This window comes from Podarcis vaucheri, assembly GCF_965113315.1.
Source record: "Podarcis vaucheri genome assembly, chromosome: 14".
NCBI classification, from domain to species: Eukaryota; Metazoa; Chordata; class Lepidosauria; order Squamata; family Lacertidae; genus Podarcis; species Podarcis vaucheri.
In genome coordinates, this window is record NC_138752.1 from 52,099,417 (window position 1) to 52,326,721 (window position 227,305).

Below are 227,305 nucleotides of genomic sequence, written 5' to 3' on the forward strand. Positions count from 1 at the left end.
ATGCTCAGAGAACCGCTCTCCACCGAGTCCAGCACAGAGAACGGGCTTTTAGCTTGCAGGGTGTGCGTGTGTGTCTGTTTTCCCTGTTTCAAATATATATATATTCTAGTGGCTGTTTTGCGAATGGCAGGAGCGAGGAAGAATGCCTTTCCAACACTTTTTTTTTAAAAGCACGCTTTCTCTCCAAGCGGGGGCTGGTCCCCTTCCGCATAAAACCCCACCGCGTCGCTCTGCCTTGTTGCAAGCGAGCTTTACGACCAGGGAGACCCTCCCTCACTTTAATAGCCTCCGTCCTCCCCGCCCCGCTTTTCCTAGCCACGTGGGAGACCCGCCGCTACCTTCCAGCCCGGGGGCCCCGCGTCCCGCAATGTTGCAACGTTCTGAGCCCGCCCCCTCCCTCGGTGGGCGCGGCCCGAGCCAGCCACTCAGAGCAAAGGGGCGGGGCCGCGGAGAGAGGAGTTTTTAAATCGCGGCTGAGTCGCTGCAGCCAAGCGATCGGCGCTGAGCTCGGCGCGCTGGGAGGAAGGGGAGACCCGGGGCGGGGTGGCTGCTGGTGCTGCTGCTGTTTCTGCTGGAGCGAGGCAGGGGAAGTCTTTGCAGGGCTGTTGTGCCTCGCGCGCACCTGGGCAGCGGTTGTCGTCCCCACCCCCCCGCCGCTAAATTTGCACTTAATTAAAACTGCAAAACCTCCGAAATCCGCGATGCTGAAAAGCTGCGGGAAGAAGCTTCTGCTGTCCTTAGTGGGCTCCATGCTGACCTGCTTCCTGGTGCTGGTAGTGGACCAGCAGAAGGGGCAGGTGCTGAGCCTGGGGGGCGGCGGCGGCGCCGGCCTCCTCCTGCAGCCCTTCGAGGGCGACGCGGCGGGCTTGCGAGCTGCGTTGCCCTCGGGGCAGAGCCACCACGATGTGCGGAGCTTCAGCGCCTACTTCTCCAAGCTGGCCCGGGGGAAGGCGGAGGCGGCCTCGGCGGTGGGAGGCGGCCCGGAGGAAGGGAGGGCGGCCCGGCCGCAGCTGGAGGACATTTCGCCCCAGGATGTCTTCATCGCCGTCAAGACCACCAAGAAGTTCCACAAGTCGAGGCTGGAGCTGCTGCTCGATACGTGGATCTCGCGCAACAAGGACATGGTAAGGAGATGGGGCGGCGGCGGGGGGGTCTTCCCACCAGTGGCGTAGCGTGGGTTGTCAGCACCCGGGGCAAGGCAAGTAATTTCTGCCCCCTAACCCGTGGATTTGCGCCCCCTAACCCTAACCCCCAGATGTTGCGCCCGGTGCGGCCGGCCCCCCCTGCACCCCCCACGCTACGCCACTGCTTCCCACCTCCCAGTTATGGGATGGATGCTGTGCATTTATTTTTAAATAAGATGAACTGCCAAAAAACAAAACACAAACCCGATCCCCTGTTGCTGGAAGACTTGTGGCGGTGTTGGGTGAATGCACTCTGTGCATGCTCAAGGGTATACTCGGCTTTGAGCATTGCTGGCGGTGCCAAAGCTGAGCTTTGGGACGGGAAATGGGTTGAGGGGTTGTGCTGTGGGGGTGCTGTGTTCCCGGGCAGCGTATCTTCCAGGCTGAGCCTTGACCTGGAAATGAGTTTGTGGTGGCGGCGGCAAGGAAGCCCCGGGGAACCCGCTTCCGCGCGCGCAGAGGCCCCTCGGATCGCTAGCACCCATCCAGAAAGCGCGGGTTGCCTGCAGCGAGTGGGCGGCTGCTGCACGGTGCCAGCCCGTGCCAACAGCGTGCTAATGAGCAGGAAGGATGCGGGCTGGCGAGTAACTGCAAGCCCAGCGCCTTGATCTGTGCCGTCTCCGCCCTTGCCCCCCAGGGAGGGAAAGTGAGGCACGCTCCTCTGCCACAAGCCCACACAGCCAGCCAGCCAGCCTCCCTCCCTCTTTTGCTGCCCTCCTATAAATGGTTTCAGTCAAGGGAGGCTTATTTCTCTTGCTTGAGTACGCGCACACACACAGGTTTTCCTTTTGTGGCTTTCATTGTTTCCACGCGTTGCAGCAGGGCAATAGTGCTTGCTTAAAAAGAGAGGTGTGTATCTGAAGCTTGAAATGTAATCCCTACTCTGAAATGGGCAGAACTGCTCTGTGGTTGACTCAATGGTGAAAGGCACTCTGCACATGCTCAAGCGGTCCCTTCCTCCCCAACCTAACCCTTTTCAGAATGTGGATGCCCTGTCAGTTACTCTAAGTGCATTTCCCCCCTGCAAATGGAGGCAAGGGGGCAACATAATGTTATCAGTTGAGATTCTGTGATAAATTGAAAAGGGTGTTGGATGGGGTGAGAGATGCCTTGTTCTCCCTTCGAGTCTAGTTTGCTCTAGGTACTGTAATTGCTACAAAGTTGGTCAACGGGAAGTGTATGGACCCAAACAGCCATATTGGATACCTGTTAGGGCAGACAGGTGTGCAAAGTTTTGAGCAGAAGAGGTTTCTATTCAAAACCTTGCATGCCTATCTTTTCTCCCAGCAAGAAAGCATTGCACCGTACCACTGCAAGCAAATGTGCATGCAATTGCCCCACCTGAGCCTTACAAGGTTCTTGCCAGTGTGGCTGTGAATGCTACCCTTGAACTGCTTTGCTAGGAATTACCGTAAGTTTTCCAGCAGCAGCAGATTGAAGTGCCCCCTGTCCCAGTACAGACCAGATGTGATAATAGCACTTCAGAGACAGTGTGTGTCTCTGCCAGGGCCAGTCCAAGACATTTTGGCACCTAAACTGGTTCCTCCCCCCTCCCCACCAGAGAAGAAGGGGTGAGGGAAGATCTACATCAGGATCTGCTGTCCCTGTGGATCCTGCCATGTGAGATGGTCACCTAAATTGTCTCATGGGTGGATCAGCCCTGGTTTCTGCTACATTTTAAAAACCACTTTCAGGCTTGATTGAGGGAATTCTAGGGGACTTTCTGTCAAACAAGGCAAAACAAGGCTTCTCAGCATGAAAGGGCAATTCTAAGGGGAATGGCTAACAGTTTGAATCTGGTGTCAGACCAGCTTACAAGGTGGAAAGTAGAATGATGATGATGATGATGATGATTTTATTTAACACATTGGCTTGTGTAGCTGAGCATTCCTGTGACTGTTAGGTTACGTGGAGCTGGCCTCCTGTCCCTTAGTTCAGGCTTTGCAACGTGGTGGTGCCATCCAGATGTTTTGGACCACAGCTCCCATCAGCATCACCAAAACATCTGGAAAAGGCCAGGTTGGCAAAGCATCTCTGCAAAGTTTCCCCCTTGGTGTGACTGCCGGAGAGCTGCTTCATTATTTAAATCTGCTCCCTAACAAACTGATGGCTTTAATGATTCCCTCTTCTCAGGCTCCGGTGCCTGTTTATTCCCTCCTCCCCAAATCTTCCCCTCCCTCTTTCTCTTCTCTGTGTTCTCTCTCTCAGGAAGATTGGAGACTGAGGAGCATGAAATGCAATTTGTGTCGCTGGACTGGGCTTTGTCAGATGTAAAGCAGAGACTTAAGACCAGGCTCATTTGCATAAAGAAAAAGGGGAGGGAGGGGGAAAAAAGAATTCTCAGGCTTGTTTTAGAGCCAAGAGGGGGGATGTCTTCAGTCACCAAGTGCCCCCCTTTCCTAAACTGTGACTGGAATTCCTGGATGCCCCCAAAACAATTGGAGATGAAGAATTGGGAAGTTTCATGGCTTAAAAAATTAGCATTAAAGTGCTAGCGATTCTCAAAAATTATTATTTATACAACCATCTTAATTCTCCAAATGTGGGTTCTTTTTTCATTCTGCCCCTGTACACCAACAAAGGATGGGTTTTCTTTTTACAGGTGGAGAAACTAAGGCAGGACAGAGAGAATGACTAAGCCCATTGCTGATGGTGAATTTTAGCACTGGTTTGATCCACTTTTGTCCTGTGGATTAAATTAGTGCCTGATGTTGCATCCATACAAATGATAGCCTGGGAACCTGAAGTGTGCATGTAAACTACTTGGTAGCTTGCACACGTCTGCCACAACTCCAGAAAAATCTTACTGCTACCCTATTTTTTTTAAAGAAACCAGGTGCAAAAGCGACACAGAGGCAGTCACTTGCGCAGTACTTTGTAAACCCCCAGTTTTACAGTTTTTCCCGAACTCAGAGGAGTGCAAAAGTCAAAGGACAACTGCTTTCTGCTCCATGTATTATCGTGGAGAAAGCATCTATCATTGACCACAATCCACAGTATCTATGATCTCCCTCTGCTGTTGGAGGCTGGGAATCCCAGGTGAGCGGAAGCAGAGAGCTGTTGCTCCTTCTTTCTGACTTCCCACAGACACCTGATTAGCTGCTGAGAGAGCAGGATGCTGGCCTTGATGGGCATTTGATCTGGCAGGGCTCTCCTTATGCCCTTGCGCAGGGAGTAGGAATTGGGTCTGTTTGCTTCAAACTGAGGAACGAGCAAAACATCCCTAGTGGTTCAAGCATCCCTAGTGATAACTCCCTTAGCCTGTGGCAGCAGTGCCTTGCTACTGCTGAGCCATTGGTGACCCAGCTGGGTACCCGGATCTTTAGAGCATCCTTCCATCTCTCTCATGGGCCATTTCTCATGGTCACTTTGCGTCTTGGCCACACAGCAGAGACGGTCCAGCATGGATCTCCAGCCTCTACACATGTGTGGGAGCCCAGAGGTGGGCGAGGCCCCCAACACCTACCGACAATCCTGGGAAAGGCTGGCCCCTTTCCCCCCTTCACGGATTCCGTCTTTCTTCTGGTTTTTTTGTTCCGCCTTGTTTGTCCTCTCGGCCTTCCCAGAGCCTAGCGGCTCTGCTCTCACGCTGTCTCCCCAGGCAAGCTAACAAAGCCCCTTTTCTCCCGGGGGCTGAGAAAAGACTCGGCAGAAAGACTCTGCAGCCGCTTGTGTGGTGCTTTTCCGTGGGAACGGAGCGGAGGAGCTCGCCGGAGCTCACAGTGGCCAGGTCAGGTTGCCTAGAGATGTTGTGGGGTGGGGGGGGTGTCAGGGGGAAGTGGGGCAAAAATCCAGATTGCCTCTTCTTGGCCTGGGTGTCTGAGTGACACCTCTCTCCTCCAGTGCTTGAGGTGTAGGCAAACTGAATTTCCCAAAGCCCGTCTTGCATCACAGCAGAGAGGGAGGAGAATTGGTGAGATGTCCCAACCTCTCCGTGCAGATTTGCATTCTCAGGTTCAAAGACTGACCTTCGGAATCCTGAAAGTTTTGCATAATGCAGTGGCCTCTGGGGAAGACTGTAAACTCGCCTTGCCCACCCTCCAGATTATTTTTGAGGCTACAGCTCCCATTAGCCCCAGGCAGCATGACCAAAATATCCAAAATATCTCAAGGGCACCAGGATGAGGAAAGTGCTGTAAGCCAAAGCTTTGTTCAAAGGAACTCCTTTGATGGATGGCGCTGGGCTGTGAAGGGTCAGCAAATCTTGGCCTTGCTACAGCGCAGACTTAGACTAGTTTAGGGGTGATTGGCACCGTAGTTTTGTGCAGTGGGGGGGGGGGGACGACGGGACCAGAGCTAGGGACCTCTAATGGAATGATCAGCTGGCTGCCTTGCCAAAATGCCCGGCATTCTCTGGGATAAACTCTTAGTTAAAACTAGCCTGTAAGCTCCACTGATTTATAGCTTTGATAGGAGCTGACTCTTTGCTCGGAGGTAGCCTAAGTTTGCAACAGTCTTTTCTCTCCGCACCCCCAATATGTGTTCTGTTTTTAAGTGGATCGGGGCTCCCACACTTCCGTATCAGTGCTGATGTGCTGCAACAGTAGCAGGTGATGGTCCTTTGTGGATATATCTAAAACTTGAGCATGTCACATTGTGAACTGGATCAGACAAGCGGCCAGGCTCACAGGCTCTCCTTCCTCCTCTTTCCTGGAAGAGGTTCAGAAAAGGGAAAGCCAAATGAATCAGGTGGGGGAGCAAACTCCGCTGGGGGGAAGGGTTACAACATTTTGGGCTTCCTGGTTGCTGGGGGGAAATGAGGTGAATAAGAGAGGATGGTGGCAGAGGTACGTAGAATGAGGCGTGTCGTGGTGGAAGTGGATCGGGAGAAGCTTTTCTCTGCATTGGAGGACAACCTGAACGCTGGGAGATTCAGCACAGACCAAAGGAAGTTCTTTTTCACAGAATGCTATTTTGTTGTTGTTGTTTAGTCGTGTCCGACTCTTTGTGACCCCATGGACCAGAGCACGCCAGGCACTCCTGTCTTCCACTGCCTCCCACAGTTTGGTAAAACTCACGCTGGTAGCTTCGAGAACACTGTCCAACCATCTCGTCCTCTGTCGTCCCCTTCTCCTTGGGCCCTCCATCTTTCCCAACATCAGGGTCTTTTCCAGGGAGTCTTCTCTTCTCATGAGGTGGCTATGGAATCTGCCAACACCACATGTAGGGATGGTCGCCCACATGGATGGCTTTGGAAAAGAGGATTAGAGCAATTCATGAAGGATAATCGGTGGCCATTGGCCATGATTGCATCCTGCCTCGGCTGTCTCAGGCTGAATGCCAGTTGCGGGAAATCTCCGGTGGGGAGACATTGTGGGCTTCCAAGAGGCGCCTGGCTGGCCCCCGGGAGAACAGGAAGCAGGGCTACATGGGCCTTTGGCTGGATCCAGCAGCCAAGCTCTTCCTAATAATAATAATAATAATAATAATAATAATAATAATAATAATTAATAATAATAAAATTTATACCCTGCCCTCCCTGGCCAGAGCCGGGCTCAGGGCGGCTAACACCAATAAAATTTCAATAAAAACATAATAAGAAAAAAAGAAAAAGAAAAAAAACACAATTTAAAATACAGGTTAAAATGCAATTTAAAATGCAGCCTCATTTTAAAAGTCAAAACCATAAGGGGAGGGAAACAGAAGGGTCAGTCTGAGTCCAAACCAAAGGCCAAGCAGAACAGCCCTGCGGAAAGATGTCAAGTCCCGCAGGGCCCTAGTCTCTTGTGACAGAGCTTTCCACCAGATCAGAGCCACAGCCAAAAAAGTCCTGGCTCTGGTTGAGGCCAGCCTAACCTCCCTGTGGCCCAGGATCTCCAAAATGTTTTTGTTTGAAGACCGTAAATTCCTCTATGGGACATACCAGGAGAGGCAGTCCCATAGGTACGAGGGTCCTACAACCTTTTAACAGTTGATCTCTTGCTAATCATGATGTACCCTCTTTCTCAGGGGGGAAATTGAGTTGACTGTAGCCGTGGGGCCTCTCTTCTCTAGACACCATTTCCTCCTCGTTGTCTTCTCTGTTCCACATTAGCACAGCTTCTCTGTGGCATGGAGACTTTTACAGGCTTCAAGCAGAGCGGGGAATTCCTTGGGAATTGCCACAGTTGCATCTTGCCATTGACATGTGGGTGGAATCCCTTTTCACGTTCTGTAATGATGAGGGATGTCTCCCCTGGACTCAAGACATGCTTCAGTTCATGTACGTTGCCATTGCACACATGTTCTGCTTCAAAAGTCAACTCTGCCATCATAAGAGCATAAGAAGAGGGACCATCAAGCCCAGCATCCGGTTCTCACAGTGGCCAACCAGGTGCTGGTGGGACACCAGCAAGCCAGACCTGAGCACAAGCGCAACTCTCGTCTCCTGTGACTTCTGCAGCGGACGACCCTTTTCCGCGGAGCCCCTCTTCACAGCGCGAAGAGGACCGCCATTGCCGTTTCGCGCCGCCTCCGGAAGTCAGCCCCAAGACATTTTGGTATCTGAAGCAAACCACAGAATGGCAGCCCCTTTCCCTCCAGGGATGGTGGGGTGAGTGAAGATCTACTTCAGAACAAGGAGGGAATGTCTGGTGAAAGGCCCCCTGTGAGAGGCCGGGAAGGAAGGATCTCTCAGGGTGAAGGAAGAAAGGGAAGCTCCCTTTCTGCATGAGACAAGGGTCTCGGACACTGAGGTCCAGTGCGAAGGGCCTTCTGGCGGTTCCCTCCCTGCGAGAAGTGAGGTTACAGGGAACCAGGCAGAGGGCCTTCTCAGTAGTGGCACCCGCCCTGTGGAATGCCCTCCCACCAGTTGTCAAAGAGAACAACAACTACCAGACTTTTAGAAGACATCTGAAGGCAGCTCTGTTTAGCTTTTAATGTTTAATAGGTTATTGTATTTTAGTGTTCTGTTGGAAGCCTCCCAGAGTGGCTGGGGATACCCAGCCAGATGGGCGGGGTATAAATAATAATAATAATAATAATAATAATAATAATAATAATAATAATTACTATTATTATTATTTACCATTGGGAAAGGGCAGATCCTAGTCTCGTAGCCATTGATAGTCTTCTCCCTCTTGAGTTTGCTCAGTCCTCTTGGTGACCCGTCGTTGCTTCCTGTGGGAGTGAGTTCCACAGTTTAACTAGGCATGAAGAAAGAATCTCTCTCATCCTGGATCTTCAAACTTTCAGCTTCAGTGGAGGCCCATGATTTGGAGTTCGAGAAGCTTTTCTCTGCCCACTTCCTCCATGCCCTGCGTACATCTATAAACTCCCACCCATGTCGCTTCTTGCTTGCCGTTTCTTTGAACGAAAGCGCTGTAACCTTTCTTCACAGGGAAATGTCTCCATGAAGATTGTGTCGATGAAACAGCTTATACTGTTCTTCAGCTACACTGGCACACTGCCCTACCATGGTGCGTTGGGTGGCATCCTGGCATGGCCCTTTCCACACTGCCACCTCTTTAGCGAAGCCAACCAGCCAGCCGGGGGGAAATCATGTCAGCTTCACTGAAGTTCCTACACTGTCTTGTTTTCAAACTATTGCCGTGTGTTCCGCTTCTGATGTGCCTACCTGACCTTTCCTTGTGTTTGTGTGCAAAGGGAAATGACTGGTGCGTAGATCATAGGGAGCTATTTTGGAGTCGAGACCGAAAAGAAAGGAGAGCTCAACATGTGGAAAAAAGCCGTTTGCAAATGTTTGAGGGAAAGATGCATGTTGGTTTTCCAAGTCTGCACACTGGAAGCAGAAGGTGGGGGAGTCTGCCCTAAGGGGTTTATCTAAAGCACGAGGTCTTGCTGCCCTCCCCCATCAACCTGCCATTTATTAAACATCTCCCTAAAGCTTATCCTTCCTCTTTTAGCTGCTTTCAGGCTGTTTGCAAAAGTGGTTGTGAGATGTTAAGATCTAAAACCGAACATCCTTCCTTCCTGTAGTTTGAATGCAAAGAGGGAGGCAGCATGTTCAGGTCTTAGCTGTGCTTCAGAACCCAGAAATGTGCAGTTGACTTACCCTATTCATGCAGAATGAGCAAAATGTGTAATTTGGCAAATGAGTCCTCTCTCCATTTGACCTGGCATTCCTAAGAACCAGTTAATTCCCCAAATCATGAGAAGGGCTTCCTAAACCAGCCTTTTGGGGATGCTGCTTCACAGGGTCTTTTTTTAATTGCACATACATAGGTAGGTCAGGAGAATGACCTCTTGGTCCCCTGTTGGTTGAGACCATCGCTGAGCAGGCCTGGACAAGTGAGCTTTGTGACCTTGGTCCTGTTGTGAGGGAGAAAAAGAGTAATGCAATGAACTTTGTTTCAGGCTTGTAAGTGGTGACTAGCCTGATCGCCTGCATGGTGAGTAAGAATCTCCTCTGGGTGACTAGGCAGTGAGAGCTTCCCAAGAGGGTCCTACTTTGACCAAATACCAGTAGCTATTTCCTGCAGATGCTCAGTGCATTTGTATTTATTTGATGAAATTTATATACAGTCATACCTCGGGTTAAGTACTTAATTCGTTCCGGAGGTCCATTCTTAACCTGAAACTGTTCTTAACCTGAAGCACCACTTTAGCTAATGGGGCCTCCCGCTGCCGGAGCATGATTTCTGTTCTCATCCTGAAGCAAAGTTCTTAACCTGAAGCACTAATTTCTGGGTTAGCAGAGTCTGTAACCTGAAGCGTATGTAACCTGAGGTACCACTGTACTGCTTGATTGTTATTAAACCACGATGGTTTACAAGAAATATGAAAATTTTAAATAAAAACAGTTAAAACCAATTTAAAACACTTCATGGTAATTTCAGTTAACAGTAGAAAAGACTGTTGTGCAGTCTCTTTTTATGTTCTTATGACCAGGAGATGGTGGAGGGCTTTGCAGTAAGCTTGTAATTTACGTTTAGCTTTATGCACTAGACAATAAATAAAGGGGGGGGGCAGCCGGAAAAAAGATTTTGGCAAATCCACCCACCATTGCACCCAATCTGTTTTGAATATATACAGTTTGGGCTTTAGGCGCGACCCCCAGAACGTAACCCCCACATCAGTTGAGGGCATACTGTACTTCCCCACAGTGTCTTGCAACACCGTCCATATATATAGCCAGAGGGCAACTGTTTAGTTCCAGTAAATCAGCTCTGTGTATGGTTCCCCTTTTACCGCCACCCCGCCGGGGTTTGCTGCCACGTAAACTGCGTACGGAAATACCCTCCCAGACACCAAAGCTGCTAATAACTTGAGGGCTTGGTGATGTTTCTAGCAACTCTCAGCAGGCACCGCCAGTGATTGACCGCCGCAGTTAGAATAACTTTCAGATGAGAACCCATAAAGAATTACTTTACGTATGGAGTGTAGGCGGTTGCATTTGACACAATGCATGCACAGGGACTAGCGGTTAACACACTGTGCAGTTGGATCCTGCCCCTTGTTTTGTGCACAAAGCAACTTTCTGACCCCGCACCTATCAGTTTCCTGCTCTGCCTCTAAATGAAGACCTTGCACTTCTAGTAATGGGATAGCAGGATCGGTTACCTATTGCAACCTTTTCAAGAGTGAGCAGCCCTTCAATGAGTGAAGCTTTGTTAAAGAGCAGTCTCTGCTTATGGCAAACACACCCTCAGAGATGCTCGTAGGTAAGGAAGCAATAAAGTTGTCCATTGTAGGAAATTTATAACTTGGAGAAAAGAGTTTGCGGTTCTAGTCTCACCAGCTGGTCTAGAGAAGAACAAGACAGCCATGCTTGCTCCTTTGCTCTCTGAAGACTGAGAAATGTGAGGAGGAGGAGGAAGTTGTGAGCAGGATGCAACCCGAGAATATCGGTCTCATATGAGAGAGGGCGGGAGAGGGTTCGTTTCAAGAGGTTAAAGATATCTGTCCCTCACCCCATCGGTTTAAACCATGGGTAGGCAAACTAAGGCCCAGGGGCTGGATCCAGCCCAATCGCCTTCTAAATTCAGCCCGCAGACAGTCCAGGAATCAGCGTGTTTTTACATGAGTAGAATGTGTCCTTTTATTTAAAATGCATCTCTGGGTTACTTGTGGGTCATAGGAATTCATTTCCCCCCCAAAAAATATAGTCTGGTCCCCCACAAGGTGTGGGGGACAGTGGACCAGCAGCCCCCTGCTGAAAAAGTTTGCTGACCCCTGGTTTAAACCCATGAGAAAAATCATATGCTCTAAGGTGAGTTGCACCCAAACTTCCAACAGCTGGACTACTCAACTCCCATTTCTGCAACACACACCACCCATCATTTCCAGCTTTACCATTGTGAGCCTATCTCCAGCCTTGTGATGATTTGGCCTACACCAGTGTTCCCACTTGGGTTCCCAGCTGTTTTTGGACTACAACTCCCATCATCACTACCTAGCAAGACCAGCGGCCAGGGATGATGGGAACTGTAGTCCAAAAGCAGCTGGAAAACCAAGTTTGGGGAACACTGTTCTGCAGTGTGTCCATCGAGGCCAACTTGGGGCTGATGGCAATCATAGTCCCATAAAGATGGAGGATGCCAGGACAGCGAAAGGCTGATCTAGCTGGCAATGAGGACTCGCATTTTCTCCCCTCCCATCTTCTCTTTTGCATCTCACTGTAATCCAACCCTGGCAGAAGCTCTTCTGATGATCTAGCCCCGAGGGGAGAGTCCAGTCCGTGGTTTTGGGCTGCTGTTGTTTTTTGGAAGTGGTTTCTTAAGAATTGTGGCCGATTCAGTGTGGAAATACTCTGGAAGCCAGAGGAGAGGGGAGAGGACTGCAATGCCAGGGAGCAGCTGGGGGGAGGGAAGGAGATGAATACAGATGCAAGCTAATCCAAACTTAGCAAATTCCTGCTGAGTCGAGGGATTTGCCTTAACAGGATCACACAAGAAATCGTCTTAGTGTGCAGAGCCAAAGAAGAGAGACCTCAGCGCCGAGGAAAGCGGGTGGTCTGGGTTTTCTGCCACTTGCAGGCAGCGCCAGCTGCGGATCTGGGGCTGCCCCGGGTCCAGTGGTGTGGAAACAAAGATGGCGCAGCCCTGGGATGACCAGCCCTCCTGGCATAAGACTTGGTCGCTGGAATGGGGTATTGTTCGATCTTTAAGCAGCAATTTTTTTGGACTAGCTTCTCCCTGGCTGCCATGCTTTGCTGCTTCATCTTCTTTAAAATGAGCTGCCAAGAGTCAGGCCTGCAGGGGATCCCTGCTGCCACCCCCAAAGCACATTTGCGCTCCTTAGTCCTAAAATGATCACTTTAACTGTAGCTCAGCAGAAAAAAACAGCTGCTTTGCATGGTTCAGTCTCTAGCATCTAGGGCTGCGGAAGACTCCCCACCTGAAATCCTGGGGAGCTGCTGCCAGTCAGTGTGGGCAATGCTGCACTATAGATGCACCAGCTGTCTGATCCAGCATAAGGCAGCCTATAAAGAAGGGCCCATAGCTTAGGGGTAGATCATCTGATTTGCATGCAGGAAATCCCTGGCATCTCCTATAGGGTTGGGAATATCCCCTGCCCGAAACCCTGGCTGCCAGTCAGTGTGGTCACAACAGAGAGTGGTGCAAGAGCAGCCTTTGGAAGCCATGAGAGCTTGAGATTTTGCTTTTGTGTGCATTGAAGTTATTCAGTCCCACATCCTATGCTCATACAGACACGTGATGGAATACAAGTGTATATACACACATGTTTGTGTGCGCGCGCACACCCGCCCATCATGACTGACCTGCTCCACGTTCTCTCTTTTGCAGAACGGTTATATAATTGCCTTGCCCTCCCCTGACTTTCCTCTCTCCGCAAGGCATGTATTTGCCTTCGGGACAGCGCATTCCTTAGCAGCTGCGGCTCCCAAATTTTCATAGTGCCTTGGCTGGAGTCCCTGCCCTGGGGGTTAATAGCTAGCTAGGGTGCGTGCCATGCGCTCCACACATGCCCCACAAAGCCCGGTGTGCTTCTGTGTACAGAAGAAACAGGGCTGTGTTTACTGTTTACACTCCAAACACAGGTGTGGGCCCTGCCCGACCGGATCCAGTGACCCGGTTCTCCCAACCAGTTCTGGCCACTTTGCTGGGGCAGAGTGGGAAGGACTTTTCAGTGGGAGCCCAGGTCCTGTCTCCCTACAGTCCTAGGTCTGGGGGCGGGGGGGGGGGGTGCTGAGTGCCAGCGATTCCAGCTAAATTTAGGAGTGGGAGATTCCCAGAGCTGCGCCCCCACCCTCATTCCAGGATAATGGAGACTTTGCATAGATTGCACCTCCCTTTAGCACATCACCAAGCCTGCTTAAAAGTGGGGGGGGGGGGAAGAGAGAGAGAGAGAGAGATAGGAGATCTGGGCAGGCCAAGGGAAGGGCTCCTTTGCACAGTGCAGAGTTAACCCTATGGAATCCTTTTTCCACCTGTGGTGGAACTGCCCACCAGTATTCAAATTCTGGACTATAGTTTGTCAGGAAATGAGCAATGGACTGCTGAGATGCAGTTTGTTCAGCACGGCTGGCTTGCCACAGCCTCCCCTTCCAGGCTGGCTTCCTGGCCCAGTTCTCCCATGGCCTTCATGCTTTGCCAGCACCCTATGGGGGGGGGGAGGGTTTGATCTGTGCATAGTGTCAGCGCTGCTAATCAGCTGCCCTAGGCGATGTGGCATTTCCATTCAGGGCTCCATAATAGCTCTTGAAACCAAAGTCCTGGAGAGGAATCTGTGGAGTGCTGGGGGTGGTGTGGTGTGTGGGAGAGATGTGTGGGCATCTAATTGCACAAGGCCCTTCATTGTCCTGCAGTGGGGGTGGGGGGTTATTAAACATAATAGCACTTAAAATTAGAGGGTCTTCCAGCTTCTCAAGAGCAGAGGAGCAGGAAGAGAGGGAGGGAGGCAAGGACCAGGGGCACCTGTGTCTCTTTAGCAATGCCTTGCAGCCCCATGGCTCAAGATCAAATCCTGAGTCCTGTCCCCCCTCCAAGGGCCTGAGTGGGGTTGCAAAAGGGTTTTGCCTTTTGCAAAGAGAAAACAGGCTGCTCCAAAACGGATGTCTGCGTCAGCCTGTTTTGTACACAAGGGCTGGGTTCGAGTTCTGTCTTTTCAGTAAACAATGCCCCAGGCAGAATACTTTGTTCCTCCAGCTGCTGATGTCTTCCTCCCCCCCCCTTTCTTGGCACCAGGGATTTTTCCAGCTGTCCGGGAGAGAGACTGCAAAAGGGACTAGAACTATCCAGCCCGACTGGTCTGCCCATCCAGTGGGAATTTCAAAAGTGCAGGCATTCTTGTAGAAATATCTGCTTGGAGCCATTTGGGGCTTAAATCTGCAGCCTCCCCCCACTCATGATTAGTGCTAAAGGTGTTGGCAGAGGTGGGGATAATCTTTGGAAAGAATAATTCTGGGAGAAGTCCAGACTTTTCTTCTATGCAGGACTGCACAAATCAGAATACATATCCCCCTTCATCTTTTTTGTTATTAGGAACTAATTTCACTGGTGGAAAAGCTGCTTTCAGGCATGTGTGGGTGATTGTGGGGTTCACAGCTGAGGGAGTTAGTGTGGGGGTGCCTTGATCTGAGGTTGCAGGAGGTCAAAGACCCAGTACAATTTCTGCAGCAGGGTCTAGGGCTGGTATTTTCCCAACCATGAGGTCTAGAAAGTTTTGTCCTTTCAAAACTAAAGCAGATTCTCTGAGAGCCAAGTCCTTTGCCAGCCCCTGTTCCAATTTGTTTCAAGCATCACATCCGGTTCTTCTCGGACCTCGAGCACAGAGACCACAGATATACAAAGTACAGTGGTACCTCCGGTTATGGAGTTAATTCATTTTGGGGTGCTATGCGCCCCCTGAAAAATCCGTAACTAGAGGTGCTGCTTCTGTGCACGCACATGGCGTGATAGAGCGCTTCTGCGCATGCGTATACACTTCCAGGTTTGCCGCGGCCGTGACCCGAAGATTCTGCAACCTGGAGGTTACGCAACACGAGGTACCACTGTAAAGACAGCAGGCAATTTTGAGCCCCCAGGGCACTGACAGATCTAACTGGGAGCACGCTCTCCTCCTCCAGAAATCAAAATGGGGTGCGCGAGAGAGATTGTGCGTCATGCAGTTCTGCAGAAAGGCAGGTCATGGGGTTAATTTCATCACACTAAATTGCTTCAGTTCCTTAAACTGAGATTGCTGTCTCTGCAGAAGTGGGCAGCGAGGGGGAAGATTTCTGCAATCGCAAGCTGGTCACGTGGCTTGATAAATCTTGCGTGCGTGTTCCACCTTCCTGTAGATACTTTCGATGGCTGCTGTGAAATGTGACCGCAAATGGCAAGAAGAGGAAAAATCCCACCCCCCCTTGTACCCGTCCACTGCCGCCTCCCTGGGGCCTCGCTGCTCCCTGCTGGGGGTGGGGGTGCCCTTTGCCAGTCCTCTTGCGGGACTTTTTCTCTACTTGCAGCTTCTTGGCCTTTGCCTCTGCCAGGAAGAGGAAATGAATCACAAACCAAAAGAGAAATGGGACCAGTACAAGGGTGGGAGGAGAGGGAGAGAAACAGGCTCTCATTGCTCAGCTGGGCCTAAGTCATTCTCCTGCTTACCTAGTGGCAGAGCTGGTGGAGCTGTGGTCCTGCAGCTGCTGTCTGGCAGACACAGCTGAGGCAGCCCCAAGTATACCTGAAGGAGCATCTCCACCCCCATCGTCCAGCCAGGACACTGAGGTCCAGCTCCGTGGGCCATCTGGCGGTTCCCTCCCTGCGAGAATTGAGGTTACAGGGAACCAGGCAGAGGGCCTTCTCGGTTGTGGCTCCCGCCCTGTGGAATGCCCGCCTGTCAAAGGAAATAAACAACTATCTGACTTTTAGGCAGCCCTGTTTAGGGAAGTTTTTAATGTTTGATGTTTTTTCGTGTTTTTAATACTTTGTTGGGAGCCGCCCAGAGTGTCTGGGGAAACCCAGCCAGATGGGTGGGGTATAAATAATAAATTATTATTTATAAGTAAAGGACTGGTTGATCAACCAACCAACCTTGTCCTGGGGTTAACAAAGGACACTGCTGAACGGCAGTTGATTGAGGGCAGCTGGGTGCAGCAACTATAAGTTGTCGCCCCCCACTGAAATATCCCATCCTCTTCTCCCTGCCCACTTTCAGTATGGATCTACTATTTCAAGTGTGTGTGTGGGGGTGTTAACTTACTGTTTTTTCTGCAGAAATGACAAATCTGGTTTAAATGGGGAAATAAAGGCACTTCGATGCCGGTGACATTTGCAAGAAAATGCGCATGCGTATGCAGCCCCCAGGTCCAGGATAAACTGGCAAGGAGTGTGGATGCTTCTGGTCCTGTTCATGCAGATCCATGTACCCAATGCAGGCACATCAGCGCACTATGAAGACTACAGCCTGCCGTTTCAGCAGGCCAGCCTTCATACAACTGTGGTGTATGATACAGCACACCATATAGGAGAAGGGGTGAAGTGTTGTCTTTGCCTCCTTCTGGCCCTGCTCTGCACTCTCTCCCAATTCTTTTGCCTGGCTGGAACGTGTCCTTGAACTAATGCCCCTGGTTTGCCTGGACGGAGAGAGAGTGAGAGTGAGAAAGAGTGTAGAAACCTTTGTGATTTTTGCAGGGCTGCTGCATGAAAGTTAAGAGATGCATCCATTGCTCTGCTTCAGGTCTTGCCCACAGCTGGCACACAGCCCCCCAAAGAGTTGCCCCACAAGCAAACACAGCCTTTGGGCTTGTTAGGGCAAAAATCTGGGTGCGGGGTTACTCTGCCACCCAGCTCATCGGACTAAGTCCGTGGGTCCCTGCGGAAGAAAATGAGCTCAGCCGGACGCAGGAGCAAACTGCAGAAGATCCAAGTTTATTGCGCAACAGGTTCAAGGCGAGATTGAACAGCGAGAAAGGGGTGACATGAACTTTTAAAGTTCCCTCCGTGTCCCAGAGTACAGTGCATGAAACGTCATGAATACATTATGGGAAGGTTGGGTTTCACCAGGTTGGGTTTCACCAGTTACATCATGAATATAATTTACACGTCATGAATACATTATGAAAAGGTGGAGTTACATTAATTAACATTTCGGATGAGGGAGGGGGAACATGCGGAGTGAGAAATATACATAGATACACATGTATTGAGTACCGGTGGTGGCAAGACAATGGGTCAGAGATATGCATCGTCTGCCACCTGATATTGCCTAGAGGAAAGCTTGACAAAACGATCTGGGTGGATTAAGAAGTTCCTGCGTACGTGACCTGCCACTTTGGGGATTATGGAAGTGGGGACAGCATCATGGAGTCCAAGGGGAACTGAGTTGAATGGCACCGAGAACGAGCAGATCAGAACCACGGCTGATTTTATATCAATTTTTGAAGATTTCAGTGATTTCTAAGCCACTCTGTACTATAGAGCAAAAGCAGAAACAGAGTGGATACATTGTAACAGGATTTTGACAGTATTACTTGAGAGATTATGGAGGACAGGGAAATTGAGCAAATATATTGTAGTGAAGAAGACATTGCCCCCCCCCCCCCCGTTCCGTATCAGTCCCCCATTCGGAGATAGATTTGCATTAAAGTTCTGTAAGAACTTGCAAATCTTTTCTCCGCACCCTAAATCTCGGTGAATGGGATGTGTGTCTTTATGCAAACCTGAAAGGGACTTGCAAGCCATGCCTCTTACGGTCATTTGCAAGTATATCAGTGCAGGTAGCTGCATATAGGGTATTATATAAAGAACACCTCTTGTATTTTGTTGCTAAATTACTTGTGGCATTCTCAATAGTGTTTTATGCTTTACACCTAGCAGGAAGGTCCAATTGACTGAAAAATGCAGTTGGTGTTTTGTCCTTCGCCATTTTTGTGTGTTTCTCAGGTGTCAAGCTAGCTCTTCTGTGGTCTCACACTGACATAGTGCTACAGCAACACATCCTGTCTGTTGAATCCCCTCGGGGCTTTCATTTAACCATGTTGCCTGGCATTCACCATAGCTGGCACAGGTTGGACATCTCGTGAGGGAGAGGTCTTCGCCTTGGCCTTTAGCTATGGGATTCTATTATAGGCTGTGGTTTTGCACGCATGGGGAGTTGCCCACTTGCACTTAAAGGACCAAAAAGCTAACTGCAGCCTGGATACACTTGCCCAATTCAAACTGAGTCCAATTTGAATTTATCTTGCCCCATGGTTCTCAACTCTTCAAACCAATCTGTTAAAAGAAAACCATTCTTAACAAGGGCAGTTGTCCAAATAAGTCAATTTAACTCTATAAGGGATCATTCCTGCTAAACCAAAGCATATGCACCTTCATGTACCTGGTGTTTTATGGATCCAGAAGCTTGTCCTTGGAAAAACGAGGTTTAACACATTTTAAAATGGATATGGAAAGTTGGCAGGGTGCCAGGTGGAACAATTAAATGTGGTTATAAATTGATCTAAACATTGGACTACAGAATAGTGTGAGCTATTAGAAAGTATAAAATGCATGAGAATTCTCCATTGGTGTGTAAGCAATAAGACATTAACATAAAAACAATTACACACAAAATTGCCCCCCTTTGTGGAAATCACACTGTCAGACACATTTCAACATTCTTACATAATAACACATAATACAAAACAAACTAATTAAATATCAGTTACATATCTTGACACAATCGTGATCTTTTATTCATGTATCTTTTGAATCCTGGAGCACAGTCTTAAGGTTCGAAAGTGAGAAAATGTCCTTGCAATTCAACTCCTCCCCTTAGCCATGAGGGGTTGTCGCTGCTTTTCATCATTGCACATCTGTAGAAGTGATATCCTGTAAGGGGCAGGGTTTTGGGGCGACTTAAAAACACAGTTAGACAAGGAAAGGGCAAAAGGCAAAAAGGATGTCCTCCAGTTTCCATGGGAAGCTGCAAATAATAACAATCTTAGTGGATTAAACATTTTATTCATTATCACTTTTCCATATAATTACTGTTATTGTCTGCTAAGTTTGTTTGCTTTCCTTTACTTAATTTTTGTTGTTGTTGTTCTTTTCATATTATAAAATAAAAAATTACTCCACATGTATAGAAAGAGAACTGTAAAAATACAAAGGTTAAAAAATAAAAGGAAAGCAAAAATTAGATTACCAGTTAGATGAAAATGGACTTGACACAAAGACATCAGATTCAGAAAATAACTATTATTAAATAGTACAAAGATATTATCAAAACCACACATATTACTACTGGACTCAAAAAAAGAGGGAAAGCAATGGGGAAAACTTAAAATTCACCATGTGCTATCCAATAAAAGAACTTCATGAGACTGACTTTCAACATGTGATGAACATGTCCCCAAAGTAAAACACACACACACAAAATTACCTATGAGGAACCAAAAGTAAATAAATGTTAAGACACGCAATTAATAAGAAACTTGAAGTAACCTGAAGTAATCTGTTTTGGCATTTTAACATCCCAAATGACGTGACAACATCAGCTGTAATGTTAATAGCGGAATACTGGGAAATGAGTTAATACCAAGAAAAATGAATGGCAATTTAAAGTTGTGCGGGTACCTTGCACTAGCCAAAATGACAGAATTAATAAGAAATGCTCAGGCCAAAGGTAAACAAGTACCATTCCACAAACAATGTTTGGTTGTGCTTCGATTAACTTCATAGACATCATGGAGAAACGGATTAAATAAATGAAAACAGATTATTTGTAACTTAAAAGAGTGTCAAAGCCACAAAGAGATGGAAGTCACTAGCAGGGATTCAGACTTGTTTCACAGAACAGAAAGAAAGTTGCTGTGGGAGGAAAAAGGGACAAACACTTTGTTATCGGGGTTCACATATCCTGTTAAAAGGGAAAATTATTTCATGTGAGAAGCCTGTCAGGAAATGCTGTTCCTAAAATTCCCATTGAGGGGGGGAATGCTTTGATATTTACCTGTGAAAAGAATTTGGCATGTTAAGATTTGGAACCTGGAAAGCTCTTGACTTTTGATGGGCTAGTTTTTTTGTTTGTTTGTTTGTTTGTTTGTTTGTTTTTTAAGCCTTTTGTCTTACGTAGCCCCTGGGGCAAAGACACATTTAGGGTGATTTCCCTCAATGGTTCCAAGTTTTTGCATTTGGGTAAATTTCTCTCTGCAGTTCTTAAAGAAACCTCCTCTCCCCCCTTACAGTCCCCCCCTTCCTCTCTCTCTCTTCTTTAGCTGATCTAGCCTCTGTGCATGTGTAGAGTTCATGTCTCAGGAAACGTTTTATACTATTGAAAATGTTGCATCCTTTGGCTAAATTAACATTTGAATAAGGGAAGGGAAGGGTATGGAGTAGATTTTAAAAATAGGGTTAGATTTTAAACAAAAAAAGAGAAACTCAGCAATTTAAGTATTCACTAAAACTAGCAATTTCAGCCCAAGCAAAAGAGACTGCTTCCTTTATGTACAGGAAAGGGCTAATATCCCTCTGGCCATTCGCGGAACAATCAACCGCTCTCTTATTTATGAGTAAAAATGGCCAGAGGGTCAGAATTCATAGGATTTTTTAACATTCTCAGTCATTTCAGCCTTACCATTTGCAGACAATTTTCCCCCCTGCCCTTTATTTACAGGGCAAGGCTCATTCTACTTGACTATTCATTTGTATGTGCTTAAACTTTGAGTAGACTTTTAAGTCTGATTTTTGTAAATAATAGACAAAATGATAAACACTGTAATCACTTAAATGCCTGATATCACCAGTTCTGCTTCAAACATCATGGCTTCACCTCACACCTTTTAAAAACAAAGAGCAAATCTGGGCTGAATTTCAACTCATCAGCCACAAATTCGGAAAGTTGAAAGGGACCTGGGGTCATCTAGTCCAACCCTAAAATACAGGGTTCATGGCAAGATTTGTACTACCAGAAACACACACATACTTATGTACACAGACACAACTGGGGAAGAGATCACAAACCATGCGCCTATCATGGAAAATAAAAGAGGAAGAGGAAAATAAAAGTACCCAACTAGTTTGAGTGAGAGTTTACTTCCTTAGACTAAAGAGTGAAAGTTCCTAGATAAATTATCTTTAAAGACTGAAGTGAACATTTTCCTAAGATAGGGAGAGGATCTCTTATAAAGCATAGTTTAAACAGCCATAGATTTGATTTAAAAGGAATATAAGAGTGAAAATTTTCCTGAACTTGCAGAGGAATAGTAAGCCTGCATGAGACTCTTAATCTCAGGGTCGTGGGTTCGAGCCCCACGTTGGGCGCCAACTGTTAGGGCAAAAATCTGGGTGCGGGGTTACTCTGCCACCCAGCTCATCGGACTAAGTCCGTGGGTCCCTGCGGAAGAAAATGAGCTCAGCCGGACGCAGGAGCAAACTGCAGAAGATCCAAGTTTATTGCGCAACAGGTTCAAGGCGAGATTGAACAGCGAGAAAGGGGTGACATGAACTTTTAAAGTTCCCTCCGTGTCCCAGAGTACAGTGCATGAAACGTCATGAATACATTATGGGAAGGTTGGGTTTCACCAGGTTGGGTTTCACCAGTTACATCATGAATATAATTTACACGTCATGAATACATTATGAAAAGGTGGAGTTACATTAATTAACATTTCGGATGAGGGAGGGGGAACATGCGGAGTGAGAAATATACATAGATACACATGTATTGAGTACCGGTGGTGGCAAGACAATGGGTCAGAGATATGCATCGTCTGCCACCTGATATTGCCTAGAGGAAAGCTTGACAAAACGATCTGGGTGGATTAAGAAGTTCCTGCGTACGTGACCTGCCACTTTGGGGATTATGGAAGTGGGGACAGCATCATGGAGTCCAAGGGGAACTGAGTTGAATGGCACCGAGAACGAGCAGATCAGAACCACGGCTGATTTTATATCAATTTTTGAAGATTTCAGTGATTTCTAAGCCACTCTGTACTATAGAGCAAAAGCAGAAACAGAGTGGATACATTGTAACAGGATTTTGACAGTATTACTTGAGAGATTATGGAGGACAGGGAAATTGAGCAAATATATTGTAGTGAAGAAGACATTGCCCCCCCCCCCCGTTCCGTATCAGGGCTGAAGGAAGCTTTCCCCTTCCTGGGCTGCTCCCTCCTGTTGCAGAGAAGATCCAGGCAGAGAGGAACTTTTTGCACGGACAGCAGCGGAGGTGGAGTTCTTTGGCCTGGGTGCTTAAGGCGTGCAAGAGAGGCCCATTGCTTTACCCGGCCAGGGATTGACCACCGTGTTTTATGTTATATATTTTATACAATGCTTGGCGGTGGAAAACGCTCCAAGCAGAGTTTGGAGCAAAGGAACAAAAAGCTGGGAGGTTTCTGCTGCTTTAAGAGAGAGCGCAGGGTCTGTGGAGCCTGGCATCTCCCTTCAGGTCTGCTGCCCCAGTGGAGTCCGGCTGGCTCTGAAGGCGCATTGTCCTGGGCTTTCTTCTGGTGGGTGTCTGCTATTGTTCCTCGGGGCTCTTTTCTTTTTTTGCATCCTGTGTTTCTTTAAATTGCAGCCTTCAGAAACAATGAGGTTTCCTGCGTGTCCCCAGGCCAGGGTCCTCAGACAATGCCGCCCACTGAGTAAGCACCAGAGAGGGAAGAGAAACCCTTTTTCTTAAGCTTTAAAAGCTCTCGCTTGGGATGGGGAGGGGAGAGCGGCAGCAGCAGCCAAGAGCTGCACCAGGATCCTTGCTGGGAGGTCCCTGGAAAAGCTGCCTGAAACCTCACTCACGCGTTGGGTCAGATCCAGAGCAGGGACAGTTGCATTTGACTTCAATGGGACTTAAGTCATAACTAACTTCCCCCCATTAATTTCAGTGGCCTTTGCTTTGTTTCACCGATGGGAGCTGGATAGAAATATGCTTTAAAGAAACTTCAATTTAACTTTTTATTTGGTGGGGGAGGCTGTAGCTCAGTGGTAGAGCGTTTGCTCTGCAAGCAGGAGGTCCCAGGTTCGATTCCTGGGGACTGTCCCCTGCCTGACACCTGTTGTAAACAAAAATCTGCCCTTTCCCCCTTATGGGGTATCCAAGATCCCATATAGAGTCCTTACGTGGGTTCCCTATTAATAGAAAATAACAGAGGCCAACCAGAGAATATTAAGAAGCAAAGCAGCTAGCAAGCCTGATCTTTATTGATCTGTTGCAACAGGGTGCTCCCCTCACACGCAGGAAACGAGGAGGAACCCAAAACAAAGGTGTGCCTGCCCTTATATAGAAATTTTAAATTCCCTGCCCTGGAGCTCCAGACCACCCTTCCATACATCATGCATACATCACAGAAGGGGTGTAACCCAAGACCACCACCCCCAGATACATCATACCTACATCACAGAAAAGGCCGTCTACATCAGAAATCTGAGTGTGTTGTTTATCTCGTCTGACAGGTTACCTGTTAATGCTCACTTGATTGGATACCCTGGGGAGCCTGGCCAGTCTTTTGTAATGATAAATACTTAGTTCCTGAGCCAGGTCACAGGCTCACCCTATTCAAACACAGACAGACATACCCTTAAGACAGGATTTGTGAAGGAAAAGACAATGGGGAGGTTTTTCCATTTTCCTCTGACCTTGCAGAGAAAACATTTAGTCAGTTTGGAAATCAAAAATGGTTTCAGGTCAGTCTTCCTGTGCTGATCTATGTACACGCTTGGTTGGTACATTTATTATATATCTAAGACTTTAAGACTGCTGGCAATACTGAGCTGGATAGACCAAGAACCCAGGCAGTATCCTGTGTCCTTTTAAGTGCATGCTTAAAAGTGCATGCGCATCATCCAGGTATATTTGTTCAAGTCCTGGGCTGGATTTGTTGCTTCATAAAGTCTAGCTGGCTCTCGTAAGCATGCCAGGGCCGGCTGCCTCTTGCATTTCTTGCACAATGTTGTCATCTCCCCACCTTTGGGACAACAAAGGAGGCCAGGTTAAGTTTTACCTGCTGCCTTCAGGATTGCCTGCATTCTACCTGCCTGTGTGTAATGGCTGAGCTGTAAGAAACACAAGTAAATGACGTGTAAAAGAGTGGGTGACATTGGGAGAGAGAGAGAAAGAGCAATTGTTCAGATTTTAATTGAATTTCCTGGCTGGATTCCTACTGAGCGGCAGGAAGGGGCTGGATGGAGAGGGTGGGAGGCAGGGAGCCTGCAGAGACAAGATTGTTCTCAGAGGTGACACTGAGGGTTGTGGACAGGCTGTACCCTTCCTGTCCAGGCAGTGGGGGAGCCAAGCAGGGAGGCTGCTGCAACTCTCCAGCGCTGGCTTCCAAAGCCCTGCAGGGTCTCTTCCTGTTGCAAGAACTCGACAGAGGGTCCTCTTGCCCCACTGGACTCTCCCAGGCTGCAAGTTCGGTGCTGCTGGTGGCATGTTCAGGATGAACTGTTCTGAAGTAGCCCAGTAAAAAAAAAAAAAAATTGGCAAAATAATAATCTCCTCCTGGTCTTTTTATAGCAGCAGGAGGATTAGCTAAGGGGCTATTTTGGGAGCAGGCAAACGAAGACACAGTCGCTGGAGACGGCACATGCCTGATCTAACCATGTAAACATTTCCCTGCTTTTTCAATGAAGTTCCCAGTCAGGGCTCGCAAGCTGATGCCGATCTCTGATCTCTTCTTCCCGGCTGCTGTTTCCGCTTTCCCCATCCATGTTCCACATTTGGGGTGTGTATTTTTTGAAAAAATATATTTATTAGGTTTTTACAAAAAGGAGAAATAAAGAAAACACATAAAAGAAGAAAAGAAGAAAAAAATAAAACATACATTTAGAACACATCAAAATAGAATCCAATAAAATAAAAGTTTCACTCAACCAAATACAAAACATAAAAACTCCAACTTTTAAAGTCATACCTAATTAACTTCCTTTCTTGACTTCCTCACGCCTCCCTTTTTTGTGTTCCTCTTTACCCAATCAGGTACAGCAAGTCCTTACCCTCTTTCAGAAGCTCATTTCTAATTATTAGGTTCATTCTATTATGTCTTCAAACTTTGGGGTGTGTATTTTTAAACCCCCCCCCCATGTTGAAAGAATGTGCAGGACGGAGGGGGGGGGGTGAGATGGTGCCTTTGCCGCCTTGCCCTGCTTTGCCACTAACCCACACATTCATAGAATCATAGAGTTGGAAGAGACCACAAGGGCCATCGAGTCCAACCCCCTGCCAAGCAGGAAACACCATCAGAGCACTCCTGACATATGGTTGTCAAGGCTCTGCTTAAAGACCTCCAAAGGAGGAGACTCCACCACACTCCTTGGCAGCAAATTCCACTGTCGAACAGCTCTTACTGTCAGGAAGTTCTTCCTAATGTTTAGGTGGAATCTTCTTTCTTGTAGTTTGGATCCATTGCTCCGTGTCCGCTTCTCTGGAGCAGCAGAAAACAACCTTTCTCCCTCCTCTATGTGGCATCCTTTTCTATATTTGAACATGGCTATCATATCACCCCTTAACCTCCTCTTCTCCAGGCTAAACATGCCCAGCTCCCTTAGCCGTTCCTCATAAGGCATCGTTTCCAGGCCTTTGACCATTTTGGTTGCCCTCCTCTGGACACGTTCCAGTTTGTCAGTGTCCTTCTTGAACTGTGGTGCCCAGAACTGGACACAGTACTCCAGGTGAGGTCTGACCAGAGCAGAATACAGTGGCACTATTACTTCCCTTGATCTAGATGCTATACTCCTATTGATGCAGCCCAGAATTGCATTAGCTTTTTTAGCTGCCGCGTCACACTCACTTTAGCTGCCGCGTCACACTCACATTCAGTAGACATCAGGTGCCACATCCTACACGCTTCTGTGGGGGTTTTTAATTGGGGGGGGGAAGAGAAGAGCCAAACCAGGCTTCAAAGGGTCTTCTCCCCCTCCACCTGGTACTGATGGGGAAAGCAGAGTCTGCATTGCACACACACCCCAGCAAAATCTGCTCCTGAGATATTACTACGTCCTGTAGCCAATAAGGACCAGAACCTTAATTTTTTTTAAAGAGGAAAGGAAGAATAATTAGAATTGAGACAGGAGGGCAAATTCTGTACCCACAACTACCAAATTCCACTCCTGTGGGACACACAAGAATTGATACATTCCACTCCTATTAGGATGAAAAAGCATCCTCCTATCTTCCTAATATGTGGATCGGTTCCTTGAAAGTCACCTTTACCTTCACCCAACAAGTCCTGCCATACCCCAAATCTGTTTGAGTGTGTACTCATAAGGACTAGAATGTTGCTTTTAAAAGAAGATACTGTAGAACTGATAGTTGCAATGGTCAGGCTGCTGAATTCTGTCTGGCTCTGGCCCATTTACACCCCCCCTCCTTTGTCTCCCTGTCTGGGGTGGGGGTGGGGAGTGTCTGCTCTCTTCCTCCTCTCCCCCCCCCTCCTGATGAAACCAAGTTGTTTGAATGCTGCCTCTCCCCCCCCCCCTCAGCCCAGCCCTGTTAACCAGCACCAGCCCAGCTGTATGCTAATGGAGAGCAAACACCATTTCAGCCTCCAGCTTGCATTAAGTTGGCTGCAAGAATCTATTGTTAACCAGCCCGTTGCTTCCCTACCCCCTGCCAGCTACATTCTTCAATGGGGGGGGGGGGAGACCACAAAGCAAGCTGGAGTGAATGGTGTTTGGGCGCAGGCTGACAGCTCAGATTGTACTCTCCCTCCCCACCTCCTTTTGTGTGCCTCCCCCTTTTCGCTTTTAACTATTTTTTTTGTGGGGGGTGCAGCATCTGGCTGCTGTTTCTTCCTTCCTTCCCTCCCTCCCTTTTCTGTCCTTTGTTTTGTGTTGCTCTGAATTATTTGCGATTCCCCCGCCCCTCCCAACTGGCAGCACACACAGACAGGCAACAGATGCCAGGAATTACCTGTGTCAATAAGGAAGTGCAGTCAGGCAGGTGGCAGGGCTCAGAAGGCGGGGCAGAGACTGCTCCCTTGGCTCAGGTTCACCTGGCAGTTGGAGCTGAATCAGTTGTAGGCGAAGGGGGGCTGTTTTGTGGTTCTTGTTCTCCATCATGCTCAGGGGGCAGGTGGGGCAAAGCCTCGCAGTATAGAGAGGGGCATCTGGGCAGGACTTTGGGGGCAGGGGCCTGCGACCCCTCTTGGTAGAATGAGCAGCCTGCCGGCCTCATAAATGCAGCACATTTTGAGGGGTGAAGGAATTCACATTCCTATCCAGGCTGCATTTACAGAGCAGTTTATTCTGTCGCCCCGGCTGTAAATTCGCGCACCGTTCCTGAGCTTTTGCACGGCGTGAAAGCCACTTCTGCAAAGCCAGAAGGATATTGTGGGAGTTTTGGAGTGCGAAAAGAGCAGGAAAGCACCACAGCAAAGTTCTGTAGGCTTGCGGAAGGCTTGGACCAGGGGTCAGCAACCTTTCTCAGCTATGTCCCTCAGACCTTGTGGGGGCCCAGACTATATTTTGGGAAAAATATATGAACGAATTCCTATGCCTCACAAATAACCCAGAGATGCATTTTAAATAAAAGGACACATTCTACTCATGTAAAAATGCACTGATTCCCGGACCGTCCGTGGGCCAGATTGAGAAGGCAATTGGGCCGCATCCAGCCCCCGGGCCTTAGGCTGCCTTCCCCTGGCTTGGGCTCTGCTATTGCAACATGTGCTCTTAGTATGCAGATGTATTAATTCAGAATGTTTCTGGGACAGCTCAGTTAGTAGACATGAGATTCTTCATCTCAAGGTTGTGGGGGGTGGACTAGATTGGCTCTTGTGGTCCCTTCCAACTCTACAATTCTGTGATTCTGCGGGTACCAGTTGCTCAGAGCTGCAGGAGGCAAGAATGCCCTTGTGAGAACAGGATACTGGACTTGATGGGTCATTGGCCTGATTCAGAGGTGGTTCCTATGTCCTAATGTGCTCAGGCTGAAGGGCGCAGGAGGTGGTGCTTGGAGGAGCAATGCTGAATAGGTTGTGTGTGAGAGACACAAGACTGAAACATCTACTCAAGGGCACTTCGTGAAAATTGTTGGAGGCTAGTGGTGGGTGCGGTGTTTGCATTCTCCTCTGTTACATATAAGATCATTTACCCCCCTTACAGCGCATGGTTTCTCTTTCTCCACCCCAAGCCACCGGCAAGAATAAGAAAATTCCAAAAAGTTGATTGCCATTGTCTTGAAACCTCAGGGCAACCAACTTCCTACACAAAAGGGGGAAGTGAGCTCAGGCAAATATTTCTCTTGCCTAGACTGCATTTTTATAGCCGGGTAGATGTTGGAAAATCTGGCTGCATTCATCCCATCCAACTCCAGTGCTTGGTCTCTGGGCCGATGACTGGACAGAACAATCTTTTTATTTCTAGGTAATAAAATCCAACCTTGCTGCAAAATTGCATGTTGGCGTTTTTGCAGATTAGATTAAGTTGCACCAATTTCCAGCAAGGTGAGACATGGTTGTTTGCACAGTGTTAGCTAGAAAGGTTTGGGGACATTCAAAAGTTACAGTGATTCAGATAAAACTTTTATTATTATTATTTTAAAAATCTCCCTTTGTCTTTTAGACATTTATCTTCACGGATGGTGAGGACGAAGAACTGAAGAAGAGGACAGGTGAGCTGGTTGAATGCATTTTGGCAGATGGGGAAGGGAGCTTCTTAAATATCCCTTCATCTGGAGGCTGTTCATGGGAGGGTGAAGGAAGATAACCTCCTGCTCATTAACTCTCTGGAGTTGCTGGGGGGGGGAGAGGGGGGACTTACTCAGCTATTTATTAAGCCGCCCTTCCCCTGCCCTTGGGAGACTGGATCAGATCAGTCTATTCTTATGCTAATGCCTCTATTCATGATTCCCCTCAAGACATCCCAGAGAGTAACAGGTGGCAGCTGATGGGAAAATGCTGGTTGAATAGGCAGATGAGAGCCTCTCCTTAGCATTTCCCCAGCCCAACAGGGCCCACTTTGCATGGAAGGCTTTCTCCCCCTCTCTGAGTTAACACTCAGCGGAGTGAAACAGCCTAGCAGCCTTTAGATGCAGCCCGTAATCCCTTCTTCCCTGACATTTGTTTATCCAAAGAATTTTTTTATCCTGCTCTTCAGCCAGAAAAAAAGGCTCCCAGAGCAATGTACAAATTACTAAAAGGGAAGGGGGGGGGAGAGAAAGGCAGGCTTCCAGTCTTTAAAAAAAATAAAGGCATGGCACAAAAAGAAAGTGGAGGGGAGGGAGGAGGAGATAAACAAACTCAAGTTCCGAGTTGCAGGTTCTTCTAGTGGGAGCTGGGGTGGGAAGTATGAGGGGAGAAGGTTTTCTCACACCGAGGGCCATGTTTGCAACATGGATTGGAGAGTTGGAAGGGACCCTGAGGGTCATCCAGTCCAAGCCCCTGCAATGCAGGAATATGAAATGAGCCCAGCGTCCGGTACCTGAAAAAGCAGCGAAATGCTTGGCATGCGGAAGGTTCAGTCCCCAGTAAAAAGGTAAAGGGACCCTTGACCATTAGGTCCAGTCGTGGCCGACTCTGGGGTTGCGGCGCTCATCTCACTTTATTGGCCGAGGGAGCCGGCGTACAGCTTCCGGGTCATGTGGCCAGCATGACTAAGCCGCTTCTGGTAAACCAGAGCAGCGCACGGAAATGCCATTTACCTTCCCACAGGAGTGGTACCTATTTATCTACTTGTACTTTGATGTGCTTTCGAACTGCGAGGTTGGCAGGAGCAGGGACCGAGCAACGAGAGCTCACCCCGTCGCGGGGATTCGAACCGCCGACCTTCTGATTGGCTCTGTGGTTTAACCCCCCAGCGCCACCTGCGTCCCTCAGTCCCCAGTACACCTAGTTTAAAAGGATCCAGTAACAGGGCAGAGCCGGCAATGAGCCAGCGGTTAGATTCAGCAGAAAACAGCTTTATATGTTAGTAGGGTTGTGGTTGTGCTCTTGCGATGCATTTTGTTGACGTATTTATATTTCCAAGCAAGACACAAACTTGTCAGGCAAGCCACGTCCTTCCATTCATTCTTCCTCCTCTCTCCTTCAGGGAAGGTCATCAACACCAATTGCTCCGCTGCCCACAGCCGCCAAGCCCTGTCCTGCAAGATGGCCGTGGAATATGACAAGTTCATCGAATCTGAGAGAAAGTAAGCGCAGGGATTGGGCCAAGGGGGAAAGGAAACTTCGTTAAGCCAGTGTAAGGAGGGGCAATGCAGAGGGTGTGCTCTGCAGGCTGGTGGGGATCTCCAACTGGGCAGGAAGGGCCCATAGCTCAGGGGCAGACCATCTGCCTTGCAAACAGCAGGTCCCAGGTTCAAATTCTGACATCTCCAGGTGAGAATGAGAATTGTCTTCTGTGCAGGCAGTACTGAGATAGAGGGACCAATGGGCTGACTCTGTGTAAGGCAGCTTCCTACGTCTCGGCTTGAATCATAGAATTTTAAAGTTGGAAGGGACCACAAGGGTCATCTTAGCCCAATCCTCTGCAAAGTTGGACCTTTTTTTGCCCGGTGTGGGGCTTGAACCCATGAGCTCGAGAATGAAGAGCCTCACGCTCTACTAATGGAGCTATTCCTCATCTTGTTGTCTTCCAGTTGTTCTGGAGTGCAACTTCCATAAGTTCCAAGCCAACCTTAAACAGGCTAGCAGGACCAGTGGTCAGGGATTATGGGAGTTGTAGGCTAGAACCTTTGGAGGACACCAAATTTTGGGAAGACTGGACAGTCCTGAGCCAGATGGACCAGTTGTCTGGCTCTGAATATGGCAGTTTCCTAAGATGCTAATTCTTACTGAAATTGCCCAACTGAATGTAATGTGTAAGCTTTTTAGGGTAGGTGGATCACGGCCTCGGTTGTAGCGAAATTTTATTGCATCCTTGATAGGTCCCTTTCCCAGTTAGTTGTCCTAAGTGATGTTCAGAATTAAAACCACCAGTAAAAGCATTTTAAAAAATGGCAACCTTAGATAAGGGCTGCCATCGTTAACCAGCTGAGGAAAGGGTCCTTTTTAAGGCAGGCATGGCCAAACTTCGCCCTCCAGATGTTTTGGGACTACAGTTCACATCATCCCTGAGCACTGGTCCTGTTAGCTAGGGATGGTGGGAGTTGTAGTCCCAAAACATCTGGAGGGCCAAGTTTGGCCATGCCTGTTCAAGGAGTTGAGTGGCCCACACCTGGGAAAAGAGACTTTTTTTGCCCCATGAAGCCGCCTCATGATAGGCAGAACAAACCAGTTCCTGTTTAGATAAAAACTATTTGTATATATAAATACCTATAAATAGTTAGAGCTTCATAGGTACCAACCCAGGAAAATATAGCAATTGGAATTGATTGTGAATTCATTAAGACTCCTGGTGTAAACATGCAAAAGGAAATAATTCGGTTTGGTTCTTAAGGTTGATGTTTAAGCCTGTGATAAAGGAGTGTCCTCAAATTTGCTTACAAATCTGAAATAAAATGTCTGTATTTCTGTTCTTTTGTCTTTTATGATTCGTTCTTGGAATGTATTTAATCCCAGCAATAAAAATAAATAAAGTTTAAGGCACTCCTGTTTTGCATTAAAGTTTGAAAATGCCTTTTGGCTAGGAATACTGGTCAACTCATGACAAACTGAAGTTGAATTTATTTGGCCCCCCCTCTTAACCTGTTCACCTCTCATTGTCGTTTGATGCATCAGGTGGTTTTGCCACATGGACGATGACAATTATGTCAATGTTCGAGCGCTGATCAAACTGCTCTCCAGTTACCCTCACACGCAAGACATCTACATCGGAAAGCCAAGTCTGGATAGGCCCATCCAGGCCACGGAGAGGATTAGCGAGAACAAGATGGTAAGCGAATGGGGGAGCTGGAGAAAAATATTCACTTAGACCACATTCACATACCCCATACGTTTAAAGCATTATGATACCACTTTTATACAGTTGATTCTTCAACTGTCAGGTATCTATAGAAAATTATTCAAAACATCCAATCCCATGGGAATGTTCAGGGAGGCAGGAGAGGATATATTGCTTAATATTAATATTAATATCCTTCCTAACTTGCGCTAGCAAGTTCTATAATTTAGCAGAGTTTTACATTCCCCCTCTTAAACGCACAACAGATAGCTGGTTGCAGGCTTAAGCCTTTCACTATTAGATTCCTGGTAAGTTCCCTTATGGGACGCGGGTGGCGCTGTGGTCTAAACCAGAGCCTAGGGCTTGTCGATCGGAAGGTCGGTAGTTCGAATCCCCACAATGCGGTGAGCTCCCGTTGTTTGGTCCCTGCTCCTGACCACCTAGCAGTTTGAAAGCACGTCAAAGTGCAAGTAGATAAATAGGTACCGCTCCGGCGGGAAGGTAAATGGTGTTTCTGTGCACTGCTCTGGTTCACCAGAAGCGGCTTAAGTCATGCTGGCCACATGACCCGGAAGCTGTCTGTGGACAAATGCCGGATCCCTCAGCCTATAGAGTGAGATGAGTGCGCAACCCCAGTCATCCGCAACTGGGCCTAATGGTCAGGGGTACCTTTACCTTTACTAAGTTCCCTTATATCCCTCTTAAAAGAATGAACACGCCACAATCTTGTGTAAAGTACATAAAAGAAGTTTACTCACATCATCAGTGCACAGTTGGATCCCTGAAGGCAGACTTAGTTACATATACATGTGGGTCTGTCCCATATGGAGATAGCCCCTTTGTTGGCTGAAAGCTGAGCCAACAAAGCATCTCTAGCTAAAAAGCTGCTGGTCCAACGACAGAGGAAGTCATGTGCGTGTGTGCTGCGTGCCTTGTCCTTTTTGTTACCTGGACAGGAAAGGTCACACCCACCTCTAGTCAGATGCTAAAGGAAGTATGTCCCAGTCAGGAGGAAACAGGAAGTTTTTGACTGACTGGACCAAACATTCCCCTGCATGTCCACTCTAGGAAAACAAGGAATGTTGTACTTGACTGCTACTTGTGTATCACACCCCACAAATCCAAGATGACACCCAACACATTCCACTTTCTCTAGACCAGTATTTTCTTCAGTCTTCCAGATTGGTTTTGACTCTTGACTCTTTTCTTGCCCCACACAGCATCCGGTCCACTTCTGGTTTGCCACGGGGGGCGCTGGTTTCTGCATCAGCCGTGGGCTGGCGCTAAAGATGAGCCCTTGGGCAAGGTGAGCGGTTGACATTGGAGGCTGCTGTGTTTGCTACCCTGAGCTCTCGGATCACTACTATTTATGCCTTAGCTAGTCATGAACATGAGTGCTCGTTCCCACCTTGCAAATGTAAAACACATCGGTGGTTCAGGGGATTTTTTTTGGGGGGGGACCACCTAAGAAAGAGGTCAGCCCACCCCTTTCCTTTTTATTGCAGTTGTTAGAATTATTTTTGTTACTATTTAACACCCATAAAGCACCTAATATTTTCTTAAGTGCTGTACGTGTAATAAATTTTATTCAGTCGTACCTCGGAATCCGTTCCAGAAGTCCGTTCTACTTCCAAAACGTTTGGAAACCAAAGCGTGCCTTCTGATTGGCTGCAGGAAGCTCCTGCAGCCAATTGGAAGCCACGCCAGACGTTCAGCTTCCGAAAACCGTTCGAAAACCAGGACACTCACTTCCGGGTTTCGATCGTTTGGGAGCCGATCTGTTCAGGAGCCAAGGCGTTCGAGATCTAAGGTACGACTGTACAGGGGAATTCCCCGCTTATGTGAGGGTTCAATTCTGGGTTCCCCTGCAAGTCCTTTGCCCCCTCGTGGTGCCAGAAAACAGTGTGCCCATTGGCAGTCATACATGCGCAGGGAGGTCCCTGTAGATGTTTTTTTTAAAAAGCCGTATGTAATATTGAGGGTTTTTAATGTTATTTTTCATATTTAAAAAAATAAGGTTTTGGTAAATTGGGGTGGGGGAAAGCAATTCTCCTCCTGTCTTCGTTAGGGAGCCTTGCCCATTGTTAAGTCCCCCACCATACCAAAGTCTTGCTTCTTCCACAATCCTCTACAGCGGCGGACACTTCATGAGCACTGCAGAAAAGATACGCCTCCCGGACGACTGCACCATCGGCTACATCATAGAATCTGTGCTGGGGGTGAAGCTGATCCGGAGTAATCTCTTCCATTCCCATTTAGAGAACCTCCACCAAGTGCCCAAGACAGAGATTCACGTTCAGGTAAAAAACAAGAAACCTCTTAGTAGACCAGTGTTTCCCAAACTTAAGCGTGATTGCGTACCCCTTTTGAGTGTTTTTGTCTTGCCAGCGTATCCCGTGTGTGTGTGTGTGTGTGTGTGTGTGTGTGTGTGTGTGTGTGAGAGAGAGAGAGAGAGAGAGAGAGAGAGAGAGAGAATGAATGAATGACACATGTGGAAGTCTTCGGAGCTTTAAATATATATATCTTCATATAAGATATATACATATTTAAAGCTCTGAAGATTTCCAGATGTGTTCTCTCTTTGTCTCCAACATGTCGAGAACCTTAAGTCCTGAGAGAAAGATCTTAATTCAGCCAAGTGGACATACGAGCCCCTTCCTCATTTCATCAAGTCAATCTTTGTGTGCTCTCTCTCCCCTGCCCAGGTGACCTTGAGCTATGGGATGTTTGAAAACAAGAGGAACTCCATCCATATCAAGGGAGCCTTCTCCGTGGAGGAGGATCCTTCCAGGTGAGCAGCAAGTGTCCCTCCCCTCGTGCATACTAGTTATTTGTTTAGAGATGTGTGGATCAGTTGAAACAGTCCCTGTCCACAGGTTTGCAATCTGAAAATATACACGACACGCAAGGAGAAAGGGACAGCTAGGGAAGAGCTTCCCATCTCCACTCGGCTGAAAGACGGGCCATATTCACACCACACTTTTAAAAGCACTAGAACAGGCATAGGCAAACTCTGGCCCTCCAGATGTTTGGGACTACAATTCCCATCATCCCTAGCTAACAGGACCAGTGGTCGGAGATGATGGGAATTGTAGTCCCAAATATCTGGAGGGCCAGAGTTTGCCTATGCCTGCACTAGAATATCACTTTGAGCAACTGTGGCTTCCCCCAAAGAATTCTGGGAGCTGTAGTTTATCAAAGGTGCTGAGAGTTGTTCGGAGGCTCCTATTCCTCTCCCAGATCTACCGTTCCTCTGGGAGAGGAATTGATTGTTAAATAGCTCTGGGAAGAGATTGGGGCCTCCTAACAACTCTCAGCACCCTTGATAAACTACAGCTCCCAGAATTCTTTGGGGGGGAAGCCATGGCTGCTTGAAGTGGTATCATAGTGCCTTAAATGTAGGGTGTGATTGCGGCCAATTCTCTTAGCCTAACCTACCTCAAAAGATGATCATCAGGAATAAAACAGGGCAGCGGAAAGAGACAAAGAACCACGAGCTCTTTAAGGGGGAAATACTGGATCTGAAAGCTATAGATAACTTGCTCTGTAATTAGAAAGGTGCCCCTGATTTTCATCAGGGAGCAGGTTTTTAACCTGCTTGAACCACCCCCTGGCTAAACGTTACAGCCCTAATCAATACTGTGCCACTGATGATCGGGATTATAATTTTTGGGATGTGGCTGATATACCTCCTTCTCTCTCTCTCTCTCAGGTTCCGTACCGTCCACTGTATGCTGTATCCGGACACTCCGTGGTGCCCTCGCAATGCAGTTTACTAAGAGACAAGGTGTCCCCTTCTTAACCTCGTCCCGAGTTTTCCCGGTATCCGAAGAGCTCGTGGGACCTGTTCATTTGCGTGTGTGTTTGTTTCTTTTGCTGTGAGGCTGTTGGCGCTTAATTACTGTGGTTAATTCACAGTGTGCGTGTGTTTTATAGGCTGCTGTGCGGCCCCTTCTTCTCTCATCCGGCCCTGAGATGCTGAGACATTTTTGGGCTCCCCCTGCTATTTGCCCCTGTTGATGGGGCAAGCAGGTTTTACTCTGGGCAAGAAGGAACTGCCCTTACAACCCTCATTTCTTAGGTGAGTGGTTCTGGCTGTTTGTACAGGTGTAAACTGACCGAAAACCCCCACCTGAACAACCAGCCTGGGCATTTCTGAATATTGCTTTGCAGTGTTCTTGTAAGAAGTGGTTTGTTTGCTTTTCCACGACCACCATGACTGCTGTGTCCCCCCCCCCCGACCCACCCTTCCTGCTGAATTTTTAAAAGCAGTGTTGGAATGAACGAATAAAAACACAGGGTGCAATTTAGCCCAGAGTTAAAGCACTAAAGGAAAGAAATAAAATCAAAACCTATGGACTTCATGGGGAAAAACTGAGCATCTTCATAGATCTCACCCATTAACGATCAATTGGGTGCTTCCCAAGTGCCAAACCCTGAGCTGGGATATGCCTTAAGTTGGTGGCGGAGAATCTATAGCCATGTCCCAGATGTGCTTGAACTCCCAACCAGGAAGCCCAGCAGCCAACATGGCCAATGGGCAGAGATGATGGGGAATTGAATCTAGCAACATCTGTAGGACCACAGGCTAGCCACCCGTTACCTTAAACCAGGTGCAGGGAATCTGCAGCCTTCCAGATGTTGGTGAAATGCAACTCTCAGTCAGCAAGCATAGCCAGTGATGATGGGAGTTGTAGTTCATCAACATCTGGGGTTCCATGGGTTCCCTGCACCTGCCTCAAACCTTTCACTGGTTTCCCCTCTCCCTCCTTGATTCCTAAACGCCCCTTTAATTGTTCCTCCCTGCTTATTAGGCTCCGGATAACTTTTCAGATGAAGGTTTACAAATTAAAGTTTGTAATTTTTAAAAAATACTCCTTTTTTGGAATTTCCCCCCTCTCCATAGTGAATGAGTGAGTGAGTGTGTTCTGTATTTTATACATATAATGCTCAGTTTTCTGAACTGTTGCTTCTAGAGCCGGTCCCTTGGACTCCCAGCTTTTATGGTTGCACTGAAGGGAGAAAGTCTGGACTCAGTCTCTTGGCAAACTCTACTTCCTTGCCTACAGCTCAATTGCACGAGGATTTATGCTCCACTGAATATGGAGGGGACTTCCTTGGAAGTAAATAGGCGTAGGATTCAGTGTTTCTCAAACTTGGGTACCCAGCTGTTGTTAGATTACAACTTCCACCATCCCTAGTGATCCGGACCAGTGGCCAGGGATGATGGGAGTTGTAGTCCAACAACTGCTTGGGACCCCAAGTTAGAGAAACACTGAGTTAGCTTTATTGAAGCACTGTAATGTTTAGCAGCACAATTTTACATATATTTACTTGGAAGGAAGTCTGGGGCTGTTGATAGGGACTTAGTCCCGGGTAGGATTGTGAATTCCATACAAGTGACTTAACTTGTTTTCCTTTACGGTTTAATGAGAAGTGGCTGGCATGAATTACTATTTTTCTGCCATGCCTTCTCATATGCGATGAAAACCTTTAGGGGCCTGGTTTTGTGTGACTTCCGCTTAGCAAGGACAGTCACCTGCCTTCACCTTCTCTCTTCCTTCAGTGCATCATCTTTTGCCCACCTGTTGTTTCCTCTGGAGCATCTTTCTCCAGGCGTGATTAAAAAACATCTTACCTGGTTGTCTCTCCTGTTGATGCAGAGACTGCTGCTCTAGCCCAAGCGCTCAACAAGAGGTCACATTCTCGTACTCAAGTTTCCAGCCTCTTGTGCAAAAACCAGGGGAGTGTTTGCTTCCTGGATTCTTGGGCAGATTCAGAAAACTGTAAGCTTCCATTCCAAATGGGAAGGAAAAAGAATTGGCCCACACTGGGTAGTGTTTGTAAATATCTTATTGCAACAGTGTTATTTACTGTGCCTTTTTTGTGTAGCTTTTGTAAATTGTGGATTTTTTTATTAAATATTTTTTTCCTGTGGATCAGAAAAAAAATAATTTTATAAAATCTGTTTTTAAAAAAATGAAATGGGGAGGGCCAGGGAGTCTTTTGTGACTATCACTTATCCTTAATTTATATGTCCCAGTATCTGGGAATTTGTTTGGGGTGTGTGTATGTATGTTGTGTGTGTTTTTAAATGAGGAAAATAGAGGGGGGGAATATAACAAGGACAAATGTTCTCAGGGAATTAAACCTGATTGTTACCGTGGAAACTGTGGTAACCATCCTTTCTTTTGCTGTTAATAAAGCAGTTTTTTTGGCTGATTAATGTCATTTGACTGTGGTGTTTTGTGTGTGGCGCATGCAGGGCATAAGATCATACATCCTTTGCTGCAAGATGTAACATGAGTAGTGGCCAAACAACAGGAGCTGCAACACAGTGTTGCAGTACTGCCTTTCAGGGTCCCAGCCAGCCAGTGGTGAGGTGGAGAAGGAACATTTTTTTGGGGGGGTTAGTGGCTAGAGGACTGCAGCAGATATTTCACCTGCAGGAGAAATATCTGACGCTATTCTAAGCTTAGAATATCGGACCGCCTGTACCTATTCATTTACCTGGCAAGAGCCTTTCCTGCGTTTTATCTCTCTACATTAAATAAGTTGCAATAAGCAGAGATGGTTCTAGGGCAGAATTAGCTGTGGGATCCCAGAGCAGGTAAGCTTCATAAAAAGAGGAGGGGGAGGGGGAGGGAAGGGAAGGGAATAAAAAATCAGGCTAAGTTCAAATTGAAAGCCAGGCGGAATAGCTCTGGCCCTGAGGAAGGAGGTTAAATCCTGCAGAGCCCTGGTCTCATGAGACTGAGCATTCCACCAGGTTGGAGGCATCTCTGAGAAGGCCCTGGCCCTGGTGGAGGATAGTCTGATTTCCTTAGCGCCCGGGACCTCTAAACTATGATTATTCATGGACCTTAAGGTCCTCTGCAGGGCAAGACCAGGAGAGGCGGTCCCTTCCTGTGGTTTCCAGCAACTGGTATTCAGAAGTATTGCTGACTCCAATGGTGGGGGCAGAGCAGAGCCATCACAACTAGTAGCTATCGCTAGCTCTCTCCTCCGCCAATACATATAATCCTCTTCTAAGCCATCCTAGTTGGTGGCCATCACTGGTTCCTGCAGGAGGACGTTCCACAGTTCAACTATCCATCCCGACTCGTCCAACGTTGAGCTTCATGGGATGCCTGCAAGTTCTGCTATTACGACACACACAGAAAAATCTATATTCTCCATGCTATGTGTCCTACAAACTTCTGTGAGTTGGGGCAAAACTCTGGTGCCGTCCCCCCAACCCCACATTCCACCTCTGCTCTCATTTCTCAGCTAAAGACTGGTGGAAAACAACAACTGCGCACACAGAGGCACAAACACGGTGGGCTGATTTCAGACACCCATTCTGGGTGTATGGATTGGCAGTAGCCAATGTGTGTTCCCTTAAAACTGAGACTCTCTGCAATGCCTTTAAAAGTAAAAAAAAGAAGAAAGAAACGCACCCATAAGAACCTATTGCATTATGCTGCAAAGCACACTTTCATTCTCGCATGTCAGTGGAATGGTCTGCGTGTGGGGTGGTGCTGGGGATGATATATGGACTCTGGCTGGGAAAAGCCAGCTCCTGTTGTTTGCTTTGTAATGGTTCAGCAACCCAGAACAGCCACGATAACGTCTGGGCTGGCTCTCCACGGTCCAGCGGTGAGGGTTGGGTGCTTGCCACCGGAGGAAGCCGTTTTTCATCACCATCTGGCCAGCGGCTGCAGCCTCTGGAATAAATCTTCTGTCCCCTAGTGAGCCAGATTTGATGGCTAGCCAGCAGTGTTATCAGAACAGCAGTATATCCTGGAAAAATCTACCTTCGGCTCACATTAGAAATAGACCTCTCAGTGTATTCAAGAGGCAGTAAGCATTAATCTACAGAGAGCCAAAGAGCAAACCTCTTGAGCGAGATTTAAGCCATCCTGCCAGGCAGCTGGATTGGGATTTGTGCTCCGGCCTTCCAGTGCCAGTCAACCTCCAATTTCCTCTAACCCTTTATGATACAAATATCCATGAGCTAACCCCTAAACTAATACTTTCAGCTATGCAGAACAGCTCTATCAATGGCAATTGGTCATGATGGCTATAGAGAACCTCCAGGTGAAGGGGCAGGCTATCTTTGAGGACCGACATGCATAGTATTGCTTTTAGGTCCTGCTTCAAGGCTTGCTGGTGGGCATCTGGTTAGCCTCTGCATTAAATGGGCCTTTGGCATGACCCAGCAGAGCTCTTATACCCCAAAGGGTACACAGTCTGGCAGCACATAATTTCCACCATCTTGCTGAAGCTAAGCAGGTCCAGGCCTGGTCAATGCGTGGAAGCTCATGGACTCTGCCTTGATTTCTGCTCCAGAAGAAAGGTAGAAAATAAACAGAAGGGAATAAATAAATGCATGTATCAAGATTTCACATCTCACTCCCTGATGCTGTTATGCCCTTCAGGAACCACACATGACACTGGTCAAGGGATGCCTCCACTCTCTCATGGTTTGCTCTCCAGTCACAGCATCAAGTTGAGGAGCAACACAGCTTACACTTGAAAGTAGTGCACATGAAATTGCTGTGCAAGGTACTGAAAATGCCTAAAAAGAGCTTTGAGGTGTGTGGGGGCTGATGGCCCTCCAGGTGTTGCTGGGGAGACTGCCACCAGCCCAAGCCAGCCTGGCCAGGGATCAGGGATGAGGAGAGTTGCAGTCGAGTAGAAACCAGAGGCCGCAGGTGCCCCATGCCCTGCTTTAGTGTCCCCTACAAGAAAAACAGGGAAGTTGTACCGATACATGACCATCGTGCAGTCAGAAGGGTGGGCAACTACCAATTTTGGTTTCTTTTACGTTCCAATTTTTCCCCATCTTGAAACTAGTTTCCCACATTGCCACCACAATCTATGTAAAAAAAAGAAATCCTTCAGAATATTTGTCAGCAATTTGCCCCAATAAACACATTGATTAAAACACTTATTTTCTGCAAGCAATTTCTCCTAATGTATTTTTGTACATATCGTTCGGGTGGAGACACACATTGCAAAATTTGGAGCAGCGCAAATTTCAAAGGATAGCTCTGCTTTGGTTTGCGGCTTGGTTTGAGATTTGCAACTTAGGTAGTTTATCCTTAAAATGCAATCAAAATCACATTTCTCCCTACTGAGCACATATTGTTTTCCTTGATTTCATTGAAATCAGCTTAGCTTTGGCTGAGCCAAAGTTTTGTTGGTCTACTTACTAAGATCCTGACACCCAACTGTCAGAAAGAAGCCAGTCCTGTTTAACCATCCATGCACTGGTGGAACATGTAGACCCTGCCACCTATGGGTATCTCTGCAAAACAATTCTACAGAGGTTTTGGACAATACTTCAAGTTGCGTGTTTATTTCTGTTACAAAGGAAAGGCCCAAAGGGGTCTTATGAAGTAGAAACAAAATCTTTGTCTGTATGGAGCCACTACAAGTAAACAGGATGTCCTGTCCCAGAAAAGAGCTGCAAGATGAAAGCCTTTAATTTTATTTTATTTTTAAATTGAAGCTTTTTTTAAAAAAGCATGTGACATAGATACCAAAGTAGAAGATGGCCACAGAAAAGGTTCTATTAAGAAAAAGAAAATGGTAGCCATGGCTGCTTATGGAATGATGAATCAACGCTATAGAATTGCAACATGGCAAGAGAAGTATGGCATTCAGAAGAGACTTAAAATTAAGTTGGAATAAAAAGGCCATGGAACACTCATAGGGGTCACATGTATGCTGCCCTGACTTCCATGTTGGAAGTAAGGCAGAATATATATCTAAACAAAGCACCAATTTCAAGTATTGCTTTTAGTTGTCAGAAAAGACGTCACAACAAACATAGTTCACACAAGTTCCGCAAGCAGGGGGCAGAAGCTATGTTTTTTTCTACTGCATTCTTTTACAGGGACAAGAAGGTCACAGAATTGTAGAATTGGAGAGCTGGGAGGAACCCCAAGGATGATCTAGTCCAGTGCAGGAATCTCAACTAAAGTACCCATAACAGATGGCCACCCAATCTCCTCTTTTCCAGGCTAAACATACCCAATTCCCTCAACTCTTCCTCGTCAGACTTGGTTTCCAAACCACTGATTATCTTGGTCCTCCCCCTCTGTACCCATTCCAGTTTATCAATATCCTTCTTAAATTGCAGCGCCCAGAACTGGACACAGTATTCCAGGTGTGATCTGACCTGGAATAGAGTGATACTATTACTTCCCTTGATTGGGAAACTAGACTTCTGTTGATGCAGCCTAGAAGCGCATTAGCTTTTTTGCTGCTGCATCACACTGTTGACGCATGTTAAGCTTGTGACCTAGGTTCGATCTCTGACATTTCCAGGAAGAACCAGGAACGCTGACGAGCCACTGTCAGGCAGTGTGGACTGTGCTGAGCCGGTTGCAGCAATGGACTGACTCAGTATAAGGTGGCTTCCTCTGTCTCTAAAAACAGCGCCTGGAAATGGCAATGAGGGAAGCAGAGTGACAGGGATGAAATCCTCCCATCTTGCTGGGAGGAAAACGAAAGGCAGTCTAAGAGGCAGCTGAATGGAGAAGCAGCAAAGGTCACAGAGCTGTGGTTCTCACGTTCTACTCCTTGGCGCCTGGATCATGTCTAGTAAACTATTTACCGTCCCACAGTTGGAACACCATCCACAAAGAAGCCATCCCACTCACCCAGTTGCTTTGTGTCCATCTCCGTTGAAGATGAAGAATGATCTGTGACCAAGTCTGTGGCCCCGACCCAACGCTGGAGCGTAGAAGAAAAAACCCTAACCAGCACCAAATTTGTGTGTTGTGGGCAAGGAGTAAATGTTTTCAGCTGAGCAAAGCTTGAAGCATTGACTGATGAATTATGCAGAACTGGCAAAACTGACGGCTAGACTGCGAGAAAAGGACAACAGTGACTTTGAAAAAGAGTGGGAACCTCTTATATTATATTTGCAGGAACAAAAAAAGAACATTGACTCGATGGTAGGATTTAAATAAACATTCACACCTTTATTGATAGAGAACAATTAATGTGATGAAGGAATAATATGGTGGACTGTAAAAATCAGCAGTATATAATAAGGAGGACAACAAATCAGAAATGGAAGCTGAGGGAAGTCCAAAGAGAGGGAGGGGGTGATGATGTGTAATATGTATGTTATTGATATGAGATGTTTGTAATGATAGAAAAGAAAATCAATAAAATATTATATATATATATATATATATAGGACTCTTCCGCTACTTCCCCTCCAGTGACAGAGTCCTTTGGCCAGGTCTTTCCTAAACACAGAATGTGCCAGAACTCCTTCACAGGAGCTCCCCTGTCCAGTTCTCAAGAAAAACTCAATTGAATTTGTGTGCGTATTTGGGAGCTGAGCATGTGGGCCAGGTACTTGGAAGCACATCACGGGGGGGGGGGGGTATGCTTGATAAAATTGCAGAAGTATTACACCGGCTCAAACACTTGAACTTGATTGTGTACATTCTTACTCAGACTGTAAGTTTCAGCGAATGATATGGGCCTTAATCTAAGGTTACCAGATTTTTTTCAATGAATCCAGGGACATTTTTTAGTAGGAATGATAGGATTTTGTATGGGGACTGATTTGTAAATCCGGGGACTGTCCCCTTACCTTAATCTCAAGTCAGGGCATTTGGCATTGCAGTTCCTTTAGTTTCCCTTCCCAAGTAGAAATTAAGATATCATTTACATACACAGCAAAATGAGTAGACGATACCTTTCAGAGTAGTGTGGGAAACGCTCCCTCACATCAAGAAAATCAACCTGCCTCCAACAACAAAGAGAAATAACCAAGTTCTGGCGCAGATCCTTCTTTGCAATGTTATTTTCCAGGGTTTTTTTTTTTTTTTTTTTTTTTTTGCTGCTACAGCAAAATAGCTAGAATTACTCTTGCATCACCTTGAAAGACTGGTTGAATTGGATGGAGGCAGTGGGTTTTTATCACGCTGCATGTGTTAACTGACTTACAAATGGCAGGATGTCTGGATCATCAACATAACTGGCTCTGTGTGTGTGTGAATATAACACCTGAACTTTTCTACATTTCATTTCCTTTCAATGTCACATCTTACAATTCACCCCTTCCCCGCCCATGCAATCTCTCTGTCTCTCTCTCTCTCTACTACACCAACTCAGTATAACAATTCATGCATCCGACAAAGTGGATTCTAGCTGACAACAGATTTTGCTATCATGAATTCCTTAGTCACTGCTTCAAGGCTCTTTTGTTTTTTCCTGGAGGTGCTTAAAATTTTACAGGGGACACATAGGGCGCTGCCGCCACCTGGTGGAAGCAGTGTGACACGAACACTTGAAATGTGAGTAAGCAGAGATAGCATTATGGTCTGCAGCTGAAAGCTGTGGAAACAAGATTAGATTGATGCCGAATGCAAATAGCAACTGGAAGAAGCAGAGATGGACTCCTTTCACAGAACCAAGTTAATCTACCCGCTATCCCACTTGTTAAGGGACGTGGGTGGCACTGTGGATTAAACCACAGAGCCTAGGATTTGCCAGTCAGAAGGTAGGCGGTTTGAATCCCCGCAACAGGGTGAGCTCCCATTGCTCAGTCCCTGCTCCTGCCAACCTAGCAGTTCAAAAGCACATCAAAGTGCAAGTAGATAAATAGGTACCTCTCCGGCGGGAAGGCAAACGGCGTTTCTGTGCGCTGCTCTGGTTCGCCAGAAGCGGCTTAGTCATGCTGGCCACATGATCCGGAAGCTGTATGCTTGGCCAATAAAGCGAGATGAGCACTGCAACCCCAGAGTTGGCCACAACTGGACCTAATGGTCAGGGGTCCCTTTACCTTTACCCCACTTGTTCCTTGTTGTTGTCTTTTTAAAAAAACCTGCATTATTTTCTAGTTCCAGTGTGGCTATTTCAGTTTTGGCTAACCTGATGTGCTCCAATTGCTTTGGATGGCAACTCCACCAGCCCCAACTAGCACAATTGGTGGAGGCTGCCTGCGCCATGGAGGGGCAGACGGGGAAAGCAATGCAGATATTCTGGATATTCCATATCTGGAAACATCATCACTGCACCCTGGGCACCTTCACTGGGTCAGAGTCCCACAATAGGGTGTGGGTGCCATCGCCGCTGCAGCTCCAAGTTTATGAAACCAGGGAAAGTCGTCCTTGTCTTCGCTGGGCGTTAGCTTTTATTGTTAAGAATATTGATGATGGCACCTCTGACCGCCCCTACAGCCACGCTCTGATGGCCAGCATCAATCGCTACCCACGCAAAGTGACAGCAAGCATGGGCAAGAAGATTGCCAAGCATTCCAAGATCAAGTCCTTTGTGAAGATCTACAATTACAGCCATTTGATGCCTACCAGGTACTCCACTGATACTCCCCTTGACAAGACTGTTGTCAACAAGGATGTCTGTAGGGACCCTGGGCTGAAACGTAAAGCCCGGCGGGAAGCCAAAGTGAAATTTGAGGATATATACAAGACAGGCAAGAACAAGTGGTTTTTCCAGAAGCTCAGATTCTGAGTGGCATGCATTTGCACCAATAAATATTTTTTTGGGGAAAAGAACAATGGGGGGAAAAGGAGAACAGATCCAGGCATCTTTTGAATGCGGACAAGAGAAGTATTAACCATCCTGAACAGGTAAGGCGGTCGATTTCACTTTCACTGTCAATACGGTAAACAAAACCCAATCAATATGGCTTTTCCTACAAATGATGGGTCATCATTACACACCTTTGTGGCAACTGAGCCCACAATGGTTTTTGACAAGAGTTATATATTTGCAGCCATTGCATCAGGGAAGGTTTTCATGGCACTATGACTTGGGAGAAGCCTCCCCACGAAATCATGAGCTTTGACATGCTGTGCATCAGGCCACACTTCCCCGTGCCCACACATAATAGTTGAGTTGGAAGGAACAGCAAGAGTCTTGCAATGGAGGAATCTCAGCTAAAGCATCCAATACAGAGGGCCACTCAACCTCTGCTTTGAAAAGCCCACTGAATCCATCTCCTCCTGAGGGATTTCGTTCCACTGTCAAACAGCTCTGATGTTTAGTTGGAATCTCACTTTTTGTAACTTGAAGCCATTGGTTTGAGTCCTACCCTCCAGAGCAGAAGAAAACATCCAGCACTGCAGTGCAGAGGGTTGGTCAGCAGGAAATGTACCTCACACAGGCGTAGAAAGGTGAGCCACCCATTTTATAGAAGACGGGTCCCTGCTCTAAGGATTTCTACCATCTGAAGTTCAACGCAGGGGCAACAAGAGGAAGCAGAGGCAGCAAAATACAGGGAAGCAACAGGCGGCTGCTTCAGTAACCCCACTTAGACTCAGTTACAGCAGGGCAGCCTTTGCCAAGACATATGCCATCTGCAGTGGGTGGGAGTTGTAGTCCAAAAACTATGGATTTCACCAGGTCAGGGAAGGATGCCATGGACGATGCCAAGGACTAGAGAAGGGGGCACGTCTGCAACCAGTGCTGGTAAGCTCTGCCCCCTCCTCTTTCATCCTCTCTTATTGCAGAATAGTAAGGCAGTGGGTGGCGCTGTGGTCTAAACCACTGAGCCTCTTGGGCTTGCCAATCGGAAGGTTGGCAGTTCGAATCCCCGCGACGGGTGAGCTCCTGTTGCTCTGTCCCAACTCCTGCCAACCTAGCAGTTTGAAAGCTTAGCAGTGCAAGTAGATAGACGCCGCTACAGCTCTGGCTTCTGTCAGTGTGTTCCGTTGCACCAGAAGTGGTTTAGTCCTGCTGCCAACATGACCCAGAAAGCTGTCTGTGGGCAAACGCCGGCTCCCTCAGTCTGAAAGTGAGATGAGCGCTGCAACCCCATAGTCGCCTTTGACTGGACTTAACTGCCCAGGGGTCCTTTACCTTTTATTGCAGAATCTAAGCAACCAATTGCATGTTTCTCTCTCTGTGTGTACAAATCCATAAAACACAGTCCCCAATGCTAACAAACTATGCCCAAACTTAAATATAAAACAAAAGCCGCAAGGAACAATGGCAGTGATTTAAAATTAAGACACGTAACTCCAGGGCTATGCGTTTTCAAAGTTTATTTTAAAACATTAAACTGAAGCTGAATAGAAACCACAGAAATTACATTTAGAACTTTTTGTTTAGCATTTGCTGAACAAGGGGGGAAAGAAAACCCAAACCAGTAAAAAAAATAAAAAAACGGTTACAGTACAATTTAATAAAACTAATGAGAGGAAAGGGAAGGATACAAAAACAGGCTCACTCCTCAGTTTATACCCCCACAAAATTTCAAAACATTTGGGGTAAGTGCAGAACACTTGAAAGCAACTAGTCATGTTCAAAGGCTTAAAAAAATTACACACATATACATGTGTATCTTTATATATGTATAAAGTGGTATGATATACAGTACAGCCATTGTGGTTTTAAACAAAACCAAGTTAGGAGAGAGAGAAAATGTCAGTTTTGTCTTCACTGGTATATTTCTGTGACAGTAAGTCAAAAGGTGAGAGAGAGAAGCCGGAAGAGAGAAGTCCTCAGGCAATTCCCACGTTGACTCTTGCTAACAAAGGATCCAGGACCTATGTTACAGCTAGGGTTGCCAACTGACCAGGAAAAGCAGCCTGGCCTATTCTTGTGCCTTTTTACAGCATGGGGACAAACACAGTCATCTCCCAATTGTGGCTGCCATTGGTCTGCTAATGTGCTAATGAAAAGCACAGCTACCATAGCTGGTTCATCCTAGTTGGCAAATCCCAGAAGCAAATTTAACAGCACCAAAACACCTGAAGCTGTGTGTGTGTGTGTGTGTGTGTGTGTGTGTGTGTGTGTGGTAGCAACATTCTTGCCAACTACTTCAACGCTCTCTGGAGATGGAGCCCTTGTGGTGGAGAAATTCAGAGTATAAGAATCCTAACGTAAAATAGAAAAAACCAACATTGCATAGAGAGGACAGTGGTGTTGTTCTTGTTGTCGAAGACACTCAGCACCTAGAATGATCCTGAGGGAGTAGAGCAACCCCTCTTTAACTGTTGAAAGGAATAACACTTTGCTTTCCTCATAGCTGCCTGCTTAAAAACTGGCCTTTTCTTCCTCTTTTTTGGTGCAAGTGCACCCAGAAAGGGCAGTTTTCTGCTATAAATAAATAAATAAAAGCCCACACCTCTGCATCTTCCTATGCAGGACGTCAAAGCAAAACTTCACCCAGTTGGGCGAGAGGAGAGCTGCCTCATTTACAGAGGAAAAACTGAAGTCTAGTGAAGCCAAGCCATCTCCCCAATCCCACCGCCAAACTCTCATCTGACAACTGCATGCCAATCAAGAATGAAAAAAGTCTAGGCTCTAAGAGATCCCAGCTCTCACTTCCATGGTCCCATCAAGTTTCCCATACTCTTTAGAGGTTATGGGAGCTTAAGCCATGGGTTGCCAATGAAGCGCCCTTGAGATCTCCCCCTGCAAGAGACTCTGAGCCTCCCCACTTGATGCCCCCCTAGATCATTGGGTGATAAGGGTGGTTAAAAGTACATAGAGCTGAAACAGGAAGTTGAAAGAGTGGCTCTTTCCCACTTTCTTTTCAGCACTGAGCACTTCTTAAGGCTGAGATTAATTCTACTGGGTCGTTTTTTAATCGGATCCCTTGGAAAAGCAAAGTGTGTCTCTGCATCTTCTCTCTCTTGGGCAAGCTCAAAAAATAAAGATTAGCAGCAGAGATTCTTTCTTGTTCTAGCAGATAACATTCCAGGAATCAAACTCTGCAGTCCTGCAACTAGCTGTGCATAGCAATTTCTCTCTCTCACACACACAAATGGCTAAGATCCAAGAAGCTACTCTAGAGCAGGCTCCCTCAAACTCGGCCCTCCAGATGTTTTGAGACTACAATTCCCATCATCCCTGTTAGCTAGGGATCGTGGGAGTTGTAGGCCAAAAACATTTGGAGGGCCAAGTTTGAGGAAGCCTGCTCTGGAGGTTTCCAAAGGCTCTCTCACATGCCCCATAGACTCCTTTCAAACAGCAAGCTCCCAATGTGGCTCAGGGCCTGCTCAAGACACAAGTTCAAACTGGGTTAGACTTAAGGATTTCGGGGTCCTGGCTAGCCATTAGTTAAAACAGGGTGGGGAAAGCCCTGAATTACAGTTCCCATCATCCATGATGATTAGAACCATTGGCTGGGGCTAATGGGAGTTGGAGTCCAACAACATATGGACACTGGTTTCCCATCCAAGTTACAGATTAATCATGAGTAACAGAAATGGGAAATATCTAAGGTGAAGAAAAGGGGAACCCAGCTGATTTAATATTGCAGGCAATTCAAAGAGAGCACAATGAATTATAGCCTGAAAATTCAGGAAATGTATGAGATAAATGTTTGTATGGCATAAGGAGTTGAAATCCAAGCCTCCTAGCTATTAATCCTCATGGGAGGCTGGTCCTGGAAAAGAAAGATCTTGCCTGATATTCAAAGCCTTGCTAAGGATGGCAGAGAGTCTGTACGCTCTCCTGAAATGCTGGCTGAGAGCAGGCAAGAACAGTGTAAGTTAACACTGGCTTGTATCCATGTGGCCTTTTAAGAAGTATTTTTTGCATGTGAATCACATAAGCTTGCCTCCAGTTCATGAGTACCACACGAAAATTTATGCATGGGACACATTTCACACAACCAAAACTATCCCACAGTATCTCTGTTACAATCTGACACACAGCATTATGTGAAATGGTCCTATGACTTTCAACCTTCCATACTGAAGTAGGAACTTGAACTGCAGGCTAAAGCTGTGTCAAAAGAGAGAAGCTCAACTTCTTTCTCATGGCTGGGTCAGCCACTGCGACATTGATTACTGCAAAATGTAGGTAGTATTCTTCCCCTTTGTGAACACACACAATGCTCATCCTAACAGGGGATAAAGAGCAGAGGCGGCACAGGCTTTCTAAATAGTGTTTAGCACCAAGAATTTCAAGACATGCACAAATTCAAGCCAAGTGAAACTGGCTCCCCATCTGCTTACAGTAAGTAGCCAGCCAGGAGTTTCAACACTGCCATTTCTGCACTTCCAGGCAGGCAGAAAAACAAAAACAGGCGGCTTGTTGAGTGAAGTGTGCTGTTTGGCTTGGTAGGTCAAAAGCTGTATGGCCCAGGTGAATCTAGGCGCCACCAAGTGTCTGGGCTAAGCACTAATGTGGAAGCTTCAATTATTCTTGGAAATCGTACCCTGAGCACACACACACAAACACCTTTCCATGAACATGCAATCTGTGGCTTGGGAAATTCTGGGCCTCCCTCTCCTTCCATCACTGCTAAGCTGGTCACACCCGAGGCACTAAATGATAATATGTTTCCAGTGGTATTTAACAAGGAATAGGGGACAACAGAGGAGAATCGAACTCCTCAGATCGGCATACGTGGATGAACGCCAAGTTCGTACACTGAACCCTTCTTTTTTCTTTTTCTTTTAATAAGCAAAAATGAACTCAAAATGGAGTCAGCTAACATTAACATACAGGATACAAAACACTACACTTATTTCCAGGACAGCACACACACAAAAAAAATAAATTCACAGCCAAGTCTTGATTCAATTTCCTTTTTTTTTTTAAACGATTACAATGCAGTCTTGAACACTGGACGCAGAGAGTCCAACATGCTATATACATTTCACATTGTGGAGATGTTTGTGTGCTTGACAAGGTTCTTGGTTCACAATTTTTTTTTAATAAAAAAAGTGCTGTGACAATGTCATGGGGGTTTTTGGGGGGGGAGGAGAAGGGGAGGAACATGATCAAATAAAGCAGACAAGCAGATGGCCACAGATGCACTGGGGGGTGGGGGAAGAGAAAGTAAATCAAAAGGAGAGTCTTTAGCACTCCAGTTTCCCATTCGGATGTCTCACTGCCTCATTTAGATTCTTATCAGGCAGTACTAGGTATCGGTCTTCCTCCCTCTCCAGAATTTCAGAAACTAAATCAAAGTTAGGGTGATGGTTCTGAAATGATTTGAGAGTCGCTGAGGAAATCAGCCAGGACACATTCCAAGCAATATGGTCTTGAGATTGTTCCCCCCCACCCCCATCACATTACTTAAAAACTCATACAAATTAGGACAGAGAAAAAAATAAAGTTTTTTGTGGTTTCACTTGCTATACCAAATATATTTAAGAGCCCCAACAGGCACCAAAGCCAGCTAAAAGATAAAACCGGCCAGTCAGCAATTTGGAATTAGTCTGTTCGGAAGCTGGCCTGGAGGGCAGGGCAGGGGTGGAACAAATGACGCAGAGAACTCCTGAGAAGCCGACTCCACAGACATGCTGCAACCACAGATGGTTTGGGATTGCACAAGAGACTGCACAGAGTCACCTCACTTGCAGGTCACCACTGTGTGCACTTCTCCTCGTGCCAGTGCAAATGCCCCCACACGCAAGCTTCTTTTTCAGAAGTAGGTCCACTTAAACTAGCCTTGGAAAATCCCCACTTGCTGTTGGTGTCACTCAGGAATCCATATTGGTGTTGTTCTTTTCGTTTTTTTAAAAAAGAGGTTCAATTAAAAACCAAGTTGAGTCTTGCCCACGTTAAGATATACACCAAGGCCCTGCATTGCATGCAACGAGGCAGTTAGATGCTGCGACTCTATGGAAGTTGGAAAAAAAGTCACATTAAGTCCAGAGTGCCCCAATCGAATCCACACAGTAGAGACCTTGCAGCTTTGCCTTATAGCATCACTTTCCCTCAAATGGTCTCCTTCCAGAAATCCAATGGAAGATTCTAAGCACATCTCCATTTGGCAATTCATGATCCAGCAGTGTACCTGGTTGCTCCTTCCTCTTCAGAGCGTAAGTTGCAGCTACACCTTGGACGAAGGCAATTTCTATAGTGGTTACTGTAATGTTATTGTTGGTCCCTTGGTTGGCATCAGTATGGACAGACAGCATTTACTGGAGCATCTGCAGGGGTTGGGCTACTTGACCCTTGAGGTCCCTTCCAAATCTACAGTTCTATGATTTCATACTCTGTGAATCTCTTCCTTTCTACACTAGTGGGCATGGGGTGGGAGAGGCCTTGTTTGAAGGCTTGCCTTTCTCAAGGCATTAAAAATCATGACTAGGCTTACCCAGGGTGCTATTTGGGGGCTGCTTCTCCAGTATAATCTGAAAACTGTTCCATAAATTTAAGATGTTTTAAGTGTACACCTACATTTTTTTTTTGTTTTAGAAGCACGAGCAAACAAATTGTTTCAAAACCATGTACCTAAGCAGAATGAGGATTAACTCCCAACTGAGTGTGCACTCAATGTGGGTTTGCTGCTTTGCAATGCGCAGTATGGTCCTTAGAGTGGGAAAAGAGAACAGTTTTGGAGCTAAATGGAAAGTAATTATCAAGAGGTTGCCGGATGGCTGGGAGGACATAAACATTTACAGTCTTTAACTTTTTGGACCCCTCTCCTAATAGTATTGGGTAGCATATGACCAAAATCTATACCAAGGGGTGAATTCAAAGGCTTACTACGCTGTTCATATACACGTAAATCTTTTTGACAACTGACTGAAGACTGTTTCAATCTTTTCTTTCTATCCTTCTGCAGGCAGCAGCCAAAGATCCCATGGTCCTCCAGCATCCTCCACTTTCTCTGTTCAGCCCTGTTCAGGGAAGTTTTTAATCTGTGATATTTTACTGTATTTTTGGTTTCTATGGAAGCCGCCCAGAGTGGCTGGGGAAACCCAGCCAGATGGGCGGGGTACAAATAATAAATTATTATTATTATTATTTCTCAGTAAGCAGACTGCAAAAGAGTCACACCCTTGTAGGAAGTAACCTGTTTCCAAGGAGAAGGCATACAAACCTTCCCCTGAAAGCAGCCCTTTGCTAATGGGAGAGATACGGGTTACCAAGTGGGTGAAGAGCTCAGCTGATTAGAGCGTGGTGGTGCTACAAACATCAAGGCTGCAGGTTTGATCCATATGGGGCAGCTGCCTTGCAGGAGAGTGGACTAGATGATCCTCAAGGTCCCTTTCAACTCTACAATTCTATCATTCTATGTCTGGAGGAGTTCTCCTCCAATACTGTCCTAGGTGATGGGACAAACTCACTGTGGCTTCTACGTGAACTTAAATGAGGACCCCCCCCCCCAAGTTCTGACAAAGGTGCCACGCAAAAAAGTGATCTGGTATCTCAGCTGACATTGGGAGGTATTTTACCCTGTCTCTAGTCACTTGTTAAGGGATAAGTTACACAGAAATGAAAAATCAAAGTGTTAAATAAGCAAAGGCCTTCCCTGTCCAGTATTTCCTGTTGTCACCCCAACCCCCACCCCTGGCCCCCCCTGGTGTTTTATCAAATAGAGCACCTTCAATGCAGCAGCTTTGGGACTGGTGCAGGCATCCCTGAACTTTGATCTCTCTCAATCTGCTGTTGATCTTTGTTGCCAGCACACATCATTTTAAGAGGCAACTGGAATGTGGTTTGTGCAGCCAATATAAGAGATTAGCATGACGGGCCAAAGAGGGTGGTGGGAGAAAATACCAAACCTGTTCTGACATTCACAGTATTTTTGCTCCCCAATTCTGGGATACAGGAGCAGCATAAATCTGTAGATTGATTGGGGAGCTCTCCCAAAGGTCTATATCTGAATCCAACGCTTCTAGGGTCTTGCATGTCCCAATGATCAGAACAAGCAGTAAGTCCATCTTGCCACAGGGGAACATTTGCACCAAACCTGGCTGGCACTCTTAGTTGCGCTTTCATCGTGTTACACTCGTGCCATGCGGCCAACAGCAGAGATAAGATGCTTCTCTCCCCCGTCTAATGCTCCTTAAGCATTGTCCTGAAATATTTTGGCACCAGAAGGAATGCTGGCTCCAGTTTCATGTCTGTACATCAGTGTCAAAGAACACCTGCTGATTGCTATTAGAAAGTCGAGTGGTAAAGTAGAGTGGGAAAATTCAGCACAGCCGATGTGAACTCATCCATGCATGTGGGTGCATGCATAGCGTGTGGGGAGTGAGAATACAGCAGTTGGCAAGCGAAGCCCCCTACTTCTCCCCAGGTGTTTGCACCTAGGTCTAAAGAGAGGGAGAGAGAAGTAAACTTGTACTGGAAGAGGATGATTGAATCGGCAGGCCTTCTCATTCTAACACGGAAGGAAGAGGTGGCCTCCCAGATTTGTCGATCCTGGAATGAGGAGACGTTTCTCTAGAGTAGCACAGAGATGAGAGATATGCAGTAGAAGCTGAGTGCACGTGAACTTTATGACAGTGTGCCCATTAAATATGGCTTCCTCGGATTAGTATGTCACATCCATAGTACTTCTGTAAGATGATCCACTTTTTCTAGGCTTGACTCACGTCACCATTTTCGTCCTCAATGAATTAGACAGAGGCCTGGCAGAAAAGGTGGCAAGCGGCTTGCAATTTCCTGATCGGCGGTCAACAAAAGCTGATCCCACACATAGCAGGGCAACATGGGTGAACTGGCGAGTCTCCTGCAGGTGTGCACAGGACCTTGCTTCTCTGTCCACTCCTGCACACACAGGTGCAAGTAAGCATAGCCTTAATCAGTAATAAGCTTCCACCTAGCTTTGCCCCAAGTGCACTCCAAAGGGGTGGAGAAGCAAGAAAAGCAACTGAGCTGGATTCAGGACAGAAAAAAAGCAGGGCTGTTCTGCGAGGACAACACAGGATGGCAGCAGTTGGCACGTTTTGTTCCTTATTTTTTAAAACTTAGACCACGTTCTAGTTTTTAATGCACACTGCCAGAGTCTGGCCGAGGCTGGTTGGTGGCGAGGTATTTGGCTCTCATGCTGGAGGTGTACTGGAGAAAGAGAAAAAAACACAAAGAAGACAGCAGATCAATTCAGAGTAACCGGCAAGACCTTAAGACTCAAGTATTGCTTGATACATCCCCTTGTATTAAGACTTGAAGTTAAATATCAAATGGTTAATCATCCTTTCCGACGCCTTAACAAAAGGTTCACCTAGGCTTCTGACAGATGCCAGAACCAAAACTCCTGGGTGTAGAAAAGGGCTTGGAAGATATATGCATAACAAATCCCATGATTTTTTGAAGGAAAGCCTCGGCAGTTAAGCTGGTATAAAAACAAACCTAAATTTGGAATTTAGACAAGCCATGAGTGATACGCCTCTTTACAAAATACTTGCAGTGCTCAATCCAAGTTCTCCCCGATTAAACAGTGAGGAGAAAAAGAGGAGAAAAAGCAGAGATTTGGCTCACCAGATTTCCTCTTTCAATCATGCAAAGAAAGGAAGAGATGAGTGGCAATATATAGATACACTGCTATATCTATATTTTTTTACTATGAAATAAAAAAATGGAAAATTTAAGGGCACCATATGTGTTGCAAACTGAGGGCTGCCCAGGAACCCATGCTGGGAGGTATAAAGCAGGGTCAGGTCTTCTAGAAGCATTGCTACAATCATTGGCACAAGGTGGAAAAGAGGAGCTAGTGAGGGGGACACAATCCTACCTTTCCGTCATATAATGCAACAAAACACATTGATAAGAAGCAGATTATGCATATATATATATATATATATATATATATATATATATATATATAGGCATTTGTTATACACACTTGAACCAGCACATAATAAAAATAACCCAACATAAAAACCAACAGTCCAAACATTGATACAGTCCACCCTACAAATCCATCCATCCATCCATCCATCCATCCATCCATCCAGGAGCCAGCTAAAACACAGCAGAGCACCCCTTCAGCTGCAGGGCCATGCCTTTAAAAGTGACATTTTCACTTGCCAATGGAAGACCGACAAGGAGGAAGGAACCCAGGCAGATATGCCAGAGGATGGTCTGAGGACACAAGATGTAGCACCCTGAGCTCCCTACTCTGGCAGCTGGTAGTTCTGGGTCTGGGTTGGTACCTGGGCAGTAGACCAATGGAAATCCTTTGCATGCTGCTTTGAATTCCAAGGTGGAAGAAAGGCACAATATTAATGAAATGAAATGAAATGAAATGAAATAATGAAATGAAATGAAATGAAATAAAGTAAAAATAAAAGTGTCTTCCAAGGAAGTATGTTTCCTCCTTAGAGTCAACTTGGTGTTATCCCAGAGTCACTGTTTTACTCCTTAGCAGCGATCAAATCAACTTAGCTTGCTGAAACCAAGCATGGTGATAGACTCAAGTTAAAATCCAATGCTCAAAAACACAAGATCAAATATCGCTGAGTGAAATGAGGCTTACATGAGTAAACATGGATAGGATTCGGCTATTAAGTGTGGTTTCTCAACACAGGCCTAGAAATATTGCTGTCTCTTCAAGTCTTTGTGGCTAGAGCTTCTACTACAACACTTCCACGCAGGATGTTGGAACACCTGCCTCAATGGGATTAACACCTGTTTTTACTGGAAAGACAGATGTTCTTCTGGGACAGGTTAATGCTCAGCTATAAATGTCAACCAGATCCTGTTCTCAAGGTTGTTGCAGTAGCTCCAGAAGTACCCCTTGCTGGGCAATAGGCAACACAGAGGTGATAAAACAGGCAAGGCCACTCGTGATGTAAAGTTTTGCACGCTTTCTCTCTCTCTCTGATGTGTGCACTAGGGAAGAGAACATTGATTCTGTAAAGCAGAGCAGGTATTAGGATAAGAGAGGCAAAGTTAGTGATTCAACGGCATTCCTGATGCCAGCTCAATTTCCCATACATTCCCATGTATGAGGACATCTTTTCAGTCAGGTCTTTCACTGCAGATGACTTATGGACAGTCAACCCGACCTTTCAAATTTAATTAGATAAATACCTCCCGGTTAATATCTGTGCTGTTCCCACTGAGATAGATTCCTTTGATTCCCATCTTTCTAAAGAAAAGTTATGTCCTACAGACAAAAATATTACTCTCAAAGTTCTCTTGAAAGGAGAATCAAACCTTACATTTATTATGCTTTTATCACACCCTTTCCCCACGGAGCTCAGTGTCTGTGTACATTATTCTTTCATCCTCTCAACCAAGCCTTTCAGGTTCGGCTGAAATATAGTGCCTGCTCCCCCACCCCCAGATACCCAATGACCTTTAGGTCTACACCATTTCACACTCACATATACAGCACAAAGCCGTTGTGGCTCAGCAAATGATTGTCTAACAGATGAACAACAAAATAAAAAAATTCCTTCCAGTAGCACCTTAAAGACCAACTAAGTTAGTTCTTGGTATGAGCTTTCGTGTGCATGCACACTTCTTCAGATACACTGAAACAGAAGTTGCCAGATCCTTCTATATAGTGTGAAGGTGGGGAGGGGTATTACTCAGAAGGGTGGTGGGAATGGGAGATTGGCAGATAGCTGAGATGAGCCTGTTGACGACTCTTAACGACTGCAATAGGTCTTACAGGAAAAGGCAAGGGGTGAGAAGGTGAAAAATGGCTTAGTCATGTATAATGAGATAAGAATCCAATGTCTTTGTTCAGACCAGGTCTCTCCATGGTTTTAAGTTTGGTAATGAGTTGCAATTCAGCAGCTTCTCTTTCCAGTCTATTTCTGAAATTCAGAAATTCAGATTGGCTATCTGCCAATCTCCCATTCCCACCACCCTTCTGAGTAATACCCCTCCCCACCTTCACACTATATAGAAGGATCTGGCAACTTCTGTTTCAGTGTATCTGAAGAAGTGTGCATGCACACGAAAGCTCATACCAAGAACTAACTTAAGTTGGTCTTTAAGGTGCTACTGGAAGGAATTTTTTTATTTTGACTATGGCAGACCAACACGGCTACCTATCTGTAAGATGAACAACAAATCACAGTTCGTTCCTCCAAAGCTTGGTTTGCTACCCAACTACTCTTGCCTTGTGCCTGTGTAGCTTGGTGAGCATATTGGGGGGGGGAGTGGCCAAACAAATCATAGTTAAACAAGGCTGGTGGGTTCAAACAAGATACAAAACCATAGTTAAAACATGCCACAGTGCACAACTCAACCTGCCATCATGGTTTGCTGCTGGGTTCAGACATTCAAACAAACCACACTTTGGCTAAACCAACCATGGCTTAAAGTTATGAGCATGTGGACCAAGTCTTGGGCTGTCTAGCTGAAGTTTAACTTGTGCAGGTCTACAAAACAGCAGTACTCTCTGGATCACCTCTCATTTTATTTATGAAGTTGGCTTGTTAAATTAACCAGAGTTGTTTTAAATGGAGATCTCTCATTCGAACACAATGCTAAGCTGGGATTCTGTAAAAGTGAAACAAACTCTGCCCCCAAGTCTTCCTCCTAGTTCCTTGGGAAGAGAAGGAGGAAACAGGAGAACCTGGTGCTTGGTTCAACTTTTATATATTATGGATTCATTCACTTATGCAGGCAGTTAATATTTCTAAGAACTAGTCTATTTTATTCCTCACTTGAATGACACTGTGAATGTGGGTAGCTTCAATATCTTGCAACTGCCATAAATATTTTGCTGATAACCTTTGGCCCCTTCTCAGCAACTGAATTTAAGACAAAATATTCATGCCCATTTTTTTTGAGCATGAGTCAGCCTGATTGGTGCTGATGTTCTGGTCAACATGTACACATTTTGGACTGCTGGAACATGTATCCTATCTTCACTAAACATTTTCACCTGGGAGGGCTCAGTCTGCTAAATACATTTTGGGGACTTTGCTGATCTTTGGAACAATCCCAACCAAAACCTGTGCCCACATGTTCCAAGGAGATGCTTCTTCACAAGGCGACAGTTCCACTTCTCTCTCCCTCTCCCCACCAATCTTCCTACTGCAAGATCTTGAGCAGGAAAATGTCTGGCCCCAACCTGTCTGCATTAGCTGCAACATACTTTTTTTTTAAAAAAGCAGTTTTACTCAGAATTAAATATAAGAGCTTTCCCTTGACCCCCCCCCAAAAAAAAAACATTTTCAAGATGTGTTGGGAACAAGGTTAGTTGTTGCAGCTGCTTCCTGTATGTGGTGTTTCTTCCAATTGTTTTTTGCTGTGTAAAATGTTAAGCAGCTCTTTCCCCCTGCTGGTCCTAACCTCAGAGGAATTTTTTTCTTAGAAAGCAAAAAGGGGGGGGGGACAGCAGAACTACCAAGGACAGCTGGACTGGTCCTTAGTGGAAATTCAAAGTTTTTCTCCAGCAGAACCACACAAATACTACAACATGTCCTTAATCTAAATCAAGTTCTGGGGTGGGGAAGAAGGATGACAGGCATTTTATAGAGGCCTGCCACTTAGGGAGGGCAGTCTCTGCCACCCACATTCAAAATTCATGTATTCTTTCTAGTTAGCTATTGTTAGAAACCATTGCAGGCCCACAGAGTAAGTTATGCATAGAAAAAGGAACAAACATTTTTGCTTCAAACATGAAAAAGGGTGAGTGTTTCGCCTGCGCTGATAAACTTGCAGTACTGATCATGCAATTTAGCCTTGTTTATGGTCCCACCAGAAAGTTCTATGCCCCCCTCCCCACAATGCAAAATGGTACCCCTGATTATATTCATTTCTTTGAGGTCTTTATATCAGTGTAACATTTATTTTGTTTTTAAAGTTCAGATAGTGCTCTAATTTCATGAAGTATATTCTGCGCTGTAAAACTATCCTGGGGTGGGGGTGGCTGAAATACAAAGTAGGTAATACAGAACATTAAAAATACACAATGCAATGGGCAACTGCATACACCCATGAGAATTAGGAAATGCTGCATCCGGGGCTTGGTTGCCCAAGCAAGGCCAATGCAAGACTGCTTACAAGAGAGGAAAATGCAGTGGCATTCTGGAGAGTACAAGCAACATGCATTGAATGACGCACACACCCATTCATGCGCTTGATAAAGAGTGCGACGAGCCAAGGCTATTTCCTTGACAGGCCAGCCATCTCAAGAGACCCACAAGCATTTGCCAAAGCAGAGCAAGCCAATGACAAGGAGGTGGCAAGAATGAAGACCAGGCAAGTGACACCGGAGAATGGAAGCCAGCGCAGCACAAAAGCCCCAGCAGGAATGGGTGATGTAGAGGCGTAACAGCTTGATGTATATAAACAGGTCTAGGAACAGGATGCAGACTGTGGCTAGTGGGCTGGGCTAACCAACCAACCAGGGAAACAAAAGAAGAAGAACCTGCACCAGGGCAGGCACTTTTTCCAGGGCAGACGTCTTTCAGTTTGCTTCAGTAGATAAAGAGTGCAGGTTGGTTGGTTGGTTGGGCTTGTTTTAAAGGGATGAACCGCACAGGATTAAGCTCTCCCCAAATATCTGCCTCTAGGATTCAAAACTACACATGGCTCTCAAGAAGCTACTTTGTACTTAAGTCAGACCATTGGTCCATGTGGCCCAGGGCTGGCTACCTGCTACTGCCCGCCAATCCCTAAGATCTCAGGGCAAAGGCTCTTCCAGCCACACCTACTCACAATGCTTTTGTTATGAATATAAGGAAGCTTTATACAGAGTCACACCACTGATCCATCTAGCTTGGTATTATACATTTGAGTGGAAGCAGCTCCCCAGAATTTCCAGCAGGAGCATTTCACTGTCCTACCTAGAGATGTTAGGAATTGAGCAATGCACATGCTCTAACTTTGAACTACAGCCACTATGGTCCCCTGTCCCCCCCCCCCCAGCTAGGATGCTAGTAATTGAATCTGGACCCTTTGGCATATAAAGATGGTGCTCTTATCACCAAACTATGCTTATTCCCCTTTCCCTTTAAGATTCTACAAAAGTTGTTTTTTGATGGATTCTTGCCACTTAGCATCTTAGGAAGAAGAAAGCACCACATGGCAACTGTGTTTACTTGTAATTGATTAAGAAAACTCTATGGCTAATTTGTCAAAGCCAGAGGGGAACCCATTTTTAAACAGGAACCAGAGTAGCGTTCTTCCTGTCAAACCTTGCCTGCAAACATTTCTAATAGAAAGATTGTACGTGCAACACAGCTAGGAAGCTATTTTGAAACATGCAATGGGCAGAATTTAAGTGTTCTGGATTATAGATTTGTTAGGAGAAGCTTTAGTAGCTGTTCTATGCTGGTGGCATTCTTTTTTTTTAAAAAAAAAGTGTGTTCCACAGCATCAGCTGCGATACCAAGAGATTCACTGAGGAAAGACAAATAGGCATTTCATTAAGAAAGATGCCCATGTTAGCTAAACTGGGTTCTTCTCATGTTTTCTGTTTCAGACACTTGGCAGCATCCAAACTCGAGGCCTAGTTAGAGAGGAGGAGATTCCTCTCCATTACAAAACTCCTGCTAATCTGTTCATCTCCAAGAGGTGTGACTGACTGCCATAAAGACCACAGGAAGCTTTGCCAAGGAAAGATGTTGATGTTGCTCCATTACCAAGCACCAGGGCAGGCCTAGCTAGTGTGAACCCTGGGCAGGAAAAGGATAGGGTGGGAAGTGCAGGGAGAAGGAATGTGAATACTTTGGCACTGGCCTGGGAAAATAAGTGCAGGGATGGCAGGGTGTGGGTGGGAGTTCAGCGAGAAGGACCTTATTTCAGTACCTGTTCCGATTTTGCGGGCGCTGTTACCAGTACGTCCGAGCACTGTCCGAGGGCTTAAGCTGCCAGCTCATATGGCTGCTACTGTCCATGGCAGCCAAATACAACTGTGATGATGCAGGAAAGAGAGAAAAAGAGAGAGTGCAGCCTCAACGTGCATGAAAAACACAGTGCAAGCAAGTGAAACGCTGGGGTGTGTATGTCAATGACAGGGAAGGCTCTACTGTCCTATGGGAATAGACTCTGGAGCAAGGAGGAGGAGGAGGAAACAAGGGAAGGTATGACCAAGGGGACAAAAAGAATAGACAAACAATGAAGACGACGACTCCAGTTCTAGGAGTAGGTTTCCTTGGTTTCCACAACAGAAGCTGAGACAAAATAGTATGAGTACGGACTACGCAACATCATCTTAAAGACTTATTAGGCGTCTCTTATTTACAGATTTCTTACTCCTAAACTGTGGCCAAAGCTGAGTAAAAGGCATTTCCTACAGCTGTGGATTTGAGCCTTAGCTGGAAAAGACCAATGGGGCACATGGCTCAGGGGGAGGACTCACATCCCATCCTCAAAGATTCTGCCTTCTCTTTCTCATCTGAAAGTAATTCATTGCATAGATAACTGCTGGCAAGAAGATGTCTCTGTTCCCCCCACAACTCAAAAAGTAGGAACCCACCTGAAGTCATTCCTTCTTGTACTAAAAGTATCAATTCAGATGCATGTATGGACATATTCTCTTTTCTTCTTTCATTGGGACAGTGTTATTCTGTCTTCTCAAAAAGTTCAGGTAGGAGATGAAGGATATTCTGCCCATCCCACATCTTCAACAGCACTCCCACCACACCTGTCTGAAGTCCCCCCATCTCCCTCTCCCAAGAAATGCAATTAAGACCACTGCTAGTGACAAGGGACATTTCTTAATTAGAGAATGAAGACTCCTTTTGCCAAAGAGTAAGAGCTTTGCAGCAAGCAAAACTATGGTTTGGCTGAATTCTACAGGCGACTAAGATGATCAGGCTTAGCATGCAGTATTAGGGAGTTATAGTGTTTGAAGCTACAGACCCCACCACCACACTCCCAGTCAGAACAGTAATCAATTCCAAGAATAGATGTTTACATTTCCTCTGGAACGGTAACACCATGGCTGAGAAAAACAGTGTTCTCTGAAACGATATACAAAAAAAGAAAAGGGGGGAAAGGCTAAAAAGGAGAATCCTGAAGTTTGTTGCTGAGAGCTGGTCAAGGTAATCAACTAGGGCTGGTAGCACAGACTGTCACAATTTGTTCTTTTAAAATTCTCATTGCTTTTCTTTTATATTTTAGGGTGTATTTGCTTTCAGGAATGGCTAAATGCACTCCCACAAGACAAGTTCAGACATCATCAGACATCTTAAAAAGAAGGGAAAAAGATGGATTTATGTCATTCATATCTCAATATGGTGCTAAAGCTGCTAAAGCACACTATCAACTCACCAGTGCAAAGGCTGATATACTGCAGGTTATTACAAGCTTGAAACCAAAGAAACTAAGCAGTGAATGAAACAAAGCTGAGCCTGAAACAGCTTCCAGGTCAATCAAAACCTTTCGTGAAAGACATTTCCCTATTCTGAAAGTTTGATACAAATGTGAAAAAATTGCCAATATTGAAACAGAAGACAAACCCCCTAAACACCTGTATATCTTAAAGGCAGATTTTGGAGAAGGATTCAGTGTTAATGTCAAAACACAGTTTCCACTACAAGCTCAAGAGTTACTATGGTGATATATCTGCAGACTTACTAGCAGAATATATTTGCAGAATTCTTCTAAAGGTTCACATCTGTGACAACAATCCTCATGTACTAAGCAACATGCATGTTTGTTTTCCTATATGAAAAGGAACCTAGACATTTTACCAGGAGACAAGCTGTGTTAATGTGTCTGGGTGCAGGAAGAGCTCATGTTTCTGTTCTAAATAGATGCTTATTCATGAAGTAGTATATAGGAGCTGACTACACATATCTCCAAAGCAGATTTCTGTCTTACCCTTCAAAGCAGTAATTAAAACAGACTTACGGAGGGAGGTGGAGACTCCCGGCCAATCAAAGGTGTGTTCTCACATCGGGGGTTCTGAAAATTTGCATTCTGGCTCCTGAGGGGAAGGCAAGAAAGAGTAAAGCATGAAAAGGTCATTCACTTTCTGGTTTACAGTATTTGTGGAAGTCAAAAATAAGGTGGCTGCATTCGTTGTGATCTTGGAATTGTATACATAGAATGTAATCTGTGAACTGAGCCTTAACAGGCAACTGCTGCTCAACAGCAGATTAGGCTGGTGGATGTTATTTCCTTGGCTCAGTAGGCAGGCAAGAGATGTACCACTCCCATGAAGAGTCATAGCCCTGTGGTTATGTCCAAAGAGGCGCATCATATACCAGTCCAAAACACAACCAAAACACGCACATTATTCTGAGTTGTCTCTAGGCAAAGAATTATCTCATATTCCATATTATTAAAGCTTGTGGAAGATGTTCCATTCGTTCCATTACAGAGACAATGGTGGAAATACATTAAGCCACGGGTGGTGGAGCCTTTTTCAGTCCAAGGGGTGGTTTCATTTGGGTGGCAAAAGGGGGCAGGACAACAAATGCAATGTATCTTTGTACTACAGTCTACTTTCTTAACATATTCACACACCTGCTTATAGCCCCCATCCAGAGAAGCAAGAGGCAAAAACATTCAGCGTGCAAAGCAGGGCCAGGGAGGAGGGTGGCCTGGGGTGAGTTCTGGGGAACCAGATAGTGAGGCTTGAGAGGCCACATTTGCCCTGGGCCTGAGGTTTCTCACTCCTGTTTTGAACACACAGCATCTCTACTGGCAAGTGTTTCCAATATTTAAGTACCACTGAGTCTTTTCCCATTAAGCTCTGCAAATATCAGTTTATCCACTTGCGATACAGAAAGATATAAATAAACTGGCTTGCAGCTGCAGTCACATAAAACTCCTTTTTGGTTCTCCAGTAGTAAGTAACTGCTGCCTTCAACTGTATCCATACATTATCTCTTAAACCAAATACCAGGATCCACTCAGGTACAGAGAGCTGCAGAACAGAGCCTCCCTCCTTCCCTCCCTGTTCATCCTCCCACTGCGAATATGTGAAACTGCCAGACCACAGGCCCATTCAAGGACAGTACTACTGACTGGCAGAGCAGTGGCCCGCCCTGGGTCTCAGGAACAGTCCTGCTACTCAGCTAACACTTTTCAGTGGAGATGTCCCTGTGGATGCACATTACCCACTCTATGCACTGAGCACCATCTACTCACATGTACTCTGTGACGGGAGCATTGCTGACTGTGTGCGCCGCTGCTGGGATGCTGGTCTCGCTTCCATAGCTGCTCCCACAGCTGTAAAGACTAGGCATGTGCACCCTGTACAAGTTGTCGTGCGTTTGCCTGTTCCCTTGAGCAGTCGATTCATCCTCTCCATCATCATCTGAACTCCTGCAGACAGGAGGAAAGTTTCTCTTCAGGGCTGCTGCAGAGCAAACCAGACCAAGCACGTGGTGTTGCTTCTCTCCCCCCCCCCTCTTTTCCCTGCTTCTGAGTATTTCAATACAGCAACAGCTTCCTTCTCACAGCAACCACCTCCCTACAGAGAACAGAATGACTCAGACCTCCCACAACTGCAGCCTGGGCTTTCAAAGCCTGTCACATTTCTTCCCACAGAGCCTGCCAAATAACTCAGAACCAACAAAGCAGTCTTCCAGGAGCTGGTGCAGGATAGCTGGGGCTGATGGGAATTGCAGTCCAAAACAGCTGGAAGGCATCAGGCTGGGAGAGGCTGGAATACAGGGTGGCAATGAACACAGCCACTGGATGCGTAGCTAATCTAAGGGGCCAGTATAATATTAAGACTGTGGGGTAAGGAGGCGGCCACACAGACACAGACACCTTTTTACAAGTTAGGAGATTTCCACATTCTGTCAGTATTATTAACCAGTACTGAAGAATATCGGGATTGTTTTATATATAGATAGGCCAACTTCTAGCTTACAGGATCTATTTTGTGTTTGTTTACTACAATGTCTACTGACTGGAACCTGGGCAAAAATAGGGGTTGTGGCAGAGACAGATGTCAAATGGTGGCTCAAGAGCTGAGGCCAATTGCCTACTGTACTCCAGGAGCCAGCCTATATCCAAGTTGCTGCATTCCAAAGATCCTAGCACAAAACACAAGCTGCCTGGCAGAGTCTCTTGGTCAGAAGCAACTAATTCATACCCCTATTTTATAGAGAAGGCATTCTGAGGCTCAGAAACAGGTGATTAGCACAAAACCAGTCATGGCAAGTTTTGCCAGGTTTTAATGGGTTCACTACAGAGTTAGAAACCCTTGCCAATCCACTACAAATCACCCAGAAATCTACCAGTAGATCCCAACTTACCTTCTTCCTATCCTGTTTTTCCTAACCACAGGATTTAATATTTGTGTCTACACCTGATATGATAGACAGGGGAAGTGTTTCCCCCCTATTTGCAGGTTTTTTTGGTACAACACTTTTTCAAAACAGCTCTGTAGATATTTAAAGAATAAATGCACACTCCAAGGCTCACAGAAATAATGAGCAAGTGATAGAGACACTTTGAAAAGTAACGCTATAACCAACCAGGGTGGAGGGTGGACTACATTGTATTCTGAAAGAAAAGTCACGAGAAAAAACCTACGCAACACAGGCCACAAGTGTGTAAGGGGTCCAAAGCGGGCAATGGTTAGAAACTTTTAAGTAACAGACAGAATTGGCATGTGGCTTTCGCATGTCTGAAGGAAGAAGAGGAGGAAGGGCAAAGACTATGGTGCAGCAAAACTCTGCCTGGGCTTACATAACCAGCAGCTTATCTGTGGGACCCAATAACCTTCTCAGGTGTAAGATGTGCTGGTTGCATCACATTCAAAGAGTGATCAAGGAATCTGGTTTCCAAACAGTTAATTGGGTAATTTGAAATGTGTTCCACAAGGTGGCAGTGAACATTTGCTGAACAACAGGAATTAAGGGTCAGCAACACAGCATTTTATGTCTCCTGAACATTTTACAGGTCAATCTTATTAAGTGGTCTTTTTGACATTAAAGACAATCCTAATCGCTCCAGGAAGACTTGCCATCCCATGCCAGTCAGTCCTTCCCAAACAGTCATGACATCTCTCTTTTAATGCATATTTTGCAGCCCACGGGCGTCATATCCTCTAAACTTAGCGTCTTGAATAGTACTATTGGGTAGTGTGAGGAGTTGTGGCTAATAATGTCTGCTTGAGATGACTTAGTGGGTGTATTTTAGTCCAAAATCTAAAAGACTTCCTTCCCTGCTCCATTTGGCCAGTTTCTCCCAGGGTTCCACATTGTCCTGCCATGTACTGCTTGGGTAGTTTGCTTACATCACACAGAGCTGTCAGCTCCTTTTCCTCAGCCTCTGGAATCCCAGCATGTGGATGACACACTATTTTTCCTTTTCATCTAATACCAAAGGCACTGCTGTGGTTTTGAATCGCTGCATGGAGACTGGATGGGGTTAAGGGCTAATAAACTGAGGTTTAATCCAGATGGAGACGTTCCTGTTTAAAAACGATGGACCCTAGAAAAGAGATTCACTCCCCTTGAAGAATCAGGTTCACAGTCTGGGAGCCTGCTCCTGGAGGCAGCTTTATACAGTGGTACCTTGGGTTACATATGCTTCAGGTTACAGACTCTGCTAACCCAGAAATAGTACCTCGGGTTAAGAACTTTGCTTCAGGATGAGAATGGAAATCGTGCTCTGGCGACGCAGCAGCAGCAGGAGGCTCCATTAGCTAAAGTGGTGCTTCGGGTTAAGAACAGTTTCAGGTTAAGAACGGACCTCCGCAACGAATTAAGTACTTAACCCGAGGTGCCACTGTACCTGGATGACCAGGTGGCAGCGATGGTCAGAAGTGTCTTTGGCCAGCTGAGGCTGGTACACCAGATGCACCCATTCCCAAGGAAATGGACATCCAGGGTATTGTAACATAGTCTACATGGGGCTCCGACTGAGGAAAGTCAAAGTGTGGACCATTAACTTTTAAAACTTTAAATCGTTTTTGTCCAGGATACCTTAGGGATCACCCTCCCCCCATATCATCCTGCTTGCTCCCTAAGGTCTGAAGGAGAGGCTCTTCTGTGTCTCAGCGGTATAAGATAGGGTATCTTCACAGTGACTGTTTCCAGATTATGGAATGCCTTGCCCATTGTGTATTGTTTACACGGAGTTGCAACAGCTCTTCAGTGTTTCAGACAGGGGACACTCTAGCCCTACCTGAAGACGCCAGAGATTGAAACCTTCTGCATGCAAAGCAAGTGTTCTAGCACTGAGCTATGGCTGCCGATTCCTGTCTCTTTGATTTGTAAACAACTTAAGACTTTTTCTTAAAAATACTGGGAGGCATATACAATTATCTAAATAAATAAATGCATCGTTTTATACATGGTTGCTTTTTATAAAACTGAACTTTAAATGTTGTAAGTAGCTGTGAGTGGTGCTCTTGTACCAGAAAGAAGAGATATAAACGTTTTTGTAAGCAAAATAAAATAGTCTTGAGTGTGGGGCACCACTGTTCCCTCTGTTTGTGTGCATACCTCTTTTGCTGCCAAGTGTGCGGGACGCTGCACACTATAGAACTGAACATGAGGGCAGTGACAAAGGAGAAGAGAACCAGATAGATAAGCCCTTCCACACCATCATAGCAGAAGCCCGTCAGAGATTGTATGTAATCCTAAAAGGAGAGAAACAGAGCAAACTCTTTCAAGCTCAAGGTGGAAGGCAACACTGCTGCCTGGCCTCCCACCTGCACAATTCCTCCATTCAAACATGTGTAGTAACACTGTGTTTTATTTTGTGAGACTGTCATGGGAGCTTTAAAAAAAATGGTTCACCTTCTAAAATTGCACTTTTAAAAATGCAAAAATAATGCAACAGTATAAATAATAAGAAAAAAGAAATTCAAACCCTATAGTTCTTGGGTGTATTGCTGTAATACATTAAGCATGTTGTTACTGGTCATAGCAATAATTTATAAAGCTCATCTATTTTTATTTTCCAGGTATCACATGAGGATGCTCCAAAGGAAATCAGAACTGAAAGAACTCTAACAAGCAGTAGATGCTGACTTTTCATCCTAATGCTTTCTACAGAGACAAATACATTAAAGTCAACACACAGTTATACGCTTGAGAGCTACCATGGCATAGTAGCCATGAAGCGAAGACAGGAACCAGGAAGCCACCAGTTCAAGCCCCACGTCTGCTACAGACTGAACTAGGTAGCCTTAGGTAAGCTGTTCTCCCTCAGCCTCAAAACTATCCACCTGCAACGTGCAGACAATGATAAACCTTGCATGGTTGTTGTAAGGATTACAGAGCTAACACCCGCAAGGTACCCCTGAACACTACTAAGTATTATTAAAGTTACAAGAACACCAAAAAGAAGAGGAGAGGCACACTTCTTTCTCTGGCTGTTGCTTTTCAAAATCAGTCTTAGCTAAATATGTACCGTATTTTTCGCCCTATAGGATGCACTTTTTCCCCTCCAAAAATGAAGGGGAAATCTGGGTGCGTCCTATGGAGCGAATGCAGGCTTTTGCTGAAGCTTGGAGAGCGAGAGGGGTCGCTCTCCAGGCTTCAGGAACACATCCGCAGCCTAGGCAGCCCTACGGGAGGTCCGGCAGGGATGTCTAGGCTGAGGATAGCAGCCTGCCGCCCGGCGGGCGGGGAGCCCTGAAGCAGAGCGCCCCCCGCGCCAGGCAGACATCCGCAGCGTGGGGAGCCTTGCAGGAGTTTCCCACAAGGCTCCCCTCGCTGTGGATAGCAGCCTGCCGCCCGGCGGGCGAGACACCCTGAAGCAGAGCGCCCCTCGCGCGGGGCAGGCATCGGCCAGCCCCACAAGCTCGGGGGACAGCAGGGAGGCACAGCGCCGCCATCCCGCTGTTCCTCGACCTGGTTCTGTTTCCCTGACCTGCTTTTGGGGGAGAAATAAAGGGAATTTTTTTTTACTTTATCCCCCCCCCCAAAAAAAAACCTAGGTGCGTCCTATGGGACGAAAAATACGGTACATCATAATCCAAGTGTGCTGCTGCCCTGCCTTCATGCCCCTTCAAGCTTTACACAGAACCGTTACCAAATCATTTCCGTGTATCTTTGCTGCCAAGGAAAGGCCAAAATGGCATGCCAACATTGTTTTTTCCTCCAATGGGAAGGCCACCAGATTCAGCTTGTGTAAAAGTATGTGCTGCTCATGGTGTTGTTGCATGGTGAAGCTCAAGATGAGACAAGCTGCCTTGGGCTGAATGCAGTGTTCTCTGTCTGCAAGTGCTCTTGCACTAGTGGACAAGTGAGTTTTAATGTTGTGCAACAAAGGAATCCTGCTTATGCATTCTTGCACAACAACATCCCACTAGTGCGAAACATATCATGAGCGGAACAAATATACTACCAAGTGACTTTAACTTAGCACTACATTTGATACAACCTCTAGTTTCCTTGCAGAAAATACAGTTGGGGCCCACCTGGTTTTCTATATTCTGTCCTTTCGCAGTACACCATATCCCAGCTTTTCACACCACAGCTCTATAGCTACAAGCACCAAGTGATTTACTGCATTTCCTGCCCACTGGTACTCACCAAATGGAGACTCCGACAGTCCACCAGGGCAGTCAGGTGCTGCAGGTTGCTTTCGGTGGTATTCAGAACTCCCTGGATTTGACTGATGTGCTCCTAAAAGCAAGGATGTTAGACAGGTATTGGAATGCAAAGCTGGGCATTTTCTTTACTGGGTTTGTGGAAAGGAATAATTCATCAAGCTTTACCTTGGAAGCAGGGTATTCTTTGACAGCAGACTTCATCAGCTCCAGCACATCATCCTGCATTTCTACCAGGACCTTGTGGCTTCCCGACAGCTTCTGCTCAACACAAACATCATACTTCCGTCATCAGGGCCAAGGCAAGTCAGCAGGCATGCAATGACTACATCTCGTTTTGACAAGCTGCCCTAAATTATTGAAGCACTGTCTAGAAGAGTAGCCACCAGTATCATACACAGGAGAACTGTAGTGTGTCACACTGTGAATTAGAAGCCGGCAGGATGGGGGTGGAAGGCCCCAGGTTCAAATCCCCCCTCAGGCATAAGGCTTACAAGGTGACTTTGTCAGCCTAAGCTGCCTCACAAGCGTTCTGAGAGAAGAAAGGCAAAGGCCTTTTGTGAAAACAAGACTCTGAAACAAAAAAAGTCAGTCTTTATTTTGTGCTTCTTTCCAGGTCTGCAGGTTTCCTATGTACATTGGAAAGTGGGTGGCAAAATTCAGAGTTGGTGTTCCATGTTCATAAAGAAAACACACTCCAATTAGCAAACTACAGGCACACCAAAGTTTTCATTACATAAACACGCCCTGTGGTTTGCTTGTTTTCCTTGTATTATGATTTATTTTTAAAAATACGTGAAGGAGACACAAATTTCGTAGTCTAAATTGTTTTCAAACGTTGTGCCAGGGAGATTAGCTTTATGTACCAGGCCTTTGGGCTTTTGCTGCAATACCCTGTGTGATTGCTACTCAGATAATTTACCAGAGAGCCTGACCTCCTGAGAGAAGACTGGGTGACCAACCAGGTTGCTGTCCCCATAGGGATCATTTTTTGTTTCTGCGCCTGGAAGGGGGTTGTGTGGTGACCTGAATGTGAAGACATGGGTCAGTTTCCATAGCAAACAGCTGTTTTCACATTAATTAAGAGCCCTTCCTTGCTGCTCCCCTAATCAAATATTGGCGAGCGTTTCCTGGCATTTGCTTTGAGAGCAGATGAGATCATAGTGAGAGAAGGTGAATGGCCAATCCTCCTGCCCATTGTTCTTACTACATTCGTTTGGGCTCTCCTTTTTAGCAGCAGATGAAAAAATACTCTGACGTTTCGGAGAAGCTAGCTTGTTAAGACTCCTGGTCATGTCAAAGTACAGCTTAGCGAAAGAGAAGTGTGTGGGCTGAGGAACTCACCTGCTGAAACGGATTTAGGGAGCCAGCATTGCAGACAAGATAATAGTTCAGAGTATCTGTCAAAAGGGAAGACAAAAAAAGGGGTAGCAATCAAGGCTTCATATCTGGCTCTGGTTACAGCTTGCTATTCCTGTCATACCTGAATATTTTGTTCTGAACAACCTGCCAAACAGGTATGCCCTAGAAAAATTGCCAGAGGGGTGGGAGGGTGTGGCATGAAATGAAGCTCAATGAATCTTCAAAAATGAATATTCTCAAATGTGGTGGTATTTTAAAAATATCGCCACCACACAAAATTTCTCTCCTGTATCACATCTGTGGCACTGTATTAAAAAGAGACAAGGCTATTTTAAAAGAAATTTTTAACTAATCACATGACTTTTCTGGAGACGCTGTTCAAAAGTATCATACCACTAAGAGCCGACAGTCTTCCTCTAACCTTTGCATCAAACATAATGCATGATGTTCTCCCTCCTACTCCTCGTGGAGTGTAAAAAAGGCTTTAAAAAACAAATATTTGAACTGATAAAAATGCTGGTATTGGGATGGGGGGACAAAACAAGTAGGCTGACTGAAGAACTGGATGGGGGGCAGAAAAGAGCCAGGAACAAAGTGGAGGGGGGGTGGGACAGAGTTCAACCTGCACCAGACACCCTGCATATCTCTCTCTCTCTCTCTCTCTCTCTCTCTCTCTCTCTCTCTCTGTCACACACACACACACACACACACACACACACACACACGTGAGAAAGCAGACTTTCTTTTACTCTCAGGTGTATAAGAGACTGAAGAAAAATTGATTACTTGAGCATGAGTTAACTTGAGCTGGCCAGTCATTTCTCGCATGCAGAAGGGCTGACATTCCCCACTGTGTAAAGGACAGTGTGCCAACGGCAATAAACGCAACTGCCAATCTGATAAAAGGAAGCCCAACAAAGACCTGCTTCTTGGGCACCAGCTTCAGATAATTTTTCTGAGAAGGCAAGAGGTGCATTTAGGCACCTAACTTTGGTATAACATCCAGAAGAGGACCTACCTCAGGCTGATACAATACAGAATAAAGTCCTTTTCAAAACATGAGAAGGGCCCTCACACTGCTTTCTCACCCAAATTGCATATACAAGCACTACTACTACTACTACTACTACTACTAGGTTTCTACATCATTCCTAAATACTGTCACCGAAAAGGAAAGGAAAACGAGCTCATACAACATTTCACAGCCTGGCTTTTAATCCATTCTTGCTATAGCTGCGGTGGGAGTGAGTTATGCACAACCAACCATTTTCTCCCCAATTCGCCCTGTCAGAGCCGTCCTGAACCAGTTTTAATGGGATTCCCATTTCTCACCCTTAGTCTCTTTGGCTCAGCTTCCATGCCTCCTCCATAAGGCACGGTCACGGACAACAGCCACAAGCAAACAAATAAAAAATAAGGAAGCCACAAGGAAGCTTATGGGACTTGTATTTTGGTCTACACACCCTGCACATGGTGAAAAGGAGGTGGGGGGAAAGCAGTTGTTCTAATTGACCATGGTTTTGTAGGGGAAGAAAAAGAAACAGCCAGAAAAGGGGAGCAGCAGCCAGTGAACAGAGGTGGCCAGACTTCCTCCTTGTTTCACTGCACTTACCATTAATATTGAACACAGTTTCCAGAAACCAGTGCACACGCTGGAGAGACAGCTTCGTATGGGGCCGCCTGCCTGCTAACCAAGGAGCCTGACAGCTGTTATTTATAATTCATTAGCCCGCTTTGGGGCTGCTTCCAGCTGCTGCACCTTCTCTCACCCACTGAATTTCTCTTTGGGAGGACTTGTGCTTGCAGCTCAGCTGAGCCAATCCAATGGTAATCAGCAGAAACTGAGAAAGTAGGGGACTCCTATGTGTATTCCCCAAAAGGGGTTTTGCCATGAATGACTAGGAATGGATGACTATCCATCAGACTACTAAGCATTTGACCCCAAGAAAAAAACCTGTGAATCCAGGTCTGTATTCATGAGCAGGCCTTTCCAGAGCAAGAGCAGAGTCAACATACTAGCACTGCGTTCAAAACTATTCCTCTACACATGGCAATGTACTCTCATGTATGCATCAAGCCACAAGGGGAAACAACAAATTCCAGTGAACCTGAACACCCCTAGATTCTACTGATGTTAACTCCTTGGTAAGGCTATGACTTGGGGTAAACATGTGTATGTCAATTCAAACCTCTACTGTTAAAGAAGAAGTCATTTATTTACAGATTGCCCTTCATCCTACAGGATCGCAGGGCTGTGAACACACAAGACAAAACAATGCCACAATTAATTAAAAATGTAATTGAAACACCACACTGGGCTAATAAAACAATTCAGCAGGAGCATAGCCATGCCCACTTACAGGCTGCCAACAAAGGTTGTGTGAACAGATGTGTTTTAAGCTGTCATCCACAAACCATCAGTGCCAAGGGCAGCCTTTATCTCTAGAGCAGAGGAAGTTCCACAAATCGAAGGGCTGCAGCCCATGATAACTGATTCATCATTCCATGGTTATGGGAATGCTGCTCCAGGCAAGAAACCACAGGACTGACTTTAGGGCACAGACCAGACATTCTTTCAAAATGCCACAAGCTGGATTGATGCACACAACACACCCCTTGGATGAGCTCACAGCCAGACGTGGATGGGGAGTGATGCAGAGAAGCATGCAGGCTTAGGTAGTCTAGACCTGCCTTAGGTGACCGTTGAACACATCAGTGAAATAAAGACATGCTGCTCCACACAGCATTGGATTAGTAACATGAAGGAGTAGCAGCATCACAGCAGTGATCGACAGATTTGAGAAGCAGGTGCACTCTATTCCTGGAGCATTCATACAGCTTGAATTATATTGTCACGGGCCAGACTCTTAGGTATGCCAAGAATAGCTTGCTATACTTTTCATTCAGTGCTTGAGCACCGAAGCAGAAACATGGGAAGTGGGTCAAAGCAAGTACCTCACAGAATCCATGTCACACAAGCCGTGTAGCCCATACTGATCCTGTATATTGCCACATGTGATGTAGACATGCAGGGATGGGGTGGGCTCTGGATGCACACCCATCTAAAACAGTGCAGATGTGTCTCTACTGCACACAGACAACTGTGGATGACTTCAGGACACTAGTGTGCTTGCCTGCACCTCAGTGATCCAAAGAGAGTGACAATTCTGATGAGGAGGAGTGAAAAGTCTCTGTTTAATGCCAGTTTTCTGAGAGGGGCATATCAGCAAAGTGGGCTGCTCTTAGGCGAGCCTGGAGAAATCAATAATTCAGTGCAACTACCCAATGCATGAAGAAGTTGTGCTGTGCGTGCGTATGACTTGTCTATTGGGTGGGGGGAAGCCACACTGACAGTTCTGGAAATTGAAATCCTGTTCGCAGAACGTGCATAGCATGAGTGGATGGGAGAACAGGCTGCCCTGTCAGCATCCCTCAAACACCACCTAGAAATCCCCCACCCCCACAATAATTCAGTCTATGCTGTCTATCTGGTACAGTGGTACCTTGGGTTAAGTACTTAATTCATTCCGGAGGTCCGTTCTTAACCTGAAACTGTTCTTAACCTGAAGCACCACTTTAGCTAATGGGGCCTCCCACTGCTGCCGCGCAATTTCTGTTCTCATCCTGAAGCAAAGTTCTTAACCTGAGGTACTATTTCTGGGTTAGCAGAGTCTGTAACCTGAAGTGTATGTAACCTGAAGCGTATGTAACCCGAGGTACCACTGTATTGGGTTCAACATCCAGGGAGACCAGAAAGGTGTTGCGGAGAAAGGGTTATTTTACTTTAAGAGGTTGTTATAATCGAGTGCAAACCTTGATTGAAAGGGGATGGGGAAAGATTCAACAACCTAACAGGGGTCAACAACCTGGCCCCCACAAAGCCTTCCATGGGTGAACTTGGGCAGGCTCCTCAGCCTCTGAGCTTTCTTTTCTGTTTTTTAAGTAAGTCTCTAGCCCTCCAAGAAAGTTATGGGACAAAATGTGCAGGCACCTTCCAAGTGATTTCTGTGAAATGAGAGTGCAGCCACCTTGTATATCTGTCCTGGTACTAAGATCGCCAGGCGTGGTTCTCTCTCAGTTGCACAATGGGACAGACAAAGGCATATTTAATCAACCCTCATCCTATTCACACTACATAGGGAGCAGAGGTGATTAGAGTGACCCCCTGACTCCATTTCAGAGGGAATGGCTATGATGGGACCCATGAAGCTTAAGCTTATTTTATTTATGTCATAGAATTTGTACACCGTTTGATCGTAAAGCACCTCCAAGTGGTTTGCAAAAATATAGAACAATATGGAGACAAATCCACAACCATACTTTAAAATATACAGAAGTTTAAATGTTGGTGTTCACACAGCACAGGAAGAGGTCCAAACACCAAGAAGAGGTCTGCTTGTGCCTTGCACCTGTCAAAACTTGTTTGCTGCCAAGGGAAGATGGTAATTTAGAGTAGAGAATCAGCAGACGGAAGAGGTTTTTAACCCTTTCCCCACTTGTTGCTTGTCTGCTCCAGATCACTAGGGAGTGGGGTGTCTGAAGTAAAGGAACGATGGGGTGGTGGTGTAAACTAACCATGCACTTCCCCATTCCAAAGCAATCCCTTGCAAAATGAATGTTCTCCTTTAGAAGTAGCATACTGGTTTTTCCGGCTCAGAGGGGATTATGACAATACATGTATGAAGACCAATGGTGATGAGCTCAGAGACCTTGACAACTACTAATTAAGGGAAAGCGTCCCCACGCTCTCTAATTACTTCCCTCCTCCGCCCATCATAGACCTGTTAGAAATGAGAGACTTTTCAGCCCAAATACATGGCGTCTGATGCAGCATCATTCCAGTCAGTTATCCAGACACAAAATATCTTATTGTACATCACCTCTGAACTTTACTGAATCACTTGGTAATAAAACACAATCAGCTGGAAGGACTGGGGCTGGCAAATGGCCTCCTGCCTTGAAAACAAACGTATTGGCTGCACTGGGGTTCCCCTAGCAGTGCAAGATGATTATCCCATCAGCGTCCAACTCTATTGGCCTTATCATACTTAATGAATACTAGATGAGCTGAGCATATAATAATCTAGCCTTCCTGCACACCAAATTGCTTCATTTCCCTCTGCTCCATTTCCCCCCCCCCTCCACACAGCATGTGGAAAAACAAAACAAAAAGAATCTCATCTCTAAACTGTGAGTGGAGAAGATGATACACTTAATCAGATTATCTTCTGCGCCATTTATTCTGCTTAGATTTGAAACATGCCAACGTAATTTGGGTATATTTAAAAGCATTTCAATTTCTGCTATTCACTGTTGTTGTTTTCCAACAGGAGGAAAAATGCCACACTATCTTACAATTAAATGCAACTATGGATATAAGGATCATGCATCATACAGAAGATCACATCTATCGGTCTGGCTGGGATGCTATCAAAACAAGCAATTTATATCCCTGATTAGGAAAAGCAAGCTTGATTTTAATTTCAAATTTTCTTCAGTCAAGTTACTTATGGAAAATTCCCCTATCAAAAGCTTTCCAGCTCAAGGATCTCTTCTGTATTTCTTAAACTCAAGTTGCCTTAGCTAGTCCTGGGTCTTGGCAAAGGGGAGACACATCTGGCCCCATCCACCCACCAAAGTAGGACCAGTTTGCTTCCCCAAACCTTGCCAGAAAAAAACAACCATACACTGAGCTCCAAATGGTAGTTACTTGGGATTGCAGAACTGAAGGGAAGCATTTCTCTGGCCTCTGTCACCAGCTAGGAGACTTAGGACACTAGAAGATTGACTCCCAGGAAGTACATCATGACAAGGGGTAGATCAACGTTGCCTCATCTGTTGGTTGGTTGAAGGAGCGGCTGCTGCCACCCTTGCTTTCCTCTTCCCTCCCCATTCCGTTTTCCTATTGTGTTATGTCTAGCAGATTGTGAGTCTGTAGGCAGAAACTACCATATGTAGACAATTATGAAGTTGCAGATATAGAGCGCAAGGTGCATCTATTTTATGGAATCAGAAAAGCTTCCAGGGCAAAAACAAGCAAGAAAAAACTGTTACTCATGTAGCATTTGCTATAATTCTATGGACATTTACCATCTCTTTTAGGGTATGTATCAGGGACTAGCAGCTGAATGGCACACTGAAGTTGCAGGGGGGTTAAAAAAAAAATAAACAAGAAATACATATCACTGACTTCCCCATTAGTCAAGTGGGGGATATACGTGGAGTGGCTGCAAGGGAACCTTTGGGCAACACACCCTTGGGGGAGGGATATTGCCTGGCCTACCCCAAAATAGCTCCTCCACAAAAAAGTAGTCACTGGTCAAAATTTTATATTTGCCCAAATTGCCCCAGAATACTTTGGAGTGGTTCTGCAATTGCTGTGCTGCCCCCTTGCGCACTTCTAGTCACCTTGGCCATAGTATGTGGCTTGGCACTCTTGTCTTGAGTAGAGTCTGGGGACACTGTTATGGAGGCCCCTTTCCACAGCACCCCTACTCTCTTGCTTGCAGCACAGAGTTATTTGGTGGGGGAGTAGAGTAGTCCTTGCTTTTTGGAGCATGTACTGAATGGTTTCCCCACCATGTCTAAATACATGGCTATATCATGTTTATTTTTACAGATGGGTTAATAAAACCAGGAGTTGTTTATGCATTATAAAGAAATCTTTGTTTGCAGGGTTAGGGGATAATCTTAAATCACCAGTTACTAACAAATGTTGTTTCCGTGTACACAGTAAGATATCAATGCAGATATACAGTTGCTTAAAAATAAATAAATAGGTAGCTAAACCACATTGTTGACAGAACTATCCCTGCCATGAAGGAAGTCTGCAAAGCCCCATTAGAATCCTGCACAAGCACCACAGCTGTCACCTGCTCAGCCAAGGAGCAGTTCAGCCATCTATTCTGCCTCCCCCTTTCCCGCCTCGACTGCTATCGAAGCACCGTTTTGTCAAATGGACCGTTACCTACCGAGACCCAAATTGAAGGCATCATTCATCTGCTACCTTTCTCAGTCTAGATCAGGTGAGGCAAAGCCCAAGAGAGCACATTACTCAGCTAAGGTGTTCAATTACCCCTTTGTCACAGATGTGTCAAGAACCTCTGCTACTAAGCCTAACAAATTAGTACAGAGAGCTCAGGCTTCCCAGGGCTAAGCACAGCTGAATGCTGAGTTTATACAAAGACCCTGAGGCAGGAAACCCTGGATTTCAGCATTTGTGAACATGCATGCAGCTTACTGGGGGAAGGGTACAGACATTTCAGTATTTCTCTACCCTATCCCCAATTTCTTTGAATTTGTAGAGCAGAAGAACAGAAACATCAGTTAATGCCATTTAACAAATAATCACTGATTCAAATTTAAACCAATTTTAAATCAGTGGTGTCTCCTGCAAAAGAGGGTTTGTCTATAAATAAATGTCTCTTGATTCTGAAAATACATAATAGATGTTTTTCTTATATTTTGTTCAGAATGAAAAACACTATTTGTTAAATGCCTTCAAGCTACAAATTGTATTTAGAAATAAGAACATTTTCACTGTTTTATTTCTTTAGTTATAAGCAGTGTTAGAAACTCAGATATATAAGGTAGGTGCCAAATGGCTCCTTACACCAAGGTGTGTGAAAACCTTCAAGATCCAATGATCTCCAGGCAGGCACTGTCAGCATCGCCCTTGAGCCAGTGTCACCAACTGGACTCATCCACTTCAGCCCCGACTGGGCTAGGCGAGCTGGGTAGCACTTCCAGAGACCACCTTCTGCACAGGAACAGGTCAAAGTGCTGTGGACTCATAGCTTAGAGTTGTGAGCACCGGATTCACTTCCACAAGAAGACAGTCGTCGCACAGCAGAGTACAGCAGAGTATATAAACAACTCGGAGACCAGCTCTATAGAATATCTTCTTTATTCTATCTACAACTGTAATACACAACTATATACAGAGCTAAATAGGTCTAAGCATAAATGAATGCTGAACCGCACTGAGTGCCTGCAGCTGCTCTTAGCAGCAACCTTATCTCTACACACGATCTCCAACACTCAGTCTCTCTCTCTCCCTCCCCCCGACACTGACTGACTGACTTGGTGCTGGAGCAGAATAAGTAGAGAGCAGAACACGCCTCCTCCTCTCTGGAGAATCAGCAGACTCCTCAGGAGATTCTTGGATATGGAAGGGGTGAAATCTCCTCAGGCACCAGAAGATGTCAGGCACCAGCCTGATGCCCAGGCATCTTCATTTGGTCGCAAGCCAGGTGCAAAATGTGCCTGGCACTTGGCTAATTTCGAATACTGGTTGTAAGCAAGGATTTTTACACTAGAAATCATGGTGGAATGGTGGTGCAAAAAACATTTAGCATACTGGAAATGATAGTGGCTGAAACCAATTTATTTATTCTTGGATTGTAACAAAACATTAATTTTCTACATCATGGGGAGAACTGGACAGCTTATTGTAGAATGTCTATCACCTGCTAGCTGACAAAGCTCTTTCAAAAAGGTGGATCTTGGATAATCCAGCAAGGCAGCTAGGTTAATCTGCCTATTTATTTTAAGAATCATGCAAGTCATAGTTAATCTGTGTTAACTGTTAAGAGACCCTGAGCACACAGTTTTGTGTTGTAGATTTAAACACACACACTAGTGGTCTACTGGGATTCTTTCATCGTCTAATGTTTTACTGCTGTTGCACTTGAATCTGAATTTCCAAAAAATGTCAATACAGTCCCATACTACACTTTTAAGGAAACATATTTCTCTCTTTCTTAATGTTCCAGCCTATTTAACTGCCCTTTCTGGCATGACAGGGGACTGGATGCTTTTAAATTGAGATGCTCACTCGTTCTGGCTTTTATTTTGCTTTCAAAAGAGATCTCATATTCCCAGAACTACAAAAAGCCAAGATCAATCCACAGAAACATGAATCACAGTTTCAACACATGAATGGATTTCCCGTTGTTTACATAGCCATCATACCAAATCCACTTGCATCTATTTGTCTGGAGTCACCAACACGGTATGAGCAGTGGCTACTTTGAATTATATTTCCACCAACTGGGCTTCTTTCCTTATATACAGAAGTCATTTAAGCAATCGCAGGTTCTTTAAGGAAACTGGTCAAGGCTGAGGCACAATCCCTCAATCAGTCAATCAGATTCTCTCACAGATATCCACACACTCACGCATAAAAACAAAACCTTGCCTATCCCCTGTCTCATATGCTTCCACAAAGACCTTGGACAACCCCTTGAATCATAGAATCATAGAGTTGGAAGAGACCACAAGGGCCATCGAGTCCAACCCCCTGCCAAGCAGGAAACACCATCAGAGCACTCCTGACATATGGTTGTCAAGCCTCTGCTTAAAGACCTCCTTGGTCACATACTGTTTTATTGGGAGAACTAGGACTTGGGGGAAGAGATGCTACAATGCCCATATCAGAGGACCTTCTTTGAAGATGCCAATTGTCATTGCCTTGCTGTTCCGCTGCACTGGAAGCCAAGACATCCGGGTCATGCCATGGCGTATTCAATGGAGACAAAAGGGTCAGAGGAGGGGGAAAGGCAAAAGGGGAATACAGTACCCTGACACCAGAGCTTATGCCAGGCCTCGGTTCACTGAGATGAACCAAGATTCTGGTGACATGGGCCATCCTCACACCTCCTATCCTCTTCAACCTAACCCTCCATTTCCTGCCTTTCTACAAAACACAAAATGCAGTCATTTACCTGTACTTAGCACCGCATAATCCTCTACCACTCTGGAGATGTAGGCATCAGGGTTAACGCAGAAGTCACTGGAACCCTAAAGGAGAGCAGAGATGACACAAGTAGTAAGAAACACAGGGGGAGAAATAATAGCCACGCAGAGCACAAAAACATTTTATCCCCCGCCCCGATGTTACTCTTCCCAATTTGATCTTCAAAAGTATTTTTGAAATCATGATTTTATAAAGACATCCAGTTGTAAGAATGTATGGCGCTTCTGCAGAAGATCTACACGTTCAGGATGTCAGATTTCTATCCAACCATCTGGATATGATGAAAGATGCACACCTCATCTCATCTACCTGCTTTCCACCCACCCCAACAAATCTCTCTATATGTAGAAGATAGCAGATCTAGGGGGAAATCGGCCAGTTTTTGATGTTCAGGAAGGAGTTTTTGTGGTCAAGCATTCAAATATGGAAACTCCCCACCACCAGCACTAACACATAAACTTTAAGCAGTCCAGTCCAGGAAAACTTTGCCACTTGATTCTGCTGAAAGTATAAGTATAAAATGCCTCCCATTTTAAAAGGGGGGCACTGGTAGTAGCAACCCTGTTTCTCCAAAAGCTTTTTGTCAAGAAATGATACATATCAACAGCTCCTTGAAGTGTAGAAAAATAAGGCTTACAGTAATTTTTAAAAATAAAGACAAAGAAGCTTCATTGTCTCTACACAGGAACAATGTGTAAACCACAGTCCCATATAACTGCTACTAGGAGCTGCAGCCTTGATTCACTTACACCATGGGTGCAGTGCTTGGAGCTAGAGCAGCCAACATGATGGTGCCAGACTACACCTTCCACCATTCCTGACCACTGGCTAGACCAGCTGGGGCTTGTGGGAGTTGTAGTTCAGCAAACATCTGGAGGGCTTCATAATACAGTGGTACCTCGGGTTGCAGACACTTCAGGTTACAGACTCCGCTAACCCAGAAATAGTACCTCGGATTAAGAACTTTGCTTCAGGATGAGAACAGAAATCGTGCGGCCGCAGCGGGAGGCCCCATTAGCTAAAGTGGTACCTCAGGTTAAGAACAGTTTCAGATTAAGAACGGACCTCCGGAACGAATTAAGTTCTTAACACGAGGTACCACTGTACTTATCCTAGCCTGGAGGAATCCCATTACTCCTGCCCCCCACATATGGGCAGAGGGTAGAGGAGAATTTGAGATATCTCCCATTCTCCCTGCTCTGAATGGCTTGTGCTACCTTGGCAGGTGCGGGGGGAGGGCAGGGAAGAGGCATGGGCCTATTGGGACTTAATTTTTTTGATTGTTAATTGTTCTATCCAATTTTAATATTGTGATTTTGCACTGTAATAGTAGTAGTGATAAAAATAATAATACACATGGGTGCTGCTCCTGTGGTACAGGTGGACTGCACCCTAGGTTGTTTTTTATCTAGCAGTAAATAATGTGTCAATGGAGAGAATGGTTCACCTGTAAGCAAACAGCAGTGCAAGGTGTGTGAGCTTTGTATCACAGCCACTTACCACAGCAACAGCTAACTCCAGACCCAGGGACCCCCAGCTCACAATGAGGGCAAGCACCCCTAGAAGACACACTCTGCAGGAGAAAGAGAAACAGGCTCAGTTTGGCAGACACCTTGGCTCCATTCTCATACCTTAATCTGAAGTGTAGCTTCTAATTTAGAGTTCAAAGCAGTAAGGAGGAGGAAATGTTGCCAAACAATTTATGTTTCCGTAACTGGAAATCTGAAGGAGTAGCTGCTTTGATAAGCACCCTAACCTCTTTGTTGTGGAATAACAGCGCTATATAAATAATTATTTACAGGAAACCTCAAAGCAGGCCACTTATGAACAGAACAGTTACTTTGCAGTTCATTTTTTGCCCTATGCCCTTCATATTTGGAATCGGTGAATTTTCTTCTTTCCTTCTACACCTGAAAGGCACAAGACCAATTTCTGCTGGCTCACAACTTTGACGGGGATTTGAGGATCGAATGAGCAGGACAAATCGTTTTAGGTTCTCTTGTCCTGAAGATTGGCTGTGAGGAGACACTGCCCAAAGGGTCTGGGACTGCAGTCTAAAGGTGCGAACAGCAAACATACATATTGTTGCGCAAGGAACACTGTGCGGTCCAGCTACTGGCCTGGAGCTGTATTTCACACCCCTGACTTAAGAGTGCCCATAAGAAGCCATCGGCCTGACCATTCAACACCAAGCACAACAGTAGAGAAAACACTGAAGTGTGAGAGACTTCTCAACTTCTCACACATTTTTTCTCTTCTTTGCAAGTGAAACTGTTGGCAATTTTAAAAAATACGCATCTTTTGTAATTCTGTAGGGCAGGAAAAAAATGTTTTCTGTTATGCGACTATTTATATCCTGCTTTTTTGCCTTAAGACTCTCAATTAACAATGTAATAAAATCAGGTTGTGTGATTAAGCAGGCACTCTGTCTCTTGGTAAAGCAGCCCGGATCCATGACCATCCCGCCATTTTGAGTTGCAAATGCTACAAGGATGATAGGCAACAGAACAGACATATTGCAGACTGAAGAGATTTTTTTCTAGAAAGCTAACAGGTTCCATATTTTTTGTGTTTTAATATTTTGTTAGATGCCGCCCAGAGTGGCTAAGGAAACCCAGTTAGATGGGCAGCATAGAAACAATATAATAAATAATAATATAATAACAATAACAGTAAGTCATTCTTAAAAGTAGCACAAGCAGGATCTGAGTAGCATAAGCCAATTCAGCATGCTCAGGATGGCAGTAGATTTGTGTTTCTATTCCACTCTCACTGGCAAAAAAAACCCCCTGAAACTAGAGGACATTTAAAAAATAGCTTTGATTGCAGTTTATTTCTAAACTGGCCAGAGAGCTTTGCTGTGCAAACAAACAAACACTGCATTGAGGGGGTCAGTCCAAAAGGGAAAGAGAGAGCTATACACACATCCTCTGACACTCTTACATTAGTTCTTTGGATCTCAGCCCTTATCATTGCTGAAAATCCTTAGAACCGGCGTCTAATTGTTAAGTCCAGGTCTCTGGAATTCTTGAATACTGCCAGTAAAGCACACCAGAAGATACTATGTTAGTAACAGTCTTTTGAACACTAAAACACGGGTTTTCATTATTGTGTATACATGACAATAAGCAAATCCTGTTATTAAAATGTAGGCACTCCTTTATGCATAGCTAGCTACTTTGGAAAACTACACCCAAGCATCACAAAACCCACTGCACAAATAGAAAAAAACCACAACAGAATTAAAGAGATGGGACAATTAATCAAGATAATGATGACTTGGTTTTGTCATCCCACTGAGTCATGACTGTGATATCTGAATTGATAAGCCATGGTTTGCAAACAGCCTGCAAACCATGGTTTGAAGTGGGTTTAAAGTCATAGTTTGTATGAGCTATGGTCTGATGTGATGATGACTGAATGGACTAACTGTGGATATTTATTTATTAGATGCATTTACTACACTTTCTTCACCAGTGGTCCCAAAGCATGTTGCATCATTACAAAACAGTAAAACACAATACAAAAATGACGAATCACTAAAACAGCTTATTCTTTCCCCCTCATTTGCTTTTATGTTTTATAATGCATGATTAAGACTGCATCTTTGTTTTAATGGATGTTGTTTTTATATTTTACATAGTGTACACTACTTAAAAATGCTTTTAAATGAAGAAACAAGCAGTAGTTACTGTCTTTGCTCTGCCTCCAGAGGCTGCTGCACCACGGATACAGGAGTCAACTCTTGTAGGGGACTGCTGAACAGCTGCAGGTATTCCTGGATGACCTGCATCCATGCCAGTCTGGGGACAGGCCTGAGTTTGGGGCTCAATTGTCACCCTGATGGATGACCTTTGTAGAGAGGAGGACAGGGGGAGTGGATGCTCCCTCTGCTCAATTTCTCAGCAGTTTCAAAATCCCCGCCTCTTGCACACACAAATTATGACTTTGAACTGCCATATGTATTTGCAGCCTGATCCTATGTATAGTTACTCTGAAGTCTTGACCCACTGATTTCATGAGCACATACTCCCAGATCACAGGAAAATTTTGTATTTAGATCAACAGAATTCTGCAGTACCACCAAAACACCAACTGTGTAAAAGAGGTATGCAAATCCTTGAAAATGTCAAGCTCTAGCCACATCTTGTGACTTCCCAAGTCATAATGAAAACCATCATGTGTTATTGTATGATTTCAACTTGTCAAAACAAGGTATTTAATTTACACAGCTTGATCTTTTTTGTGCAATACACTTTCACAAGCAATAAGGAAGCTACAGATATGAAATCCTTCTGACTCCATTAATCAACTGTGTGGATAAGTAAGTTTCTCCTGAACCACAGAATGGTAGCTGCTGTTTTGCATTTTGTTTAAGCACCTCAATGCCTTCCTTTATCAGTTTTACCCTTTTGTTTCCCAGAAACACATTCTTCATGGTAAGCATTCCCTGTCCGGCCCCCAAAATGCCTGGATTTAATAAAGCCTCTGTAATGTGAGATCCATCTCTAAATTAAATACACAAGTTCAACTTCTGAGTGCATATGCAAATGACACTGCAAATGACCAATATGCAGGTGTACAGTGCACGTGAAGGGGCCTCATCATCTTAACCATATTAAAAGGTCTATTACAATAAGCACATCCCCATGGTAAGATCAAAGCACACCATAGGGACTTAGCAGTTTTTAAGATGTGGCATTTCCAACCCATACATGCATGGATCTAATTCTGCACCACGAGGAATATCTTCAACCAGAGACGCAGTACTGTATTCACCTTTCTTATCCATGGAGTGTACACCAGAGACCATTAGAATTACATTCACTCTGAAGAACATTTTCTCATCTTTCCAAGTTCAAAGATGGACACAAGCACAGTGCAACTGTGTAACTGTTACATGAATGCACTTTCTTGTTAATGCCTCCCGGAAAAAGCCATGGCCCTGTCAGAAAAAACCTACAAATGACCTTTTTGAATGCAGCAAGCATCGCTCTCTGAGTAAACACTACTTAATAGTGTATGGAAGACTTGAAGGGCACAGAACTGAAGATTAAAACAAGCTCATTTTAATACCTTCACATGCTGTTTCCACATCAACCTACCCCACAAGAATGGCCTTTGAGTTTCTAATTAGTCCAAATAGCACCAGCAAACAGATTAGGACATGGAACATGAGTAAGCCCAGGTATCCCAGCCACCTGTAGCAAAACCAAAACACAGATTAAAAAACAACACAGGCGACAATTAAAATGCGCAAAAGTGACAAGCAAGTCTTGGACAAGCAGTGCAATATTCTGATTCCCACACCCACTACAGAGATTGAGAAATGAATGCTACAAAGCTCATTTGCTTTGGCTTGGAGCTACATGCCATTGCATGATTATCATCACATCAATATCGAGGCAATTCAGAATTGGGCTAAGATTACTGGTAAATGCTCAAAAACCTTTCTATTTAAAAGAGTGGGGATACTAGCACTTCTAACTACAGAAAAATAGCATAGGAAGCTGAAGCTTCAACACTCAGCTTGAACAAGCACCAAAACAGCATAAAGAACACACATGTAAGAGTACACAGCCTGCTTACCTGTACCAGTCATACAGATCAATACGACCTGCCAGCAATTCTAGAGAGATGTCATCATTCTTCCAGAAAGGAATCTCTGTTGTCTGCCTCACAAGTTCATCCAAGAGTCCTTGGAGCTTTTGAACCACGTGCAGATAATCTGTCTGTTTAGCAAACATTACCTCCAGGAACCCCAAGTTGGGCTCTGCTGTTTTGTTCAGAGCAACTGCAATATTTTGCACCTGTGGATAAAGAAAGACAGGAATGAGTTCTCCACATCAGCACAGGCACACACATAAAAGTAAAGGGCTAGCAAGTTGGTCAGCTTCAAGTGAGATGCTCTAAAGCAGCTTATCAATCATATCCAAAAACCAGCAATGCAGCTAATTGCAATGATATAGATTTGTCCCATTAACACTCTCACACAAATCTGACAATGCATGCAGAAATACATACTAATAATCTCTTCAGGACAGGACAGGCAGGAAGTGATGCTCTGTCTAATAGAATTTCACCAGGCATCCAGACTTTGCTGCTATGTGGCAAGGACAACCTGCTACCACTATCTTCTCAAACAAAATGTTGGCAAATTCATCCTGCCTCTTTTACAGGGAGGGTACTTTATTGCTCGGTGGTTGAGGGCTGCTCCAATGAAAAGAGAGAACATTCCCTTTTCTTTGTGGGCTTGCTGCAGCAAAGCGTATTTCCCGGTACACAGAGGTGCCACTGCTAGAGCTGGCTCTACCACCACAGATTGCTGTTGTGCTAAAACAGAGTCTGCAAATCAGCTCAGAAAGCACATCCACAATTCCAAGTGTGGTCGGATTTCATAAGTAATTTATACACAAGTGGATCTGAGCAAGGCTTTCATTCAGTGGACGCAACCTGGGTTTACAAAACCAAACCTTCCTCAACTCCATCACACCATAATAGACTATTGCTCACTTGAAGACAAAGCAGGGCCATGTGGTTTCACTTCTGTGTGACTGCCTCACATGTTGCACTGAGAAATTATTCGAGATTATTTGTTCCATGAGGACAAATTCCTGCTTTACAATAAAAACAGGTGCTAGAGGTGCCATTTGCAATATCTCCACTTCTAGACTTTCTGAAACAGGAATCCTTCCCACTTAACAATCTGCAACTTACCCTGCAAAAAAGAAGGCTAGCCCTGTTTTTAAGGGTTTAACCTAAGCATCTTCATGTAAGGAATCTCAGATAACTAAGATTGGGAAAGGCACAGGATTGTTGCTGCTAGAGTATTGGGCTAACTGGATTATTGGTATGGCTCCCTAAGAGGCAGTTCTTTATAGTCTCATTATCAAGCAGGTGAGGTGTAAATTAACATTGTGGTTTTGCTGTTGTTGTTTTTTTTTGTGTATTGTCGCTGCTCAGGAAGGTTGGGGAAAGCATTAACATGCAGCAGCTTGAACCAAGCATAATCGTGATGGAACATTACTTTATTTAACAGGTTTGACTTGCTTGGATATTTTTAGAACAAGGAATGAAAGGAAATAGAACTGCATTTCCTTCTGCTAATGGAAGCTGTCAAGGACCTGTTGGGAAGCAGATAAGAACGGAGAGGCAGACACACAGGTGGGTTCTCACCTGAGGACAAGGTTTCAACAACAGCTCTCTCCCTCTCTGTCTTTGGGGGGAGCCTTCTTCCACTTACCCGGTCTTGGACCCCTGCAACAGTGAGATTGGCGTGCCGCAGTGAAGATGTTAGCCGATGAATGCCATCACTGGTCTCCCCATTTCCATAGAAGCCAACAGCTATGCCAGCGCTGCGGGGAGACAAAATAGGAAAGAGTTTGAACATTTCAATCTATGCAGGCAGCTGCAAACTTATTCCTCATATTCTGAAGTTCTCCACAGGAAGAGAACAGTATACTCTGGGCTGTAAGAAAGGTTGCAACTGGATAATTATAATCCCCAAAAGAAAGAATAAGGGGAAAAACACTTCTTGTTTGTTTGCTTGCTTTAGCTCTGGTTTCTAGCTAGTAGTGTAATATACAAAGCTGATGGCCCACTCACTACTGAGCATTAGTTTTAGGACAGGGAACATTTTACTGTTCCACCTGCTCAAGTGTTCCAGCACATTGCAGTTGACTCTGAGGCATCTCCAAGGGTGCAGATAGTTCATGTGGGATGGGGAGTAGTAGTAATAATAATAATAATAATAATTTTAATAATAATTTATTATTTATACCCCACACATTTTTGAGTCTGTATGGACTGACTCACATTTCAGGGAAAGACAGGAAACTGTGGCCAGGCTGCCTTTCAGGGAATGTTGCCCACCATTGCTGATGTCATTGAGGAAGTCCCGATAAACCAAATAACTCCAGATGACAGCTCAGAAACCACTGCTTTAAGAGAACAATGCAGGAGGTGTGGGCTTTCTAGATTTCAAATCAAGGCTTCCGGGCTTTCTACCTTGAACTTTTGTCAGGTTACACATTCTACCCACCCAATTAGTAGAAGAAACCACCTACCTAACACAGGATACCAGAAATCTTTCAGTTTCAAATGAGACAAGAAACTGCCCATTCCAAAAGAAAACCATCAGCAGCATCACATTTGCTTTTCATGCTCAACACTGAACGATGACCAATAGGGGAAGTTATCTTCCTAAATCTATACAATGTACCATCCAGAATATTACAGTGGCAGATCTGTACCTCAGAAGTTAGCAAAATGAATGGATATGCTTCTTTGTATCCAGAATACCCCTGGTGTTTCCCATAATGCAGACGGTGTTGCTACAAACAGAGCAGCTATGGAAATCTGGTTCAGTTTGCACACACCACTACTACTACTACGACTACTACCACTAATAATAATTTATTACTTATACCCCGCCCAACTGGCTGGGTTTCCCCAGCCACTCTTGGCGGCTTCCAACAAGAGATTAAAAATACCGCATTTTTCGTTCTATAGGACACACATTTCCCCCACCAAAAATTAAGGGGAAATGTGTGTGCGTCCTATAGAGTGAATGCAGGCTGCGCCGCTAAGCCCAAAGCCAGAACGGGAAGACGGAGCACTGCGGAGTGCTCCGTCTCACTGCTCTAGCTTGGGGACGGTGCCTTCACCCCGCTGTCCTGCAGAAGCTATCAAGGCTGTTCCCAAGCCAGAACAGCGAGACGGAGGGCTCCATCTCGCTGCTCTAGCTTGGGGACGGCTGCGCGCAAACCTCTGTAGGGCAGCGGGGCGCTGCGCTCCAAAGGCTTCAGGGATCTTTGAGGCTGGCGGTGGGGGAAAGCAGCGCTTCCCACCACCACCAGCCCCACAAGCTCTGGTGAATGTACCTTGAACGCACCTTGTTTTAGAGGGGGAGAACAAGAAAAAAAAAATTCCCTGTTCTCCCCCTCCTATGGTCCGGTGCGTCCAATGGAGCGAAAAATACGGTACATTAAAACATAAGTCATTAAAAAACTTCCCTAAACAGGGCTGCCTTCAGATGTCTTCTAAATGTCAGATAGTTGTTTATTCCTTTGACATCTGATGGGAGGGCATTCCACAGGGCCGGAGCCACTACTAAGAAGGCCCTCTGTCTGGTTCCTTCTCACTGCTTCTCACAGTGAGGGAACTGCCAGAAGGCCCTCGGCGCTGGACCTCAGTGTCCGGGCCGAATGATGGGGATGGAGACTCTCCTTCAGGCCAAACTCATGGCTTAATATGAATGCACAAACACACAAGACTGCAGGCTCCCAGAGATGCAGTTGCAGCCATTCTGCTCCTCCTCTGGTTCTGCCTTCCACACTGCTGGAAATATGTCCTGAAGCCAGTGCATATGAAGAACCATCTTCTCTCACAAGAACCAGCCCTCAACCCAAACCATCCTTTGTTGTCACTTTTGGGTTTCCATCTTCTGAGGTCATGTGAGTAGCAACAGGGTTTTTCCCGCAGCAGTGCAACATTTCTGGAATACCTTCCACAAATGTTTGCCTGTGTTGCTTTCATTTAGGCATCAGATGATAAGGCTATAATTTTGGATTTTCAAGTGATTCACTGCTGTTTTAATTTTCCTAATTTGATAAATTGCAAATTATTCTTTGTAAAAAAATAAATAACTATAGGCCATTTCAAATATCAATGTGGCATAGAAATATTGTAAATAGGAATGAAAGCTGTCAAGTTGAATTGACTCAGGACAGAGAAAGTACCCACAATTAATTAAAACATTTCTATACTGCATCCCATGTTGGGCCCTGAGGTGGTGTTCAACAATACTGAAATGTGTATCAAAACACCCAAAGGATGAGCAGCAGACAGCAGGAACAGTCCTTAGGCTGCGTATTTAGGACGGTGGAAGGTCTAAGAATATGAGAATGTAACTATTATAGGTTGCCATCCCAAGCAGATGGAGAAAAGCAAAAATCTGTCACCTGAGGTGACACAAGTCCAAGGGCTGAAATAGGTACAGATGGCCCTGTAAGATCACAATCTCCTAACTTATCTTTCTCTAGCGAACAAAGGCACATATCTAGTGACGAGATAAGCTTTCATCTTTGTGTCAGGCAAAAAGCGGATAATCCCCAATGATTGTAACTGATCCATTAAAAAAACTTTTTTTAAGGGTTTAACCCACACAGTTGTTGTATGAATTAGACAGAGGTCAGCTGGAGGTAAAATAATGGGCCGCGTGGGGGAGGAAAGCTGCCTTGCCATGTGAAAAGGCAAGGGACCCGATGAGATCATTTAATAAGATATGGCATCAACTGGGAGTTTGGAGGTGTGGCTTGTTTAAAAGACATAGTAGAACTGCATTCTGTAGAACAGTATCCGAAAGAAATACTTAAAATCACAATATTTCAAAAGTCATTATATCGTCATACCAATATTGTTATTTAATGGTGATTTCTAAGCCCTTATTGAGGTCCAGCTACAAACAGTGAGGTTAGCTTGGGACTGAAAAGAAACACTCAAATTTTATGCTATCATGTGTGGTTCAGGTATTTCTGCAGTCACCATGTTTCCTCTGAAAGCAGAGAAGGAAAGGTTCAGTAACTTCCAACAGCAGCAGCCAATAGTCCCACACACCATGATAGAGGGAAGAGATAGTCGCTGTATATAATGCTGCGGTAGATGGACCAATGGTTAAGTATAAGGCAGACTCCCATGTTCCTATGGTAATAATAATAATAATAATAATAATAATAATAATAATAAGCCCTATATTCTAAACAAAATGCTTGTTTAACCTGGAGGTAGGCTGTATGAATTGTGTATTGATTTGTAATGATTTGTTGGGTCTCTGGACCGTAATAAAAATTGATTGATTGATAATAATTTATTATTTATACCCTGCCCATCTGGCTGGGTTTCCCCAGCCACTTTGGGCAGCTTCAAACAGAATATTAAAATACAATAGTCTATTAAACATTAAAAACTTCCCTAAACAGGGCTGCCTTCAGATGTCTTCTAAAAGTCTGGTATAGTGGTTCTTAACCTGAGGTACCACTTTAGCTAATGGGGCCTCCAACTGCCACTGTACCGCCACCACACGATTTCTGTTCTCATCCTGAAGCAAAGTTCTGAACCCGAGGCATTATCTCTGGGTTAGCGGAGTCTGTAATCTGAAGCGTCTGTAACCTGAAGCGTCTGTAACCCGAGGTACCACTGTAGCTGTTTTTCTCTTTGACATCTGGTGGGAGGGCGTTCCACAGGGCGGGTGCCACTACCGAGAAGGCCCTCTGTCTGGTTCCCTGTAACCTCACTTCTCGCAGGGAGGGAACCACCAGAAGGCCCTCGGAGCTGGACCTCAGGGTCCGAGCAGAACGATGGGGGTGGAAATGCTCCTTCAGGTATACTGGGCCTTTGAGGCCGTTTAGGGCTTTAAAGGTCAGCACCAACACTTTGAATTGTGCTCGGAAACGTACTGGGAGCCAATGTAGGTTTTTCAAGACTGGTGTTATGCGGTCTTGGCGGCCGCTCCCAGTCACCATGTCAGGGTTGAATGTCAGGGTTGCTACAAAGTGAACCATGGTGGGGGCCATGGTGGAAAGGCGGCTGTTAGGCACATGGTTCACCCCCGCCAAGAGAAAAAGGTTACCCATTCCCAATATGTGAGTGGCTGCCATCTGCTCCTAGAGAAGAAGAAAAAAGCCTATCCACTGCCAGTGTTTTAAGAGAGAGCAAAAGCAAATCACCACACCTGACACCAGCCAGCTGTGGTTCAGACATAAATGGAAGGAACACTATGTGGGAATGGAGGATGGGAAACTCTCCATTGCATTTATCACTAAATTACTGTTGTATAAGGTGGAGTAAATTGTATATAGGCTTGTATATAGGCTTGGTTTCAAGAGCTGCCCCTCCCCTCAACCCAATTATGACCATGGGATGAAGAGATTTTCCATTTGGTGGAGGCAATTGAGGTTGTGGAAAAGCCCCCCATACCCTTCATTGACTAAATTTAACAGGCTTTTCACTGGTACTCATTACTGAATAAAAGCTGGGATTTTCAGAAATGAAAATTCCTGAAGGTCACATACAGCCCAGTGAGCACAAATTGCCTGTTGGATAAAAGAGGAGCAAAAGAGAACATGGTTGTATTCTGTTAACTATAATTTTGTGTTTAAGAACTTTGTTCTGAGCAGGACCTAGTAGCTATCGGGGGTGGGGGTGGGGGTGGGGAGTTAGGCTGAGTATGGCTGGATATGATTAACAAAGTTCCTTAAGAATCACTGAAATCTGGTGGGGGGTTTTTCTGAATAAGGGAGTGGATATCAAAAACACGGAAGCAAAGTTTTATGCATACAGGAGATGCTGTGTGTGGCCACTCAAATGACCTGTTCCCCTTATTTAGCACTAAAGTGAGGCTTCAAAATAAGGGCCCAGCAATTAATACAGTGTTTCCCAACCACTGTTCCGCGGCACACTAGTGTGCCGCGAGATGTTGCCTGGTGTGCCGCGGGAAAAATTAAAAAATTCGAAAGATTTTTTTTTTTTAAAAGTCAAATTTTCGATTGGGGCGCCGTCACTAGATGACCCCTGGGGTTCCCTCCCTCCCTCCCGCTCTGCGCCTCCCTCCTCCTCCGGGGAGGCCCTTCCTGGCTCTCGGCCAAGGCTTGGCGGCTGCCACTCACTCACTCGCTCGCCCACCCTTCCCTCCATCCCTGCACCCGGCCTCTCCCCCTCTGTCCCCGGCGCAGGGGCTGCCGGGATCCGTAGTCCCCTCGCCCTTGGGCTCCGCGCCCGCACGGGGTGCGCAAACTACATTTCCCAGCGTGGCCTGGCGGGCCGGGCGTTTTGTTTGAAGCGCTCTTCTCCTGGCCATGGAATGAGCGCGGCGGCCGGGCGGGCAGGGGCTCTTCCGCGCAGACCCCGCGCAGCCTGCCTGCGCCCCCGCGGAGATCGGGCGGCAGGATGGAGCCCGGGGATCCCTGCGGAGGCGGAGGCTGCCCCCCAGGTAGGGCTGCGTCGGGGGTTTTTTATTTTTGCAATGCTGCATCCGCGCCGGAGGGGACGCATTGGACCGCGGGGAGACCCCTTGGTGGGCGTGCAAGGCAATGCATGCGTGCAGGCGTTGCATGGAGTGCAGTGCAATGCAATGGCAACGCGGCGCCCTGCATGCATGCATGCAACTTCCACCGGCGCTCCGGACTTGGCAGGTGAGGGGGGTCCCCAGTGGGCGGCAGAGAGAGCCGGGAGGGCGAAGGGGAGCCGGGGGGGAGCAGCGCTGCTCCCCGAGCCGAGCCCGGGGGGAAACTTCGGCGTTGTTGCGCCGGGTGTTGGAAGCGGAGGCTGACGGGGGCCCCTCACCTGCAAAACCTGGTCGCCTCTCATATATTTCGTGCATTGCATTCATCGCCCGCTTTCTCCTCCAAGGAGCTCCCGGGGGTGCGCGTGGTTCTCCCCGTGTTATCCTCGCAACAACAGCCATGCGAGGTGGGTCAGGCGAGTGGCCCAAGGGAGCACCCAGGGATTGTCCTGGCCAGGTGGGGTGATTTGAACCCTGCTCTCTGCCCGGTCTTCGTCCTCATTTAGCCCCCACATGTGCATGACTGTGCATGACTGAGGTTTTCCCCCCTCGTCTTGGCTATGGTGTGAGTCTGTGCTGTTAATTAGTGGGGTTCTGCCTTCGGAGAAGATGAGCCAGCCCTCAAGGAAGTGATTATGTAATTTGCTAGCAATTCATGTCCCTCCCGGCGTGACGCTGCGCGCTGACGTCATGGGGCTGTAATGGTGGTGTGCCTCGAGATTTTTTTCATGAAACAAGTGTGCCTTTGCCCAAAAAAGGTTGGGAAACACTGAATTAATATATACATAGCCCCTCCTCCCTTTCCTAAGAAGAGACCCACCATCCACAAAAGTCTCATCTTTACAAGTTAATATTGCAGTGGCAGCAAGACATCTTTAATTAAAGGGACTTTACAAGCTGAATCCTTAAAAAAAAGAACCTTTGTTACTCCTGGGGACAAGTTAATATTCCCATCTAATTACCACCTTATTCTTCAACATTGGGAGAAAATGCTATTTCTGGTAGAGCTGTAAAAGCCATATTTCAACATCTGTTTGCATGTTATTTCTGCTAAATGCAGTTGTTCAAGACATTTCCCAACTATCAGAACCAATCTGTCTGGAATTTCCTGGACATATCCAGAATCCTGCAGCTGCAAGCAGTGTTCGTATGGAAATCGGCTAAATATTCGGAGGTATGGCAGCCCATGCTGGCAGTATTGTTTTTGCTGATTCTCCTCAGAAATAGCTCAAAAATGTCCTATTTTGGCAAAAAAAAGCTTAACAACTTTGGCCAAAACTACAAAAAGCTCAACAAACTTTCTGTTGTTGGGAACCCTAACTTTCTGCTCTTATTTCTCTGGTGTTTTCTTATTTATTTACTCATTCATTCATTCATTCATATAACACCCTTCATCTGAAGATCTCAGGAAGGTTCACAATATAGAATGATGTTGATGATGATGATGATGATGATGATGATGATGATAATTCTTCCAATACTTTCCACTATTTCCAAAGATCACAAACAAAGCACACCTCAGAAAATCTACAGCGTCCATAGGTACATTAAAAGTAACAAATGTGTTTTTGGAGGATTGGAATCAGAATTGGAAGGTGCCCTGGAATTCCCTCCTCAATTCTTGATCTACCAAGCAAGACATCTGCAGCATTCCTGAGTCCACCCAGGCTCTTCTTTAATACCTCCAGCAAAGGAGACACCAGCTCCTGAGGCAGTCCTGTTCAACAGTCAAACAGTTCTTACCACTAGGATGTCTATCCAAATGTTTAGCTGAAATCTGCTTCACTGCCATTTCTACTCATTAGTTCTAATCCTGCCTATGCATGGCAGCTGCAAGAACACCTGCAGCCCAGACACATCCCACAAAAGACAACAGAGTGCCTTGGTGGCTGCACCCCTAGTCTCTGATGGCTACCTATGAGAAACCCTAGATTAGAGCCAACACTCTCCTAAGAGACCAAAAACAAAAATCCTCAAATCACAGTGCTTAAATAAAATTTGCTATAACCACTTTCTCTTCAACATATGCGAGATTGTTGTTGTTTAGTCGTGTCCGACTCTTCGTGACCCCCTGGACCAGAGCACACCAGGCACTCCTGTCTTCCACTGCCTCCTGCAGTTTGGTCAAACTCATGCTGGTAGCTTCGAGAACACTGTCCAACCATCTCGTCCCCTGTCGTCCCCTTCTCCTTGTGCCCTCCATCTTTCCCAACATCAGGGTCTTTTCCAGGGAGTCTTCTCTTCTCATGAGGTGGCAAAAGTCTTGGAGCCTCAGCTTCACAATCTGTCCTTCCAGTGAGCACTCAGGGCTGATTTCCTTAAGTATGGATAGGTTTGATCTTCTTGCAGTCCATGGGACTCTCAAGAGTCTCCTCTAGCACCATAATTCAATAGCATCAATTCTTCGGTGATCAGCCTTCTTTATGGTCCAGCTCTCACTTCCATGCATCACTACTGGAAAAACCATAGCTTTAACTATACGGACCTTTGTTGGCAAGGTGATGTCTCTGCTTTTTAAGATGCTGTCTAGGTTTGTCATATGCGGGATTAAAAGTCTGCAAATGCAATGCTTGGTGGTAGATTGAGGAAAGGGAGTAGAGGATAACCCAAAATAACATTCAGAATGGGCAAGAGTAAAGGCAAAAGTTAATTGTGCTATTCAAAGCTGAAATGTTTTGCCCTCTCCAGAGACCCTGACTCTCTCATGCACCAAGGTGCTGCAGATCTGTTGGTCACACAGCAATGGGTTGGTTGCCAAGAAAGGTCCGGTAAAAGGGCTAGAAATACCACCGTTTAAAAGACTGGCAGTGAATTTTTCTAATTGCTCAAGGTGCCAAGAGATCAGAAACAGCTACAAGGACCATTGGCTGAAGTTTTCCCTTTGTAAACTGCTGATCAGTCTTTTGATAAATGCAATTTAAAATGCAGAGAGGCATCAAAATAGCTCTGTGGATGGACAGAGGTCACCCCTGTGTGCTGCAATATAGTTTGAAAGCTAATCTATCTCAAGCTTTGATGCAGAAAGAGCAGAACTTCTGCCCTGTTCACTTTAGAAAAATGCTCCATGAAACATGCCTGTCTGTGGGCAAATAAGCTCATTATTACTAATGCTACCAGAATAACCAATTTGTACCGATCATCATCCCCACTCAAGAGCAGAGAGGTGAGGAGCCCCATTCCCTCTACTGTCTGCCCTGTTCTAAATCTCAGGTGGTGAACAAACTTGTTTGCTTGCGCTTCCAGCTTTTGCCATTCAAACCCAAGCAAATAAACTCTCCAAGGAATCCAGGGTTTTTTTTAAAATTGTGTGAATTCCATTTTTTAAAATGGGGGTAAGAAGAGTAGCTTACTAGCTGTGCTTAGCACAAAACTAGTAAACAACAAAAGTTTTCCACAAAAATCAAGTTGGGAGAAGACAATAAGGATAAGGCATTTGAAGGATATTTCAGATATTCCCGAAGGTTAGAAAAACAACAAAGATAGAATGCCAGCTTGACACTGCAGAACTACATGTTTGTTTCTATTCTAAGGACAATATGACCTTGAATGGGGGATTACCTCCACATGCTACTCTCAGAGGAAAGCATTACAATCACTCTTGCAGTTTTTAGTATGCTCTGTGCATGCAGATAACTGATAATCAAGTTAGCACTTGGTGGAAACAATTTCCTCCTGCAAAGATGGGCCCATTCAGCTGGCCTGCCCCCACTGATGGATCCTGGTGGATTCCTGATTTTCTGGGGGATGTGTTGTAGGATCAGTTTCATTTTACATACTCTGATGATGTGGCTTTCTAAGCAATATACAAAGATAAGGTAGGCCTTGCCCAGAGGTTTATGATCTAACAGACACAATGCTAAGCCAACAGTTTCACCACAGATCTACACTGACTTAAGCAGCCCAATGAGCCTGGTTCAGGAAGAGACTTACTATGGAGCCTGCTAGGGAAAAGAATATTATCTTGTATCATAGACTGGTGAAGGCTATGTTTGAAAAGCTACAACTTTGGGTAGCTGGCTGGGTAAATGTGGCAGCAGTGGCAGAATGAGAAGGCAACTTTATCTCTGCCTTTGTCAGATTAGTTCTGTTTGCCCTTCTGTTAGTCTGGAGGAGGGGGAGGACTTACCTGCAGACCAGAGTTGCAATGATGACACACCAAGCTGTACAGCAGCAATCTGCATTCAGCTGTTCTTCAGTTTTCCGATGGCGACAACATAACCAGAAGGAATAGAAAAGGAGGAAGAGGAGATCCAGAGCAAGGCAGGACAGAGCAACACCACCCAGCAGCAAGAGGGCCTGAGGAAGAGAGAGAAAAAACAGTTAACCGAGAGGCATTTCCATAGCAGGAATATACAAAATCACCTCTGTGGCCCAATTGCTGTGATCTTCACAAGTACTATTGCTCACAAAATCTTGAGAGGCCAGCAAATAAGGAATTCCCTTTTAAAATCCAGATTGAGTCACAGGGGGAGTTTACCTGGACTGTATTTTAAGTGAGGGCTACTTCACATTTACAGCTTATTTCGTTGCATCATTGATTAGCACTGGGGGCATATTTTTGAAGTATGGAGGGCTGAAGGCCACAAACATTGGCTACCACATGAGCTAAGGCTCCTGTCACATGAAAGGGGCTCTTAAACTAAGGTTACCAGATTTTTTTCAAGGAATCCGGGGACACTTTTCAACTTCAATGGATTTTGTATGGGGACCGATATGTAAATCTGGGGACTTTCCCTGGGAAATGGGGATGCCTGGTAACCTTATCTTAAACCCACTCCTCCTCAGTATGAATAGATGAGGCTTTTGTAAAGTCCTTCATTAATGTGCAGTTTTAAACTGAAAGCTAAGCCTGTGAGAAAACATTTTTCTCCATACAGTTTATTGCACAAAGTCATAATTTAGGCTGATGGTTAAGTACACTGGTAGCATACACTGTGGCCACAGAATTCACTGCGCAGCCAAATGCGTCTCTAAACCTCCAAATCTGGGAAGAATGCCTGTAAGTTAGACTTCTTTGCTTTTCTCAGATTGCATGCATGTAGACCACTGAAAAAGCATGGTAAGAGGAGTGCCATCATGGTAGAAGATAAAGGGCTACTCTGGGGGCTACATGGGGAGCCTATCCCTCCCAGACTTATCTTTATTAGCTCAATGCCAGAGTGATGCTTTTACGAAGTTAGAGATCTTTCCCATAACCCTTTTAAATCATCATACTGTTCTTCCCCTCCACCCAAAATACCTCCCTTTTCTCCTCTTTTTCATTTCCCCCTACAGTACTTCTAAATTACCATGCCTTCTTTCTAGATTTGCTACAAGGATTATTTAAGACAAGCTGATCAATTGCATCACATCATGAATGGGATAGCTTTGGCTATGCGACATCACTGAGGGCAAAACAGAGCCAACTGAGAAAACGGGCCATGCTGGAATAGTTTCTGCAAAGTCCTAACCCCCACACTGCAGCATCTCATTTCCAGTGCAGGAGAAGTGCGAATCACCATTTGCTGGATGAAATGGCAAGCAATGATTGGCTGCAAGCCAGGGAAGGAGGTAATGCATGAGATTGGGGTTCCTTTAAGGCTTGTTCAGGTAGAACCAAACCACAGTTTGGTATTACATCTATACCAACTCAGTATGAGGAACTCAGATGTCATTCTAGCATGACTTATTCAAATTCATTCATTTTCTGCAATTTAAACACACACACACACACACACACACACACACTTGAACCAATTGCTTTTTGGACACAAATCTGGAGGTTACTGACTGTAAAATGACACTGAATTGCAAGTCCTGGAATGGAGCCCAAGAGATTTGTGCCAACACAGTAATGTTAGTAACCTTCACTCCACAGACAAATCTGTCCCAGAAATGTGCAATAGAAGGGATTTTATTTTTAATCAGTTACGTCTCTTTTGCCCTTCCTGTCCTCTTGCAATCCTGATAAAATTACAGAAAGTATGAATTTTTAACAATAAAAACTCTCCCTTAGCCTTGGAAATGACATTAAAAATACTACAATTAAATGAAAAGTTAGTCCTAAAAACAGGTTGACTGCCACTATACAATTGAAATACCACAAAAACGCCTGCCGAAAAGAAAGCACACACATTTGTGCTTCTCCTTGCTGGGAAACTGAGCAACACCAAAGCTTTCAGCTAAGCAAATACCACTGATTGCAGAATGACAGGTTGCCTACTACACTAGATGCCACTCATGTGGCAAAGGAGTTGTCCCAGGATTTCAGAATACAACTAGTTTGGAACAACCTTACCTAAGCTGGTGCCCTCTGGATGCTGTTGGATTCCAATTTCCATCAGCCCCAGTTATTATGACCAAGGTGTACTAGGATCGGATCTGAAGTCCAACATGCAGGCTACCCCTGGCCCACTCAGACCACAAGCAGCACCCCAGTGTCTTCAAGAAGAGGGAGGATTCTCCCATTTGTGGTCCATTTACCTGGTGATCTCAGGGACTAAAGCTGCAACCCCCTGCATGCAAAGCATATACCCCAATACTGAACTACAGTTCTGCCTCAAGGAGGAGTAAAAATGATAAATTCTCAAATCAAACCTTTTGTCTGTTGCTCCTGTTTCTCATTTCAATGCAGCACTGCTCGAAGTTATATTTAAAAACAAAACAAGCTGAAGTTGTGCTAAGGCATTTATTATAGAACCTGTGGTCTGCAATAATCATTTTGCAGCAAACTCATCTAAAATAGCATGCTACTTCAAGTTCTCTCTTAACCATGGTAGAGACAGCAGCATTGAGCTGCAGGACTGTGAAAGATATGAGAGAATTCCCTCCTTTCACAAAAGAAAAGAAACAACCCTCAAATGATCCCTACCACAGAAGTCTGCATGCACATACACTCTTAGGAGCTTACTGGAGTTTCCGCTGTATCATGCCAAAGGGTGACATCATCTGCTCCTTGCTCCTTTGCAGCCATTCTCAGAGGTGTATTAAAAGGACCAGGGGACGGTGAAATGTTTTTAGAGTTCTACATGCCACATTTACCCTTTGAAGGCAGTGAAGGGCATTTTATGTTGCCAAAGTGAATGGTAATTCTTTGTAAGATGCACATAGGCCAGGCATAAGCAAACTCCGGCCCTCCAGATGTTTGGGACTACAATTCCCATCATCCCTAGCTAACAGGACCAGTGGTCAGGGATGATGGGAACCATAGTCCTAAACATCTGGAGGGCCGGGGTTTGCCTATGCCTGACATAGGCATTCACAAATATCAGACCTCTCCACAAACCCAGTCAAACACTGAAGAGAAATGTAGCATGTGGGCAGGCAATCGCAACCTAGGTAGTCTAGGAGCTGGCGCACTGAACAAGGTGGGGAGACCCAGGTTCAAAACACCACTTGGTCACAAAGCTTGATTGGTGATCTACCCCATAGGATTGCTGCAAAGGTAAAAGGGAGGAATCATACACACGTGCCCTGAACCCACTGGAGGAAGGGTGGAACAAAAATACTGTTAATTGCTATTATTATTTAACAACTTCCTACATAAAATGTTGTCAGAATTGGACCAAGAGAGCTTTCCCCATAGTTGAGATGCTGGTATCTTAGCAACCTCCAAGGAGGGGTCACAGGTACCCGATTCTTTCATCACTACCCTAATTTCAAGTATGAACCACTCATGAGTTGTACATAGACTCCTGCAGGGAAGTTGTTCTTTTCCATTTTATCAGTATACTTGCTGAAAGCTTCTCTGCAGAACAATGATTTAGAAAAGGATAATCTCTCCCGCTCTCCAAATGCAGTTTGTACTGACACATCCCCACAGACTAAATCTTTATTAAATGAAGCTTAGCTCAAATTTGGCAGGCTGTCAACTGAGCATGCTCACTGAAAAGACAGATTTCCTCACAGAAGCTGCTGCAAGTCCAACAAAATGGATGCTTCAGTTGTTTTGCATTAACTGTGTCTAAGGCAGCTAACCTGTAAGGTAGGAAATGCAGAGTTCAGAAACAGCTTGTTTACATCACTCTTTGAAGCAGTAAAGCCTCAAATAGATGAACAAGAACCATAAAGATTACCTTATCAGCCTCAAAAGAAATTACTCTCAAGCAGATAGAAAACAGAAGGTGTCCCAATGGCATGTTTACATAACATGGGATGGAAAAACAACATACATCTCTGCTATCATAATTTGCAATCAATGGGATTGGATTGTGGTGTATCACAGCCATCTATGCATCACGAAGCATTACACTGCACAGTGTAAGGAAAGATCTGGCGCATCTCCAGATTCAGGGGGTGGCGGGGGGGGGGGAAATATTCCTCTACCAAAAAGCTTTGAAAATTCCCTCTGCAACAAGTATTCTGGGATCAAACTGGGAACCTTGAGCCTAAGTCTTAGTCTAGTGAGGTAACTAGGGAAAGGCATGGGAAAGGGAGAGGTATCGTTTTTCTTTTCATGTATCTGATATGTCCCTGCAAAATACGAGTTTTAAATGTACCAGGACACAAATAAAACAGGCCTCATTTTCTTTTTTTCCAGTGGATGCCTTCAATCTCCAACAACTCAGTTGTCCTCAACATTCTTTTGGCCCTTGAAGTCACTGATCATAAGTCCTTGCTAGGCTACACAATTCTCTTTTAATTTATAAATTAATATACTTCTGCAGACCTGAGTCCTCATGTACATAGTAATTCAGCACAAGCAAATTTTTGTGGTTTCATTTGAAATCCATCTGTTAAAGCTGAAATGAAATTGCCACAGATATTCATTTTAGTGTTTTTTTAAACTTTTCTAATCAAAATGTCAGAAGTACTGTAGTTAAGAGTTGTAAGGGTCTTCAAGTTAGTGGCCTGCAGATGTTTCTAGCTGGTATTTGTTCCCAAGTAAATGAACCAATACTGCAGTAGAATAATGAACTGATACTAGTACATTAAGTCAATATATACATTCACGCACCAGACTCAAACAAATCTTCATCAGTGGCATCCACTGTACTGAAAATAATCACAGGATAATTCACTGACATGCTAGCCTCCATTTCCTCCTGCTATATCCAACTAAAGCATCAAATATAACTGGCCATTTTCTTCATGGCAACCAAATTCAGTTGGAGCAGGTATGAGGAGCAGCTAAGCACTCCCAGAAAAGGAAAGGTCGGTGTGTTGCACATTGTTCATGTGAATAAAGTGCATTCAATGTTGAGGACAGATTCTTGTTTCTGTTGCCTCCTATTACTTCTTTTGACTCAAAGTCCTAAACTTGGCAACTCTTGCCTTCAGCAAGATGTTCTTTTTCTGCCTTTCCCTGTAGCTTAGATGTCACTACAATGAATACTTCGACCCATAATGAGGTCTCTCACCTTTATAAAGAGCAACCAACAATGACCCCAGCAAGGGAGGTAACTCCATCCATGTCCCCAGCTCCCACCTGTGGACACAGTATTCAGATTCTTAGCTCAATTACTGCCAAAGGCTTTGTTCTAAACATCACTACAATGACCAAACATGATCAGGTTGCAGGTTACATGGTTCTGAAGTTTACAGCACAGTTCTAAGGTACATGGCTAGGAATAAGCTAAGATGCTGTCCCACCACTTGACTGGTCCCTGAGCTTTGCTTAAATGCCTTAAACAAAGCAAGTAAATAAACGTGTGCGCCCGCACACACAGAAATATTGACCAACTGGTTAATATTTCAATCAACTCTAACCATTTCCAGCATTTAGATATGAGTGAATGTCAACAAAACATAGGCTTGAGTGACATGTTCCCTACTTAAAGCCTGTTTTTGTTACTACTTATTTATGGAAAGATTTAAAAAAATTAAAATTCATTAACATCCTGAGTGCATAGATGTGAATTGAGGTTCTTCAAAATACAGGGAACCTTTTAAGATAGCTACTGCCGCTCCCATCAGATGAACAGCTGGCATTACTAAAATGCCAGGGGTGGGAATGCATTATCTAAATAGCCATTTGTTTTTCCAAAGCCCACAGGGCACAACAATATGAAATTACTGGAAATTTATGTTAAAAATAAATTGCTGGGGAAATCGAAAAGGAAACAATCCGATATATGGGGGGGGGGGATGTGGAGAATGCTATGTGAGAACTGGAAGAGCATGTCAGTGGAAAGCTATCAAGCAAGAATATAGATTTCCTGTTAAACGTGAAAACAACAGATGATCCTCAGGGTCCCTTCCAACTCTACAACTCTTATGATTTTATGCCAGGAGAGGGAGAATTCAATTTGGGGAGAAGCAGCTATGTTAGACTTGCAAGGACAGTGAAGCAAACAGGGATCTGAATCTAGGTTGCCCAGCTCCAAGCGCAGCAGAACCACACTGGTTTTCACAGCAGCAGATGCTGCCTCTTGAAAGATCTAATGTGCTTTTTATAAACAGTGAGATGAGCTAATCTGCTGGAATATTACCAGGAGCAGCTAAAATAAGTGGCTTGAATATTTTAAACGCTCAAAGAAGAATTAAAAACAGAAGAAAGCAGTAGATTTTTTTTTAAAAAAAAACAGCTCAAAGGGATGCTCCAGTCTACAACCTGACGTTGTGTCACATCTAATGTCCTCAGGCTGCCCTAACCGCTACAATTGATTTGGGTGGTGGAAATCTCTGTCTTTCATGTCCATGTTTTCCAAACAGGCTTTAGTACTCAGTCAACCTGGGAGCTCCCTCTTTGTATCACCAACTGCACTGACTGTTGCAAGGACTGTAACATGCCCTTAGCGACACAGAGACAAAATATTCAGTTGTATTGCGACAAATTCCAGAAGAAGCAGCCATGTTAGTCTGTGGCAACAATACAGCCTCTGAAGTGCTGCAGTGCTTTAGAAGCTAATTGGTTTCCTGTAGCCTGAGTGTTTAGCAAGCAACAGCCTACTCTTCATTTTAACCAAGCCACAAGCACAAGAAGAGTCCCATTTGAGTGTTCTGAAGATGGATTGGCTTGCTAGATTGAAAAGAATTTTAAAGAGGAAGTATTCATGTGTAGCCACTGGAAAATGACATATGAAAATGATTGTGTGGAGGACAATTGCCAAATAAGAGGGCCGTTTCATATATTAGCTGCTTTCGACTAGAACCTATTCTTTTGGCAGGGCTCATTTCAGAACTCTAAACAAGAGACTCCATTACGAGGATGGATTGGGACCCACAACTGGGCTAAGCCCCAAGCTAAGATCAGCAGCCCTAGCACAACCCATTTTCCTTTTCAGAAGAGAAAAAAATGCAGACCAATACAGGGAGAAAATCAGAAGTGGGTACTGCGTTGCAGGCTGGATATTCTGGAATACGGAGAACACACACAACAAAGAAATGAATTCAACCTGAAAACTACTGTAATTATGAGTCTAATTGTTAGAGGATAAACTATTATTCATTCATTCAATTTTTTACCTGCCGTTCACCATCAGGTCCCAGGGAGTCACAACCATTCAAAATTCAACATTAAAAACAGATTAAACAGATTATAATGGCAGGAATAGGGTGGGTCTCAGGTGTCCAAGACCAGGGTAAAGAGGTGTGCCTTCAGCAAACATTGGAAACAATAATGAAGGTGCCAGACACACCTCTGTGGGGAGGGAATTCCCAAATGATTTTGCTGTTTTGGGATACTCAACTGGGAATGGGAATACGCCCTTAAGTGGATTCATAGGTGGCATCAACCTCCACCAAGGCTAATCGGTATAATGACAAACAAAAGTTTTCAGTGTTGGAGGGGATGGGGCATAAAGAGTTCTTTATAAACATGCCTTGGGAGTGCCCTAAGATTCTTTATAATGGGAGATGATTTTCAGAGAAATTAATGCTGCCACCGACCGAACTTAATACGCACTCCTACAACTGGCACTTCAAAACCTTTGGAAGGGTGAAAATTAAGATTTAATACATGAAATGTTGATTTCCATTGCTGCTAGCAGCATGAATTGAAGTTGCGAAAAGTTGGAAGACAGTTGACAATAATTTCAGTTGTAGATCCACAGGAATATGGCCATGGTGGAAAAATTTACCTTCAGTATAAGACTTTGTAAACTGCTTTCAGGTTGTTGTTTTTAATAATCAATTGGTATATAAATAATGGAGCCCAAACATAAACAGAACCTACACATATCTAATGCTTTCTTGAAACTCTGGGGCCATAGCTAAAGTATGTTTTGTCATACTTCTTTCTTTTTCAAATGATGTTGTAGCTAGGTATACATCCATATTGGGGTGCATGTGGAAGAGATCTATTGGTTACCTAGTTAACTGCCTTGTTATTTTGGTAATCAATAAAATATAGTTTTTTTAAAAAAGAAAACCTGCAAGCAGCCCCAGCCAGGGTGGTCAGTAGTAAAGGATGATGGGAGTTGTGGTGTATCTAGAGGGCCACAGCTTCTTCAGCTCTGTACTATATGCAAACTGAAGCTGAAAGCTGAATGCACTGAATTTTAAAATAAACTATTTCAAATTAAGAGCATATCCCTAATGTGATCAAAAGCCAAGTTCCTTCAAGCATTCACCCCAAAAGCAATGACTGCATATATTGCTGTCTCTTTCCATAAATATCCCCTTTTCTGGCTGTTCCCTCGGCATTTCTTAAAAAGAAACATTTGCTTAATGCTGTGTATGTGTGCATCCTTTGAATTTAATAGGGTGCATGTGGATTCTTTACATGTGGAGTTGTGTGTCCATATACAAAGAGAGAGAAAATTGTTCCTGAAAGCAGCCTGGTTGCTGTTGCTGTTTTACTGGTGTCCTTGATTCCAAGTTCATTTCTACCACCATGAACACCAAATACTATTCATCTTCCTTCAACATTAAAGGAACTAACATTCAAATTAAAATCGACAACATACAGGAAACAGATAAAAACCACCCAAGACCTACAACAATTATAACTGAAGACTGCATTTCTGAACCACTGAGACTCAAACCACTTTCCTCAGTACTGCAGGACCTGACAGGGGCAGGCACTCAGCTAAGAGGCCTTGTTCAGAAACCTTTTTAAATATTTTCAAAAAAGAAATTACCAGTAACTTCTAGCTTGCTTTAAGGAATTGTGTGCATTGTCATGTTTTTCAAGCTGACAATACGAAGTCTAGGTGGCTTGCTGTAATCAAAATGGAAGCAAACATTTTACCGTGAAGAATATTCTGAAAATGGTAACAATGCATAGGTGGTCCCATCTAAGATACAGGGACTTGAAAGGATACTGTTATGTGGCTCTTGAAGGGATGTGGGATTTTTTTATCCAGGTTATCATTTGCCACAGACGATATCTATGTTGCATGGGCCACTAGAAAGAATAGTCTGAGTTAAACAACTGCAGCATTCTTTGAATGATAAAGAAGCAAAACTCTGACGCCACAGTATGTGTGATGGTCCCTAGTTCAATCCTTGGCATCTCTGGGTAGGAATGGCAAAGACTCCTGTCTGAAACAGTACAGAACCCATATAGCAGACAATACTGAGCTGGATGGAGAAATAATCTGACCTGATTCCTTGATTATTTATCCTGGGAACACATTAACACCCGGGGAACATCGGAACAACTGCAATAGCTAGCAGCTTTTTGAAAAGCGAAACTTGTTTTATTTCTAAGAATAACCACCAGCACATTTTCCACATTTAAAGAATGGCAAAGCTGCTTCCTATACTATTTGGAAACTATGTGGAAAAACAGCTGCACCCAAAATTGGCTTTCCACAACAAAGAGTCCGACAGTTCATATATTTAAATCCCACCTTTCAAACCAAAACAGGAAGCTTAAAGCAGATAACAATCTAAAACCTATAAGTTAAGGGGAATCTAAGTTGACTGGTTAATGTGCATAACAACTGGCTATTGTGCACATTCACCAGGTTTCATGGTGAATGTGCACATAATCCTTCCATGAAGAGAGACCTGTAACCCAGTCAATATACATAATCTCCCACAGACCTCAGTAACTGTGCATATATCAGCTGAATTTCATATATTCTCTTATCATTATGCATAATCCCCAATCCTCTGAGAAATGTGTGTATCTCAACTGCAATTTGTACATCGACCAGGTAAAATGCACCTTCTCCTATTAGTATGCAGTCTCAGCTGTTTCTGCTGTAAGTTGAGCAGCTCAATTCTGATGGAAATTCCTCCATTGAGTTTTACAGAATCATAGAACTGTAGAGTTGGAAGGGACCTCAAGGGTCATCTAGTTCAGTGTTTCCCAACCGGTGTTCCGCGGCACACTAGTGTGCCGTCGAACGTTGCCTTGTGTTCCGTGGGACGGAGGCGGGCGAGTCGGGCGGCGAGAGGCGTGGCGGCGGCGGCGAGGAGAGGCCGCCCAGCGCGGGGCTCTCGCCGTCTACCTGCCTGGCTGCCTGCGAGCTCGGCGGGCAGCGCTTCCGTCCACAGCGCCACCGCCTCTCATTCATAGGCGCCCCCCCAATAATTAAAAAAACTATCGCGCGCCTTGGCTCCCGCGGCCGGCGAGGGGAGCCCGGGCCACGCGCGGCTGCTGCTGCCGCCGCCGCCTCTACGGGCGGGAACGCTGCGGGTGCGCGAGGGAGGAGGGCGGCCCCCGGGGGCTGGGAGAGCCGGGCTGCCGTGGCCGAGAGGGCTGCTCTGCCGGGCGCCGCTGACATAATTTAAGAAAATTATCGTGCGCCTTGGCTCCCTCGTCGCGCGCCTTGGCTCCCACGGCCGGCGAGGGGAGCCCCGGCCGTGCGCGGCTGCTGCTGCCGCCGCTGTTTGTGGTCATGGCAGAGCTGCCGCCTAGGGAGGAGGGGAGAGGGGGCTGGCGGGGGGGCAGGCGGTGAAGGGGGCTTGGCTGCCCCTTGCAGGCTCAGGTGTGCACAGGTGGGTCCCTGGCCACCTGCATCTCTGTGTGTTGATCAATTGGAGGGGGGAAGGCAGGTAGAATTTGCAGCCTCTCAGGCCAGGAAGGGGGAAAGATTTGGGGTCTGGTGAATGTCTGGTGCGGTTCTTGTGACGCTCTGGCCATCCTGGGGTGTCCCCGGAGAAGAACTCAGAAAGGCCTGTGGGAAAGATCTGAGCCCTAAACTGGCTTTTCTGGTTCCTGGAGGGAGGCGAGAGCTGAGCTGCCGGTTCTTAGGAATGTCCTCCTCCTCTCTCTCTCTCTCTCTCTCTCTCTCTCTCTCTCTCTGGCTCTCTGGCTCTTCCCGCCCAGGGCTTGTGGGCATCTGCTCTGAGAGGAAGATGGAGGTGACTTCCCTTAAAGGTCATGGAATCATAGAGGTGGAAGGAACCCAAAGGTCATCCAGTCCAACCCCCAGCAATTCAGGACTCACAGCTAAAGCATCCCTGGCAGATGCCCCCCCCCGACCTCTCCCTAAAAGCCCCTTCCCCTGTCTGACTGCTCTCACCACCAGAAAGGCCTTTCTAATGTTTTGTGGGAATCTCCTTTCTTGTTTCTTTATATTTTATTGAGAGTATTACAAGGAGTTAAATTGGCGGGGGGGAGGGGGAATAAAAAGGTTACATGCATTAAAAATAAATAGAAGCAGAGGAAAAGAGCAATAACAAAATAGCAATGGAATATAATTAAGCCTACAGAGCTATATATGCAAATGGATCTACTTATTCTTTCCCTTGAAGATACATTGATTCGTTTGTTACTGTGGTTTCGATCAATACTTTCCAAAGATCTTTACATTTGTCCATGCATGATCTTTGTCTGAAAGCTCATGGGTTGCAGGAGTTGTCATAGGAGGTTATATTTTTGACCTTCCAACTGTTATGGAAATTACAGGGGGGGGCACATCTTTAAAGTTGTTAAATGTTGCAAATATGCCTGAATGTACCCTTTCAACTTGACAGCTCAGGGAAGTTACCTAGATAAAATCCTGTAACACAATGTATCAGCCTTAATCATTTTGCAGATGTTAAGGGGGGGCAGAGCCTGCAGCCACCATCCCTTTCCGGTGGGGAGGGGGCAGAGGAAAGACAGGAAGCTTTTCCCTGCAGAGTTAGACCCCTTGGCTGCGTGGCCCTGTGGCAAGTGCCTTTACTTAGCAGAGTGCATTCCCCTTTACACAGGAGGGGAGGGAAAAAATTTGAAACTTACACTTTCGTGCGTCCCTCCCGGCGCGACGCTGCGCGCTGACGTCACGGGGCTGTAATGGTGGTGTGCCTTGAGATTTTTTTCATCAAACAAGTGTGCCTTTGCCCAAAAAAGGTTGGGAAACACTGGTCTAGTTCAACCCCCTGCAATGTAGGAATCTCAACTAAAGCACCCATGACAGATGACCATCCACCCTCTGCTTAAAAACCTCCAAGGAAGAATCTACCACTTTCCAAGGAGGTCTGTTCTACTGTCAAACAAGTTCTTCCTAACGTTCAGTCACAATCTCCTTTCTTGTAACTTGAAACCATTAGTTCAGGTCCCAACCAATCCTTATAGAGGTAAAACTAGTTTGCTAGACTATACTTTGCTAGACAGTACTTTGGCCACCTCATGAGAAGAGAAGACTCCCTGGAAAAGACCCTGATGTTGGGAAAGATGGAGGGCACAAGGAGAAGGCGACGACAGAGGACGAGATGGTTGGACGGTGTTCTTGAAGCTACAAACATGAGTCTGACCAAACTGCGGGAGGCAGTGGAAGACAGGAGGGCCTGGCGTGCTCTGGTCCACGGGGTCACGAAGAGTCGGACACGACTAACGACTAAACCAGTGTTTCCCAACCGGTGTTCCGCGGCACACGAGTGTGCCGTGAGACGTTGCCTCGTGTGCCGCGAGATGCCTGGAGGGAGGCGGGCGAGTCGGGCGGCGAGAGGCGGGGCGGCGGCGGCGAGGAGAGGCCGCGCCTCCTGCTGCTGCCTGGCGCTCCTCCTTGCAGCCGGCAGCGCTGCCTGGGCGCCTCCGCGCGACTCTGCCTCGCTGGGTTTGGTCTCCCAGCAGAGACGGGTCACACGCGCCCCTCCCTCCCTCCCTCAGCCTGCGTGGAGGGAGAGCCAGAGAGAGGCATCGCTCCTGCGCGGCGGGAGAGGGAGCAGCCGGAGCGATGCCCCAAACGAAGGCATGGGACCGGAGGGGAAATCCTCTCCGAGGAGGATTGAGCGCAGCTGAGAGAAGCCTTTCGAGGAGCTGCCGTGTCCCCTGGAAACCCCCTTCCCAGCTCTGCCTGCCTGCCTGCCCAAAGCTTGGAGGTTCCCCGGCAAGGGGGAGGGAAAAAACTTTCACTTTTGTGCGTCCCTCCCGGCGTGACGCTGCGCGCTGACGTCACGGGACGGGGCTTTAATGGTGGTGTGCCGCGAGATTTTTTTTCAGTACACAGGTGTGCCGTTGCCCAAAAACGTTTGGGAAACACTGGACTAAACAACAACAACAGTTTGCTACACAGCTATTTAAATGATGTGAAATGGCAAAAACGCGCTTTAAGTTCAAGAAATTACTGGATTTCTTTATTAAAAAACAACAACAAACAACCACTTCCATGTACAATACTATTGGACCAATGTGAACTAGAGCTTCCCAAAACAGACAAATCAGACATCTTCACTCAAGACTAGCAGAACAATATATGGAGACCTGAGATAAAAAGTTCTGGATCTGTGAAGTGAGAAATCCACTTGAAGACGCCAACGCTTTTATTTTGAGGTAGGGCTATTTTAGAAGAGGTGAGCACTTGGGGCAAAAGCTTAGCTCCATTCTTCCAAGAGGAAAAGGGTGTCAACAAAAACTGTTTATGCTTCAATCTTGTAAGACAAGTCATCTTAGATTTATTCTCTATTACCACACTTGCAAGTGGCTGATGAATTTCACAGTTGCACAGCAACATGAAAACCTAATGAGGCGAGAGGTTGACTGTCAGAGAAAACTCAGCGCTCCATCCCTCCTCCACCCAAGGTCTGTCAGTGGAGAAAAACAGACACTGAAATGGCTTCAAACACACTGACTAGAACTTTGCACATGGTGTTTTTTTTCTTTCTAAATGAAAAAGGGGTAGGGTTTGCAGAAAGGCAGTTTCACCTTGATTTTATCTGGTCTGTCTCTCCTTGCTGAGTAGAAAGCTGAAGGGCCTTCAGATGATGATTGCAGGGTCCAGGTTGGTTCATATGGGGAGAGGCAGTCCTGGAGGTATTGTGGTCCTGAGCCATTTTAGGCTTTATAGGTCAAAACCAGCACTTTGAAGTGGGCCTGGAAACTAATCTGCAGCCAGTGCAGTTGAGCCACAATCAGTGTAATATGCTCAAACCAACTTGTCCGAGTGAGCAACCTGGCTGCCGAATTCAGCACCATCTGAAGTTTTCAATCTGCTTTCAGAGGCAGCCCTACATATAATAAATTGCAATAATCTAACCTAGAGATCACCAGAGCATAGACAACAGAAGTTAGGTTATCCTTGTCGAGATAAGGGTACAGCTGGAAAGCTGATGGAAGGCACTTGGTTGGTGCCACTGAGGCCACCTGAGCCTCAAGCGACAGCAAAAGATACAGAAGTACCCCCAAGCTACGTACCTGCTCTTTCAGAGCAAATAGAACCCCATCAAGAACAGGCAACTTCCCATCCTTCTAGTCTAGGCAATGATCCACTTCAGTCATATCTGGACTGAGCTACAGCTTGTTGGCTCTCACCCATACTCCAAACCTCTGGATAACTCCATTCAGTGGTTTCATTTAGAACAAAGAAAGTTGCACCTGCCAAAATTCCTGCTTCTGCACAGCTAGGGGCCCTGTCCTTTGTACTTGGTCACTCCAAACACAGAAAACAACAGATACGTGCTGTAAAAAGTGGATCCTGTGCTGCCAATTGGAGTTGAAAGCGGCCAGAAAAGCTGAAGGTTAGTAAATACTCTTAAACATTCAGACAGAGCCAATATTCACAAGTGCAAGCAAATAGAATGGTATTCTTGGGCATATTTATTTAGTAAAATGGGAGTCCTGTAGCACCTTAGAGACCTGCGAAGTTATTGTGGCTTAAGCTTTCAGAGTACCCCAACAGTGTCTGTACCTAAACATGATTATCAGGGGAGAAGGGGAGTGGAGCCGAAAGGCCAAGCAATGCAAGTGATAGTAGTAACCATACACAGTAGAGCCAAAGGGTGTTTTAAAGGCCATCTAGTCCAACCCCATGCTTTATGTAGGAAATTCAACATAGAGCATCGCCCAATAGGTGGCTGTCTTGCCCTACATTCTGTCCAGTTTGCGCAACAAACCCAGGGACACACAAAGCACAACCAGCCATTGATTGGACCGTAGAGCTGTGCCTGAGCAGCTGCACAGATATCAAGATATATGCACAGACCAGCCTTTTCCCTTACGTAGACAGAAAAAAGATGATGGTTGATGGAAAGGCAAGGTCAGGCAAGTGTCGTAAGATTACACCACAAACATATGCTTCTTTCTCAATGTTACATTGCTATCCAGTAGTGAAATGTGTTTCAGCTGCACTATGGAGTAGAAGAAAATATTGCTGGTATTCAGCATTTGCTACTAAGCCTACAGCTGAGATTACAACCGACAGGGAATTCTGCCCCATCCCACCCCCAGCACATGCAAGCATGTGGGGGATGAGAAGAAAGCGCTGCGTTTTAACAACTACTTCTTTTAATTAACAAGCAGCACATGCTGCAAAGGTTCATTAAAGTCTTTCCACAATCACCCCTTTGCTTTACCACCTGCTCCTGACCCCAACAAATAAGCAAGGGCAGGAAGCGGTCTTTCTGCCACCATTTTTCAGATTCATTTAGAAACAAGTGACATATTGTACCCAAGTCATATAGGGTGTTGGAAATCAAAATCAGCACTTTGAATTGTGCCGAGAAACCATTTGGCAACCTAGGCTAAAATTCTCCCTTTAATCCAGTCTCTAGTTCTGTATGTCAGTCCCTTCCTTCCGGATCCTTGATAATGCTGATCATGTATGAGAATCTAGCATTTTTTAGGCCCTCCAAAAGGTGCAATGCAATGCACTACCTCCCCCAAAATGACAGTCTTAGAGGAGGTAAGTAATTTTCTAGCTGTCAGACAACTGTATTGTATTGTATCAATGAAACTAAGCACAATTTGCAATGGTGGGGAGAATGCCTAAACAGCACCGAAAAGAGTATAACAAAAAAAACAGATCAAGACTGGATTTCAGACTCTCTTAGGACAGCTATAAAAATAAGAGATTTGTAAGCACAATATTATAGAAAGAAAGTGCTGTAAACACACAGAACATGATGCACACATATATTTAATGAGTGTGTCTGAAGACAAAGTAGGTTGACCTTCTGCCACAATGTTATTAGGTAAGTTCTCAAGACTCAAACTGGGACACGGGTGGCGCTGTGGGTTAAACCACAGAGCCTAGGACTTGTCGATCAGAAGGTCGGTGGTTCGAATCCCCACGGCGGGGCGAGCTCCCATTGCTCCGTCCCTGCTCCTGCCAACCTAGCAGTTCGAAAGCACGTCAAAGTGCAAGTAGATAAATAGGCACCGCTCCGGCGGGAACGTAAACGGCGTTTCCGTGCACTGCTCTGGTTCACCAGAAGCAGCTTAGTCATGCTGGCCACATGACCCGGAAAAACTGTCTGCGGACAAACGCCAGCTCCCTTGGCCAATTAAAGCGAGATGAATGCCGCAACTCCAGAATCGTCCGCAACTGGACCTAATGGTCAGGGGTCCCTTTACCTTTAGGGACGCGGGTGGCGCTGTGGGTAAAAGCCTCAGCGCCTAGGGCTTGCCGATCGAAAGGTCGGCGGTTCGAATCCCCGCGGCGGGGTGCGCTCCTGTTGTTAGGTCCCAGCGCCTGCCAACCTAGCAGTTCGAAAGCACCCCCGGGTGCAAGTAGATAAATAGGTACCGCTTACCAGTGGGAAGGTAAACGGCGTTCCGTGTGCTGCGCTGGCTCGCCAGATGCAGCTTTGTCACGCTGGCCACGTGACCCGGAAGTGTCTCCGGACAGCGCTGGCCCCCGGCCTATAGATGTGAGATGGGCGCACAAACCCCAGAGTCTGTCAAGACTGGCCCGTTCGGGCAGGGGTACCTTTACCTTTACCTTTACAAGACTCAAACCATAAATGAATTAATGTAAAACATGCATGGTGTGTTTTAAACAGGCTTCTGACCTCAGGATTATTGAGGTGTTCAAGCAGTACAGTCAAATGTTAACAATAGGAGCAGCAGTACACAAAGCCCTTTTCTGAACAATTCACATAAGCACTGAGCAAAAAACAAGTTGATGCTTTAAAAGTGAAGAGCACGATTTGTGTATATGCAAAAATACTGGCATAAAGTTCCCCTCAAATAGCTCTTAAAACCACTGTAAATTCCAGTCCAGGATTCAAATTTAGAAAAGAGCTACTGTCCAATACACAGAATGCTCCCATTCCCAAAATCCATTTTTGAGTGCTCTAAAGTAAAAATGACAAAAATAAACTTCAGTAATTTAAAGCAACCATGAAAAGCAAGATAAAAGAACCAAAAATCACCACTGCTGCTGTAACATGGAAGTTGCTTATTAACACTGATGGACTATGAGAAGCCACAGTAACATAAATTCACATTAATGACAGAGGGGAAGGTGCAAATATATGCTAGAAAAATGGGCTTGGTGTTGTTTTTATATGATGAGTCCTTATATTTTGACAAAAGAGAAGGTAAATACAGTAGCAGTCTGCCCCTGCCTGGGACAATCTCTTGATGGACACACACCAGGCACAGTCTGAACTGGATTTGCCTCATGCAGGAAAAGGCAGTGTGCAAGGTGCCAGAAGCATCTGAAACCCCACCTCCAATCTGGAAGGTATTTTTAGGAATGCAGCTCATGCCTCCCAAGATACTTCATGCTGCCACCACTAGAGTAATTAGCAGCTTGACGCAGGTGCAAGGTAATCTGCTGTTTTGACAGAGCAATACTTCCTATGATAACATGTCAACAGCTCTTCAAAAAGTGCAAGACCTACTCAGAGCTATATCCTGAGGCAATACCATTCGTGTTCACCCAATAATCGTGATTTGCTAATCTTTTAAAAGTTTATTTAATTTCTTGTATTTCATAGATATTTAACAGATTTTTCAAACCAGCTTTCAAGATACATTATCCTTCCAAAGTGGTTTTTATTCTACTGTTTATCTGCTACACTGAGAACCAGTTTTGATGTTAAAAGTTAAAGTTAAAATATAAATACTGTTGCCTGGCAGATTTTTAACTAGCCTGACTTTTTAGGACAATGAATTAGGCTTTTTCTCACAAGTGATTTGTTTAAGCTTGTATATAGTTTAACTATGGTTGCTTTGCTTCTGTATAAGTATTATGTACATAAAAGTGATCACAGTGAATGTGCAGAGCTAGCCTAAGGGCTTGTCTACCCAATACATCAGTTTTTAAACTGTACATAATACAAACTAGTTCAATTACAAGTACAAAGTCAGCTTGATCAGTGTTAGAAACAGATATGAAAGCTAAGAGCTAAATGACACCTTAAACCTAGGTTATGGGTGCCACAAAGGAATGTCTAGGTGCGCTTTACTTATAACAAAAATACAAAGCTGAAAATGAATGAACTGCAGCTAAAATCTTATATTCATTTTTCACATGGTCTAGTCCTCATTTGAAGACTGAAAAAAAGCCATGCTTCCCCTGCCCACCCCCCTAATATTTCTATGAGGGTCCCTTCTCCAGTCCTCAGAAAGTGACTGGAAGTGGGGAAGGAGAAAAAAAAGTCCTCCTTTCATTCCAGCAGTGGCAGTTTTAATCTGAAATCTTAGGCGCAGTACTGCACCCAGAGCTCAGAAACTGCTCGCATTAATTAAATTCCCTGCCGCAAAACGCGCCTAGAAGAATGGGAGTTTCGAACGCTGAGCTTGATCAATCTTTCTTGCTTTCAGAGTAGCTTTTCTCCATTTCAACAAAGTAGTTAAATAACACATTAACACATTGAGTTTAACAAGTGACAAATTTGTGTGTAGTACTAAACCAGGGATCTGCAACCCGCGGCTCCGGAGCCGCATGTGGCTCTTTTACACCTTTGCCACGGCTCCGGGGCAGATACTAGTGAGGGGAGGAGGCGCACTGTGCGCCCCGACACTCCCCACTGTGGCGGGTGCTGTACTGGCTGTGACGTCGCATGGGGGCAGTGCGTGCGTTAGTCACGCACCGTCCCGACGTCACCTTCCCGGTTTTGCGGCTCCCAGGTTTTTCCCCCTTCAGAAACGGGTCCAAGTGGCTCTTTTTGTCTTAAAGGTTGCAGACCCCTGTACTAAACAAAAAGGGGGTGCAGGTGGCGCTCTGGGTTAAACCACAGAGCCTAGGACTTGCCAATCAGAAGGTCGGTGGTTCAAATCCCCGCAACGGAGTGAGCTCCCGTTGCTCGGTCCCAGCTCCTACCAACCTAGCAGTTCGAAAGCACATCAAAGTGCAAGTAGATAAATAGGTACCGCTCCAGCGGGAAGGTAAACGGCATTTCCGTGCGCTGCTCTGGTTCGCCAGAAGCGGCTTAGTCATGCTGGCCACATGACCTGTACGCCGGCTCCCTCGGAAAATAAAGCGAGATGAGCGCCACAACCCCAGTGTTGGTCACGACTGGACCTAATGGTCAGCGGTCCCTTTACTTTTACTAAACAAAAAGGAAAGTCTCTGAGATGAAAGTAGTGTGTGTTGTATTTGCACACTGATTTCAGGAACAGCGCCATTAATATGTGACAGTTATGTAATTACTGAACTAACAGATTCTACAAAATTACATTGCATTACTCAAAACTGCACCTAGTTTGGCCCAGTACATATGCACCCAATACAAATAGTTGCATGTAAGAACTGGTGGTGATGTTTTTTGTCTTAAATGAATGAAGCTGTTGGCATGGCACATACATGCGTTTATCTCTCCATTATTTACCGTATTTTGACTTCTAGCCCACAGTATCTCCAGCAATTTGGGAAAGATGTGAACCTAGGAAATTATATCTTATCCACTAGATCAGAGTTCATTTTCCTGATGTGATGGAAATTATGCTAAGGGCTTACAAAGCAATGTTTTGCTTCAGGTTGCATCATCTACAGTTTCCCCCTTAAACATAAAAATGATTTCTATATTACAAGCAAAAGCATGTTTGGAATCTCTCTCTTTTTCACTCTAGAGTCCTAAAGGATGAAATAAACCAATAAGAATAGATCATATATTTAACACTCTATATAAATTCCCTTCAAGCTTCTCTTTAAGAATGTGGCTTTCTACTGTAACACCTTAGAAGTGTCATCTCCTGTTGCAAATGCAATTAGCAGGAACTTAAATTTACATCCAAACTACCCTGTTTGCTTCCCAACACATTTCATGCAAACCCCACTTCCTACCCTGCAAAATGCATTAAAAATGATCAAAATAGCCAATTTATTACATGTATATCCCACTTTTATTCTAAGCAGTTTAAGGTGGCATAGAAAGTTCTCTTCCTCCCCATTTTATCCTCACAATAACTTTATGGGGTAGTTGTCAGAAGGAAACAATATCTTACGAGCAGTTTTAAGATGCCATGCTGGGATAAACTAGTAACTGGCTCATTTGTTAAGGCTTTAAAAAGAAAATCTGACATTTTGACCAAAAAAAAAATTGGCCTTGTTCTTTGTAGGGTACATGTATAGTTCTCACACAGCAATGGCCTATATCTGCTGTAACTCACAAGAATACTTTCTGGGTCTTTGGAAAGATATAACCCACCAGAGAATAAGAGAGGTTTCCTAGCGATCAAGATGGAAATTTTATGGACCACAGAGATTCCCTCTCCCTGGCCCTCCAAATGAGGTTGATGTTGTACTAAATATCCAGATATGTAGTGAGTCAGATCAACTCTGCCCAACTTGCGCCCAGGTCTCAGTAATACAGGCCAGATGGGCTACCTCCTTCTCAATGAAGCCATGGATGAGTGAAGTATTAAGGTAAAACAGAGCAATGGAGAGGGCAGAATAAAAGTTGAAACCGTGGAGTATCCATCTGATCATAGCCTTAAGACCCCCTTCCCCTATCCATCTTAAGACTATGACCAAATGCAGACCCCTTGGCTTCAGCATCACCCATCAATCCCTCCCACTGCAACTCTGCTCTGTTCACTGTCTAGTTCAGTGTTTCTCAACCTTGGGTCCCCAGATGTTGTTGGACTATAACTTCCATCATCCCTGACCACTGATCCACTAGCTAGGGATGATGGGAGTTATAATGCAGCAACATCTGGGCACCTAAGATTGAAAAAGCCTGAAAAAAGTTATGGAGGAACTCAAAAGCTTGCACATTATTTGTGATGTTGGGGCTGCCCTGATATGAATATTGGATTTTTATCACAACATAATTCCTGTAGTTGATTGATCCATTTTATCTACAAAGTAAGTGTAATGGTTCCTAAGGGGGTTGCTTGTGCGTAAGCAGGTGCCTATCTTCCTGGCTGGGTGCAAACACCTGGGTGGGTTGCCAAAGTGAACCTCCTCTGTCCGGACAGCCACTCGCCTGTGGCTGACTCAATCGCTGGCAGAATCCGTGAGTGGGCGTTTCTTAAACTTCTTCCAGCGAAGAAGTTCTTTGACGCCTAGTCTCCGCCTACCCTCTCTGCGCGGAAGCCTTCTGCGCAGGGAGGGCGTGGGCAACGGATGACCCCTAGTCTCCCCGCTGGTCCCAGGCAAGGAGTCATGGGACCGCCTCGCCACTTCCCCCACCTGCCCCCCTTCTCCACGGGTGCTACGCTGATTATCTTTCCCAGAAGATGGGCTGCTTCTCCCAATCCCTGGACGCCCTCTGGAATCCCTCTGGCTTTTGCTCTCTCCCTCCGGCACTGATGGCAGTTCCCTGACAGTAAGGGTACATATTTAGGTTTTCTCAACATTTAAGGCATAATTGGTTTATGTGACCCCACAAAGACACTGCTGCTTGAGAGTATAAATACCTCCTTGCTAGATCAGACCTAAGTCTAGCATTCTTTGCAACAATTCTAGCAGTCAGGAAATAGGTGATGAACCAGAATAGGGTAGCGGTCCATTTGTGAATAATAGTATCTTCTGCCCACTCATGTAAGCTATAATTAGGTAAAGTGATGTCAAAGACCATGCTAGGAGTACATGCTGAGAAGCAAGAAAGAAAAGAACATTACTTTTATTTCCCTGCAACAGCAGAAGGTAGACAATACCTAGATTTTCCCTGGCATTTAATGGGGTATTTTAAGATAATGAAAGCAGAAACCAGCTCTCTAAAAGGCTTTTCTAAAGATCTCTACACAATGTCACTCCCCACTCCACCTTCTGATTAGAGAATAAGCAGAGAACTAGCATCTCAGAACCTTGGCTGTGGTACGTTACCTATCCCCAAGCCAGCTTTTAAAAAGGAAAGAAAATGGATTTTAACTGTTGCTCCAGCAAAAGTTCTTTTGTTGAAAAATGCCACACAGGTGTACTATACAATAGAAGTCAGAGAGAGACAGAAAGCACACACACCACACAGACCTTTGGTCTTATATTCCATTTTATTAAGACCTTGAAAGTCATCTTGTTCCATTACACATAGGCTTCCTGAAAAACGGTCCCATATTTCCTCATTACTTCATGTTCTTCATACTGTACATTCAATCCAACACTGAAGACAACCCAAAATATGGTGAACAGCTTTTCATTCAAGTTATGTCCCTTCCAGTCAGATATCAGAATGCTCACAGTTGTTGCTCTGGGATGGTGTACATATAACAGAGATCTGGAATTCCAATAATCTTTCTTTTTCAGATTAAGTTTTTTACCTCTTGCAGCTGAAGAAGAATTTAAACACACGTTGACTAAAACAATAAAATTCTCTGGCACCAAACACTGTTGTACTGAACTTTGCAAGGATCTAAATTCTAGCCAGGAACGAACGAAAATCAAGAAGAGTTCTAGATGCTCAACAAAGCTTCCAACTCGGAACAGTAATCCTACTTGTTGCCTCAAGTGAAACCAGTAAGACAGGAGTTGTCAAGATGGACTGTGAAATCACATCCAGCTCTATTATTCAAAGTAAAAGAGGAAATATAGTGGGACACATGCAAGTCATCACTACCCCTCCAACCATGATTGGTAAGCCAAGAACCATCCTTGACTTCAAATTATGGTTTGTTTGGAGTGAAATAAATCACATCCCCCAGTTGATGTTACACTAAGTCAAGGATTGTAGCTTGTTGCTCCTGATCACTATTCTATTATACTGATGGAATAATTTTCAGAAGTACTTATCAGATGGTTTAGCGAGTTAATTCCATTGGATATGCATTGAACCAAAGAGTTTTACACTATACTTTGATTTGCTGATCTCTTTCTCACTTCATCATTTAAAGGAATGATAGAAGGCTTCAGAAACAAGCCCACCCATTCTCCATCATATTATAATGCAACATGACATTAAGGTTCTGCCCCTCCATCAAGTGACAGGTGGATTGAACCTGGTAGGGAAATGCCACTTCAAGTCAGGCAGCTGAACACAAAGGCTTTTGGATGAAGTCATTAAAAATGCCTTTGAATACACAGCAGCTAGATAAAAGTCTGCAAAGTGCTTACTCTGTACATTTGCATTCACTATCTGGCTCCGCACTCCCACCCTACTCTGCAAATTCTAACAATTATAGTTCAGTTTGAGTCTCCCAGAGACCAGGCAAAAATTGAAAACAGATTTCCTCTACAGCACAGCTTGAATTTCATAAATTCCATCAACTTTCTCAGGCTTTCTTAAAAACTGAACTGGAGAAAGAAGGAAAGCAGCAGCAAACACATTACACCCTTGTTCTACTTCTGCAAACCAGCACAATTAACAATAGTCAACACTTCTGGCAACCCACCATCACACATACACAAAAGTGTGAGAGAGAATTCTTACTGTAAGTTCTTATGAACTCTCAAGTTCAAACTATTTCTTAAGACAGGGGTGGTGAACCTTCCAGGTGTTGTGGGACTAAAACTCCCATCATACTGCTGGGGTTAGTAGGAGTTGAAGTTCAACAACATTCGCGCATTAGATGGACAGATGAACTGCATAAGGAAATTTCAAGTAGGCTATGCTCAAAGGAATTCCTCATTAAGAGAGAAAACCTTATAACTTCCTCAAGCCATGAATTAAAGATAAATTTATTTCAGGAGTTAATTTTACTCCTTCAAGATCCCCTGAAGGAAAAAAGGAACAGGCCAAGTAGGCAATCCTCAGTATATAAAAACTCCAAACCCTGGTTCGATCAAGAATGTCAGGATATGAAGCTAAATTTACTGAAAAAATACAAGAATTATAGATCTGCCAATTTACCCCAACTCCCCACGGGCTGGTTTGAAGATAAACGGAATTATAAAATTTTGATCAAAAACAAAAAACTCTTGGCACAGAAAAGAGAATGGAAATGCCTAATAGATGCATCCAGAGAGAGAGATTCGGCCACCTTCTGGAGACTGGTAGCAAATGGAGTGCGACCTACGTCCTCAGAAGTGGAGTATACTATACCTGCAGGGACTTGGGAGGCATTTTTTCCAATCTTCATATTCAGCTCTGCCTTTGACACAGCCACTAATACAGTGTGCGGCAGGTGATGAGTGGCCTCCGGTGTCGGTCGCGGAGATTAGGAGGCTTATTCAGGCACTCAAACACAGAAAAGCCCCGGGAGCAGATAACATCTCTCCTGAACTTCTCAAAGCCAATATTGACTGGTGGGCCCCAGTCCTTGCCACCCTTTTCACCAGCATAGATCAAACAGCAATAATACCAGAGGACTGGGGATTGGCAATCATCGTTCCCATATTCAAGAAAGGCTGTAAACTTGATCCAGCCAATTACAGACCAATCAGTCTCTTAAGCATCATCAGCAAACTTTATGCAACTCACTTATGTGAAAAGTTTGCGGACTGGCTGGAACAGGAGCACATCCTAAAGAAAGCCCAGGCTGGTTTCAGGGCACATAGATCAACTCTAGACCAAGGATTGGTATTGCAACATCTAGTGGAGAAATACACCTCAAAGAAAGGAGGCTCTCTCTATGTAGCCTTTATAGATTTCAAATCAGCCTTCGACTCGATACCCCGGCACAGACTTTGGGAAAAACTAAATGTCACAAACATCGATAGACGTCTTTTGCTTCTTATCCGTAGACTACATGAAAATACTCGGATCCGTGTTAGATGCGACCGTTTTGGGAACCTATCAAAGGAAATCCAAAGTTCCCATGGTGTCAAGCAAGGCTGTGTTCTTGCCCCTATTCTTTTTAACTTCTATATAAACTCCTTAGTCGGAAAGATGGAGGAAGCAAGTACTCATTCCCCAAATCTAAATAATACACCAATCCCGGTCCTTTTGTACGCGGATGATGCGGCACTTATTTCCTTCTCTTGTGTGGGTCTAAGAAAACTTTTACGAGCTCTTACAGAGTATTGCGACGCTGAACACCTAATAATAAACTACACCAAATCAAAAATTATGGTGTTCTCCAAGAGAAAACTCCGACATAAATGGAAAATTAATAACCAACCTATTGAGCAAGTAACATCTTTTAGATATCTTGGAATAATTTTTGATGAGAAGGGATCTTGGTGTCATCAGATTAAGAATTCCATTGTAAATGCGCAAAGATCTTCCAGAGCTACCATAAGATTCTTTTACAGAAAAGGAGGTCAATATGTTCCTGCTGCCTCCCAGGTCTTTGTCGCAAAAATACTTCCACAATTGACGTATGGCACCCAGATATTTAATTGTCAAAAACTCAAGTCCCTGGAATCTGTACAAACTAAATTTTATCGTTCCCTACTAGGGTTACCTACCTGTGTCTCTAACACTGCCATTAGGCTGGAGGTTGGCCAACTCCCTATTAATGCCAGGATATGGATCCTGAAGATTCACTTCTGGCTAAAACTCATATTTTTCCCAGTGGGAGTGGCTCCATTGACTCTACTAGACCCGTTCCAGTCTAAATGGAGATTGTCGCTTTATGAAAAATTGAGGGGCCTGGGGCTTTCCTCACAAGAACTCATAGCCTCAGGCTTTGAAAAGGCTAAAATGATGGTGAGCCAGCGAATAGGAGATGTAGAGCTTCAGGACCATATGAGCAAGATAGATAAATATCCAGCTATCCAAGATTATGGAAAAGGGTTTAATTTAACCCCATATTTGCTGGACCTACAAATCGCAAAATATAGGCGGGCGTTTACCCTTACTAGATTTGATGTATTGCCATCTGCCTTACTAAAGGGCAGATACGAGGGCACACCCTATGCTGAACGAGTTTGCCCATGTGGTCTGAAGGAGGTGGAAACGGCTTCACATGTGCTGTTACATTGCGACCTTTACGGGGATATCAGGTTGCTGTTTATCTCCCCTATCGTTCAGAAATTTCCAGGTCGATCTGAATCTCAGCGGCTGAAAATCCTACTAGGAGACAAAAACCCAGAAGTAACACTGAAAGTGGCCAAGTTTTCTGCGGCCGCGATCAAGCGGAGGGCATTAGCTGTAAAAAAGTAAAAGATCTGACCTGGATCTGACCTGGATAAGCCCCCCCCCCCTTTTTAAGCCCATACATATACTGTAGTGCACATATGAGTATGTATATGTGTGGGTGTGTGTGGGTGTGTGAGTATATGTGTATTGTTTTTATGTATAATTTTACAACTTTTAACTGACACCATCATTCCCTTGTAAATTATTGCTGCCTTTTATGTTTTTTTTCCTTTCTTCTGGTCTATGACCGTAATAAATTCATTCATTCATTCATTCAACAACATATGTGAAGGGCCATGCAAGTTCCCCATCGTAACCTAAAGGAGTAAAACACAAACCCTGAAAATCTGAATGTGGAACTCAAAAATGCAGTTGAAAAGATCACACGTTGTCAAGCCAAGATGAAGGCCTTGATTGCAGGTAATCGTTAATAGCACCATAGCACTTCCTAGATAACATCACAGATTAGAGAACCTCTCTGCCATGCCTCAGGATATAATTAAGGTTGCAATCCGGTATCCTCTAACTTACAAATACCGTAAGTCCCACCACAACTCAGTAGGGCTTATTTCAGCATAACCATTTATAAGATTGCAGTACAAATAGTGTAAAGGATAAAGTGATTCAAAACACAAGGCCTCAATACTGTACATAAACCAGTGCAAGTGTCGTTTTCAATCATACTAAAAAGCAGGCTATGATTTCCCTTATGCAAAGACTGCTGTAGTAATACGCAGAAAGATTCAACAAGAGGTTATTCACATTACATTAATGTGGAGCTGGCACTGTTCCAGGTGCCACATAATATTTGTTCTGTTCCTGTAAGAAATGGATCTTTCAGTGTGGCAGCACCCACACTTTGGAAATTCCTACCTACTGATATCAGGCAGGTGCCTTCACTGTACTCTTTTCAAGGTGAGCCAAAAATATTATTGTTTACTCAAGCCTATCCAAACATGGAAAAGTTGACAATGTTTTAATTTGTTTTTAACTATTGCTTTTAATTATATTTTGAATTTTTCAAAATACCTGTTTTTAACCTTGTATTTTATTGACAATTTTAATTATATATATATTTGTAAACCACTTGTTTAAGAATACAGTACCAGATATGCCTTGTAGGATCAGCTCCAACATGCTATACCAGAATCCTAACAACCTGCAGGTTCCAAGTGGTCCACCAATGGACTATGATCTATCCTTTTTCCATAGACCACATGCATAATGAAAATGGGAAGGGGCGAACCAGAGCTAACAAAAAAGACGACAAGCATCCCAATTCTGTCAGTATGAGACAGGCGAAGGTCAGTTTTCCAGCACAGAATATAATTCACTTTAAGTGACTACTTTGCACCAATTGAGAGTACTGTTTGCTAAAGAATGATGCATTCAAACCTACTGGTTTTCTAATTAGCAGACTCTGAACTACAGTCTCAAGTTTCCAATAGTAGACAGCTCTCAAGAGAGTATTTCAGCACACAGATACAGTCTGACTGAAACAAGTCGATTTGCAGTTCTCTTTTTTTAAAAAACAAAACCTTTCACTTCCCTATGTCTGCACACCAGATGCTTGTGGAAGATGTGTCAGCTGATACAAACCTGCACTTGAATGAGCTTCCCAAATATATTTCTTTCAACATATGAATTTGGAGAGGCAAATTCCTGGCTATGTGCTCTGCCTCACTGTTGTCACTTTTCCAAGAATACGAAACAATCCTTTATCAGGCATCACCACATTCATCTGTTGACAGAGGGAGAACATCAGTTCTCATTGGAAAGTTTGAGGCAGGAGGGTAGAAGAGCACACCATGTGGGAAATGCTAATGAACTGGAAATCTAATAATGCTGGGGCAGCATGAGGGAGCGGAGAGTCTGGAAACTGACTTGGCAACTTTCACATCCCTCAGCACAGAATTATGCCTGCAAAACATGAAAGTAGCAAACTATCAGAAAGAACACAATATTTTAAACATGTTTTGTATCCCATGTTTGGAGACAGGTAAAAAGAGGATTTTGAGGAGCTCCAAAAGGTCTGTCCCAACTGAGTGAAAGGACATTAAAATGGCAAATACAATTCACTATAAGAAAGTACAAAACAATGCACACTGACACACACACACACAAAAGAAAACCTAACTTTGCTTATCCAATTCCAGGGTTTTAACCAGGGAGAAATATCTTGGGGTCATAGTGGATAACTGATTGAAGATGTTGACCCAGCATGTGACAGCCATGAGAAAGGTGACTTCCATGTTGAGAATAATTAAGAAAGGGACTAAAAATAAAACTGCCAATATTGTAATGCTGTTATTCAAATCTATGGTGCAATTGCACTTTGTACAGTTGTGATTGGCACACTTCAAAGAGGATTCCGTAAAACTGGAAAATGTCCGGAGAAAGGCAACCAAAATGATCAAGGGGCTGAAACAACTTCCCTTTGATGAAAGTGTTACGGCTAAAATCTGGGTGCGGGGTTACTCTGCCACCCAGCTCATCGGACTAAGTCCGTGGGTCCCTGCGGAAGAAAATGAGCTCAGCCGGACACAGGAGCAACTGCAGAAGGTCCAAGTTTATTGCGCAACAGGTTCAAGGCGAGATTGAACCCAGAGAAAGGGGTGACATGAACTTTTGAAATTTCCCTCCATATCCCAGAATACAGTGCAAAATACATCCCAGTTACATCATGAATACATTAAGAAGAGGTTGGGTTACACAGATTAACATATGGAGGAGGGAGGGGTGAATATGCAGAGAGCTGGAAATATGCGCAGATAAGCACATCCTGAGAAGGCAATGGTCCATGTTTGCATAGTCTGTCACCTGGCATCGCCTGGAGGAAGGGTTTGGCAGAGTGTCCTTACCCACAACAACTTCAAATTCGGTGATGACCTGTTCCTTCAGATCAGCGGCACAGCAATGGGCACCCGCATGGCCCCACAGTATGCCAACATCTTCATGGCAGATTTAGAACAACGTTTCCTAAACTCCTACCCACTCAAACCTCTCTTGTACCTGCGATACATTGACGATATTTTTATCATCTGGACACATGGTCAACAGACCCTGGACACCTTTCACCAGAAATTCAATGATTTTCACCCCACAATCAACCTTACAATGAATCAATCTATGCAAGAAATACATTTTTTGGACACTACTATAAAAATACAGGATGGACGCATAGACACCACCTTATACCGTAAACCAACTGACCGACAAACATATCTACATGCCTCTAGCTACCATCCCAAGCATACCAAACAGTCCATTGTATATAGCCAGGCACTACGTTACAGCCGCATCTGTTCCAATTCTACAGACAGAGACTCTCACCTAAGAGATCTACAGCAAACCTTTTCAGAACTAAAATACCCAGCAGATGAAGTTAGACAACAGATCAACAGAGCCAGACTGATACCCAGAGAGAACTTGCTGCAAGACAGACCCAAAAAAGAAAATAACAGAACACCACTAGTCATCACATACAGCTCCCAAGTTAAAACAGTTCAACGCATCATCAGAGATCTACAACCTCTCCTGGACAATGACAGTTCTCTTTCTCAAGCTCTGGGAGGAAGACCTTTCATTGCCTACAGACAGCCACCCAATCTTAAACAACTCCTAACCCACAATAATACTACAACCAGACTTAACACGGACACTGGCACCAGAGCCTGCAATAAACCCAGATGCCAACTTTGCTGCCACATACACCCGGACAACACCATTACTGGCCCCAACAACATCACACATACCATCTCGGGACTATTTAATTGCTCATCGTCTAACATTGTGTATGCCATCAAATGCCAACAGTGTCCTTCAGCTCTCTATATTGGACAAACAGGCCAAACCTTACGCCAAAGAATAAACGGACATAAATCTGACATCAAGAATCACAAAACAGAGAAACCAGTAGGAGAACACTTCAATCTCCCAGGACATTCTATACAAGATCTCAAAGTAGCTGTTTTACTACAAAGGAATTTCAGAAATAGACTGGAAAGAGAAGCTGCTGAATTGCAACTCATTAACAAACTTAAAACAATGGAGACACCTGGTCTGAACAGAGACATTGGATTCTTATCTCATTATATATGACTAAAAGCCACTTCTCACCTTCTCACCCCTTGCCTTTTCCTGTAAGACCTACTACAGTCGTTAAGAGTCGTCAACAGGCTCATCAGGCTCATCTCAGCTATCTGCCAATCTCAGATTCCCACCACCCTTCTGAGTAATACCCCTCCCCACCTTCTCTATATATAGAAGGATCTGGCAACTTCTGTTTCAGTGTATCTGAAGAAGTGTGCATGCACACGAAAGCTTATACCAAGAACTAACTTAGTTGGTCTTTAAGGTGCTACAGGAAGGAATTTTTTTATTTTGACATTTTAAAATGGATAGGGAAAGTTGGCAGGGTGCCAGGTGGAACAATTAAATGTGGTTATAAGTTGATCTAAACATTGGACTACACAATAGTGTGAGCTATTAGAAAGTATAAAATGCATGAGAATTCTCCATTGGTGTGTAAGCAATAAGACATTAAACATAAAAACAATTACACACAAAAATTGCCCCCCTTTGTGGAAATCACACTGTCAGACACATTTCAACATTCTTACATAATAACACATAATACAAAACAAACTAATTAAATATCAGTTACATATCTTGACACAATTGTGATCTTTTATGCATGTATCTTTTGAATCCTGGAGCACAGTCTTAAGGTTCAAAAGTGAGAAAATGTCCTTGCAATTCAACTCCTCCCCTTAGCCATGAGGGGTTGTTGCTGCTTTTCATCGTTGCACATCTGTAGAAGTGATATCCTGTAAGGGGCAGGGTTTTGGGGCTTAAAGACAGTTAGAAAAGGGAGGGGGAAAAGGCGAAAAGGATGTCCTTCGGTTTCTGTTGGAAGTTGCAAATAATAAAATCTTAGTGGATTAAACATTTTATTCATTATCACATTTCCATATAATTACTGTTATTATCTGCTAAGTTTGTTTGCTTTCCTTCACTTAATTTTTGTTGTTGTTGTTCTTTTCATATTATAAAATAAAAAATTACTCCACATGTATAGAAAGAGAACTGTAAAAAATACAAAGGTTAAAAAATAAAAAGAAAGCAAAAAATTAGATTACCAGTTAGATGAAAATGGACTTGACACAAAGACATCAGATTCAGAAAATAACTATTATTAAATAGTACAAAGATATTATCAAAACCACACATATTACTACTGGACTGAAAAAAAAATGGAAAAACAATGAGGAAAACTTAAAATTCACCATGTGCTATTCAATAAAAGAACTTCATGAGACTGACTTTCAACATGTGATGAACATGTCCCCCAAAGTAAAACACAAACACACAAAAATGAGCTATGAGGAACCAAAAATAAATAAATGCTAAGACACACAATTAATAAGTAACCTGAAGTAATCTGTTTTGGCATTCTAACATCCCAAATGAAAATAAAAGTGTTTCTTGATGTGACATCAGCTGTAATGTTAATAGCGGAATACTGGGAAATGAGTTAATACCAATAAAATGAATGGCAATTTAAAGTTGTGCAGGTACCTTGCACTAGCCAAAATGACAGAATTAGTAAGAAATGCTCAGGCCAAAGGTAAACAAGTACCATTCCACAAACAATGTTTGGTTGTGCTTCGATTAACTTTATAGACATCATGGAGAAACTGATTAAATAAATGAAAACAGATTATTTGTAACTTAAAAAAATGTCAAAGGCACAAAGAGATAGAGGTCACTAATACAGCAGGGATTCAGACTTGTTTCACAGAACAGAAAGAAAGTTGCTATGGGAGGAAAAAGGGACAAACACTTTGTTATCGGGGTTCACATATCCTGTTAAAAGGGAAAATTATTTCATGTGAGAAGCCTGTCAGGAAATGCTGTTCCTAAAATTCCCATTGAGGGGGGGAATGCTTTGATATTTACCTGTGAAAAGAATTTGGCATGTTAAGATTTGGAACCTGGAAAGCTCTTGACTTTTGATGGGCTAGTTGTTTTTTTTTTAGTTTTTTTTTTGGTAGCCTTTTGTCTTAAGTAGCCCCTGGAGCAAAGACAGATTAAGGGTGATTTCCCTCAATGGTTCCGACTTTTCTTTTACATTTGGAAGAAACCTCCTCTCCCTCCTTACAGTTCCCCCCCCCCCCGTCCTCTCTCTCTCTCTTCTTTAGCTGATCTAGCCTCTGTGCATGTGCAGAGTTCATGTCTCAGCAAACCTTTTGTACTATTGAAAATGTTGCATCCTTTGGCTAAATTAACATTTGAATAAGGGAAGGGAAGGGTATGGAGTAGATTTTGAAAACAGGGTTTGATTTTAAACAAAAAAGAGAAACTCAGCAATTTAAGTATTCACCAAAGCTAGCGATTTCAGCCCAAGCAAACGAGACTGCTTCCTTTATGTACAGGAAAGGGCTAATATCCCTCTGGCCATTCGCGGAACTCATAGGATTTTTTTTTTTTTTAACATTCTCAGCCATTCCAGCCTTACCATTTGCAGACCAAAAAAAAAAAAAATTATTATTATTATTAATATTATTATTTCCTGCCCTTTTTTTACAGGAATGGTCAAGGCTAATTCTACTTGATTATTCATTTGTATGTGCTTAAACTTTGAGTAGACTTTTAAGTCTGATTTTAAATAGTAGACAAAATGATAAACACTGTAATCACTCAAATGCTTGATATTACCAGTTGGGCTTCACCTCTCACCTTTTAAAACTAAAGAGCAAAGCTAGGCTGAATTTCAACTCCATTACCACACCAGAATTTAAGAATTACCCTCCAATGCTTGCAGACACATGGTCTTCCACACAGCCACAAATTGGGAGAGTTGAAAGGGACCCTGGGGTCATCTAGTCCAACCCTCCAAAATATAGGGTTCACAGCAAGATTTCGCAGCAAGATTTGTACTACCAAAGAGGCATACACATTTAAGTACAGATTTTCAACTGGGAAAGGAAACATCTATACTCCTGAGAGGATCTCTTATAAAGCACAGTTAAAGCAGCCCTAGATTTGATTTTTTTTAAAGGGAATACACAAGTGTTGCCCCCTCCCCTCTTTGCAGTTTCCTTTAAAGGAAGCTTACTCGGGAGTAAATTTACCTGGCACAGAAGTAAGAAGGGAGAAAACAACTGAAAGAGGCAGAGTGAAACAAGGGGGAGGGGGGCATTTTCTAACAAAAGAGGCCATGAAGTCTTATAGAGACTGATATCAGGAGCCTTACAATAACTCTTCTGTCCAACCAAATCAAAGTTAAAACTGGACTCAAATATTTTTCTTAGAATGAACACCATACTTTTATAGGCATACGCTTAATGAAATACATACACTGCATTTTAGCTTGAGAGAGCAGTTGTGCTCAACTAGGCTTTTGCAGCAGAAACATTAGGTTAAAAGCACCTTCTAAAATAAGACTGTAGACTCACAATCTCAAAAGTTGGGGCAAAGCAAGAGGTGGGGTAAACATTTGCACACTTCATTCTCATCTTCTCTTATTTAGGACTGCTAAGATCCAGCATGACTTCCTTAGATTTAAATTTTGAAGCAAGCTTGCAGTTTAAACTATGCACACTTAAGAAAGGCAGTCTGCCAGAGACAGAAGGAACAGACAACACACATAACAGACAACATGTAAACATACATATTCTCATATATGTATTAACAGACAACACACATAACAGACAACATGTAAACATATATATTCTCATCCTTTAGTTGGTTATTGCAAGGAGATGGGCCACTACCTTTGGCTTCATTAAGTGAAATTAGTAGGAAGGTCCCACATGGTTTTATGAGCCTCCTTGCCTCTTCAAACACACCACCAGGTAATCAGACTGGTAGGGCTCACAACGCTTGGTTGACTGGGTACCCCTTTATAGATGCATGCGTTGCTGTTGTTGCTTTTTTTGCTTTTTTCTTTTTTTGGGGGGGTGTCTGGGATAGAGAAGGGGAAAAAGATTAGGATTGGTATGTCTAGGGGTTTGGTATGCTTAGTACAGGGACGTATAGTAAAGAGGAGAAGGGGCTTCTAGTTGCCTGGCAACTTCCTTAGTGGGTTTTAGAGAGCTCTAGCTATCCGGTTCCTTGCGTTCCATTTCCTATTTCCTTATTTCCTATAACCTGGGGTCTCTTTCCACTCTGCCGGTCCTGCCCAATTCCTCATGGGCTATCCCTCCTGGCAACCTCCTACCTATCGTCACATCTCAGGAAAAGGGGCCCTACTGGACGCCCGCGCCATGCGGTGCCAGATCGGGTGGTCCCTGGATAGAATTTCGGGTCGAAAATCCCCCTTGCTTTCGGAAGCGAGCTTACAGTACACGTGGTATGTAGCTCGACCGGTGCGGCTGGGATTGGGATAGAAAGCAAGACCACTTCCTGCCCCCTAGCAAGGACGCTCGGGAAGTTCGGAAAGAGAGCTCCAACCCCTTGCTTTCAACTGGGATGCCCGTTGCAGAGAGTCGGCTATCTTTCAAGTCGGGTCTCTCCGTCTTACTTTCGGGCTCCCAATTGGTGCGGCTGGCTGGAGATTTTAAGGAAAAGGGATAGAGCTCAGAACCCCCCTTTCGGGTTGAGCAGCGGTCCACGGTCTCTCTCACTAACCGGACCAAGAGAAAGGCAAGAAGGAGCGATAGAGAGGAGGGCAGAGAATTCAGTTGCCAGGAGACTTCCACCCCCTTCCCACCAGTGCACTGGATTTTCCTTTTTCCTTATACTAACGCGTCTTCTATGATGATCCCGGGATCGATGAATAAGCCGGCTGGATCCCTCTTTTGCTCCCTGGCTGAACTCCTAGGGCTTTCGATTACCGCCCAGAAGATGGCTGGGGGTCCAAAAGGATCTTCCCAGGCAAAATGGCCTGGAGCCGGCTGAAGATTTCGGGGCCCCCAGTCAGCAGCTCGGGAGAACCACAAGCCCCACGTTGGGCAGCCAACTGTTACGGCTAAAATCTGGGTGCGGGGTTACTCTGCCACCCAGCTCATCGGACTAAGTCCGTGGGTCCCTGCAGAAGAAAATGAGCTCAGCCGGACACAGGAGCAACTGCAGAAGGTCCAAGTTTATTGCGCAACAGGTTCAAGGCGAGATTGAACCCAGAGAAAGGGGTGACATGAACTTTTGAAATTTCCCTCCATATCCCAGAATACAGTGCAAAATACATCCCAGTTACATCATGAATACATTAAGAAGAGGTTGGGTTACACAGATTAACATATGGAGGAGGGAGGGGTGAATATGCAGAGAGCTGGAGATATGCGCAGATAAGCACATCCTGAGAAGGCAATGGTCCATGTTTGCATAGTCTGTCACCTGGCATCGCCTGGAGGAAGGGTTTGGCAGAGTGATTTTGACTGGATTACTTGAGAGATTATGGAGGACAGGGGAGGGGTGATGGAGTCCTAGAGAAATTGAGCAAATATATTGTAGTGAAGAAGACATGCCCCCCCCCTTCTGTAACAAAAGGTTGCTACATTTTGGGCTCATTTAGTTTATAGAAAAGGTGAGAAAGGATGCAGGGATAAGATAGAGGTGCAAAATTATGTGTGGTGTGGAGAAAGTGGATAGAGAAGTTTCCCTTCCTCTCATAATACTAGAACCCAAGGTTATTCAATAAAGCTGAATGTTTGAAAGATTCAGGACAGACAAAAAGAAAGCCCTCTTTCACACAGCACAGGGTTAAACTATGCAATTTGCTCCGACAAGATGTAGTGATGAACACCAACTTGTATGGCTTCTAAAATGGGACTGGAGAAATTCATCAAAAATGAACGGATCTATTCATGGATCTGAGGCAGTATGCTTCTGAATACTAGTTGCTGGAGAGTACAAGTGGGGAAGAGTACTTTTGTAATCAGATTCAGCTTATGGGCTTTCCATATGCATCTGGTTGGCCGCTACCATAACAGGGTGCTGAGCTAGATGGGTGTTTGATCTGATCCAACAGGGCTCTTCGTAGGTTATTTGGGAAGATCTCTCAAAAGAAATCAAAGACCCAAGGATGCTTTAGCAGTGAATTTACATGGACTCTTGGGCTGAGGTATATTGTCTAGGGCAGGGATAGTCAACCTTTTTATACTTATTGCCCACTAATGCATCTTTCTTGGTGGTAAAATTTCGTTACCGCCCACCAGTGCTCAATGGAAAGAGGATTCAGCTTGTGCCATAGGACCCCCTACTGCCCACCTAGAGTCCTGACACCCCTGGTCTAGGAGGTTGATGGGGGGGGTTGTTACTGTTATTGATATGACTTTTCTGTATCTTTATTTAGATATTCTTATGATTTATATGGAAATTGTTCTATGTGTACTTTTTGATGTTTTATTTATTGTTTATGACTACTCTTATGTTTGCAATTATGTGCTTTTTTACATGTTGTAAGTCACCTTGAGCATGGTTTTAACTATGGAAAGGCAACATACAAAAAATAATAGCTGACAGATTGGTTTGACTGAATGCAAAAGGGAATTACTTTGGAATTCAGAGTACTAAAACACAATATACTCAGTCTAAAAACAATATTAGTGCAATACAAGGAAAAGTGTCAACTCTACCAACTAGCTTGACATTTTGAAACTCTTTTTAATACTGTTTCATAGCTACTAAATGGATACATATTTTAAGGCAAGCGCCACAGTGCAAGCCATCATGGAAACTGTAGTTACTTAGTTGTATGAAAAACCTGCTACTGTATCCATGATCAGCTGCATTCCAAGTATTTTTTCAAGGTAAAAGCAGACTTTTTTTTAAAAAGGTTCTGCATCTTGAGATTTGGGTCAAATTACACTTTGTGCTGCTTAAGGAAATCCTGACAGCTATTAAGGACATTGAGCATTCTATAGAGATCCCTAGCTCACTCAGTGACTGCAATTCTCAATATTAATTTGGGCCTAAGAGTTATGACAAATGGACTTAGTGATAGTTTAAATTTGCAACCTATGGACTCAGTGCCAGATGCAAAAGTAGAGGCAAATTATCTACACTTGAAATAGGTGCTCGGGAGTTGAAGTACCAGTCGCTTAGCAGATAAGACGATGATACCCTTTTGCTTCCAATTTATTATTCTATTTCCAAAATGTTCACCCTGCATTATTAGTCTGCAATGCTCTTGAGGTAGTTACAGAAAAACAATGTTTCTTTATGGCAGGCACGTCCAACAGGTAGATCATGATCTACCGGTAGATCACTGGACGTCTGTGGTAGATGACTGGTAGATCACTGGGTCCCCCCAAAGAAGCTCAACAAGTTTAGCTCCCCTAAAAAAAGCTCAAAACTTTTGTCCTGCACCCCCAAAAACAGGGCTTTCCTCCTCCCTAAAAAAAGCTCACCAACTTTGACCTGAACCCCCAAAAGGGGGTAGATCACTGCCAGTCTTTAACTGAGTACATCGCAGTCTCTTGGGAGTTGGTCACCCCTGCTTTAGGGAGGGCACTTAGCTTAAAATGAAAATGGTGTCAGTTCAGATTCTAGCATCTTGTTCCTGACTTAAGGGGAAAATCCACAGCGCAGTGGCTGAGTACATAGTTGCATGCAAAAATGTTTCGCTTCTCAAATCCAAAGAAAGGATTTCAATTAGAAGGGCTGGAAAAGACTTCCAAGATGCAGACAGTCCTGAGCTGAATAGAAAAGTGATGGCAGACTCTGGAGTTCAACTGTTAAGTTTCAAGACTGAAGCTAGGTGTCAGCAGTGCTTTATTACCATTTTTTTATTACTGTTTTTCCCCTGGTGTACGGAATGCTTTTATAATTCTCATTTAGTTTTTCCTCACAATTTATTTTGGGTTAGCTATACTGGACTTGCCCAAGACCAGCCAGTTGAGAAAAACCTGGAACCCTGATGCCCTGTGTTTAAACACTACATAGCTACTTCATGGCATTTGCTCAGTACAATGAAGACAAATTCCCTGGCTAAAGCCAGACAGTAGAGACAAAATGTAGAACAGAATTTGTAGCAGCATCATTTTAAATCTATCTCCAGACATGGTACACAATAGCAGAAATTTTACAGCAACTACTGGTTATCACACACTTGTGCAATCAATACCCAGATTTATATTATTACCACATTTAAGAGACTGACACCCACGACATATAGGGAAACAGAAGAATTTCCAGAGGATAAAAACTGGCCATTTAATCTCCAGTTTGATAGCGAAACAAAACTGCAAAGGAACATAATTTGATAGTTGTGGGCAGACCTCAAAGTCTGGGCAAAAATTGTATTATCTAATCCCATGAAACAAGCAGCCCTTTCTACACAAAGAGACTAAGTTGCACTGACAAGCTTGCATATGGCAAATGCATGGCCCCTAATTAGCTTAGGAGATTTATAAAACGCCATATATCTGGGCACAGTACTGTAGATAAAAACACAATTATAATGAAATATGTAAACAGCTCCTGCCAGGACTCCTGTTAGAAAAAAAATGGCTTAAAGCAGCAGTCACTCTTAAGATATTCCATTAGCAACTGCTACACTGATATTTATTTATTTTTTAATTTCCTGAACAGGAGCTACTTGCAACTACGGTAATCTGACCACATCTGCTGGAAGCTTCTGTACAGTTATACTCACAGCAAATGAACAGAATCCAATTCACTTTAGCAAAAATTGGGGTGGGTGGGGAAAATATTTATTTGTGTGCATCCCTAGAGGTTGTCTAAGCCCAGCAATGTAAGGCTTGTCATGTCCTACAGATTTTTAAAATCTGTTGGTAAGAAACAGAGCAGAGTATTATTGGCACAAAGTTCTCAGAAGCACTGGCTCTGCACTCCTCCTTATCTTTATCTTTGGGTTTATGATTCACTATTAAGTAAGAAGCCTTGCAGCATGACTCAAAGATTAAACTGGGGGGGGGGGAGGGAAGAAAATGACTTACATCTCATGATAAATGCCTATACCATAGTGATTCATACTAAATGGGAAAAGAAGGCAGAGAAGGGGTAGAGGTTCGTCTTTCAGAATGTTCTACAGAATATGATCATATAATGGAACCATAATATGGATCAGATTCTTGGTCCAATATTATCAACACCAGAGGATACCCAACATGTTGCCCTCCAGATATTATTGGATGCCATCATCCCATACAATTTGGCAAGCTAGCTGGGGCTGATGGGATTTGTTGTCCAAAAACATCTGGAGGACACCATATTGACTACTCAGATCTGGCAACTGCTCTCCAAAGTTTTAGGTACAATCTTTCCCAGTCCTTTTGCAGCAGATTCTTTTTAGCTAGGGGAACTGGGAATTAGGGGTGTATGGGGAGTTAGGGGAGGAGTAGTACCTCTGGTGATGTACTTTCTGAGGTAATTTGTCCACCTTTGGTCCCCACCCTTCCCTTAGATCCCACATGTGGCTCCTAGAGGCTGTCAGCACACAACAGCAGCCACATCACGGGAACGGCTTGGACTGGCCGGCTAAACCAGGTGAGGGTAGCCAATGGGTCTTAAATCTTCAATGAGTAAGGGAATTCCCCTCAGGGGAAGACAGGCTCCAGTGGATTAAGCAGATAAGACTAATAGTGAGTCCAATGGTCAAGAAGGAAGTTTCTGCATGTGCTGTAGAGGGCAGCAAGGATCAATGGGGTTCATCAACCTGGGAAAAGAGCCCATAGAGGAGAAGGAAAACTTTGATCCTAATCCTCCGCCAGTGTTGGAAACTCAGGTACATAAGCTAGGCGCCAAATGGCTCCTTAAACCAAGCTTGCAGTCACCCAAAGTGATATGTCTAGTTGCCATTTTGGGGCAAGATGACTCTAAAGTCTTATTTTTCAAATGATGAACTGACTGTGGTTGATTCTCAATTAAACATCTGGCTAGTTGAGATGACAACCTTGAGCTAGGTTAAGAGCTTTGAGTACTTCCAAGAAGAAAAGTCACTTGATCCAGGGACAGTCCACATATATACTGGCCTATTCCAACCTTTTTCTCAATGGTGACTGCTGTTCCTCAGGCTGCACAGAAAAAGCAATTTGGTTCCAGAAATTCATTCCAATTGTGCAGATAAAATATAACTGATAGAATTCCACAAGATGGGGTATTAGTGTGTGAAACCAGTCCAGATCCAATGATCCTCAGCTGGCGAAGATGTCAGGTGCCATCTTGGCACCTAGTCATCTTCACTTGATTGCAAGTGGTCAAAAGCCAGGTGCAAAATGCACCTGGTGCCTGGCTAATTTTGAATACTGCCCTTCGCTGCCTTGCAGGATATATTTGGGAAAAGAAAAGGCTAAGGAGTAAACCCTTCACAAATCTGGACTCTGTAAGACTTCTGGATGGTGCCTTGCATGCCTCCTTCCGGCAACTCCTGCAGCCAAGCTGGCCCCAAACGTACTTCAAAGTTCAGCAACATCATCTGTCAGGTGAAGCTTGGAGCTTCTCTTGGAAAAAGGGGAAGGATTAAGAATAGCTCCACGAGTTTCACCTTCCCACACTCTAACCCTCTAGCGATGATGGATGGAAAAAAGGACGTGACTATGGAAGCTGGAGAAGCGGTAAGAAAGGAAAACAAAGGTGTGTGTTCCCAGATTAAAGGGAGATACCTTCTTGTGTAGGTGCATATAAACATGAAAACATAAGGTAGAAGAACCCTACTCATTTGTACTGGCAGGGATATCAAGATAGTTTCAGAGGCTGCTACCTTTGAATCAGCAGCATCACCTTATATCAATGAAAACAGGAGATATTTTACATCCTTATACTACATGGTCTTGCAACAGCACACAATGTAAATGTAGTGTCTGAAACACTGACATTTTGACACATTCATACTGAGGTGAAAAAGAGTGAAGGGACAGTCCTGGGGAAGCCATGTGGGATGGAGGTGCGGTTATGACAAGGAAAAGAATCAAAGACAGTGCTGATGTTGACATGTAAGCTTTCACATAGCTTGGATCAAACAGACTAAGGGGACTAGGCTTTCACAATAGAAAAGGTCAACCAAGAGTCACCAGTTAGTTTGCAACTTCATTTTTACAATAAAGATCATATCAGGTCTCAATGCAGCAGAGCTAGATGCTTAGTACACAACTGTCTCCTCTTTCTCCAGGCAAATTAAAGGCTGCTAAGAGGAGAAACAGAACTACGCGCAGTGCAGTCATTCCATTCCATGAGGGGTTTGTCACCAGTTAAAAGCTCAGTGTGCACGTGCACACACACAGAACAGCCCCAGGACTTCCTTAAAATAGAGGAAGGGTGCTTACTTCAAAGCAGTAAAATGAGTACAACATTAAACCCCAGGAAGGACATCCAAACTCATTCAGTAACTATATGCTATGCTGGCTGTTTCCTTTACAATGAGGCAAAATATGTTAAAATGATATATTTTACAAAAGTGAACATTTATGCCTTACTGTCACTTTAGGAGTTGCAAAAAAACAAACCAAGCTTTACCTGAAAAGCTGCTTGCAAAATTCATGTCTACACTATAGTTCTCAGGAGATAAAATTGGCTCACTTATCACTAAAAGGCATAACTGAAACCTTAAGCCCAGTTCTAGCTCATAGTTAGATTTAAAAACACTACCACCATATAGAATGTTTCCTGCCACCTCAAGAGACTGCATGACCCATATTTCCTCAAGAGATGAATGAATGGAGGGGGGCCCTTTCCACATCCTCTCGACCCCCTGGGAAACTCGACAAACCTGATACACCTGTAACTGGGTGTGGAGACTGCTGTGGGCAGCCTGAGGAAGGACCATCCACTACGGGCTGTCCAAAAAAACCAAGTTTAGAGTGAGAGACTAGAGAGATGACTACTGTTTCCAGGATCTCTTCTCATTCTGAGACTTTTGTGGGTGAGGTGAGAACCTGGACCCTGGGTGAGAACCTGGAGACTGAGAGGGAGGGTATGTCAGAAGAAAAATGAATTGATCTTGATATATTGGGAACTTTGTAACGTTTTTATATGTAACTGTATTTTTGTAATATTTACAGTAAGCTGTCCATTGTTGCTTAAGTTTTTGGCACACTGCTTAGATATATTTTTAAACATATTAAATAGTATAGAAATTAAACTAAAAACTAAGTAAAATAAATAAAATAAGAGGGCAGCCTTTTTTTCCAAAGTTTGCAACTTAATAAACCCTTAACATGTTTTAAACTTTCAAGCATTCAGTCACAATCAGGGGTTAATCGAGGAGAAAGCAGGTATTATTAACTTTCCTGTTTAGAGATACTTGCTTGGTGTGTTTGTAATGTCAACAGACTGATCTTTAAGGTGGTCTTCTATTGTCTTGCCCACAATGCATGACAGGACATAGAACAGGAAAAAACAGTGCTAGATCTGAAACAGCAAAATACATACAACTGCATCCAGCAGGAAGTTCAACAGAAAATTTACAGGAGATGCAAATGCTTATCTCACTTAAGTGCACAAAAGAGCATCTGAAAAACTGACTCCAAATTTCTCAGCAGGTCAACTTAACTAAAAAAATGTCTCTGCAATAGAAACCTAGTGTTCAGCACAGAAAAGTTGCAAGGGTTTATCATTACAGTACACAAATACACAATCGCACCACTGCAACTACATTCTTCTCTTCTGTAAGGAGATTTTACCCTCAATTTATCCTCTCACTCCCCCTACTCTGGTACTGTTGAAGTAAGGTACAATATACTAAGAATGGGCAAAAGTCCTGAGTTTTCAATTGCAATCACAGATACAGTATAGGTATTTTTTTTCATGCACCAGTTATTGAAATTGCATTCACACTTGTTCAATAGATTATACACATCTTTAATCTTCATAACCTAACCGATTCTTTACATCCAGATCCTGCAGAAGCTCACACACTTAAGGATCTTGCAATACATTTATTGCAACAGAAAACATGAACCATGGAAAACAGCCTAGAGAATCAAGTTTCATATCAATGTAAAATATCAGTTGGGCTATCTAATTCATTCCCCCAAGAAGGTGCCACTTTTTGTATCAACGACAGGCTATAATATTTAGGCCACAAAACTGGTATCAAAACAGAATAAGAAGAATTCCCCTTCACGTGCCTCCACATAGCAAATCACTGGAATAAATGAAAGCCACAGAATACACACAGAAAAAAGACTGGGCTGGAAGCAAGGTTCTTAATTATTTTGCACTTCATTTTAAATTTTGTCAACAGATTGCTTTAATGCCTTTCTGCATGAAACAAGGTTCAAGAGGGAGGCATAGATACACAACATTTCTATGCTTGGTTTTTGCTGAACCTTAGGTAAACAAGTGCACTAAGAGGTGCAAAATGATGTTTTCCAAGCTAAAGATCATGGCTATACAAGGCAGCAATCATGTTGGCTCCACTCAAAAAATGAAAGGCAGGAAGAAGGGTGCAAAAGTAAAAGGCATTTCAGTTAGAAGGCTAGTCAAACCAAGAGCAGAGATTTCTATTTTTTGTGCAGGTGGGAGAATTAAGTATTCCATTAATAAATCCTTGCAATTTCAACACAGAGCTATAATATAGTAAGTCATCCATTTTAATAAAAGCAGTATACAGCAAGCTGTTCCTAAGTAACAATAGGCTTCCAAGTAACTACAAGACCAAAGAGTGGGCTCGGTGTACCCTTTGCCCAATTCAATGTGAAATTCCTTTTGTTTTCCTAGGTACATAAGCCTTGTGAAAGACTAACATCAATACTTGGGTCAGAAGTAAATATACATGATGAAACCAAAGGGTAAAATACAATATGGAAGACCTTCCCACTACCACCAGAGTCCTTCCCAAGTTCCTAGGACGTAATGACATGAACCACTCTGGATTAATGTTCTGCATGCACAAAATGGGTAAAGAGGAGCCCAGTAAAACAGAGACTTGCTTTCAACCTCCAAGCCTGAATTCCGCCTCTGCTATCTCTAGATTTGAAAAGATGGGAGGCAAAATGGATGGGTTTGCACACCCCTACTTTCATCCCTAAGGAAGCAGGTTCAGACAGGATGTCTCTATGCTACAGTCACTCTTACTCAACTTCTTGTATGGACGCAAAGCAAATGGGAAGAGGCACTCCTTTCTCAGCAGTAACCTCATAAGAAATATTTGTGGGGGAAAGGAGAACAGCTCTTTTCATAGCCCCAAATACTTTGGTGTGTGACAGACTTTGGTCTATTTCCCCCAATTGTTTTGGGTAGCAGCAACTGAGTGGGGTGAAAGAAAGGATAAGAGGTGAAATGAATTGAAGGAGAAAGATGTGGAGGATAAATACAAGAACTGTTCCAAACTATCCTAAGGCTTGAAATACCCTTCTCCAACCGGGATTCCAACTCTCACCATCCCGGCCAACGGTTTCAATGATGGAAGCTATAGCCCAGAAACATCTGCAGAGTACCAAGTTGGGGAAGGCTGTTCTGAAGCCCACATTTTTATGTTTGACGGTCAGGCAATCAGGAAACTGCCTGCCAGAATTTGCTCTCAACAAACAAAACTCCCCGCATATAGAAAACAAGCATGCCATGGGGAAAAGGCAAATTTAGCTTTCTCCTCTTCTCCCCTCCCCCCCCCCCCCGCAGTTCAGTGTGCAATTTGTTTGTGGGAACGGTTTGAATGCGTAAACCCCCACTTGGACCTTCAAGTGGTACAGTCTAGAGGGAAAGGGTTTATTCCTTGATTTTGCTGAATATATTATACTTGCCAGAAAGGGGTGGATGGGTAGGAAATTGAAATGATGGAGATCTATGGAGGACAGTGAAAGGTGAAGGTGCACATAAATGCAGAAAATTGTATTACCAGGAAAATGTCTCCTCAGCCTGAACCACTATAGGAAAGTGAGTGTAGAAGGGGGGAGAGAGAGAGAGAGAGAGAGAGAGAGAGAGAGAGATGAGGTTTGGAAAAGATGATTTAAAAGGTTATGGCAAAATTCCTTTGAAACTGACTGCATGTATAAAAGCCTATCCTCAGATTATAGAGGTTCTTTCCTTTTCTGACAACCCCCTCAGTTATTATTTTTTAGAAGGAATGCAAAGGGACTTGTCAGTTTCACTATTGCCTCTCCCCTCAAAATTCTAACATTAATTAGGGGAATATGTGGAGGAAATGTTGGTTCTCTCTCTCTCTCTCTCTCTCTGTGTGTGTGTGTGTGGACAGAGAAGAGACCAGTATGGGGGAGATTGTACATGTGGGGAAATGTGTGCAAAATGGGGAAATATGAGAAAATATGAGGTGTGGATGAGAGGTAGATGAATATAAAATGGGGATAATATGAAACTCCCCTCTGTCTGAACTGAGGTTCCCTGCCTGCATATACAGGGGTTTGGGTAAGGGGGGGGAGAAGGTACAGGGTTAAATGAGGATAAATAAAAACAGGGGGGTGAAAAAGAAAGATTTCCGGGGAGGAGGGCCATATGGGATAGAATGAGGGAAATGGTGAGGTTGGAGGTTGAAATGAAGGGATGTGGATGGTCTTTGCCCCACACTTCAGCTGCCACTCACATGGGGAAATGTTATCCTATTTCATTATATGGTGCTCTTATTACTGCATTATATTTTTTATTATTACATGCAGTCCTGGAAGGGTGGCTTAGGATCTTTTTAAGCAATGGAATCAAATCAAAGGAAGGGGCTGTTAGAAGAAGATAAATAAAAACAGAGCCGGCCAGTCCTTTCCCCACCAGCAAATCCCTGTATGAAGAAAACCACACAGTTGTACAAAGCCAGGACATTGTGTTCTGAAAAATCACGATTAAGAACAACGATCGTAAATAAACGAACATATAAAATCAAAAGGAGAGGAGGGGAGGAGAGAGAGAAGTCCGGTAATGAATATAAATGTATAAATATAAACAAAGTGGAAGGGTGAGAGTGCACTTGATAATACAAACAAATAAACATAAATAAATAAAGTATGCATGGGAGGAAGAGAAAGAGAGAGAGAGGCTGGATAATTTAAATAAATAAATAAAGCAAGCACGCAAAGGGGGAGATTAAGTGGATGGGCAATGTAAATAAATAAATATAAACAAGTCTGAAAAAACAAAGCGGGGGGGGGGGGAGAGTTGGGAGCGTGGACTGATAATATAAATAAATCCAATTGAAGGAAGGTCCTCTGATATGGGCATTGTAGCATCTCTTCCCCCAAGTCCTAGTTCTCCCAATAAAACAGTATGTGCCCAAGGAGGTCTTTAAGCAGAGGCTTGACAACCATATATCAGGAGTGCTCTGATGGTGTTTCCTGCTTGGCAGGGGGTTGGACTCGATGGCCCTTGTGGTCTCTTCCAATTCTATGATTCTGTGATTCTGTGAACTAAATAAATATAAACCAAGCAAGCACGGAGAGAGAGAGAGTGGAGGGGTAATGAATGTAAATGAATTAAATATAAACAGACGAAGCCGGGGAGGGAGGGAGAGAGAGAGAGAGAGGAAGGGACTGGCAATATATAAATCTGGTCTGTTGGCTGCAGGTCTCTCTGGGTTGGCTCGGGCGAGGGAAAATCTTCTAACGGGTTCTGTGTAGGTGTATTTCACGGTGTGTGTGTTGTGGGGACACACACACACACACAGTGGCGTAGCGTGGGTTGTCAGCACCCGGGGCAAGGCAAGTCATTTGCGCCCCCTAACCCGTGGATTTGCACCCCCTAACCCTAACCCCCAGATGTTGCACCCGGTGCGCCCGGGCCCCCCCTGCACCCCCCCCCACGCTACGCCACCGCACACACACACACACACACCGGGGGGGGGGAGCCGGGTCGTGAGTCGCCCCTTCCCTCCTTCCTTCTCACCTGCTGGTACTCGGCGTCCTCGGGTCGGAAGTCGTCGCCGACGGCCTCCCAGCGGAGGCTGAAGTGGGGCAGGCGGTGCAGGAGGCTCACCCACCACGGAGGAGAGTAGCTCACGCCGGCCGCCGCCGCCGCCATGCCCGGCCTGAGGAGGGAAGGCGCCTCGCCTCCCCCGGTCGCCTCCGCCGCCGCCTCCTTCTCCCCCTCAGGGACGCCGCGCCGCCGCCGCCGCCGCCTCCTTCCTTCCTTCCTTCACCCGGAGGAGCTGCCCCTTCCCGCGGCCATGAGGGGGCAATGCGAGCAGCAGCAGCGCCGCCTCAGCTCCGCCGCTTCAGGCGGCCCAGGAGGCCCCGCGCCCGACATGGCCCCTGCCCCGCCGGCCCACACGCTCCCTCCGCTCGGCGCGGCTGCCGGCGCTCTTTGTTCGCCTCTCCGCCGCCGCCGCCGCCGCCGCCTCTTCCTCCCCGGATGGCGCCGCCCACACGGAGCCCCTTTCGGCGCCGCCCGAGTCGGCCGCCCGCCCGCTCCCTGGCCCGCGCGCGTGCGTGTTCGTGGGCTGGCGGAGGGGGCAGAAATGGCGCCTCAGGAGGCAGGGCCTCGGCGCCGCCTGGCCGCCATCCCTGCTGCCGCTGCTGAGCCTAGGGAACGGAGGGGCATCATGGCCACACACACACACACATACACACACAGGGCATGGGCACAAAAAGGTCCCCCCTACACACACACACACACACACACGGTGAGAGGGGGATATGCACTAAAAGATCTCTCTCTCTCTCTCCCTCCACACACACACACACACACACAGGCATACAGTATACACAAAAGGTGTCCCCTGCACACACAGACACACAAGCATGAGGGCTCTTATACACACACAAGCAGGCATGGACACAAAAGGTCCCCCTACACACACACACACACACACAGTGAGAGGGGGATATGCACTAAAATATATCTCTCTCTCTCTCTCCACACACACACACACACAGGCATACAGTATACACAAACGGTATCCCCTGCACACACACACACACACACACACAAGCATGAGGGCTCTTATACACACACACACAAACAGGCATGCACACAAAAGGTCCCCCTATACACACACACACACACGGTGAGAGGGGGATATGCACTAAAAGCTCTCTCTACACACACACAGGCATATACACAAAAGGTATCCCCTGCACACACAGACGCACAAGCATGAGGGGGATATACACTGAAGGCTCTTATACACACACAAAAACAGGCATGCACACAAAAGGTCCCCCTACACACACACACATAGTGAGAGGGGGATATGCACTAAAAGCTCACACTCCACACACAGGCATATACACAAAGCCCCCCCCCTACATACACAAAGAGGCAAATAAACAAAAAAGGTCCTACCTACACACAGGCATGTACACAAAAAGGCCCCTTACACACAGAGAGAGAGTGAGAGGGGGATATGCACTAAAAGCTCTCTCTCCACACACAGAGGCATATACACAAAAGCCCCCTCCCCCCGCTTACATACACAAACAGGCATATAAACAAAAAAGGCCCTACCTACACACACACAAACACACAGGCATGAAAGGCCCCCTTACTCACAAGCTCTCCACACACATACACACCAACGGGCATAGGCGTCTAAAGGTCCCCCTTCACAGAGAGACATGTGCACACAGAGGCATGCACACAAAAGGTTGCCTCTAAACACAAGACGTCATTGTCCGCATCCATTCGCCTCAAGAGACAATGGGATGCACCTCCAGGGGGGAGTGAATCTGTTGCGTTTGCAGCACCAAAGTGACCTCTCAGGGTCACAAACCTGGGCAGTGGGGGGGGGGGGTCCTTAGCCTCCTGGAGGGCGTCTTTGGGCTCTGCACCCACCACAACAACCTTTGATTCCCAGCCATCAAGTAAGCTTGATCTGGTCTCGCACCCTGTTCCCGATGTAGATGTTCACTCACCCCTTCTTCCCTGGCATTGGGCATTTGTGGTTTGCCGCAGGTGCCAAAAGTCTTCGGCCAGCCCCGTGCCTTGGACACCAAAACCCTACTTTTGAAGACACTGCAGGTATTCAGAAAAGCGTTTTTGAAGAATATTTTAAACCCTGACAGGTTCATATAAGCAGTTCTTCAGGTAACGATATTCCAATCTTTACAGGTAACCAAGATGAGGGTCTAAAACTTCCCAGCAATTCCCTCTCCCCCCTACTTATCATGGTCTAGTTTTCCAGGCTCTGTCCCAGCCCATAAAAGCCTACTTGGTCCCATCCCAAAGTCTCAAATTCTACCTTGCCCCCTCGCCTCACCTGGCAATATTTTGAAAGCCAATGTTTATTATTTATTTATGGCTCCATAACCAGAGTTCTCTTGGTGACAAATTAAAATCCGAAACCATCAATCAATATAAGCACCAGCAGGGAAAACCATATAGAAAAAAACCAAACCACTTCAGAGCCAAGGTTAATGTCGGTTCGGCCACATTCATGTAATGAGAACCACAAAACACCTCACAGAGCTAAAACCAAATCCTAAAACTTAAGTGAACTGTAGAAATTAAACTGCTCATACAAACAATTTTAAAGGGCCTGGATTGCTATTTTTTTTTAAGCTATTTGCCTGATGCTGGGCACTAAGATCTACAGAGGAGTTTTTCTCTGTCCTGCCACATCTGACATGTTGGGTGGGAACTTAAACAAGAGCCTTCTCAGTGGTTGAACCCAGACTTAGGAACTCCCTCCCAAGAGAAGCTCACTTGTTCCCTTTGATTGTCCTTCTGCCAGCAGGCAAAAACTGAAAGTTTGTAGTCACCACAAGATTTGGTTTACTGATCCTAAGATTCAGTGCTTCAGAAAACAGGTCACCTTGATCTAAGGTGCTTCATGGGCTGCCTGATTTGGCTCAGGGACTGTCTAAGTCTGCTCTGTTCCACCCCAGCCCTGCAATTCACTACAGTGAAATTTAAAAACAGCTATAACTTCGCTTTTCTTTTGATAGAAGTGGATGGAATTTGCAGGCATATTATTCTCTTCAGAGTGCATAAGGTTTGCCAAAGTACAGGCAAATAGGCTTAGGGATAACACTTTTAATGTTTTCTTTAAGAGAGAGAGAAATGAAACACCTGTAACTTTTTATTTTGGGGCAGGATTGGACAACATTTTCAGGCATGGCTGTCCCTTTTGGGAGCATGAAACCAGCAGAATTTCAGGTTAGCTGAAATGGTTTTCCTGCAAGGGCAGCCATTATTGTTTCAGCACAGGTAAAAAAAATATCACTTAATCTCTCCTAGTGATTAGGCTAAACCAGCTAGGACCCTATCATGCTGAGGTGATAAGTCTGAATCTCACCTAAAACCCATGTCCTTTGACCTGGAATTTTTCTCCTATCAGTGTGGGACCCAATTCTGAATTACCATTTTCTACAAAGACTTAGGCACGCTCCCTCCTTTCTCTTTCTACACACACACACACAGACAGAGAGAGAGAGAGAGAGAGAGTGTCCTGGCACAGAAAACGAACTCTGGGCTTTGGAACCAGCCCATAGGCACCCTGGCTGAAATTAAGCGCTGGTCACATGCTTATCATGGACTCATGGAACACATATGCAACATAAAATTGGCTCTAGGCCAGCCCATTGCTGGAAAAATCCAGAGCCATTCCCAGCTGTGTGAAATTAACCTTTGTTTCAGAATGTAAGGGAACTATATCCTCTTAGGACTAGAAATAAGTTAGCTCTGATTAGCTTCAAGATGGCATAAAGAAACAGAACATGATAACAAGTAGTCATTGTTTTAAAAAATCCCAAATTTACTGCTGGGCCTCTTGCAAAGATTAGTGTGGGCAGGGGAGGTGGGGAGATTCTTTGTGGAAATGTTTTGCATTAGGGAAGAATGTGCCAGATGAAAATTAAATCTGGCTGTATAACATGAGAATTCTTTAAACTTTTCCAAAGTGTGGATCCCATCTCACAGTTCACATGCTTTTCTGCTTGACTTACAGACCACATCTCTTTGTCTTCAGCTGCTTAATAACCCTGTATTCATGTGTTGTGGTGGTGACATACTTAGCTACAGTTAGGACACTGTTGCCTGAGGGGGGGGGGAATAGTAACAAAGCCCATACAATGAGATTAGTCAATTTTACATAGACCACGTTCAACTGTTCTACATACTAAAATTGGAAAACTTCTAATCTAATTAAACCAGCTTCAGCAAGAGAACCAGCCAAGCCACAGCAGTCTCTGTCTACCATTGTGGAATTTTAAAACTTTTGAACCATCTTTAAAACTATCAAAAGTTGGTACCTTTGCACAGCTCTTTATTTCTTAACAGTCCCTTGCAGGCAATTAAATGTCAGAAAGTACTACTAAAGGTATATGGGGATATTAGTCCAACAACATCTGGAAGGCCGCAGTTGCCTCCCACCCCAGCTTTAGAAGGAGAGATCACTGTACATTTCGGGGGGGGGATATTTGGGTTTACTTGCAAATATTCAAGTAGTGCACAGGTGGAAGTATGCAGCATAACACTCTTAACAAAGAGCAATTCCAGTGTCCCCACAGCAAATTTCTACAGACAGGTCCAGATGCTTAGATAAAGATCTGCACTTCCTGGTAAAGGAATTAATTCAGACTCACCTGTCACTGATCAGAAAGTTGTTGTAACTCTGATTGTTACCCTGCTGTGAAGAATCAATGAAATGCCTAGGTATAATTTAAGAATGATTGCCCATAATACACAAGAACAGACAGGGCCATGAAAAAGCGGCATTATATTACTCCCAGTGGCAAAACATTTATTAAAATCTTTACCAGTCTGCACTTTAAAGGCAGCTTGCAGAAGATTAAAACAATCTCAAAACAGGGAACACAACCTACAAAGTCTATCAACACAGAGAGTGACAGAACACTGTGACATTACATTACATCAGATGTCAACCCAGCTGCAGATTCAAGAGCCCACCCCAAAGACCTTCTGAGGAGCCCAAAGATCCCAGGCTCAATCCTTGGGATCTCAAGGAAGCGCTGGGGGAGAGCCTCTGCTTAAAACGCTGGCAAGTTGGTGATCATCCATGTAAAACAGTAATTGGATGGTGCACCAAGACTTCTCCATCATCACCTTCCAATGACCATCTTCCTGCTCAACTGCTTTATTAGTTGGGGTGGGGATAGGAGAGGTCCTCTCATAATGCTTTGCATACCCAGAACCCAAACATTCCTCACCCTAAGTCAAGAGGTAATGATGGCTTGGAAGCAACAGGTCAAGGAAGAGTTTGGGAACACTCGGCTCGTTCAACAGCACCCCCACTTTCTGGTGGGCATTTTGTCAGACTGCATCATCACTACACCATGTGGCAAGAAGCGGGCAGCCAGATATGGCGGGGGAAGGGATTCTAATCTCTCGGATCAACTTGATCCTATTTGGGAAATTTTGCTTACATGAAAGCAGATGGTGAGCAATCCCTTACCAATTATGGCTCGGGGATGCGTTCCATTCTCTATAATTGTAAAGGCACTTCCCACGTTGCCACCCTTCTCCATCCACACCTCCTGTCGGTTTTGTCTGAAAACCAAAATGGGAAGCAACAGTTACAGAAGGGGGGGGGGTGTCCTTGAGGCAGCCTCTCTGTCAGCATGTTAAAAAGCAAGCCTAATTTGGAGGTGGGGGTAGGTGCACATAGGAATGAACACTCTCAAGTGTGTCCAATTAGAAGCTGCAACGGGAAAGAGAAAGGAATACAAAACTCATTGGCATCATTTTTAATGTTTGTCTCATTCTCATAAGAAAAGCCCTGCTGGATGAGACCTGCAGGTGGTGAAGGCGATGTCTGCTCCCAGATCACCTAGGTTCTCCCTTACTACAGCAAGGCACATTGTATTTCTGTTTAATTCGTTTACCTCTACGGCTATAAATTAGCATATGCATTTTTGTAATGCAAATCTGTCTCATTTGGGGGTGGGGGGGAGGTTGATGCATTTCCTCTTTTTTGGCAGTATGCAAGCAGTTACCCTGCACACACCAACTTGCTCCTCCGCTAGCAATGGATAAGGTAACAACATTTGCAAGATGGCTCCATTTGCCCACCACAGACATGCATGTGGTTGCAGAGGAATGTCTGTGTCTCTCCCTTAGAAGCATAATGACCTTGTTGCCTTCCTTGATGTCAAGATTTTTAAATGGACTTCTACCTTTGAGGGAAAGCCCTGTCGCAGCAGTGGTTGTAAAAACTCCTGCAAGATGATGCCATATGGTGATATGACTGCTGATGAGTTCTTTCTGCATGATGTGCCAAAGGCATATTTATTCCCTGTGCGCCCCCCACCCTCACGCGGACCAGCATTTGAGGAGTGGGTTTATCTGTGTTGTGATTTCTCCATGAGAGTTATAAAGATTGCAATTCCACTGCAAACAGCCCACATTTGGGAATGATACATCGTTATTTCCTATGGGTTTGTCCCTATGGTTTTGTACAAGGCCAGAAAAACAAAAACGCACACTCTCTTTTGTGTTTATTGAACGTGACTCTCGTTACTGGAGGCAGGGAGCAGTGATTCCATAGCAGCAACCTCACACAATGGAAACCTTCAGCCACCTGGATGCGGATGTCTGTTTTTAATTAAGACCCCTGAAATATAGTTCATGCTACATCAAACTATCTAGCAGTTGCACGATGTGGAACTGAGATCTCAGCAAGCAAAAAATGGTGAGGTTGATTATTTATTTATTTGCATGCTGTTCCCCCGTTTGTGGCAAATGCCAGAAAGTCAGGCTATGACCTTAGCTGCGCCAGGGGATTAGTCAAGAGGAAGTCAGAGAGAGGTCAATGCACCAGATGTCTCCTCAGCACTGCTTTTGGCACCCTGCTCTACTCTTACAACAAACGCAAAGGTTGAAAAATTTCAGCTGTACAAACCAGTCCTTGGCTATTTACACTACCAATTTTTTTTTTGGGGGGGGTCACATTACTCCCTACTGAATGAAGCATCCTATGACTGTATGGGAGATTTCACAGGGCCATCCAACTTCCCACAAGAGCTCATGCAAGTATCCGTAGCCTCCAGGGCAGGGGCGCCCCAACCAAGGCAGAAAGCTTAAAAGCTTTTTCTGTGCTGGGTGCTGCTTTGGTTACATGATGCAAAAAAGGTTTATAAGCTCTCCGCTTTGCCTTGGGGAGCAAAGCCTGCTTGGCAGACGGCCTCTGGGAGTGCTGGGCCTGCTCTCTCTCACCCCCCACCTGCGGGGCAGTTCCAGGATTTGGGGTACATGCCGCTTGGAACCATAACTTTGTGTAAGACGTGATCGTACTGTGCATATATTCCACTCTGGCCCTGCCTGATTTTGGGTGTCTGTATCTTTGCCCTATGAGAAAGGGAGGCAGGCAGCCTAATGGTGTAGATTATGTGGATCTAGCTACTGATCTGAAAGTTCCTTGAAAGTCACAAAATCATAGAATTGTAGAGCTGGAAGTCAGTGGTCACAGGTTCAAACCCTGGCATCTATAGATAAGACAGGAAGAGACTCCTGTCTGAAACCCTGAAGATGATGCCATTCTGTGTAGATAAGACTGAGCTAGATGGGTCAATGTTCTGACTTGGAATACGCCGTCTTCCCGTTAAGCGTGTGGCACCATTTGTTGCTCTGCCTCAGTAAGCACAATGTTCTGAGTTGGCCTTCACCCCCCCCCAAAAAAAAAAACCCCACCATCACTACCAGGAATAAAATCCACTTTCTGTCCCAGCAGCAAGCCAGTTTACCGGCTGGCCATTCTACCTACACCGTTATAATGTCAACTCCCTCATAAACCCGAAAAGATTAACAAGCACCAATCTGAAAGCGACTCAGCTGTCCTGCGGAAATGCAAACCTCTCCCCCTCACCTCTCGCTCACACACACTTTGTTCATGGCTCTCTCTTACGGCTTGCTATTGTGGGAAGGAGGATCTGGTTCCATCAAATTACTCACACTAGTAGCTCCCCAGGGACTGGAGTCTGGGAAACATTTTGCTCCTGTCTTGGCCTTTGTACACACTCCGAGTTTTGTATGAAAGCCTGGGGTTTTGCCATGGACTGCGGAGGTGCCTCTGAGCCGCAATTACAGGCTTCCAGCCTCCTCTCCCTGCACATCAGATGTATTCAGCCTATAGATGCAAGTATTCCCCCCCCCCCAGCTTACGTCATTGACAGTGCTTAGCCGTATATACAGAGCTGTTCAGGAATCATATCCAGCCTGCGCACCAGAGCTACCTTCTGTGCCCCTGACAATGTGACTGGAGCAGCGGATGGAATTAATTTACCTGATGGTGTAAACCTCTCTCCCGATTGCCTGGGCTCTGGACAGCTCCCAGCAGCTGCCTCTGGAAGCCCTACAAACAGCGTTTCCACTGATGGGATTAAGCAAAAATCATCTGCTCTGTACCGTAGCCATGCTTTTTGGCTGCAAGTCCTGGCATGAATGATAGCAAGTATCAGATAGAGAACAGATTTCTGTCCCCGACTTAACAAGCATTCAGCATAAGCGAGGGAGCCAATTTCTCTCTTTTATGTAGAGGGGCGTTGGGGTGGGGGTGGGGGCAGAGAGACGCACTGGAAGAAGAACAAGCAATATCTTCCAAAGGACAGAGCTCTGGACTTCATGGACGCATTAACGGTAACCACTTGCCACTAAAGAAAGGCTACCTTTCCCCCTCCTGGCCTGTGATGCGTTAAAGTTGTCATAATGACAACCCAGAAAGTTTTCCTCTTTTGTCTTTGAAAAACAACGGAAATCTCACAAAGGTTGAGGAGCCCCAGCCAAGCTGCAACGTTCCCATCTTGATTGCTAATAAGCAGGCCGGTAAATGCAGCAAAACCCCAAAGGGGAAAGACTGCAGCCAGAGGGCAATGTTCCAGGAATGTCAGTCATAATGGTGGTTTGGAATCTCCTTCTTAAGATGCTGCAGGCCAGTGAATGCCAGTTGCCGAGAAGCAACCCTCAAGAGGGGCTATTGCATTCCAATCCTGTTAGTTGGGCTTCCCAAATGTATTGGACTGGCCATTGGGGGGAGCAGAGTCATGGCCTAAGGGGCCTTCAGCCTGACCCCGTAGGGCTCTTTTTATGGAGGAGACGGCACTTAGTTTCATGATAGTGCAAGTGGCAGCATAGGCCCAAGTTTTGGCACAGACTATCAGAAGCACCCCACAAAGGTAAAGGGACCCCTGACCGTTAGGTCCAGTCGTGGACGACTCAGGGGTTGCAGCGCTCATCTCACTTTACTGGCCAAGGGAGCCAGCATTTGTCCACAGACAGCTTCCGGGTCATTTGGGCAACATGACTAAGCTGCTTCAGGCGAAACCAGAGCAGCGCACGGAAACGCCGTTTAACTTCCTGCCAAGCAGTACTGTACCTATTTATCTACTTGCACTTTGACGTGCTTTCGAACTGCTAGGCTGGTAGGAGCAGGGACTGAGCAACGGGAGCTCACCCCGTCACGGGGATTCAAACCGCCGACCTTCTGATTGGCAAGCCCTAGGCTCTGTAGTTTAGACCACAGTGCCACATGCGTACCTACAGCCCATAAAAGAAGGAAGAATTTCCTCCAAGCCCGTCCTGAAGGGCTGGGGACAGGTTTATACACAGCAGGCTCCATCCTGCTTTCACTGTGTGAGCAAGCAGGCATCTTTGCTTCCAATTTGAAGAACAAAAAAAATATTAGGGAGATTCTGTGCATTAACTCACTCTCACACACAGAAACTCCACTGAATGTATTGTACAAATGGTTACTGGTTTTGCTCAAAACAAATCGAACTCTGACTGCAACCCTAAATACATACACTAGGAGCAAGCCCAACTTGACTCAATGGGGCCTGCTTCACATACATAGGATTGTGCTGTTCGTTTACTGGGCTTCACCTTCCCAAGATCCACTTGAGTGTTTGCAGATATCCATTGTGCCAATATAATAGTTACATCCCTGGAAAAGACCCTGATGGTGGGAAAGTTTGAGGACGAGATGGTTGGACAGTGTTCTCGAAGCTACCAACATGAATTTGACGAAACTGTGGGAGGCAGTGGAAGACAGGAATGCCTGGTGTGCTCTGGTCCATGGGGTCATGAAGAGGTGGACACAACTAAATGACTCAACAACAACAATAGTTACATATCCTATGGCATCATTTCCCCCCATCTGGCAAGAATTTAACCACTCAGCTAATGGCTTGCCAGCCAGATCCACACACTACAGTGCATGACACAAACCATGTAAAGCACTGCAATATTTTGATATACGTTTTGATTTGTAAACATTGCTGGCAGGGGGTAGGTAGCTTTCTCTGATCCCTACAATAAGACAGATTTTTGTTGTCACGCAAGTGGATCATATATGCTGCCACCCCACACACCAAATCCCCCAAAGAAACCATGTTGATTTGTTCCAAGGAATGATTACAGCAGAGAAGGCAGCCCTTAGCTTGTGCGGCACATCTGTGCTCCACTATCCCTACTGAACTTCAGAAATGGGTGCCATGTTTTTTCCTCTGTTTCACCTGTATGGACAGTAAGTCCCAATAGTGTTTGCTATGGTGTTGTGTTGCTGTTTCATGCTCATTCTGGAACAGTAAAGGGCCATTTCAAAATATATGAGGAAATCTGTCAGGAAGCATCCATTCATCCCCTATTTACACATTCAGCAAAATCACGTGGCAGAGAACTTCTTGGGCTGTGCCACTTTAAAATGCAAACAAAGGGTTATGTGTGCTTTTTTGAATGATACCTCAAAACAAAAACCCAAGATTTCCCATGTGTTGGAAACTTGAACATCAGAGAGTTATGCCAGAGGTGTGCGACATTAGCTTTCTGCTTGCAAGTGTGTGTGTGCAGGAGCAACCCCACATTTGCAGGATGAAATTGTACAATCCAGGAAGAGTTCTATGAAGAGATTTTTGTAGAACATGTAAGTTTTGCGGCAAGATTTGGAAAATAGCTCCCCACAGCTTCTCTCCCCGACATACCCCCGCAAGAGGTAACAGGGAGCCTTCGAGTGCTACAGGTAAGGAGAGCAAGGTATTTCATGGTACTTTGCAATAAAAAATGTCTCTTAAGGGCACAGGCAGCAAAGCTAACGCCACTACGCTGATGGTGACATTCATCCTTTCCTCTAGTATGAAATGGAAAGGCATTTCCAAGATCTTGCAGCAATTCATGCTCGCCTGCCACTTAGGAAGTGGTCTTACTAATGCAAACTTGTCGCTTAAAATAGGGATGAGCACTAGAGTATCTGGGACTTGCCTTTTGGGCGGCACAGGGCAGAGTTAGGTTTGGAGCAGGGGCTTCTTCCTCCTCCATTGCAAATGTGGGGGGTCTGATAAGTGGCACATGTACAATCAGCAGGATGATCAATGGGCAAGAGCAGCCCTTCCATCTTACACTCCAGAAGGCGAGCAAAGAAGATGAGTGATTGCCATGGCTCCTGAATAAATCTGAATAATTCATCAAGTCACAAATAATGACAAGACAGGAGACTGAAGCATCCTCCTCCAAGCAGGAACTGTAATTTAGATTCCCAATTTTATCTGCAGTAGCAGCAGCAGTGTTCAGATGGACTATAGCTCAGGAGCAGAGCTGGGCAGGCAGAATGTCCCGGGTTCAATCTAAGGCCTCTCCAGTTGAAAAGGAATAAGGAGCAGGCAATGGCAAAGACTTTCTCTGCATCAGGATCTTGGAGAGCTGCTGCCAGTCAGGGTACCCTCTCCTGGGCTTTAGAGACCAATCATCTGACTGAAGAACCTAGGAAAGGAAGTTCTTTCATACAAAGGTGATCACACAAAGCTACCGACTGAAATGCAAGCGCAAGGCAATTCTTGGTTTGGGGCAAAATGAACACTTCTGAGAAAGAGAGAGAGAGGGAGAGATTATCTATGTTAGTTAAGTATGGTTGTTAATCTACCACAGGTTTGGAGATAAAGGCTCATCTCCAGTGAAGGAGCGGGGAGTCTTGCGAGAGAGCCAGAAGATAATGAAGTCTGGAGCCTGTTGATTTTATATTACAGTGGTACCTCAGGTTACATACGCTTCAGGTTACAGACTCCGCTTACTCAGAAATAGTGCTTCAGGTTAAGAACTTCGCTTCAGGATGAGAACAGAAATCTGGCTCCGGCGGCGCAGCAGCAGCAGGAGGCCCCATTAGCTAAAGTGGTGCTTCAGGTTAAGAACTGTTTCAGGTTAAGTACGGACCTCCGGAATGAATTAAGTACTTAACCTGAGGTACCACTGTACTAAGCAAAAAGCTTAAAGCCAGACTTGACTCCTAGCCCCTTCATCTTCTACAATTTCAGTGAGTTGTATCTCCCCTTCCTGAACATATCCTCTTGTTCTGGAGTCTTTGAACAAGTCGGCTCCAACTGATTTTGGTTCAAGAACCAGGCAAAGCTCAGAAATTCACAGGGTTCCTGTGTTTCGTGCCAAAGCACTGGTCCCACAGAACTGTTTGTTTAAGGGCATCACTACCTATTACAAGGAAGGCGCCCTCACCTTTTAAGGACCTTGTACTGGGGCGTCCAATTGCAAGGTGAATTGGCATGGCCAAAAGTTGGGTACAAAACATGAACTGTGGGAAGCAAGAATAAAAGATAACTTAGAAACAACAGCCGGAGATGGCTTGGGGTACCAAAACAAGTTTGAATTCCTACCATGCGGACCAGCAGGGGCAGAATTTGCCAGTACCTGTGAATCATAGGGAAATGGATCTGCAAAAGATGCTCTCCCCTGCCCCTTAGGAACCACCTCGCAAATGTGGTCTTAACCATCTTTAGCTCTTTCTCTCTCTTTCTTTCTCCTTTGTGAAAAACTAAGCCGAGTAGCATAGCCTGGACAACTTCACCTCACCAAGCAAGACTAAAATGTCCTTCATTGTCACGCTAGGAGTGCAGCAGAGAATGTGACAAATGGCTGGTGAAATCATGAGATGACGCTTTCTTCACTGGTGATGGAGACACTGTGATGATGTCATCCGAGTCATCCGACTGAACTTCATCTGCAGGTGGCGAGGGAGAGGGCTGCAGCTGATCACGGGAGGATGTGGCTGAAAGAACAGCGAACGAAACAGGAGAGTGGATAAAAATGGCCAAAGTCTTTCTGTTAAGAATAATAAGGTTTCAGAATGGGTTATGAATAATTTTGATTGCCCTTTTCTGTTTCCACGCTGACACAACCTCTCATGCACAAAAGTAAGGCAGGCATTAAACCAATCATCAGGATTTACATGTAAATGAGAGTGCATGCTCCACCTTCTCTCCTATGGCACTGCACTACTTCCTCATTTTGAAATATATTGCTTTCCACTGCATCAAAATACAGTAACCTATGACTTGATCAAACCATGACGCAATGCATTAAGCCCTACAACACAGGAAGGGAGGCGGGAGAGAGCATGCAAGCACAGGAAGTCTCCTGCATGACCCTCCAAGCCATGGTTTGGAAGATTGCCCCCAATGCACCCACAGGTTCTTCTGGGACAAGATAAACGCAGACTCTAAGCAGAAACAGGAGGAAACCACCAATGAATACTAATTAGAAAAGTCATCCATTTGGACATTAGCAATTCAACTCCAATTCAAGTAATAAATAGCAGTAGCACAATAGACAATCTATTTCCCCCCGGTGTGATCGCCCCCTTTATATGTTTGAATTACATCTTGGGCTGCTGTTTTCTTCTGGAATAGTTAAGCAATTAAATAATGATAGTTATTAACCTTCACAACAACCCTGTGAAGTAAACAGTAATTGATACCTAACTCAGAGGCCTGTGCAAAAAACAAAAATCAATGTGATGGAGTGGCTGTCGACAAATAAAAGTTATAACAACTGAAAATCAATGAAGCCGTCACTCTGCTGCAAGATTGAATACTGAGCCCCTACTTAGCCTCAGGTTTGTTTTGAACTCCGTTGAGACTGAAGACTTGGATGATGCCTTCCTAGAACAGATTGCCAAACATTCAAAAAGGAGAGATCTAGTAGTCATGGGAGGCTTCAACCACCCCAATATCTGCTGGAACTTAAATTCTGCCAAGAATGTAAGGTCCAACAAATTCCTCCATTCCCCCACTGACAATTTCATTTCCCAGAAGGTGGAAGTAGCAACAAGGGGGTCATCTATCCTGGACCCGGACCTCACCAACAGGGAGGAACTGATTGACAAAGTGGAAGTACTGGGAACCTTGCTGAGCCTACTACACACAGCAGTCCCTTTTTGGACAAGATTAATTAGAACCAAAGTTCAAGGGAGACCACTGCAAAAACGTACGATTGATTATAAGCCCAGACTGGGGAAGTAAATGAGATTACCATGAACAGCTGAGGTGAACGCTAGAGGCGAATATTTGAATGGAGACCAGACTGGCTTCTTCTCTCCACTGTCAGGAGCTGCACGGCTTGCTCTCTCATCTCCAGGACCAGGGATCAGAGGCCTGCAAAATATGTGGAGAATTGGCAAGAGTTGTAAAAATAGCTCCCAGCAGAAATTGGGCCCAGAGTCAGAGAGATCCAGCCATAAAGGAGGAGACCTATGATAATAACTAGCACAGGCCTGGGGCTTTAACTCAGATGCAGAGGTTCACTGGTAGGCAGGCAGGCAGGCAGCCATTCTGTTACATTCATCGTTTTGTTTAATCTCCATGTGGAAAACATCTAACGTGACTTACACTATGTTGGGCGGTACATTGTGGAACGGGCATAGAGAAACAGAGCAGGCCTGAAGAACCCAGGTCTCTGCGTTCCTGCTATTTGAGAAAGACACGCCTCAAAGACAGAAGACAATTTTGTAACACCTTGAGTGGGAAGGTTTTTCTGGCATAGTCTGTTAAATGGCACCTAAATGTAACACACACCTTGGGAACTCAGGATGGGCCACCTGCTTAAGACTCAAGCATTATACTGCTACATTTATTTATTTATTGCCTGGGTTTTAGATTGCCTTTCAAGATAAAAATCACCTTTACACAAAAGTAAAAGGCACAAATAATCAGTGCTTTTTTTTTCTTAAAAAAATGTTTAGGGGTACTCTCATTTTGACTCAAGAAAATCACCATTTAATAGTTCAAATCAGGAAAAATAAATACAGTAAGTGGGCAAAAGTACAAAGATTCACAAAATGTTTAGGGGTATGCGTCCCCCCAGAAGAAAAGCACTGAATATAATACACAAGCAATCCTCCCGAGGTAGTTTATGGTAGTCGGAAAAACAACGTAATATGCTTAAGATAACAAAAGCAACAGCATTAAAAAGTTAAGGCAGCGGCAGCAAATAATTAAATTAGATAAGAATACTAGCAGTAGAGAAAACAACTTTAAATAGCGGCAGCAGGTACAGCACCACATACCACCCGAAAGCCGAGTGGAGTAAAAAAGATCTCCAGGGCCTTTCTTTAATACCACTGAGGAGGGTGAGGCAAAGGCAGGAGCTCTGACCTCACCCTGCCAAGCACCAGTGATGGAATGGGATGCAGGATCGGTTGTCATGGTCTTAGAGCAAAGAGGCTGTGCTGACACATGCTGCTGTGCGGCAGAAGAGCTGCATGGATCACATCAAAGGTCCTGCCACTTCACTCTTTTACACAGCACAAAAAAGTGTCAGCCATAGTGGTCATATCAACCGCAGAAAAAAAATATATGCAATGTTGTTTGCAGATGACACGGCCTTGACACATTATACGCCGAGGAGGCTCTACAGAGACTCAGCAACCGTTTTGCCCAAGCCTTTGGGGAGTTTGGCCTCACCATCAGCCTGATGAAGATCAACATCCTGGGTCAGGACGTCACCAGCTCTCCACGCATCCGCATTGGTGGCCACACACTTGGAAGTGGAAGACAAATTGGTCTACTTGGGTTCCACCATAACCAGCAACCCGCCCATTGATGCTGAACTGCACAAGCCTACTGGCCAGGCAGCTACGGCGATGGCTCACCTCTCCAAAAGGGTACGGGAGAATGTGATGCTAACAAGACAGGCGGATGCCAGCGACAACATCAATATTTAAACACAACATCTACCGACATATATCTTTATATTAAAATAATAATATACAAAAGGTTAAAATGTATATTAAAATAGAAAATGTTAAAGGGACTAATTGTTGTTGGCATCTGTCTGTCTTGGGAGATATTGGAAGAGTGAGCCTTTGGGGGGTGAAGTCAAACCACTGGAAGGCTGCAGTGCCTGCTGTGGCTGTAGAGACTGATGCAGGAGACATGTTTTGTTGCAGCTGGGGCAGATGAAAGCCTCTGGTTGTGTTGATGCAGGTGTAACATGGCATTATAGTAAAATCATCCAATCTAATCACCATATTACCCTAAAAAAACCACAGCTTTTGGGCAGCTACAGCAAATCCTGTAACTCTGCCATGAATTTCTCAGACTCAAACAAAGATAAGTGATTTTCGCTTGATCATCCCCATGAGGTATCTTACTTAACAAATTCAGAATATATACAGCACTTGAAATCTTCAAGGTATTGCTCAACCTTTCACACGCTTGCTGCTATTATTTCCCGTTAGCAGAGACCGGCTTGCCTACTCTAAGGAGCACAACAAATCATTGTGGGGCACATGTGGGATTGGGACCTAGGCCAGTTAGGGCTGATCTACGCTGTCAGCAGGATCACATGGAATCATAAAAAAGATGGAAACAGCCTGGAATTCCTTGTGCAGGTAAACAAACCATTTCTGATCCAAAGTTGTTTGGAACCATTTCTGACCCAAAGCTTAGTGGGGCAAATGAAGGACCTTCAGAATCTTTTAAATCACTTCAGGGGAAAAAAAGCTAATGTGCTCTTGTTTTCCTTTTCAGCCAAGCTGCTTGATGTTCTGGAACAACGTTGCCTGACATCTGGGCTAGACTGTGGAAGACTAAATGGAAATACAAAGGCGGGGGAGAGGGTGAAGACAGCAGAAGAGTTGAACAGCATGGGAGAAGTCAACATTAGCCCCGTCGCCTGCAGCTCCATTTTGCTGGTGCAAATATTGTTATACTGTTTGGCCCAACCTGGGCTCCAGCTCACGTTCTTCAAGCCATTGACAGCAAGATCTGTGAAACTCAAATCTCATTAGAACAAGCCACTCCTGGCTTACCTTTCTTCACGGGTGCCTGCCGTGTGAGCCCTGAAAACGGACTGCACAAGCCTCACAGCATCTTCTTCTGCTTTGTAATCAGCAGCTGTTTGTGAAGAGCTGGACCCACGAGACGAAAGTGAATTCTAGGAGCACAAATAGGAACAAGGTGTTGGCATTCAATATGTCCATTGGCAAGTGAACAGATTCTGCTGTTTCTGACCTCAAAGCATTCCTTATCCGTCAACAGAAAGAAAAAAGAACTGGCCTGCTTTTCAGCTGTAGTAGTTTGGGAATGCCAGTAGATTTCTGGGGCTGCCAATGCAAAGTTGCTCCAGCCTTCTTACCGCTTGCTCAATGAGAAATTTGGCATCGTTGATATATAAATATGGGAGAACAAAGGAGCAAGGATGCAGGCTATCAAATATTCTGGCCTTTAGATGAGACACCTCTGGGTTGAGAAGCAACAGCTTTCACTAGGCTGGCTGAATATGGAAGGGATTCAGCAATTTCCCAACACTGAACATTCACTTTAAAAAAAATAATGTTTGCGGGCAGAGAAATTAATATATTAGGTCCCCCAACCACATACTGTATTCTAGTTCTGTCCATGGTTATCGATCACTGCCAAAAATGCCAATCAACCAAAAGCAACAGCCAAATCAAGTTCATAAAAAGGACCTTATTTTCTTTTTTTAATTTTTATTTGTTCAAACTACTTATAAACAAAACATTATTTTCTTAATTTGGTCCTCCTCCTGCATAATGCAAGAGCAAAATTAGGAAATGCTGGCAGGAAGATTCAGACGTTATTCAAGCTTGTTTCACAACAAGATCTCAACAACAAATTTGGTTGGTCACTTGACAGTAAACATCAGAATGAGTTTAGCTTTAACTTTTTAGCAGCGGAAAAGCCATCTGTTGTATAATGCTGGAAAAATGTTTTTACCCATAGATTTTGGTTAAGGAAAGAATGGAAAAGTTAAACATTGGCATAAGGAGAACAGCCCTTAGAAGGATGGGATAAAAGAGCGACTTCCAAGGAACAGAAATGCTGTCATCTTATGTCAAGCGAAGGGATACACAATGCTTATACAAAAGTCTAGAAACAGTTTATACTTAAAAGGAGTTTATTGGGCACTGATGGCTAGAAGCCCGTAATTCAGATGGTCTCTGACAGCTTCTAATGGCTGGTAGTTTCTAAAGTCCTGGGCAACTACAGCAATTTGGGCGCAGCCTAATTCAGAGGTCATCTACCCTCTGAATACAGGCTGCTGCCGGGCAACTGAGGGGGGGAGAGGAAAAAAGGCTTTTATGTCCTGTTTGTGGGCTGCCTAGAAGCATCTGGTTGGCCATGGGCTGGACTAGATGGACCTTTGGACGGATCCAGACCTTTGGCTCTTCTCCTGTTAAAAGGCCAGTTTGCCCTCCTGGGGAAGGGGGGAAATGTCAACAATAAAATAGTAAACTGGCTTGATAGAGACACGGGATAAATTTGTTCCTATTTGTTTTAAACTAAATCCATGTGGTTTTGATTTTATTATTAAAAGACAAGAAGCAAACAAAGCCAACCGTCGAAGTTCCAGTATTATAGCAGGACTAAGCTTGGGACAATGTTCTTGAAGCTACTAACATGAGTTTGACCAAACTGCGGGAGGCAGCGGAAGACAGGAGTGCCTGGTGTGCTCTGGTCCATGGGGTCACGAGGAGTCGGACACGACTAAATGACTAAACAACAACAAAAGGGCTTGGGATCCTGTTCCTTTGCCCTGCAGACCGTCTGCATATCAGGGGAAAACATGCTGCGGCTGCATCTCTACTTGCCCTGATAGTTGCCTTGTGTCCTGTTCGAGGCACGATGGGAGAGTTTCGACCTTGTGCGTTAATTGATAATAGTTTCTGCCGAGCCAAGTGTCCCCTGAAAGCTGCCTGGAGCACAACAACTGCCTGAGAGAGAGCGCAGGGGGAGAGAATAAAATGAATGGATGTTAAGTCCCTTGAAAGATGGCAGCTACACATTCCATGCACAGCCCCAGGAAGAAATTGTGTTCTATAAAGGACTGTTTTCTTGGCTCTATAAAGGTATTCCTGCCAATCACAAGGCAAGCTGAACTACTGATCTCCAATTCAAAAGTTGGTCCTGGCCAATGAAAGATAAAAGAAACCTACTTATGCACAAGTTAATTTGGAAATTCACATACAGTCAAATCTGCTGAATGAAATCACACCTCAGCAGCTAACATTTCATTGGCTACAATTAATGTCTTGGGTCTCCAACTACCCATTAGACTTTGCCACTGATATGAACATCAGAGTCATGTTTCCAGGTGATGCAAATTGCAGAAAAACTGCACAAGACCTGAATGACTGAGAACAGAAGCAATTGAAAATATTACTTGTAGGCCTGCAACCATTAGATTAACTTTTAAAAAATCAATTCAACTAAGAAGAGTTCACATTACTCACCTCGTCCAGTGCAGTCCTGTCAATCTGAAATGGATAAACATTGGACTGAAATGGAGCCTTTTAAATTCTCTTCAGCTAAACTTGTTCATTCTACTTCTGATTTGGTGTATGCCCCTGCTGCTCAGAGGCTCATCAAACATTTTGCGTTTTATATCCCTACAATTATTTATACCTTGGTTTTGCGAACAATGTGTTCCAAAGCAGCTTGTGAGGAAATGCACAAATACAACAATAAAAGAGATTAAACGTATATTGATCTTAGATTAAGTCCAAGTTGTATTCCCACCCGGGGTAATTCATATTCCTTGGTATTATCTGAGCAGTTATGTATGACCATAGGACTTATGTGGAGTCAAGCCACTAGTCCACCTAGCCATGTCTGGCCAACTCTGACTGGCAGTGGCTCTCCACGGTCTCAGACAAGGGTATAATGTTTGCCTCTCCTCCAGGACATCTTTGTAGATAATAATAATAATAATAATAATAATAATAATAATAATAATAATTTTTATTTATATCCCGCCCTCCCCAGCTGAAGCCGGGCTCAGGGTGGCTAACAACAATAAAATAATACAACATTCTAAAATCATTTCATTATAAAATTAATTCAAATCAAATTGATGGCAACCATTGGGCTAGAGTTCTGTGAAGATTGCCAAAGGAGGGAGTCAGGCTGTGCCCTGGCCAAAGGCCTGGTGGAACAGCTCTGTCTTGCAGGCCCTACGGAAAGATGTCAAGTCCTGCAGGGCCCTAGTCTCTTGTGACAGAGTGTTCCACCAGATCGGAGCTACAGCCGAAAAAGCCCTGGCTCTAGTTGAGGCCAGCCTAACCTCTCTGTGGCCTGGGACCTTCAACATGTTTTTGTTTGAAGACCGTAAGGTCCTCTGTGGGACATACCAGAAGAGGCGGTCCTGTAGGTACGAGGGTCCTAGGCCATATAGGGCTTTAAAGGTTAAAACCAGCACCTTAAACCTGATCCTGTACTCCACCGGGAGCCAGTGCAGCTGGTATAGCACCGGGTGAATGTGATCTTGCAGCGAGGACCCCGTAAGGAGTCTCGCTGCGGCATTTTGCACCCGCTGGAGTTTCTGGGTCAGTCTCAAGGGCAGCTCCATGTAGAGCGAGTTACAATAATCCAGTCTGGAGGTGACCATCGCGTGGATCAGTGGCTAGGTCAGGGCAAGAGATGGAGAGTGGGACCTTCTGCATGAAAAATGTGAGGCTCTGATAATGATTTAAAGCCCATTCGCTATATCCAGCATCCTTAACAACTGCCCTGTACAAGTACAGAAATCAGGAGTGGATGGCTTTTGTTTTTAAAGGGAAAAGGATAGATTTGAAAGCATGCTGGCATTTGAGTGGTGAGGAGGTGCAGAGTCTCACATGCCAAACTATCATCCCGGTTCCTCCCGTCCTCCGATTTCTGTACTCTTCTGCTCCAAAAATATACCTCCCCCTCCCTTTGCAGCTGAGAGAGCATCACCTTGGTGTGGTAGGCCTTCCATTGTCTCTGGATGACCCGAGCAGCTTGTTCCTTTCTGTGATGCTCAGGAGAGCAAGGAGGTGAGCACTCCAAATCTGAACCTCTGAACTTTAGCATGCATGCTGGATTCAACGGTCGCCAGCTGGGCTGACATTTCTGCAGGCCCTTAAAATAACATTGGAGAAAGTATGAATGGAGAAGCAGAAATCCAGAGGAATGGTGATTGCTGCTGTCAAAGGGACAGCTTGGAAGAATGGAATGCTAGCACCAATGAGCAACTGCTTGTGCCAGCACTGCAAAAAAAAACACAAAACGTTTTTGTTGTAATACACACGTGTGTAATACACACACGTTTTTGTTGTAATACACTCAACTGCTTGTGCCAGCGCTGCAAAAAACAAATGTTTTTGTTGTAATACACACACGCACACAAAACCTTAAAAAGGTAAATGACCCCTGACAGTTAAGTCCAGTTGCGAACGACTCTGGGGTTGTGGCGCTCATCTCGCTTTACTGTCCACAGACAGTTTTTCCGGGCCATGTGGCCAGCATGACTAAGCCACTTCTGGCGAAACCAGAGCAGCACACAGAAACACCGTTTACCTTCCTGCCGGAGCGGTACCTATTTATCTACTTGCACTTTGATGTGCTTTCGAACTGCTAGGTTGGCAGGAGCAGGGACTGAGCAACAGGAGCTCACCCCGTCGTGGGGATTTGAACCGCCAACCTTCCAATCGGCAAGCCCAAGAGGCTCAGTGGTTTAGACCACAGCGCTAGCCACGTCCACACAAAACCTTAAAAAGCCCCATAAACCTCTCAGAGAAGTGAAGATAAAAGGTTGGCATGCTGACCAGTTCACTTGACTACTATTCAGGAAATGTTTGAATTATATAGAAAGAACTGTTTGTTCCTAGTTGAATGGTAGTTCTGAGTCACGCACTGAGGGAGACGCCTTCTTTGGAGCCTACTCTCTATTCTTAATGGTCCAGGAGTTGGGGGTCCACAAAAAATATGGAGCAGTGCCGAAGGAGGACTCTCCCTCAGCTGTGCTCTTCCGCAGTGACTAAGAATTAGTATGTATCTGTTTGGACACACATGGCTCTTTCTGTTCAGATGCAACACTAAGCCATAGTTTGATGGAGGGGTGGGAAATGGTTCCAGCTGTTGGGCCAGATCATTCCTCTCACACATCCTGCTGGTCAACTGACAGGTGGGCAGGATCCAGGTCAAGCCTTTACCTGGCAGGTGGGGATGGCTTAGCTGAAATAGCCTTACAGCCCCAATTAGGCCTATAAGGGGAGGTTCGGCATCCCTGGTGTAAAGGTAAAGGGACCCCTGACTGTTAGGTCCAGTCGTGACCGACTCTGGGGTTGCGGCGCTCATCTCGCTTTATTGGCCGAGGGAGCCAGCGTACAGCTTCCGGGTCATGTGGCCAGCATGACTAAGCCGCTTCTGGCGAACCAGAGCAGCACACGGAAACGCCGTTTACCTTCCCGCCGGAGCGTTACCTATTGATCTACTTGCACTTCGTGCTTTCGAACTGCTAGGTGGGCAGGAGCAGGGACCGAGCAACAGGTGTAGTGTTTCATAAATGAGCTTGCTTGAGTCTTGGGCTTGCATGCTCGCTCCTTCCACCCTCCTCCTCTGATGCAGGCATGAGAAGATATGAAAGCACCTGCTTCCTGGCTTAAACTTGTTGCAGCTTCTCATTATGTCTAAACCAGGAACAGCAGTTAGTTTGTAAGAATGAAGGGGGGAAGGGTAGAGACATAGGCAAGAAGCAAGAAATTGGAAGGATCAACAAACGAATGATGGAAAAGAAATCATGGAAACATGGAGGAAGAATGTGGCAAAGAACTGAAGGAACACAATATGGTAAGCGCAGAAGAGACAGAAAGGATTGGGACAATGAGAGGGTTAGTGGGGGAGAAGAGGAAGGAGTAGATGGAGAGAAAGAGAGAATAACTGCCAATTCCAAGCACTGTGAGAGCCAAGGCAAAAAGATGGCGTTGCCTTTCAGTACAGAGGACTTTCCTGCTATTAACAAATCAGTGTAGGAACAAGTGAGGACAGAGATTTCCCAGCCAAGTTACCAGCAATTAAGTGTTCTGTCTCCACTCACATCCCTAAGCTACACATTTCCTCCCAGCCAGCCTTAGCTATTAGGAGGTCATACATCATTCTCCTTTAGCCACCTAGAGTAAGAATATAAAAGGCTCCCCCCGCCTTTCTTTCATACCCATAAACATAAAATCCAATACTTGGCTGGAGGAAGGGTTTAGAAGGGATGCAATCTCTGAAATCCATGCCAAGCAGCCTGCACAGAAGTTTCAACAGAAGTCAATTAATATTAGGTGACCTGCTGTACCAAACATATCGAACTGTGGTTTTTTTACCTGGTTGGGCGGTTCTGTGGCATCAATTCCAGCCAGCCTACAGTTTGCTTCTTGGTTTCCCTCCAGTTCTCCCACCTTCTCTGTCAGCTTCTGGATTTCTTCCCTGCAGAAGTACAAAACAAATCATTTGCACAGAGTTTCCAGTTCCACAGAACTCTGAAACCTGCAGGCGCCTCTACAGAGCACACAATGCAAGGAGTTGTTTGGGGTGTCTACTTTTGGAGGGGCGCACCAAGGAAGTAGCACGTGCAACCTCATGAATGGATCCTGAGGCACACCACTTGGATCTTGTGAATCTTCCAACACAGCAGGAGATTGGGGAAGGTTGGAGTAACTTGCAGAAGGACCCCTGAAACAAAACCAGGCAGGGCAACTGCTCTGATCCTCAAAGCAGAGGGAGGGAACAAATCCTGCTACATTCAGTCCCATGTTCAAAGTGAGGGTGCACGGCCACCACCTAGCCACAAACCTCTAACTCGCCAGCAGAGTCTTGCAAGAAAGAAGATGGGGGTAACAGCTCAACAACCTCAGGGATTTACCAAAAAATTGACAACGAAAGGACGTGGTGCTAACAGGTCAACAGCCTTGACTGTGCCGAAATGGGAACATTTTGCCAGCTCTGCTGACAGCGCTTCTGGGCCAGAGTCACATTTGCTGTGAAGTCATGCTCTTGCGCAACTCCTGCCAAGTCTCTTTTGCAACTCCTAGTGGGTCCGACTCTGCAGGGTCACAGGCTCCACCAACTTGTCAAGGTAGTGGAGGAGGAACGACAATCATCCTGTGAGTAAGGAAGGCACGTCTGGCGCCACTTTTGTTTTACTTCTGGCACCAGATCAAGACGTGGTCGTTCTTGCAGGCGTTTATGATTCATTGATTGTGCAGATGAAAATGGTAATAAGAAACCACTTTGTCGTTGTGCGGTTTTTAGCATTATCTGCTCTGCATAACAATGAAATTGTTGTTTATAACCTGCATTTGTGTACCCTGCTCCTGAGATCAATATGATATACTGTATAGGGCAGGCTACAAATATTTTTAAATAAACAAACACACTTACAACTTCAGGTATTTGCTGTCAAATCTGGCTTTTGCACATATTTGCTGTGCAAATTTGCAGCATTCTTAGGGCCTGGATTTTTTTAAAGCACTTTTTAATTTTAACTGGGGGAAATGGCCAAATTAAAAATGCAGAAAGATTCTTGCATAGAGCACCAAAAGATATTCACATACATATGACTGTACCACCCAAGATTGCAACCAAAGGCAGCTGCGCTATCTAGAGACGTAACTCTTTAGCAGCCAGTTGGTTCTGAAGGACGTCCTTCTGGCCTTTCAGCTTGTTCACTAGTCTACGAAGACGCTCACATTCTTCTGGAGGGTCCCCTTCCTCAGCAGCTGATTGACCCAACTGGGTGAGCAACGATGAAGTGCTAGTTTCTGAAAGCCTACCATTCTGCATCTCATCCATTTTCTGGAAATATGGAAAGGGAAAAGAGTGAGGCACATTATAGCAGTCTACTGATCTAGGGGCACACAAAACCCTGCCCTGGTGTGCAGAAATCATCTGTGGTCGTAGAACATTCAACCAGTGGCAACCACCAGCTCAACACTCCAGAACAGCCATTCTCAACCTTAGGTCCCCAGGTATTGTTGGACTACAACTCCCACTGGCCATGCTTGGCTAGGAATGATGGGAGTTGTAGTCCAGCAACATCTGGGGACCCAAGGAAGGTTGAGAAAGGCTGGTCTAGAGATTCAAGCAGTTTCTGTGGCTAAGAGTGGGTTGACAACTGAAGCTGCTTATAAGCTAGACTCTCCTCTCAAATCATCACCACCATAAGCACTTTCTACAAAGAACTTTTGTGATTTTGGAACTAATCCAAGTGCTTACTCTGCACCAGGGGGTCAGGAAATGTCTAGGCCTTTCCACCCAGCCCTGGAGACTCTCCCCAAATCGTGCCCCATCTTCTCAGGCCACCTCCCACACCAGCCCTATACTATGCCCTCCTCGTCTGCCTGCCTGGGGATGTGTGATGATGCCTCTTGGTTGCCTGGATGGAAAATGCTTCTCTCTTGCTTTTACGTGGCTTAAGTGTAGGTAAGAGATGCATCTCTTGCTGTGGCCGCCTCTGCACCTGGCCAGGTTCACTGCTGGCATGCGGCTCCCAGGAGGTTGTGCAAAAGGGGATGCGTCCCTTGAGTTTCTCAGCCTTGTCCTACGTAGTCTATTCAACGAAGATGCCCAGTGACCCCCGAACAACTGCTCGGTAATGGTAATGCTCACATCCTAAAAATACGCCAATCGGCATTTCTTTCTCACACACAAACACCTATATAAGCAAGTTCCTTGGGTATAGTCTCTTTGCAATAGACTGAAGCAAATGGACAAAGGGGTTCAGCAACTGCAACTGTTTCTTTCCCAGCAGCGCTAAGATAGCGATCGGGCTCCCATCACTCACTTTCTCCAGCCTTGAAATCCGCCGAACCAGCCTCTGTCTGCTCCACTCAGTGTAATCTGGAGGAAAGTTAACAAGGTTTTCAAAGTGGAAGTCAGATTGCGAGAGACACAAATCCCCGAAAGGAGAGGCCCACAGAGCTGCAGGGCATCCGAGAGACGCTATTTATAAAAGCCGGAGCAGCAGATTAATCTTGAGATGTTTTGACATCCAATCAAGCTGCCTCTTGTTGGAGCTCAGGTGGGGCGAGGGAGCGACATGCCCCCGGTGCAAAAATGGACAAAATACCAGAGAGTGTATTGGCAGCTATTAAGGCAGCTGTCTTTGGTAGTGCATCCGCTTTGGCAGGAAATAGTTTTTGAGATGGGAGAAGGAAAGCAAGGCATCAGCCTGCACTGAGGGTTGGGTAGGAGCCAAAGGAGCGTGTGGGTCTTCTGCTCACTTCCTTTGGCTAGTGCTAGAGGTGGCAGCCCATTAAACTGCCTTTGTCTGCTCCCTGGTTGCCCTGATTATTTCTGGCTCCACAAAAGCTTGTTTTCCTATGTTCCTGTTTGCACTCCCATCCACCCTACGTAAGAACAATCTGGTCAATTATGCTCCAATTTGCTCAGAGCTGTAAGCAGCCATCAGGACAGAGCCAAGAACAGAGAGTCAGAAGTCGATGCTGAAGGACATGACTTCTTCAGTGTAAAGTGGGTGGGGATGTGTGATACAGGGCTATGAGATACTGCCTGGCAGAGAAAGAGTGGGCCCTGAGAAGTTTTTCTCCCTCGTAATGCCCCACAGAGAGCCTCAAGGTCCATAAATAGCAACACCCTAGAGGTCCCGGGCCCTAAGGAAGTCAGATTAGCTTCAACCAGAGCCAGGGCCTTTTCAGCACTGGCTCTGGCCTGGTGGAACGCTCTGCCTCTTGAGACCAGGGCCCTGCAGGATCTGATTTATTTTCGCAGGGCCTGTAAGACAGAGTTGTTCCGCCTGGCCTTTGGCTTGGAGCCAATTTGATTCCCTCCCCCTCTTTCATTTTTCTTTCCCCCCCCCTCTCCTCCTGTGATGAGGCTGCATTTTAATATTTAAATGTTTCAATATTTTAATGTTGTATTTTAATCTTGGTTTTAAGTTGTATTCATTCAACTTGTTTTTATTATCGCTTGTTAGCCGCCCTGAGCCCGGCCTTGGCTGGTGAGGGCGGGGTATAAATAAAAATTATTATTATTATCATTACAGTGGTGCCTCGCAAGACGAAAAGAATCCGTTCTGTGATTCTCTTCGTCTAGCGGTTTTTTCGTCTTGCGAAGCAAGCCCATTGACGGATTAGAGGATTAGCGCTATTAGCGGCTTTTAGCTGCTTATCAGCTTATCGGATCAGCTGATAAGCGGCTTAGCGGCTTAGAAAAAGGGGGGAAAGGGGAAAAAACCCGCAGGAACTCGCAAGACATTTTCGTCTTGCGAAGCAAGCCCATAGGAGATTCGTTTTGTGAAGCACCTCCAAAACGGAAAACTCTTTCATCTAGCGAGTTTTCCGTCTTGCGAGGCATTCGTCTTGCGGAGCACCACCGTATTATTAATGCTGTAACCCGAGGCCATCCCATAAAAGGGAATGCTGGAAGATTCAGGACTGGTGAAAGGAAAGTGCTTCTTCACACAGCACATAGTTTAACCAAGGAATTTGCTCCCCCAAGAGGTAGTGATGGCTGCGAACTTGCATGGCCTCAAAAGAGAATTAGGCAAATTGCTTGGGGATAAGGCTGTCAATGGCTACTAGCCACGATGGCAAGATTTTACCTCCACTGGCACAGACAGGATGCCACTGAATGCCTGTTACTGGGATTGGCAGATGGGGAGAGTGTGGCTGCTGCCCCCAGGGCCTGCTTGGCCATTTCCAATAGGCATCTGGTTGGCCACTGGACTAGATGGTCCTTTGCCCTGTCCCAGCAGCCAAGCTCTTAAGGACATAGGTAAAGGTAAAGGGGCCCCGGACAGTTAAGTCCAGTCGCAAACGACTCTGGGGCTGCGGAGCTCATCTCACTTTACAGGCCGAGGGAGCTGGCGTTTGTCTGCTCCACAGTTTTTCTGGGCCATGTGGCCAGCAGGACTAAGATGCTTCTGGCACAATGGAACACTGACACCACAAGAGTGCACAGAAACGTCATATACCTTCCCGCTGGAGAAGTACCTGTTTATCTACTTGCACTGGTATGCTTTCAAACTGCTAGGTTGGCAGGAGCTGGGACCAAGCAAGGGGAGCTCACCCAGTCACGGGGATTTGAACCGCCAACCTTTTGATCAGCAAGTCCAAGGCTCAGTGGTTTAGACCACAGCACCACCCGCGTCCCTTAAGGACATAACCAGGAGTCAAATAAGGAAAACGCACCAGAGCCAGGAAAACTGGAAGTGCCCAGGCAAAGTCTGAGTCCAAACAGAGCCTTTTTTTTGTTCTTTCTCCCTAAAAGTCTACTTGAAAGACCGTATTCCCTTGTACGAACCTGCCCAGGCTCTGAGACCTTCCCACCCACCACCCTCACAGGCATGTTTGGTGGGATGCAGGATTTGGCCTTCTTGCTAGTTGCTCCCAGATTCTCGAACTCCTTCCCTAGAGAAGCTAGACTGGCTCCCTCCCTGCTGTCCTTCCGCCAGCAGGTGAAGACCTTTCTTGTTCCAAGAGGCTTTTTGGCAACTGACTGCTTTCAATGAAAGGGATGATGCTGTGCTGTTATTACTGTAATGATCTGTATGTTTTCAACAGCTCTTTTAATATATTTATGTAGTTTTAATTCTATCAATGTTTCATTGTTTTTGAATGATTTCTTTTCTCTATGTTGTTAGTGGTTCTTGTAAGCTGCCTTGAGTCCCATAAGGGAAAAGGCGGGATAGTGGTGGTGGTGGTGGTGGTGGTGGTGGTGATGATGATGATGATAATAATAATAATAAAAATAATAATATATGTCATAATAGCCAGTCTGGACAGACAACACTTGACCTAACCCTCCAGACTACAATCCTGGTGACTCATCACACAAGGCAGCCATGCCAAAGAGCTGAGCGGCTCCCAGTTTTAGCCATAGCAGCTCATGACAGATTCTCCCTGGGGGTTGAAGATTTCGCATGCCCAGATGCTTCCACTTGCAGGGACCGGGGGGGGGGGGCACAGCATGAGGACCACAGCACTGCAACCCACTCCTCTTTTACACAACAGAATCAAAACGGTATTCTTGAGAAACTTACTCTTTGCTCTGCCGGAGGCAGGGGAGCTGCTCATCGCGTGCTCTAGGTCTGCTTTCAGCTTCCGGTTCTCATCCTGCAGCTCTTTGATGCTCCTAGATAACTGCAGGATGGCAGCGTTGAGCACCTTCTGCTGTTTGCTCTCCGGAGGGGACCTGTGTGTGGAAATGGGGGGAAGGGAACAGCTGTAGCAAGACTGAAAATGCAGGGGGCGGCGGCATCTAACTAGACTTGGGATCAACAAGCTGACTTGATTCTTGGATGGGATGGATGCACAAGCAACAGTGCAGCAGCACAGCGACCAATGGCAAACATGCCCCCCTGATTATTTTCACACCAAGGAGACTTGAGCACCAGTGCAGGGAAGCATACAGAATACTGGATTCAGTATACAGTGTACAAAAATCAAATCCACACCAAGCCATCCAATTTTCAGGGTGGCATTGGGCCAGTTATGCTCTATCAGGTCATTACAATATTTTTACTCATTTTATTTATTGATTTATTAAATTTATATCTCACTTCCCCCCCAAAGGAAAAGCCCCAAGTACTATGCCTTGTGTTCCTTAGAGGAAAAGACAGTCTACTTATGCATTTATTTTATTGTTGGGGAGCTGTCACTGATAGGACATTAACAACAACAACAACAACCAGAGACTCAGGCAGGAGCTCATGCTATCAGGAAGCTGTTTAGATTCAGGAAAATCAGTAGAACGCTGGACAAGGCAGTATTCAGGGACATGCTTCTATCTTGCACCTTAAATTGTACATCACAAAGTCAGCCCTGTAAATGGCCTGGTGCCCCTATACCTGCTTTATGGCATGCAGAACTATCCAGGGATACAAAGGGAAAAACAAATCCTTGCTTTTGTTCTGCCTTCACCGTCCTGGTGCCCTCAAGATGTTTTTGGACTAGATGGCTGTGCCAGGTGGGGCTGCTGCAGCTTGTAATCCAACAACATCTGGAGGGCAAAGGCTGCTCAGCTTATTTAATAATGGGGAACCAATGGGATGCATCACAACAGCTGAGGTTGGGAGATGGTTCATCCGAAACTTTTGTCCCTTGCAAGGAAAAGTGGCCTCTCAGTTAAGTAGCTTTCTGCTTGCAGATAAGAGTTACTTGTCTCCTGCTGCTGTGTCTCATATTGAGAATAGACTTTATAACACTTTGTATGTGCAGAATATCGTTTAATGATAAAATTATACTGTTTCCAGATTGGGGCTTCCAGCTCGTGAGCACACCGTAAATTTCATTTTAAATATGTGTATCAGAATCGGATGGGGGGAGGGGAAAGCCAGGATACTGAAGGCTGAGAAGGGAAAGTCCTTTCTCTGGAGGTTGCCCTTGATGAAATCATCAGGAACTGCTCACCTCAAAAGTGATATGCAACACAGCCCAAGAAATGAAAAAGTGTAATGGGTTCAACTTAAAACTAAGCTCTAGCAACAGCTGTATCAACAAATGTGCTGCTGAGCTCTGATGAATCCTGAATCTCTTTCGGACAACTTCAAGTCAAAATCCTTTTGCGGACGCCAACTCATAGCTGGATATACCTCTGCTTGTGATTTTAATTCTTGCAGCACCCAGAGCTCTCCTGCTCTCTTCAAGGCCATTTCTCCCTTCCTGCTCCTCATGCTTGGAACAGCCTCCCATAATACTGTACCTCCTTCTTCCTTCAAACTGTCCCTCAAAATGCCACCTTTCCCTCCAATTCCTTTGGAAATAAACAACAACTCTGGTCCTCATACTAGGCATTAATATACGTACTGTAACTGTAATAATAAGAGATTTCAATGGGTTGGGGGAATAATCATGTTAGCCTCTTTCAGCAGGAACAACCAAAAGTCTTGTGGCACCTTAAAGACTAAAGCATCTATTACGCCATGAAAAGCTTCCATTCATTTCAGGGGATGCCAGATGGAAGTCCACGAAAGCTTATGCTCCAAGACTCTGTTGAAATAGCTGCATGTCCTTCCTCTCTTTACTCCAGCCTCTATTTCCCTCCCAAGTCAAATTGTAGGGTTAAATTCATTGGGGCAGGAGCCTGTCCTCTTCTACCGTGCAAAGCGCAGCACACATTGCTGGTAACAAGGGGCAGTATAGTGCAGTGGTTAGAGTGCTGGACTAGGGCCTAGGAGCCCAAGGTTCAGCTATGAAGCAAACTGGGTGATCTTGGGCTAATCACAATACCTCTCTGCCCAACATACTTCACAGGGTTGTTATGAGGATAACATGGGGAGGGGGAGAGCTATGTGCAGCTCCTAGGAGAAAAAGTGGATATAAATGTCATATTATTATTACACAGTTTTCTTAATGCCCCCTTGTTCCAACAAAGTGTGGGAGCATAGGTGGGTGCAGTTGATGAATCTATTATTTACACCTGAGATAAGGACGCTGGTCCTAAATGCCTCTCCCTTTCAGAGATTCAGTCTGGAATCCCCACCCTTGAATCTTTTCAATGGTCTTACTGTGATTTCAGTCAAGTTAGTGGCATTCAAGACACAGAATAACGTTAATCTTACTCGACGTCTTTCCCACGCTACCTTGAGCTCCATAATCCTCCAGTCTTCCTCCGATTGCACAGACCTCTCTCTCTCTCTCTCTCTTGCCTCTTCCTTCAAAACTTCCAACATTTTCTTCCTCCTCTGGATCTTTCACCTGATGTCTATAGTATCTGGGCAACTTTTAGAGTTAAGAGTCTTTTTTTTCTAGGAACAGGAAGTCCTGCTAGCATTCACCTCCAATTGGGCTCCCCAAACACTCAAGTTACAGAAACACTCCTATTTACCAAGGGCTCGGGGTTTGAAAAAGGAACAACAACAAAATAAGTGCTTATTCTACTTTCAAAACTATCTCCATTTCTCTTTCTTTCTCTGTTTCTGCATGTGGGTGTTAAGTGCTCTTCTCAAAACTGGGTTGCTTTGTTCTGCATTACTGTTCTCCCTCATTGCGAGAAGCAAAGCTACAGGGAACCAGGCAGAGGGCCTTCTCGGTAGTGGCGCCCGCTCTGTGGAACGCCCTTCCAGCAGATGTCAAAGAGATAAACAACTACCTGACATTTAGAAGACATCTGAAGGCAGCCCTGTTCAGGGAAGCTTTTAATGTTTGACATTTTAATGTGTTTTTAATCTTTGTTAGAAGCCGCCCAGAGTGGCTGGAGAAACCCAGCCAGATGGGCGGGGGTACAAATAAATTATTACTATTATTATTATTATTATTATTATTATTATTATTACCCATTACAAATGAGGCTGTCTTATCATGGGCCAGATTATCTGTCTGTCCCAGGGGTAAGCAACCTAAGGCCCGTAAGCCGCGTGCGGTTCAATCCCCTTCTAAATCTGGCCCGTGGACAGTCCGGGAATCAGCGTGTTTTCACATGAGTAGAATGTGTCCTTTTATTTAAGATGCATCTCTGGGTTATTTGTGGGGCATAGGAATTTGTTCATTCCCCCCCACCCAAAATATAATCTTGCCCACCACATGGTCTGAGGAATGGTGGACCAGCCCACGGCTGAAAAAGGTTGCTGATCCCTGGGCTATCCAGTAAGAACACAACACAACACCTGGATCAGATGGAAAGCCGGTCTAGTCCTGGCATCGTGTTCCCACAGGGGAACCAGATGAGCAGGATAGCATTTTCCTGCTCATATCCTTCAGCAACTGGAATTCAGAACTGGAGATGCATTGCCTCTAGTACTGAAGACGACACAGCCTTATGACTTGTAGCTATTTGTCTAATCCTCTTTCAAAGCTATTCAGGTTGACAGCCATCACTACATGGCAGCAAATTCCACTGCTTAACTATGCACCGTGGGCAATCACAAAATCTGAGAATTACCGTATTTTTCGCTCTATAGGATGCACTGGACCACAGGACGCACCGGACCATAGGAGGGGGAGAACAGGAAAAAAACATATTTCCTTGGTCCCCCCCCCTCAAAAACAAGGTGCATTCAAGAGCAGGTCAGGGAACAGCGCAAAGGCTGTGCGCAGCCTTGCCGTTGCCCCCTGAGCTTGTGGGGCTGGCGCTGCTTTCCCCTACCGCCAACCTCAAAGATCCCTGAAGCCTTTGGAGCGCAGCTTCAGGGACAGCCTTTCAAGCCTCCACAGGGCGGCGGGGTGCCTCCCCCCCCCCGCCCTGCGGAGGCTTTGTGCAGCCATCCCGAAGCTAGAACAGTGAGACGGAGGGCTCCGCAGGCTTGCGGATAGTTCCTGAAGCCTGGAGAGCGAGAGGGGTTGGTGCGCACCGACCCCTCTCACTCTCCAGGCTTCAGCAAAAGCCTGCATTTGCTCCATAGAACGCACACACTTTCCCCCTTCATTTCTGGAGGGGGGAAAGTGCATCCTATAGAGCGAAAAATACGGTATATGGCATTGGAAGGGACCCTGAGGATCATCTTGTCCAGCCCCCTTCAATGCAGAATATGCAGCTGCCCCATATGAGGACTGAACCTAGTAGTGTCTACTCTGATGGGCATCAGCTTGGAAGGGTTTCCTTCTCCAGCACCTGCTGCCTGAGCCCTTGTACGTGGAGAAGCTAGGGACTGGATCCAGGAGACATTTTGCATGCAAACTTATAGTCCTATCACTAGGTAGTGGTCCCTTCTGGGTTAACCTAAAGTTCTGCATGGTGAATGCAGACTAAAAATTACCTCTAGATACTTCAGTTTGATTGAAGTGACAACCCAGAACCTTAAGCCATTGATTTGCCTCCTTCAGGGAAGCTGGGATTGAGGCAGGACTCGGAGTCTGTATGTATGTGTCAGTATACGTACAACTTGGGAGTTTGTATGTATATGTCAGTATGTGCATTTGCAAGTGCTCAAGGTGAGATGAGAGGGAAGCGCAGAGAAGTGATGCATGTATGTGTAGCGGGGAGATTATGAAAAACTGGTAAGTGGATTTAGGTGGGGGAAACTGCAACCCACCAGACTGAACCAAAGGCGTGGTAGAAATGTGGCATTTGAGGAAGAATCGCATAACATGGATTTGGGAAGCTTCATTCAGCGGAAAAAAGGATAAATGCTATTTCCATCACATTTATACAGAAGCGTTCCCTTAATCTACCCTCTTTTGCAATGTGCTTTGGATCTGGGTGCAGGATGTGCACCCCCACGATCCCCCAGATCAACTAACCTGGGATATTCCCAAACTTCTTGGCGCAGATTCAACTGGTACCTACTTGCTTAGAGGCTTGTTGCAAGCATGGCATGTAGGGTAGAGGAATAATTGTACAGGACTTGAGACTCTGCCCCAAACGCTGGAGGTGCTGCCCATGTCCTAGAGCAGGGGCAGTGAATCAGAGGCCCTCCAGATGTTGTTGGACTACAATTCCCATCATCCCTTGCTATTGGCCATGCTGCCTGGGGCTGATGGGAACTGGGAGCCACAGGTTCCCCATGCTGGTCCTAGAGCTTTAATTGTTTCCAGGACATGGGGAGATTAAAATTTCCTGTATGTTTCCAATCTTTTCTCTTTTCGTAAGCATGTGGACTGGAAACATGTATTTATTTTTAACCAATGAAAAAGGAGAACCTCAAGTTTCCACATGAATACTTATAATTAAGTCTGCAGAATACATAGAGAGCCCTGACTGTGGGGATTATTTTTTGTTGGAAGGTATATAATTTCCATGACACATTCACCTGAGAACGCTTAAATGACTAGATGACTACACAGAATCCTATCGATTTCTAAAGGCAGCCTTCTTTGGGGTCAGGATGAGGGATTATTTGCTTAAATTAAAGGCTGTCTCAGAATTTTGCTTCACGGCTTTTGATTGTTTTCAAATTGTTTACAACTTGATCCTGCTATGAAATATATTTTCCTGTTCCATAGGAGCATGTTCTTAAAATTTAACTTGATAATAATCCAGTGGAAAGGAAGTAGATAATTTCAAAATGGTTTCGCTATAGTCTGAAGTGCTTTCACTGGAGCTTGGAAAATAAGTTGAAGTAAAATCAATAGGGCTTATAGGATCAGGGAGGGTACTGACTTCAGTGTGACTTGAGCCTCAATCTTAAAAGTAAATCCTATTTATTTCAGTGTACCCATTTCTACCTAAGAAGGTATCATGGCTGAAGCCTTAATTACCTTAAATTCAATTGTTTCATGAGATGGAATGCCAACTAACCAACTAGGTTTTAGCCTTTAAGAGGCCATTGTCTTGACTTAAGAGTCCAGTTTTCATAATACGAGGGCGTGAACCTAAAACTGCAATGCAAAGGTCAGCAACCTACAGTTCTCTGCCTAGTTTCACATGACTCTTGAATTAATTTCAAAAGCCCTCTGAAAGTTCACACCTCTGACAAGAGTAACTTGTTCCTCCCCCCAGCAGCCCATTAAGTGGGAAGAAAGAGTGAGAGACAGCAAAGGGAATGTCAAAAAGAAAGAGAAGGGGCAGCCCCACCCCCTATTGACTCTGGCCCCACCCACTTCTGGCTTCTGCTCCACCCTCTATTAGCATACAGCCTTGGCAGATTACCAGAGAGATCGTCAGAAATATGGTTCCCCACCCCTGCTTTACCTTGTGACATACCTTAGTAGGAAATACCTTCAACAAACTTCCTTTTCTCTTTAGTATGGTTATGAAACATAGGTAGGACATGAAAGATCCATCGTTGGGGAAAGAAACCCAAAACAACGTCTAAGTGATGAGATTTTTTTTTTTTTAAAGCTCTTAACATCTTCTCACTTCACCGCTATTAGTGAAGTATAAAAATTAGCGAGCAAAAACTTATACACATGCATACAGCCCCGAAGAAATAAACATACTTTCGTTGCACGGTCTTCGATTTTGCCAGTAGGGTTTGGAGTCGCTGGATCTGCAAAAGGATGGCTTGCATTAGCAGGGAGACAGAGCAAGGACCAAGGTGAAAAGGAAGCTGCTTCATAAGCATTTGCTACAAGGCTGAATCAGGTGGGCGAAAAGGAGCGAAGGAGAGCAGGAAGATAGGATGGTGACACTCTGGTAACTAAGAAGTTGCACCGTGAAATCAACTAGGATGCCTTGCAATTCTGCAGAGGGTTCCCAGAGCACAGCTCTGGCATCGTCTGTGGCCATCTAAGTTTGCATCGCAGTATCTGGGTGTGCATACCTCTCAGCAATGCTTTTTCGGCACCCCTATGGATCACAGCCCTAAGAAACTACTTGGGTTGCCCACGTAACGGAGAAGCATTTTCTCCACGCTGAAATTCTGTTGTAAGAAATGCATGAGATCCAGCAGCACGAACAATGGACACATTTACCCATCATTCATTGGGAGGGAAACATGGAGGGCCCATTTGGGACACAGAATCCAAACCTATGTTGGTTCCAGGTTTTTATTGAAATTTTCTAATTATGTTCTCCTCCTTTAGCACGAGCAAAAGAAAAATGTACCTCCTCGTAATAGGTCTGCAGGGCAATTTTCATTTCTTCCACATTAGTGCTTTTCACATCTGTCTGGAGTTTGCTTTTTAGCGATAGAAAACACACATTAGAAAAATAAAAGATGTAGAAACTGGCAGAACAGAAGAAGAGACATAAATTAACCATGAACATTTGTTAACAGTGAAGCCAGCAGGAATTCCTTTTTCGCCCCTTACTGTAAAACAAAATTATCACCAACAGTACTGATCATAACCAATGTTTCTAACTGCTTTAAGAAGGCTTTTGGAAAATTTCTCTGGGGGGCAGATGCCACAACCAACTGGCCTGTCATCTCCCTGGTCTAGTCTACTGACTTGCACTAGATTCTCGTAGACAATGTGCGAGGCCACCAGGCCACTCAGGCTGCCCTGAGGAACCAAAGCACATCACACTTTGTAAGAGGATGTTCCCATTATTCTCCTAGCAACTGCATTTTCATATAATTCATGGCTGTCAGAAATGGAGCAATCATTCGTGGGGCAATCTATATTTCAGCAGCATCAGAGAAAGTCCACTTGCTCCTGAACAGGATTGCTGTGGCCACAGCATCTGCCTCCGACACATAATGGTTTTGCCATCTCCCTCTGCCCAGCACAATACAATCTTCAACGCAAGCGCCACGCTTGGGAACCTTAGCATCGTAAGGACTGCCTCCTCCCCTATGAATGCTTAGAACTTCAACAGAGGCCCTGCTCTACAACCCACAAGTGGTTTTGCTATAGCAGGTGTGCAAGCAAGGCTTTCCCACTGTGAAACCCTTTGCCTCGGAATGCCTAACTGGTTCCCCCAACGAGATGCTGTTTTTGCAGGATGCTTTAGGTCTGTATGGTAACTGTTTCAGATTGGGGGAGGGGGAGCTGGTGTTGCACGCATGTGGTGTCTCAAAACCGGGAGGAGCCAAACATGGCGCCAGCATGGCTTCAATGGCTGGCGGCTCCTCCTCTCTGCTGCTCAGCCTCCTCCAGCTGAGAGGGTATGGCTTCCCCCCGAAATTATGGGGCAAGGCAAAATAGCTCAGCCCCTAGGAGTTGGCACCCCTGATCTGCTCGGTCCTCTCATGGGCTTCGCTCCTGGTTTAGCTCAATTTTGCTCACTGGTATTCTGTCATTTTAGGACACCTATGTTTTCGATATGCTTTTGTAACTGATTTATTGCTAGCAACCTTGAACTTCTGCAAGGATGGAAAAGCAGGGTAAAAAACTATTAAATGAACAAACAGATGGAATTTGGCATACTTAATAGTGTTGTCTTTCTCCTTGCACTGCTGCTCCAGTTTGAGGATCTTCTGCTTCAATCCGTTGAGCATCTATCAAAGAGAAAGCACATAGGGCCTCTCCTGAAGCACACGTTGCCTAAGACATTGTGCGTACACAAGTCACCATTTGTCTGCGCTGCCTACAAACCCATGAGAGGCAGGGCAGTCCCAGCAAAAGGCAGGTCAATATGAACCTCCTGAGACAAAGGGATCAACTGGGAATACAACAAAATAAAGGAAAGGAAAACAGGAAACCACCTTTCCCTCTTTCTACCAAAGTTCCCCAGCATCCTCTTCTCTAGGTGCTGTGTCTCAGTCTCATTATCTATTTTCCTGACCTTTGATACAACCTTTATGCGGGTGACCTTTAGCTCTGCTGTTCTTCACTCAACCTTTCCATTCCTCTCTTGCCTCAATCTCTGCTGCTTTCTTCACCACCTCTCATTGGACGCGTGCCCATTTCCCTCAAGCTTAGCTGTACTAAAATGGAGCTGTTTTCTTCCTGCTTATCAGCCCTTTTTAACCTCACATTGATAATCTGGTTCTCTGCTCTCCTCCCTTTTTTATTTTTTTTAAAAGCCATTCTCTTCCTTTTTCTGCTGATGTCCAGTCTCTTGCCAGGTCTTGTCTTTTCAACCACTTAATACATTTGGCATTTTCTCTTCCCTTTTTACATACATTACCAACACTTTAATCCACCCTCTTATTATTTTCTGCTCTGATTATTGCAATTCTTCTCTTGTTGGTCTTCCTGCGTCAACTCTTAGGCCACTTCACTTTACCATAACATGCTGCTGCTAGTTTGGTATTTTCTTTTTCAATCCTATTATTTTGTGCCATTCTCCTTGCTGGCTTCCCCCCACTTATTGTATAAGCCTCTTGCATTTACTACTGAGCATCTTAATGGTCCTGCCCCCACCTTCTTTCCCTAGATGCTTTTCCTTGGACTCTTTGCTCTGCTACTTTTCTAGTTTTGCCCCCCCCCCCCATTGCCTTCTCTATTCCCTGCCTGTTTCTCTCTGCATCTCCCCAGGACTCGAATTAGCCTTTCACCTGACACCCACATCTCTTCCGCCTTAGACCATCCATTCATCCTGGCATATTCTGGCCTCTCCTGCCCACTTACTTGATTTTCCTCTTTAACGCTTCTTGTCTTTATTCTTCAGCTGCAAGCCTAGAGGAAGGTTCTGTGTTCATTTTTGTAGTGTGCTTTGCAATTCAGGGCAATTTAATAAATTGAGTTCTGAATAGCAAGGAGAATCCAGATGCAAGCACACCCACATTAAAAACAAAAGAAAACCTTCTGGCATTTCATGAGCACTTTCACCTTGTGTACTGTAATACACAGTTGAGCCACGTGGTCACTCTACAAACCCAGTATGTTCTGGTCCACCAGCAATTCTTAAGCTAGAAAGGAAGATAGGGGAAAGAGAAGGCACAATACCGAGCTGGTATCATTTTTCTGCTCTGTCCGCATCCAGCCAAATTCAGACCACTGTAAAAACAATAAACATTAATATTATTCACTATTCACAAAGTGTTTCATGAACCCAAGTGCTTTGCACAAGATAAAAAATGAAGATGGACCTTTTTCATAGCAGTTCTTGTCCTTTTATTGTGATCCTCACAAAAAATATATATCCCCAGCTTGCAGATTTGAGGGGAGTGGGGTGACTGAGGCTAAAAATAGAAATTAGCTTGCCTAAGATCATCTAGTGAGATCACAGTAGAGGAAAAAATTGAATTAGGCACCTTCCTGGGTCAAAATTTAGCCACCATGCTTCTAGCTCTCACTAACAAACTTTCATTACGTTCCTCAAGCTGCCATCCTCCAGACTTTCTGGCTATAAATAGACCAAGGTATGGTCTGAGGGTCTGGTCACTGCCTGGATGAGACACTAGGTGTCTGCTGCCTTGAGTCCGATGGTGAAAGGAAGGTAGGAAGTGTTATAAATTTTTAAAGGACAAAAATGTACCCAGAGTTGTGCAACTGGAATCTTTAATTTTGTATTATTATGTTTTACAGAGCACCCATTATACCTTTTTGGGGTGTAAAGTTTATTATTATTATTATTTCAGTATATAATGTATCTAAAACAGTGAGCACCCATTACATCAAGGGGATTTACAACAGTAAAGCAGCCGTTTCTCTCTATCCTACAACAGTACAAATAAAACAAGCAAATACTACAGACAGAAAATATTGTCCCTTTCTTGCCCGAGTTAGGGAGTATTTCCCTTGTCCTGTTTAGAAAACCAAGAGCGAAGTGAATAGATTCAAACATTCTCCCTTAACTGCATTTTTTTACCCAGGAGCGCACAACTCACCCTGGAGGGGTCCAGCAGCTGTTCAATCTGTTTGTCCTTTCGGTTACTTTCCTCTTCGAGTCGCCGAAGCTTGGTTTTCATCCGATCTGCTTCACTTTTCTGGGCTTGTATTGTCTGTAACAAAGAGGGTTTGTGTGCACTACTTGTGCTGACTTAAGAGGAGCACAGCTGGATCAGGCCCATGGCCCATCTAGTGTAAGGTTACCAGATTTTTTTCAATGAATCCGGGGACACTTTTCAACTTCAGTTGAATTCAGTGGATTTTGTCTAGTCCAGCATCCTGTTCTCACAGCAATCTCCCCTCCTGCAGTTTTGAGCCGCTAGCATTCACAGCCACACTGCCTCTGACAGTGGAGCCAGAACATCTATTCCGACAAATTTCTCCTTGCAGCTCCACGGTAAATAAACATCAGTGACATTCTTCCTTTTGCATTTGCTTGTTGTTGTTGTTTTTAACAAAAGCAAAACAGAACTGCCGGCCCCCAGATTTCAAAAATCAGAACAGAACTGATGGAGAGAGTAGATGAAGCAATAACCCCCCCACACACACAATTCTTCACCCAGGCTCCCTGCCCTGCGCAACATCTTTCCCCCCATTCCCACACCTCTATCTTGCTTCCTCCACTGTGGCAGGAGGCCTTCCATGCAACCAGGGAATGGGAAACTGGAGATGATGTGCTAAATGACAGGGCAGTGGAAGTCAGAATATGAGGTCAAGGAATACGGAAGTAGAAGGCAAACAAGAAGAGAAGGTGGTGCAGCCCAAACAGGGACCCTGGGTGGGAAACCCAGCCAGACGGGCGGGGTACAAATAAATAAATTATTATTATTATTATTATTATTATTATTATTATTATTATTATTATTGGAGCCCAATTACTATTCCCTCCTGGAAATCCTGCCAGCAGCTGTTCAGATCCTGAGCAGATACTCCCAACAGAGTTGCAGAGATTTCTTTGCATCCATTAAGACCAAGCTCCACCCCCCACCACTGAGAGTCTTCAGAAACTGCATTTTGCATGGTGCAGAGACGGAGGCATCAAATCAAGACATGCTTGTTTCTTCAGGCCTATGAAAATGGCAGAAGGAAGACCTAAGGTGCTGCTGGATTTCCTTTTGACTTTGCTTTAAAAAACAACAACCTACTTCATGTATATTGTCGGTTTTCTTATCTCTGTACTAGTGCATGCATTTTATAAAATATTGTATACCACCCTGGACACCTTTGGGTTGAAAGGTGCAACAGAAAAAAATAAATATGTAGAGTTTGTGATCCATACCTTCTTTAATTCAATTATCTCATCATACATATCTTCTTTTTCTTTGTAGTCTGGGGTTCCAGGGATGTAGCCTGGAAAAGATCATTCCCAAATAAATAAATGGGAGCCAAAAGGAATGGTAGAAATATTCCAAGACTGCAATGACTTCCTGTCCATTATAAAAATCCCAGAAAACATCCAAGACAGTTGATTTTTACGTTTTTTGCAAGTTTAAAAAGTTGCACCTGTTGCAAACTCACTGGAGCATTTACCTTTAATTAAAATCGTATACCACTTATATTTGGTATTGCACCTGGACTTATTGTCATTGCAAGTTTACTAAGAATATTTTAGTTGGGATTCCTGCATTCCAGAGGGTTGGACTAGATGACCCTTGGGGTCCCTTCCAACTCTACAATCCTTTGATTCTAAGAATTTATCTATGTCACAAGTTTATTGACGGGCACCGCAGGACCAAAGCAGATTTTCCTTGCTTCAGAAGTCCTTGAAAGCCCATGAAGGTTTTCTCAAGGTTAAGCTACCCTGAAATGCAACCTGTTCGCCATTACGGATCATCCTAAAACTGCTGTTCCCTTTTTGTGACTCACCACTGCCGGCAGAGCGAGCGTGTTTTGGCTTCTTCATGCCCAAAGCTTCCTTCAGATACTCTGGTGTGCTGCCAGGAAGAGCGGTCATCACAGGACCCACGTCAGGGTCCGACTTCGTCTGGTTCATCCAAGCACCTAGTGAAAGGGCAAGGGGAGAACGCAGCAGAGTTGACGGCGCACATATCTGAATTGCTATAGAAAGACAAAAGCAGCCCAGCCCAGGAGGTGTGAAGGTTGTGAAGTGGCTGAAAGAGTGGCAAGTCACAGTAACCGGACAAAGCAATCTGTAATCTACATGCGGCAAGAACAGAGCTGGCAGAGGTGATGCGTCATCCTATGGCGAAGCAACTGATGTTCAATGGTAACAGAAGAACCCCTAGGTCACTTGGGAGGAGCCCATTGCTAGCTCCTCCCAGAAAGTGGGGCAGGGCTGGCAGGAGCTCCTCCCACTTTGGAGACTCTTTTTTTTTTTTTTTACATTCACGGCATGGGAAAGAGATATATTGCTCTTGTTCCCACATCTCAAAGATTATGCAGTAAGAAGCTTGTAGAAGGAACTGATTTTGCATGTGGATACCTTGCTTGAACGATCCGTGCCACAGCTGCCTTGATGCTTTAACCAAGGGGATTTCAAAGTGCTTACTGTCTGTGCCCTTCAAGGTTCTCAGAAATCCAGCCTTTTTAGAATGGAAACATGTGCTAGAGGTGTATGGAGACTCTGAGGCAAGAAAAAAAAACACACACCTGTCAGTGCTACGGATTAAAACTGCAGCAGCAATAAGCTTCTAACATTCCATCTGAGTAAAGCTGCAAAGGATGTATGAACTAATTGCCTTAGAATTGCTACTTGGATATAGGAGGCTATTGTTCAGAGTAATGTACATATAATGAGAAGTATGTAAACCACAAGATAATAAAAGGCTAAATTCCTTAGCCAGGTAAAAGCAGCCAGTAATATTTATCTTGGGACGCGGGTGGCGCTGTGGGTAAAAGCCTCAGCGCCTAGGGCTTGCCGATCGAAAGGTCGGCGGTTCGAATCCCCGCGGCGGGGTGCGCTCCCGCTGCTCGGTCCCAGCGCCTGCCAACCTAGCAGTTCGAAAGAACCTCCGGGTGCAAGTAGATAAATAGGTACCGCTTACCAGCGGGAAGGTAAACGGCGTTCCGTGTGCTGCGCTGGCTCGCCAGATGCAGCTTTGTCACGCTGGCCACGTGACCCGGAAGTGTCTCCAGACAGCGCTGGCCCCCGGCCTCTAGAGTGAGATGGGCGCACAAACCCCAGAGTCTGTCAAGACTGGCCCGTTCGGGCAGGGGTACCTTTACCTTTACCTTTAATATTTATCTTAAAGCTTATCTTCCTATCTTAAAGCTTTTTTGGAGAGACCATTCAATTCCCTATCCCAGCACGCTCAGACTCCCCTCCCCATTGCACTGAAGCATATTTCATGCTAGAGAACGACAGAGAATCAGATGTCGCATTGTCATTAGGTGATTTCAGGGAAAGGGAAAGGTCTAGTCATGCTTACTTGGTGATTTTGGAGGCTTGCGAGATGTTTTCTTCTTCAGTTTCTGAAAGAAATATTTATTTGGCACTGAAATTCACCAATTTCATTGGTTTGGATTCACATGATGGCTGCAAACAGTATATTTATTTTCTGAGCAGGGAACAACAGCACCACTGCCATTATACGTATGGAGAAAGTGGGGTTCTAATTAGCCAGTCAGGTTTACTAAAGTTTCAAAACTTTATCAACAAATCGCTAACCTGAAAGCTGAAATTTTCATCAAAATAAGTCAATAAAATAGGAATAGGGAACTTGCGGCCCTTCAGATGATGCTGGACTCAGGAGCTGTTGTTGTCCAACAACAGCTGAAGAACCACATGCTCCCTCTCTGTGCAATAAACAAGACAATATCTTACAATGCTGTAAAAGTAAAACATCTAATTCTGTTTCTTGTCCAGGTTTCTCACTTCCATATTACAGTAGCATTACTATATACACACACACAAACAAACACACACACACATACCAGGGATAAAGTACAGCCCACTTATTTTTGTAAAAAAGGCTTACTACTAACAGCTTCTTATATATTAGCAACTACTGCTAGAACAATGAATGCTGCAGATTTGGGATTAGTAGAGTGGTCCAGAGAAATACCCAGATGAGTCCAGAATTGTTGCCTGGAAACAAACAGTCACAATAGATGAAACAAATTCACACCTACATGCCTGATATTAAGTATGCTGCTGGGGGGGGGGGGACTACCACATTATATAACAGGAGAAAATTCCTGCCAAGGTGTTTTAAAAACTCAAAATCACCTACACCAATATCACCATGCTCTGCACAAATAAGCCCAAATGGAATATTATGAATACTGTTATGAAACTAACTGTAGTTTGTTTAAAACCAGGATCCCATGATATGACCATGAGGCTAAGTTGGGATTCCTTAAAAATGAAATGAAACTCTGTCACATGTTTAGCTCTAGGTCACGGGGAGGAAGGCGAGTGCCAGCCTGACAATTTGGCTTGCTCTGGGCTCATCCACAGAGCACTTGAGACTGGTTTACCATTGTATGAAAGCGTAGTCACTGAAAGGGTATGTAAAGTGTACAGAAAGAGAACATCCTTGTAAAACTCACCGTTTCTGTGTCAGATTCAAACGTCATTGCAGAAAGACTGTCCTCTGCCTGCAGAATAAAAATGCATACGTATAGGACTTTTTCTGCATGCGAACCTGCGGCTTTCTAGATACTGTTGGACTCCAACCCCCACCAGGCCCAGCCAGCATCTCCATGCTCAGGGATTATGGGAGCTGTAGTCCAGCAATGTCTGATGGGCCCTGGGTTCCCTATCCCTGAACTTCTTCATAATGTCCTGGCATCATTCAGAGGCACCAGATTTCAACTCAAATCTGCTTGCATGAATTACCAAGAGAGCTGTGGAAATACATGACACAAGGTATTAGTAAGGAAGGTGGGTTTGGATTTAGTCTCATTTCCCAATATTTTTTTAATTTCCTTTAAAAATAGTGTTGTTCCCCCACCCATTTTTTGCAAATAGGTCACTCTCTATGGAAGTACCTTGCAATTCATTTTTGCTGCTGCTGCTTTCACCAATCCTTATAAGCCCCACCAGTCTGGTCCTTAGGCTAGATCTAGATTTCGCTTTGTGTGAAAGGCAGAATTGGGGGTGAGTAGGCTGGTATTTACAGCCTGGATAGCGGCATGAAGAGATAAACTGGCTTCCTGGTGGCTCACTGCAGGCAGACACGGGCCACACAGCTCATCACAGAGTTTTTAATTTCCTGAAGTCACATTCTTCAAGGCATACTGGCAGATTATTTTTTTGCTATCCTTCAGGCATCTGATCTCAGGCTATATCTCCCTATCCAATTTGCCCTGCAATGTTAGTGAGTGATCAGACTGTGAAAGAGGCAAGGACCGCAGAGCTTGAAGGCAGATGGATAACCACCTCCAGGAGAGTGGAGCATAGGCAGAAATTTCTAAGAGCTGGTCTCTCCCGTTACCTGGGAGGAATTAAATGAAAGAGATATAAATCTCAAGAGACAGTGATGGAACAACTTTCAGAAGAAGATTTCCATTGTGCTAATGCTAAGAACAGAAAACACAGCAATCTGCACGTCACAGATAGCTAAGAGAGAAGAACTAAGGGTGTATTTGACTGGTTTAAGCATCAGATTAATCAACTGAAACTTTAGGTGATGCCTCTATTTTATAGTGGTCAGGAAATTTTAATCCATGGAGTTATAAATTATGCCTAGGGGGACACTTTACTTCTAATAAACATTACAATAACAATAAAGACTGATTTTGTTCTTTTTGATGTGAGCAACATTTGTTTGAAAAGGAGAAGAAAAAATGCAGTAAATAAATTGTGAGGCTTCACTTTAATTCCAAATCTGGACATAAATGATAAATAAACCACCTAAGGCTGCACTCCTATGCATGCTTACCTGGAACTAAGCCCCACTGAACATATTGGGAATTACTTCTGAGTGAACATGCATAGAACTGAGCTTTCCCTCTAATCTGCTCATAGGACATTTGAGGGTAAGGCTTGCACACAATGTTATAAAGATAACATATGAGATGTTATGACAAAGTTATGGGATATTCCTAAAATAAGCTCATTCTAATTCTTGCACGGGGCTCTGGTAAAAGGAACTGCAATTTAAAGCTAGTCCTCTTATCACATGATAGAACTGCAAGGACCATATTCCCAGCTGTGCAGAGTAGTGGGTAGAGCAGCCATAGGCAAACTCGGCCCTCCAGATGTTTTGGGACTACAACTCCCATCATCCCTAGCTAACAGGACCAGTGGTCAGGGATGTTGGAGTCCCAACATCTGGAGGGCCAAGTTTGCCTATGCCTGGTTAGAGTGTCAAGCTAGGCCCTTGGAGACCAGGGTTCAAATCCCCACTTGGTCATGAAGCTCACTGGGTGACCTCTGGACTGGTCACTACCCCTCAGTCTAACTTAACTCACAGGGTCATTGTGGGGATTAAATGAGGAGGGGCAGAACCATGCACACCACCTTGAGCTCCTTGGAGAAAAATGTGGGATATAAGGGCAATAAATAGAAATAAACTCAATGAGCACTGTGGAAAAGACTAAATTCAAGACATCAGGAGGATAGAAGGGGCAGAGCATTGGTGCCTTTGTGTGATCCTGGGATCACTGGCATGCACAAGAAGGTATCTGTCATAGAAAGTAGGTCTGTCAATAGCTATAGACCATTGCAGTGGGGAAAAACCTGCTTTATGTACCAGATACTGAGGACAAACAACAGAATACGGGCACGACTTTCAAGTCCAGCTTGTGACTGGTTGCCGTTGGAAGCAATTCTGAACACAAAAGTTCCATCTAGTTGTAGAGAAGCTCGTCCAAATTTGCATAAGCCTTTAAGCCACCACCGCACCTTGCAGTAGTAAGTCCCACAAATTAATATTGCATCACCTATTGTACTGGGTGATCGCGATGGGTTATTAAAAGGGAAGCAGAAAGATTTGTCTTTGCCCATGTCCTCCACTCCATATTTTTTCTCAGCTAAAAAGCTCCAGTTTCATGCAGGTCAATGTTTACTTGTAAGTTCTTGTGAAGCTTCCCCCACAAAATCCTGGGGGCTGTAGTCTGTTAAGGGTGCAGAGTTTTTGGGATATGCCCGTTTTCCTTTCTACAGTTACAATATTCATAGTTCCCTGTGAAGGAGAGAGACTGTTAAACCACTCTGGGAACCGTAGTTGTAGGAGGGGAGCAGGCGGCCTCCTACTCACTCTTTGCCTCCCTAACAAACTACAGCTCCCAAAATTCTCGGTGAGGAAGCCACAACTGTTTAAAGCAGCATCACGGGCTTTACATGTCCAATGTGAATGTGGCCTTAGCCTTTATGAACGGTGCATATCAGTTTTGAAGGCTGGATTCATTTATTTCTTAGGTTTGCCAGCGTAGGTGGGCGGGAGACAAGATGAGGAGGAGGAGGAAGCAGCAGCAGGCTACGGTTGCCACCTGTCCTGTATAATACAGGATTGTCCCATTTATTTAAATGTAAAATGCTATGTCCTGTATTGATACAGTGGTGCCTCGCAAGATGAAATTAATTCGTTCCGCAAGTTTTTTCTTCTTGCGAAGCACGGTTTCCCATAGGAATGCACTGAAAATTAATCAATGTGTTCCTATGGAAACCGCCTTCAGACCAGGTCCGGGGACAGTCTGTCCCCCGACCTCTTCTGAAGGCTGGGGGGGGGGACAAGGGCTTTTCTTCCCACCGCCAGCCTTCAGAAGGCTGTTCTGAAGGCTGGCGGTGGGAAGAAAAGCCCTTCTCCCCACCTCCCGCCCCGCAAGCTCCGGGAACAGGAGGGCTTTGCTGCCGACCGCCAGCATTTTAAAAGCCCCCGCTGTCCCAGGGTGATTTTAAAATGCTGGCAGACGGCAGCGAAGCCTCCGCTGTCCCGGGGCGATTTTAAAATGCTGGGGGTCAGCAGCGAAGGCTTCGCTGCCACCCCCCAGCATTTTAAGATCGCCCGGGACAGCGGAGAAGTCTCCACTGTCCCGGGAAGGCAGGCGGGGGGGAGCAAAGACTTTTGCCCCCCGCCGGCCTTCAGAAGAGGTCCAGGACCTCTTCTGAAGGCCGGCGGTGGGTGAAAGTCTTTGCTCCCGACCGCCAGCATTTTAAAAGAGGTCCCCGGAGATTTCCCTATGGGCTTTCTTCTTGCGAAGCAAGCCCATAGGGAAATTCGTCTTGCGGAACGACTCAAAAACGGAAAACTCTTTCGTCTTGCGAGTTTTTCGTTTTGCGAGGCACCACTGTACAGTTTTGCCCTGTATTTCAGGTCTTCTCTCTCTCTCTCTCTCTGCCATATTAGGAACCTTCTCCAAATGCAAGTGTTGGAAAGGGGGCATGAAGGGCTGTGTGTTATTTAAGCTCTGGGTCGCAAAGCACAGGCGGATTTACAAATCCATGCGTTTGTGTGTGATAAATTCCAGAGGAGCCATCCTGTGAGGCTGCAATAGATTGCAACAGGTTGCTTTGAAGTCACTTTGTGAACCCCCCCCCCAAAAAAAATCGTCTACCCATCACCCTGTCCTGTCTTTTGCCACAGCAAAGGGGGCAGCTCAGGGCCGTATTTAGGTTTGATGAGGCCCTCAGCTACTGAAGGTAATGGGGCCCTTTATATGTCCAGCTGTCCTTTGTCAACAACAAATGGTTGCTGTTTTTTGTGTTGAATAGATGCTATATAGTGATACCTTTAGATAGGTATCTAAAGCCATTTGCACATAGCAAAATATGTATTTGATCAAAGTAATTGTCGAACTGAAATACAATTTTGGAAATGTACATCCAGTTGTTTTTTTTCTTTAATTTTTTTGGGGGGGGCTCCCGAGAGAGTGGGGCCCTAAGCTATACCTTCTTTAGCTTATACGTAAATCCGGCACTGGGGCAGCTGAGGGATCCCAGGCAGGGATGGGGCAACCCTCGACCCGCCTGCTGCTCCAGAGGAAGCCCCTCTGAGTTCAATGGAGGGGCGGATAGTGGGGGGAGATGGAGAGGGAGATGTTGCCTCCCCTCCCTGGCCACAAGGCTTGGCTGGGCCGCAGCTGCCCCCTTCCTCGACCCCCGGCCTCCAGCCCCGCCAGGCCTCCCCTCCCCTCAGCCGGGAGAGAGAGAGAGGGAGGAGAGGCGCAGGAGAGGCTCCCTTTCCCCCAAGGCCTGCCTGCCTGCCTGCCGGGAGAGCTTTCCCGCTTCCTCGCCCCATACCAGCTCCCGCTCCGCGGCGGCCTCGTCGGGGCTCTGAGACATAGCGAGGAAGCGCCGGCCGGGCCAGCGAAACCACCATTTCACCCCAGGCGGCAGCGGCCCTGTCTCCGACTCCGGCGGCCTCTCCTCGCCACTTCCGGGTTTCAGGCTCCATGGCAACCTGCCGCGGCAACCAGGACCCGGATGTGGGGGCGGGGCGAGCCCGGGCCGAGAGGCTCCGCCGCCGGAGTTGACAATCAAAGGCGCGGGCCGAACGAGAGCTTGCCCGAAGTGACGCGCTTGCCGCTGGTTGAGAGGCGCGCAGGCGCAGAAGCGAGGTCAGACTGGCTCGGGGAGAGGATGCCCCGCCGTTGCTGCTGCTCTTGGCTTGGGCGTGCAGGGCAATGGGGAGACGGGAAGAGAGAATGTGCTGTTGTAAACAAAATCTGCCCCTTCCCCCTTATGGGGCATGCAAGAGCCCGTATAGAGTCCTTAAGTGGGTTCCCTATCGGTAGGGGGAAATAACAGAGGCCAACCAGAGAATATTGAGGATCAAAGCAGCTCGTAAGCCTGATCTTTATTGAACTGTTGCAACAGGGTGACCCCTTCACACGCAGGAAAGGAGGAAGACCCAGAACCCAGGTGTGCCTGCACTTATAGAGACATTTTAAATTCCCTGCCCTGGAGCTAAAGGTACTGCCCCTCCATACATCATACATACATCACAGAAGGGGTGTAGCCCAAGACCACCCCCCACAAACATCATACCTACATCACAGAAAAGGTGGTCTACAACAGAAATTTGAGTGTTGTTGTTTTTCCCTGTCTGCCAGATTATCTGATAATGCCTTATCTGATTGCCTTTCCTGGTAGTCTGGCCATTCCTTTGAGATGGTGATTACCCAATTCCTGAGACAATGGGAAGGTTCCTTCACCCCCTCCCTCCTTGCAGAGAAAACATTTGGTCAGTTTAGGAGTCAAAATGGTTTCAGGGCGGTCTTCCTGTGCTGCTCCAGACATGTGGTCCACATATCTATGTACATGCTTGGTTGGTACATTTAGGAACATTTACACACTCTCTCTCTCTCTATATATATAAAAGACCTTAATTTTTTTATTACAGTGCACAGGATTTGGCCGCATGGCTGCCCGCTATCCCAACCCTAAGTGCTTAAAGCCCCACCCCCTTAATGTGCAATCATTTTATTTGTACGTGTGCCGCCTTTCGGCCAAAGGAGCCCCGCCCCAAGGCGGCTCACAAAAAAATCATCATAATCATCATTTTATTTGTATGCAGCCTTTCCATAGTTGAAACTATGCTCAAGGCGGCGTACAACATGACAAGATTTACATAATTACAAACATAACAGAAGCCATAAACAATAAACCAAACACATCAAAAAGGACACAACCAAATGGAAACAAATTTCCACTTAAATCATAAGATCTAAAACTAAAGATACAACAATAATATCAATAACAGCAACCGCTCTCTCAACCCCACCCCCAAACAATACTCCAGCCTGAGAATATGTTCGACAGCCTCAGCTTTTGTAGCTGGAATCATGTGCATGTAACCAGGGTCGGATTTTGGTTTGATGAGGCCCTCAGCTACTGAAGGTAATGGGGCCCTTTATATGTCCAGCTGTCCTTTGTCAACAACAAATTGTCGCTGTTTTTGAATATATGCTATATGGTAATTTATGGACCTACTAGGTATCTAAAGCGATTTGCACATAACAGAAAGGAGCCTACACAACACATAACACTTTTGCTGTATGTAGGTTTTATTTTATTTGTTTTTTATCTTATATTTTGGAAATGTACACCCAGGTTTTTTCCCTTTAATTTTTTGGGGGGCGCCAAGAGAGTGGGACCCTAAGCTATAGCTTGTTTAGCTTATATGTCAGTGATGGCCAAACTTGGCCCTCCAGCTGTTTTTGGGACTACAGTTCCCATCATCCCTGACCACTGGTCCTGTTAGCTAGGGATGATGGGAGTTGTAGGCCCAAAACAGCTGGCGAGCCAAGTTTGGCCATCACTGTTATACGTAAATGTAACACTCACAGACATCTGTCTACCATAACTTGGTTCCCTCCAGATGTTTTGGACTACGACTCCCATCAGCCCCAGCAAGCTACCACAGGCCTTATGGGCATAGTCGCAGGGGCTGATGGGAGACGTAGTCCAAACCGTCTGGAGGTTGGAGTAATTCTCTCTTTATAAACCTCTCTGACCCGATTCCGGCAGATCCCTCTGGTGCAACCCATGCCCTGCAGTGCCGCTTCGGAAAAAGGCTCTCCTTGCTCTCCACAGATGCTTTGGCTAGCGAGCCTGCAGAAACTCATGCCAAGTACTGGCAAGGCAGGAATGCGGGAGGCTTCGATTGCGCTACTGAGCATGCTCACTGCCGGAGATGAACTGCGCATGCCCAGTAGCGTTTGGAAGGGAAAACGGGGGCAGGTAAGGTGTTTGCGATAGCAGCGCGCGGGGATTCCATTGCAACCCGATCCAAGCCACGTTTGCTCGGAGAGCAAGTCCCGTTTGGTTCAGCGGGGTTCCTCTCCAGGATCGCGGCGTTTGCATGCTTGCTTGGTGAACTCTCCAGAGATTCCTGTGGCTTATTCCCAATTAAAGCAGAAGTGCTAGGCGCACAAACTGTTGGGGAGGCTAGTTCTGTGGAAGGCGGTGGCACTTACTTCTGAGTAATCACTGATCGCGCCGGCCGAGCTGTGCGTGCGGAGAGCTGCATTCTTAGGGGACCCCGAGAGGTGCACTTACTGTGCTTGATAATAAACTCAAGCTGAACTCGTTGCTGCTGCCGCCTTACTTCTGAGTAAGCAGGTACAGCACTGAGCTGCAATGCTTTGATCACGGAGCAGGAAAGAAGGGGCTTAATGGAACCTGTGAGTCCCACCCCTGATGCTCCCCAGTTTTAGTCAAGTTCACCTCCGTAGCCCTCAAAACAGCAGCTTTGGGTCCGATCCTAAGAGAGAGTGGGTGAAACTTGAGTACAGTTGGGACACTAGATTTAAATGCAAGATCCCATGTTCCGGTTTAGTTTCCTCTTCAAAAACAACATGTTTTTTCCTGCGTTGTAGGTTCTGCCTTGTTCTTACACTCTTTCATGAGGAAAAAAACAGAACGGAAAAACCGAGACTCGCCATGGATAGAAAGTGCTCTCAACTTCTGCCTTCAGTATGTATGATTCTGGCAGATCCCAGGCACCCCCTTTCGGATGACACTTGTTTGGAAAAGTTGCTGGATTGGTTTAAGATGCTGATCAACACTGGTAAGTTCCATGGTTAGATGTTTGTTTTGTAAGGCTTCTCTAAAGCATCACACACGTGTGGAGAGGAACTCACCTCTTGAAAAAAACTAAACAAGGGGCCTTGAGACTATGTGGCCCTCCATATCCCATCAGCTTGGAAGGTGGTGGACTGTCCTGCCTTAGACGTTTTTTAACAGAGGATGGGTGACCATCTACTATTCATTATCTGGAGGCTGAAGGCCAAGAACATCTGGAGGGCCACAGGGTCTCTATCTGGGGCTTGTGATTTTGGCGTTAAGTGGTATAGAAATAGTTTAGTTATTGCATTTGTATCCTACCTTTCTAAGGAACTCAAGGTGGCATACGTGGTTTTCTCTCCCCTCCCCCCTTCATTTAAGCTCCACAACAACACTGTGAGGAAGGTTAGGCCGAGAGGCAGGTCATCCGGTGAAATTCATGGCTGAGTGGGGGTTTGAACCCTGGTCTCGCAGGTCCTAATTCAACACTTACAAATATCTAACCTAGAAAAGAGATCATAAAGAGGTGATAGCCAGATTATTTATACCCCGCCCATCTGGCTAGGTTTCCCCAGCCACTCTGGGCGGCTTCCAACAGAATATTAAAAACAATACAGTGTACCATAACCAGACACTGGAGAGACCTGTCAGGAGTAAGCATGGACCAGTGGTACCAAATAGTATGGGAAACAGCCCTACTAGAAAAATTAACTAACAAACTGAAACTGACACGGGGACAAACAGAAGAAGACGCCTTCACCCCTGTATGGCTCCCCTTTATCACATACACAGCCCAACAGGACAGTGACAATAATCCACCAACAGCATACAAATCAATATGGCTAACCTGATCCAAAAAACACACACACCTCACTCACACACGAAAACAAAGATCACCACAGCCAATCACAAGCAAACAATCACACCCTAGGCCAACCCCAACCTCTCTCACCAGCAAAGGAACACAAGTGAACAACACAAGCAACACCGACACCAAACTCTACATACATTAAACATAATAGAAACACCACCACCCGATCCCACCCCTATCCATCTTCCCTCTCTCCACCCCCTTTCTTTTTTTCTTTTTTCTTTTCTTCTCCCCCTAATGCCTCAACAAATGAAACGGATTTGTAAAAATGTTACATGAAAAAATATATATATACGAGGCACTACACTTCTGTAAAACAAGAAAATCCTGAATAAAATATATATTAAAAAAACACAACAATACAGTGTCAGACATTAAAAACTTCCCTAAACAGGGCTGCCTTCACATGTCTTTTAAAAGTAAAATAGTTGTTTATTGCCTTGATAGGAGGGCATTCCACAGGGCAGGCGCCACTACCGAGAAGGCCCTCTGCCTGGTTCCCAGTAACCTCACTTCTCGCAGGGAGGGAACCGCCAGAAGGCCCTCAGAGCTGGACCTCAGTGTCTGGGCTGAATGATGGTGGTGGAGACGCTCCTTCAGGTATACTGGATCGAGGCCGTTTAGGGCTTTAAAGGTCAGCACCAACACTTTGAATTGTGCTCAGAAACGTACTGGGAGCCAATGTAGGTCTCTCAGGACTGGTGTTATATGGTCTCGGCGGCCGCCCCCAGTCACCAGTCTAGCTGCCGCATTTTGGATTAATTGCAGTTTCCGAGTCACCTTCAAAGGTAGCCCCACATAGAGCACATTGCAGTAGTCCAAGCGGGAGATAACCAGAGCATGCACCACTCTGGCGAGACAGAAAGTGAAACCAGTGTTCCCCTGCCTGGTGCAATCTGCCCACCCGCCCACAATGTTGTTGGACTCCAACTCCCATCAGTTTCCAACCAGCATGGTCAACTGTCAGGGATGATAGGGGTTATTGTATAAAATGTAGTGAGGGAGCCAGTTTGGGGAAGCCTGCTGTAGTTGATGGAGCAAATTTGCAGCTCCAGAGAACTCAAAGCAGCTGGTTCAAATAGCAAGAAAGGAGATTTCGCTTTAAATGTTAGGAAGCACTTCCCGAGGGTATACGGTGTGGAAGGCTGGGGGCATGTGAAATTTCTTAATAGGTTGAGACTGTGATTCCAGGTAGGGCTGAGGAAATCCCCAGCCTTAAAATACGGAGAGGCAGTGCAGAGAAGACTAAGCAAGGCAGCTTCCTATTGCATCACTAGGCCTTAATTCTGAGTAGACCGCAGAGACTTTGCACCACATAAGTTTTGTCTTCTGACTAAACATCTGGTCATTCCCTTCTGGCTCCTCTTTCCCCCCTCCCAGGATCCAGCCTGCTGCTGTTAGAGGAAAACCCGTGTTTGAAAGAGCTGGTCCTGGCTGTGCTCAGACAAGAGGAGCCAAATCCCACCATCCTTTCCTTCGTCCTGAGGCTCACTGGGATATTTGCTGCCTCTGAAAGTAGTTTCCAACACCTGCAGGTCAGTGAAGCCTTTAGTACCAGCTTGGCTGCAGGAGTTGCTGGAAGGAGGCGTACAATCGCCACCCAGCCGTCTTAGGAAGTCCAGATTTATGTGGGCTTACTCCTTTTCTTCCCCTGAAAATGCCCCACAAGGCAGTGGGAGGTTTGGACCTGAGTTTTCCTTCCCCTGGATGGGCTCCCTTCCCAGGTGGACGAGCCCCATCTTCCCCTCACTTCCTTCTACAGTACCTGCAGAAATTGAAATTGAAATACTTTATTGTCACTTGTACAACTTGTATACAGTGAGATTACACAAGCACCCCCCACTCAGCTCTCTTAGTCTTAATTCCCCTCGTTTACTGACGCACACCCACCAAACCCAAAAGTCAGTTGCCCTGTTGTTATCTTTTCATTCAGCAACCTAACAGCCCACGGATAGAAGCTGTACTTTACCCTGTTGGTGCAACTAATCCTGCTTCTATATCTTCTGCCTGAGAGCAGGAGATCAAGAAAGTGCCGGCCAGGGTGTGAATCATCCCTGATAATTTTCCTCAACGTTCTTCTTCTATTTCATCCAGCGGATTCACAGGACAGCCCATAATATCTTGTGCTGTATTCACCACTGCCTTCTTGACCGTTGGACCCGCTCTTGGTCTTGCCGGCTCCATCCACCAGAGCCTGTCTTTGCATGCAGGGGAAGCCCCTAACTCGCTGAGGGTTTCGGACCCATCGGTCCACCCCTTAAACTATAACCACCTACAAAGCACAAAAGAGCAGCGCTAGGTTGCATGTGTTTCAGGATTTCCCCCCACGCAGAAATGGGCATTAGTCATAGGTCAGTGACCGTGAGAATCTCCCGCTTTCTCCTGTTCTCGCTTCAGCAGGGAGAAGTCGTCTTTGGTGCCTTTGGAGAAGCGGGGCCTCTGAGCAGTGCATTGTGGGAAGACATGTCCATCCGGAGCGGCTGGGTGCAGGGTGTTTACAGCATGCTGCAGCACTACAGCGCCTTCCAGTTCTTGTGCAACTCTGGTAAGTGCCAAAATTTATACAGCATACCTGGGCCTGCCTCTGAGGCACGAGAGGCATCCGTGTCTGGCCATTGCTCCATCCAGCTTAGTATTCTCTACACTGCCTAACAGCATCTGTCCAGGGTTTTGGAAGAAGGCTCTCTCTGTCTTACTGGAGAGGTGATCTGCTGCTGAATCGTGGCCGCCCCCCTGAAGGAAGGCAGTGGGACCTCCTAAAACTGAAAACCCATGGCTCACCTGTCCTTTGAATCCTGCTGAGAACATCTTAGCTCCCAAACTTGCAGGGTTGGGGAGCCAGATGTTGTAGGACTACATCTCCCATCATCCGCGACAGTTGCTCACACTCACTGGGGCTGCTGGGAGTTGTAGTCCAACCACATCTGGAGGGCCACGGGCTTTCTCCCACTCCGTCTCCCCCTGCTGCCTGGGCTCCCCTTCCTCTGTTGTTTCTCCTCTGTTGGTTTGTAAGCTCCTAGGGGCAAGGCCTTGTCTTTTGTGAAGCATCATGTGCCCTGGTGGCTCTGACATGTAAATCATCACCCTCATCATTCCAGAGCAGATGTCTGGCTTGTAACAATGAGAAAGAGATGGACCTTTGTCTTGGGTCTCGTGCTGCAGCACTCTGATCTCCCCAGCCTTCCCTGGGCCACTCGTTTTCTGGGTCGGCCTGCTTTTGTAATGTCTGCTGCCCCTTATGGCTAGTAGGGTCATTTGTTGGGTTATGGAGCTCACTAGCGATTGGAGAAGCGCTGCTGAACAAATGGAAGCGGCCCTTTTTCGCTTTCTCCCTTTCCGATGTTTGTGCTGTGAGTCCTGTTGCTTACGTAGCCAAAACAGCACCACCCACATGCACAAGGGAAGCACCACCCAGATGAAAATGCTGGATGGGAGCCAGTGTGGTGTAGTGGTTAAGAGCGGTGGACTCGTAATCTGGGGAACCGGGTTCGCTTCCCCGCTCCTCCACATGCAGCTGCTGGGTGACCTTGGGCTAGTCACGCTTTTCTGAAGTCTCTCAGCCCCACTCACCTCACAGAGTGTTTGTTGTGGGGGAGGAAGGGAAAGGAGATGGTTAGCTGCTTTGAGACTCCTTTGGGTAGTGATAAAGCGGGATATCAAATCCAAACTCTTATAGTATTCTCCTTCTTCTTCTCTTTTTTGTTTTGTTTATCACATTGATATTCCACCTTTTCCCTCAAGGAGCTCAAGGTGGTGTAGATGGTTATCTTCTTCCCTGTTTCATCCTTACAACAACCTTGTGAGGTAGGCTGGGCTGAGAGTGACTCACCCAAAGTCACCCAGTGAGTTTCATGGCTGCGTGTGGGATTTGAACCCTCCCTTCTGGTCCTAGCCCAGTGCTCAAGCCACTTCTCATCATGGACAGGGGGCACCTTATTACAAAATTATTCTGCACCCTTCCCTCTCTGTCTCCCTCAACACCAGGTTCCCTAGATGTGATTTTCGCTCTCCAAGGAGACCCGAGCCTGTTTGTTGCGTCAGGAGCCAACCGCCTTCTCGCTCTCGTGCTTATCTTCTCCGTTCAGTCCGAACCGTCCCGCCTCCTCAGCTCGATGGACTGCGATTGGCCGGCTTGCACTCGAATGATAGTTGCTCGCATCGAAGAGTCCCTCAAATCCCACTCGGCCTCCCGGGCCAAGCATTCCTTGCAGTTGCTGACGACGTTGTTTGAGCACAACCAGGACGCCTGGACTGAACTGCTCTGGTCGCGGATCGCAGGAACGGTGGAGTCCCTCCTGACAGAGGAGCCGCTCCAAGTTGGGCACCAGCTGGTGGATCTGTTCCTCAGCATGGCAAGGTAGGCGCCTGCACAGTGGCTTTCATTAATGTGAGGGGAGGCGAAGGATGGAGAACTCTGTGGTTCTCCAGAGATTGATGGACTCCAGCTTCCATCAGCCCCCAGCCAGAATGGCCAGTGGTCAGGGAAGATAGGAGTTGTAATCCAGCCATGGCTGGAGAGCCACCAGTTCCCCAACCTTGATCTATATCAAAGAGGTCTTCCAAGGTTAAAACCAATAGTTTGAGCTATGCTTGGAATAGAATTGGGAGCCATTGGGGAAGAGGAAGACCTGTGGTCCAGCAGCTGCATTGCCAAAAGAAGCTCCAGAGTTCAGTCTCCAACATTTCCAGACCACTGACCAGAAACCCTGGGGAGATGCTGCTAATTGGTGGGAACCTATAGTGGAGACCTGAAGTGAAGGCATGAGGCGGGAGTTGGTAATGCAGGTGAGCTGTGCATAAGCAAGCTGCCAGCTAGCTCTGCCAAGGCTCTTTTTATTAGCACAATATGCAAAACCAGTCAGATACATTTTGGACTGTGCCCTTTACACGTCTTCCAATCACGCGATCGCGGGGGGGGGGGTTACAAAGTTATTTTGGCACCTGTTTCCACCGTGTCATTTCCCCCTTGAACAATGTATAACGAAGGAGACAAAGGGCACAGACAGGGCACAGCAGACCACTAAGAGAGCAAAGGTTAGATAGGGGGTATGAGGTTCAGACAGCTGTGGCTTGTCTGCGGGTGGAAGTGTGCTCCACACCTGACGGTCATTCCTTCAGAGAACCTTTCCCATCCCTTTGGGACAACCTTCTGGGACCAACAAGCTAGTGGTGGGCGGGGCCAGAGCAAAAGTGGGTGGGGCAGCAGGTGTCAATTTTGCCTTTATAGAGTAGGCCAGTTTCTGGACACACTCACACACGGCTCTCTATTCCTGCATCCAAGCAAGCAAGAGGCATCATCAGAGGTCAGGGACACATCCCACTCAGCCAGGCAAAAGTGCTCTGGAGTGAGGAAGTTATGAAGTAGGGTGGCTTGGGGAGAGGCCTTCATTTGCCACAACTCCACCTGCCCCACCCGCCACCAGGAAGGTCACTCATCTAGGAGAAAGAAAACTCAGATTCTAAATCTCCACTACCTTGTGGGATATCTTTAGCAGAAGAAAAGGCTGAGGAGTAAACCCTACACAAATCAGGAGCGGAGTCTCTAAGACTGTTGGCTGGCGCCTTGTACTCCTTCCTGCAACTCCTGCAGCCAAGCTGGTGCCAAACATCTTGCTCTGCTTTCCCTTGGACCACATCAGTGAGGCTTGGCCAGGGGGACGGGTCTTGTCGCCTGGGCAGCCCAGGACCTCCAGACACACTGCCCAAGATTGTGCCCAGAGAGGTCACTTCATTGCTGCTAACACAGCAAAAACAGCACGGGAGGCAAAAGTTATGAGTTCCAGGTTTCTGCAGCCACAGCAGGCGCTGCGATTCTCCAGCGGTTTGATTTCACCCCCAGAGGCACACGCCATGGTCTCTTGAGACAGACTGCTGGCAACAACAAATACATATCTGAAGGTTATGCACGCGCACTAATGCATCTTCCTCCCTCCTGTAGGTCTCCTGCATTCAGCTGCCCCGAATGCAGCCTCTGGAAGCTGGTGGCACTTGCTCTGAAGACCTTGAGCCCCACTCAGTCGGGCCCTCTGGCCTTGGGACTCCTGAAACTGGAAGCCTGGTAGGGATTTGTTCCCTTCAATGTTAAAGCCCAAACCGTTAAGTATTTTGTTCGTCCTTGTTTTCCTTTAACAGATAAAATAATAATAATAATAATTTATTATTTAAACCCTGCCAATCTGGCTGGATTTCCCCAGCCACTCTGGGCGGCTCCCAACAGAAGATTAAAAGCATGATAAAACATCAATCATTAAAAACTTCCCTAAACAGGGCTGCCTTCAGATGTCTTCTAAAAATCAGATAGTTGTTTATTTCCTTGACATCTGACAAGAGGGTGTTCCACAGGGTGGACGCCACCACCGAGAAGGCCCTCTGCCTGGTTCCCTGTAAGCTCACTTCTCACAGTGACGGAACCGCCAGAAGGCCCTCGGAGCTGGACCTCAGTGTCCCGGCTGAGCGATGGGGGTGGAGACGCTCCTTCAGGTCTTCTGGGCCGAGGCCATTTAGGGCTTTCAAGGTCAGCACCAGCACTTTGAATTGTGCTTGGAAACGTACTGGGAGCCAGTGTAGGTCTTCCAGGACCGGTGTTATGTTTTACTATCACGTTTTTTGTATTGCATTAGATTGTTATCAGATGTACCGGTACATTTTTTTGTTTCTTCAGCTTGTAAACCACCTTGAGTATTGTAAGACAGAAAGATGGCATACAAATTAAAAATGATGGTCTCAGCGGCCACTCCCAGTCCCCAGAATCCCTCCTCAAGCCAGCCTTTTCTATGAAGCCATGCTTAACCTCCTAGCTTTCACCCGCAGCTGCAACAAAGTCTAAGGCTGCTACCCATGTGTACCTTTCACTGAGGAGTAAGACCCACTGAAAGCAATGGAACTTACTTCTGACTAAAATGGCATAGGACTGTGCCCCAAGCCCAGGGGAGAGCTGCACGTTCCTTGCTGTTCTTGCCTCTCCTGCTCTCCCACCCTCTCCCCCCTCACAAATTGCCGCTGCAAGCAGGGCTGATACCCAAAACACCTGGCTGGGGAAGGCGGGACTATTGCGTTTGTGCATGCATTTGCATTAATATATGGAATAAAGCTTTGAGGGGAAGTGCGTGGAACAGATCTCGGTGTTTCAGTTTCTGGGAATGGAGTTGAGAGATGATCTAACCTGGGGAGAAAACAGCAAAGACCTGATGAAGATTGCACAGGAGAGGTTATATTTTCTAAGAATCATCCGGAAAAATAATCTCTCAAAGGACCTGTTGATGGCATTTTACCATTGTACTTTTGAGAGTGCATTAACTTATGGTCTCTGTGTGTGGTTTGGGAGCTTCACGGTCGGGGGAAAAGCAATTCTGTCCAGGGTTGTAAAGACTGCAGAGAGAATAATTGGGCGCACTCTTCCCACCTTGGATCAAATCTATGCTTCCAGGTGTCGTAAGAAAGCTGCAGAGATAGTGTAGGATAGTGCACACCCCAAAAATGATCTCTTTCAGCTTCTGCCTTCTGGAAGAAGGTCCAGGGTCATAAAGACTTGGACTAGCCGCCTGAGAAACAGTTTCTGTCCAAATGCGATTTTGGTTTTAAACGCAGTGTAAGGTAGTCTCTGTGGGAGTGTGTTGTATTTAATTATGGGGTATCAGAGTTTTTGGGATCAGAGTTCTGTATGGGACAATGACAATAAAGATGACCATATCGTAACCTACATTAACACCACAGAGATGCTGCCTTGCTGCGGATGCAAGAGAGACCTAACCTGCTCCCTCTCCTCCTTCAAGCCCACAGGCAATCCAGGTGCAAGGTCTGGGCCTTTTGCTGCAGCCAATGGGCTGTGTCTTGAGAGGCGCTTCTCCATCCTTAGAATTCCCAGGTGCGTTGCTGAGTTAGGATGCGGCCTCAGAGCTCAGTGCTACCAGCCACAGTGGCTCGGCTCTTCCTCCGCGGTAGGAGGCAGCAATTGCTTCCGAATAGCAATTGCCGGACGCCACAGGAGGGGAGAGGGCTCTTGTGTTTGGGGCTGCTTTGGGGCTTCCCTTGGGGGCATCTGCATGGCCACTGCGGGTACAGAATTAGGGGGGCTCTTCCTAGTTTCTTATGTGCACATATAGAATTAAGCGGGATGGGTGGGTTAAGGGAGCAAAGTACAGCTAACAGGCCCTGAAATACTTCGCCCGGGCCCAGATCCAAAGAACAACAGGCCTTGCTGGAATGTCCCAGGTGGATTCTGCCCCCTTCTGTTTGGGAGTGCACTGGAGAAAAATTAACCTCTGCCGTCCTGGTACCCTACAACTGCTTTACACTACAACTCCCACCAGCCCCAGCCAGGCTGCTCTAGCTGGAGCTGTTAGGAGTTGTAGTCCAGAAGATCTGGTGGGCACAAGGTTAGGGAAGGCTGCTTTTACTAGCCATTTCAGAGAAGCCTTTTGCTCTGTTGGTGTCCTCCGGCTTCCCTTTCTCCACTTCCAGGTTTGCCGCCTGAATCTGCCTCTCTGGAGTCTCTTCTGTCCTCCAGGGCTTCGTGTGTCAGTTTCCTGTGCCAGACTCTGGCTCATCTGGAGGAAGTCCAGTATGTGGTAAGATCTAGATAAGCAAAGACCCAACCTCCATTGGCTCCTCCTTCTCCCTGTGCTTTTTATAGGGAAAAGGTCATTAGAAGAACTTTTAAGAACTGGTGCCTGTACTCACTTATTTTCCTCTTTCCTCCTCTTCTCTCTTTCCTTTTGTGCTGCATCTTTTACATTATAAGCCGAGTGGGCAGGGACTCTCTTATTATTAATATTTGTAAGCCACGCTGGGAGCCTTTCCTGCCGAAGAGTGGAGGAAAAATCGGCTCTCCAGGCTTTAAATGTACCATCCTTGTGCAGTATTGAGCTGAAACTCTTGAGATGCTGAACTCTGGCTCCCTTACCAAATTTTGCCCTTGTGCAGTGGGGCTGCAGCATTCTCAGAAGCCTGTGTATAAGACACCTCTAGCAAATTGGCTGAGATTGCATTTATCCCTTTTCTTCACCAGGTCTCTCTGGCAATGGAGTTTCCCCACAAGCCTTTGCTCCAGTCCGTGGTGACTGTGCTGCAGTTCTGCCTTGGCCTCGCCATTCCGGTCTCCCCTCTGGCAGCTAAGATCGGCAACTTCCTGGTTGGCTGCTTCCGAGTTCAGCGGGCGGCCCTGGGCCTCCTGGGAGCTCTGTCTCGCTGGGCAAGTAAGTACAGGAAATTTATTACGGTCAGAGACCAGCTTGAGAAAGCAAATGGAACTTCAATCCCAATAGCAAAACAAACATTTAAAACAACACACAACAATGGGTTTTAAGTTTAAAAGTGCGATAGGCATATAAACACATAAAACGCTTTAAAATAGACTACCTTAGAGAAATGACCCAAAGTCGCCCGTGGATCCAGGTTTGGGAATTTTCTTAACAAACTAGATTGAATCGGGGGATGGTTTGCGCCTACAAATCTGTGTGCAGAATCTGGCGACAATCCAGGTCGTCTTGTGGTCTTTGCCTAACAGGAGAAGATTGAATTTTTGCTTTACTGGGAGGTCAGCAAGCCTCATCAGCAGGGGGTCAATGGTTTCTCCCCCTCCCTTGCTATCTCGGTGTTCCCTGTCGATTCCAGGGTGACTGCAGCCCTGCAAGAAACCTCCTGGGAGGCAAGGGAAGAACAAGGGCTCCTTTGATGGTCCTTTCCAGCTTCTCACAGGATTGTAGAGTTGGAGGGGTCCCCATTGGTCATTTAGTTCAACCCCCTGCAATGCAGGAATCTCAACGAAAGCCTTCCTGACAGATGACCATCCTACATCTGCTTAAAAACCTCCAAGGAAGGAAGGAGCAGTCAAATACAACATTCCTTGTTTTCCTAGAGTGGACATGCAGGGGGATGTATGGTCCAGCCAGTCAGAACTTCCTGTTTCCTCCTGGACTGGAGCATACTTCCTCTGGCATGTGACGAGAGGTGGGTGTGACCTCACCTGTGCAGGTAACAAAAGCACAAGGCACACAGCCCTCCTCCCTCCTTCTCCATCTTCCTTTTGTCATCTGAACTTCAGTGACTGCCAGTCTGCAGTCACTGGGATTAACCCCCCATATGGGGTAGATCCACATGTATATATCTTTGTAACTAAGTCTGCCTTCTGGGATCCAACTGTGAAAAGAATATGAGTAAACTACTTTTATATACTTAACACAAGATTGTGGCGTGTTTATTCTTTTAAGAGGGAAATAAGGGATCTTACCAGGAATCTATATTGAGAAGCTTACACAAGCCTGCAACCAGCTACCCGCTGTGCGTTCAAAGGGGAAGGTTAAAACTCTGCTCAGTTATAGAACTTGTTAGCACAAGTTAGGAAGGATATTAATAAACAATATATCCTCTCCTGCCTCCCTGAACATTCCCACACCCACCACCTCCAGAGAGAGTCTTGTCTACTGTCAAATGGCTTTTACTGTCAGAAAAGTTCTTCCTAATATTTAGTTGAATCTCCTTTTCTTGTAACAAGCTGGCTCCATCCTCCATGCGGCAGCCCCTGAGACGTTTGAAGCTCGTAACACAAACACAACAGGTTGCAAAATTAGTTGCATTTTTTATGGTGGGGGCAATTCTAGGACCCCCTCCCTGTTTGAACCACCGTTCCCTTTAAAATAGACACGCATATTCATATTTGTAACTGCCGCAGTGAGTTCCAGAGTTCCGTTTGGTTCTTGGTTATATATTTTTTCCTTAGTGTTGTACAGTGGACACTCGGGTTGCGACCGTGATCCGTGCGGGATGCATGTTCGCAACCCGCGGCACTCGCAACTCACAGCAGCGCATCTGCACACGCACGGGTTGCAATTCGGTGCTTCTGCGCATGCGCAAAGCATGCTTTAGCGCTTCTGCGCATGTGCGAAACCAGGAAGTAACCCGTTCCGGTGGGCCCGTAACCTGAAACAACGCAACCTGAAGAGTCTGTAACCCGAGGTATGACTGTACACCGCCGTGGGATCTTTGGTTAAAGGGCAGTATAGAAATTGCAAAGTAAATAAATAAGTAAATAAAATAACTTCCAACTGTCCTTCTCTGTGTGTTTTAGCTTCAGTTTCTGACGAAGTCATGGAACAAATCTTTGACATCCTCCTTGTGTACCTGAAGAGTCCAGATAGCAGCCCCGCTGTAAGTATGGATTCTTGAGTCGGAAGCAGGAGCTCAAGGTGGGAAACGTTTTTCTCTCCTTCCTTGGTTAATCCCCACAGCAGCCCTGTGAGGGGGGCTAGATAGAGAGGCAGCGACTGGGCCCCCCAAGGCCAACCAGGCAGCTTCATGACGGCTGAGCAGGGGATTTGAGCCCTGGGCTCCCAGGTAGCGGCCAGACCCTCCAACTGCTACACCACATTGGTTCTTGGTTGCAAAAGGAGTGATTTGGAGATGGCCAGAGTAAAAGTACCAGGATGTTGGTCATCCTGGGGGGTTTCTTTCACGGCATCCCCCTTTTCTCTCTTTCAGGTTTTGAAGAAGGCATTCCAAGCAACACTGAAGTGGCTTCCAAGCACCTCGGAAGCATCGGACTCTGCCAGTGACTTCCAGCGGCACAAACAGTTTATCAGAGGTAAATTTGCAAGCCTGTTTCTGGCCTAAGGAGCGTTACAGCCAGTGTACTGGACATCCGGTGAATCTGAGTGATGGAAGATCGAGGACAGAGAAAAGAAATTACAGTGGTACCTCGGTTTGCGAACTTAATCTGTTCCGGAAGTCCGTTCTTAAACCAAAACCGTTCATAAACCGAGGCGCGCTTTCCCTAATGAGGCCTCCCACCGCCGGTGCCCTTCCTCCGTTCGGATTCTGTTCTTAGACTAAGGTAAAGTTCGCAAACTGGGACACTACTTCCGGTTTTGCGGAGTTCGTAAACCGAATCATTCGTAAACAGGGCTGTTCTTAAACCGAGGTACCACTGTACTTCTTTGTCCAGCATGAAGTTAAAGTGCTCACCCCACCCCCACAGGAAGCAGCGATGGTCACCAACCCAGGTAGCTTTAATAATAATAATAATAATAATAATAATTAATAATAAATTTATTATTAATACCCCGCCCATCTGGCTGGGCTTCCCCAGCCACTCTGGGCGGCTTTCAACAAAATATTAAAATACAGTAATGGTTAGACATTAAAAGCTTCCCTAAACAGGGCTGCCTTCAGATGTCTTCTAAAAGTCAGATAGTTTTTGTTCTCTTTGACATCTGATGATAGGGCATTCCACAGGGCGGGCACCATTATCGAGAAGGCCCTCTGCCTGGTTCCCTGTAACTTGGCTTCTCGCAGGGAGGGAATCGCCAGAAGGCCCTTAGAGCTGGATCTCAGTGTCCAGGTAGAACAATGGGGGTGGAGACGCTCCTTCAGGTATACTGGACCGAGAAGAGTAGACAAATTATTGAAGGGAGAGATGGCTCTGGGCTGCCTCCACAGTCAAAGGCAGCGTGGCTTCTGAATCCCAGTCGGCGGAAATCGCAGGCGGGGAAAGGGCTTTTGCGCTCAAATCCTGTGGTTTCCCACATGTGTTTGGTTGACCACCAAGAGAGCATGATGCAGGCTAGATGGGTCACGGGCCTGATCCTGCAGGGCTCTTATTAGATTCTTACTTATGGCAGGGGTGGGGAATCTCAAACCCAGAGCATGAACCTGCTGTAAAAAAAGCCACACTGTTTCCCTTCATTTGTGATCTTCCTTCAGAGAGTTCAGTGTGGCCTGGGGACTTTCACTTGTTTTCGCCCCCGGATGCAGATGGGGTTGTAACTTACAGTGCCGTCCTACTCAGAAGTGACCCCCAGGTAACAGAAGTCACTGGGTTAAAGCTGACCGAAAGTCCAGAGGCAGCATTATAATCAATTTACAATGGGGTGGGAGGTATATAGGCTATGAAGGAGTTGCTCACACATTTATTGGCAGCTGCACAAGTTATGATAGCTAGGAGGTGGAAGGGGCAAGCAGAACATAAAATGGAAGAACGGTATAAAGAGGTGTGGGGTATAGCTATTAATGATAAATTGACATGTGCCATTAAGGTAAGATGTGGAATATGCAGGAGAAATGATTTTGAGGAGATACGGAGGGTGTTTGTAGAATTTGTACTGTTAAAATGGAAAGGGGGTCAAACCATCGCAAGAGGTGTTGAAATTTTGGGAGGCTGGGTAGTTACATTGGAATGGTCTCGTGGCGGGGAGCACATTTTTATTCTTATTTATTTATGATGATAACTTTGTCAAAATAAAATTAAAAACTAAAAAAGGGGGAAAAAGAAGTGACCCCCATTAAGTTCAATGGGACTTTACTCACAATGTGTAAACTTGGCAGACTTGATGTTGTTTTATAAGCAGCAACAGTTCTGTCTGTGACGCCGTCTCTGTCTCCCACCCCCTTGGAGCAGACTTGCTGCCCGTCTTGCAGAAGCGCATGCACAGCCCCAGCTGGGAAGTGCGCGACTCGGCCCTGGAGCATCTCACGCAAGCGATGAAGCGCCTGAGAGGTAAGTGCAGGGAAGGCAGAACCTGTAGGCAGGGAGCACAGCTGGGTGGCGAAGGAGCAGTCCGCCTTAGAAGCACAGAATGAGTGGCAGGGACCCTGTGCATCCTCTGGTCCAACCTGCTGCAATGCAGAAATCTTAACTAAAACATCCGTTCCAGACGGCCATCCAGTCTCTCTTTAGAAATCTCCAAGGAAGGAGAGTCCACAACCGTCAATGGGCTTGATGAGCTAAAACAGGAGACAGGGCCGTCTTTACCCAGGGGTGCAAGGGGTGTGGGGCACCCAGGCGCTGAATTCTGGTGGGCGCCCACCGCTCGCCACTGAAGCCACTAAGCTCTTAACTATCTGCCTGTTACGAAATAATAAATAATTTTGATCGAGCTAGAAAAACAAAACACATATATACCTAGGTATTACCGAAATGCATGCCTACTGTTTCACTAAAGGACTTACAACTTTGTGCGCTCATTTACCAAATATGCGCCGTGCCAGCAGTGGCGCTTGTCAGACTCAACGACAGCGCTTGTCATTCTCAACGGTGCCATGCACACGAAATTGACTAAATTTGGGGGCACTGGGCAGATCTTTGCAGCGCATATGCTAAAGACGGCCCTGGCAGGAGAGGAGGACTGCTGGCCCAACCCGGTCTGGCAGACTCGCTGGGACATTTTGGGCTAGCCCTGCTCATCTGCTCTACACTTAGTGTCATGTGTGGTGGCCAGGCTAGGTGGGCATGATGGGAGTTGTAGTCCAAAACAGCTGGAAGGCTTGATTAATCCTTGCATTCACTGCAGTTTTAGAGCGGTGGGGTGTTTTCTCCCCTAAAAGCTCTGGGAAGATTGTTTTCATGGCTCCCTGTATTATAAAAAATATTTCAGGAGCCATGCTGCTATCTGCTAAGATAAGGCTTTCGGTTTCATGTGTTTTGTGCGTGTTGCTACGGAAAGGGTGTTTTAGTGGACCTGTGTTTTAAATTTCTTTTAACCAGTACGTCACCCAGACAACTTCACTTATTGGGTGAATTATAAACGGAGTCAGTAAATAAAATGCATGCATTGATTAGGGGTGGAGAAGGAGGGAGAGTGGGGAAGTGGGGGGCTCTCACACTTCATGAGGTTCTGGTTGGGGTCTTTTTCTGCCCATGAGCTCCCGGTTAGCTGACACTTCCTTGCCAGGAATGTCTCAGCAAAAAGAATCCCTGCCCCCACCCCTGCCTTTGAGCTTTGCAATGACAACATAAGGGGAGTCTGGCTGCTGGACCAGGCAAAAGGCCCATTGAGTCCAGGATCGTGTTCTCGCAGTCGGTCAGCTCATAAGGTAGACATGAGTAAAAGAAACTTCTCCCTTTTTGTGATTCTCAGCATCTGGCAATCAGAGGCGTACAAACCATCTACAGCTTTAGTCCCCCGTGATTTTGCCGCTCTGTTTTATTTTTTTTTTTATAATCATATTTATTAAAATTTCCAATAATAACAGAATAGGAAAATAAGAAAGATAAAGGAAAGAAAGAAAAAGAGAAACTAACTTAGACCCTTCTTTTCATAACCTTCTTTCTGGGACTTCCTCCTTCCCCTCCCGATTGTATTCCCCTTTATCTAAGTTGGTTCCACAAGTTCTCATCCCCAATTAAACCTAATATATTATACTCATAAACCAATTTAAATTTACACCATCTTAGCATCACTCCTCGTCTTATAATAGAACAAAATTTTCCCCAAGATCCGCTCTCATTTCTTCCACGAGTTCCCCCTTTCTAAAAAAAAGAAAAAACAGAAACGTAAAATATCAAAGTTATAAAGAATATAAGATAGAAAATATAGAGAAATTCAAAAAGTTGGTTACAAAGCCTTTGGATTCTAAGGTTCCCCCTCCCTTCCCCGGTTTTGATTCCCCATGTCCATTTGTCTGTATGTTGTCGGCCTGGAGATCTTAAGTCCACAGCCAAATTTATCTCAGTCCATCATGCTGTTTTCTTCGGATTTGATTGTCTTAATGATGTTTAACGTCGAAAATCCAATCTAATAGAGGCCTTTAATTTTCTTTAATCTTTTGTTGCTCCTCCCATTATTCTTTCCGTGTCGTATTCAGTCATCTACTCTTTTATTTCTTGGTTTCTCAGGTTTCTGTCTTGTTCAGCTGCCAAAACATTCTTGTTCCAAAATTTAACGTCTCTACAGAGGTTTGTTATTCAGGGACACAGACTTACGTCCAGTTCCTTTCTTGCTTCAATAGAAGATTCTATTGTGTTATAGTCACCTCTGTAGACAAAATAATATTTCAGTTCTGCAGCTTTCCCAGGAGATAAGACCTTTACACATCCCAGAGTAGTTTTCCACATACGACACTTGTAATGTCCCGAATCCCCTCTAGAGGGATTACAATAACTTTGTATCCTCTAATCCAAAAGTCAATTTGTTGTTTCTTTTTCCCGACAGTTTATATCCATATTTATATCAAATTGTAACAAAATTAACCAACAAAGAACTTGTAGCAAAGTCCTCTTTATAATTTCCAGTTTTGACAGCTCCTTTGACAGCTGTCAAAATCTCCATCTCTCTTCGCCAGGCTGTCCGAATCGCCCCGGTTCCCAGGGGGGGGGGGTTGCTTTTTCCTCACCCTCGACTCCTCTCCTCCAGCACAGTTCTTATAATTCACATCGTGGAGTTGGTAATTTTTATCATCAATAAGCTTCTGAATAGATCTTGGTTTCTCAGTCCTTGTTTTAGCATGTTTACAATCAGGGAGGGGACTGACTTCCTTTTTTGGATCCCCTCCCGCTCGTGCCAAATCCGGAAAAAATTTTCTTTTTTCCTCCTTTTAAACCCGGTTGCCCAATTACTCACGGGTTGTTGATCAATTGTCCGAATTTCCTTTGGAAGAAGCCAGCGCTCTCCGCCGAATGGCATGCGGCTGCGCCCGGCAGGGGAAGCGGAGGACTCAAAGCACCACGCTACTCCCCGGCGCCCGATCCGTAGCCTTTAAAAAGGCTCTTTCACAAGCCGGGAGAGCGATAACGGTGCCAGCCGAGTCACCATGTCCACGGGATCCGTTCCCGTGGTTTCTAAGGGTCCCCGCGTCGCCGGCGCGGTAGGACCCAGCCCCTGCCGAGCAGACTCCCTCCGGAGCTCGGAGGGAGTCCGCCATTCGGCGATGGCGCCAACCCGGAAGTCCGATTTTGCCGCTCTGTTTTAAAGCCATTCAGCTTGGTGACTTTAAATGCAAGCCAGAAGCAACTGCGACAAAATGTTGCAGCGCGAAGTGCTTCCCTGTTCAGGATTCCAGGCAGCAGTACAACTGATGGAGCAAATTATGACCTCTGTGTGCTGCGGGGGCCAGTCTGGAGACTGTGAGCCTTCCCAGGAAGCCTGTGTGCACTTGGCAAGATCTGTCCGGACGGCCAGGCATTTGCTTTAATGGTAGGGACAGAGGGCTGATGGGATCAGGCACTGTTTATTTCCCCCCTTTTTGTTTTCATCTCTGCACAGGACAGGAGTGGTTCTGGCAAGAGCTTCTCTCTTCGGAAGTGCTGCCGCTGGCAGAGGGCCTCCTGGCCGACCCAGAGAGCTACGTGCGAGCCAGTGCGGTGGAAGCCTTGGGGCAGTTTTCCTTGCTTGCTAGCGCCGACTCGAAGAAGCCCGGCTCAGAGAACAATGGCAGCAACAAAGAGGTACAGTCCTCTTTGCTGAGCACGTTTTTGTCCCTGCCTTTTCACGTGGCAAGGCAGGGGGGCGGCATTCAGACCGGAAGACTACAGCTCTGTTTACGGGGTGGGGGGGGCGCTTTGGATGGGTTTCCCTTGAAAGGGCAGCCTAGAAATGCAGTCATATCTTAGAAGTCGAACGGAATCTGTCCAGGAAGTCCATCTGACTTCCAGAACGTTTGAAAACCAAAGTGCAGCTTCTGATTGGCTGCGGGAAGCTCCTGCAGCCAATCGGAAGCCCCGCCGGACATTCAGCTTCTGAAAGAATGTTCAAAAACCGGAACAGTCACTTCCAGGTTTTGATCGTTCGGGAGCCAAAACGTTGGAGAACTAGGCTGTTCAACTTCCAAGGTATGACTGTACTATGAAGCAATGGATAGGATATTGAAACACAATCCGGCTGCTAGGAGGTCGGTAGGTGTGCAGCGATCGGAGCTCATCGCACCAATCTTACACCAACTGCAATGGTTAGTTCTTGAGTTTCTGGGCTCAGTTCAAAGTGCTTTTAGAATCACAGAATCTTAGAGCTGGAAGGGACTCCCGAGGGTCATCTAGACCAAAGCCCCTGCAGTGCAGGAATGTCAACTTAAAGTATCCCTGCCACGTGTATGAAACCTTGCAGGGTGCAGGGTGTTCAGTGTTCCATGGCCTTCGCCAGAACACTCCATTCTCTCGTCCCTCTGGTTTTCTCTTCACCCCCTCCCCCCAAAAAATCAGCCAACATAAAATGGCCACTCATCACACTCAGTCCTCACTGGGCTGTTTGGGCCCCACCCCACAACTTTAGGGTTCAACATACCCTGCAAATTCTTCTTTGTATTTCTGCAGACCTTGTGGCGTGGTGATTTTGGCTGTATAAGGAGAATGGATTTGGCTGTAATAATAATAATAATTTTTATTTATACCCCGCCCTCCCCAGCCAAGACCGGGCTCAGGGCGGCTAACAACCGATATAAAAACAAATTGATTGAAATACAACTTAAAAAACAAGATTAAAATACAACATTAAAATATTAAAACATTAAAATGCAGCCTCATTTCAATGGAAACTCAAATCAAAAACTTTTTTGGGGATGAAAACGTCAAATCTTCACCAAGGCTAACTATCCAGACTGGTCCTACATGGACCAGAAAAAAGCCAGGGAAGTCCCAACATAGGAGTTCCATCACAGGAGGAGAAAGGGAAAAAGAAAGAGGGGAAGGAAATCAAAGTGATTCCAAGCCAAAGGCCAGGCGGAACAACTCTGTTTTACAGGCCCTGCAGAAAGAAATCAGATGCTGCAGGGCCCTGGTCTTATGAGCCAGCGTTGAAAAGGCCGTGGCTCTGGTTGAGGCTAATCTAACTTCTAACTTGTATAAGGAGAATGGGTTTGCTTTGGTAGGGGAAGAAATGCGCACCATGTTTCCCTGGTGCCGCAGGAGTTAACACGATGTGGGTTTCTCCCCCCACCTAGCATAGCTTGCAAACAGTGTTCAGATCCCCCCCATCTCTTCTCCTTGTCCTTCAAGGCCAGCGTTGGGGCTCGCTTGCAGGAAATCCTGTCTGCTGACTCCGAAGGCTTCCCCCGCAGAGCTGTGATCCGTGTCTTCATTGACTGGCTACGGGACGGCCACCCGGAAGTCCTGGCTGACCCTGAGCAGTTTGTTTCCAGAGTGATCCAAGCCGTGGACAGAGACTTGGACTGGGAGGTCAAGGTCAACGGCTTGGAACTGGCCAAGGTTTTTGCTGCCCAAATGTCTGGCCGGCTTCGGCTCTCTGACTGCCCGTACGCCGCTGACTCATCACCTGCCAGCCAGGCTGCCCGTCGCCTCAAATTGCTGGAGGCGTTTTGCCGAGTGAAGCTCTTTGAGTTCCTCTTTGGAGCCCTGTATGACTGCGACAGGCCAGTGGCGCTGAAAGCCTGCGAGATCCTTTTAGCCGTGAAATCCAAGATTTGCAAAGACAGTCGCCTGGAGGAGAGCAGCTTGGAACTGGGCAGCACATCTCAGCAGCGGGAGGAGAAACAGAGGGAAGAATTGATCCTTCCTGTTGGAGAGTCGGCTAAAAGGATTTCCCAGGATCCAGAGTGCCTGATCCTTTTCTTAGAGACGACGGACCTGGAGGGTTTGCAGAGATCTTTAGACAGGAGCAGCGATCACCTGGAAAAGAGCCCCCAGTCGCTCTTGCAGGATATCCTCTCCGCTGCAGGGAATACGGAAGATAATGAAGCAGATTGCTACTGACAGCTTTCCAAAACGGAATTGATCCTTGGGGAGGGCTAGACCCTGCCGACCCTCCCCTGACCCCAGGAACTTAAAAGGCCACTTTGCAAAAAAAACACGTCTTCCTGCTCAACGGGCACCGTCATGTAGGGATTACTATGAAACCCATCTGGAGGAAGACAGCTCTGATGCAAATCTGAGAAGGGGGGGGGGGCGGGAATCAAAGTGGAGCTAAAACTCACACATGAGAATCAAGAGATGCCCAAGCCAGGAGTGACTGACGAGATTATGACAAGTGCATCATTGATGATTTGTAGAACATCACCAAAGTCAAGTGAGGAGGTTGTGGCCCTTCAGATGTTGCTGGACTGCAACTCCCATCATCCCATGCATCTTATGGGAGTCGGGGGTCCAGCTTTTGGGGGGGCACTCACTCCTCCCCCCTGGTTTTAAATGCAAAACTCAGTCAAACTCTATGTAAAAAGGTGGATCCGCCTTGAAATAAGGAAACTGCGTCGCATTTAAAACCAACACCACACAATTAATAAAGTCTTTGGGAGCCCATACTGCCGAAAGCTTGCAATTTCTAATGAACAAACTGTTCAGCGCAGATACTGAGAAGTTTCAGGGTGGATCTGCAAACGACATGACTGGATTTTGTACTTGTGCGCAGTGAGAGTTCCTGACGTCTCCTTTCGATGCACACAGTCGTGCGTAAGCAGCGTTTGACTTCCAAGTTCAAGTCTAGAGGCACTGCGTGTCCCTTTCAGACTTAAGGCACAATTGCACACGGGCTTCCAAGTGTTCTCTTTGGCCGAGCAGCTTTGTACCTTTATAACTCAGTCCTCCCTTTTGAAAGCATCGCAGGCAGGTTGGTCCATTTGAGTTTTAGACTCGTTAGTTACTGGCTGTTGCCTTTGCAGAGCAAGGGAACAGGTTGGCGAGGAAGGATTTGTTTTATTACCAATTAAAGTTTGTTTTTAAAAAAACACAAAAGTTTTTGTCAAGCTCAGACTGGATGGCTTGTCTATACATGTTCCAAACCTTGCTTTCTGCGGCTAAGATAGTAAGTTCTTTCAAGAAGAGTTTTTGGGGAGGGCCAGCTTTGAATGCAGAAGGCCTGCAGGTGTCAATCTTTGGCATTTCCAGGTAGGGCTTGGAGAGACCCTTCTGACAACCTCGGATAGAATCTGTCATTCAGTGTAGACAGCAGTGGGCTGGATCGATAATGGTCCCCCTTGCTATAAGCTTCTTAAATTGCTAAGATGTGGATGCATTCTGAGTTTGGACCATGGGTGTAACCAAGGGGGGGGCAGGGGGGCAGCTGCCCCACATAAATCAAGTAAATCAATAAAAATGCTTAAATTAGCAGGTTCTTGCCACCTAACATGAAGCCTGCACCCCACCCCCCACCCCCAAAATTCCTGGCCTATGCCCATGGTTTGGAGGCCAGCTTACCAAGAGTTTTGGGGGTTTGAATGATGCTAAGCCTGAAACCTTCAACACACTCGCTAGGGAGCAGGCCCCATTGCACTCAGTGGGGCTTGCTCCTGAGTAAACCTGTTTATGCTTGCACTGGAAGAGCAGAAGCCACATCTTGATCCTCCAAGGAGCACGAGTCGCCAGCTAGTTTCTTTTGCAGAATCATAGAATCCTAGAGTTGGAAGAGACCACAAGGGCCATCGAGTCCAACCCCCTGCCAAGCAGGAAACACCATCAGAGCACTCCTGACATATGGTTGTCAAGCCTCTGCTTAAAGCCCTCCAAAGTAGGAGACTCCACCACACTCCTTGGCAGCAAATTCCACTGTCGAACAGCTCTTACTGTCAGGAAGTTCTTCCTAATGTTTAGGTGGAATCTTCTTTCTTGTAGTTTGGATCCATTGCTCCATGTCCGCTTCTCTGGAGCAGCAGAAAACAACCTTTCTCCCTCCTCTATGTGACATCCTTTTATATATTTGAACATGGCTATCATATCACCCCTTAACCTCCTCTTCTCCAGGCTAAACATGCCCAGCTCCCTTAGCCGTTCCTCATAAGGCATCGTTTCCAGGCCTTTGACCATTTTGGTTGCCCTCCTCTGGACACGTTCCAGTTTGTCAGTGTCCTTGAATTGTGCCCAGAACTGGACACAGTACTCCAGGTGAATCAAACGTGGGAACGGTGGCAATGCTTTTCCAAAGCTCCGCTGGATTTCGATGAGGGGCGCCTAGGGAAATGCCTCCAGCCGGGTCTGTCATATCTCAATTAGCTTGCAAACACGTGAAGATCCCTTATGCCAGCTTCTCCAACCTGGGAAATACGTTGGGGTGGTGGGAGTTCAAAGCATCTAGAGGACACTAGGGTGGAGGAATGTTCCCTTACAGCATCCATGCAGCCCAGCATTGCAACCAGCAACAGCTGTCCGAAAGGGTTTCCCCTCTTCAATCCTTTAAGAGCGTAAGAGGAGCCTGCAGCTGGATCAGGCCAATGGCCCGTCTAGTCCAGCATCCTGTTCTCACAGTGGCCAACCAGATAATAATAATAATTTATTATTTTAACCTTCCCATCTCGCTGGGCTTCCCCAGCCACTCTGGGTGGCTTCCAACAAAATATTAAAATACCGTAATGCATCAAACATTAAAAGCTTCCCTAAACAGGGCTGCCTTCAGATGACTTCTAAAAGTCTGGTAGTTGTTTTTCTCTTTGACATCTGGTGGGAGGGTGTTCCACAGGGTGGGTGCCACCACCGAGAAGGCCCTCTGCCTGGTTCCCTGTAACTTGGATTCTCGCAGGGAGGTAACTGCCAGAAGGCCCTCTGTGTTGGACCTCAGTGTCTGGGCAGAACGATGGGGGTGGAGACGCTCCTTCAGATATACTGGACTGAGGCCGTTTAGGGCTTTAAAGGTCAGCACCAACACTTTGAATTGTGCTTGGAAACCCGCAAGCATGACCTGAGCACTAGAGCAACAGTCTCCTCCTGTGGCTTCCAGCACCTGTCTTTCAGAAGTCTTGCTGCCTTCCAGCACAGTCATTGTGGATAGTAGCCACCACGATAGCCCTCTCCACCACAAATTGGTCCAATCCTCTTCTAAAGGTTCTAGTGTTGACTGTGGAATTAACTCTGGGGCCTTCTGCTTGCAAGAATGATGGGCTACAGCCCTCCCCAGTTAGACTACAGCCTAGGTCAGGCACCCAAATAAACACGCTCACAAAATGAGTAAGCTTCTCCAGGGTTTGCGACTGGACACTCCTAGCCCTCGCTAGAGTTCATGGTGACGGAATATGGGCACATCTGCATGCAAGAGAGATGCTCTAGCAGTAAGCAGCCTCTTTCCGTAATGCAGGTGGTTGTTTTGGAAAGGGAGTGGGCTGGATTAGAATCATTTCCTAACAAGACCTACATTTTGAAAACGCGCCTCCTCAAAATCGCAGCCGAGCAGAAAAGATCAAGCATTTTAACTGTCGGCAAAGAATCCCCTCAACCTCCCAGTCTGCGCACTTTGCTGGTGCATTTAATAAGACGCCAGCAGAGAAAAAAGCCAGCGGGGGTTTGGGCTCGCACCGCCCTTAGAGGCCGGATCCTGCCCCCGCTCGAGTCTGCGGGGCTTTTGCAGCCCACTTCAACAAGAGCTGGGCCTGGCTCCTCGTTACCAATGCAAATTCTACGTAAAATCACATTCAGAAATCCTGAAGCGCAAAATGATAACTGTGTCTGCTCACGCTGCCAGGATTCCCCAGGCACGGGAACAGCCACGAGGCATGAATTAATACCCAGAGAGATGAACCCTGCTGCATCGTGCAGTTTAATTCTGAAAGGGCAAAAGCTAAGCCAATAACAAGCAGTCCCAGAGACTGAGAACGACTGCATCTCTTAAACCGCAGGAAGCAGAGGCAGGAGAATAGTAATAGTAATAATAATAATAATAATAATAATAATAATAATAATAATAATAATGCTATGAATATTTATTTGTTGCATTTCTACCCTACCCTTCATTCAAGGCTATCATATGTGAAATTGGGTCTCTCTACTCTGAGTCCATTTATATACTATCATATATACCTGAAGGAGCGTCTCCACCCCCATCGTTCTGCCCGGACACTGAGGTCCAGCGCCGAGGGCCTTCTGGCGGTTCCCTCATTGCAAGAAGTAAAGCTACAGGGAACCAGGCAGAGGGCCTTCTCGGTAGTGGCGCCTTCCCTGTGGAACGCCCTCCCATCAGATGTCAAAACGATAAACAACTACCTGACATTCAGAAGACATCTTAAGGCAGCCCTGTTCAGGGAAGTTTTTAATGTATGATATTTTAGTGTTTTTTTGGTTCTATGGAAGCCGCCCAGAGTGGCTGGGGAAACCCAGCCAGATGGGCGGGGTACAAATAATAAATAATAATAATAATAATAATAATAATAATAATAATTATTATTATTATTATTATTATTATTATCATCATCATCATCATCATCATCATCATCATCATCATAACCATCCATAAGTTCATTGTGCTAGCCAAAGGCCTTGGCAATTTCATAATTACCAAACTGCAACCATAGTAAAAACATACACAAATATTATAAAACAAACACCAGTGATAAGAAGAGGGGTCAGAAAAACCGTCCGCTAGCTCAAAGCCAGCTCAGCTTCAGATCACAGCTCCAAGTCCCCAGAACAACTTGCATCAATGTTATCCAACCTTCTGTTACAAATCTTTTTTTTGTGGGCAGTGCCTACGGAAGGCCTTCATGTGTCACTGAGCTATTAGTGACACTCAAGAGAAACTGAACCATTTGCACTGAATTGTACAAGCAGAGATTCCGGAAATTGATCTCTTGGATCCCTGTATAAGGGGCAAATTAACCAAATAATGCACAATGTATTCCGCCTGTAGCTGACCACGAATACAAAACCTGCCATTGTGTCAAGTTGGAGTTTCCACGAGTGAAAGGACCAGGAGACAAAGTAAAGTACAGGTATAAATATGAAGAAGATCTGCGGAAGGGACATGGAAGAGACTTAAGGGCCTCGGACATAAAATTACCAGGTTAATGAACTAGATGGATGGGATAGAAAGGACGGACAAAACCCGGGACCAGGAGGAAGAGACGTTGGATGAAGATTGGAAGAAAGTTTTAATTTTTTTTTATTTAGGATTGTTTTGTAAAATTAATGAGTATTAGAAAAATGTTGGAACGAAATTATTTGGCTTTAGCAGAAATGTTAAAAAGAACTATGCAAGAATATGTTATGGTTATGAGAAATTGGTATAAATAAGATTTAAGTTTTAAGTTTTAGGATTTTTTATAGTAAGATAAGGTTAAAATAGATTAAGGTAATTTAATGACAGAATATTATGAAAAATGGGAAGGATTTGCTGTAATAATTAATAACTAGAATACAAAAAAGGGAGGTGTGAGGAGGTCGATGAAATAAGGTAATGACAGTTAAGGATTTGAGAATATTGGATCTGTTTTTAAATTTTTGTGGTTTACTTTTGTTTTTTGATTTTGATGTGTTATGTGTTTTGGTTTTGCTTTTTGCGTTTGATTTTTATCGATTTGTATTGTTTGATTGCTGTTTGTTTTTCCCTTGATTTTTTTCTTCTTTGTCTTTTTGTTTTTTCTGTAATTTTAAAATGCTTAATAAATATCATTTTTAAAAAACAACAAAAAAAACCTGCCATTGTATGGGACCTTACGAAAGCAGCCATCCAAGACTGCAGAAGGCATCAATCGAATTCGCATCTCGACAAAAGCATTTCTTACAAAGAAAGGCTTGGGTTTAGTCAAAGAATAGGCTCCAAGATACTCAGTTTTCAAAAATGGGTACTGTGGAGAAAAATTAATTGCATGCCCCTTCGAGATTCTATCTACGTATATATCTAATAAGAAGAGCTGGATTCTGCAGTCTGTACAGTAAGCCCACTAAGCAAATGTTCATGTTTGCTTATCTTCTATCTTTATTTAGCTTTTGCTAACAGGGAGGAACAAGCCACACACCCCGATCACAGGTTATCCTACTGATCACATGTGTATATAATAATAATAATAATAATTTATTATTTGTACCCCGCCCATCTGGCTGGGTTTCCCCAGCCACTCTGGGCGGCTTCCACAGAAACCAAAAAAACATTAAAATATCATACATTAAAAGCTTCCCTGAATAGGGCCGCCTTAAGATGTTTTCTGAATGTCAGGTAGTTTTCCATCACCTTGACATCCGATGGGAGGGCATTCCACAGGGCGGGCGCCACCACCGAAAAGGCCCTCTGCCTGGTTCCCTGTAGCTTCGCTTCTCGCAATGAGGGAACCGCCAGAAGGCCCTCGGCGCTGGACCTCAGTGTCCGGGCAGAACGATGGGGGTGGAGACGCTCCTTCAGGTATACTGGGCCGAAGCCGTTTAGGGCTTTAAAGGTCAACACCAACACTTTGAATTGTGCTCGGAAACGTACTGGGAGCCAATGTAGGTCTTTCAAGACCGGTGTTATGTGGTCTCGGCGGCCGCCCCCAGTCACCAGTCTAGCTGCCGCATTCTGGATTAGTTGTAGTTTCCGAGTCACCTTCAAAGGTAGCCCCACGTAGAGCGCATTGCAGTAGTCCAAGCGGGAGATAACTAGAGCATGCACCACTCTGGCCAGACAGTCAGCGGGCAGGTAGGGTCTCAGCCTGCATACCAGGTGGAGTTGGTAGACAGCTGCCCTGGATACAGAATTGACCTGTGCCTCCATGGACAGCTGTGAGTCCAAAATGACTCCCAGGCTACGCACCTGGTCCTTCAGGGGCACAGTTACCCCATTCAGGACCAGGGAGTCCTCCACACCAGCCCGCCCCCTGTCCCCCAAAAACAGTACTTCTGTCTTGTCAGGATTCAACCTCAATGTTTTCTGAGATTCCACCAGGTAAAGGCAGTTTCAGGTTGCTCTTAAGAGGGTAGTAAGAGTCCTGTGGCTGGATTAGGGCAATGGTCACTCTAGTCCAAAATCCTGTTTTCATGGTGGCCAACCGGATGCCCCCCAGGAAACCCACAAGCAAGACCTGTGCCAAAAACCCTCTTCCCACGTCTCTCTCTCTCTCTCTCTCTCTCTCTGTGTGTGTGTGTGTGTGTGTGTGTGTGTGTGTGTGTGAGAGAGAGAGAGAGAGAGAGAGAGAGAGAGAGAAGACTGTGCATGCAGCTTGGAAATGTCAGCCTGGCAGGAGCTGGGTCAAATGATAGCATAGACACTAGAGCGACCTTCCTCCCAATTAACCTCCATCTCCAGTGCCTGCCCTGTGACAGCGCCAGTGGTATGCCCCCAGCTCTCAGGTTTGGGTTCTGAAATCTCAGGGTCTGGGATGTTCCTGACCTGGCAACTCTAGACTGGTTTCCAGAACTGAGCTTCCTTTTCCAAGGCAGCAACGCGTAGATCAACAAACTCTTTTCTCTTCTCCATCCAGTAGGCAACCCTTCCCTCAGACTCTTAATAAGCAGTGTTTAATTAATGAATGAATCATTTTCTGACCAGGAGAAGAGGAAGGCTTGGATCTCCGCAGGCTTTCATTCAGGCAGAGATTATTAACTGGGCAGGAGGAGATGATTCAAAGCAGAGAGACATAGCCACTTAACTGCCGGAAGGGAGGAAGCGCACTCCCCAAGGGACAGATGCCAAGCCCCCACAACAGCTAACACCCAAACCTAACACTAGAGTCCTGCTGGACCAGACTAAAGGTCCATCTAAGTCCAATATTCTGTTTCCAATAGCAGTCAGTTACAAATTAATCAATACAAAATATAAGCTAAAACCAACAATATTTTTTTAGCATCCTTCTGTCTGAAGCGCCTCCAGGGGTGAAGTCAAACCGCTGTGTTAGCTGTGACAGTGGGATATTTTCTTTCTAATCTTGCAGGAACAAGAGCTTCATTTCCACTGGCTGCCTCACAGTTCCCAAAGTACAGAAATATAATTTATGGCAGTGGCCCTCAACTGTCCTTTTCTCTGCACCACACTTTCAGAATAAAAATTTGCTTGCACCACACCCCATTTTTTTTTATTGATAAGAAAAACACTGGAAAGCAAAAAGAAACAACACCTAACATTGATTGATATTTTTCCATATTCTGCAAATTAAAATATTATTTTGACAGTAAGCTAGACTACATTATACAACACTGAAATGTTTAAGTGTTTCTTGAATACTTCTGCCATACTTGCTATCTTCAAGTGCCAAATCCTTTCAGAGCCACTGGCTTATGAGTATGTGGGACTCTCAACACCGATGCTGCTAAATCAAAATCAATCTGCAGGCAGACCTCTACCTAAAGCAGAGATGGGAAACCTTTTTGACCCAATGGGCCAGATTAGAGCTGTACTCCCCACATACAGTAGGTGCCTTTAGGAAGCTCAGAAGCAAAGCATGATGACCGCAATCCTGCCCTGTCCCCCACTGTAGCTTTCCTTGAGCATCTGGTTTTCAGAGATAGACTGCCTCTGACAATGGAAGTTCTAGCACAAGAGGAAGATGCAATTTGTATAGGGTCCAAGATCCAAAGACCAGGGAACAAACCTTTCTGGTTCTGGCACCCTGGCTGTGGGAGACTCCTTGGCATAGAGGTGAGCCTAGCTTTTGGCCCCAGGTCAAAACATTCCTGTTTACTCTGGGCTATGGTTACCAGATTTTTTTCAATGAATCCGGGGACACTTTTTTTTTTTAAAGCTGAGTAGCAACAGGGAGTCAGTAGTGAGGATGGTGAGGCAAAAGACCCTGGCACCCAAGCACATTGTATAAAGGTGCAAAGCCCTTCTTTTGCACCCTGTGAAACATAAATGTGCAGTTTTAAAAAAACTGGGCAACGGCGTGCCACCTGCCCATGACTCCCAAGCCTTCCCTGATCTCCTGCTCCCTTCTCCCTTTGTTTTGACAGATTGGGGGAGGCTTGGGAGTCGCAGGTGGCCGGCCGTTGCCCAGTTTTTTTTAAAAAAAATTATGTTCATTTATGTTTTTTCAGGGTGCAAAAGAAGGGCTTTGCACCTTGCCTGGCAGAGAAACCGTGTGCCTCACACCCCTCCTGGGCAACGGGCGCCCACCAGCAACTCCTGAGCCTGCCCCGATCTGTCAAAACAAAGGGGGAATCTGTACCACCAGAAGTCCCCGGTTCATCTTCGGCAGTGGTGGTGGCAGTGGGAGCCAGCTAGAGCCAGCTGTGCTGCCAGGCTGGCTCCAGACTGCTGAGGCCGCCGCCGCCACATTTCCCGGGGACAGATGTGCAAATCTGGGGACATTCCAGGGACGGAATTTGTCCCGGGACAGATGTGCAAATCTGGGGACTGTCCCCGGGAACCAGGGACGTCTGGTAACCCTACTCTGGGCATTTTCAGCTGGTCACTTTCTCTTACTCCATCCTCACTGTCTTTTAGTGGGCGAACTTCGTGGCTGCATGAC

General features: G+C 45.5%; 4 protein-coding genes, 2 long non-coding RNA genes and 1 pseudogene across 9 annotated transcripts; 4 read left to right on the top strand and 3 right to left on the bottom strand.

Annotated features, from left to right (window-relative positions):
• The first annotated feature begins 495 nt into the window (after positions 1-495).
• On the top strand, positions 496-38,027 carry LFNG (LFNG O-fucosylpeptide 3-beta-N-acetylglucosaminyltransferase). Its single transcript, XM_082199857.1, has 8 exons — positions 496-1,124; positions 28,544-28,592; positions 30,011-30,110; positions 31,639-31,792; positions 33,022-33,107; positions 33,936-34,101; positions 34,507-34,592; positions 35,514-38,027. Exons 1-8 carry the CDS (start codon positions 702-704, stop codon positions 35,578-35,580), a joined length of 1,131 nt encoding a protein of 376 aa, XP_082055983.1. The 5' UTR covers positions 496-701; the 3' UTR covers positions 35,581-38,027.
• On the bottom strand, positions 36,671-38,375 carry LOC309519150. The gene is made up of 2 exons (XR_014213690.1): positions 37,351-38,375; positions 36,671-37,204 (listed from the first exon to the last, which is right to left on the bottom strand). It is a non-coding gene; the product is annotated as an uncharacterized lncRNA (long non-coding RNA).
• Positions 38,376-44,750: 6,375 nt separating this feature from the next.
• LOC309519144 (large ribosomal subunit protein eL27 pseudogene) lies at positions 44,751-49,799 on the top strand (annotated as a pseudogene). The gene has a single exon. The product of its transcript is annotated as a large ribosomal subunit protein eL27 pseudogene (transcript).
• A 693-nt stretch (positions 49,800-50,492) lies between these two features.
• On the bottom strand, positions 50,493-145,663 carry TTYH3 (tweety family member 3). 2 transcript variants are annotated; one of them, XM_082199769.1, is made up of 15 exons: positions 145,142-145,663; positions 98,172-98,341; positions 88,229-88,340; positions 86,575-86,795; positions 86,091-86,186; positions 82,486-82,558; positions 80,954-81,029; positions 71,211-71,266; positions 70,035-70,127; positions 69,850-69,942; positions 67,810-67,946; positions 64,493-64,669; positions 63,248-63,323; positions 61,199-61,302; positions 50,493-54,538 (listed from the first exon to the last, which is right to left on the bottom strand). In XM_082199769.1, the coding sequence occupies exons 1-14, from the start codon at positions 145,274-145,276 to the stop codon at positions 61,222-61,224; spliced, it is 1,596 nt and encodes a 531-aa protein (XP_082055895.1). In that variant the 5' UTR covers positions 145,277-145,663; the 3' UTR covers positions 50,493-54,538; positions 61,199-61,221. The 2 variants fall into 2 exon arrangements, with proteins under 2 accessions (XP_082055895.1, XP_082055896.1); XM_082199770.1 differs by lacking the exon at positions 61,199-61,302.
• On the top strand, positions 120,438-139,463 carry LOC309519180. Its single transcript, XR_014213728.1, has 3 exons — positions 120,438-121,026; positions 125,624-125,715; positions 138,646-139,463. It is a non-coding gene; the product is annotated as an uncharacterized lncRNA (long non-coding RNA).
• Positions 145,664-156,644: 10,981 nt separating the features above from the next.
• Positions 156,645-194,613, bottom strand: IQCE (IQ motif containing E). The gene is made up of 22 exons (XM_082199989.1): positions 194,383-194,613; positions 189,747-189,794; positions 188,624-188,666; positions 187,678-187,818; positions 187,101-187,235; positions 186,514-186,584; positions 185,234-185,347; positions 184,350-184,400; positions 182,886-182,956; positions 181,621-181,693; positions 181,014-181,063; positions 174,239-174,390; positions 171,020-171,075; positions 169,850-170,031; positions 168,561-168,663; positions 165,954-166,329; positions 164,854-164,885; positions 164,682-164,705; positions 164,040-164,162; positions 162,237-162,361; positions 159,458-159,723; positions 156,645-158,195 (listed from the first exon to the last, which is right to left on the bottom strand). The coding sequence occupies exons 1-22, from the start codon at positions 194,422-194,424 to the stop codon at positions 158,032-158,034; spliced, it is 2,442 nt and encodes an 813-aa protein (XP_082056115.1). The 5' UTR covers positions 194,425-194,613; the 3' UTR covers positions 156,645-158,031.
• Positions 194,614-196,830: 2,217 nt separating this feature from the next.
• BRAT1 (BRCA1 associated ATM activator 1) lies at positions 196,831-218,906 on the top strand. Of its 2 annotated transcripts, none has more exons than XM_082199712.1 (14): positions 196,831-197,205; positions 197,463-197,653; positions 199,901-200,055; positions 200,918-201,065; positions 202,505-202,877; positions 204,459-204,578; positions 206,293-206,384; positions 206,981-207,087; positions 207,528-207,714; positions 209,586-209,665; positions 209,996-210,098; positions 211,911-212,009; positions 215,494-215,675; positions 217,218-218,906. In XM_082199712.1, the coding sequence occupies exons 2-14, from the start codon at positions 197,527-197,529 to the stop codon at positions 217,929-217,931; spliced, it is 2,487 nt and encodes an 828-aa protein (XP_082055838.1). In that variant the 5' UTR covers positions 196,831-197,205; positions 197,463-197,526; the 3' UTR covers positions 217,932-218,906. The 2 variants fall into 2 exon arrangements, with proteins under 2 accessions (XP_082055838.1, XP_082055837.1); XM_082199711.1 differs by having other exon boundaries at positions 196,831-197,132.
• Positions 218,907-227,305: the final 8,399 nt, after the last annotated feature.

Excerpts from the sequence above, each read along its gene's own strand:
- BRAT1 (XM_082199712.1), top strand. The coding sequence starts at position 197,527 with ATGGATAGAAAGTGCTCTCAACTTCTGCCTTCAGTATGTATGATTCTG. Across the intron at positions 200,056-200,917 it reads GTAGTTTCCAACACCTGCAG|CAGGGAGAAGTCGTCTTTGG; the intron begins GTCAGTGAAGCC and ends TTCTCGCTTCAG. Across the intron at positions 201,066-202,504 it reads CCAGTTCTTGTGCAACTCTG|GTTCCCTAGATGTGATTTTC; the intron begins GTAAGTGCCAAA and ends CCTCAACACCAG.
- TTYH3 (XM_082199769.1), bottom strand. The coding sequence starts at position 145,276 with ATGGCGGCGGCGGCGGCCGGCGTGAGCTACTCTCCTCCGTGGTGGGTG. Across the intron at positions 88,341-98,171 it reads ATTGCAACTCTGGTCTGCAG|CGCTGGCATAGCTGTTGGCT; the intron begins GTAAGTCCTCCC and ends GTCTCCCCGCAG. Across the intron at positions 86,187-86,574 it reads GATCTGTATGACTGGTACAG|GTGGCTGGGATACCTGGGCT; the intron begins GTAAGCAGGCTG and ends GTTTTGCTACAG.
- LFNG (XM_082199857.1), top strand. The coding sequence starts at position 702 with ATGCTGAAAAGCTGCGGGAAGAAGCTTCTGCTGTCCTTAGTGGGCTCC. Across the intron at positions 31,793-33,021 it reads GGATTAGCGAGAACAAGATG|CATCCGGTCCACTTCTGGTT; the intron begins GTAAGCGAATGG and ends TGCCCCACACAG. Across the intron at positions 34,593-35,513 it reads GTGGAGGAGGATCCTTCCAG|GTTCCGTACCGTCCACTGTA; the intron begins GTGAGCAGCAAG and ends TCTCTCTCTCAG.
- IQCE (XM_082199989.1), bottom strand. The coding sequence starts at position 194,424 with ATGTCTCAGAGCCCCGACGAGGCCGCCGCGGAGCGGGAGCTG. Across the intron at positions 185,348-186,513 it reads AGATAATTGAATTAAAGAAG|ACAATACAAGCCCAGAAAAG; the intron begins GTATGGATCACA and ends TCTTTGTTACAG. Across the intron at positions 171,076-174,238 it reads TGCCTCCGGCAGAGCAAAGA|ATTACACTGAGTGGAGCAGA; the intron begins GTAAGTTTCTCA and ends ACTTTCCTCCAG.